At 42.7% G+C, this 283,404-nt stretch overlaps 3 protein-coding genes across 5 annotated transcripts; 1 reads left to right on the top strand and 2 right to left on the bottom strand.

Moving 5' to 3' along the window:
* Positions 1 to 8,423: 8,423 nt before the first annotated feature.
* LOC115151068 (uncharacterized) lies at positions 8,424 to 24,553 on the bottom strand. Its single transcript, XM_029695019.1, has 3 exons — positions 23,819 to 24,553; positions 9,732 to 9,919; positions 8,424 to 9,175 (listed from the first exon to the last, which is right to left on the bottom strand). The coding sequence occupies exons 1-3, from the start codon at positions 24,467 to 24,469 to the stop codon at positions 8,956 to 8,958; spliced, it is 1,059 nt and encodes a 352-aa protein (XP_029550879.1). The 5' UTR covers positions 24,470 to 24,553; the 3' UTR covers positions 8,424 to 8,955.
* Positions 24,554 to 41,294: 16,741 nt separating this feature from the next.
* ppp1r16b (protein phosphatase 1, regulatory subunit 16B) lies at positions 41,295 to 163,414 on the bottom strand. The gene is made up of 11 exons (XM_029695017.1): positions 163,295 to 163,414; positions 120,142 to 120,550; positions 84,668 to 84,738; positions 66,179 to 66,324; positions 65,864 to 65,967; positions 50,656 to 50,780; positions 44,014 to 44,139; positions 43,707 to 43,782; positions 43,333 to 43,462; positions 42,851 to 43,022; positions 41,295 to 42,595 (listed from the first exon to the last, which is right to left on the bottom strand). The coding sequence occupies exons 2-11, from the start codon at positions 120,404 to 120,406 to the stop codon at positions 42,125 to 42,127; spliced, it is 1,686 nt and encodes a 561-aa protein (XP_029550877.1). The 5' UTR covers positions 120,407 to 120,550; positions 163,295 to 163,414; the 3' UTR covers positions 41,295 to 42,124.
* Positions 163,415 to 221,259: 57,845 nt separating this feature from the next.
* On the top strand, positions 221,260 to 255,275 carry arhgap40 (Rho GTPase activating protein 40). Of its 3 annotated transcripts, XM_029695015.1 has the most exons (16): positions 225,053 to 225,196; positions 228,016 to 228,257; positions 228,713 to 228,987; positions 234,168 to 234,273; positions 235,002 to 235,165; positions 242,572 to 242,737; positions 242,887 to 242,978; positions 243,115 to 243,192; positions 243,378 to 243,537; positions 246,994 to 247,076; positions 250,892 to 251,107; positions 251,306 to 251,449; positions 251,679 to 251,815; positions 252,017 to 252,072; positions 254,722 to 254,866; positions 254,991 to 255,275. In XM_029695015.1, exons 1-15 carry the CDS (start codon positions 225,078 to 225,080, stop codon positions 254,835 to 254,837), a joined length of 2,154 nt encoding a protein of 717 aa, XP_029550875.1. In that variant the 5' UTR covers positions 225,053 to 225,077; the 3' UTR covers positions 254,838 to 254,866; positions 254,991 to 255,275. The 3 variants fall into 3 exon arrangements, with proteins under 3 accessions (XP_029550876.1, XP_029550875.1, XP_029550874.1); XM_029695016.1 differs by lacking the exon at positions 225,053 to 225,196 and adding an exon at positions 221,260 to 221,567 and having other exon boundaries at positions 254,722 to 255,275; XM_029695014.1 differs by having other exon boundaries at positions 254,722 to 255,275.
* Positions 255,276 to 283,404: the final 28,129 nt, after the last annotated feature.

The following is a 283,404-nucleotide window of genomic DNA, read 5'->3' as shown; positions in this document are numbered from 1 at the left end:
CACAAATGTGCATGTGTCTGCTCAAACGGTCAGAAACAGACTCCATGAGGGTGGTATGAGGGCCCGACGTCCACAGGTGGGGGTTGTGCTACAGCCCAACACCGTGCAGGACGTTTGGCATTTGCCAGAGAACACCAAGATTGGCAAATTCGCCACTGGCGCCCTGTGCTCTTCACAGATGAAAGCAGGTTCACACTGAGCACGTGACAGATGTGACAGAGTCTGGAGACGCCGTGGAGAACGTTCTGCTGCCTGCAACATCCTCCAGCATGACCGGTTTGGCGGTGGGTCAGTCATGGTGTGGGGTGGCATTTCTTTGGGGGGCCGCACAGCCCTCCATGTGCTCGCCAGAGGTAGCCTGACTGCCATTAGGTACCGAGATGAGATCCTCAGACCCCTTGTGAGACCATATGCTGGTGCGGTTGGCCCTGGGTTCCTCCTAATGCAAGACAATGCTAGACCTCATGTGGCTGGAGTGTGTCAGCAGTTCCTACAAGAGGAAGGCATTGATGCTATGGACTGGCCCGCCCGTTCCCCAGACCTGAATCCAATTGAGCACATCTGGGACATCATGTCTCGCGCCATCCACCAACGCCACGTTGCACCACAGACTGTCCAGGAGTTGGCGGATGCTTTCGTCCAGGTCTGGGAGGAGATCCCTCAGGAGACCATCCGTCACCTCATCAGGAGCATGCCCAGGCATTGTAGGGAGGTCATATAGGCACGTGGAGGCCACACACACTACTGAGCCTCATTTTGACTTCTTTTAAGGACATTACATCAAAGTTGGATCAGCCTGTAGTGTGGTTTTCCACTTTAATTTTGAGTGTGACTCCAAATCCAGATCTCCATGGGTTGATAAATTGGATTTCCATTGATTATTTTTGTGTGATTTTGTTGTCAGCACATTCAACTATGTAAAGAAAAAAGTATTTAAGATTATTTCATTCATTCAGATCTAGGATGTGTTATTTTAGTGTTCCCTTTATTTTTTTGAGCAGTGTATATATACACACACACATACATATATTTTAAGTCGCTCTGGATAAGAGCGTCTGCTAAATGACAAATGTAAAAATTGTAAATGTATATACACACACACACACACACACACACACACACAATATTATTAACCTCATTGCATTTTACTGTATTTACTGAAATGCTGTACCACTACTGCTTTGGCAATATCTATTAATTGTATTTCATGCCAATAAAGCAATCTGAATTTGACAAACAGAGAGAGAGAGAGACGGAGAGAGAGACGGAGCGAGAGACGGAGAGAGAGGAGAACGAGAGAGGGAGAGAGAAGGTGAGAAAGAAAGAGAGCAGAGGAGTGGAAGATCAGCTCAGCAGCTCCCCAACAGCCATTAGTCATAATTTGGTCCCGGACGCACAACAGGGCCCTTGCGTCTGAAGGAACAAACTAAAATTTATTGGGCTGGCCTGCTTGGGCTAATTGAAAGAAATTGTCTGTCTGTTTGCTTTCCACAGTGTTTGAGAAGGGTTAGTTTTAAAGCTGAAGGGTTTTAGCCACCAGCGCCATCAACCGAACAGCACACAGCAGAGCTCTGCACCTACTGGCTGGACAGGATTAAGGTCAATTCTAACAGGGTTAGAGTCAGTGCCATTTCAATTCAGTCAATTCAAGGAATTAATTAAAACTCAACTCATGAATTGAGTTGATAAATGAACATTGTTTTTCTAGGTGGACTCGCTTTTCAATTCATGAATCAAATTTTAATGCACTTCCTGAATTAACTGGAACTGAGGGGAAACAAAATTGAGGCACAACCAAATTGTTACCTGGCCAGCCATTACAGGTAATTACTAGATTCACCTCAGTTGATGACACAGCCCAAATAAACACCAATCCACCAACTGTCAAAAATACTGTGACAGGTTGTGACCTTACGTTATATACTTTTCTACCTCTTTCAAAGCTGGAACCGTCTCCTACCTCTCCTACCCAGCCTTCCTTCTATTATAAACTGCCACACTCTTGCAAAAACCCAGAGGAAAATGTGAGAGGGGAATGCAATGAATGAAAAATAAATAAATCTATTTGAGACTGGCAGAAGCTCCTGTTTTTAAAATAATAAGATGTAGCTGTTCTGAGTTCTAACCGTCACTGTCTCAACACCAGTATTCTGTGGCCTCTATGGCAACTGAGACTCGTCATGATGAAGGAAGACAGTTGACAGCACAGCCAGGTTGACTCCACCATCCGCTACAGCCGCTAAACTTAACAGAGAGAGAGAGACAGAGAGAGACAGAGAGAGAGAATGTGGGGGGGCGGAGAGAAAGGGAGTGAGAGGGAGTGAGAGAAAAGGAGCATGAGAAAGGAAGAGAGAGAGAGAGAGAGAGAGAGAGAGAGAGAGAGAGAGAGAGAGAGAGAGAGAGAGAGAGAGAGAGAGAGAGAGAGAGGAGACAGAAGGAGTGATGACATAAAGGGAGAAAGGGTGCTCAGCTCCTCACTGTAGAGCCGGCTCTGCTGCTCAGAGATCCTGTTGCAAGTAGTGAGACTTGTTGAATTGTTGACTTTCTATTCAGACTCTGAGAGGACAATTCACACTGGGGCTGTAGTACACTACATAGGGAGCCATTTGGAAACGCAGACTGGGTCGCATACAGGTAGATGATGTTGTGGGTGGCAGGCAGCATTCATACTGTGCCAACAACAGTGTTTATATCATTAAATCCTCATCACAACTGGACTCATCTGGGACTCAGCTAGGGGTGATTATTCTAGAATACCCAGGGAGTTGACCTGCTCCTCAGAGAGAGAAAGGGAAAGAGGGAGAAAGAGATGAGAGACAGGGGAGGGAGAGAACAGAGCTAGAGGGAAAGAGGCTAGCTAGAACAGCCTGCCAGTGTGGTTAGAAGTGCTGCCTTCCTGCCTAGCTGTCACCAATTTGTTCCTAGCCATGGGGGACATCCAGGGGGTGGTGAGGTGATGGCAACTAAGAGTCCTCCTCAGCCCAGATAATGAGCCTTGAGAGTGTGTGTGCGCGCGCATACTGGAAATGCCTGTGTTCAAGCTGCTTGAGCCCTATACCTGTACATTTACCTGAGACTGTGACTGATAACTGTCTGGCACTTCATTGTCATTGTAAATAAGAATTTGTTCTGACTTGCCTAGTTGAATAAACAAATTGTTCATATTTCCCTACTGTGAATGGACAAAGCTTTTTTTTATTTTTTATTATTATACAAGTCTGAATATACTATACATTATTTAAACCCAGGTCTAGCTTGGGTCCGAGACAGGTGAGTACAATAGTGGTTATTGGGGGGGGTACAGAGTCAGACAGGGCTGCTGGTTTCCCTTTCCCCTGACCTTAGAAACCTTAAATGGGAAGCAATAGAGTGAGAACCTCCTGAAGACCTGACCTGGTAGAACAGGGGCTATAACCAAAATGTTTAGGGTTGAGCAGAAGCATGCAAAAAAATAAAACATGTTTGTGCAGAAAATGTCAACATTATCTGTGGTATCACAACTGTTGTGCATGTGCAAGCTGAATATGTACGGGACCATTGAGATGAATTAAGTATAATTTTTTTTAAAGAAGATATTTAGGGCATTTTCAAGAGAAATGTTTCCTTTTAAACAAGTGGCAGCTCTGGAGGCTATTTGAACAGTCTTGGTTAAATGAATGAGGTTTTAATAAATGCTGTTCGCTGTGCAGAGACGCAGTTAAGCTCTTAATAGTACCATCATTGCATCCATAAAGGACGGAAACAGAATGATTTGTAGTTCAGGAGCGCCACTGTGTGGCTCTTGGTGGTATTTGACTGTGTGCACATGCTTTCCTTTAAGAGCAGCCATATATCATGCATATTATAATCATGGCTATATTCTTGACAATGTTTTTATTACACATTTTGTATAAATTATATGTTTGTCCTTTAGCAGACTCTTTTATCCAGAGCTACTTAGTCAGAAAATGTTTTATGACAACATCTGTACTGCAATAAAAACCCACATAGAAAAAAATAATACTCCAATCAATTCAAAAAAATATTTCACACATAATTATATGGAAGGCTATAAATATCCCAGTAAATCCTTACTTCATACAGAGCTAAAAGGACAATAACTTCCATTGGACACAACATTACTGCTTAGCTAATTACAACTAGTCTGGAACCCAAACTGGTATGCTCTGCTTAAAAGAGCATATGCATTTCCAGGCTAAATGACAAGGGGGAGAGTTAAGAGAAGGTAACATAAATATTTCTGCAGATTCATTCACCTAGCACTAGGAACAGAAAAGAACATGGCTACTCAGTTAATTAACAGTAAGACCAGGCAGTGATCAGATTTTTTACAAACCTTCACAGCACAAAGAGACGCTGACTGACCGACCAACCTGTATCCACAACTCCTATTCCTAAAAAATATTTAGACCATTCCTTAGAACCTTCAGAATATTCTGAACTTCAAGGTAGGGTTTAGAATAGATTCTAGTATCATTCAGAAAGTCCCTGATAATCAAACTTCATCCAGTGCCACAGGTTCAATATGATTGTAAATAAATATATCTAAGACAGATGGCCCTTTTTTTGTCTTTTTATTTATGGTCATGAGTGGATGAATTTCAACTCAATTTATATCACTATAAAAGAAATGATAAACCTGCAACAGTGAATTCATATGACTTTCTTTTATATTTTGTTCCCAATAATTCAGACAGACATGGCGCTTTACTTACCTCTGTTACAAAAAAGGAAGCAGAAGCTAAGGTAAAACACAATGGCCTGAAAACACAATGACAACTGCATAGAATCTTAAAACATACATATTGAGGACCAACTACTGTACTTTAGTTTGGAAAGGAAAACGAATATGGATATTTACAGCAGTGGAGGCTCCTCGGAGTAAGGGGAGGAGCATCCTCAAAGAATTATAAAAATACAAAATAGTGAAACATTAAAATTAACCTTTTTAGATAAAACTATGCTAAATATATTCACCTCACCAAACAATTGATTAATACAGTTTTGCAATGAAGGTCAACAATAGCCTCAGCAGCACTCTGTAGGATGGCATCATGGTGTAGCCAGAGGACAGCTAGCTTCTGTCCTTCTCTGGTTATATTGACTTCAATACATAACCTAGGAGGCTCATGGTTCTCACCCCCTTCCATAGACTTACACAGTAATTATGACGACTTCTGGAGGATGTCCTTCAACCTATCAGAGCTCTTGCAGCGTGAACTGACATGTCCACCCAATCAAAGGATCAGAGAATAAATCTAGTACTGAAAGCATAAGCTACTGCAGTGCATCAAATGTGGTGAGTAGTTGACTCAGAGAGAAAGACAATAGTTGAACAGTTTTGAACAAATTCATATATTCAAAAATGAAGGAGAAGCAAGAGCGAGAAAGAGCTAGCTATATTTGGTTGTGTTATTTTAAACGTTCACTTAGCTAGTTTAATGCAGCGAGCGAAGTTTCGCCTACTCAAACAGAAAGGGATGCTACGTTAGCTAGCTGGCTATGGCTATCCAACACCGGAACTCTTCCAAGTTAAGTTAAGATTTTGGTTTTATTCATTTATTGCCACAGGGTCCCACCGGTATAACTGCTAAACTCCTTTCTGACTACACTGCGTGATTGTAGCTAGCGAGTTTATTAACATGTTAGTTGTAGTAGCTATGTTGACTATGAGGTGACAACAATGTAGTCTGTGTGTAGTGGTTAGCGGTCATGATATGAAGGTTTGGCAAGTTTTATTTTTTGGCCTGGTCACAGGCAGCTGATGTGTTATGCACTGAAGTCCACAAGCGAAGGGAACATGTGAGATGAGGAGAACGCATAGGTAGTTCGAGAAGGAATTATATACACACACACCGCATTCGTAAAGTATTCAGACCCCTTGACTTTTTACACATTTTGTTACAGCCTTACATGCTCACCATAAATGTACACATACATGTTATTCAATCATTGCATCCACACTGCTTACAAGCGTCTGCGTAGCGAGGCGCTAAAATAGAACTTGAAACTATTTGTGACGCTCAATGCACTGCAAGACCTGCCCCTCCCATCTCCTCATTGGTGTTTAGGTGCATATACCCACGTGGGTGATTGAAAGATGAACTGAGGTCCAGAATCCAATTGGTTGAGGTAATGCACCTTAAAGTTGGTTGCCAACTTTAAGGTGCATAAGGTAATCTCTCCTTCCTTCAGGTAATCCTGAAGGAAGGAGAGATGACTAGAAACAAATTTGGTTTACAGTTTAATCTGTGGATTAATTGTCGGAGTAGAGGACCTTGTGCATTTCAGGTAAAATAACAACCCAATGTTTATATCCCAGGACAAAATTGCTAGCAACAGCAAGGTAGCTAGCTAAATTGCCATAAAATGTTAAATGCTTTTTGACCCGTCACAAAATGTATATAATTGGTTCAGAGTTTGGTTCATAAGTATTTAAACGCTTTGCTATGAGACTCAAAATTGAGCTCAGGTGCATCTTGATTCCATTGATCATTGTTGAGATGTTTCTACATCTTGATTAGAGTCCACCTGTAGTAGTTTCAATTGATTGGACAAGATTTAGACCCACATTTGACAGTGCATGTCAGAGCAAAAACCAAGACGAGGTCAAAAGGAATTGTCCGTAGAGCTCCGAGACAGGATTATTTTGAGGCACAGATCTGGGGAAGGGTACAAAAACATTTCTGCAGCATTGAAGGTTCCTAAGAACACAGCGGCCTCAATCATTCTTAAATGGAAGAAGTTTGGAACCACCAAGACTCTTCATAGAGCTGGCTGCCCGGCCAAACTCAGCAATCGGGGGAGAAGGGCCTTGGTCAAAGAGGTGACCAAGAACCCAATGTTCACTCTGACAGAGCTCCAGAGGTCCCCTGTGGAGATGGGAGAACCTTCCAGAAGGACAACCATCTCTGCAGCACTCCACCAATCAGGCTTTTATGGTAGAGTGGCCAGAGGGAAGCCACTCCTCAGTAAAAGGCACATGACGGCCCACTTGGGAGTTAGGCAAAAGGCACCTAAAGGACTCTCAGACCATGAGAAACATGATTCTCTGGTCTGATGAAACCAAGATTGATCTCTTTGGACTGAATACCAAGCTTCAGGTCTGAAGGAAACCTGGCACCATCCTTACGGTGAAGCATGGTGGTAGCAGCATCATGCTGTGGGGATGTTTTTCAGCGGCAGGTACTGGGAGACTAGTCAGGATCGAGCGAAAGATGAACGGAGCAAAGTACAGAGAAACCCTTCATGAAAATCTGCTCCAGAGCGCTCAGGACGTATTGTGGAGAAATTACAAGATTGTTATAATATTGTTATTGCATCAAATGGTTTTTTTATGCAACAGAATAGGGTTCTTAGAACTCTATTGTGTCTGTGTGAACTGAGAGGAGCTTCTGAGATTTAACTCTAGCAACCGATTTATGATGGTCTTGTCATCTCTCAGACTGAGTTGGTGTTTCTGTGCCGGGAGGTACCAGGGTGGAAATGGCTCGGGTATGGATAATTATGAGAGGAACCTTGTTTTAGGGGCCAGAACCTGGTTTCCACACAATGAGCACATCTTTACAGCAGATATTGTTTTTATACAAATCCTAACCTTGTGACCCATTCCACACATCTGTTGTTTGTCATGTAGACTAAGGGGATGTATCTTTGTTATAAAAAGGTGTTTGTATTATTTGTCTGAGGGCTCTCAACCCAACAGTCACCATGTTGCGTCGACCAGCAATCGTTATTGCTCTATATTTTCCCTATTAATACGTTTTGAATAAAGTAATATCCTGATTGGTGATTGACCCTGTCTCTCCTCATTGATTAGAATTTCTAGCACAGACGTCAGACTGGGGCGAAGGTTCACCTTCCAACAGGAGTGACCCGAAGCACACAGCCAAGACAACGCAGGAGTGGCATCAGGACAAGTCTCTGAATGTCCTTGAGTGGTCCAGCCAGAACCCGGACGAACATCTCTGCAGAGACCTGAAAATAGTGGTCATACCCAAGAAGAATCGAGACAGTAATCTCTGCCAAAGGTGCTTCAATAAAGTACTGAGTAAAGGGTCTGAATACTTATGTAAATGTCATTAAAAAAAAAAATTATACATTTGCAAAAAACTCTAAAAACCTGCTTTTGCTTTGTCATTATGGCGTATTGTGTGTATATTGATGAGGCAAAAAATAATTGATCCATTTTAGAAGGCTGTAATGTAACAAAATGAGGAAAAAGTCAAGGGGTCTGAAAACTTTCCAAATGAACTGAACTACAATGAGCAAAGTGATCATGCTGTTTTTATATGGCTGCTATGAAAGTGAATTGTGTTTGCGTGTGATCAGGGGTGTATTCATTCCACCGATTCTGTTGAAAAACATTTATTAAATGGAATGGGGATAAACATAACTGAATTTGTCCAATAGGAACTCTCGTTTGCAACTGTTTGACTAATGATTACACCCTAGATCAGCTAGATGCAGGCACGAGAGTTCACGGCGGTATTGAATGTGTTACAGTCTCACCTTGATTACTAAAAGTTATCTTGATGAATGTTCACAATGTAAACTTTTCATAAGATAGGTTGTAGCAATCTCATGATGGGTACAGGGACATTGAGTATCTTGTAGTAGCCTAAACCTATCAATGTTACATTGAGCTGCGTGAATGGAATATGAATGACAGTCATCCAATATACCGTAACATAAACAAGGGCATGCTCATAAGAAATACATTTTAAAAAATCACCCTACCTCATCTTAAATGGCACAGACCGCCACTGATCTACAGGTGGGTTAAAAGTCAGCCTCGGTTGGTTCTGTTTTTTGTCCTGCAGAAATTCCAGTTGAAAACTTAGGGATGGTTGGAAGAATTTCTCACGCTTATTCCTTCCTGATTCCAGAAATGGTAATGGTCATATTTGGAAAGTCTCAGTTATCCAAGTTAGTGGACGTTGGGGTCTCAGCCACTCAGTGTGTAGGTGAGTTGGGTGTCTTGAAGAGGCCACTCTTTCTGAGGTACCGTACAAGAAGAGGCACTGATATCACAGTGATGCTGATACGGAGCGGAGCAAACAGCTTGTGGATGGCGTACGCCAGGACAAACGTACTGGTACCCGCCGCCAACTTGGACTGAACCAGAGATTCACTGAATCCTATCTTGTACAGGATAGCAGCCATGTCGATCCCACTGTGGAGAGGAACACACATACCAGAGGGAGCCAGATAACTTTAGCATTGGACAGGATTTCAACATGGTCCTCAAAGCAATTGTAGCAACTTGCTAACTTGTACCTCAAAGACGCAGATCACTGAAAGGCTTTATGAAGACAAACTATTAAGTAATAAAATGTATCAAAATGGTTTCTAATGGTTCATCCCATTAGAATGCTGCTCTACACTTATCTTCTAACTACGTCTAAAATGGCTCCCTATTCCCTACATGGTGCACTGCAATGTACTAACAGAGCACTATAGGGAATATGGTGCCATTTCAGAATGTCCCCATGTCTCTCCCACAACAATTATACGGTGTGTTAGTGAACTGTAGTGCTGGGCGGGCCAGGAGGGCGTTGAATCCAAGGGCCATTACAGCTATCAGGGGAGATCTGTGAGCTGGCTGATAATCTGGACTCAATCCCTCTGGTATTCAGCCTACTGTCAATCAAGCCGTGTCAACTAGGAAGACAAATGTAATGTTTTTGTATATGTGACAAAAACTGCTGAAGTCTTGCAACATACAGTACCTGGACACAGCGAGGTAGAACATGCCCAGAGACATGAGGGACATAGATATGTGGAAGGAGACTCCTACAGCTCCGTACTCCTTAAAGATCTTCTTCAGCTGCTGGGTCTTGCTAGGTTTGTCCTCCTCAGGCTCCGGTACCTCGGGCTCCTCAGGGCCTTTGACTGAGGCCTGCTTTGGAGTCTGGTCCTGGTCGGGTCAGAGAGAGATATAATTTTGTATTTATCCTTTAATTAAACTCAGGGAAGTCACATTGAGATTTACAAGTTTTCAAGTGAGCCCTGGACAAGGAAGATCAATACTGGTTCCACATATAAAAGTCAAATTCAAAAACGATTAATGAAATGTACAGTTGAAGTCGGAAGTTTACATACACTTAGGTTGGAGTCATTAAAACTCGTTTTTCAACCACTCCACAAATTTCTTGTTTACAAACTATAGTTTTGGCAAGTCGGTTAGGACATCTACTTCGTACATGACAATACATTTTTCCAACAATTGTTTAGACAGATCATTTCACTTATAATTCACTGTATCACAATTACAGTGGGTCAGAAGTTTACATACACTATGTTGACTTTCTTAAACAGCTTGGAAAATTCCAAAAATTGATGTCATGGCATTAGAAGCTTCTGATAGGCTAATTGACATCATTTGAATCAATTGGAGGTGTACCTGTGGATGTATTTCAAGGCCTACATTCAAACTCAGTGCCTCTTTGCTTGACATCATGGGAAATTGTAGACCTCCACAAGTTTGGTTCATCCTTGGGAGCAATTTCCAAACGCCTGAAGGTACCACGTTCATCTGTACAAACAATAGTATGCAAGTATAAACACCATGGGACCACGCAGCCGTCATACCGCTCAGGAAGGAAACGCGTTCTGTCTCCTAGAGATGAACGTACTTTGGTGCGAAAAGCGCAAATCAATCCCAGAACAACAGCAAAGGACCTTGTGAAGATGCTGGAGGAAACAGGTACAAAAATATCTATATCCACAGTAAAACGAGTCCTATATCGACATCACCTGAAAGGCCGCTCAGCAAGGAAGAAGCCACTGCTCCAAAACCGCCATAAAAAGCCAGACTACGGTTTGCAACTGCACATGGGGACAAAGATCTTACTTTTTGGGGAAATGTCCTCTGGTTTGATGAAACAAAAATAGAACTGTTTGGCCATCGCAGGGACTGCAGAATTGACTGGTGCACTTCACAAAATAGATGGCTTCATGAGGACGAGAAATTATGTGGATATATTGAAGCAACATCTCAAGACATCAGTCAGGAAGTTAAAGCTTGGTCGCAAATGTGTCTTCCAAATGGACAATGACCCCAAGCATACTTCCAAAGTTGTAGCAAAATGGCTTAAGGACAACAAAGTCAAGGTATTGGAGTGGCCATCACAAAGCCCTGACCTCAATCCTATATTACATTTGTGGGTAGAACTGAAAAAGCATGTGCGAGCAAGGAGGCCTACAAACCTGACTCAGTTACACCAGCTCTGTCAGGAGGAATGGGCCAAAATTCACCCAATTTATTATGGGAAGCTTGTGGAAGGCTACCCGAAACGTTTGACCCAAGTTAAACAATTTGAAGGCAATGCTACCAAATACTAATTGAGTGTATGGAAACTTCTGACCCACTGGGAATGTGATGAAAGAAATAAAAGCTGAAATAAATCACTGTCAACTATTATTCTGACATTTCACATTCTTAAAATAGTGGTGATCCTAACTGACCTAAAACAGAGAATTGTTACTGGGATTAAATGTCAGGAATTGTGAAAAACTGAGTTCAAATGTATTTGGCTAAGGTGTATGTAAACTTCCGACTTCAACTGTATATGCATCATACATAGCCAATATGTTGAATAACAAACCACAGCATCCTTCCCAACCATTCATTAAACCTGGGGGTCCTGACCGAGCCTGGACACACTACTCATTCAAGGGTACTGCAGACTATTGAATACTGAATCAGTGTACTACTGAGTCAGCTAATTAGATGGAATCTGCCTGGAGAAGTGTTGTGTTATTCATGTAATCTACTGGGAGGGAAGAAAGAGAGAACGAGAGTGAGAGAGCGAGAGCTGGTGCTCCACTCACGAGACATGACGCAGGGCTGTGATTACTCTGTGTCACAGACACACTCAGAAGAACAGGAGGGGAGATTAGACACTATCTGTAGGATAATTACATGTACAGCGGCATGCAGGGCATGGGAAGAACACACACTTCCAAAGATTACATATAGTAGGGGCAGTAGAGCGTCAATCTGTATTATTGGCATGGAATACAGAGGTATTATAGGATAGACATAGTGACCAAAAAGAGCTTCTAAACATCAGAACTGGGATTGCTCACCTCAAACTGAACGAAGAGTTTTTCTTCAATGAGTCGGACGCAAGGGATATACTGTTGACACCCGACCAGGCCACAATGCCCGTGATTCGCTGGAGAAGGAAACGTAGATTTTGAGGCAAAAGATCAGGGTGCCTTGTGAGGACCAGGCGACGAGTGGCTAATCTGCCCTTGACCTCCATTTTGCTAGCTAACTTTCAACCGCTAGAAAATAAATGTGACAAATTGAAAGCACGTATATCCTACCAACGGGACATTAAAAACTGTTATATTTTATGCTTCACAGAGTCGTGGATGAACAACGAAATTAAGAACAGAGCTGGCGGCTTATACACCATCGGCAAAAAAGAACAACAGCCCCTAGTAAGACACGGGGCGGGTGCCTATGCATTTATGTAAACAGTCGGGGCACAATATCTAAGGAAGTCTAAAGGTTTTGCTCGCCCGAGGTGGAGTATCTTATGATAAGCTGCAGACCTCACTATTTACCCAGAGAGTTTACATCAGTTTTTTTCATAACTGTCTATATACCACCACAGAGCAAGGTTGGAACTAAAACCGCACTAATGAGCTGTATTCTGCCATAAGCAAACATGAAAACGCTCATCCAGAGGCGGCGTCCCTAGTGACCGGTGACTTTAATGCAGCGAAACTTAAATCAGTTTTACCGAATTTCTATCAACATGTTAAATGTGCAACCAGAGGTAAAACAATTCTAGACCACCTCTACTCCAAACAGAGACGCGTACAAAGCTCTCCCTCGCCCTCCATTTTGCAAATCTGACCACAACTCTATCCTCTTGATTCCTGCTTACTAGCAAAAACTAAAGCAGGAAGCACCAGTGACTAGGTCTATAAAAAAGTGGTCAGATGAAGATGCTGCTAAACTACATGACTGTTTTTCTAGCACAGACTGGAATATGTTCTGGGATTCTTCCGATGGCATTGAGGAGAACACCACATCAGTAACTGGCTTTATCAATAAGTGCATCGAGGACGTCTACCCCAACCAGAAGCCATGGATTACAGGCAACAGTCGCACTGAGTTAAAGGGTAGAGCTGTCGCTATCAAGGAGCGGGACTCTAACCAGGAAGCTTATAAGAAATCCCACTATGCCCTCCGACGAACCATCAAACAGGCAAAGCAACAATACAGGACTAAGATTGAATCTTACTACACCGGCTCCAATGCTCGTCGGATGTGGCAGGGCTTGCAAACTATTACAGACTACAAAGGGAAGCACAGCCAAGAGCTGCCCAGTGACACGAGCCTACCAGACGAGCTAAATAACACTGAAACATGCATGAGAGTGTCAACTGTTCCGGATGACTGTGTGATCACGGTCTCCGCAGCCGATGTGAGTAAGACCTTTAAACAGGTCAATGTTCACAAGGCCGCTGGGCCAGATGGATAATCAGGACGTGTACTCCGAGCATGCGCTGACCAACTGGCAAGTGTCTTCATTGACATTTTCAACCTCTCCATGTCTGAGTCTATAATACCAACACGTTTCATAGTCCCTGTGCCCAAGAACACTAAGGTAACCTGCCTAAATGACTACCGACCCGTAGCACTCACGTCTGTAGCCATGAAATGCTTTGAAAGGCTGGTCATGGCTCACATCAACACCATTATCCCAGAAACCCTAGACCCACTCCAATTTGCATACCGCACCAACAGATCCACAGATGATGCAATCTCTATTGCACTCCACACTGCCCTTTCCCACCTGGACAAAAGGAACACCTATGTCAGAATGCTATTCATTGACTATAGCTCAGCGTTCAACACCATAGTGCCCTCAAAGCTCATCACTAAGCTAAGGACCCTGGACTAAACACCTCCCTCTGCAACTGGATCCTGGACTTCCTGACGGGCCGTCCCCAGGTGGTAAGGGTAGGTAACAACACATCCGCCACACTGATCCTCAACACAGGGGCCCCTCAGTGGTGCGTGCTCAGTTCCCTCCTGTACTCTTCACTCATGACTGCACGGCCAGGCACAACTCCAACACCATCATTTAGTTTGCCGATGACACAACAGTGGTAGGCCTGATCACCGACAACGATGAGACAGCCTACAGCGAGGTGGTCAGAGACCTGACCGTGTGGTGCAAGGACAACAACCTCTCCCTCAACGTGATCAAGACAAAGGAGTTGATTGTGGACTACAGGAAAAAGAGGACCGAGCACGCCCCCATTTTCATCGACAGGGCTGTAGTGGAACAGGTTGAGAGCTTCAAGTTCCTTGGCGTCCACATCAAACTATCATGGTCCAAGCACACCAAGACAGTCGTGAAGAGGGCACGACAAAACCTATTCCCCCTCAGGAGACTGAAAAGATTTGGCATGTGTCCTCAGATCCTCAAAACATTTTACAGCTGCACCATCGAGAGCATCATTACGGGTTGCATCAATGCCTGGTATGGCAACTGCTCAGACTCCGGCCGCAAGGCACTACAGGGGGTAGTGCGTACGGCCCAGTACATCACCGGGGCCAAGCTTCCTGCCATCCAGGACCTCTATACCAGGCAGTGTCAGAGGAAGGCCCTAAAAATCAGCCACCCTAGTCATAAACTGTTCTCTCTGCTACCACATGGCAAGCAGTACCGGAGCGCCAAGTCTAGGTCCAAGAGGCTTCTAAACAGCTTCTACCCCCAAGCCATAAGACTCCTGAACAGCTAATCAAATGGCTACCCAGACTATTTGCACCCCCCCCCCCCCCCCCCACACGCTGCTGCGCTCTGTTGTCATCTATGCATAGCCACTTTAACCCTACCTGCATGTACATAATTATCTCAATTAGCTCGACACCGGTGCCCCCACGCATTGACGCTGTACCGGTACCCCTGTATATAGCCCCACTATTGTTATTTACTGCTGCTCTTTAATTATTTGTTTTTCTTATCTATAACTTATTTTTGTACTTTTTTCCCCCAGGTATTTTCTTAAAACTGCATCGTTGGTTAAAGGATTGTAAGCATTTCACTCACGGCACATGTGACAAATACAATTTGATTTGCTCTAGTCAGACACATAAAGCAGCTGTGCTCCCAATAGGTGAAAAGGTAAGAACCAAATAAGATGCAAATCATAAAACACACAGAGTAAAGAAGCTGGTGTGTAAATTATTGTACCACTGCCAGTCAGAGTGAGAGTGGTGAGTTCTATGATATTGCTTGCTGAGTGTCACAGGGAGAGCAACAACTCATTCCTAGACCAATAGGAATCCAGGAGGGGCTGACAGAGTAGAAAATAACTAGGCAAGGTCCGCATCAAGCTGACTCTACATTTTTTGAAATCGGTATGTTGCATTGAAAGTGGCTAATATAGCATCACACAATTGCCACAGTAAAGGGAAACGTTGATAGTGTTAACAGGGAAAACTGTAGAACAGTGATCACCGACCTTTGAGTCAAGATCACTTCGAGTCAAAATGCAAGCCGAGATATACCACTCAGATTTTTTTTTAAACATGCCTTAAACATAAGCCTATGGAACATTAACCAATTAAAAACCGCACTGTAGCAGGTTTGTGCAATAAGCTATAGGCCGAATACATTACAACCGCATATTAGCTTTGCTTGAATTGCCCTGCCAATGCATTGTTGTTCTGGACATTTTTTTTTATATTTCAAAATACACTTTCCTACTCATTCATTACTGCTGCAGAGTGGAAATAGGAAGAATGTGCATTTTATGGCTTATAAAAGTGTTGAATACAAAGTGTTGACAGTTCTGAGTAAGTACTTAAACATGAACTCACTCAACAACAAAAAAACAGCAGTTCTTTGCTGTATTCATTGAGTCTCTCTCTAGTCATGGTTTTAAACGTTTTGAAATCTCACAGTATCAACTTTGCTGTAGCTTTCTTTTATGCCTGCTACGTTACTGCAGACACAGTCATCTGAGACATCCAATTGGCCAGCGGTAGGCCTATAGTGCACTTGAAATGCTCTATGGGCCCGCCGTGAAGGCAGAGTTTGTGCCTTCAGACACATGAAATGGTTCAAAATGACAACAGTTCGCCTACCCGGTGTGCAGGGAAGCTAAATCGGGTGCACCTACCGCCAACAGTCCTAGACCAAAAAAATGTACGTATAAATAGGAACACAAGGCTTTATCGTTAGGTTTTTTACAAAAATGTTTGGCGATCGACTAGGAATTCCTTGGAGATCGACCAGTCGACGGTTGGTGACCACTGCTCTAGAAAGTTGAGTGAAGTTCAATCTCGTGCTGGTTAATTTCTGTATTATCAAATGAGGAGAGACAAACTTATCACACAAGTCAGAGTTATACTTAAACATCTTTATTAGTGAGAGCACTGCAATAGCGATGGCTGGTCGACGAACCACCCTCAGATGGTTTGTTGAGAGCCATGACACAAAGGCTACTAAAATCTTTAATAGCAAAGATCCCCCACCCCCTAGTCTACATAACTAACAGATGTGTGGAACGGGTCACAAGGTGAGACTTGATAGATGAGAAAGGAATATCACGCAGCAAGATAGCATTTGCTATAAATTCTGTTCTTATCGTTCAGTTTGGCCCCTATGACGAGACTCCGATCTCATTCCTGGTACTTCACAGCACAAAAACAAACTCATTCTATGGCATAAATCCATTGTCAACTCCAGATACTCCCTTCTCAAGTAAAACCCCTTCTTGACCACACGCCTGGACAAGCTCACTGGCGGGAGTGAGCTTCTAGGTCATACACTAACCCAGGATAAGTGCAACATCAGAGATAACATACAATGGTTCCAGATACTAGCACACACATCTTGTCTCAAACCTGATCTTCCCCAAGGCCAAAGAGTCTGGCGCACAGACATTGTGGAGACAAGTAATTGGTTCCCCATTAATCAGAACATCCCTTCACATGGTTTAAGAATAGGTAAAGACACATTCACATATGAAGACAATGTTCCTCCCCTGTCCTCTTCCCTTTCTGATATTCTGCATAGCACCAGGGACATGTGAAAGACAAGCCTTACTTCTCCCCTCTCTGGGCCCCAGGTGACTGAGCCCCAGCTGAGGGAGGAAGTGAAACTGCCAACACCAGAGTCCAAAGGGATACATTCTAATAACAAGCATATCATATAAGCATATTATGCAGATAAGACATCTTAATTATCTATGTTACCTAACTAATTCTGATTCTTCCACCACATGCTTCTCTCTGTGGGCTGATATTTCTGCGCGGCAGTCTTGGGGCTACTGAGCACGCGTGCAGCTTAGAGGGAACATTGGGTGTCAGCTATGATATGACACATTGAGTTATTGAACTACAGTAAGTGAAGTGAACTAACACCTGGTAACAGAATAACATCATGTTCTATGATCTATACAGAAAAACATAATTATGAACGCAATCCTCTTCAGGTGATGTTTCCTGAAGAGGTACACAAACGTAAAAACATGTAATATCCTCCTTTGTATGTTTGGGTATTATTCTACACACTGGCTATTATTCAAATGAGCTCCGCACCCAAACAAGACCAAATTAGGTTGGTCCCCGGACCAACTCTGTACCAATCATAGACTTGTTTCACAAGTTTGGACATCACACACAGTACAGCACAGTAGAGTACAGCTTAGCAGAGTTCAGGACAGTAAATTATACTGTACTATACTCTAGTGTGTTCTACTGTACTAAACTGTGTATTGTACTGACATATACTCTACTTTTCTTTGCTGTACTGTCCAAATTTGTGAAACAGACATCTATGATTGGACTCACCAAATGTCAACGTCCATGGACAGCGTCTGTGCTCAGTGGGTGAGAGGACTGGTTACAGTAAATGGAAAGAAAAGGGAAGAGAGAGCGAGGTTGTCCAGACTGTTTTCAGATTTGCTTTGACCACCACACGACAGAAAGAGAAAAACATTGAGCTGAACATAATAGTATGCCAGTGACAGTGAGGAAAGTAGCAAGTGACCTAATTGAGGTTTGTTACTAGGGCCAGGACGACACCAGTATTGTGATCCTCATTAGTATTGTGGAAAGGAAACAAAACATAATATTACCATAATACACGAGAAGGCCTAGTGATTGACTGAAGCACGGAGAATTTTTGTTATTTTTTTATTGCCATGTCATGGATAGGCCTGGTTTAAAAACTGCATGCCTATACGGTGAACATTGGACAAGGGAATAGAAGCAGGGCAGTACTGTGGAATGAAAAAGTTTGATAAGTTATACAACTTCATGGAACAAGCAAAATTAGCCTGGCTGACGTGCGACCCACATGACTACAGTCATGGCCAAAAGTTGAGAGAATGAAAATGTATATTTGTGTCACAAAGTCTGCTGCCTCAGTTTGTATGATGGCAATTTGCATATACTCCAGAATGTTATGAAGAGTGATCAGATTAACTGCAATTAATTGCAAAGTCCCTCTTTGCCATGCAAATGAACTGAATCCCCCCAAACAATTTCCACTGCATTTCAGCCCCGCCACAAAAGGACCAGCTGACATGTCAGTGACTCTCTCGTTAACACAGGTGTGAGTGTTGACGGGGACAAGGCTGGAGATCACTCTGTCATGCTGATTGAGTTCGAATAAAAGACTGGAAGCTTCAAAAGGAGGGTGGCGCTTGGAATCAGTGTTCTTCCTCTGTCAACCATGGTTACCTGCAAGGAAACACGTGCCATCATCATTGCTTTACACAAAAAGGGCTTCACAGGCAAGGATATTGCTGCCAGTAAGATTGCACCTCAATCAACCATTTATCGGATCATCAAGAACTTCAAAGAGAGCGGTTCAGTTGTTGTGAAGAAGGCTTCAGGGCGCCCAAGAAAGTCCAGCAAGCGCCAGGACTGTCTCCTAAAGTTGGTTCAGCTGCGGGATCGGGGCACCACCAGTACAGAGCTTGCTCAGGAATGGCAGTAGGCAGTTGTGAGGCGAAGACTTTTGGAGGATGGCCTGGTGTCAAGAAGGGCAGCAAAGAAGCCACTTCTCTCCAGGAAAAACATCAAAGACAGACTGATATTCTGCAAAAGGTACAGGGATTGGACTGCTGAGGACTGGGGTAAAGTCATTTTGTCTGATAAATCCCCTTTCCGATTGTTTGGGGCATCCGGAAAAAGCTTGTCCTGAGAAGACGAAGTGAGAGCTACCATCAGTCCTGTGTCATGCCAACAGTAAAGCATCCTGAGACCATTCATGTGAGGGGTTGCTTCTCAGCCAAGGGAGTGGGCTCACTCACAATTTTGCCTGAGAACGCAGCCATGAATAAAGAATGGTACCAACACATCCTCCGTGAGCAACTTCTCCCAACCATCCAGGAGCAGTTTGGTGACGAACAATGCCTTTTCCAGCATGATGGAACACCTTGCCTTAAGGCAAAAGTGATAACTAAGTGGCTTGGGGAACAAAACTTCGATATTTTGGGTCCATGACCAGGAAACTCCCTAGACCTTAATCCCATTGAGAACTTGTGGTCAATCCTCAAGAGGCGGATGGACAAACAAAAACCCACAAATTCTGACAAACTCCAAGCATTGATTATGCTAGAATGGGCTGGCATCAGTCAGGATGTGGCCCAGAAGTTAATTGACAGCATGCCAGGGCGGATTGCAGAGGTCTTGAAAAAGAAGGGTCAACACTGCAAATACTGACTCTTTGCATCAACTTCATTTAATTGTCAATAAAAGCCTTTGACACTTATGAAATGCTTGTAATTATACGTCAATATTCCATAGTAACATCTGACCAAAATATCTAAAGACACTGAAGCAGCAAACTTTATGAAAATTAATATTTGTGTCATTCTCAACTTTTGGCCACGACTGCACATTTGAAGTCGGAAGTTTACATACACCTTAGCCAAACACATTTAAACTCAGTTTCACAATTCCTGACTTTTAATCCCAGTAAAAATTCACTGTTTCAGGTCAGTTAAGATCACCACTTTATTTTAAGAATGTGAAATGTCAGAATAATAGTAGAGAATGATTTATTTCAGCTTTTATTTCTTTTATCACATTCCCAGTGGGTCAGAAGTTTACATACACTCAGTTACTATTTGGTAGCATTGCCTTCAATTTGTTTAACTTGGGTCAAACGTGTCGGGTAGCCTTCTACAAGGGTGAATTTTGGCCCATTCCTAAGAACAGAGCTGGTGTAATTGAGTCAGGTTTGTAGGCCTACTTGCTCGCACACGCTTTGTCAGTTCTCCCCACAGATTTTCTATAGGATTGAGGTAAGGGCTTTGTGATGGCCACTCCAATACCTTGACCTTGTTGTCCTTAAGCCCTTTTGCCACAACTTTGGAAGTATGCTTGGGGTAATTGTCCATTTGGAAGTCACATTTGCGACCAAGCTTTAACTTCCTGACTGATGTCTTGAGATGTTGCTTCAATGTATCCACAATTTTCATTCCTCATGATGCCATCTAGTTTGTGAAGTGCACCAGTCCCTCCTGCAGAAAAGCACCCCCACAACATGATTCTGCCACCCCCGTGCTTCACGGTTGGGATGTTGTTCTTCGGCTTGCAAGCCTCCCCCTTTTTCCTCCAAACAAAACAATGGCCACTATGGCCAAACAGTTCTATTTTTGTTTCATCAGACCACAGGACATTTCTCCAAAAAGTACGATCTTCGTCACCATGTGCAGTTGCAAACGTAGTCTGGCTTTTTTTAATGGCGGTTTTGGAGCAGTGGCTTCTTCCTTGCTGAGCGGCCTTTCAGGTTAGGTCGATATGGGACTTGTTTTACTGCACTTTTCGCACCAAAGTACGTTCATCTCTAGGGAGACAGAACACATCTCCTTCCTGAGCGATACGACAGCAGCGTGGTCCCATGGTGTTTATACTTGCATACTACTTTTTGTACAGATGAACGTGACACTTTCAGGCATTTGGAAATTGCTCCCAGTGATGAACCAGACTTGTGGAGGTCTACAAATTATTTCTGAGGTCTTGGCTGATTTCTTTTGATTTTCCCTGATGTCAAGCACAGAGGTACTGAGTTTGAAGGTAGGCTTTGAAATACATCCACAGGTACACCTCCAATTGATTCGAATTATGTCAATTAGCCTATCAGAAGCTTCTAAAGCCATGACATTTTCTGGAATTTTCCAAGCTGTTTAAAAGGCACAGTCAACTTAGTGTATGTAAACTGCTGACCCACTGGAATTGTGATACAGTGAATTATAAGTGAAATAAGCTGTCTATAAACAATTGTTGAAAAAATTACTTGTGTCACACACAAAGTAGATGTCCTAACTGACTTGCAAAAACTATAGTTTGTTAACAAGAAATTAGTGGTTATTTGTGGTGATGCCTGCCCACTTGCCCTTCAGCACAGGCATCATGACCCCCAGCACGGCCTGTACATTGCAATATATGTATCCTGCCAATGCAAAAGTCTAATACAGCCATAGTGCGATATCAGATTTTTTTACTTTGAGCAAATTAACCAATTATCTTTTGTTGAATTTATATAACAGTCCAACCATGTTTAACATTATCTAGTCCAACTGTGGCATGATTCCACAATTGCTGTCTGCTGATTTTGTCCTTACAGTGCATTTGGAAAGTATTCAGATCCCTTGACTTGTTCCACATTTTGTTACGTTACAGCCTTATTATAAAACTTCAAACTACACACAATACCCCATAATGACAAAGCAAAAACAGGTTTAGAAATGGATGCTCAGTGCATCCGGTTTCCATCGACCATCCTTGAGAGGTTTCTAAAACTTGATTGATTGGAGTCCACCTGTGGCAAATTCAATAGATTGGACATGATTTGAAAAAGGCACACACCTGTCTATATAAGGTCCCATTGTTGACAGTGCATGTCAGAGCAAAAACCAAGCCATGAGGTCAAAGGAATTGTCTGTAGAGCTCCGAGACAGGATTGTGTCGAGACACAGATCTGGGGAAGGGTACCAAAAGATGTGTGCAGCATTGGAAGTCCCAAGAACACAGTGGCCTCAATTGTTCTTAAATGGAAGACGATTGGAACCACCAAGACTCTTCCTCGAGCTGGCTGCCCAGCCAGTCGGGGGAGAAGGGCCTTGGTCTGGGAGGTGACCAAGAACGTGATGGTCACTGACAGAACATTCCAGAAAGACAACCATCTCTGCAGCACTCCACCAATCAGGCCTTTATGGTAGAGTGGCTAGACAGAAGCCAATCCTCAGTAAAAGGAACATGACTGTCCACTTGGAGTTTCCAAAAGGCACCTAATGACTGACCATGAGAAACAAGATTCTCTGGTCTGATGAAATCAAGATTGAACTCCTTTGTCTGGATGTCAAGCGTCACGACAAGAGGAAACCTGGCACCATCCCTACAGTGAAGCATGGTGCTGGCAGCATCATGCTGTGGGAATGTTTTTCAGCGGCAGGGACTGGGAGACTCGTCAGGATTGAGGGAAAGATGAACGGAGCAAATTAGAGAGATCCTTGATGAGCGCTCTGGAGCAGGTTTTCAAGACCTCAAACTGGGGGAAAGTTTCATCTTCCAACAGGACAACGACCCTTATTACACAGCCAAGACAATGCGGAAGTTGAATGTCCTTGAGTGGCCCAGACAGAGCCCAGACATAAACCAGAAAATAGCTGTGCAGCAACGCTCCCCATCCAACCTGACAGAGCTTGAGAGGATCTGCTGAGAAGAATGGGAGAAACTCCCAAATACAAGTGTGCCAAGCTTGTAGTGTCATACCCAAAAAGACTTGAGGCTGTAATCGCTGCCAAAGATGCTTCAACAAAGTACTGAGTAAAGGGTCTGAATACATATTTTAATGTGACCTCAGTTTTTTTATTGTGCACGTTTAAAAAAAAAACAGTTTTTGCTTTGTCATTATGGGCTAGTGTGTAGATTGATGAGGGGGAAAAACTATTTAATCAATTTTAGAATAAGGCTGTAAGGTAACAAATTGAGAAAAAAGTCAAGGGATCTGAATACTTTCCGAAGGCACGGTACACTGTAGCAAGAAAGTAATACTAAGTGTATGTTGTGCAGTAAGCTGTTGGTATTCCATGTCCCTCACCCTAATAATTTAGTCCCTTTACCACTCTTAATTTCACCTACTGTTCTGACTTGGTGGTGCACATGTAGCCTATAACCTGTTTTAGAGAAATGCAATCATTGAACATTGTAAGAACTTCCATTGTTTGCCTATATGCCCACTTTATTTATCCTATGGTTCTGACTTGGTGTTCAAGGAGAACACCGTAAGAACGGCCCATGTTCTGAATTCTGTTGCTGTACATTTCAAAAGTGTTGAACAAATAGTTATTGACTAAGTCCGTCCTAGGTCGTTCATTAATTTCTTAATCGAAATTATGGATAACCTCTTATCTGCTTGTCATCCCCTTATGCCATAGTTTGTACATGTCAATTGTTAGTAGAAATTACATTTTTTGAAGCAAGTCAGCCATATCAGCTATGTTTTTTTAAAGGCAGTAATGATCTGTTTCGCTGCAGACAAGGCTCCGCTGATACCACTGCTACACCTGGCTAAGGTGTTGGGACAGCTTTATGTAAGCCCTTACAGATTGTGGGCACAGTTTTCACCATTAAAGTGCAATTCATGTATTGTTTAGTGTTGTGTAGTAGATTTGCAGGCATGCATCTCGCCCAAAAAGATTTACATTCTAAAATTGCCACTGAGTACTTCACACCACTGGCATGGTTGATGGTCAAATATTGTTAATTTAAATTCGATGTCACATGGGTTAAACAAACACCATTCAAAGTTGAATTTACCACTTTGTGATCTGCGATCTCCACCCTTTTGGGAGCAACAGCATCCGAGGAAAAAGGTCTCATTTGCACAGTCAATGTGGAATATAGCCGATGATTGCAGACATTGGCGCCAGACGTAAACACAGATTCAAGTGCATCTAAGTATAGTTTCTTCTGCCAGCTTTGGCCTCCATTCGTCCGATAAAGCGTTGAGCTAGTGACGTTATGTGTACGGCTGAATAAGCTTTTACCATTACTTTTGTTGGAGAGATTTAAAGAAAACGAATTTACTCGAGTTAATTGTTGCTGACGCGTGATTATGAAACGAACAGAGTCCCGGTTCTTGACGGAAAACATGTCCTTCTCCCTTTTTTCTCGCTTTCCATCAGGCGAAAGTGCAGAATCATCCTTTTCCCGACCACCACCGCCGATATATCCACAAAAAGCTCGGGAGCATTTGAATGTATGGATGTTACGTAATGGCGATGTGCAGGTAATGTCAACTAACGTCAGTCTGTTTGTTTTAAGTTGCGCCGCTGCCCCGGTCGTGGAGTTGAAACCCTGCTCCAAAGCCTTCGCCGACAGCCTCGCTCCTCGACACACAAACATGTCTCTCAAACTACAAACTAAAACACGGACTGTAAAAGCGACGAATTCAAATAAAACAAACATTGGTTGAGGATACGAATACAAATAGATATCAACTGCTGTCCATCTCGCGCTTCTGATTACGTCGTGTGTGGAAGAGCCAATAGGACACAGACATGGCTCCACCAATAACGAGCCCGTATGTAGGTGAACGTTGTAAGGGGGGGTATTTTACTCTGGGACTGGTTGAAATGAGCTAAAGCCCCGTCACGTTATCAGTCGAAGGCCGAGAGGGAGGCGTCCCCTTCTCAAATCGAACAGTAATTTGCGCGGCTCGGTCATTTTGTCAACAAGGCAGCAGGTGCATTGTCCATAAACATAGAACATCTCTTTTCCATGAAATGTATAAGTAATTTTCATTGGGAAGGCAGGTAAAGCGTTTGAAAAGAAATCAAAAGCAATCACTTTTCCATGGGAAAACAGAATTCTAACAATTACTACTCGTGCTTAATTAGTCTAGGTTCACATTTGTTCAGAGCTGAGTCAGACAGAGTGGGGCACCTCACTCACAAATGCAATCAACTTTAAGCCAGTGCAAAACACGCTACATTATTGTATTGAACGTGGATCATCGAACATCTCATTCCAAAATCATGGGGATTAATGTGGAGTTTGGTTTGTCCCCCCTTTGCTGCTATAACAGCCTCTACTCTCCTGGGATGGATTCCAAGTTGATGTTGGAACATTGATGCAGGGACTTGCTTCCATTCAGCCACGAGCGTTAGCGAGGTCAGCCACTGATGTTGGCCGATTAGGCCTGGTTCGCAGTCGGCGTTGCAATTCATCCCAAAGATGTTTGATGGGGTTGAGGTCAGGGCAATGTGCAGGCCAGTCAAGTTCTTCTACAGCTGATCTCGACAAACCATTTCTGTATGGACCTCGCTTTGTGCACGGGGGCATTAGCATGCTGAAACAAGAAAGGGCGTTCCCCAAACTGTTGAAAGTTGAAAGCACAGAATCATCTAGAATGCAATTGTATGCTGTAGCACTAATATTTCCCTTCACTGGAACTAAGGGGCCTAGCCCAAACCATGAAAAACAGCCCCAGACCATTATTCCTCCTCCACTAAACTTTACAGTTGGCACTAGCATTCGGGCAGGTAGCGTCCTCCTGGCCTCCGCCAAACCCAGATTCGTCCGTCGGACTGCTAAAACGTGATTCCCCACTCCAGAGAACGCGTTTCCTCTGCTCCAGAGTCCAATGGCGGCAAGCTTTACACCACTCCAGCCAACACTTGGCATTACGCATGGTGATCTTGGGCTTGTGTGTGACTGCTCGGCCATGGAAACCGTTTCATGAAGCTTCTGATGAACAGTTCTTGTGCTGACCTTGCTTCCAGAGGCAGTGTGGAACTCAAATCAAATTTGCCCCCCGAATACAACAGGTGTAGACCTTACAGTGAAATGCTTACTTACGAGCCCCTAACCAACAATGCAGTTTTAAAAAATACAGATAAGAATAAGAAATAAAAGTAACAAGTAATTAAAGAGCAGCAGTAAAATAACAATAGCGAGACAATATACAGCGGGGTACCGGTACAGAGTTAATGTGTGGGGGCACCAGTTAGTTGAGGTAATATGTACGTGTAGGTAGAGTTATTAAAGTGATTATGCAGAGATGATAACAGAGAGTAGCAGCAGTGTAAAAGAGGGGAGGGGGGAAATGCAAATAGTCTGGGTAGCAATTTGATTAGAGGTTCAGGAGTCTTATGGCTTGGGGGTAGAAGCTGTTTAGAAGCCTCTTGGACCTAGACATGGCAGCTCCGGTACCGCTTGCTGTGTGGTAGCAGAGAGAACAGTCTATGACTAGGGTGGCTGGAGTCTTTGAACATTTTTAGGGCCTTCCTCTGACACCGCCTGGTATAGAGGTCCAGATTGGCAGGAAGCTTGGCCCCGATGATGTACTGGGCCGTTCACCCTACCCTCTGTAGTGCCTTGCGGTCGGAGGCCGAGCAGTTGCCATACCAGGCAGTGATGCAACCAGTCAGGATGCTCTCGATGGTGCAGCTGTAGAACCTTTTGAGGATCTGAGGACCCATACCAAATCTTTTCAGACTCCTGAGGGGGAATAGGTTTTGTCGTGCCCTCTTCACGACTGTCTTGGTGTGCTTGGACCATGTTAGTTTGTTGATGTGGACAGCAAGGAACTTGAAGCTCTCAACCTGCTCCACTGCAGCCCCGTCGATGAGAATGGGGGCGTGCTCGGTTCTCTTTTTCCTGTAGTCCACAATCATCTCCTTTGTCTTGATCACGTTGAGGGAGAGGTTGTTTTCCTTGCTCCACACGGCCAGGTCTCTGAACTCCTCCTTATAGGCTGTCTTGTCGTTGACCAGGCCTACCACTGTTGTGTCATCGGCAAACTTAATGATGGTGTTGGAGTCATGCCTGGCCGTGCAGTCATGAGTGAACAGGGAGTACAGGAGGGGACTGAGCACGCACTTCTGAGGGGCCCCTGTGTTGAGGATCAACGTGTTCGATCTGGTTTAAGTCCGGGTTCTGGCTGGGCCACTCAAGGACATTCAGAGCAGACAGTATCTGCTGTAAAGATGTGCTCATTGTGTGGAAACCAGGGTCTGGCTCCCAAAACAAGGTTCCTCTCATAATTATCCATACCCGAGCCATCTCCACCCTGGTACCTCCCCGCACAGAAACACCAACTCAGTCCGAGAGACAACAAGACCATCATAAATCAGTTGCTAGAGTTAAATCTCAGAAGCGCCTCAGTTCACACAGACACAATAGAGTTCTAAGAACCCTATGCTGTTGCATAAAACAACTATTTGTTACAATAACTGTCTACGAGCTCTACAGACAATTCCTTCGACCTCATGGCTTGGTTTTTGCTCTGACATGCACTGTCAACTGTGGGATGTTGTATAGACAGGTGTGTGCCATTCCAAATCATGTCCAATCAATTGAATTTACCACAGGTGGATTCCAATGAAGTTGTAGAAATGTCTCAAGGATGAACAATGGAGACAGAATGCACCTGAGCTCAATTTCGAGTCTCATAGCAAAGGGTCTGAATACTTATGTCAATAAATGTATACATTTGCAGACATTACTAAAAGCCTATTTTCACCTTGTCATTATGGGGTATTGAATTTAGATTGAGGAAAAACATTTATTGTGTTGATTTTAGAATAAGGCAGTAATGTAACAAAATGTGGAAAACGTCAAGGGGTCTGAATGCTTTCCGAATGCACTGAAGATTAGGAATTCACCAGAATGTCTTTTATTTCAGTCAACATCTATATTTGTGTGTAAATGTTTGGAACCAATGAATGGGTCAAAATGTCCCAATTAGTGACATCTATTAAAAACAAATGCTATATTTGACCCTGAATCTAATTTAATAACATCACTCTCTCTCTCTCCTCTCTCCCCATTTAGCAGAGTCTGACAGTATGTGTCTAACATCATTGAAGTATGTTAAGTATTTTCCCATGAGATGTGGCAGTAATATGAAGTTCCAGCCAGTTTGACTAATGATAGCCCTCTCTCCCGTCTTGGACTGAAGGAAATTAGATATTCAATAACCTTAAAAGAGAGTGATAGGCTAGTCAAGGTTATAAACAACCACAGTTTATAACTTTCAATTTCTGAGAAAATACTAGTGGGCTTATGCTGTATATAGCTCACCAGTTTGTAGTCCTAAAAACAGGAAATTAAACCTCTGGTTCGTTCAGCCATTCCAATGGGGGAAATTAATGGGGAAAGAAAGTGGTTTTGGGGTATACGCCAAAAATAAGGTCTCAGGTTAACACAGGCTTAGGAGACCTTATTTTCGGCATTTATCCAAAACCTTACAAAAAAACACATTAATTTCCCCATAGGCTTTGTCAAACGAGCCATGGCGGAGTGAGTCGTTCTTAGTGCCTACAAAAAGACCCCATTATTATTGTTCACTATTCCATGAGACTTTTTTATTTTAGATTTTTATTGCATTCATAAAGTTGGTCTATAATTATCCCACTGGGCAAAAACTGGTTGAATCAACATTGTATTTTTATGTTGAAATGACGTGGAAACAATGTGATGTTGAATAAATGTGGAAAACTGATTGCATTTGCAAAAAGTCAAAGTAAGGGAATTTCATTTTTTTTTTACCCAACTTTTAACTTAAGTCCAATGACATTTTTGGTTGATTTCATTTTGAATTCACGTTAGTTGACAACTCAACCAAATGTAAATGAAAACTAGATGTTGAAATGATGTCTGTGCCCAGTGGGATGTCATGTGATGTTTCACACTATCATCATGTACATGTGGGGCTGTATACCCAACTCTTTTTCAGATATTAATTTGCCCCATTGTGTCTGGGTACAGATAAGGTTATCCACATTCAGACTGCGTTTGATAACTGAAGGCGTGCCTGATCAACTGCTTTTGCTGCCCATGGGTTTACTGTGTGTATTTGCTGTCTGTGGGTGTGTTTGTCAGTGTAGTTGAATTTCTGTGTTACATAGTGGGTGGAAGTTTGTGTACGTGCAATAGAACACTCTGTCTCTCTCAGGAAATGGTTAAACCACATAACAGGTCTGAAACACAACTGTGCTCCTCACCTAGTTAGCTTCTGTAGCAGACAATGATTTGAATATGCAATTCTTTCTATAGCTGATTTCAAAACTCATCATGTGCCTTTCTCTTCTTCGCTGACCTGTGACCGGTGTAGTAACTTTCGCTGGAATTAACACACAGTTAGTGTGAGAGCTCGCAACCAGCCATTCAAAACAAACTACTGCTGGGGCTGCAACAGTACTCTCTACCCTCCTTACTACCTTACCACTACCATCAACATGACAGGTGGTTCATTGGTGTCTGTAAAAGTGGAGCCTTCTATCTATGCATTTCATTTCACCTTAATTAAAATATACACTGAGTATACAAAACAGGTAAATCCAGGGTGAAAGCTATAACCCCTTGTTGATATCACTTATTAAATCCACTTCAATCAGTGTAGATGAAGGGGAGGAGACAGGTTAAAGAACGATTTTTAAGCATTGAGACATGGATTGTGTATGTGTGCCATTCAGAGAGTGAATGGGTAAGACAAACAATGTAGGTGCCTTTGAACGGAGTATGGAACTGTATTAGGTGCCAGGATGACCGGTTTGTGTCAGGAACTACAATGCCACGGGGATTTTCACGCTCAACAGTTTCCCATGTTTATAAAGAATGGTCCACCACCCAAAGGACATCCAGCCAACTTGAAATAACTGGAGTCAACATGGGCCAGCATCCCTGTGGAACCCTTTCGACACCTTGTAGAGTCCATGCCCCGACTAATTGAGGGTGTTCTGAGGGCAAAAGGGGTTAATTAGGAAGGTGTTCCTAATGTTCGGTATACTCAGTGTATTCTTTATGTGTTTTCAAATGAACATTTCATGAACTCAGCTTTTATAGTAGACTTAAATTAAGTTCTAATATTGAATATCTCATTTTTTAGAGGAAGTGAAATAGGATGCCATAACAGTTCGATGTTGTAGTGTGGAAATAGGATGTTGTTGGCTAATAAGTGAGAGGCCACAGCCAGTCAGTCTCCACGACCGCAACATGCTGACTCTGCACTCATAAACGCACTCAAAAGAACGACTGAGTTACTGGGACTGACTGGTAGCTCATTGAGATGCGTGTTTGTTCTCCATCATCAAGGCTATTGTTGCTGCACAGCAAGATGTAGTCTGGCTGCCATGTGTCACATAATAATGTCAATGATTGTAAATGTCTACTCTACATACAGCAGAAGATAGAGAGCAAACACATTGCTGTTTCTTGTTTGATACATGCGGCTCAGGTGAGAAACCAGAAAATCGGGTCATAGATACAGTAGATTGCTACAGTGTGACACGAGTCGACAATATTTCCCCATTCCATTCGCTCCATTGACACCTACCCGTCTGATGTGCTAGTGAAAGTCACCAAATATGCCATGTCATGCATTGTGTTATGGATTAATGTCAATCCCTCAGCACTGCGGGTGTCCTGCTGCTGTTGCTGTGTTGTTTTGGTAGTGTAAAACCAGCTTCTCCATAGCAGTCCCATACAGCTCCCTTCCTGTGTTTGTGTGGCAGGCATGCCAGGGTTAACTGCTAAGCTCTTTGCAGGCAGCTAAGACAGGGTGTCCATCTAAGCAGAAAATATCCTTACAGCTCAAATCTCACCCTGTTGCCCTGCGTTTTATTATACGGTCAATGTCTGGGCCCTGGTCAAAAGTAACGCCCTATGTAGGGAATAGGGTGCCATTTCGGACTCAACCCGTGTCTGAACTGCCATGACAGCTCTCATGACTGTAGCTAAAACAGATACGCCGCCTCTGATCTTTAGAAACATGTACGGTTGAAGTCAGAAGTTTACATACTCTTAGGTTGCAGTCATTAAAACTCATTTTCAACCACAAACTATAGTTTTGGCAAGTCGGTTAGGACATCTACTTTGTGCATGACACAAGTAATTTTTCCAACAATTGTTTGTAGACAGATTATTTCACTTATAATTCACTGTATCACAATTGCAGTGGGTCAGAAGTTTACATACACTGAGTTGACTGTGCCTTTCAACAGCTTGGAAAATTCCAGAAAATGATGTCATGGCATTAGAAGCTTCTGATAGGCTAATTGACATCATTTGAGTAAATTGGAGGTGTACCTGTGGATGTATTTCAAGGCCTACCTTCAAACTCAGTGCCTCTTTGCTTGACATCATGGGAAAATCAAAAGAAATCAGCCAAGACCTCAGAAATAAAATTGTAGACCTCCACAGGTCTGGTTCATCCTTGGGAGCAAATTCCAAATGCCTGAAGGTGCCACGTTCATCTGTACAAACAATAGTATGCAAGTATAAACACCATGGGACCACGCAGCCGTCATAACGCTCAGGAAGGAGACGCGTTCTGTCTCCTACAGATGAATGTACTTTGGTGCGAAAAGTGCAAATCAATCCCAGAACAACAGCAAAGGACCTTGTGAAGATGCTGGAGGAAACAGGTACAAAGGTATCTATATCCACAGTAAAACAAGCCCTATATCGACATAACCTGAAAGGCCGCTCAGCAAGGAAGAAGCCACTGCTCCAAAATTGCCATAAAAAAAGTCAGACTACGGTTTGCAACTGCACATGGGGACAAAGATCGTACTTTTTGGAGAAATGTCCTCTGGTCTGATGAAACAAAAATAGAACTGTTTGGTTATAATGACCATCGTTATGTTTGGAGAAAAAAAGGGTGAAGCTTCCAAGCCGAAGAACACCATCCCAACCGTGAAGCACGGGGGTGGCAGCATCATGTTGTGGGGGTGCTTTGCTGCAGGAGGGACTGGTGCACTTCACAAAATATATGTCAGTCAGGAAGTTAAAGCTTGGTTGGAAATGGGTCTTCCAAATGGACAATGACCCCAAGCATACTTCCAAAGTTGTGGCAAAATGGCTTAAGGACAACAAAGTCAAGGTATTGGAGTGGCCATCACAAAGCCCTGACCTCAAGCCTATTGAACATGTGTGGGCAGATATGAAAAAGCCTGTGCGAGCAAGGAGGCCTACAAACCTGACTCAGTTACACTAGCTCTGTCAGGAGGAATGGGCCAAAATTCACCCAACTTATTGTGGGAAGCTTGTGGAAGGCTACCCGAAACGTTTTGACCCAAGTTAAACAATTTGAAGGCGATGCTACCAAATACTAATTGAGTGTATGTAAACTTCTGACCCACTGGGAATGTGATGAAATAATTAAAAGCTGAAATAAACCATGCACTCTACTATTATTATGACATTGCACATTCTTAAAATAAAGTGGTGATCTTGACCTAAGACAGGGAATTATTACTAGGATTAAATGTCAGGAATTGTGAAAAACTGAGTGTAAATGTATCTGGCTAAGGTGTATGTAAACTTCTGACTTCAACTGTGCATCATGAAATTGGATTCTTCAAACAGTTTATTGATAACACTCCTTTATTGCTATACTGCAGGCCGGCATAAAAAGTAGTTATTTGTAACCAGACCGCCAGTTTTTTTACGCACATTTTGAAAAATTGTATGAAATACACTATTTGGTTGCTTTCATTTTGATCCTCTATTTAAATATATTATTTTATGCCCCGTAGAATATGGCAGACACATGTAAACTGTACTGTAAAATAACTGTGACAACTGCTGACGTCAAAAGGGTAGTAGGCCTACGGCAGAATATTCATAATCTCGAAGCGATGTGTTGAGTGGCTAGCTATGAGAGTTGAATGCACATACTAACACAATATCCAGGTTCTCTCAAATGAGACTAACCTGGTTCAATAAAGGTTGAATTTAACAAAAGCTAATAGAGCCATGTCAACAGACCTTACACGTGATCTTTCTCACCCATTGTGCCTCATGAATGTAGTCCTTCTTCTTTGACTGAGGGGCACCATGCTGCAGACACAGATGGAAATGGGGACACTTGCTGCCTTATAGACAGAGCAGAGGGACAATGGAGCTAAATCACATGATACCGGCTCTGCCATAACCTCATCTCTTTGGCCTGTTATTCTCATTGTGGCTGTGTTGTCCTTTCGGCTGAGCTGGTTACATTCAGACTGGGCCAGCTGGCAATGACCCCAGTCCTCTCTATTCCTCTCTGGATAAGGAGGTGGAGGAACAGTGCCAGGACACAGAGTTTCTCTCATATAATTTGAATTAGTTCCACTTTTAAAACATTCTGATTCTAATTCAGAGTTCTAAGAGTTCTATTCCATTGAGAGTTCCACCCTGCTAATTCAGGTTACAGTGGCCTACTGGGGTCAGGGCTTCTCGCTGCCCTGTTCCCAGGATTGTGTATGGAGCATCGATTGTGTATGGAGCACCATTATGCCACATACGGTAACCCATGTTAGCAGGGTAACATGCACTTAAACAGTCTCCCATTCCCTCTCAACAGATTGCTTTGAGATTGAGAATTAAAATACCGTATTACCACAGACTGTGTGTTACTTAACTAGAAGTGCAGAAACATTAGGAACACAGGCACAGAGTAACTACATAACTATACAGAACAAAAATATTAAAACGCAACATGTTGGTATTAACGTAAAAAGTGTTGGTCCCCATGTTTCATGCGCTGAAATAAAATATCCTGGTTTTGACTGTACCGGGCAGATGGCAGAGTGTGTATGGCATTGTGGGGGCGAGCGGTTTACTGATGTCAACGTTGTGAACAGAGTGCCCTATGGTGGTGGTGGGGTTATGGTATGGGCAGGCATAAGCTTATGTCAACGAACACAATTGCATTTTATCGATGGCAATTTGGATGCCCAGAGATACCATGACAAGATCCTGAGGCCCATTGTTGTGCCATTCATCCCCCGCCATCACCCCATGTTTCAGCATGATGCTACATGGGCCGTGAATTAAGGATCTGTACACAATTCCTGGAAGCTGAAAACGTCCCAGTTCTTCCATGGCCTGCATACTCACTAGACATGTAACCCATTGAGCATGTTTGGGTATGCTCTGGATCAACATGTACGACAGCGTGTTCCAGTTCCCGCTTATATCCAGCAACTTCGCACAGCCATTGAAGAGAAGTGGGACAACATTCCACAGGCCACAATCAACAGCCTGATCAACTCAATGCAAATGGTGGTCACATCAGATACCGACTGGTTTTCTGATCCACGCCCCTACCTTTTATTAAGGTATCTGTGACCAACAGATGCATATCTCTATTCCCAGTCATGCTAAATCCATAGATTAGGGCCTAATGAATGTATTTCAATTGACTGATTTCCTTATATAAAACTGTAACTCCGTGAAATCTTAGAAATTGTTGCATTTATATTTTTGTTCAGTGTATGTAATAATATAATACTTTCTATGAAGTGACCACGGAAAATAGGGCACCGTGGATGGATTCGTTCACTCCTCTAAACTCTCTTTCGCCATGCCAAGAGTTATGGCTGTGACTGATGCTAGCATGCAGCCTGTAGGAGTGTGACTCCAGTAACCCCACAGTACAGCCAGTGAATGCGTATTTCTTCTGAGAGGAGCGGAGAGCCTCCGCTAACGCCAAGCGCCTGACAGCTGCTTAACTGAGGGCAGAGGGCTGTTATCGCATTGCCCGTCTCTCTCTCTGCACAGCCACACAAGGCTACCATAGAGGAGAGTAGAGGACAGCTACAATTTGTCTGTGAAATTTTTTTTTTTCACAATGCAACAGGAATGGCTTCTCATATACATTGAAGACAATGAAATGCGCAAAATACACAATTTATTCAAAATGTTAATACAACCATCAGTATTTTCCAGTAATTACAAAATCAGTAGTTTTAATAGTTTCTTCTTCTTATTAACAACACGTCTTTATAAAATAAACGCTGATCAACCATTTTCATTTTCAGTTTGCACATCTGACAGACTGTTTGATACACAAGCACTGGCCACAACAATAGGAAAAAACAGTCGAAAGATGGATCTGTCACTGTAAATTTGGGTCATATTAGTGGTCAGATAATACAGATATTAAATATTTGGACCCCTGGGAATTCCTACTTACACATAAATACAATGGACACTATGAAAACAACCTTCTGCCTGGCATGCTGACAAACTCAGCAAAAAAAGAAACGTCCCTTTTTCAGGACTCTGTCTTTCAAAGATAATTTGTAAAAATCCAAATAACTTCACAGATCTTCATTGTAAATGGTTTAAACACTGTTTCCCATGCTTGTTCAATGAACCATAAACAATTAATGAACATGCACCTGTGGAACGGTCGTTAAGACACTAACAGCTTACAGATGGTAGGCAATTAAAGTCACAGTTATGAAAACCTAGGCCTGACTCTGAAAAACACCAAAAGAAAGATGCCCAGGGTCCCTGCTCATCTGCGTGAACATGCCTTAGGCATGCTGCAAGGAGGCATGAGGACTGCAGATGTGGCCAGGGCAATAAATTGCAATGTCCGTACTGTGAGACGCCGATCGTCCTCGCAGTTGCAGACCACGTGCTGCACCTGCACAGGATCGGTACATCTGAACATCACACCTGCGGGACAGGTACAGGATGGCAACAACAACTGCCCGAGTTACACAGGAATGCACAATTCCTCCGTCAATGCTCAGACTGTCCGCAATAGGCTGGACTGAGGGCTTGTAGGCCTGTTGTAAGGCAGGTCCTCACCAGACATCACAGGCAACAACGTCACCTATGGGCACAAACCCACCGTTGCTGGACCAAACAGGACTGGCAAAAAGTGCTCTTCACTGACAAGTCGCAGATTTGTCTCACCAGGGGTGATGGTCGGATTTGTGTTTATCGTCGAAGGAATGAGCATTACACCGAGGCCTGTACTCTGGAGCAGGATCAATTTGGAGGTGGAGGGTGGTCATGGTCTGGGGCGGTGTGTCACAGCATCATCGGACTGAGCTTGTTGTCATTGCAGGCAATCTCAACGCTGTGCGTTTCAGGGAAGACATCCTCCTCCCTCATGTGGTACCCTTCCTGCAGGCTCATCCTGACATGACCCTCCAGCATGACAATGCCACCAGCCATACTGCTCGTTCTGTGTGCGATTTCCTGCAAGACAGGAATGTCAGTGTTCGGCCATGGCCAGCGAAGAGCCCGGATCTCAATCCCATTGAGCACGTCTGGGACCTGTTGGATCGGAGGGTGAGGGTGAGGGCCATTCCCCCCAGAAATGTCTGGGAACGTGCAGGTGCCTTGGTGGAAGAGTGGGGTAACATCTCACAGCAAGAACGGGCAAATCTGGTGCAGTCCATGAGGAGGAGATGCACTGTAGTACTTAATGCAGCTGGTGGCCACACCAGATACTGACTGTTACTTTTGATTTTGACCCCCCCTTTTTTCAGGGACACATTATTCAATTTCTGTTATTCCATTTCTGTTAGTCACATTTCTGTGGAAATTGTTCAGTTTATGTCTCAGTTGTTGAATCTTGTTAGGTTCATACAAATATTTACACGTTAAGTTTGCTGAAAATAAATGCAGTTGACAGTGAGAGGACGTTTATTTTTTTTGCTGAGTTTAGTTCATATTTTTGGTAACACAACCAGGCCTCTAAATTAACATTTTTCATTGGTAGCACTGGTGCTCCCAACTTTAAAAGGTTAGAAGCACAACAAATTGTAGGAGCACCAATTGAGATATTGCATAGCCTATATGAATTATACTTTTTTATATTTTACCTTTATTTAACTAGGCAAGTCAGTTAAGAACAAATTCTTATTTTCAATGATGGCCTAGGAACAGTGGGTTAACTGCCTTGATCAGGGGCAGAACGACAGATTTTTACCTTGTCAGCTCGGGGATTCGATCTTGCACCCTTCCGGTTACTTGTCCAACGCTCTAACCACTAGGCTCTCCTGCTTAGTTCTACTTCTGAAGCCTTGTACATACATTTGTTAATTATTAAAAAAAAGGTGAAATGTTGATACAAAGTCATTTGTGGAATATTAGGTTTTTCATTATCTAAAAGCACTATTTTCCTATTGAGATGCATTACATTGAAAATGATACACGGTCTCTTTAAGAGCGTCAAGATCGCGATGACAACATGCAACAGATCTGTCATTCATTCATTGCTATGATCATGAAAGGAGCTATCCCTTTTCCTTTCTGTGCCACCAAATGTTTGGATATACTGGTAAAGTTACCAGGTTGTTAGCTCACTAATGAGGTAATAAACATGAAAAAAAAATGGTTAAAGGCGTGTGACATGATTTTACATTTATGAATGTAAAATGCGCTCCCCCCCCCAAACCTCGACAGGAAGAAAAAAACGTTGCGTCGGTAATATGGGTCTAGAAACAAGTAGTCTTAGCTGTAATAATGGTGCATGACACTAATGAATCTGCGCTCGGGAAACAACAGGTACAGCGAAGCCTTATCATTACAACAAATTATTATTAAAAAATATAAAATATATATTTTCTCTCGCACTGGTGCTCCCAAATGAAAACGGCAAGATATTTTGTTGCACATGCGACCAAATTGATGGCACTTTAGAGCCCTGAACACTTAAGTTGCCTTATAGAGTACCACAGTAGGTGTCATAATACCCATACAACCTAACAGTCAAACAAGGAATTGGTTCCAATAATTTTTTCACCATTCATTTTTTCCATAGGGGATTTTTGAACATTTTTAAATAAGGGCTGTGTTTTGTGTAGGCCTACCTTAGCGTGACATTTTGATAACAGTGTAAATATCTCTAGGACAAGGTGACTTTATCAATATGTTTGCCTGTATTTACCCCCACCCCAATAACATTTTAATTAGCTGCTAATGTGGCTATCATAAAGAACTACAAATGCCATGATGATCTGGACGAGACTGCTGAATCAAGGCAAAGGTAAGAATCTCTGGATTAACTATCTAATGTTAGCTAAATTTAGTAATGAATAAACTGGCTACATTTATTTAAACGTAAAGTTTTAAATTGACACAACACCTGTTAGCAAAGGTAGCGGCAGGGACGGCAGGTAGCCTAGTGGTTAGAGCGTTGCGCCAGTAACCGAAAGGTCGCTAGATCGAATGCCTGAGCTGACAAGGTAAAAATCTTTCGTTTTGCCCCTGAACAAGGCACTGGTCCTCGGCCATCATTGTAAATAAGAATTTGTTCTTAACTGACTTGCCTAGTTAAGTAAAGGTTCAATAAATAAAAAATATTTTAAAAAGATGTCAGCTAGAGATGACATACAGGAATTTGTAGTCTTGCATTATGTCTACTTTGACACTAATTAGCATTTTAGAATCTGAAAGTAAATGGAGCCTAATATATTGACAAAATTCTCCTTGTCCGAGATAGTTATCAAAATGGTAAGCCAAAAACACAGCAGTTATTTTAAATGTTTCTAAAATTCCCTTTGGGAAAAATATGAATGGTGGAAAAACGATTGGAACCATTTCCCCGTTTGACCGCTAGGTTTTATGGGTATTATGACACCTCCACTGTAGGGCTCTATACCTGTAACTACATAGTTATAAGAGCAACTTAATGTAAAGTGTTACTAACTTGTGTTATCTTTGTCTCTATATGAATGGCTGGAGTACAATGTCACAACAATAACAACATTGACAACTTATTATGCATTTCTGGGAAATGTTTACCCTTTTTGACACTATACACAGGCAGGACAGGGCAGTTGGGATGGCGGTGGGTACAGGAGATAAGAGGACAACACTGACACAGGTGGGCCGCCTTCCCTGGTCCCCGCCCCCAGTCCAGGTCCTCTCTCCTTTGGAAGACTACTTGGCACCCATAGGGGCACAATCGGAGGGGGTAGCTGGTACTACTACTGCTACTACACTGTAGTATTACTACAGTACTACTACAAATCTGAGGGTAGCAGACAATTGTCTACTACTACTTTATACTGTATGTATCCACAGGTTAAAGGACAATAACACAGATGAACCAGCCTCGTTAACTACTTCCTACTTTGCATTGTTAAGTAGGTAGGTGCTTCCAGTGTTGGAACTTGGAACACAGACACACATTCTACAAAATAATACAGTGGGCTACATCATGTCAGATACCATACATTGTCTGAGTTAATATACATGTAATGGTAATAAGCAAGTGTTATACTTTGCTTTGCCAAGTCTCTTAGTTTTCAAGCACTTTAACTGAGCCTGGGTGGAATATGCCTAGACTCAGACCTGTTTGTGCTCTTTCCTGCCAAATCCTATTTTATTGAGTTGGCAATACAGCACACACATAGATCTGGGACCATACTATACATAAGCTACAGATGACTGGACAATAACCTTGTCTTGTCAACTCCAAAGGAACATTTCCATTCTAGAAGGTGCAGTGCTTCTAGCCTGGTTCCAGATCTGTTTGTACCGTTTTGCCTACTCCATGTCAATGGCAGCAATGAAGCTGGCAAGACATCACAAACAGATCTAGGATCAGTGCTTCACAGGAAAGGAAGATATACCGTACTAATAGCTCATCCTATTGCATTCACTCTCCATAGATATATTAAGAAAATAAATACGCTGTAGGAATTTGCAAACCATATCCTTTATACATAAAATGATTCTTCATAAATAAAAAGCTGGAAACGGTACATACAGTGCATTTGGAAAGTATTCAGACCCCTTTACCTTTTCCACATTCTGTTACGTTACAGCCTTATTCTAAAACAAATTAAATCGTGTTTTTCCTTCATCAATCTACACACAATACCCCATAATGACAAAGCAAAACCATTTTTATTTACATTTTTTGGGGCAAATTTATTGCTAAGAAAAAAACTTAAATATTACATTTACATAAGTATTCAGACCCTTCACCCAGTACTTTGTTGAAGCACCTTCGTCAGTGATTACAGCCTCAAGTCTTCTTGGGTATGACGCTACAAGCTTGGCACACCTGTATTTGTGGAATTCCTCCCATTCTTCTCTGCAGAACCTCTCAAGCTCTGTCAGGTTGGATGGGGAGCGTCGCTGCACAGCTATTTTCAGGTCTGTCCAGAGATGTACGATCGGGTTCACGTCCAGGCTCTGGCTGGGCCACTCAAGGTCATTCGAGACTTGTCCCGAAGCCACTCCAGCGTTATCTTGGCTGTGTGCGCAGGATCATTGTCCTGTTACAAGGTGAACCTTTGTCCCAGTCTGAGGTCCGCTCTGGTGCAGGTTTTCATTCAGGATCTCGTTGTACTTTGCTCCGTTCATCTTTCGCTCAAAAACATCCTGGTTTCCTCCAGACATAACGATTGGCATTCTGGCCAAAGAGTTAAATCACTTTTGGCAAACTCCAAGCGGGCTGTCATGTGCCTTTTACTGAGGAGTGGCTTTCGTCTGGCCACTCTACCATAAAGGCCTGATTGGTGGAGTGCTGCAGAGATAGTTGCCCTTCTGGAAGGTTCTCCCATCTCCAGGGAAGAACTCCGGAGCTCTGTCAGAGTGACCATTGGGTTCTTGGTCACCTTTCTGACCAAGGCCCTTCTCCCCCGATTGCTCAGTTTGGCTGAGCGGCCAGCTCTAGGAAGAGTCTTGGTGGTTCCAAACTGCTTCAATTTAAGAGTGATGGAGGCCACTGTGTTCTTGGGGACTTTCAATGCTGCAGACATTTGTTGGTAGCCTTCTCCAGATCTGTGCCTCAACACAATCCTGTCTCGGAGCTCTATGGACAATTCCTTTGACCTCATGGCTTGCTTTTTGCGCTGACGTGCACTGTGAACTGTGGGACCTTATAGACAGGTGTGTGCCTTTCTAAATCATGTCCAATTGAATTTACCACAGGTGGACTCCAATCAAGTTGTAGAAACATCAAGGATGATCAATGGAAACATTAAAAAAAACTGTTTTCACTTTGTCATTATAGGGTATTGTGTGTAGATTGTTGAGGATATTTTATTTATTTAATACATTTTATAAAAAGTCTAAAGTAACAAAATGTGGAAAAAGTCATGGGGTCTGAATACTTTCCTAATGCACTGTATTTTCAAACATTTATTTTTGCTTAAATTACCTACAAATAAGCAAAAAGACATGGGCATATCAAACACCTTTATCGATGCAAGTTCGGATCTGGACGGATGATGAGTTTAACGCTGCATTGTTTCAAATGTCTATAGTGCAGTGCTCCAATCCTCCTTCACAGGAGCAGATAGATGGTTGACTGTAATACTGTTCTGCTTTGTTATTTACATTTTAGTCATTTAGAAGACGCTTTTATCTAGAGCAACTTACAGGAGCAATTAGGGTTAAGTGCTTTGCTCAAGGGCACATCAACAGATTTTTTTCACCTTGTCGGCTCGGGGATTCAAACCAGCAGCCTTTCAGTTACTGGTCCAATGTGCTAACCGCTAGGCTACCTGCCACCCTGGTATAAACCATTCCTTCCCTTTTCTGAAATAGTCAGCATTTGAACAAAAATACTTAAGAGTATCCCTCTTTGTTTCAGTAATAACACAGAGAGAGTATTCTGATATGTTGGAGTATTTTTTCCTCAAACACTTTCAGAAACAGTGGATAAAGGAAGAATGTGGTTTGCAAACAGTGATTCAGTCAAAAGTTGTAAGACACCACATAGGCTTAACATGGGAGAGCACGCTGCCTAGCCATCCATTCCTTTATAGGGCACCAGAGTTCTCTCCTCATAGGGGATAAGGGCCATCTCGTACCACTTCCTTACCCTCTACATCAACCACAATCTATCACAGTGGCATGCCCGTTCTCCGGAGTAAGGGTATCCTCCATACTCTTATGGTCTATGGACCATCTCAGCCACCCACTCCATAGGGAGATCAACAGTGTTCACCACATACCGGCCCAGTTAATCGACCACAAGCTATCACCGTGTGGCTCTTCCCCAATTCATCTTTAACTCGATTTCTCTATGGGTATCCTATCCTCCATACTGGTGTGGCCAGGAGTTGAAACAGCAGTGGGTAGGAAAATTAGGGAGTAGGGGCAGGTAACCAATCACCTGGCTGAACCAGCTCCATTCCTATTGCATTCTTGGACCTTGGCTCCGCCTTTTGGTGTCCCGCTGTGCAATCTCTTCTTGCTTCAGTCGCATGACCATCCTGCTCTGGTACACTCTATCCGGGAAGAAGTTACCCTTTGATACAGATCTACAATCAGTTTACCCTCCTCGAACCCTAACCTTAATGCATTGGAGGAGAACATAGTAAACCTGACCTTAAATCAGTGTCTTGGGGTGACCACCACCCCTCCCTAGGAGATACAGCAGCAGCTGTGCCCCTTTAGTTCTTCATCATCTATTGGCTGTTTCAGTTTGAGGATGGGTGGGTCCCCGCTGGCCGGGGTGTAGTAAACTGCGCTGCCATTGGAGGAGACCAGCGGCATGCGGGAGTCCACAGGGCTCTGGGGCTCGGCGGTTTCTGGTGAGCCGTTTCCAAGGTGACCGTTGAGGAGAGGGTGGTTGAGCAGCTTGGCGGCCGACCTCTGCTTTTTCAGTTCTGATAGTGTCTGAGCACGCTCCCTGGGCAAGGAGGAAGAGTCCTCGGACAGCTGAATGGACGTCATACTCTTCGTGTCAGGGGATGGAGCCTCACCATTGGTGGCCGGCGACTGACTGGGAGCGGGCGTAGACGTCGTCGTGGAGATGATGCCATTTTGCTTGATGATGCCACTAGGATCTTTAAGGATTTTCTGGAGCTTGGGCCTCTCCGCTACTGGCTTCACCTGGGAGACAGAGGACATTAAGATTACTGTTACTAACTGTTACTCAATACTGTTACCAACTACTGCTATTAATTACTGTAACAAACCTTTACTATGATTTCCTCCACAAACTAAATAGATGGCTAGTTGACTAACTAGACTAGGGGCTGGTCATTACTTTGTTAAATGATAAGCTACATGGTCTTGTTTACCCACACAAATATGATTTGCATTTGTGATAGATGTAAGATAGGAGAAACATTCATCCATACTAACCATAGTAACAGTCGTATTGATCAGATGGCTGTTCTCCTGGTCTGTCTCCTTCTCTTTCTCCTGCTCCTCCCTCCCTCCTTCCCTCCCACCTCTCCACACAATGGCCTCTGTCTCGTATTCCTTCACACGAAGGTTGTGTCTGTCAGACAGGCTGGCCCGCCGCACCACTTTCCTATACAGAGAGGAGGAGAGGGGTCCAGGAATTAGTTCAGTGGTCATGGTTTCTTTATCCTAGTCCTGGCACATTTTAGTTTTATCCCAGGCTAGTAAACTGGGATTCCCAGCACTAACACACCCGAGTCGGCTAATAAGAAAACGCAGCTATTAGTTAAATGATGTGTTAGTGCTAGGCTGTAACAAAAGCAGCCCATCCCTTGTGTTGTGGCTCGCCATTGAACAGCACTACCGCAGAAGAAAAAAGTGAGAGAAAAAAAACAACTAGTGTGCAGTTTCCTCTCTGTCCAACAGAGGTCAGTACGTACCCACGGCTGCCTGCGCTGGACGTCCTCCTACACAGGGAGGTCTTGTGCTTGAGCTGAGACTTCATGATAATATCGTGTTTGTGTTTCAGGTCCAACAGGATGGCACGGAACTCCTCATCCTCACACAGGTCTTACAGGTCACAGAAAGGTCAGCAGTTAGAGCTCACACAGAAACCGAAACGCAACAATCCACAACTACTGCTCTGGGGTGGCCGTGTGGGTTTCTATTGGGTTTTAGACCCTAGCACAGTGATCACTTATGCAGTTTTGCGTCATCTTTCTCACGATAAACAGCAGGTCGGGGCAGACCACAGAGATAGCACAGAGAGGTCATAAGGTTCTCTAAAGTTTTGATCTCTATAGGGCCAACTTACCAATGGGTGTCTCCTCGAGGTAGGTCTTGGCATTGAGACTGGCACCGTGAGAAACCAACAGCTCTGCTACATGCATCTGGAACAATGGCGAGTATCTATGAGTATTTACATGGCTATCCGCAATCATGTTCAGAGTGTGTGTGTGTGTATATGTGTTTGTGTTCATTTGTATGCATCTGTGTGTCTGCATCTGTCCTTGTGTGCCTGAGCCCGTGTGTACGTGTACGTTTCTGTGCACTCCTTGTGTGTCCATGCTCCCCTGTGTGTGTGTGTGTGTGTGTGTGTGTGTGTGTGTGTGTTACCTCACCTGACCCCAGCAGACTGCAGCGTGGAGCGGCTGCCATCCGTCAGTGTCTCTCAGGTCCATCCTGGCCCCTCCCTCCAGCAGCAGCTCTGCACCCTGGACGTAGCCATTAGCTGCTGCAATGTGGAGCTGCATGGGGGTTACAGGAGAGGAGACGGATGGAATATAGTCAGTTTCGAGTGTTCGCTACTTCAACAAATATTTTTATTTGAAAAGATTCCCTGCCTACTATTTTGATATACAGTATCTAATCTCTTGGGATCCTTTTGTGTCACTCTTTCTGTCCTTTCTCAGAAATATATTAACCATAGATAGACTGGGACCAAAGTTGGAAGCTAACTCTGGTAGGGCTGTTACGGTGACCGTATTACCGCCACGCCAGCATTCACAAGTCTTGACGGCAGTCAAATTCCACATGACCATTTAGTCACAGTAAATAGGCTTCTCTAAACTATGATGCTGCTGATGATCATTAGTAACCTACCAAACTTGCTAACTGCCTGGTACTCAGCACGCTATTGTCCCTCTAATCACTCTGACATCAATGCAAATGTGATCTAAAATCTAAATCAAACACTTCATGAGTAACCATGAGCTGATGTTGCATAACATTTCTACTGGCTATGCAATTGCGTGAGAAAACAGAGTTTTGATGGCCTCTATTAAAAATGGTTTTCTATAGGCTAGGCCTACTATATTTATTTATGAACTTTCTGAATATTAAGCACATTGCTTCGCTTTACAACAGGAGTATAGCCTACCTGGCTGGCATGAAAATGAACCACGGTAAAAGCTTCCTCCATTCGTTATTTACGGTGCATTCTAAAAGTATTCAGACCCTTTGACTTTTTCCACATTTTGTTACATTACAGCCTTATTCTAAAATGGATTAAATATTTTTTCCCCCTCAATCTACACACAATACCCTATAATGACAAAGTGAAAACAGGTGTTTTGAAATGTTTGCAAATGTATTAAAAATAAAAAACTGAAATACTTCATTTACATAAGTATTCAGACCCTTTGCTATGAGACTCAAAATTGAGCTCAGGACCATCCTGTTTCCATTGATCATCCTTGTGATGTTTCTACAACTTGATTGGAGTCCACCTGGGGTAAATTCAATTGAATGGACATGATTTGGAAAGGCACACGCCTGTCTATATACACTGCATTTGAATGGAATTCAGACCCCTAGAATTTTTCCCACATTTTGTTACGTTACAGCCTTATTCTGAAATTGATTAAATCGTTTTCTCATCAATCTACACATAATACCCCATAATGACAAAGCAAAAACAGGTTGACATTTTTGCAAATTTATATATATAAAAAAAACTGAAATATCACATTTACATAAATTCTGACCCTTTGTTGAAGCACCTTTGGCAGCGATTACAGCCTCGAGTCTTCTTGGGTATGACGCTACAAGCTTTGCACACCTGTATTTGGGGAGTTTCTCCCATTCTTCTCTGCAGATCCTCTCAAGCTCTGTCAGGTTGGATGGGAGCATCCCTGCACAGCTATTTTCAGGTCTCTCCAGAGATGTTAGATCGGGTTCAAGTCCGGGATCTGGCTGGGCCACATAAGTACATTCCGAGACTTGTCCCGAAGCCACTCCTGCGTTTTCTTGGCTGTGTGCTTAGGGTCGTTGTCCTGTTGGAAGGTAAACCTTCGCCCCAGTTTGAGGTCCTGAGATCTCTGGAACAGGTTTTCATCAAGAGTGTCTCTGTACTTTGCTCCATTCATCTTTCCCTCGATCCTGACTAGTCTCCCAGTCCCGGCCACTGAAAAACATCCCCACACCATGATGCTGCCACCACCACCATGCTTCACCGTAGGGATGGTGCCAGGTTTCCTCCAGACGTGACGTTTGGCATTCAGGTCAAAGAGTTCAATCTTGGTTTCATCAGACCAGAGAATCTTGTTTCTCATGGTCAGAGTTTTTAGGTGCCTTTCGGCAAAAATAACAAAAATAAATATTTTATACATACGTATTCACACCCTTTGCTATGAGACTCTTGAGCTCAGGTACATCCTGTTCTTATTGATCATCCTTCAGATGTTTCTACAACTTGATTGGAGCCCACCTGAGGTAAATTCAATTGATTGGACACGATTTGGAATGGCACACACCTGTCTATATAATGTCAGAGCAAGAACCAAGCCATGAGGTCAAAGGAACTGTCCGTAGACAGGATAGTGTCGAGGCACTGTGGGACCTCAAATCATGTCCAATCAATTAAATTTACCACAGGTGGAATCCAGTCAAGTTGTAGAAACATCTCAAGGATGATCAATTGAAACAGGATGCACCTGAGCTCAATTTCGAGTCTCATTGCAAAGGGTCTGAATACGTATGCAAATAATTTATTTTTGTTATTTTTCATACATTTGCTGAAATAAAATGAAAAACAGTTTTAACTTTGTCATTTTGCGGTATTGTGTCCATTGAGGGAAAAAAACATTTAATCCATTTTAGAATGAGGCTTTAATGTAACAAAATGTAGAAAAATTCAAGGGGTCTGAATACTTTCCTAATGCACTGTATTATTTAGTATATGTAAAGACAACATTAAATTAAGAATAGTCTGGTGACAATATTAACCTATCACTTGTGAATGATGCCCAACTTGTCCATTAAGGCATGAAACAGCGCCTATCTTTTTTGTTGCGACTTTTCAAATCATAGTCGCACACCTCATGTATCCTAGCCCATAGGCCTATATGTTTTGATAAGGTTTGTATCACAACTAAAGTGTCTAAATAACTTCTTAAAATTAAGCACATTCATCTGCTTTCTAACCGGTGTAGAGCTTAACTGGCATACATAAACTGCGCGGGATTTTCTACTTTGGGGGAGATCATTTTCTCCATAAAAATGCACTTTTATAATAAAGCATTTACATGCATAATCGCATTTGCCGTCACTTTCGAGAACAGTGTTTTCCAGCTCATTGATTACATTTTGGAACATTTGCGCGTATAGCCTACTGCCGTGTGCGCATTGCTGTGCTTATAATGTGAAGAAATTGCCTCATAGTTTATCAACATTTTAAGCTAAATGACCAGCCTCATTGCTTTTAAAAGTTTTTTTGATGCGAGTGGTTGTATTCATTTGGGATCTATCGCATCCAACTTTTGTAGCATATGTTTGGAATATTTATTTATTGCACAGAAGGACAAGTTGACCAATAGAATAGGTCATTTTTTGTGCTATGGGGGGGATGGTAGATTGACATGGGCTAGTGATTTTGCCGTTGGCCTACTAATCTCTTTGGATGACGTAAAGAGAGGTGCATCGGAGCACGGCAGCTGGAAAATTGAAATTACTATTAGCTTATTATATTCAGCCCAAGGGCACAACAGCCACAAAAGGTATGGATTTTTTAGGGTGCATTACGGCCACACAAGGGGGATGCCGCCGTGAAATTCGAAGCCTGGTGAGAATATTATCAAGTGCTTGTAAAATTGTGAATGAGAGAGTGATGAAGTGTGTGCAGCTTGCAACTTTTTTCAAATCATCATTAGAGTCCCATCACGCAGCCTTAGAATGTATTAAACATCAAAACATATAGCCCAACGTTTGTATCACAACTAAAGTTGCATAAATAACTCTAAATTAAACATATAGGAGGACAGGTTCTTTGTTAACCGCATGTGCGCACTTCCTTTGAAATGGTTTGGGAAAAAAATATGTTCAATTGTGATCTTCATACTATAAAATTAAAATACGCCACAGAATCCGAAGCAAATCTTGTCTGCTAAATAAACAACTGTGAAGAAATAGCAATCATTTTTTAAATGGTCTGTTTGAGATACAAGTTTGAGGTGTTTTTTTTAAGTGTTCTTTCTCCAATTTATACTTTATCCACAAATACAAGTAAAGTATGAGTCAATAACATTTGGGTATGAGTTAACAGAATATGAACTTTTAAAAGTGAGATTTTCACGAGACAGCTACTTTAAAGATTACCGCTGGTTGACAGTCAGCCAAACGGATCATCCCTTGTCCTCACCTGACCTTTCTTCGCCTGCCTGTACATCTCTCTCTCTCTCTCTCTGTGTGTGCGTCTCCCTCTCTGTGTCTGTGTGCGTGTGCATGCGTTTGAAAGGTTGACCTTTCCCAGTAAACTAAATGCATAAATACTAGTCCATGTTATGTGTCCATTGACTGGTTACTGTATATGACCTTTGGCTCATCATTTTGGGATCGTATCCTCTAATGTCCCCTTCCCAATTTTTTATCCAATTGTGTTTATTTTCGATTGAGACAAATCCTTTCATGCAGTGTTTTGATATCATACACCTTAATTACACCTAGCATGTGATCCTCACAGTAGACTAGGCACTGACATGAAACACTCCTTTACTACCTATACTACATTCTCATTGCCACAGCTACTCATTCGGATTCAGTTCCTTCAGTTCAAAGCACACAAAAAGTAAAAGCCCCAGTTCTCACTCACTCACTCACTCGAGGGTTTTTCTTTATTTTTACTATTTTATACATTGTAGAATAATAGTGAAGACATCAAAACTATGAAATAACACATATGGAATCATGTAGTAACTTAAAAAGTGTTTATATATATTTTAGATTCTTCGGCATCACTGTGCCTTCCTCAGGGTGCTTCCTCAGATTCTTCAAAATAGCCACCCATTGCCTTAATGACAACTTTGCACACTCTTGGCATTCTCTCAACCAGCTTCACCTGGAATGCTTTTCCAAGTCTTGAAGCAGTTCCCACATATGCTGAGCACTTGTTGGCTGCTTTTCCTTTACTCTGCAGTCCAACTCATTCCAAACAATCTCAATTCGGTTGAGGTTGGGTGATTGTGGAGGCCAGGTCATCTGATGCAGCACTCCATCACTCTCCTTCTTGGTTAAATAGCCCTTACACAGCCTGGAGGTGTGTTGGGTCATTGTCCTGTTGAAAAACAAATGATAGTCCCACTAAGCGCAAACCTGATGGGATGGATTATCGCTGCAGAACGCTGTTGTAGCCATGCTGGTTAAGAGTGACTTGAATTCTAAATAATTCACTGACAGTGTCACCAGCAAAGCACCCCCACACATAACACCTCCTCCTCCATGCTTCACGGTGGGAACCACACATACGGAGATCATCCGTTCACCTACTCTGCGTCTCACAAAGACACTGCGGTTGGAGCCAAAAATCTCAAATTTGGACTCATCAGACCAAAGGACAGATTTCCACCGGTCTAATTCCATTGCTCGTGTTTCTTGGCTCAAGCAAGTCTCTTCTATTTTTTATTTTTTATTGCAATTCGACCATGAAGGCCTGATTCACGCAGTCTCCCCTGAACAGTTGATGTTGAGATGTGTCTTACTTGAACTCTGTGAAGCATTTATTTGGGCTGCAATCTGAGGTGCAGTTATCTGTAATGAACTTATCCTCTGCAGCAGAGGTAACTCTGGGTCTTCCTTTCCTGTGGCGGTCCTCATGAGAGCCAGTTAAATCATAGCGCTTGATGGTTTTTGATACCGCACTTGAAGAAATTTTACAAAGTTCTTGAAATTTTCCGGAATGACTGACCTTCATGTCTTAAAGTAATGATGGACTGTCATTTCTCTTTGATTATTTGAGTTTTTCATGCCATAACATGGACTTGGTCTTTTACCAAATAGGGCTCTTCTGTATACCACCCTTATCACAACACAACTGATTGGATCAACCGCATTAAGGAAAGAAATTCCACAAATTAACTTTTAACAAGGCACACCTGTTAATTGAATTGCATTCCAGGTGACAACCTCATGAAGCTTGTTGAGAGAATGCCAAGAGTGTGCAAAGCTGTCATCAAGGCAAAGGGTGGCTACTTTGAAGAATCTCAAATAGAAAATATATTTTGATTTGTTTAACACTTTTTTGGTTATTACATGATTCCATATGTGTTATTTCGTAGTTTTGATGTCTTCACTATTATTCTACAATGTATAAAATAGTAAAAATAAAGAAAAACCCTTGAATGAGTAAGTGTGTCCAAACTTTTGACTGGTCCTGTGTGTGACCAAAAAAGGCTGTATAAAATACCTATAAATACTGAGCTATATGTGACCGACCGGCTCAATCTTACAGTATGTAGCTGGTTTGCGTGGCCAAAGACCTCTATTTTCATGTCATATGACCATAGCACCAGTTCCAATTCAAGTGCCAATGCCATTTAGCAAATTCCAGGCAGTGCTATGGGCAGATGAATCTTCCAGCAAGACAATAACCCCAAACAGACATCAACATCCACAAGAAAATGGTTAATTGACCACAAAAGTCAACATTTTGCAATAGCCATCTGAGTTGCCAGACTTGAACCCCAGATCCCTCCCAATGTGTTCTCCAATCTCATAAAACATTTTAGAAAAAGGCTCAGTATCCTTATCCTTGCAGGGGGAGTGTGCTGTCATTTGGACCCCTGTCTTTTATTTTAATTTGTATTACCTGTTAAACAAAATCTCTTTCTCTAAGCAATTGTATTTGTATGAAATAATATAATTGTAAAAAAAAATAAAAAATGGTGCATACAATATAGCTCGGTGTTTGTATTATTTATTTTAGTCTTTTTTGCTCATCTTTATCAAGGGATCCAATACTTCCAGAAGTCTGGTTGTATATATCATCTCACCAGCGTAGCTCCTTGTGAGTCGTGGTTGTTGACGTCCTCTCCCTCAGTCAGCAACTCCTGGATATCTCCCATCATTCTCCTCTCTACAGACGCCCGGGTCTCATTGATCATCTCCTGGGTGATGCCTGTCAATCAAAAACAGATAAGAAGTGACATAAGTCAGACAGACAGACAGATGACACCCTGTTCTGAACCACACTGTCACTCTGTATTTTTTATATCTCCCTTCCAGCATGGTTCCAACAACTACAGTATATATGTTGGATGCGTAACCAGGCCAGTAGAGAGCATTCAGAAAGTATTCAGACCACTTGACTTTATCGACATTTTGTTACATTACAGCCTCATTCTTAAATTGATTAAATACACATTTTTCCTCATCAATCGACACAAAATACCCCACAATGAAAAAGCGAGAACAGTTCTTGTGTGTGCAAATTCAAAAATAAAATAATGAAAAACCTTATTTACATAAGTATTCAGATCCTATGCTATGAGACTCAAAATTGAGCTGAAGTGCATCCTGTTTCCATTGATCATCTTTGAGATGTTTCTACAACTTGACTGGAGTTCACATGTGGTAAATTCAATTGATAGGATATCATTTGGAAAGGCACACACCTGTCTACAGTGAGGGGAAAAAGTATTTGATCCCCTGCTGATTTTGTATGTTTGCCCACTGACAAAGAAATGATCAGTCTATAATTTTAATGGTAGGTTTATTTGAACAGTGAGAGACAGAATAACAACAAAAAAATCCTGAAAAACACGTCAAAAATGTTATAAATTGATTTGCATTTTAATGAGGGAAAGAAGTATTTGACCCCTCTGCAATACATGACTTAGTACTTGGTGGCAAAACCCTTGTTGGCAATCACAGAGGTCAGACGTTTCTTGTAGTTGGCCGCCAGGTTTGCACACATCTCAGGAGGGATTTGGTCCCACTCCTCTTTGCAGATCTTCTCCTAGTCATTAAGGTTTTGAGGCTGATGTTTGGCAACTCTAACCTTCAGCTCCCTTCACAGATTTTCTATGGGATTAAGGTCAGGAGACTGGCTAGGCCACTCCAGGACCTTAATGTGCTTCTTCTTGAGCCACTCCTTTGTTGCCTTGGCCGTGTGTTTTGGGTCATTGTCATGCTGGAATACCCATCCACGACCCATTTTCAATGCCCTGGCTGAGGGAAGGAGGTTCTCACCCAAGATTTGACGGTACATGGCCCCGTCCATCATCCCTTTGATACGGTGAAGTTGTCCTGTCCCCTTAGCAGAAAAACACCCCCAAAGCATAATGTTTCCACCTCCATGTTTGACGGTGGGGATGGTGTTCTTGGTGTCATAGGCAGCATTCCTCCTCTTCCAAACACGGCGAGTTGAGTTGATGCCAAAGAGCTCCATTTTGGTCTCATCTGACCACAACACTTTCACCCAGTTGTCCTCTGAATCATTCAGATGTTCATTGGCAAACTTCAGACGGGCATGTATATGTGCTTTCTTGAGCAGGGGGACCTTGCGGGCGCTGCAGGATTTCAGTCCTTCACGGCGTAGTGTGTTACCAATTGTTTTCTTGGTGACTATGGTCCCAGCTGCCTTGAGATCATTGACAAGATCCTCCCGGGTAGTTCTGGGCTGATTCCTCACCGTTCTCATGATCATTGCAACTCCACGAGGTGAGATCTTGCATGGAGCCCCAGGCCGAGGGAGATTGACAGTTCTTTTGTGTTTCTTCCATTTGCGAATAATCGCACCAACTGTTGTCACCTTCTCACCAAGCTGCTTGGCGATGGTCTTGTAGCCCATTCCAGCCTTGTGTAGGTCTACAATCTTGTCCCTGACATCCTTGGAGAGCTCTTTGGTCTTGGCCATGGTGGAGAGTTTGGAATCTGATTGATTGATTGCTTCTGTGGACATGTGTCTTTTATACAGGTAACAAGCTGAGATTAGGAGCACTCCCTTTAAGAGTGTGCTCCTAATCTCAGCTCGTTACCTGTATAAAAGACACCTGGGAGCCAGAAATCTTTCTGATTGAGAGGGGGTCAAATACTTATTTCCCTCATTAAAATGCAAATCAATTTATAACATTTTTGACATGCGTTTTTCTGGATTTTTTTGTTGTTATTCTGTCTCTTACTGTTCAAATAAACCTACCATTAAAATTATATACTGATCATTTCTTTGTTAGTGGGCAAACATACAAAATCAGCAGGGGATCAAAAACTTTTTTCCCTCACTGTATATAAGGTCCCACAGTTGACAGTTCATGTCAGAGCAAAAACCAAGCCATGAGGTCGAAGGAATTGTCCGTAGAGCTCAGAGACAGGATTGTGTCGAGGCACAGATCTAGGGAAGGGTACCAAAACATCCCCAAGAACACAGTAGCCTCTATTCTTTAATGGAAGAAGTTTGGAACCACCAAGACTCTTCCTAGAGTTGGCCGCCCGGTACCATCCCTACGGTGAAGCATGGTGGTGGGACCATCATGCTATTGGGGATGTTTTTCAGTAGCAGGGACTGGTAGACTAGTCAGGATCGAGGGAAAGATGAACGGAGCAATGTACAGAGAGATCCTTGATGAAAACTTGCTCCAGAGCGCTCAGGCCCTCAGACTGAGACGAAGGTTCACCTTCCAACAGGACAACAACCCTAAGCACACAGCCAAGACAACGCAGGAGTGGCTTCGGAACAAGTCTCTGAATGTCCTTGCGTGGCCCAGCCAGAGCCCGGATTTGAACGGAACACGTAAAGTGTACGCACAAAATGCTTTGTTTTGCACACATTTGTTTACATCTCTGTTAGTGAGCATTTGTCCTTTGCCAACATAATCCATCCACCTGACAGGTGTGGCAAAGCAAGAAACTGATTAAACAGCATGATCATTACACAGGTACACCTTGTGCTGGAGACAATAAAAGGCCACTATAAAATGTGCAGTTTTGACACACAACACAATGCCACAGATGTCTCAAGTTTTGAGGGAGCATGCAATTGGCATGCGGACTGCAGAAATGTCCACCATAGCTTTGCCAGAGAATTTAATGTTAATTTGTCAGTATGTCCAACTGGCCTCACAAGCGCAGACCACGTGTAACCACGTCAGCCTAGGACCTCCATGTCAGGCTTCTTTACCTGCGGGATCGTCTGAGACCAGCCACCCAGACAGCTGATGAAACTGTGGGTTTGCACAACCGAACAATTTCTGCGGAATTTGTCAGAAACCGTCTCAGGGAAGCTCATCTGTGTGCTCGTCGTCCACACCAGGGTATTGACTTGAGTGCAGTTCAACGTCGTATCTGACTTCAGTGGGCAAATGCTCACCTTCGATGGCCAATGGCTTGCTGGAGAAGTGTGCTCTTCACGGATGAACCCCGGTTTCAACTGTACCGAGCAGATAGCATGGTGTTGTGTGGGCGAGCGGTTTGCTGATGTCAGCGTTGTGAACGGAGTACCTCAAGGTGGCATTGGGGTTATGGTATGGGCAGACATAAGCTACGGACAATGAACACAATTTCATTTTATTGATGGCAATTTGAATGCACAGAGATACTGTGACAAGATCCTGTTGCCAATTGTTGTGCCATTTATCTACCGCCATCACCTCATGACACAAGAGGGCGCCATACTGGATGGCCACCGTTTTGCAAGCTCTGACTCAACTTTGCTATTTTGTCATTTATTTTTACTTTTTTTCACAAAATGTAACCGCTATAATTTCTTACAACCGACAAGAACTCTTGAACATCAGATCAGCAGTTACTTAACCCAATTCCGGCTTCTACTTCGACTCATTACATTTACATTTAAGTCATTTAGCAGACGCTCTTATCCAGAGCGACTAACAAATTGGTGCATTCACCTTATGATATCCAGTGGAACAACCACTTTACAATAGTGCATCTAAATCTTTTAAGGGGGGGGGTTTAGAAGGATTACTTTATCCTATCCTAGGTATTCCTTAAAGAGGTGGGGTTTCAGGTGTCTCCGGAAGGTGGTGATTGACTCCGCTGTCCTGGCGTCGTGAGGGAGTTTGTTCCACCATTGGGGTGCCAGAGCAGCGAACAGTTTTGACTGGGCTGAGCGGGAACTGTACTTCCTCAGAGGTAGGGAGGCGAGCAGCCCAGAGGTGGATGAACGCAGTGCCCTTGTTTGGGTGTAGGGCCTGATCAGAGCCTGAAGGTACGGAGGTGCCGTTCCCCTCACAGCTCCTTAGGCAAGCACCATGGTCTTGTAGCGGATGCGAGCTTCAACTGGAAGCCAGTGGCGAGAGCGGAGGAGCGGGGTGACGTGAGAGAACTTGGGAAGGTTGAACACCAGACGGGCTGCGGCGTTCTGGATGAGTTGTAGGGGTTTAATGGCACAGGCAGGGAGCCCAGCCAACAGCGAGTTGCAGTAATCCAGACGGGAGATGACAAGTGCCTGGATTAGGACCTGCGCCGCTTCCTGTGTGAGGCAGGGTCGTACTCTGCGAATGTTGTAGAGCATGAACCTACAGGAACGGGTCACCGCCTTGATGTTAGTTGAGAACGACTCATGGGCTCTCTCTAATTCCAACCCAATTTTTGGGCTACCCAAGATGAAACACCGGTGTTACAGAGGCAAGAGAGGAGAGATCCTGGTGAGAATAAGGCAAAGGGAAAACCTGCCACCTCTTCCCTCCATTCTACTGGCTAATGTACAGCCACTTAATAATAAGATGGATGACCTCCGATCGGGGATTTGCTACCAGCGGGACTCTCGGAACTGCAATATTCTTTGCTCTTCAGAAACATTACCCCCCCACGGCTATCCAACTCGATGGATTCTCCATTCACAGCACAGTGGAGTCGGGGAAATAGAATGGAGGGGGGGGGGGTTGCATCTCCTTCAACCCCAACTAGTGTGCTAATTCCAGCGCGGTTGAAGTGTCAACCCACTTTTTTCATCTTGGAATACCTGATGGTCAAATGCCGACCCTTCTATCTCCCGAGGAAGTTTTCAGTTGTTATTGTGACTGCTGCATACATTCTATCTCAGGACAATAAAATGAACAAGCTGGAGCTTAACGGCCTGTACAAGGCTATTAACAAGCAGGAAACCCTAAAGCCAAAGGCTGACTTTCTGGTTGCCAGCTATTTTAATTTGGCATCACTAAGACACTTGATGCCCAACTTCCATCAACCCGTCTCCAATGCCACTAGAGGCGATAAAGTGCTAAACCACTGCCATTCTACCAACAAACAAGCATACAAGACCCACCCTCGTTCCACCATTTAGCAAATCAGATCATGACTCCGTACTGTTGTTTCCTGTTTACAAGCAGAAGCTAAAACAGGAAGTACCCGCAATTCGCTTGGTTGAGAAATGGTCACCAGAAACAGAGTTTATGCTGCAGAACTGCTTTGCTAACGCTGGAATATGTTTTGTGAATCTGCCGATAACGTCGACGAGCTAACCACCTCCATCACCGGCTTCATTAGAAAATGCATCTGCGACATTGTACCCACGGTGAAGGTTCGCTGCTTCCCCAATCAAAAGCCCTGGATTAACACAGAGGTTGGTACTAAACTAAAGAGCAGGGCTACCCCACACAGAGCTTTTGTAGACAATCCTGATGCTACGGCCGAAGACAGGAATAAGTACAAGAAGGCCCGTTATGACCTCCGCAGAGTCATCAAACGAGCAAAAGTACAATATAGAAGGTGGAATCATATTACACAGGCTACAACGCCCGCTGCATGTGGCAGGGGCTACAGTCCATTATGACTACAAATGAAGACCCAACTATGATCTGCCCAATGTCATGATGGTCCTGTGAGAATCAGAATGGGTCAGATCTGCTTGGCGGTGGATGACAGTAACCAGACCCTCTCTCACCCACAGAGGGGAGGAGGGAACTGGGCCGGTTTGACAGCTCACACCCTGTCATAAATTAAAGGATATCCAGAGAGGTCTCCCTCTCCAGTATTAACCAAAGGAATGTCTTTGTTAACTTCTTGAGGCTACCTGGGACGTTAGCGTGCCACCTGTGGCGCACCCTATCAACAGCAGGTGCATTTCAAGAGCGGCAAATTTGAAACCAAATAAATGTACAAATTCAAATTTCTCAAACATACAACTAACTTACAGCCTTTGAAAGATAAACATCTTCTTAATCTAACCACGTTTACCGATTTCAAAAAGGTTTTACGGGGAAAGCATAAAGTTAGGTTATGTTAGGAGAGTACATTGACAATAGCTGTGTGCAATGCATTGTCGATTCAAAGACATGCGTCACCAAAACCATACAATCAGCTAAAATTATGCACTAACCTTTTACAATCTCCATCAGATGACACTCCTAGGACATTTTGTTAGACAATGCATGCATTTTTAGTTCTATCAAGTTCATATTTATATCTAAAAACAGTGTTTTACTATGGCGTTGATGTTCAGGAAATCGTTTCCCTCCAATACCGGCAGTCAAGTCATGACGACAAAATAATTAATTAATATTAGAAAACATTGCTAAAATATTATATTGTCATTCAAAGAATTATAGATTTACATCTCTTGAACGCAATGGACTTGTCAGATTTTAAATTAACCTTACTGGGAAATCACACTTTGCAATAATCTGAGCACTGCGCCAGAAAAATACGCATCGCGATACAGACTAACCGCCATGTTGGAGGAATCTAAAATCGAAAATACTATATAAATAATCCATTACCTTTGATTCTCTTCATCAGATGTCACTTCCAAAGAGTCCCAGGTCCATAACGAATGTATTTTTGTTCAAAAAAGCTCATCATTTATGTCGAAAAACCTCCGTGTTGTAGCGCATGATCTAAGCCAGCCGGACTTCACTTCACTTCAAGAACGGAAAAAATATATTTCCGTTCGTTCAAACATGTCAAACGTTGTATCGCATAAATCATTAGGGCCTTTTTTAACCAGAACATGAATAAAATTCAAGGCGGACCATTGGGTTTTCTTTTAAAACGTTTCGGAATGAGAGTACCCACCATCAAATCGCGCGCCAGGGTGAATGATGGACCATCACGTTCCATGGCTCTTATTCGGTCAGATCTCACTGTAGAACACTCAAAACACTTTGTAAAGGCTGGGGACATCTTGTGGAAGCAATAGGAAGTGCCAGAATATTCCTAACCCCCTTTGTTTTTCAATGGCATAGGCTCAAAGTCAATTCAACACATCAGGTATCCACTTCCTGTCAGAATCTGTCTCAGGGTTTTGCCTGCCAAATGAGTTCTGTTATACTCACAGACACCATTCAAACAGTTTTTGAAACTTTAGGGTGTTTTCTATCCATATATAATAAGTATATGCATATTGTAGTTACTGGGTAGGTGTAGGAGGCATTTAAAAATGGGCACATCTTTTTTCAAAAAAGTCTCAATACTGCCACCTATACCCTAACAGGTTAACAGTCTTCCCGCCAAAACCTTAACAGTTTCTAAAGTAAATACTGTAACAATATTTTTAACATAAGAATGTGGGGAATGGTCGGCGATGATCTATAGAAAACTAACGTCATTTTGTTTTTTTTGTGATGTAATTAAAAAGGTTATAAAGGAAATACTGTCACTTTGAAAGTATATCCCCTTTATCTGTCAAGTTTCCATCCAATACGTTGTGCATATAATATGAATGAATATGAATCCCAGACTAGACCAGAACATCGCCAGGCTGCAGCTGCACATGTAAAGTGGTTCAAACTCTGACCATCAACACGAGGTGGAGAGAGGAGAAAACTCTCCACTCAGACAATCACTGGTACAGCCGATTAGCTGTCCTAAGCCAAATATCTAGAAAAGCGAATCTAAGTGGGACCATCCTACTACTCTTCAAATCATCCTACTGTACCACTCTTCACAAATCACTATAGTACACAACTCTCATCACCAATGGGAACCGTCGACACGGCTGGCTAACCACTTCCAAGGAGCATCTTCCAGAGTGAACAACAGTAGAAGACGGAAAAGGGGAGACCCCTTTTGGCCAAATCAGAGCCATACAAACGTGCCGCTGAAAGGCCAAAAACCTTCCTAAGGAGGGCTGGTTCCGACAGAGATAAACGGCGAACGAAGCCATTCACATGTAACGTTAAATACATTCATGATTTCTTATTGCAAACAGGTGGTGGTTCATGTGCAAAGTATATGATTACTGTGAAAATAGTTTCTAAAATATATCAACGATAAGTGTCTCTTTTTCTCTCTCTCCCCCACTTTGTGTCGCTGTGTAAAAGAAATCACCATATTGTGTCAGTCTGCTAGGGACCTTTTCCTCATGTATTAAGTGTGTATGTTTATTCTGTGTCATTTATTTACCTAGTCAATAAATAATTAAACCAATTTGTGTAGTACTGAATCACAAGTAAGGCTGGGGTTTTTGCAGATCCAAGAAAGTTAGGACTGTTCAGAATGATGATATGATAAGAGGTTATGATTTAATATGTTGACTGTTTTATGGATGTGATAGGTAAAGATCTTTCGAGTTTAATTCGGGAGATGGTAACTCTCTAAGCAACTGCTCTCGTGGTGCCCCAAATTCCTAATTACTTAATTGTTACATGATTTGTTTAAAAAAAAAAAAATTGGGTAATAATTAAACATAGTTAGTTGATTCGATAAATAACAGTAATCAGATTAATGAAAGTAAAGTCACGACACTAACAACTCCTCTCTACCAAACAAACTCAATGCATTTTATGCACGCTTTGACAACAACAACATCATCGAGCCGGGTGAGGGCCATCACTGACCTAGAGGACTGGGTGATTTCGCTCTCCAAGGCTGACGTGAGAAGGGTCTTTAATCAGGTCAACACCCGCAAGGCTGCGGGCCCCATTGGTATTCCAGAGCGCATTCGCAGAGCATGCCCTGAACAGCTGGCAGGCATAGTCACGGTCATTTTCAACCTCTTCTTGTCCCAGTCTGTAATCCCCACGTTTTAAAATGACCCCAAACATTCCTGTTCCTAAGAACTCTAAGGCTTCATGCCACAATGATTACCGCCCTGTAGCACTCACTTCTGTAACCATGAAGTGCTTTGAGAGGGTGGTTATAGCACACACTAACTCCATCATCCTAGCCACCCTAGACCTACTCCAATTTGCATACCGCCCCAACAGATCCATAGACGATGCAATCTCAATTGCTCTCCACACTGCCCTTACCCACCTAAATAAGAGGAATATCTATATGAGAATGCTGTTCATTGACTACAGCTCAGCATTCAACACCATTATCCCCTCCAAGCTTAGGACTCTGGGTCTGAACACCTCCCTCTGCAACTAGATCCTGGACTTCCTGATGGGCTGACCCAAGGCGGTGAGGGTAGGCAACATCACCTCCACCACGCTGACCCTTAACACAGGGGTCTCACAGGGGTGTGCTTAGTCCCCTCCTGTACTCCCTTTTCACCCACGACTGGGTGGCCACGCACAACTCCAACACCATTATCAATTTGGCTGACGACATGACGGTGGAAAGCCTGCTCACCGGCGACGATGAGTCTACAGGGAGGCCGTCGGTGACCTGGCAGTGTGGTGCCGGAACAACATCTCCCTCAACGTCAGCAAGACCAAGGAGCTGATCGTGGACTACAGAAAACGGGGGGGGGCATTTCACTGTACTTGTGCATGTGACATTAAAACTTAAAACTAAGCATGATAATGCATGGCCCCATGTTGCAAGGATTAGTACACAATTCCTGGAAGCTGGAAATGTCCCATTTCTTCCATTGCCTGCATACTCAGACATTGAGCATTTTTGGGATGCAGATCGACAGCGTGTTCCAGTTCCCGCCAATATCCAGCAACTTCCCACAGCCATTGAAGTGGAGTGGGACAACATTCCACAGGCCACAATCGACAGCCTGATCAACTCTATACAAAGGAGATGTGTCGCGCTGCATGAGGCAAATTGTGGTCACACCAGATACTGACTGGTTTTCTGATATAAGTCCCTGCATTTTTTTAAGGTATCTGTGATCAACAGATGCATATCTGTATTCCCAGTCATGTTAAATCCATAGATTAGGGCCTAACGCTTTTATTCCAATTGATTGATTTCCTTATATGAACCGTAACTCAGTAAAATCTGAAATTGTTGCATGTTGCAATTATATTTTTGTTCAGTGTTTATTCATGTCACCAAATACCTGATTAAAACACACTGTTTTACAATGAAGGTCTACAGTAGTCTCAACAACACCCTTGGCAAATTCGCCACTGGCGCCCTGTGCTCTTCACAGATGAAAGCAGGTTCACACTGAGCACGTGACAGACGTGACAGAGTCTGGAGATGCTGTGGAGAACGTTCTGCTGCCTGCAACATCCTCCAGCATGACCGGTTTGGCGGTGGGTCAGTCATGGTGTGGGGTGGCATTTCTTTGGGGGGCCGCACATGTGCTCGCCAGAGGTAGCCTGACTGCCATTAGGTACCGAGATGAGATCCTCAGACCCCTTGTGAGACCATATGCTGGTGCGGTTGGCCCTGGGTTCCTCCTAATGCAAGACAATGCTAGACCTCATGTGGCTGGAGTGTGTCAGCAGTTCCTGCAAGAGGAAGGCATTGATGCTATGGACTGGCCCGCCTGTTCCCCAGACCTGAATCCAATTGAGCACATCTGGGACATCATGTCTCGCTCCATCCACCAACGCCACGTTGCACCACAGACTGTCCAGGAGTTGGCGGATGCTTTAGTCCAGGTCTGGGAGGAGATCCCTCAGGAGACCACCCGCCACCTCATCAGGAGCATGCCCAGGCGTTGTAGGGAGGTCATACAGGCACGTGGAGGCCACACACACTACTGAACCTTATTTTGACTTGTTTTAAGGACATTACATCAAAGTTGGATCAGCCTGTAGTGTGGTTTTCCAATTTAATTTTGAGTGTGACTCCAAATCCAGACCTCCATGGGTTGATAAATTGGATTTCCATTGATTATTTTTGTGTGATTTTGTTGTCAGCACATTCAACTATGTAAAGAAAAAAGTATTTAATAAGATTATTTCTTTCATTCAGATCTAGGATGTATTGTTTAAGTGTTCCCTTTATTTTTTTGAGCAGTATATTTTGTGACAAATGCTTTTTATAGATTAAAAAGAGTTTATTTGAACCAGGTTCATAGTTCCTTACCTATGATAATTAATTTTTGTGTTCCCCTTTAAGAGTTTCCCGCAATCCGCAGCTATAAAATAGGTATTTTAGGAAGCGGCGCAGGTCCTAATCCAGGCACTTGTCATCTCCCGTCTGGATTACTGCAACTCGCTGTTGGTGGGGCTCCCTGCCTGTGCCATTAAACCCCTACAACTCATCCAGAACGCCGCAGCCCGTCTGGTGTTCAACCTTCCCAAGTTCTCTCATGTCACCCTGCTCCTCCGCACACTCCACTGGCTTCCAGTTGAAGCTCGCATCTGCTACAAGACCATGGTGCTTGCCTACAGAGCTGTGAGGGGAACGGCACCTCCGTACCTTCAGGCTCTGATCAGGCCCTACACCCAAAGGGCACTGCGTTCATCCACCTCTGGCCTGATCACCTCCCTACCTCTGCGGAAGCACAGTTCCCGCTCAGCCCAGTCAAAACTGTTCGCTGCTCTGGCACACCAATGGTGGAACAAGCTCCCTCACGACGCCAGGACAGCGGAGTCAATCACCACTTTCCGGAGACACCTGAAACCCCACCTCTAAGGAATACCTGGGATAGGATAAAGTAATCCTTCTAACCCCCCCCCCCCCCCCCAAAAGATTTAGATGTACTATTGTAAAGTGGTTGTTCCACTGGATATCATAAGGTGAATGCACCAATTTGTAAGTCGCTCTGGATAAGAGCGTCTGCTAAATGACGTAAATGTAAAATGTTGTTTTGAAAGGTTTGAGCTAGAGACTATCAGTTTTCTGCATTGTAAAGGTAACTGCCGACACAAAGCCATGCTGTTTATTTCCATGGCAGAAGCTGTGGTCCAGCTAAGCCTAATCAGACTTGCCTGTGCTAATGTTTCTCACAGGCGAAGTAAAATGAAAAATGACTTTGCTCGTGATGCGCGCCCCTCAAATGACACAAATGTAACAGCCTGAGCCCACTGGACATAAAACAACGATACAGATGTAACCAGGTCCCATTCAATGTATCATCTGAGCGGCACTGGTGCTCCCAGTGTGCATTCCACAGGTAACGTTTATAAGGGAGTGTTACTTTTAAAATCAAGATTAGGAAAGGTTTCGCTCACACCTGAGAGTTACTCAAGGCACACCGGTTGAAAACCACTGCTCTAGGGCAGGATTTCCCAAACCTCTATTTGGGCCGCCATAGACGTTTCTCATTTTTGTTTTAACCCTAAACTGGCACACCTGATTCAATTAGTCAACTAATCATCAAGCCTTTAACTGAATCAGGTGTGTCAGTTTAGGGTTAAAACAAAAATCTGAAATCCCTGGCGGGGCCCCGAGGAGACAGTTGGGAAACCGTGCTCTAGGATAGCACCATTGTGTAGCCGGAGGATAGCTATTTTCCGTCCTCCTCTGGCTACATTGACTTCAATACAAAACCTAGGAGGCCTGTACTTCTCACCCCCTTCCATAGACCTACAGTTGAAGTCGGAAGTTAACATACGCCTTAGCAAAATACATTGAAACTCAGTTTTCACAATTCCTGATATTTAATCCTAGTATAAATTCCCTGTCTTAGGTTAGTTAGGAACACCACTTTATTTTAAGAATGTGAAATGTCAGAATAATAGTTGAGAATAATTTATTTCAGCTTTATCACATTCCCAGTGGGTCAGAAGTTTACAGACACTCAATTAGTACTTGTTAGCATTGCTTTTCAATTTTTTAACTTGGGTCAAACGTTTTGGGTAGCCATCCACAAACTTCCCACAATAAGTTGGGTGAATTTTGGCCCATTCCTCCTGACAGAGCTGGTGTAACTGAGTCAGGTTTGTAGGCCTCCTTGCTCGCACAGGCTTTTTCATATCTGCCCACACATTTTCTATGGGATTGAGGTCAGGGCTTTGTGATGGCCCCTCCAATACCTTGACTTTGTTGTCCTTAAGCCATTTTGTCACAACTTTGGAAGTATGCTTGGGGTCATTGTCCATTTGGAAGACCCATTTGCGACCAAGCTTTAACTTCCTGACTGATGTCTTGAGATGTTGCTTCAATACATCCACATAATTGTCCTACCTCATGATGCCATCTATTTTGTGAAGTGCACCATTCCCTCCTGCAGCAAAGCACCCCGACAACATGATGCTGCCACCCCCGTGTTTCACGGTTGGGATGGTGTTCTTCGGCTTGCAAGCCTCCACTTTTTCCTCCAAACATAACGATGTTCATTATGGCCAAACAGTTCTATTTTTGTTTCATCAGACCAGAGTACATTTCTCCAAAAAGTACAATCTTTGTCCCCATGTGCAGTTGCAAACCGTAGTCTGGCTTTTTTATGGCGGTTTTGGAGCAGTGGCTTCTTCCTTGCTGAGCGGCCTTTCAGGTTATGTCAATTTAGGACTCATTTTACTGTGGATATTGATACTTTTGTACCCGTTTCCTCCAGCATCTTCACAAGGTCCTTTGCTGTTGTTCTGGGATTGTTTGCACTTTTCGCACCAAAGTATGTTCATCTCTAGGAGACAGAAAGCATCTCCTCCCTGAGAGGTATGACGGCTCCGTGGTCCCATGGTGTTTATACTTGCGTACTATTGTTTGTACAAATTAACGTGGTCCCTTCAGGCGTTTGGAAATTGCTCCCAAGGATGAACCAGACTTGTGGAGGTGTACAATTTTATTTCTGAGTTCTTGGCTGATTTCTTTTGATTTTCCCATGATGTCCAGCAACGAGGCACTGAGTTTGAAGGTAGGCCTTGAAATACATCCACAGGTACACCTCCAATTGACTCAAATGATGTCAATTAGTCTCTCAGAAGCTTCTAAAGCCATGACATAATTTTCTGGAATTTTCCAAGCTGTTTAAAGGCACAGTCAACTTAGTGTATGTAAACTTCTGACCCACTGGAATTGTGGGTCAGACCAAAAATATTGTATTTTCAGCTGTTTGAAGCTGGTGTACAAAACTGAAAGAGAACTTAACGGGAAACACAGAAATAGTGCACATAGAACAGATCTACAGCTTCTTAGACATGCTGTCGATGAGAATGACAGATCTATAACACACATTTCTATGTGAATTTGGTCAGGTCGCCCAAAAGGTTAAATATTGCAGCTTTAAGAGGGGATGACCACTCCATTCCATCAACAGTGTCAACTCTCTCCTGATATGAACTGAAGCCATGTCTCATGTGCCCTCTCATCCACTGGCGCATTGAATATTTCCTCTCCAAGCACTGCTAATAGCCCTGTCAATCATATACGCAAACATAATCACATTATTACAAATCAATGTGATTTTAATCCTTGCTTTGATGAACTCATTAGCTCATTTGTCTAACTGCATTGTGTTATTGTTTTTTGTTTTCTCAAGTCAAATCCTGACCTGCCCTCAATGGAAGAGTTGAGCACTTTTCCAACACCATCCATCCATGGTGAGCCTGTCCTGCATTGAAGCCTAGCCCCTGAACATCTCAACCCATCCTGCACTGAAGTCAAGCCTCTGAAAACCTCAACTAAGATTCTCTGCCTCAAACCCTATTACAGCGGCTGAGTCACTGGCTTACTGGTGCTCTTCCATGCCATCCCTAGCAGGGGTGTGTCACTTGAGTGGGTTGAGTCGCTGACGTGATTTTCCTGTCCGGGTTGGTGCCGCCCCTTGGGTTGTGCCGTGGGGGAGATCTTCGTGGGCTATACTGGGCCTTGTCTCAGGATGGTAAGTTGGTGGTTGGAGATATCCCTCTAGTGGTGTGGGGGCTGTGCTTTGGCAAAGTGGGTGGGGTTATATCCTGCCTGTTTGGCCCCGTCCGGGTGTATCGTCGAACAGTGTCACAGTGTCTCCCGACCCCTCCTGTCTCCAGTATTTATGCTGCAATAGTGTGTGTCGGGGGGCTAGGGTCAGTCTGTTATATCTGGAGTATTTCGCCTGTCTTATCCGGTGTCCTGTGTGAATTTTCTCTGTCTCTCATCCTCCTACTTTTTTCAATTCACCAGCCTCCACTGCTCTACCGTTCAGCTATATTATTGATTATATCAGAGAACTGGGACTTCAGGTGCTACAGTGAAAGCCGACTGACATATCAAAACAGTAATTTAAAAAAAAAAATATTATTCGCTCACCTCGATTGGCCATTGCGGTCTCGATGATGTCCAGGGTAGGGTCATCTTCACATAGGTCATAAGGCATGTTGCCATCAGAGTTCACAGCTAACAGGTCTGCTCCACTGGGAAGGTAGAAAACCGATAAGAGATAAGTGTGACTCAATTGGTTAGAGCATAGCGATAGCAATGCCAAGGTCATGGGTTTAATGTATGCTCTCACTGTACTGTAACTGTCTTGGACCCAAAAAAATACAGATCTGACATGAATAAATACAAGACATACAGATGGAAAGCTGCAGTGTTAAATGTAGTGTGACAAAGCCACTGTCTTACTGTTGTATGAGGACCTTGACCAGTCCTGCATGTCCACAGGTGGCAGCAGCATGTAGCGGGGTCCAAAGTTCATTGTCCTGGGCGTTTACACTGGCACCACGATTCAACAGGATCTTTACCATCTCCTCATAGTTATCAATACAGCACTGGGGGGAGAGAGAGAGAGAGAGAGAGGTAGCGAGAGAGAGAGAGGTAGCGAGAGAGAGAGAGAGAGAGAGAGAGAGGTAGTGAGATAGAGAGGTAGCGAGAGAGAGGTAGCAAAGAGCAAGAGAGGTAGCGAGAGGGAGGTAGAGAGAGAGAGAGAGAGAGAGAGAGATGGAATATTAGCTTCATTTAATGCAACAAACTAAATGCATTACTGTAACAAGACTCTGTAGAATCTATAGGAGACAGTTGCTCTGAATCTCTAATGCTGTATAAATGTATTTTATAGAACTTTAGAATTCCACTGAGACTTGTTAAGAATACATTAAAGCATCAAAGATGTGACTCTTTGACATCTCCACTGCAGTGTGGGTCGTGTGTGTTCTTAACAGCAGGAAGTGGGCTAAAACTAAAACATAAAAAAATTACCAGGGTATGGAAAACAGCTGTTTTCTCCATCAGAAATAATTGGAGCTAACTAATGCTCAGTGGTGGTAAAAGTACTCAACTGTCATACTTGAGTAAAAGTAAAGATACCTTAATCAAAAATTACTCAAGTAAAAGTCACCCCAGTCAAATACTACTTGAGTAAAAGTCTAATAGTATCTAGTATTAAATATACTTAAGTACAATGGTGGAAAAAGTATCAGTTGTCATCCTTGAGTAAAAGTAAAAAGAAAATGCAATACATTCCTTATATTACGCAAAATGGGCAGCATTTCTATTTATTTAAGGACAGCCAGGGGCACACTAACACTCAGCCATAATTTACAAAACGCAGTATGTATGTTTAGTGAGTACGCCAGATCAGAGGCAGTAAGGATGACAACGCGCTATATTGATAGGTGCGTGCATTGGACCATATTGCTGTCCTGCCTGAACATTCAAATATGTAACAAGTACTTCTGGGGGTCAGGGAAAATGTATGGGAGTAAAAAGTACATATTTTCCTTAGAAATGTAGTGGAGTAAAAGTACAAAATATAAATAGTAAAGTAAGATAGATATCCCCAAAAAAGTATTTTTACTTAGTTACTTTATACCACTGCTAATGCTATGGAGGTGTGTCATTGTGACAGGCTGTACAGAGAACGACAGAGACCGATGAAAGAAAAGGAGCATGGAGATCAGAGATACTGTTTGGCAAACCTTGAAAGACAATAAACATGGGAATTTCCACGTACAAAGCCCAAGGAGCACTAACATGTGAAGTTCTCTTTACAATTATTCGTTTTGATATCTCACAATGGGGATTCGCTAAGATCACCTACAACTGGAATAACCTTTCAAAAGCATCTGTTGGAGACAGACAGGTAGAGTGGCGAATGATGTGAGCCCATGACCTCCAGCCCTCTGGTTATTCTCGCTTCTCTTCCTCAAAGAGAATCACTCTCTAGCTCTCCTCAGATCGACTGGATCCCTGTTTTCCTGCTTAACTGCTCACAAGTGAACCTTAAAGGACATCGCTGCCAAGCGTAGGTCTTCGGACCCTGTTGAGAAGTTGAGTTCTGACCGAAAGATTGTTTTGTGTAAAAATTCCTTTCTACTTCTCAGTGTCCGTTGGTAGCTTGCTTCATGGCCAGCTATTGCGACTTGGTTATCCCACGCTACAAAGCTTAGGCTAACTTGGCTAGCTCGCCGAGAGGCACGCTAACCTCACTAGCATACCCTACCTGCAACACGTTAGCATTGTTAGTTCCCTTCTCTCAAACCCCCACATCCTTGCACTTGCGGTTCCATGATTGCGAGGAAATATTCCCACCCGCTATGCATCAATTGCTTGGGTAAGGAGCATGCCCAAAAGGCACTCAACCACCCAGAGTCCTGTGAGCACTGCAAACTTCTGACGAGGGCAGCTTTAAAGAGGCTTAAACAAGCTTCTATATTCGTAGCTCCCAGCAACCGAGGCCATGGATAGCCTCGACTCACTCCCCTCACTGTCTGACGACATGTCATGGGAAGGCGAGTTAGGGGATGATGAGGATGACAATGGGATTAATGTCACAGATATCGTCAAGATAGTTCAGGAGATGGGGGCTGACGACCCCGTTCTCCTGCACTCTCAGGCCCACAGGTCTGACAGTCCAGAGAGCATTGAAGCTGCCTCTCCTTCATTGGAGTTTGGGCTCCTTCATGCCTGCAAAATCTACTGTTTTTTGTACTATCATCTTTGAAATGCAGGAGAAAGGCCACAATATATTATTCCAGCCCAGGCACAATTTAGATTTTGACCACTAGATGGCAGCAGTGTATGTGCAACATTTTAGACTGATCTAATGAACCATTGCATTTATCTTCAAGGTTTTGTAATAAGACTGCCCAAATGTGCCTAATTGGTTCATAACTGTACACTCTCCTCAAACAATAGCATGGTATTATTTCACTGTAATAGCTACTGTAAATTGGACAGTGCAGTTAGATTAACAAGAATATAAGCTTTCTGCCAATATCAAATATGTCTATGTCCTGGAAAATGTTGTTGTTACTTACAACCTCATGCTAATCACATTAGCTCAACCGTTCCGGGGGGAAGGGGGGTATAAAGTAAGGCCCCTGACCTCGTGTATTTTCTGATATGGGCAGTGACCATGTAATGTTTTTACTACATACAGAAGTGCGCTGGTTATCAAGGGGGAAAGTATCGACACATTTTTTAAAAATTGAGACGAGCTTAAAGTTCTCTTTACTGACCATAATTTTCACTTGTCTGACCACTTGTATGATGACGAGTCTTTCACACGACTGGCCTATCTGGGTGATGTTTTTTCTCGCCTGAATGATCTGAATCTAGGATTACAGGGACTCTCCGCAACTATATTCAATGTGCGGGACAAAATTGAGGCTATGATTAAGAAGTTGGAGCTCTTCTCTGTCTGCATTAAGAACAACACACAGGTCTTTCCATCATTGTCAAATGTGATACAGCGAAGTACCTGAGTTAGCTGGGTGCGCAATTACACAGGTACTTTCCCGAAACGGTCGTCACAAACAACTGTATTGGTTATCACTTTCATGCCCTACCTCCAGTCCACTTACCGATATCTGAACAAGATAACCTCATTGAAATTGCAACAAGCGGTTCTGTGAAAATTGAATTTAATCAGAAGCCACTGCCAGATTTTTGGATAGGGCTGTGCTCAGAATGTCCTGCTGTAAGCTGATGCCCTTTGCTACCACGTACCTATGTGAGAGTGGATTCTCAGCCCTCACTAGCATGAAAACTAAATACAGGCACAGACTGTGTGTGGAAAATGATTTAAGACAGACTCTCTCCAACACAACCCAACATTGCAGATTCATGTGCATCCTTTCAAACACACCCTTTTCATTAACCTGTGGTGAGTTATTCACCATTTTTTATGAACAAATATGGTTTTATATGAAAGAAGGCTAAATAAAGAGCAAAATTATTGACGATTATTATATTATTATTTGTGCCCTTGTCCTATAAGAGCTCTTTGTCACTTCCCACAAGCCGGGTTGTGACAAAAACTCACTCATTCTTATGTTTAAATATATTGTATAGTGTGTGTGTGGCAGGCTTACAAGGATGGCAAAAAAACAGCATTTGAGAGTGAGCTGACCCTGGTGCAAGAGGGGGTACGCAGCTGGAGGTTGAATGTTTAAAGGGGTACAGGACTATAAAAGGTTTGGGAAACACTTTTCTAACTGGATAGTAGAGTGAGCCAGTATAGCAGAAACAGCACCACCTAGTGCTCAGAACCTGGTAATATCAGGTTGTATGATGAGACATAAACCTAACAACTTCAATTAGAAATGTCTCCGGACAGGGGAGAAAAAAAACATCACCAGATTCAATGAGAGTACATTACATAGGTAGAATGAACAATTCCCCAAGCCACAGCTTTATACTACTTGTCAAATATTGACAAATGATACTGTATACTGGCCGTTGGTGTGGGCTTGATGTGGGGTCCGTGGGTGGTTTTTGACCATTTATTTGGATTCCTCACATCTTAAAACACTATTAAAAATCGGAAATGCGTACTATAGTTAATTAAGAAATAAGGCACGACGAGGTGTGGTATATGGCCAATATACCACAGCTAAGGGCTGTTCTTAGGCACAACGCAACGCATCTGAATGCCAAGAGTGTGCAAAGCTGTCATCAAGTCAAAAAGTGACTACTTTGAAGAATCTCAAATATAAAATACATTTTGATATGTTTGACACTTTTTTGGTTACTACATAATTCCATACGTGTTATTTCATAGTTTGTGTCTTCACTATTATTCTACAATGTAGAAAATTGTAAAAATAAAGAAAAACCCTTGAATGAGTAGGTGTGTTCACACTTTTGACTGGTACTGTACACCAGGATGATACATAACATGAAGCAAACAAATTGCAACTTTATTTCAAGCAACATGTATTTAGAAATGTAATCAAATAACCTTCAAATATTCCTTTCTGAACACCCTGATAGTGATATTTGCCAATAATGTCTCTCAACTGTGCATGTCATCTTTAAGGCCTACCTTCATTACAAGAGCAGGGCTTGCACTAATCCATTTCATGATGGCATGTACAGTAGCTGTAGAGGTCAAATCTGGTATCCTTCAACATGGTTAGCCTCATTATGAGTAATCTGGTATCCTTCAACATGGTTAGCCTCATTATGAGTAATCTGGTATCCTTCAACATGGTTAGCCTCATTATGAGTCTAATCTGGTATCCTTCAACATGGTTAGCCTCATTATGAGTCTAATCTGGTATCCTTCAACATGGTTAGCCTCATTATGAGTCTAATCTGGTATCCTTCAACATGGTTAGCCTCATTATGAGTCTAATCTGGTATCCTTCAACATGGTTAGCCTCATTATGAGTCTAATCTGGTATCCTTCAACATGGTTAGCCTCATTATGAGTCTAATCTGGTATCCTTCAACATGGTTAGCCTCATTAATTGTCTGTTGAAAAAGAAAAACCCACACATTCATCTTGCCAGTATCAGCCTTTTGCTTTCTTTCAAGTTAGTAGCAAATGATTCCCCCACACACAAGTTCTCAGGTGTGAATGCTTTTCCTATTTCTAATAGTATCATTTCAAATGACAAAAACATCTCAACAAAATGTAAATAATGAGTGAGGATTTGCTAATCCTGTTACAGTAAAGAAATGGCAAGCCACATGTGCATTGGACATGCCCACAGTGCCAATACTATTCCCATCATACTGTATGTCTGCATTTGGCAAATAATCTCACATCCACTGTAACCAAAAGGTTAGAGCACGGATAGTGGAGGCAAGAGAAACCAGAGTGAAGGGTGACCACAATGAAGGGTCACTTTTACATTGGGCTACAAAGTAGCCATGTAATGCATGAGTTCCATCCCTGTATGGCTGACCGGGTCGGGACGCAAACCCTAATTAAATGACACTTGTAGGTATCATGCTAACCACTGGAGAAGGAGTACCGCGAGTGTAGCAAAATGAAGCAAAACTGCAGGATGAGATCCTCCCAACTGCGGAGATGCTTACGATATAAAAATATGAATGATAGACAGGAAGAGACACTACTACAAGTCTCAGGGGGATGACATCACAGTGGATACTATAACTCACCTGCAGCTCAACTCTGCTCTAGTCACACCCCTTTCACGTCCTCCTACGCCACCAACTGTGTAACTCAGCCGCCGACTGTGTGATCTGAGTATGTAGCATAAATAAATACCCACAATATGTATTATTTGGGTGCTAGATTGACTCAGTTCACAAATTCTGCTCTGCTGGCTGCTGATGATGCGGCGGAGGAGGTCGTCAGTGAGCGTAGCAGAGGGGTGAGTGTGTAGCACATGTGAGCTAGTTGACAGGCGAGTGCTAGGCTCTTTCTCAATGAATCCTTCCTTGATTCCTCTCCTCCTTCTAAAAACCCATTGAAGAAGGTCAGAGGGGAGGGACCTTGTACCTTCTCCTCCAATACAGTTGTGATACAATACAGGAGAGGAGATAGGATGCAAGTAATCAAGGAGAGACAAAGCCCTCGTAGCCATCGTGTGGTGATGTCGACCACCCTGAGACCTAAAGACCATGGTTTTGGTAGGATAATGGACACTGCTTTGTGGGTATGAAGTGCTGTTGTGGACAGGGGTTGCATCCTAGGTCAGCCGTATAGAGATCGTTACACCCACACAGCAATGATCAAGGACTTTAGCTGCAGCTGCAAATCTGTGCAATATCAGACAAAATGAGAGAGTGACAATCAAATAAAACAAGACAAAAAGGGAATGTTCAATGACCAAAAAAGACACTATACTTAAATCAAAGAATCAACACTATGCAATATCATACAAAAGATGCCTATGTACATGGTTAGTGGGTTTAGACATTCATCTTACTCCAAAACAAGAGATCAGTGGTGTAAAAAGTACCCAAATTGTCATACTTGAGTAAAAGTAAGACACCTTAATAAAAAAAAGTTAGTCACTCAGTAAAATATTACTTGAGTAAAAAAAGTCTAAAAAAAAGATATTGGTTTTAAATATACATAAGTATCAAAAGTAAATGTAATTGCTAAAATATACTTAAGTATCAAAAGGAAAAGTATAAATTATTTCAAATTCCTTATATTAAGCAAACCATTTTCCTGTTTTTAATTTATTTACGGATAGCCAGGGGCTCGCTACAACGCTAGGACATCATTTGCAAACGAAGCATGTGCTTAGTGAGTCCACCAGATAAGAGTCAGTAGGGATGTTCTCTTTATTAGTGTGTGAATTAGACTATTTTCCTGTCCTGCTAAGCTTTAAAAACGTAACGAGTACTTTTGGGTGCCAGGGAAAATGTATGGAATAAAAAGTACATAATTGTGTTCAGGAATGTAGTAAAGTAAAAGTAAAAGTTGTCAAAAATATAAATAGTAAAGTACAGATACCCAAAACAACTACTTAATTAGTACTTTCAAGTATTTTTACTTAAGTACCTTACACCACTGGAGATAATTGAATAGTTAAATGAATAGTGGGTTTAATATAAAATAATAAGCAGAATGTCAGGGCTGTAACAGAAACCTGCACACCCAGTAGCTAGATCTTGGATGGACTTTCTTTGTGAACTTCATCCGCAGACAGGGAATAGCAGCTTTCACAGGTCTCTGTTTCTGAGGTTAGAAAACATTGAAATTAGACCAGTTTCATTATTCTCAAAATGATATAACATTTGAAATTTCATTGCAATTGTGTTTTTGTATTGTCATAGTTCTCTCTTTGGGACTGGACATCTGTTCATTAGCTAGCTAGCTTAGCTACTAGCTTGGTAGCTAACATTGTTAATAGCAGATTAAGCTTACGTTTGTGTCATAAAAAAACTAATGGATGGCAGTCTATCATATTTACACGTAGGTAGCTAGCTAGATACCTGACGATGCCTAGAATAGATGGTTAACTTAATAAACAACTTACCCATGTGCTACACATCATCCGCCACCTCCTGCTGCTGCTAACGTTACTAGCCATACATGCAGGCAATGCAGCCCGCTGGAATGCTTCTTTGGGAAATCTATAAACTTTAATTTAGAAAAATAGATGTGTCTCGGGACGTAAGGACCATCCCACCAGGGAATACATTCTGTCAAACTGCCCATTTTTACCTTGAGAAAACAACTAAACTAAGTTAGCTAGCTTAGCCAGCTAGCTGTTTACAGCCGCAATTTAACAGTTGTTGTTTACAAACAACGAAAGTTCTTTGGGGTTCCAGGGTTCACTTCCACTTCTCCTCAAAAAGCCATTTTAAAAAGGTAAATAGTACAGATCAGGGAACCATGTCATTCTGTTACCATCATGCTGTTACTGGGTGTTCACCCACTTCACTTACTGTAGGTCCATAACCAAAATAGGTATAATTTCATAGCTGACACCACATTCTTCAGGCATCTTTGAATCTTAATTCAGAGTAAGTATTTAACAGAGTTTTTGGAAAACGTGGTCACATAAATTGGAGGGAGATTTTACAGTCATTCTATTACCAAACTTTACATCTGTGTGGCTCAGTTGGTAGAGCATGGTGTTTGCAACGGCAGGGTTGTTGGTTCGAGTCCCACGGGGGGCCAGTACGGAGATTTTTTTTTGTAATGAAATGTATGCATTCACTACTGTAAGTCGCTCTGGATAAGAGCGTCTGCTAAATGACTAAAATGTAATGTAAAAATCTGCACTGTTTGAGTAAATGTGTTTTTGCAAAACTGGAAATTGTTGAAAGTAGTCCTTGCACATATATTTTTTTTTTTTTACTTTTCAATCAATAGTTTTTATTTTTATCATTCTGTTAACATGGAATTGTCAACATACAGTATATGAAACATAACTCTACAGACTATGAGCTTGACAAGAGATCAGTTTGTTCTCAGGGGATATTTCCCTTAGACACAGAATGTGTCTGTCTGTCTGTCTGTGAGAGAGACTTCTTTAATAACTTCCTTATTGGCTTGAAGAAGCAGAACAGTATGACACATAATACAGGTGGTGGTGCTAATTTCTGTTCTTCCTGTGCAATCTGTGTGTGTGATGTGTTTCTGTGTGCATGTTTATGAGTGTGTGTGCATGCGTGCAAACTGTTTGACAGCAGAAAAGACAAAGTTACAAGGTCCATGGTACAGTTAGGTGAAATAACATGAGTCATAGCCACAGTGGAAAAAAACGTTTCTTTTTAAACTGAAAGTCACCAGGAAGTAACCATTGTTACCACACCATTTCCTATCAAATACAGAGTAAACACTAGTGGAAACAGTAAAGTAAAATACATTTGTAGGCCTACCAAATATTTGCCATTAATACAGCCCTAGTAACTGGCTCTAATGTGTGAAATGTACAGTAGCTAAACATGGTTTACAACTTAAATGTTGCGTTTGTATACTCATGAATGGATAAAGTCAAAATCTTCAGCTTGTGTTAGGCAAATGGTACATTTAGGCAAAGTGTACAGACAAACCCAACCGTGTCCATGTCAAAATAATTGACCCTTGTCTGGATTACAGCTTGGCTAGCCCACCATTAGCATTACCATAAGCACCCTCTTTAAAACCCACATATTTGAGCCCACATACTAGCTGTTAGGCTAATCCCCCTAGCCTTTCCCTGTAATTCCCCTGTAGCCTGCCTCCCCCGGCCCTCTGCCTGCACTAAGACAATGAACCGACCGGGGAAGGAAATAATGTGTCTTTCATAACTGCTCATGCAAAGTATTTAGAGACGAAGGCCTGCCTCACAAAGAAGCAGATTATGCATCTGTGTATGTGTGGATAACAACACTGTCTGTGTTACTGGGCTCTGGCTGTGGGTTGTATGGATTGGAGGGGTGGTGGGCAGGGGAAGAGAGGAGAGAGGAAAGCAAGCCTGATGCACTGTAAAGGTCCATGGTAACAAAATAATATTATGGAGTCAGTGTTTGGTTAATAGTACAGAATCTAATACATAAACGGTGGGCTGGAAGACGGGGGTACTGTGTTACTGGGTGGTTAGTAGTTAATGAAAGGCCTGGCGAAGCGTAGTCTCTAGACAGATGGTTTGCTTCCGGCAATGTATCAGTTGGGACCCATTTTAAGCCCCGCCTACCCAAACTCGTGATTTGTTGAGAGAGTTGTCTATTTAAAAAAATAATAATTTTAAGTCAGAAAAGCCTATAGGCTTACGTTGCCCCAAGGTCGGGGATATCTGCGACTAGATGAGGAGAAGAGAGAACAAGGCTGAAGTACTGTACGGTAAAGGTGTAGGCCAACTAAATATGGCCTCAGTGTTTGTTTAGTTGGAAGGATACAGAGTATGGAATACTGGGGTGTGGTACTGTTTGGTATAATATCAAAACATTCTAAAGCACTCCTGGGTTACTCTTTTATAGTGGTGGAAAAAGTACTCAATTGTCATACTAGAGTAAAAGTAAAGATACCTTAATAGAAAATGACTCAAGTAAAAGTGGAAGTCACCCAGTAAAATACTACTTGAGTAAAAGTCTAACTGTATTTGATTTTAAATATACTTAAGTATCAAAAGCAAATGGAATTGCTAAAATGTACTTATTAAGCATGAAAAGTATAAATCATTTCAACTTCATTTTTTACATTTTAGTCATTTAGCAGACGCTCTTATCCAGAGCGACTTATAGTAGTGAATGCATACATTTCAAGCATTTCTTTTTGTACTGGCCCCCCGTGGGAATCGAACCCACAACCCTGGCGTTGCACACACCATGCTCTACCAACTGAGCCACAGGGAAGATATATTATATTAAGCAAACCAGACGGCACAAATGTTAATTATTTCTATTGATGGATAGCCAGGGGCACAATCCAACACGCAGACATAATTTACAAACGAAGCATTTGTGTTTAGTGAGTCTGACAGATCAGAGGAAGTAGGGATGACCAGGGATGTTCTCTTGATAAGTGTGTGAATTAGACAATTTTCCTGTCAAAATGTGTGTCAGTGTGTGTCAGGGAAAATGTATGGAGTAAAAAGTACATTATTTTCTTTAGGAATATAGTGAAGTAAAAAGTTGCCAAAAAATACAGATAGTAAAGTACAGATACTTTAAAGTACTACTTAAGTAATTTTTGGGGGGTATTTTTATTTAATTACTTTACACCACTGCTCTTTTATTCAGGGAGCAAGTGAGATTGACAGGCCTTCAGATGTGTTCAGACATTTCTTCACTCGATGTGACACTTTCGTGAAGGCACTCGAACTCACTGATTAACAGGGCATAACTGTGTCAAATTCTCAGATTCCAGTGCACTCATCATCAAGTGTAAAGGAGAATACCTCTGGTGGATCTATCAGGGATAAAACAAAAGCCAGCTGGATTATGACACCTGAAATTGGTGTCGTGACACTTCAGATGAGCCCGATAGCATGCGCGCACACACGCGCAACGTTCTTCTATCCTCGTGGGGGCCTAAAAGAAATGTCCATTCAAAATCCTATTTTCCCTAGCCCCTAACATCAAAATCGCCGAATACAAAAAGGTGTAGACTTTACAGAGAAATGCTTACTTACAAGCCCTTAACCAACAACGCAGTTTAAAAGAAAAATAAGTGTTAAGAAAGTATTTACTCAAATTAAATGCAGTAAACTAACCCTTACCATAATTCTAACGCTAATTGTGACCCTAATACCGAAGTTTAAAACAGCCTTTGTCCTCATGGGGATGTGGGAAACAGGGCTGAATTTTCCTTGTTTTACTGTCCTTGTGGGGTTTTTTTTGGATTTTAGGTCCCCACAAGGATAAAAGAACCACCCCACACACACACACACACACACACACACAGTATTTACAGCAGGTTTAAAATAACAAAGATAGTGTGTGTTCTTCATGTATAGTCAATTGGTCATATTTTCCTTTCCAGAACCATATTGGATGTAAGTTGTTATATGATACTTTTAATGTTATCCTCTTGGATCTAATGTATTCTCTTTATCTATATGTGAAGTATTTTCTAACCCCATAAATAAATAAATCAAACAAATCATTGTGCTCCAACATAGAGGCCTGTCACTAACCAAGAGGCCCAGACCCCTCAGTCAAGACATGCTACCCATGGTCCAGAATTATGTGCCAGGGAGAGAATAGAACAAATCAAATATGAACACACACACTTTGAGGTGTGGTGCTGACCATATAAATGAAATGAGTTACTATATTTACATGATGCTGACAGCGGAACATATAAACTGAAATTAAAGTCGCCTCCTCTTCTCGTCTTATGACTAATCTCACAGGAAATTAAATTGAGAGACATTTATTTATTTTCCATGAGAGAGAAGATGTCTTGCCACCCACCCATCGCCCAGTGGTGACAGACAGAGTACAAGACAGAGCAGAGAGCTACATAAATTATACAGTATGTTCGAGATGATCAGCCTGAGCAATGTCACTGCGCCGAATCTCTCAACTACAACACTTTCTATCCAAAACAAACAAAAATGACAGGACCAAAGCGGTTTGTTAAAAAAATTTAACCTCTGATAACCTCCGTCGAGTATTACATATCGTAAATACTTAATCAGAAACAACAGCTCCTTGGGTTTTATCTCTCGATGCAGAAAACACTTTTGATAGACTAGAATGGTCATACTGTATCTCTGGTCTGTCTTGGAACATATGGGAAATAGCTCCTATTTCATTAATATGATTAACCCTTTACACTCGTGGGAATTGGGCCTATATGGATAGGTCTAAATTGAAATGTTTCTTACAGAAGAAAAATGAAATGCATATCCATGGTAGCAATTGAAAGGGAACCGTTTGGAGATTATGGGAGAAAGATTAGCCCAAAAGGTGAGGACACAATAGTTCACCTGACACAAGACTGAATCCAAACATTACACTGTTGATTTTATTTGAATTTGACTCATTTGTTGATAACAAAATCTGAAAATACTCCAGATACATTCAGTAACATGACAATATTCCTGGGAAATGTGGGGTAGGTACAACATAAGACAAAAAAAATGACAAGGGTTTGAGTGAGAGAACTAACTGGTTTCTAGAAGTGGCCACACACACACACACACACACACACACACACACACACACACACACACACACACACACACACACACACACACACACACACACACACACACACACACACACACACACACACACACACGCACCCCCACCTCCACCCTCATAAATCGCAATCTATGTCAGGTGGGCATCATTTGAAAGCCTGTTCTATTCCCACTAGGTAAGTTATAAAATATGATATTACAGTGTTTGGTTTCTCTGAACTGCATTGTGAAAGCCTATCATCATTTTGGTGCGGATAGAAAGGAGTCAAGAGTGCATTCAGGTGAGTGTGCCGTGGCGAAATTTATTCACAATAGACAAACACAGGCACAATCTGTTCAGAACAACCAAGGGTATTACGCCATGTCATCTTGTAATGATACATCAAACATAGTGATCATGAATGTTTTATGATATGGAAATGTGAAGTGCCAAGTTGAACTCACGGGTGTTTGCTTGTATGACATCAAAGAGTTATTTCTAATAATCCTCAATGTCTCATCTTTCAGAATACCTGGAGTCCTAGGTGCTCAAGTTCAGAACGTCTGTCAGGCAACACCTATACGGCGCTGTGAAGCGCAGAGCCAGAGCTCTGACGTCATGTACAGCATGTTATTATACAGCCACCGTGTTCCAATATATGCGTTTATCAGTGCCCAAATCTGCAATTTTTGAAAGGTGTGTAAAGGGCCACAATGCCATATGCCAATCCTTTAGCCATAGTTCTAACAGGTGATATCTGCACTTCTACGTTCAGAATCCCTAGATGCAGCAGACATCGTGATCTCTTTTGCTATTTTTTTATTATCCATGGCCCCGAGCCCAGGCAATTCGTCAATCGAAGTAAATAACAGCAATTTCCCTAAAATCTACTCATCACGTCATCTCATTATACATTCAAATTATTTATTTGAGTTTAGAAAGACATATGACTTCTCCTATTGCCCTGTAAGAATTGGTCTTTACTGATATATCCCTTAAAAAAATGTCAACTACGCTTTGGTGCTATTTTTGCTCACAAAATGTACATCTGGCGCAAAATTGAAAAACAATGTAACTGGGAATCAAAATGGCCTGTCTATACTCCAATATTTCACAATAATGCCTTGCGATGTGGAGGGCGGCCTTTTGCATCCCCCAATGATCCAAATGTGGAATCCGTGCCCTTGCCGATATCATGGACAGTAATGGTTTGAGAATATTCCAAGATTTGAAAAACGTACACATTACCAGGCAACTCCTTTTCTATATTTACAATTTAGGTCAGCTATGCTGTCCTAAGGAATCCCTTGGGCTGATCTGGGCTCCCAAAAGGACTGATCTCTATAAAAATATAAACTTTTGGAAAAACACATTTTTAGTTACAGTGAGGAAAAAAGTATTTGATCCCCTGCTGATTTTGTACGTTTGCCCACTGACAAAGAAATGATCAGTCTATAATTTTAATGGTAGGTTCATTTGAACAGTGAGACAGAATAACAAAAAAATCCAGAAAAACACGTGAAAAATGTTATCAATAGATTTGCATTTTAATGCGGGAAATAAGTATTTGACCCCCTCTCAATCAGAAATATTTCTGGCTCCCAGGTGTCTTTTATACAGGTAACGAGCTGAGATTAGGAGCACACTCAAAGGGAGTGAAGGACTGAAAACCTGCAGCGCCCGCAAGGTCCCCCTGTTCAAGAAAGCACATATACATGCCCGTCTGAAGTTTGCCAATGAACATCTGAATGATTCAGAGGACAACTGGGTGAAAGTGTTGTGGTCAGATGAGACCAAAATGGAGCTCTTTGGCATCAACTCAACTCGTCGTGTTTGGAGGAGGAGGAATGCTGCGTATGACCCCAAGAATACCGTCCCCACCGTCAAACATGGAGGTGGAAACATTATGCTTTGGGGGTGTTTTCTGCTAAGGGGACAGGACAACTTCACCGCATCAAAGGGACGATGGACGGGGCCATGTACCGTCAAATCTTGGGTGAGAACCTCCTTCCCTCAGCCAGGGCATTGAAAATGGGTCGTGGATGGGTATTCCAGCATGACAATGACCCAAAACACACGGCCAAGGCAACAAAGGAGTGGCTCAAGAAGAAGCACATTAAGGTCCTGGAGTGGCCTAGCCAGTCTCCAGACCTTAATCCCATAGAAAATCTGTGGAGGGAGCTGAAGGTTTGAGTTGCCAAACGTCAGCCTCGAAACCTTAATGACTTGGAGAAGATCTGCAAAGAGGACTGGGACAAAATCCCTCCTGAGATGTGTGCAAACCTGGTGGCCAACTACAAGAAACGTCTGATCTCTGTGATTGCCAACAAGGGTTTTGCCATCAAGTACTAAGTCATGTTTTGTAGAGGGGTCAAATACTTATTTCCCTCATTAAAATGCAAATCATTTTATAACGTTTTTGACATGCGTTTTTCTGGATTATTTTGTTGTTATTTTGTCTCTCACTGTTCAAATAAACCTACCATTAAAATTATAGACTGATAATTTCTTTGTAAGTGGGCAAACGTACAAAATCAGCAGGGGATCAAATACTTTTTTCCCCCTCACTGTATCCATTATGTATGGTCCACAGATCTAAGTGAATTTGAAAAACCCTTTAACTGGAACAGAATATGGGAAAATTAGACCTTGGCATCCCGTAATCTGAACCATCAATTTATACATTTTAAATTGGTCCACAAACTGTATTTAACACCAAGGAAACTTTACGATGAAACTGGCCCCAATTCCCAACTGTTCACTGTGTCCCCTGTATCAGGTAGGCATATTCATTCATATGACGTGGGAGTGCCGTGCATTTAAATGCTTCTAGGACAAAGTCACAACATTTATTTCAAAGTGCATGAATGTAAATATTCATTGCTTTGCATTTCCTGTGTTACTTAACGATGAAAGCTCATTGAATCTCTCAATCAATCAGAGACCATTACTGCTGGCAGACAACACTCACGCAAAAAAAAAAAAAAAAGATGTTGGCTCGATAGCAATCACTTCACTATCTCCGAATTCGCCAGTGGATACATTTACAATTAGAAGTTATAACATTAAAATTATCGACAACGAGAATGAATGGTGACAGTCATGGAATAATTGACATCCAACGCATACAAAAAATACACACTATCTGTTCAAAAGTCTGGGGATTTGAGCCATAACAAGTTTTAAAAAATCTTTGTTTTTTGAAAGAAAAGCATATTTTTTGGTCCATTAAAATGACAAATTGATCAGAAATACAGTGTAGACATTGTTAATGTTGTAAATGACTATCGTAGCTGGAAACGGCAGATTTTTTATGAAAGATCTACATAGGCGTACAGAGGCCCATTATCAGCAACCATCACTCCTGTGTTCCAATGGCACGCTGCCTAGAAGGCCAGCATCCCGGAGTTGCCTCTTCACTGTTGACGTTGAGACTGGTGTTTTGCGGGTACTATTTAATGAAGTTGACAGTTGAGGACTTGCGAGGCGTCCGTTTCTCAAACTAGACACTCTATTGTACTTGTCCTTTTGCTTAGTTGTGCACCGGGGCCTCCCACTCCTCTTTCTATTCTGGTTAGAGCCAGTTTGCACTATTCTGTGAAGGGAGTAGTACACAGCATTGTATGAGATCTTCAGTTTCTTGGCAATTTGTCGCATGGAATAGCCTTCATTTCTCAGAACAAGAATAGACTGACAAGTTTCAGAAGAAAGGTATTTGTTTCTGGCCATTTTGAGCCTGTAATCAAACCCACAAATGCTGATGCTCAAGATACTCAACTAGCCTAAAGGCCAGTTTTATTGCTTCTTTAAACAGAACAACAGTTTTCAGCTGTGCTAACATAATTGCAAAAGGGTTTTCTAATGATCAATTAACCTATTAAAATTATAAACTTGGATTAGCTAACACAACATGCCATTGGAACACAGGAGTGATGGTTGCTGATAATGGGCCTCTGTAGATATTCCATATTTTTTTTAAAGCAGCCGTTACCAGCTACAATAGTCATTTACAACATTAACAATGTCTACACTGTATTTCTGATCAATTTTATTTTAATGGACCAAAAAAATTATGATTCCATATGTGCTATTTCATAGTTGTGACGTCTTCACTATTATTCTACAATGTAGAAAATAGTAAAAAATAAAACCCTGGAATTCGTAGGTGTGTCCAAACTTTTGACTGGACTGTATTCAAATAAATAAAATGGCATTTATCATAGAGGTGCCTACATGTATACATAAACAAGGGAAATGTTAAACAGAATAAGTGAAATTTATTCCAACATTATATTATCAACATACATGTATAAGGGCTCATGAGGTTCTCATCTCCCAGGAAAACATGAGGACTTGGCATTGTGGAACCTGGCAGGGCAGCTTGCGGTTGTAAATCGATGGTCTTCTGCAGCAGTTTAGACCCAAAAGAACTCTTGAAACACTCCACCATAGCTCTCTCGGCCGTATGCCCCTACATCCACCCTTGTGAACCTGTAGCGGGCATCTTCTCTGTCTCCGTATCTCGCCTATTATTTGTGTTTCTAGATACATCAAGTCAAGTAAGATCCTGGGTAATTCGCACAAATTATATTTTCTTGCCAGTCAAGTGTCTCTCTGTGTACACTATTTTATTCTCCCGTGTGTCTCTTCCTTGCTTGGGTGTGTTGTCACTTCCTTGTCTGGCCGTAGATGGCTATTAGCAGCTCATCGCCCTCTACTGTCCCGGGGTATATTGCAGTATTCACCTTTTTTTTTTTTTGAGAAACCACGAGTGGATACATTTAGCGAGAATGAATGGTGATAGTCAAGGAATAATTGACACCCAACACATACAAAAAATACACACTACTGTTCAAAAGTCTGGGGTCACTTAAAAAAGGAGGAATTGAGGAAACATGAATAGAGACGGAGCCAAGGTGTGTGCCGGGCTGCATTGATTAATGTCCCGTGTCATAACGAGAGCACACCAGGTACAATAGCATGGCCTGGAACAACTCATTAATAACACTACCTCAGACAAACACAAAGGAAGACGCACGCACGCACCCACGCACATACAGCCTACCACTGCAGGTACGATAGCATGGCATGAAACATAAAAAAAAAAAAAAATGTATTTAACCTTTATTTAACTAGGCAAATCAGTTAAGAACAAATTCTTATTTACAATGACGGCCTACCCCAGCCAAACCCGGACGACGCTGGGCCAATTGTGCTCTGCCCTATGGGACTCCCAATCACAGCCGGACTGATGCAGTCTGGATTCGAAACAGGTACAGCAGTGACGCCTCCTGCACTGGGATGCAGTGTCTTAGACCACTGCGCCACTCGGGAACCGAGTGAGAGTATGTGAGCACACTTGTTCGGTTAGCCGAGTTAATAAACACTAATAAACACACGCAAGTGCCACAACCACCCAATCTTTGGATGTTGCTGCTATTTTTTTGGGAAGACTCAGAACACACACAGTTTTATATCCTAAGAGTGCAGATTATCTGGTGTTGTGGACATACAGACTGGCAGGCAGACTGACTCTGAGCTGAAGGGCTGGAGGCCCGAGCTGGTTTTCTGGCACCAGCTCCATCATACCACCAAGCAGATTCACTACAGACTGATACGATAACTTTTTGGCACATTTAACCAGTTTTCAATCGGTTGATGGTGCCGGTTAACCATTATTATTATTTTTTTTAAAGGTGTCTGGTGTCCTGGATTTTAGAGAGAGACAGGGGAGAACTATTTGGATCTAAAGTATGACTGCCACTGAAAAATATGTGGATTGAAGGACTTTGTGTCTAACTAATTATATGGTTTATAATTAGGGACAGAGGAACATAAGCTCACCTGGTGTAGGGCAGTGAGTCCGTCCTCGTTGCACAAGTCTGGACTGACATTGTTCTTCAGCAGGTAGCGCACTGGAACACAGAGAGAGGGAGAGAAACAGAGGGGACAACACATTAACAAACCATTGTAGAACAGCTTTTACTTCACACATCCACGCCAGACAACAAGAACAATGACAATACACATTTTCCCTCTTCACTGGCCAGATGACCTTAGGAAGAGGGGGGCCACTCACAATAAGTTCCCAGCAGGAGTTGTCCTTCCCCCTTTTGCTAATTTGAAACAACTAGCATAGGATAATGCCAGGGACATTCAGCCATGATTGAACCAAATGGTACTAGGCTTGCAAGAGAAATAGACCCAGCAGGGTCCCGACAAACAGTGATGACTCAGCCAAGGATATTATCCATGGGAATCGATGGACTGTACACAAAGTGCCTCAGAAACTCTGATTTCCTCAACCAAACAGCACAAAGGGACAAAAAATAACAAGGTTAAAGCGTTGAGATGTGTGTCTAATAAAGGCATCAGCATGCTTCAGTTCGGCTGGCGCCTAGCCGAACTCGGCTAGCCGAAACGACCGAGTGTGCTCGCATACGCCCTTAAGACCTTGGCTTGAAAAATTATTAAAAAAGCAGCAATAGTACTGTTTGTCCATTTGAGACACCATAGCCAGTATACACTTTCCCTCAAGTCAGAATTAATCTAAGATAACTCAAGAAATCTACCATCAATTTGACATCCAACTAAGATGTTTAGTATTTTTCAATTTAAAAAAAATGTGCATCAAAACGACTATCTAGTTTAATGACAGCAAAGAATCCCTACTGTTGACCAATCACCGACGAAGGGATGTAGACTTCGGCTTCCGAAATTCGGCTGGCCGTTGAGAAAAACTTTGTGCCCGCACAGCTGACAAAACCCTAACCGAACTCCAAAACGTCAGTCTTTCCACATTCTGAACAAGCCAGCCAAACAAACTTGTCAATATGAACTTGTCGCGAACTCTACCCTACTTTTCGAACAAGCGGTTGGGTCAGACCCCAGGGTCTCTGCAATCTCCCTCCACAAATGTAAGTTTTACATGCTGGTCTTTATATAATGCATGGATAGAATCGTACTGGTGAAGGTACTTTTGTACCTCAGTCAATCGATGCTCGAAGTTGTCGTTCGCCATGTTGAATCCAGTTTCGGGCTGAGTCGTCAGGAAGCAGAAACTCGCATCACCCCTCCAGTTGACCAATCACGGACTAAGGGGCGTAGACTTCGGCTTCCGAAATTCGGCTTGCCTCCATTAAACATTTTGTACCCAAACAGCAGTCCAAAACGAACAAAAACTGTCGTAATATATGCACAAACTGTTTCAGCAGGGAAGAATGCATACGCCTTAAGAGTTTCGGAATGTTTGTTGTGATGTTTTCTGCTACCCTTATTTGTCCACGGAAAAGTGTGCTGTTTGGTGTCTGGAGAGTCGGACCGTCTTGACTCAATTGTTTTCAAGCCACACAGAACAATGCAGGTGATAAATGGGGGCGGACTCAGCCCCCGGAACCCTTCCCTGACCTGAACCAATCACAGCTTTCTTGAACGGCGGCCTTACCTATTCCTGTTTCAGGACTACAAAACTGTCACTAAGAAGTCCTGAACTGCTTTCAGATTATATCATATGATAATTGTAACTGTTTTATGGTTTCCTGTCGACTAATAAGAAACAAGTGGTGCCCAAAATTAATTCGACGTTATCACATGACCATTCTCAACAGACTATGCTTTCAGACCAAATTAGACGTTATCACAGACTATTCTCAATACATACTATGCTTTAGGGGCGGCAGGTAGCCTAGTGGTTAGATCGTTGGGCCAGTAACCGAAAGGTTGCTGGATCGAATCCCTGAGCTGACAAGGTAAAAATCTGTAATTCTGCCCCTGAGCAAGGCAGTTAACTCAATGTCCCCGAGGCGCCGAAGACGTTGATGTCGATTACGGCAGCCCCCCGTTGGGTTAAATGCAGAAGACACATTTCAGTTGAAGGCATTCAGTTGTACAACTGACTAGGTATCCCCCTTTCAGACCAAATTAGACTTTATCAAATAGACTACTCTCGAACACCATACTATGCTTTCAGACCAAATTAGACGGTATTACATGACCATTCTCAATACCACGCTTTCAGATCAAATTAGACGTTATCACATGACCAGTCTCAATACATACTATGCTTTCAGACCAAATTAGATGTTATCACACAGACCATTCTCAATACCTTACTATGCTTTCAGACCAAATCATGTGTGCAGACCACACCAGGCTTTCATACAAGGGTACTAAATGTCTATACTGGTACTGTAGCCCCAAAGCCTCTTTCTGCTATCCTGGATTACCCCTTACATTTGCCCCATCCATCAACCCAGAAGCCATTAATTGTGGATTATCATATTTCCAGAATTCATTTGAGCAGAAATGAAGGTTATTAAAATCATAAATTAAGGTCAGGATGTTATCACCATAGTGACTTTGGTTGGACAGTAGAGCAGGTGATGTAAAGGCTTTTGGATTATTATTGTTCCCTTCCTGTGTGTGTATATGTGCATGTGAGCGTACATGTGTTTTTTAAGCTGCTGGATCTGATGCACCGTACAGAATATACTGTATAACCAGCGTGAGGAGAGCTGAACAACATAGTTGACAGACAGGCTGATCTTTCTGGGTTATTTTCACATCATTATCCTCCGTTTTGGCAGCTTTGCCTGAACTGCTTTTTTTAATAACGGAAACAAACCAGACCCAGAAATTGACATAACTCTGGGGTAGGTGCTGTGATGGGCTGTGAGCTGAAGGGGGATGTTCGTGGGAGGGGGATTTGGAGAGAGAGAGAGAGAGCAGGAAAAGGAGATTGGGGATGATAATTATTGCACACATTACTAATTCCCCACAGTGTATCTGTCTTTTAAACCGCCAAAACTCCCCCGCAGCTCCACACACACACACACACACACGATACGTAAACACACACCCCTCCTCCCTGTTTCTCACCTCAGCTTGACCCTCTCTCAGTATAGTACGCTGTAGGGCTACAGTACACACTACCTACACTTCCCAGTTTGTCAGCAGATTTTTATCTAAGGCCTCCAGGGCATTGCTGCCCTCCTCAGCATCCCCATCCTCTGTGATTACTGTTACTGACACACTACCTCTGGCCTTCCTGTACCCATGCTCAGCTACTGATTAGAAATATACTAATCTTCTTCTCACAGCCGCTGTATCTCCAACACAACATGCGGAGCGCCCTGTGTCTTGCCACACAGACTAGAAAGTGTCTTTACTGTAATCACTGAGCGGTGAATAAGAATTTTCAGTTCCACTGACATCAATGCATGACTAAGTGAAAATTTGACTTCAGTGGAAGTTAGGATTCACCCTTGGCTGATTAGAGATCCCATTAACATATTAACCATCTGCCCCACTAAATTGCAATCAAAAAAATGTATTTTCCTAAACTGTCAGCTATAGCTTGGTCAGTGTTAGAGGTCTTAACGGACACCCCTGTACCCAAATACTCGAGACCCGATCCGGGAGCCGAGTGGGTCCTGATCCAGAATTCTAAATAATGTCACAGGTCTGGGTCAGACTTGATATGATTGTCACGGGTCTCAGGTATGTGTCATTTGAACGGACTTGACAGAAGGGCCCTGCAGATCCGTAAGCGACTGCTGCAGTAGAGAGAGAGAGACAGAGTGGAGCGTGATACGTGTAGCTTGTTGTTGGCCAATCATAAGTCATCAAAGCGGCAATAGGCTACAGTCATAGAGCCTCGCTCTGTGTTCGGCAAAAGTTAGGAGATATCAATGGACGATGGAATTAAAATGACGGAATTAAAAGTAAAGAGGAGAAGGATAGGCTACAGCGACCACGAGCCAACAGATAGGCTGCTACTTCATTATTGTGAATGGAGTTATTTGTAACTGTAGGATGAGAACGTGCATGCACTGCAGCCTCAATTAGCCTTGCTAGCTAGTTTAAGTAGCTTTGCCCGGTTTGATGCAGTCAAGACAGGTACTACGTAATATTATTTTATGATAAATAACCTAGGTACGGCAGCTATTAGTATACTATAGCGCGAGTCGACTTGTTTGGTTGCCGTCTCTAGTCCGTCACTCGCTCACAGTATGGTTCCTCCCCCGCCTGCTAGAGCAGCACCTCTCCCTCTCGTATTTTATCAGCTACGGATAACGAAGTAGCTTAAGGGCTGTAGCCAGGCACTCCGCTTTCCGTCGTGCATAAAAACAGTACTCTATATACCACAGCTACGGGCTAACAGGATGAGTCATAATACCCATAAAACCTAGCGGTCAAACACACATTTTTCCGATAGGGGATTTTAGAAACACATAAAATAATGGCTGTTTTTATGTAGACTTACCCTGGCGTGACGTTTTGTTAAGCATGTAAATCTCTCTCAGACAAGGTGACTAATCAATATATTCAACTGTATTTACCACCCGAGAATTAAATGCTAATTGTCTACTAATGTGGCTATCATACAGAACTTCAAATGCCTGTCTCAAGTTTCACGTCACTCACCAGACTGGCGAATCAAGGTAAAGTCAAGAATCTCTGGATCAATCATCTAATGTTGTCTAAATTTAGTAATGAATAAATTGGCAAAATGTGTTAAATTGACAATTATGTGAACTGCCTTGGGCAAGTTTTAAATGTACACAAGACATGTTTTGCAGCGAGCTAGCTCATGGTTAGCAACATTAGCCTGGCCAAATGGCTACATTTAAAATGCATGAGAAACTCACAAAAACAAATTTATTTCTTTGGCTTTTATAATATAGTTAGCTAACTTAGATGGTAAAGCTAGGCATTCTTTATAATGTTTGTTTGTTTGTTTGTTTGTTTGTCTGTGGGTCAGGGGTGGGTAGCCTACTTCAAGTACTACTTGACTTGTAGCTACTCTTGCTAGCTGTATTATTTTGGTCTGGCTTTTTGAGAGGTTTCAGGGATGAACTGATAAGCATCCTCTCGAGTCAATGTGCTTGCTTTACTGCGGGAAGACATTGCTCTGTTTGCTGTTACCTTCTGGACAGCAGATCAGTAATATAGTAAGCAACATCGATGCAGTTATATATCGCAATATTACATTGATACTTTGACTACAAATATCGATCTGTAAATACTGTGTGTATGTATATAGACACACACACACACACACACACACACACACACACACACACACACACACACACACACACACGCCACATCCTGACTGATGGCAACCCATTCTTGCATAATCAATGCTTGGAGTTTGTCAGAATTTGTGGGTTTTTGTTTGTCCATCCGCCTCTTGAGGATTGACCACAAGTTCTCAATGGGATTAAGGTCTGGGGAGTTTCCTGGCCATGGACCCAAAATATTGATGTTTTGTTCCCCGAGCCACTTAGTTATCCCTTTTGCCTCATTGCAAAGTGCGCCATCATGCTGGAAAAGGTATTGTTTGTCACCAAACTGTTCCTGGATGGTTGGGAGAAGTTGCTCTCGGAGAATTTGTTGGTACCATTCTTAACTCATGGCTGTGTTCTTAGGCAACATTGTGAGTGAGCCCACTCCCTTGGCAGAGAAGCAACCCCACACATGAATGGTCTCAGGATGCTTGAACTGTTGGCATGACACAGGACTGATGGTAGCGCTCACCTTGTCTTCTCCGGACAAGCTTTTTTCCGGATGCACCAAACAATCGGAAAGGGGATTCAGAGAAAATGACTTTACCCCAGTCCTCAGCATGACAGAGTGATCTCCAGCCTTGTTCTCATCTACACTCACACCTGTGTTAACGAGAGAATCACTGACATGATGTCAGCTGGTCCTTTTGTGGCAGGGTTGAAATGCAGTGGAAATGTTTTTTGGGGATTCAGTTAATTTGCATGGCAAAGAGGGACTTTGCAAATAATTGCAATTCATCTGATCACTCTTCATAACATTCTGGAGTATATGCAAATTGCCATCATACAAACTGAGGTAGCAGACTTTGTGAAAATTAATATTGGTGTCATTATCAAAACTTTTGGCCACTACTGCACACACATACAAAAAGCTTCTCTCTCTCAAATTGTGCACACAAATCTGTTTACATCCCTGTTAGTGAGCATTTCTCCTTTGCCAAGATAATCCATTCACCTGTTAGGTGTGGCATTTCAAGGAGCTTATTTAACATCATGATAATTACAGAGGTGCACCTTGTGCTGGGGACAATAAAAGGCCCTGTAAAATGTGCAGTTTTGTCACACAACACCACAGATGTCTCAAGTTGAGGGAGTGTGCAATTAGCATGCTGGCTGCTGGAATGTCCACCAGAGCTGTAGCCAGAGAATTTAATATTGATTTCTCTACCATAAGCCACCTCCGTGTAAAAGAAATTGTGTCAGTACATCCAACCGGCTTCACAACTGCAGACCACGTGTAACCACACCAGCCCAGGACCTCTCCATCCGGCTTCATCACCTGCGGGATTGTCTGAGACCAGCCACCCGGACAGCTGAAGAAACTGAGGAGTATTTATATCTGTAATAAAGCCCTTTTGTGGGGAAAATCTAATTCTGGTTGGCTGGGCATGGCCTGGGGGACCTGTTAATTTAACATGGACCTGTAAAATTGACAAGGGTGTTGATATAGCGGCATTTAGGCATGGCTTCCTTTTTTCTCATTCTGCTGGAGTCAACCTAGTATTTCATATTAAACCTACCTTAAGCATCCACTAGTTTCTCCATTTGGAACTCACACACCAAAAATCACAATGTGCTGTTTTACATTGTGTTATTTGTGTTGGTCTAATTCCTAAAATGGAAAAGCAGAAGAATCTGTGCGCTCTCGGTTAATAATAATAGCTCATATGGTGCTCCTCGATCTCCCAGGTTTGTGGCATTGATTAATAAAGTATTTAAATATTACTTAAATTCAGAAGTTTATATGTTATGTTAAAAAGCATATGTATGCATTGTTTACCGTTTTGATTTCTTTAAAAACAATGTAACTGTTGGGAGTTCAGAAGTTTGATGTGATTGATGGGTGACTAGGCGCGTTCTTGTCATATAAATATGCGTATTCAATCATGATTATGGATACATTCTGCAATGAGTTAATCTGGCTTTGAATCTGCAACAGAACATGTCAAGTTAGTTATTTAATACAGCAGTGCATTCTGACACCATGAATTGAAATAGCTTTCACCTCGATCATATTGTTGGCAGACATTATAAGGGTTTAAATATAGACCTCCACCGGCTGAAAGAGAAGAGGATGTGGTAAAATAAGTGTGTTGCTAATGGCGCTAACTAGCAAACATTTTTTTTTTTTAAATAAACTAGCCTAGTATTCATGGCACATTGTAAATACCTGACTGCTACTAGGATAGTATTCTGTACAAGACAAGATCAAATGCATAAATAAGACAAATATTAATTCAATGAAATAGTAAATGAAAAATGTTCAACATATCTTGTTTTGGCTCAAGGTAGCTAGTAGCTAGCTAGCTGACAGCAAAGGTGTCAGCTAGAGATAACGTGCGAGCAGGGATTTGTAGTCTTGCATGAAGTCTACTTTGATGCTAATTAGCATTTTCGAATCTGACAAAAGTCACCTGATAAAAGTCCCCTTAACCGTGTAAATCTCTATCGGGCATCAAAACATCACGCCAGGGAAAGCCTACAGACGTTGTTTGAAGTGGTTCTAAAATTCCTATGGGAAAAATGAATGGTGAAAAAAAAACGATTGGAACCATTTCTGTGTTTAACCGCTAGGTTTTATGACACATCCCCTTTGGGGCCCTACTGGCCAATATTCCACACCCCCTCGGGCCTTATTGCTTAAATTACAGCTTCTTATCCCTTCAGTCTGAATCAGACAGAATTTACGTGTTAACGATGAGGGTATGAATCAATGCCTTGCTGTTCCTACCTTTGTCTCAACACATTCAATGTGCATTTACTGTATATCCACACAATACACATGCACACAGACAAACAAACATGACAATGCGATACAACAAAACACAGCACCTCGAGATTGATTATCCTCTCTACGGCTTTCTAGAAATTAAAGTGCATACTTAAACTAATAAAAGCTCTATATTTGACAGGGAGGGAAAGTTAGAGGGCTGAAAAAAGAACAGAGGATGAGAGAGATAGATTAAAGAGGAGAGTTTGAGGTGATGACGCACACCGAGGGTGATTCCTATCTGTTGGTGCAAATGTTCCACACCCGTCAGCCCATGGGAGAGCAGACCACACTGTCTCTAGCAGTGAAAACAGTGGGAAAACACACACACACACACACACACACACACACTCCTATGGGGGAGAGAAGGCACAGGAACTTTCTACAATACTCATAAAAGGAATCTCTGATTGGGGGTTGCCATGGTGATTATTGTACGGAATCTCCTAAATGGCTTCCTGGGCGTCGCTACATTCCAATAGAGGGAGGAGGGGGGGGGGGGCTAGACACTTCCAAAGCGATAAAAGATCAATAAACACAGAAAGTCTGACACACCCTTCCTGTTATCTTAACTAACCGCTGTGTGTGTGTGTGTGGGGGGGGGGGGGAAGCACACAGACCCGAGTGGACATTAAAGGCGGCATATCCTCTGAGTTCTGATAAATCTCTCTTTCTCAATAAGGTACACTACATGACCAAAAGTATATGAACACCTGCTTGTCGAACATCTCATTCCAAAATCATGGGCATTAATATGGAGTTGGTCCCCCCCTTTGCTGCTATAACAGTCTCCACTCTTCCAGGAAGGCTTTCCACTAGATCAGTGTTTCCCAACCCTGGTCCTCGAGTACCCCCAACAGTACACATGTTTACTGTAACCCTGGACAAGCACACCTGATTCAACTTGTCCACTAATCATCAAGCCCTCAGTGAGCAGAACGAGGTGAGTTTGTCCAGGGCTACAACAGAAATGCGTACTGTTGAGGGGTACTCGAGGACCAGGGTTGAGAAACACTGCTCTAGATGTTGGAACATGGCTGTGGGGACACGCTTCCATTCAGCCACAAGAGCATTAGTGAGGCTGGGCACTGATGTTGGGTGATTAGGCCTGGCTCGCAGTCGGTGTTCCAATTCCTCCCAAAGGTGTTCGATGGGGTTGAGGTCAGGGTTCTGTGCAGGCCAGTCAAGTTTTTCCACACTGATCTTGACAAACCATTTCGGTATGGACCTCACTTTGTGCACGGGGGCATTATCATACTGAAACAGGAAGGGGCCTTCCCCAAACGCTGTAGCGTTAAGATTTACAGTTGGCACTATGCATTAGGGCAGGTAGCATTCTCCTAGCATCTGCCAAACCCAGATTCATCCATCGGACTGCAAGATGGTGAAGCGTGAGTCATCACTCCAGAGAACGCGTTTCCTCTGCTCCAGAGTCCAATTGCGGCGAGCTTTACACCACTCCAGCCGACGCTTGGCATTGCGCATGGTGATCATAGGCTTGTGTGCGGCTGCTCGGCCATGGAAACCCAATCATAAAGCTCGCAATGAACAGTTATTGTGCTGATGTTGCTTCCAGAGGCAATTTGGAACTCGGTAGTGAGTGTTGCAACCGAGGACTGACTATTTTTACGCGCTTCAGCGATCCCATCCTGTGACCTTGTGTGGCCTACCACTTCGCGGCTGAGCCGTTGTTGCTCCTAGACGTTTCCACATCACAATAACAGTACTTACAGTTGACCGGGGCAGCTCTAGCAGGGCAGCAATTTGACAAAGGTGGCATCCTATGACGGTGCCAAGTTGAATGTCACTGAGCTCTTCAGTAAGGCCATTCTACTGGCAATGTTTGTCTATGGAGATTGCATGACTGTGTGCGCGATTTTATACTGCTGTCAGCAACGATTGTGGCTGAAATAGCCAAATCCACTCATTTGAAGGGGCTCACATGGCCACTTCCATAGCAGTATAAAGTATTGAGACATCTGCTGTGATTCACACAGAGCCACTGGTACAGACAAAGAGTATCATTGGGGAATGCTATTATGAAACTATGGGACTACTCCTATGAACGCTACCATGAATCATAATTCTTTCAAAACATTGATATGCTCACTAAAAGTGAGGACCACTGTAGTTCTTTGTCAATTACCTAACATGAAATGGTCAGTACAACACTTGCTAGCTTCTACTCCAGCCAACATTTTGGCACCTTTCTTGGTGTAGGACACAACATGAGTAAGCTTGCTACAGTAATATGACATTGTGTGTGCGCGCGCGTCATCGGTTTTAAAAGGACGTTGGGAAGAGAATATGGTTGGTATTATTAGCATAACACTGATAATTTACCCAATATGAGCAGCTATTAATAGACTTTAATTGTATGTTCACTAATCATCACATTAGGGAAACCAAGCAGAAAATGCAGTAACCTGAGACAAGTGACTAAGGGAATAGGAGGTCATTTGGGACGGAACCCTTCTCTCGCTCTCTCCAATAGGGCTTCTTTACCATCAAGAGTACTTACCACCTCTGAACAGATGTGCCGTTGGGGGTACTCGACGACTGGGGTTAGGAACCACTGACGTAGACAATGGGTTCTGCGCCAGCACTAGCAATAAAAATACCTCAGACCAGTAGGTGGCAGTTGTGTCACTTTCTTACCATCTCAATCAGAGAGGTACGAGGGGTTACCTTAAATCAACGCCTGGGGAGCAGCTGTTGTTGGGGATTAATTGCCTTGCTCAGGGGGGAAAAAAAACAACAGATTTTTACCTTGTCAGCTCAGGGATTCGATCCAGCAACCTTTCGGTACATTTTTGCCAATTTATTGAAAATGAAATACAGAAATATCTTTATATAAGTATCCACACCAGAGTCAATACTTTGTAGAAGCACCTTTGGCAGCGATTACAGCTGTGAGACTTTCTGGTTAAGTCTCTAAGAGCTTTCCACACCTGGATTGTGCAACATTTGCCCATTATTCTTTAAAAAAGATAGCTAGCTAGCTAGCTATTGTGTAGCTAACATTGCTAATGTTAGATATGCCAAAGTAGGCACAATATACAACACACTTGGCTAGCTAGCTAGGCATCGTCAAACAATGTTTTTTTATTATAACACATGACAATATTGAATCTTGATTCTTGTTTTGTATAGTTCTGTCTATAATTTGAGTAATTGTCTCTGAAACTTGTCACCACCATAGTCATTCATGTGGCGTGTAAAAGCTAAGAATCTGATGCTGTAAATTATGTTTTGCTCAGTAAGTCCACACACTTTCCACTTTTCCACCCATGCGAGACAAACATAACATTAAAATATTACTAATAAGGAAAAAGCAGAAGCTTAAGAATCACATTTAGACCACATCCCTTTCAGAAAATCTCTAGGCTAAAGTCTTTCCAATAGAGATTCTTCTAAAGTGATGCAATCTCCAGAAATCCAAAAGTGAAAGTCACCCAGTAAAATACTAAGAGTAAAAGTATTTGCTTTTAAAATATACTTAAGTATCAAAAGTGAAAATATAAATAATTTCACATTCCTTATATTAAACAAGCCATTGTCATGTTATTTGAATTTACGGATAGCCAGGGGCACACTCCAACACTCAGATATCATTTACAAACAAATCATTTGTGTTTAATGAGTCAGCCAGATCAGAGGCAGTAGACATGACCAGGGATGTTATCTTAATATGTGCATAAATTTCACCATTTCTGTCCAGCTAGGCATTCGAAATAACAAGTACTTTGGGTGTCAGGGAAAATTAGTAAAAAGTACATTATTTTAATGAGGATTGTAGTGGAATAAAAGTAGAAGTTGTTTTAAATATAAATAGTAAGTACAGATTACCCAAAAAACTAGTTAAGTAATTTACACAACTGTGCATATTTAATCTTTAGAATGTAGAACCATCTTTCCAACTGTACTGCTGAACTCAAGTCATGAACCAAGTCGAATCCTAGTGACAAATAGGCCTCTGAGTCAAACATATTGCATAGTTTAATAGTTACCATGAATAATGGTCTGGGTTGTTTTAGGGAACTCAATCCAAATAGCTGCATGATGTTTGGTATAGCCAGGAATTGAAACCATTAAGATAACTGAGTGTTACCGAGTGTAGCAGCATGCTGACAGTGACCGACTTGAGATAGATGCAACCTAGCTACGAAATAAGGCCACAGTGGAGCTCCCACATCAGGCTGTGAGTGAGTGAGTGAGTGAGTGAGTGAGTGAGTGAGTGAGTAGAGAGCGAGAGCTGAGAGGGAGAAAGAGAAATAAGAGCAACACCGAAAGAAAGAGAGCAATACAGAGAAAGGAGGGGGGAGAGGGTGAGTGAGAGAAAGTGTTTTAATGGGTTCAAACACATGCTAATTCTGACTACAGAGTGTCCCTATAGACTAGTGCAGCAGCAGCAGAGCAGAGGAGACAGGAATGAAAGGGAGCTTATGCAGTAGGTTACATCGGTCTGTTGTACGTTGAACACTGCTAATAAACCGAGCTTCAGAGAAAATACAATGTGTTAGGTGTGCATATATATATATATATATATATACTGCTCAAAAAAATAAAGGGAACACTTAAACAACACATCCTAGATCTGAATGAAAGAAATAATCTTATTAAATACTTTTTTCTTTACATAGTTGAATGTGCTGACAACAAAATCACACAAAAATAATCAATGGAAATCCAATTTATCAACCCATGGAGGTCTGGATTTGGAGTCACACTCAAAATGAAAGTGGAAAACCACACTACAGGCAGATCCAACTTTGATGTAATGTCATTAAAACAAGTCAAAATGAGGCTCAGTAGTGTGTGTGGCCTCCACGTGCCTGTATGACCTCCTTACAACGCCTGGGCATGCTCCTGATGAGGTGGCGGATGGTCTCCTGAGGGATCTCCTCCCAGACCTGGACTAAAGCATCCGCCAACTCCTGGACAGTCTGTGGTGCAACGTGGCATTGGTGGATGGAGCGAGACATGATGTCCCAGATGTGCTCAATTGGATTCAGGTCTGGGGAACGGGCGGGCCAGTCCATAGCATCAATGCCTTCCTCTTGCAGAAACTGCTGACACACTCCAGCCACATGAGGTCTAGCATTGTCTTGCATTAGGAGGAACCCAGGGCCAACCGCACCAGCATATGGTCTCACAAGGGGTCTGAGGATCTCATCTCGGTACCTAATGGCAGTCAGGCTACCTCTGGCGAGCACATGGAGGGCTGTGCGGCCCCCCAAAGCAATGCCACCCCACACCATGACTGACCCACCGCCAAACCGGTCATGCTGGAGGATGTTGCAGGCAGCAGAACATTCTCCACGGCGTCTCCAGACTCTTTCACGTCTGTCACGTGCTCAGTGTGAACCTGCTTTCATCTGTGAAGAGCACAGGGCGCCAGTGGCGAATTTGCCAATCTTGGTGTTCTCTGGCAAATGCCAAACGTCCTGCACGGTGTTGGGCGGTAAGCACAACCCCCACCTGTGGACGTCGGGCCCTCATACCACCCTCATTGAGTCTGTTTCAGACCGTTTGAGCAGACACATGCACATTTGTGGCCTGCTGGAGGTCATTTTGCAGGGCTCTGGCAGTGCTTCTCCTGCTCCTCCTTGCACAAAGGCGGAGGTAGCGGTCCTGCTGCTGGGTTGTTGCCCTCCTACGGCCTCCTCCACGTCTCCTGATGTACTGGCCTGTCTCCTGGTAGCGCCTCCATGCTCTGGACACTACGCTGACAGACACAGCAAACCTTCTTGCCACAGCTCGTATTGATGTGCCATCCTGGATGAGCTGCACTACCTGAGCCACTTGTGTGGGTTGTAGACTCCGTCTCATGCTACCACTAGAGTGAAAGCACCGCCAGCATTCAAAAGTGACCAAAACATCAGCCAGGAAGCATAGGAACTGAGAAGTGGTCTGTGGTCCCCACCTGCAGAACCACTCCTTTATTGGGGGTGTCTTGCTAATTGCCTATTATTTCCACCTGTTGTCTATTCCATTTGCACAACAGCATGTGAAATTTATTGTCAATCAGTGTTGTTTTCTAAGTGGACAGTTTGATTTCACAGAAGTGTGATTGACTTGGAGTTACATTGTGTTGTTTAAGTGTTCCCTTTATTTTTTTGAGCAGTGTATATATATATATATATATATATATATATATATATATATATATATATATATATATATATATATATATATATATATATATATATATATATATATATATATATATATACACACATATATATATATACACAGTTCCAGTCAAAAGTTTGGACACACCTAATTCAAGGGTTTTTCTTTATTTTACTATTTTCTACATTGTAGAATAATAGTGAATACATCAGCACTATCTTTGCACACTCTTGGCGTTCTCTCAACCAGCTTCACCTGGAATGCTTTTCCAACAGTCTTGAAGGAGTTCCCACATATGCTGAGCACTTGTTGGCTGCTTTTCCTTCACTCTGCGCTCCAACTCATCCCAAACCATCTCAATTCTGTTGAGGTTGGGTGATTGTGGAGGCCAGGTCATCTGATGCAGCACTCCATCACTCTCCTTCTTGGTCAAATAGCCCTTACACAGCCTGGAGGTGTGTTGGGTAATAGTCCTGTTGAAAAACAAATGATAGTCCCACTAAGTGCAAACCAGATGGGATGGCGTATCACTGCAGAATGTTGTTGTAGCCATGCTGGTTAAGCGTACGTTGAATTCTAAATACATCACCAACAGTGTCACCAGCAAAGCAGCCCCACACAATCACACCTCTTCCTCCATGCTTCACGGTAGCAACCACACATGCAGAGATCATCCGTTCACCTACTCTGCATCTCACAAAGACACGGCGGTTGGAACCAAAAATCGTAAAATTTTGACCAAAGGACAGGTTTCCACTGTTCTAATGTCCATTTCTCGTGTTTCTTGGTCCAAGCAAGTCTCCTTATTGGTGTCCTTAAGTAGTGGTTATATTTGCAACAATTTGACCATGAAGGTCTGATTCATGCAGTGTCCTCTGAACAGTTGATGTTGAGATGTGTCTGTTACTTGAACTCCGTGAAGCATTTATGTGGGCAAACATTTCTGAGCCTGGTAACTCTAATGAACGTATCCTCTGCAGCAGAGGTAACTCTGGGTTTTCCTTTTGCTACGTAGCTCCAACAACACTCCATCAAATTCATTTAACATAAATTAGGCTACTACTCTTTCTACCATAGGCTACATATGTTATTTTTCTGTACTCCATAGACTGGAGACACTTTTTAAATCATTAACTTATTAAAAAAAAAAAAAAAAACAGTTAAGTGAGAATAGGCATTGGTCTGAAACTGAAAAAGGAAATCACATGAGCACCACAATGCCTATTCCACCCAAGCTTTCCCAATGTTTTCCAGAACACAGCTTTGACCTACTACAGTAGCTATGTTGGTATTGTACTTCAAACTGTCTGTAGGCAGGTTGCTTAGGATTCAAACCTTCTCAAAAAGCCTAAATTATACTCCTGGAGGTGCTTCCACAATAATGTGAGTTGTACCGCATACAAGGTAAAGTATTGGATTCAAACACCACAGTAAGACATTATCCCATTACAATACCTTTTCATGCTTTCCTTATTAAATAAATACAAGCTTTGCTTTTATACTTACCAGACCATCAGGCTGGATTGAGCCGTTTTGTCTTCTAGTAATGTGGTGCATGCCTGTAATTCCTTAAAGCTTTATTTTAGCAAAACTTGTTATTGAAAAAAATAATAACAATGACATTTTTTGGGTCAGTAGGTGCTCAACATAACAGGTGGTGGTGTGTTGCAAACAGTAGCTCAGATAGAGCCTGTCTGCATTCATGATTTCTCAAACTGTTAGATTACCTGTGTAATATTGAATTTAAGCTCAGAACCCACTGTTTCAAACATGATCCTGTTTTTATCAATTGCTGTGCTGATCAATGGACAGTTCATTACACCTATCAAAATAATATGTAGTTTACATTTATGTTTGTACTTTTATTTATCTTGGTAACAATAATACACATTTACAACGGGCCTATATCTAAAAATACATACAGACAAATTAAATTATATTAATTATATTAACCACACGTACCAACAAACTGGTGTGATCCTTCTACAGTGGTCCCAGCAGACTACGCTCGAACGGGTGTGATTGGAAAGCTCATTTAGATCTAGTTTCGATTGACGCAAGATTGTCAGCGTTTCAGCTGGCCAGACAGTTTTTTGACAAACATTTTTCACAAACACAGTCCTTAAAGTTATGTCCTTAATGTGACCAGTTTTTTTGTATGCAATGTTCAGACATTCACAGAAGTAGCGACAGCATACACAATCCTCCAAATCGGGAAAATGTAGGCTACATTAGTCCTTGCGCTAACTGAGGAAAGATTGATATAACATAAGTGGTCATATTTAAATAACTCACCTGACAGAAACCACAATATGAATTAGCTAACAGCAATTGCTATTTACAGTGCATTCGGAAAGTATTTAGACCCTTTGACTTTATCCCCCCCAAAAAGTATGTTACAGCCTTATTCTAAAATTGATTAAATTGTTTCCCCCCCCCCCCGTCAATCTACACACAATACCGCATAATGACAAAGCAAAAACATGTTATACATTTTTGCAAATGCATTACATATATATATATATATATTTTTTTAAATATCACATTTACATAAGTATTCAGACCCTGTACTCAGTACTTTGTTGAAACACCTTTGGCAGCGATTACAGCCTCAAGTCTTTTGGGGTATGACGCTACAAGCTTGGCACACCTGTATTTGGGGAGTTTCTCCCATTCTTCACTGCGGATTATCTCAAGCTCTGTCAGGTTGGATGGGTAGCGCTGCTGCACAGCTATTTTCAGGTCTCTCCAGAGACGTTCGAAGTCCGGCTCTGGCACTCAAAATACATTCAGAGACTTGTCCCGAAGCCACTCCTGCGTACTCTTGGCTGTGTGCTTAGGGTTGTTCTACGGTTGGAAGGTGAACCTTTGCTCCAGTCTAAGGTCCTGAGCGCTCTGGAGCAGGTTCATCAAGGATCTCTGTGCTTTTCTTATACCTAATTTCTGTGTTCATGCAAGTAGCTGACTGTACAAATCCTCATTATCAGTAGCTGCAATTTGGCAGAAAACCCAGACCTTGTTTTGAGAACGAATGAACAAGACTTTTTAGTTTCAAGGTCTCAGGTTAGCGAGAAGAAGCCTTGAGGTATTGGTCTGTCACATGTTACGAACCAGTATTGGTCTGTCACATGAACTAAACATGATGGTAATGATTAATTATGCTAAATCATGCAAATAAAACTTGTCTGTGTATAGCCATATATAAGACAACTGCTGGGTCTGTTGGAACCTCTCCACACGCTGACAAATAATGATTAATTTAAGATTGACTGAATGTTCCTGTGTAAAAATGTCCACTACATTTGGAGTCACTAAAATTATGATTGAGTCTGCCTGCAGAGCTTTCCAGTGGGGGTCTGCGAGGAAAACTGGTGGTGCATTTTATGAAGAGTGAGGGATATTCCCATATAACCAAAAGAGGACGAGGACCTGCCCAGACCAGACCCTTACTGTGAGCTGCCCAGGAGGAGACACATCATCTGCAACAATTGAGGGACGGCAAATGATTTCAATAAGTCAATTTAAATGAATCTGTATAAAAATAAAAAAATATATAAAACTCTTAGAAGGCTAGAACTAGTCTTAGTGGAAGGCTAGAGTGATGTGAGGACAGGAGAGGCTCCACTGACAATTGTCTGTAGACATTTATGTGAGAAGTGTCTACGTGGTCTGAGAACAACTGGTAATAGCACAAGACGTTATTTTAGGCATTTACGAGAAGTGTTTATGTGGTCGGGGAACCACTGAGAACAGCATAAGGTGCAAAAGGGTGTATCATACACTGCATTTGAGGAAACAATGGGAAAGTAATTCTGCTTTGAAAGTTGATCAACTTATAAACTCACTTTTGAGAAAATTGCCTTTGAATGTTTTGGTATCTCGTGAAGAGCTCTTCAGCATCGTTCGCACCCTCTTAAGCTTTAGCCCCACCCATCTCATTTCGCTCTCAGAGCGTTCAGAGCGCACACTTGGTGCTCTGGCCGATGATCTGTTTACCTATGGATAACATGAAAACAGCATACCCAGCTCTCCTGGCAACAATTTCATTACGCTTTTTTGCAGATGTTTACTGACACCGGCCATATTCAACTAGTGTTCACACGTCACGTAACGTTAGCTAACGAGACAGCCAGCTAAAGTTAGCTAGGTAAACAACAATGAACACAGTGCCAACAATGTCACAGTGCTGGGACCTAACCAACCCGGTTCAAAGTTAGCAGGCTCTAACTAGAAAAGCAAATGGCTCTGGGATATGAATAATAATGTCAGCTAGGGAGTCAGCCAGATAACGTTAGCTAGCTAGCTAACAGTACACTTTAGCTTGAAATGAACCAACTTCCCGTCAAAATTACAAACGTTTAATATCTGAAAATGTAGCTAGCTAAGGCTAAACTATCTTACCTGTATACATCATCATGCATGACGAACGCGTCTCCCTGTCAGGAATGCCATACCACGGTTGGCCTTAGTTTGAAGATATAATCTGGAGACGGGTGTTTTCTCAATCTCTTTAGCTATAATACTCTAATTCCAATGATTTCAAAACTTGATCCTCCAGAAAGTGGAGAGCAACACTTAAAAACAAAATGTAAGTCATGTTCGCCAGGATTATCAACACAAACTGACGAGCTCAAATAGACAGAAGCCTTCTATACGGCAGATCAATCCGAACTCGTCTCTCGGCATGTCCAGCCCACTCCATCTCAGCCAATCATGGCCAGTGGGAAGGTTTCTGACTTTTTCTGTGGCTTAACCAACAAGGCTCGTAATTTAACAATTTTATTTGTATTTACAGATGGAATACAAGTTTGTTAATAAGGCACATGAAAGTTCACATGTTCGAGAAGTCATTTCTGCCAAAGAAGTCTTGACTTGTGACATATGCCTAGTTTCCTAAAATCGGGTCACAATTAACTGAACAGGGGTTTAGCCCCGGTGTGAGAGTTGTGTAGGTGTGGAAAGGCCGTGTTAAGCTGATTGATTGAAATTTGGGCGTTAAGAGATTGAAATGTGGATAATAAGAGGATTGAAATTGAGCTATAAAGTACTAAGTGAATGAGAGCTGTCAGGGGACTAGCTCACGACGTGTGAAAGCGGTGAATGAATGCCCCAACCAGTTCTGTGAGCTGAGTTTTTCCATCTGTAACGTTATCTAGAGGTCTGTCCAACACCGTCGTTGGATCTACAACGTTATTATGCATGGAGATATGAAAGTTACTAGAGATAAGGTAACATAATATTTCTCTAATGAGTTATTATGATCTGATGAAGTAAGAATAGAAAAACAATAATAATAATAATAATAATAATAATATACAAACACACACACCCACACGTGGAGTAAAAATATTCTGTTCAGTGGTCCCTTTATGGATCATTTGTATGATAAGGTTAAAGCATTGTACGGGACTTGACTTACCCCTAACCAACAATAACTATAAACGCTTAGAATATTTCCTCCACCCTGGTAATGCATTTTGAAATAAGCCCATACCCTGTTAAATAGAACCAATGAATGTTGAACATGATTCTGTTAACTAAACTTAAAAAGGCATTTTATTGTACTCCCAATAGAGTTTGTTGATATTCCAAATTATGACGTACTAAACCAATTTGTGAGTAGGCAAAATGGAGACTGCATCCGTCTCCCTGTTGTCTCAGGTACCAGACTTATTATGGATGCGTCGCGACATCTAAATGGGTACTAAGACAGTGCCAACCCAGTTAATACATATTGATCCCTCCAAAACATTACATAGAAATCTTAAAATAGACATGTAATAAATATTGAAGCAAAAAGTGAATATCCAACAGAGTTTGGAAAATAAAAATACAGAGTAACTTTAGATGGAACAATAGATAGCTGCCAGTACACACTGAACTCAAACAGGCTATGAGAGACACGTCTGCACATTATTTTACAAAAAAATAAAAAGACGTTGGTAATGGACAACAGTAACATGCTGAACAAACTGCATGCACATGTGCAAGATGATTTTATTCAACCACACCAGACATGATTAAGGACACGCAGGTTGAAATATCAAAACAAACTCTGAACCAATTATATTCATTTTAGGACAGGTCAAAAAGCATTAAACATTTATGGCAATTTAGCTAGCTAGCTTGCTGTTTGCTAGTTAATTTGTCCTGGGATATAAACATTGGGTTGTTATTTTACCTGAAATGCAAAAGTCCTCTACTCCGACAATTAATCCACAGATAAAACGGTAAACCGAATTCCTTTCTCGTCATCTCCCCTCCTTCCAGGATTATTTTCCTTCTTCGGACTTTATATGGCGGTTGGCAACCAACTTTATGGTGCATTACCAAAAAGAATACGTTAGTGTGGACCTCAGTTCATCTTTCAATCACTCCCGTGGGTATATGCACCTAAAAATCAATGAGATGGGAGAGGCAGGTCTTGCAGCGAGTTGAGCGAGTTGAGCGTCACAAATAGAACCAAGTTAGATTTTAGCGCCTGGCCACACAGGCACTCATTGACACGCGCGAGCAGTGTGGGTGCAATGATTGAACAACATGTATGTGTACATTTATTTTGTGATGCGAGCGGTGTGGTCAGCATGTTACTTCAAATGGATCGAAGTTTTACCCAACTTCAGTGATAGAAAAGAAAACCGCAATACACATCTTTGTTTGGTTTCAACTGTGTGCTGTTATTCGAAAATAAACTGTTGTTCCGGTCTGTCCTCTCTCGAGGTTATAGCAAAGATGCATGGAAGATAATTAGGCCGAGAACAGAGTGTGAACCTCGACACCTCCTCTAACCGGCTGAAAATGCCTACCGTGAGACCTGAGTCCAAGCCAGAAATCTATACACAGCAACCAGAAGCTATCAACTGCCTTTTCTCTCAGGAACATGGGCCCATGTGGAGTGAGCATGGAGAGAGACCTAGTCAAAACTTCTCTTGTACTGGTAGGAAAATTAACAAAGATATAAATGGCTGTAAAGGACAGTGGTGGCTCAGGTGAGAGACATCAAGGGCCATCCACTTTGAACATGTGCCATTAAAAGGACGAACTGAAACACTATCTGAAGAACATGAAGAAATGCCAGGGAAGGAAGAATGAGTGCCGTGAAGGGGGGTGGTCAACCGTGCCCGTAATTGATTTAGGCTTGTCCAAAATCATTTATTTGGGGTATCAGGTTGATTGTGGAGGTCTGCACACTGCAAAATGTATAGTAATTTAGACTAAGAATGCATTGAGATACCAAATCTGTCATTACCACAAGTGTTGAGAAAAGGGAGGGTCTTAAATTAAAGTGATAGAACCAACATGAAGTACTAAGGACTGTAATATGACTAATTCCACATTTGGGTTAGATCATTTATCAATAGTTATAATTATGATTTGGAAAGGCAAGGCTTCTAGAGACAGAGCTGTGCCCTAAAAATGTGAGGAGAGACACTAGATTGTAGCTTGGGCTAACCTTGCCCCAATCTCATTCAAAGCAAGGTTGGTGTGAAAATGTTTCCTGTGAAATGTTATTAACATGATGTAAAGTGATCTGTGCCTCTCTGGCTGATAAGTTTTCAGCGGCTATCATGTTTTCTACTCCCCCAGAGGATGGTGAAACAAATAAGCTGCCAACGCTGGATGAGCCCCCATTTCCCCCTGTAGATATAGAGAATGAGTAATGATTTAAAAAAAAAGAAAAGTAAAACCTTCAAACAAGTTGAGGGTAAGGTCATCTAAACCCTTAATCCGTTTACATTATGTGGAACACTGAGGTTATGAGCAAGCACCAACCTTAGGAAAGGTCTTAACAAAATTGTTAAACAACTGGTTTTATATTTTGGCTAGGTTGATGTCCCAGGGACAGTTAGTGAAAAACATAAGTCAATCCAACCCGGTTGTGGTAAGAAATATGGAAACAGTGGTTAACACAGAGATTTATTCACCTCTGAATCTACAGATCCGTTGTGTATGTGCGTGCATTTCTGATACTCACTCGCATTAATAAAGTATAACCTTTATTATGATTATAGCATTACCATACTAAGTGGATTGTACAACCCAGAATGAAGGGATTGAAATGAAATGTCTGTCTTTTTTCCCCTTATTTTAATAGGAGTATAGAATGTTTTGATATAGAAGCTAAAATCTAAATGATTACATTAAAATGTAATGATTATTATCACAGTGATAAGAGGATGGAATGTGATGGATATTTTAATGTTTGTGCTTTTCTCATAACTAATTTGTGTTCTATTCATGTGCTGTTCTATAAAACAATTGTGTTCATGCAAGTGGCTGACTGTACAAATCCTCACTATCAGTAGCAGCAATTTGGCAGTACTCCCAGACCTTGTTTTGAGAACGAAAGATATCTCAGTTAAGGTCTCAGCTTAGAGAGAAGAAGCCTCGTGAGGTATTGGTCTGTCACATGTTATGAACCAGTATTGGTCTGTCACATGAACGAAACAAAACAGTAATGATTAAGGAATTATGCTAAATCATGCAAATATAACTGTATATAAGGCAGAGCTTCTGACAGACATTCACTATGGTGCATTAAGTTTGTTGCAACCTCTCCAGCGCACTGACAATAAACAATGATTCATTTAAGATTGACTTCGAGAATCCCTGTGTAAGAATTTCCACGACACTTTGCTCCGTTCATCTTTGCCTCGATCCTGATTAGTCTCCCAGTCCCTGCCGCTGAAAAACATCCACACAGCATTATGCTGCCACCACCATGCTTCACCATAGGGATGGTGCCAGGTTTCCTCCTGACGTGACACTTAAAGTTCAATCTTGGTTTCATCAGACCAGAAAATCTTGTTTCTCATGGTCCGAGAGTATTTAGGTGCCTTTTGGCAAACTCCAAGCAGGCTGTCATGTGCCTTTTACTGAGTAGTGGTTTGTGTCTGCCCACTCTACCATAAAGGCCTGATTGGTGGAGTGCTGCAAAACAGGTTGTCCTTCTGGAAGGTTCTCCCATCTCCACAGAGGAACTCCGGAGTCACCATCGTGTTCTTGGACACCTTCCTGACCAAAGCCCTTCTCCCCCGATTGCTCAGTTTGGCCGGGTGGCCAGCTCTAGGAAGAGTCTTCATGGTTTCAAACTTGTTCCATTTAAGAATGATGGAGGCCACTGTGTTCTTCGGGACCTCCAATGCTGTATACATTTTTTTTGGTACCCTTCCCCAGATCTGTGCCTCAACACTACCCTGTCTCGAAGCGCTACGGACAATTTATTCAACCCTGTATATGTCGATGACAAAAAATCCAAGTTTATCTAACACTAAATCTATCTTTTTTGTAAAAACATGCAGAAACATTAGGCAGTTCATCTGCTCATGACCTCTCCCTCCCCCTCTCAAATTCAAATTCAAGCTGCTTTATTGGCATGAAAAAAACATTGTGTCAATATTGCCAAAGCAACAATGTATACAATATACATAATAAAATAATTAAGAATTACAAATAATAATAAATGGTAGTAAATAATAAAAAAATAAATCAAAAACAGACAAAATGGTAATAGTCAATAGTATATAATAATATATAGTATATAATAATATAATATATAATAAATATAAAAAGCTAAACATGGAAAATGAAACTATAATCTTCACCAATACATCAGTACTACAACTACCATCATCACCACTACTACTACCACCACCAGCCATTGCTCCTTCATCCATGAGTATTTTTTGTTTTTCCTCTGGGTTTAATAAGTAAAAATTTGCTCCCGGTTCACACGCTCGCTCACAAGCTCCAAGGGTTTGCGCGCCTTCTCTCGCTCCCCGGGTTCACGCGCTCAATTGCATTTGCACGCTCCCCGGGTTCACGCGCTCTCGCTCCCCGGGTTCACGCGCTCACTGGCTGTGTACCTAGTCAGTGTTTTCCTCAGTTTTCGATCAGTCACAGTGGTCAGTCTGCCACCATGTACTGTCTGTTCAGAGCCAAATAGCATTGAAGTTGATGTATTTTCATTTTTGCTTTGTGATGATTTGGTTGGGCCAGATTTTCTGAGTGATGTCTTGAAGCTCTATAGGGTTAATTTGAGTCAGTGAACTGAGCCTCAGAACCAGCTGGCTGAGGGGACACTTTTCTTGTTTCATCTCTTGACATTGAAGAGCTGTGTGATGGAAAGTTTTGGGGTCACTTGTTTTTAGATGGTTGTAAAATTTGATGGCTATTTTTTCTATTTGCTTAAGGAAGGGGTATTGGCCCAATTCTGCTCTACCTGCATTATTTTTGAGTTTCTTTGCACTTGCAATACAGTCTTGCAAAACTCTGCATGCAGTATTTCAATTGGATGTTTGTCCCATTTGGTAAATAATGATGATAATAATGATGTAGTCCTAGATACGTGTAGTTTTTGGTGTGTTCTAATAGAACTGTGTCCAAATAGAATGTGTCATCCAGACTTTTTTTGGAATATCCTTATATTAGTTTGTTTTTTTGATTAACGGTCAGAGCCCAGGTATGACAGAACCTGCGCAGATGATCTAGATGCTGCTGTAACCTCTTTAGTTGGAGACAGTAGCACCAGGTCATCTGTGTACAGCAGACAATTTCAGTGTTGTTTAGGGTGAGACCAGGTGCTGCCGATTCTTTTTTGCAAATTCATTAATGTAGAAGTTAAATTGTGTTGGGACTTATTGGGCTGCCCTGTTACACTCCAAGTCCCTGAGAGAAAAGGTCTGTTTGCTTGTTGCAAATTTTAACTGCACATTTGTTTTTAGTGTACATTGATTTAATAACATGTGTTTTCCTTCCAATACAACTTCCCATTAGTTTATTAAAAAAATACCTTTGTGCCAAATTGAATCAAATGCTTTCTTGAAGTCCACAAAACACGTGTAGATTTTGCCTTTGTTATGGTTTACCAGTTTGTCAATTAGTGTGGAGGGTGTAAATGTGGTCTGTTGTACGATAATTAAAAACAAACCAATCTGGCTTCTTCTTAGGGCGTTGTGTTCAAGGAAACTATGTAATCCGCAATTTATGATACTGCAGATAATTTTCCCCAAGTTGCTGCTAATGCAAATTCCTCTAATTATTTGTGTCAAATTTGTCTCCATTTTTATAGATTGTGTGATCAATCCTTGGTTCCAAATATCAGGGGAAATACCTGCAGTGAGAAGCATAGTCAATTTGAATTTGTGGTCTGTATATTTGATCATTTCATTTAAAATACCATCAGCACCACAGGACATTTTGGGTTGGAGTGTGCATAGTTTCTCCAAAAATTATTCTTCCGTAATTGTGGTATAACCTGAATGGTCGCTCAGCAAGGAAGAAGCCACTGCTCCAAAACCGGCATAAAAAAAAATGACTACGGTTTGCAACTGCATATGGGGACAAAGATCGTACTTTTTGGAGAAATGTCCTCGTCTGATGAAACAAAAATAGAACTGTTTGACCATAATGACCACCGTTATTTTTGGAGGAAAACGGAGGATGCTTGCAAGCCGAAGAACACCATCCCAACCGTGAAGCATGGGGGTGGCAGCATCATGTTGTGGGGGTGCTTTGCTGCAGGAGGGACTGGTGCACTTCACAAAATAGATGGCATCATGAAGGAGGAAAATTGTGTGGATAGTTCAAGCTTGCACGCAAATGGGTCTTCCAAATGGACAATGACCCCAAGCATACTTCCAAAGTTGTGCAAAATGGCTTAAGGACAACAAAGTCAAGGTATTGGAGTAGCCATCACAATTCCCTGACCTCAATCCTATAGAAAATTTGTGGGCAGAACTGAAAAAGCGTGTGCGAGCAAGGAGGTCTACAAACCTGACTCTGTTACACCAGCTCTGTCAGGAAAGCTTGTGGAAGGCTACCTGAAACGTTTGACCCAAGTTAAATGATTTAAAAAGGCAATGCTACCAAATACTAATTGAGTGTAAGTAAAACTTCTGACCTACTGGGAATGTGATGAAAGAAATAAAAGCTGAAATAAATCACTCTAGTATTATTCTGACATTTCACCTTCTTAAAATAAAGTGGTGATCCTAACTGACCTAAAACAGGGCATTTGTACTAGGATTAAATGTCAGGAATTGTGAAAAACTGAGTTTAAATGTATTTGGCTAAGGTGTATGTAAACTTCGACTTCAACTGTACCCATTTTGGATAGCCAATTCCTTATGATGAGTTTTGTTTAATTTACTCAAATTCTCCCAGAAGTGGTTTGATTCTATGGATTCCTCAATTACATCCAGCTGATTTCTAATGTGCTGTTCCTTTATTGTTCTTAGGGTGTGTTTGTATTGCTTCAGTGTTTCCCCATATTGAAAGCGTATATTTTTGTTGTCTGGGTCTCTGTTTTTGATTAGATATATTTCTCAATTACTTTCTTAGATTGTTGCAATCATTATCAAACCATTTTTATCTATTATTTTTTGTGTGCTCTTATCTTTCTTTAGATTAGCCAATGAGGCTAATTTGTAAAATATAAAGTTGATATTCCAAAAGTCCAAATTTACACCTTCATTGCTGTAGGAGAATGTTAAGACAAAAAAAAGTGTCTAGGAGAGATTGTATTGTTTGGCTACTAATTGTTTTTTGGTAAATTTCTGTACTGTTTGCATTCCATCTATAGGCCTGTTAAGTACCATGTCATTTATTGGGCCGTGATGCTTCATGGTTAGGTTCCATGAAGGACTTCAAACCTTGTAAACTCCAACATGCAACATAACAAGATTTCATAACTGTTTTTTATTACCTTCAAAATGAGATAAAACACTCACAATCCAACAAGAACTATTGGATGGAGATTGCTCCGCTGTTCCTGGTTGGAGAGGTCGGGCTACGGTTTAAAGCGACGTCCTTGAGAGTCTTGGCAAGGATGGGGACTGTATCCCCGTACAGGTGAACATGGTCATAGAGACAGTCCAGATCAAGGGTGGGACAGGGGTGCAATTGGTCCCAGGGCACAGTCCCGGGGGAGACTCTCCCTCTCTCATATGATTATTTTCAAAATACTTCAAGCTCTGTCAAATTGGTTGTTGATCATTGCTAGACAACCATTTTTCAGGTCCTGCCATAGATTTAAGTCAAAACTTACTTGGCCACTCCGGAGCATTCACTGTCATCTTGGTAAGCAACTTCCGTGTAGATTTGGCATTGTGTTTTAGGTTATTGTCCTGCGGAATTGTGAATTAATCTCCCACTGTCTGTTGGGAAGCAGACTGAACCAGGTTTTCCTCTAGGATTTTGCCTGTGCTTAGCTCCATTCCATTTATTTTTATCCTGAAAAACTCTAGTCCTTAACGATTACAAGCAAACCTCCTGGTCTTTGTGGTTGAATCTGTGTTTGAAATTCACTGCTCGACTGAGGGTCCTCACAGATAATTGCATGTGTGGGGTAAAGAGATGAGGTAGTCATTCAAAAAAAACTTGGTGACTTGTTAAGTACATTTTTACTCCTGAACTAATTTAGGCATGCCATAACCAAGGGGTTGAATACTCATTGACCTAAGACATTTCAGCTTTACATTTTTTAGAATTAATTTATAAAAATTTCAAAAAACAATCCCACATTAATGGGGTATCGTGTGTAAGCCAGTGACAAAAAAATCGCAATTGAATACATTTTAAATAACACATGCTCCAACAACAAAATGTGGAAAAAGTCAAGGGGTGTGAATACTTTGAAGGCACAGTATATACTGTAATGATCTTGAAAATGTCAAATTATTGAAGGGACAGGGTTAGGACACAGTAATAAAGACATTTTAATAAAACCCTGTCTGTTTTTGGATGCTTGCTGTTGCTAAATAAGAATGTTGTTTCATTTCTTAATTTGATAGGCATTAGCAAGCCAAAAAACTCACTCAGTCACTGGTCCCCACTCTCTCTACTGGATATTTGTGTTCGTTAGCTACGGTGTTAGTTTGTTACAGCTCCAGTGATCATGTTAGCTCTTAGCGGCCTCTCAGTTCTTCTGCCCTGTTAATCTTGTGATGCCACGGACCATATTGTGATGATGCCCGTTGGTACCATGGGTGCCAGGGAACAAGGGAATAGTAGTGCCAGCCCTGCCCGTTGGTAGCAGCGCCATTCAGGAGCCCTCTCTCCTCACAAGCTCAGCCCTGTCTGACTGAACTAAAGTGGCCTCAGGAATGTTAATTTGAATTGGAGAGGAAGAGTTCTCAGGAGACTGGACGGGCTGTACTGCTCGGAGATACAGTACCGACAGGCCACAGACAGTACAGTACCGACAGGAAAGGGACTAAGGATACAGTCACAGACAAAACAGAAACAGCTGGGACTGGAGGGTCAGAGAGTGGACTGGCGTGCCCTGCTCAAAAAAGGACAGCCTACAGACAGACTCAAATGACTGACGATAGACAGTATAGGGTAGGCTAAAGACAGACACAGCTAGTACTGGGGGGTCTGGACTGGACAGAGTGTACTACTCAACCAACAACAAAAATGGTTAATTACTCTTTCTGATACATAAAACACAACACCTTGATTATTGATTATTCTCCACTACATACCAACCACAAGAAACCACTGCCCCAGAATACAGTAACCTACACTGTGTAAAAGGTCTTCTGACCATTCCAAAATGTTGTCAATTGCATAACCTGGTTTTCCAATGCCACAGGGCAAGAGAATGTCAGCAAGGAAGTCAAGTCAACATACCATCATCATAATTGACGTTACAAATCTGTGGTCATTTTAGATTGAGATAGCAACAGGAAGGCTATAAAAGATTGTTTGTTGATGGTTGTAGATTTGGTCTACCGCAAGTAGTGCTTAAGAGCAACTGTCAAGTCAACTTAGCGCAACTGTTAAGTCTTGACAGTTGCACTAGTTAAACGTGGTCAAGTCAGTGTGTGTATACTGTATGTATGAGAGCAGATAAGACGGTTGTTAGAGGTCTCAACATGCCCGTTGTCTACTCCTACTTCCTTATTAGTGAGAGGAAGAGGTCCACTAAAAAAGACACTTAGTTTCTACAGAGGTAATGATAGGGAGAGAAAAGGGGAAAGCAGACCAATACTACAGTTCCACTTTTATTCTTATGCTCTTAGGGCCTGAATCAGAGTGGAGTTAAGCGCCAGCTACTCTGAATTTTGCGTAAATAATTAAAAGATGTCAAATGAGAGACTTCTGATAAAATTCAGAGTCAAGTATGTAGATCTCAAGTCAAAGTCAGGGATGCAAACTGGTGAAGGCCCAAAAAGATGGCCTTTTTTGTTGTTGCACTGAATCCCAGCTAACTTTAAAATGCACATTTCTAGTGACTTTTGGGCTGGGTTCCTTCTTGAAATTCAGGTTTCAACTGTGTACTAATTAAACAACAAAGAATATGATCTACATGATCAGTCTCTGTGTGTAAAATAAGTGGTTAATGTAAACCTAACTCATAGCTACACATTTTAAGGAAAGCAATCCAATGTTATTTGTTGCCTAGACTTTATTGCAAATGACAATCAAGTACACAGAAAAAAAACAATACACTAATATTGCAGTTAGCCATGACAGCCTTTATAATAGAACGCTTGTCACCACACACTAAATATTGCACTTAAAGTAGAAAAACATGTTGAAGTAGAAATAGAATGAGACAAACAGGCATTGTATTTTTGCTCTATTATAGTGGCTACGATAATAGTAGACGTCGATCAAGTGCACAAGGCTAAATGTGTACAAAAATAACCTTCACCGAGTACATTTTTTTCCAACACAACAAAAGCAATATCTTTGGGCTACACTGCGCGTTATTACATTGTAGAACAGATGTACACAGGCAAAATTGTACAATGTGCCAGCAGAGCATGAGACACTTTGTTGGTATAATTGATTGATCCATTTCAGGCAGAGTAAACCCGACATACCCCTTTTTATCCACTGTATTGAAAAAGTGAGAAAGTTTGTGGTGTTCCTTTTACCTCTATAGTGGCATCCATCTTAAGCCAGGCCCAGCTCCAACTACACATGATCCCTGAATGCACTTGTTTAACAAGCAACGCCTCATTTCCCCCTAATTCTCTCATCCTGAAAATTAACCACAGACGGAAAACATTAGTTCATAGATTGTTAGCTAGCTAGCTAAATAGTGAATATTTCACACAGATTCAGGGTCCAGTGAGCAACTAATGTTATAGCTTGAGGAACGGGAAGTCGTCGTATACCAGTTAATACTATACAGCTAATTGGTTCCTCGAGCTAACGTTACCTCATCTGACATTGTAAGGTTAGCTAGCTGTCTGACTTTGTTAACCAGCTAATATTCACACCATCAACTCAATTATTTGATCAGCTAAGTTAGCTAATGTTGCTCAACATTTCTCTGGCTAGCTAATGGACAATTTGATCCAGCTAGCCAGAAACGTAACAATTTTTGTTCCACCACACTTGCTCCTTCACCTCAAACTTTCCAAATGCCAGTTGTTGATCGGTTACAGCTCATGAAGTACGCTTCATAACCTCCGTCTCTAGGCTTCTCACCTACCTCTGTGGTCATTCAGAGGGAAGCGCTGCTGAAACATACTGACCACACCGCTCGCGTTGCAAAATAAATGTACAGATACATGTTATTCAATCATTGCACCCACACTGCTAGCGTGCGCCTGCGTAGCCAGGAGCTAAAATATAACTTGGTTCTATGTGTGATGCTTGACGCGCTGCAAGTCCCGCTTTTCCTATCTCATTGTGTTTTTAGGAGCATATACCCACGTGGGTAATTGAAAGATGAACTGAGGTCCACACTCCAGTCCAGTTGGTGGTGGGAATGCACCTTAAAGTTTGTTATCAACCGCCAAATAAAGTCTGAAGAAGAAGAAGCCTGAAGGAGAAGAGATTACTAAAAACAAACTCAGTTTACCCTTTTTTCTGTGGATTAATTGTCGGAGTAGAGGACCTTGTCCATTTCAGGTTAAATAACAACCCAATGTTTATATCCCAGGACAAATTAGCTAGCAACAGCAAGCTAGCTAGCTAAATTACCATAAATGTTTACATGTTTTTTGACCTGTCCCTATGTTAATATAGTTGCTTCAGAGTTCGTTTTGGTATTTCAACCTGCGTGTCCTGATCGCGTCTGGTCTGGGTGGACAAAAATCAACATGCGTGCCCGGTCTAGTCAGCATGTAACTGGCAAACCGCCTTTCCACTCTTCGCTGTCTTTCCAGAGCACACGCTGATGCTGTAACTCCCAAGATGTCTGTCTATTCAGTCGCATGCTGCATTCTGTTATGTGAACGATTGGCTGAGCCCAGGCTCGAGCCTTGGATATGGCCAGTATTGCTCCAAATGTGCATGACTTGTTCGCTTTCAGCCAGTAGTGACCAAATGCAAACTTTTCTCATCAGATCTACACGAATCACGTAGGTTCCCTATTTTGGATTCAAAATGGCAAATTTCATCAAAAAAAGGTGACTAGTTTGCATCCCTGCAAAATACCTCCCAAAAAAGAGCTTTGCCTGTTTTCACATACTTCACTTTAGAGGTCCTCCTCTGTTGTAATGTAATGATGGTGACATGAGACATGGAGAGCAGAGGTGGTGAACCAACCGAGCAAAGTCACAGTGTCCAAATGGATATGGACTCCAGAAGGTCTTTTTAAACATCACTTAGAGGCTTTTTACACACTGCTAGTTAGATGTAAACAGAGCTGTGCTTAGTGCAGGGGTGTTGTCAACGCCATGTGAGCTTGTGGATGGCAGCAGAGGAGAAGGGAACCACAGAGATGAGACAAAAAGTTAAAATAGCTGGCTGGAGCTTTTCCTCCACAATATTCATCTCAGGATTTTCAGGGCGATGTTAAAATGTGGATATACTGTATCTTTGATAGCCACGTCTTTTTCATCTCCTGCCTAATTTCCATCAACATGTCTCTTTACAGCCTCATGTGACAGGGCTACATCAAAAAAGCTAAATCAGTCCCTCCCAATGTCAACACAGAACAGCCATCAGTCCCAGACTTAGCAGGTCCCAGACTTAGCAATTTCACAGCCTTCACGTAGTATCACTGGGAGCTAGACAAGGTCTCAGGGCCTCAGCTCTCATGACTATTGCTTGGAGTGTAATGATCAACAGACAGGAAGCACATCATCCGCGGCTTCAATAGGGACTGAGTTAGTACAACGTGTAACCTTGACAAGGATGGTTCTGGTCTGAACTGTAACGGACATAGGAAGCGTCATGGCAACCCATGGATAAGACGTAGAAAAAGTCTGCACACATACGTAAAAAGAGTTGTGTTTTACTTCATTATACGAGAACACACACACCACAAACACAGTACTGTATGTTCACATTAGTGAGTAACTGACTGACTACAGGGTAAATGGGATGATGCTGTGATGGAATCACACACAGAGAATATCCCTGCAGTACACTGAAAACCAAACATTAAGTCAAAGTTCAAACCATCATCAAAGCAATCTCATTACTGTAGCTAGGCTATGTAGGCTCTGTGGCTACTGGCCAGGCCCTCTAGCTCTCTGCACTCTATAGCTAGGGCTAAGCACTAAGTAGTCACCCTCAAGTCCCATTTATTTTCTGAGAAAGCAGTGTAAGTGATTCCTCATTATGGGGGAATTAAAAAAAAAAAACTTTATTAGCAACTTCGCTTTCTCTTCTTCTCCCTGCCCCTCTCCCCCCCCTCTCTTTTTACCTACAAGCCTCTGCTTGCTCTCGCTCTCCCTCCCTCCCTGTCAGTGAGTAGCAGTTTAGGAGCAGAGCAGAACAGAGGGACTGAGCCCAGATTAAGAGAACCCGACAATCCTCAGATAGCCAGCTGCCACAGAGACTGATTGACTGGGTCTCACTCTGTCACGCCACACACACACACTGTTTACACTCTAGTCAACCAACACACATACATATACACACCAACACACATACACATACACACACATCTTTTTTAAAATAATAATTGTTGTAATGATAAGGCTTCGCTGTACCATCAGTTCCCGAGCACAGATTTGTTAACGTCACGCTTGCACCATTAATAAAAGTGAAAACTTTCTAACCCAAACAGTTCAAAAGATCTGACCCATATTACCTGCAAAAAGTTTACTTTTTTTTTCTTCGCGGGTTTGGGGGAGGCGCATTTTACATTCATAAACCATGTCGCGGGCCGTTCTAAAACTACTTGCGGGCTGCATTTGTTTTACACCTTGTAAACAGAAACAAAGGAAAAGGGATAGCTTTTTCAGGAGATCAATGATCACAGCAATGAATGAATGAGAAATGTCTTGCATGTTGTCACCACACACGCTCTTAGACTGTGTACAATTTTCAGTACATCTCAATAGGAGATCGGTTTCTACATTATGTTAAAGCAGTACTAATATTTAAAAGGACTTTTTCCATTACAATGACAGGTATTGCAATCAACATTTTAGATTTTTATAGTACACCACACCGCAGTACACCACACCACAGCACTAGCACTGCAATACAACACACACCACACACAACAGCTCAGCCCACAGGCAATCTGGATCTGCTCAGAAGAAGTCCAGCTCAACTGTAATCATACTTAAAATGACATTGATGTGTAACTGTTGGGAGTTTGTTTATTTGTGTACAAGACTAGAAGGGACACAAGTGGTGGCCTGGCAAACAACCCACTCACCTCACAAGTTGTGGATTATAAACAACAATGAATCAAAATGCTTTAATTCCAGTTCTAGAAACTATCCAGTTCTCTATTTGTGGAACACTGAAAAGTGTACTGCTTTAATCCGGAATAAAACCATACATTAAAAAAGATTATATAATGTATTTGTCCTGACCTCTTTAGACTGAATGTCAAGCGTCACATCTGGAGGAAACCTGGCACCATCCCTACGGTGAAGCATGGTGGTGGCAGCATCATGCGGTGGGGATATTTTTCAGCGCCAGGGACTGGGAGACTAGTCAGGATCGAGGGAAAGATGAGCAGAGAAAAGTGCCGAGAGCTCCTTGATGAAAACCTGCTCCAGAGCGCCCAGGACCTCTGACTGGGGAGAAGGTTCACCTTCCAACAGAACAATGACCCTAAGCACACAACCAAGACAACGCAGGAGTGGCTTCAGGACAAGTCACTGAATGTCCTTGAATGGACCAGCCAGAGCCTGGACTTGAACCCGATCGAACATCTCTGGAGAGACCAGAAAATAGCTGTGCTGCAACGTGCCCCATCTAACCTGACAGAGCTTGAGAGGATCTGCAGAGAAAAATGGGAGAAACTCCCCAAATACAGGTGGGCCAAGCTTGTAGTGTCATACCCAAGAAGAATCGATGCTGTAATCGCTGCCAAAGGTTCTTCAACAAAGTATTGAGTAAATGGTCTGAATACTTATGTAAATGTATTTCCGTTATTTTTATAAATTAGCAAAAATGTGTAAACCTGTTTTTGCTTTATCATTATGCGGTATTGTGTGTAGATTGGTGAAAAAAAAATGTTTTAATCAATTTCAGAATAAGGCAGTAACGTAACAAAATTTGAAAAAAAGGCAAGGGGTCCGAATACTTTGCGAAGGCACTGTATACAATCTAACAAAATATTCCAGAACAGAAATATCCCAATTGTTCCAATGCCTCTACATTCTAAATGTATCACAGCTAGAACACTAAATGTGAATATATATGTATGACTGAAATCATTCATGCTAATGTGCAGCATACATGAGTAAAAAACACATTTTCCTCCTCCACAGTCCGAATATAGAAAGTGCCTCAAGCCGTTTTAATGCCAACTGAAGGTTGACAAAAAAAAAAAAAATCTAATTTGAAGACACAGAAGGCAGTTATTTAATATAAAGCTACAGAACATTGGGTGAAACATTCAACAGGTAGCCTATATGCTTTCATGTCACCATAGTTTATTGACAGAACAGCAGCACCTGTTTGGTAGAATCTGTAGCTACACCTAAAAGGCAGACTCTGGTCAAATGTAGTGCACTATACAGGAAATGGGGTGCCATTTTGGATGTAAATCAGTTAGTTACAGAAAGTCATCAACGCTTTCTGAACAACTGGGCAGTATTACTCATGAAATAAATAAACATGTAGCAGCATCATACCGGCTGGGTTTCATCTGTAGTTTAATAACGACATCTATTATAATCTAATGATAGAGCCCGGTATGATTTGGTTGGACTGGAATAAGCACTTTTTAGAGTTACTGTAGAGGGAAAAATACAATATAATCCAAATACTGATTTTTACTACATCAACCCACCAGGACATAACTAATGGTTTCTCCTTGACCCCGTCTTTTTCATTACTGTTTGGGGTGCTCTGATGGTGAAATGATCTGTATGCGTGTACGTGCTTGTGTGTACGTGCTTGTGTGTGTGTGTGTGTGTGTGTGTGTGTGTGTGTGTGTGTGTGTGTGTGTCCTTTCCTCCTACCTTCGTCAGGGTCGTTCCGTGCCGAGGCCTCTAATAGCGCCACATTAGCTGCAAACGACACATGTCGTTTGGCCTCCATGGCTGCGGCATGATTGGTGTTCCTCCTCTTGTCCGCCTTGCGCTTCTTGTTCTGCATCTCCTTCTCATAGACTGCCCATCTCTTCAGCTGCTGCGTGCGGCGCTTCTGGGCGGCCCTTAGTCGCTCCAGGCTTGGCACCTTATCTAGCTGCTGCAGCTCATTCAGAAGCTCCAGGTGGTTGGCCATGGTTGGGACAGGTGGGACCAGGGCTCAAAGGGGGACCAGGGGTTGGAGACTGGTACTAGCGTCGTGGGCTGCACCTTCGGCTGTAGTAGCCAACTCCCATCATCATCATCCTCACCACCCTGACAGTTGTGACTAGACCACCTGCTGGGGAGACAAAGAGAGATAGATTACATTAGTACAAAAGAGAATGCTTTCTTGAGCTCCGTAACCTATGAACTTGGAACTATGAGACTTTTCCAAGAATATGAACGCCAGAGGCTAAAAATACATTGTGGAAGTACATGTATACTAGCCACTTTTCAAATTACAGCTGTAGAATGTCTGGGCTTAAGAAAATACTTAACAGTATACAGTAGTACTTGTAGCTTAGTAAATGCCACAACGACTTCGCTATTCCTTGTTGTTTCAGCAGGCTTAATGCCCGTCTTATCTTGTTTCCTTTGATTTGAGCATCCTTCCCTCAACGGTAATCTGTTACATCATACTGTAGTACCCACCTCACTAGAGAGAGAGGTACCCACCTCACTAGAGAGAGAGGTACCCACCTCACTAGAGAGAGAGGTACCCACCTCACTAGAGAGAGAGGTACCCACCTCACTAGAGAGAGAGGTACCCACCTCACTAGAGAGAGAGGTACCCACCTCACTAGAGAGAGGTACCCACCTCACTAGAGAGAGGTACCCACCTCACTAGAGAGAGGTACCCACCTCACTAGAGAGAGGTACCTAACTCACTAGAGAGAGGTACCTAACTCACTAGAGAGAGTACCTACCTCACTAGAGAGAGTACCTACCTCACTAGAGAGAGTACCTACCTCACTAGAGAGAGTACCTACCTCACTAGAGAGAGTACCTACCTCACTCCCTACTGTAGTACACACTCATCCCAGTCCCATGACAGGCAGTCAACAACACTAGTTAATGGGTACAAAAATACAGACACTACCTACATTACACTGCTAGTGTTCAAACATTCAAAAATCAACAATTTCTTCTTACTGTATATAAAAAACAGTACCAAAACAAAATATCCAGAAATAATGCTAATAAAATCTTCGTCAGGTTTTTACGCGACCACGTTTTCCAAAAACTCTTAAGTATCTAAAGAAAGAATGGGGTGTCAGCTATGACATGGCATCTTGAGTTTGAAAATATCTACTTTGGTTATTGATTTGGTTACTCTTGGTTTGACAACAGTAGCAGGTGACCCAACTGTGGTGGGTGACTTGTGATTTCCCATCGCTGCCAATTCAGTTGCAGTAATTCCGTCTCAGATTTTTTGTTAATTCTGTTCATTTAGGTAACAGAATTACGAGTTTTAATTTCAGAAACAAAATTGATATCAGTAAAAATCCCTATAATTAATTGCCGTCTACCTTTTCTTGTTACGTCTGTGAACTTGCACTATCCTTCCTCCTCACACGGGGGAGAAATTAGAAAATATATTGATGATATGTGGGTTTTTAGTAACGTAATTACAAGGCAATGTTTTTAAACATACAGAAGGCAAATCATTTCTCCAAAACTAAATATAAAGTGTTGATATTCGTTGGACAGGGTCTTTAGGTCAACATTGTGCTTTGATGCATTTCTGATACCTTAAGACTTTCTGGTAGATGTTTTCTAAAATACCTATTTTCCATCTGTTTCTCTAGAAAGCCAAGCCTTTACTTATGCCTAATTTTTAAAGATGGAGATTGGTTGAAAAATGTCTATCTATGCCTTCAATTCCCAAAAGTATAAACTCTTAGCTTTCATTTGACACCCAATTTGATATGCTCCTATGAACTTAACATTGTTGGTACTCATGGGTCCTTTTTGATGGAAATACCCAGAAGCCCTTTGGTTTTGTAGTAACCAGCTCTGCGATAAGTAGACTTACTAATAACCAGCCTCAGACTTCCGGCTGCTGCAAGCTCTCAACAACAAACCAATAAGGGATGCGTCTAAAGCGGCTGGCGCATAACAGAGAATAGATGTGCCTCAATTCATTAAAAGATGGGGCAATTTGTTTATCGTTTCCTCTGTTCAATGCAAATTTGTCTGAACTTTCCATTTGTGCGCAAAATCATACCCTAACCGTTGTTCATTTATCTGGTATGCCGTTGAAACCAGACGACTTGTCAGATGTCAGCCTCAGTACATTCAACAGACTCCAGTAACCACATCCTGGCCTGAACCCTACTCATCCACAGTATGTCTCTCACTCACTCAGTCTGTTCACCCACAACACACTATCAGTCAGGTGGCTGGTTGTGACTGCCAATTCAACTCAGAACCCAATCTTGCATGCACTGGCCACGAATACTCGATTAACAGTCTGTCGTGAGAGACTGGCTGCTGTAATATCAACATGGCCCACGTGGTCCAAAACTCCATCATCATCGGATAGACTACCTATCCTCACAGGCTATACAATATCTGTATGGGAAATCATACCCGAGGCACGGACTTGGACATCCTCCAACCACTAGCCATGGCGTGACAGTGCAAGGGGGCATAAGCAATGACTCAAAAGGTAAAGGCACAAGGGATAGGAGCGCAGTGCAAACAAGGAGGCTTTTATTAAGAAAAAGCCAATTAAAGCCTGGCTCTTTCAGAGCTCTACAGGGTCAGACTTTAAAAACGTTGAAAACAGAAGCATGAAGTCGACAGGACTAGTCAAAAGCTTTTAAAAAAAAAAACGCTCCGAGTCATTTCGGTCGTACTCATACCGCACGTGACGTGCACTCTCCGAAACACTCTCTCCTTGAAGCCTTTAGGCAACCCTCTTTTAGAGGAACAGTGCTCAGCTGGAGGTTATTCCCCTAGCAACCATTCCTCATGCTGGTTATACTTGGCCCTGCTGTACCACACACGGTTTATGATCAATACGAGCATCAGTTTCCCACTGGGGATTCATCTAGTTAGTATCATCTCTCAGAGGCCAAACCCGAATCTGTAAATGAAGAGGCTCATATTTTCCACAGTCCAGGTCACAGATCTATTAGGCAGTTGGTTTGACGTGAGTTTCCATCTAGAAAACAGCCCCCTTTCAAGCCGCTACTGCACAGAACACTTCCTCGGCTGAAACCCGCGTAACCAACCTAGCTCTCTCACAACACGGACAGGAAGACGGCTGTAACCCAATTCTTCTCTGTCATCTTGCGTGTGCAAGGCCAGTAGCAACAAACTTCAGAGAGAGAAAGCATAGTGTACGCGCGTTCTCTAAAAGCAGGCAAGTGTAATTCCTCCAACCCATCCTTTCTCAAATCCGATGACTGTGCTTTGCCAGATAGAGGTCAGTGGAGATAAGGGAAACATAGCAAGCAAACACAAATCACCTGCAGGAGGCCCTGTCAACTGTTCAGCAGCAAACGCACGATGGGCCAAACCTAAACCCGCAGACAACGGGGACTAGCAGAAACATGGTCCCACCGAACACGAGACCTCTCGGTATCTACGACCCTATTTTCCGTCAAAATGTCATAGACACGTGTAACAGTGTCATACAGTACAGTAGCTATGTGTAGGCATAACTGTGTCAGAGGTATGTGCACTGTTTGTAGTCTGTCTCGTCTCCTGGCTCACAATATTCTCCACAAAACAAATACTACAGCCATGATGCTAGTTAGAGAGTTGCTGCCTTGGCACTAATCAAATGTGCTGCCAATGCTACAAGTCTACACAATACGAGTTATGAGTGTGGATAACTGGTCAAGCTTAAATTACCAACCATTTTGGAAGATAATAAACACAAACAGTCAGACATGGTTCCATGTCTTGGCTTGTCAATCACTTTTCAATAACCATCAAATGATAAAGCCTGAACTCAAGTGGTGGTGTTGTCTTTGTGCCGACCTTTAAAATCACACTCACAGTTTTTCTTTAAGTGATGAGGGAGAAACGGAACAGAAGGTATTCAGTGATTTAACCAAGACGCCAAACTGGGAAATAGAAACGCACTGACGCAGGTTAACCTGTGCTAGATTTCTAGATTTTAAAGGCACAGAAGAAAGTCCCAATGGATCTGGCTCAGGAGACTACTGGGGTTGAGTGTGGACATGTTTTACTATACTTGTGAGTACCAGAAGTCCTCACAAGAATAGTAAACCAACGGAAAATTCAGAGACTTGTAAAAAAAAAAAAAAAGGTTATTTTAGGGTTAGGAGTTGAGGTTAGGGAAAATGGGATTTTTAAATGAGAATCAATTATTGGTCCCCAAAAAGTCCTCACAAGTATAGTAAGACACAGCTGTGTGTGTGTGTGTGTGTGTGTTCTCTCAACTGGGCTGTTCAACCGATTTCCCCTCAAGTGGTTAACTGTTCTACCACAGGGGAAAATCATGTAGATGCATAATAACGCAGTAACACACACACACACAGCTGTGAGTTTCCTCTAAGGATGTTAACAAGGCCTGAAACATGTCTTGTAATGTTGGCTGGAGGTATTAGCAGGCGAAGCGGGCAGTAAAGTGAATTACCGTCTCTCATGCTGTGTGACAAATAAGAAAATGTCCACTGTTTGTTCTGCTCAGTCTGAACGCTAAATAGCGTCAACACAGGGGATGAGGGCCTGCCTCTGATCAAATCGCAGGGAGAGTAATCACATTACCTACAGTGATTCACACACACACACACACACACACACACACACACACACCTGCTGTACTTTAGCCAACAGCTGCTCCAGTCATACACCCTTCTGTTTCTCCTTGCCCTATAGTGATTGTGTGTGCACATTCTACAAACATCAGAGAAATGGTTCCGGAGAGTTGTAAACTCATAACCCAGAATTCTGATCTCAAAACAGAGGACCGTTTGGGCTTACCCGGTCATTGGTAAGGACGGTCCAATCAATCACAGATTTAAAGCCAGAACAGATCGGATAAGATCAATAAGGCAGCAGATTTCAGCGTTACCAGAATTGGCTCACAAGAGAAGCTGATTATTTAATTAATCCGTTTCATCTCATGTATGTCACATATTCAAAAGAGATGCTTTCAAATATTATAGTCAAAATATTACAAACTGGGCTATCTGGACACTCTACTGCCAGTTTTTCTGTCCTGCAGTGTCATTGTGGTACACTCTTATGGATCACCACTGCTAGGCTAGTACAAGTCCACTCCTACTGTACTGAGCAGCACATGTAGTGGTCCAACAACCTGCTGTCGGTCCTCCTCTCTAATATCTCTGTTAAGCGGTCGATAGACTCTACAAAGTACGCGAATGTCAGTTCACGTCACACAATGGGCGGCTCCTTGTAAAACGTAGTCCTGCCTACGTCGCTCGCAAATAGATTTTTGCGCAGCTCCAAATCTGTGACCGTATGGAGAGCTCGTCGGGATGCCGTGGGGGCAGTGTTGTGCGGCCAATGGAAGCTGCGCTGCTTGGTTCCTTGATCCGATACACATCAAAGTACCATTTCACATCAAAGTACCATTTCTGCATTCATAACCAAATATAATCTCAGCGACTATTTAAACAATAAACCAAACATTGTAGCCTTAGAATCCCCACACAAGGTATTTTGTTGAGAAACATTAACTACGTGAAACGATAAAGGTGTTTTTCCTCAGTGATATGACGACATTCTATTTTTTAGCTGATATGGGAGTAAATACATCAAATTGAGATAATGCTATAGCTTACATAGGCAAGTATAAGAATATTTGCCAGGGCATATTATATGCAAGTATAAATCTGACTATTGCACATGCGGGAACCTAAAAAAGGCGAGCTAGCTTGCTACGTTTTTAGCCAAACTAAAGCCAGCTAGCTACTCCTCGCAAGGGAAGATGACGGTGACTCTTCCTTACTTTCACCACAAATGAGAAAACAAAAGAAAGCTGCTATCGCCCCCTTGTGAATGGGAGGTTAGGAAACACAGACAAGAGAGGGCATCATGTTACCAAAAGGTGACTGCTGCTCCAAAGCAATAGATCGTTGCCTTCCCACTCACCAAGTACCCTTTTGAGTGACGGTAAACTCAGCAAAAAAAAGAAACGTCCTCTCAATGTCAACTGCGTTTATGTTCAGGACACAACATGTGTAAATATTTGTATGAACATAACAATATTCAACAACAGACATACTGAACAATTTCCACAGACATGTGACAAACAGAAATTGAATAGTGTGGCCCTGAACAAGGGGGGGGGGCAAAATCAAAAGTAACAGTCAGTATCTGGTGTGGCCACCAGCATTAAGTACTGCAGTGCATCTCCTCATGGACTACACCAGATTTGCCAGTTCTTGCTGTGAGAAGTTACCCCACTCTTCCACCAAGGCACCTGCAAGTTCCCGGACATTTCTGGGGGAATGGCCCTCACCCTCACCCTCCGATCCAACAGGTCCCAGACGTGCTCAATGGGATTGAGATCTGGGCTCGTCGCTGGCCATGGCAGAACACTGACATGTCTTGCAGGAAGTCACACACAGAACAAGCAGTATGGCTGGTGGCATTGTCATGCTGGAGGGTCATGTCAGGATGAGCCTGCAGGAAGGGTACCACATGAGGGAGGAGGATGTCTTCCCTGTAACGCACAGCGTTGAGATTGCAGGCAATGACAACAAGCTCAGTCCGATGATGCTGTGACACACCGCCCCAGACCATGATGGACCCCCCCCCCCTCCTAATCAATCCCGCTCCAGAGTACAGGCCTCGGTGTAACGCTCATTCCTTTGACAATAAACGCAAATCTGACCATCAACCCTGGTGAGACAAAACCGCGACTCGTCAGTGAAGAGCACTTTTTGCCAGTCCTGTCTGGTCCAGCAACGGTGGGTTTGTGCCCATAGGCGACATTGTTGCTGGTGATGTCTGGTGAAGACCTGCCTTACAACAGGCCTACAAGCCCTCAGCCCAGCCTCTCTCCGCCTAGTGCGGACAGTCTGAGCACTGATGGAGGGATTGTACGTTCCTGGTGTAACTCGGGCAGTTGTTGTTGCCATCCTGTACCTGTCCTGCAGGTGTGATGTTCGGATGTACCGATCCTGTGCAGGTGTTGTTACACGTGGTCTGCCACTGCGAGGACAATCAGCTGTCCGTCCTGTCTCCCTGTAGCGCTGTCTTAGGCGTCTCACAGTACAGACATTGCAATTGATTGCCCTGGCCACATCTGCAGTCTGCATGCCTAAGGCACATTCACGCAGAGGAGCAGGGACCCTGGGCATCTTTATTTTGGTACGTAGAAAGGCCTCTTTAGTGTCCTAAGTTTTCATAACTGTGACCTTAATTGCCTACCGTCTGTAAGCTGTTAGTGTCTTAACGACCGTTCCACAGGTGCATGTTCATTAATTGTTTATGGTTCATTGAACAAGCATTGGAAACAGTGTTTAAACCCTTTACAATGAAGATCTGTGAAGTAGTTTATATTTTTACGAATTATCTTTGAAAGACAGGGTCCTGAAAAGGGGATGTTTCTTTTTTTGACTAAGGACAGAGGAGAGGTTGCATCTAAAAGGAACTGACCCGACTGCATTCACACAGGTAGTCTAGACTCTAGCTGAACACCATATACTAAAATATCCACACGAGCTACTAGCCAGCCATCATATCATCAGTTAGAAGATGAATATTCAATTATGACATTATTATAAGAGCATTAAAGATAAATTAGTAAAAAGAAATTGATAACTTGCAGATTTACAATCAACATCAATGACCAGCCGACAGCCTGCTCTCTTTTTCGGATGTTAATCATGTCTTTAGGAATCACTGTGACAAGCTTGCTTACAATTTGTGACGAGCGAGTGTCGTTGCAGAAACGCATAGGCTTATGCTTAAACATTTTTTATTCTCTACAGAGGCAGTTCGTATGTTATGAATTTCAAGATATGAATTATTATGCCGGCGGGTGCCCTTTTTTCATTTTGAGCACCTGCCCACTGAAAGGTCTGTGCACGGCCCTGGCTGGATCCCAGTCATCACCTTCTCTCTGCCACATCCACATCCTGGCCATCTTATTAAATCACACAGATCAGTAGCGCATGCCCGGCCCATGGCCATCCTATTTTCACGTAGCTCGTGGGATGGCCGTCCGATCATCCTATATCACACAGATTGACATCCCCCTCCCCCGCAGCTGTCACTCCATGTTTCCACCTGACAGAAATCAATAAACCTAAATGGATGAGAGGACATGATTTGGACAAATACGATATGACTGAACAAGAGCTGAGAGAGATGCACCAGGACATGGCTGAGACACGGTTTAAAAACATGCTTCTATCATCACATAGTGGAGTTAAGAAAAAAAATACAAAGACATTTTCACCCCAAATATTAATCCAAGTTATTCATTATTTTGTGACTCTGCAACTTTCTTTAGTCTAAGTTTATGGGCAGTCAGGTCTACTTTTTGGGTGTATTACTCAGTCAGCTCCTACACTGCACTGAGAGGCAATTGCAAAAATAAGAAAGTGGGAGGGGCTATGGGTCCCGACCCCATCAATCATAGGGTTTTTCCTGGGCGACAGCGGAGGGGAAACTGCAGACTCGCTTAAGGGTAGAGCTGGTGCCACTGCCAGCTGTGCAGTGAGGGGGCACAGCATTGTATTATAAATAGTTCCAGTCAAGAGCTGCAAGGGATCTCTCTCTTTCTCCTCCTCCTCCTCCCTTTCCTTGTTCAATATATATCTGTCAGAGGCAGGGGGAAAGAGAGAGGGACAACCGCTGTTTTCAGTGGCAGGTACACACTCGCTAGGGTGGGGCAATATTACGATAGTATCGTCTAATCGACGATGTTTGTATTTGGATCTACTTCATTCAATTCTGGACACCTAATGGAAACAGCTTCTTTTTTTACATTAAATGATAAATACAGATCTACTTAATTGTGTTCTTGAAACACTATTGAAATAATAATTACAAATGATTGTCAGATTGATCAAATGTATTCAGGTAATCATGTTTCAACTCAATTAGGGGCTCCCGAGTGGCGCAGCGGTCTAAGGCACTGAATCCAGGCTGAATCACATCCAGCCGTGATTGGGAGTCCCATAGGGCAGCGCACAATTGGCCCAGCATCGTCCGGGTTTGGCCGGGGTAGGCTGTCATTATAATTAAGAATGTGTTCTTACTGTAACTGACTTGCCTAGTTAAATACAAATTTGAACAAGTACTGTACCTCCAAAATGAATCAATTTTGACCCCTTACTAGCTGACTTTGCTGGAAGCTACTTCACTGAGGAAAAATGTACTTGCTATGACTGTGATATGTGGTTGTCCCATAAAGCTATCTTAAGAACTGTAAGTCGCTCTGGTAAGTGTTGACTAAAGGGCTAAAATGTAAAAGTAAATTGTGTAAGTTCTAGCTCTGATTTGAATTCATCCTAACTACTAATTTAACACTCAAGTTCTATTTCCAATAGAACAAAAATGTGTAGTGAAGATTTCAGTAGGGAGCTTTGTGCTACCATCTGGTTCTTGCTCATCCATGAGCTTCTCTGCCAGTTAAGGTAGCAGTCGTTAAAGAACAGTGAGCTAAGCACAGACCAGTTTAACTACAAATGATATTCTCAGTAACAGTTACATAAACTTTTTAGACTTTGCCCAAACAATTTGGTCAGTTCATTTCTACATGAACGAATCTGGTGCACATCAATTTCCACCGAGTTAAGTAAAGCGATAATTACATTCCGCCATGAAGCATGAATTGATTGTGTAACAAAATGAGATGGGGCAAAACGTAAGTGTTGCCCTTGTCGATGGTGCGGACATTTAGCGTCAGGTAGCCTAGCGGTTAAGAGTGTTGGGCCAGTAACTGAAAGGTTGCTGGATCGAATCCCCGAGCCACAAGTGGGGGGAGGGGGGAAATCTTCCATTCTGCCCTTGAGCAAGCCAGTTACAGTGAGGGGACAAAAGTATTTGATCCCCTGCTGATTTTGCACGTTTGCCCACTGACAAAGAAATGATCAGTCTATAATTTTGATGGTAGGTTTATTTGAACAGTGACAGACAGAAAAACACAAAAATCCAGAAAAACACATGTCAAAAATGTTATAAAATGATTTGCATTTTAATGAGGGAAATAAGTATTTGACCCCCTCTCAATCAGAAAGATTTCTGGCTCCCAGGTGTCTTTTATACAGGTAACGAGCTGAGATTAGGAGCACACTCTTAACTTCTCTAGGGTAGGGGGCAGTATTTTAACGTCCGGATGAAAGGCGTGCCCGTAGTAAACTGCCTGCTACTCAGGCTCAGAAGGTAGGATATGCATATTATTAGTAGATTTGGATAGAAAACACTGAAGTTTCTAAAACTGTTTGAATGATGTCTGTGAGTATAACAGAACTCATATTGCAGGCAAAAACCTGAGAAAAATCCAACCAGGAAGTGTGGAAATCTGAGGTTTGTAGTTTTTCAAGTGATTGCCTATCCAGTATACAGTGACTTAGGGTTCATTTTGCACTTCCTAAGGCTTCCACTAGATGTCAACAGTCTTTAGAACGTTGTTTCATGCTTCTACTGTGACTAGGGAGAGAATAAGAGCTCCTGGAGTCAGATGACAGAGAATGACATGAGTTCAGTGGCGCGCACTCACGTGAGAGTTAGCTGTGTTCCTTTTCTTTTTGGAAGACATTGGAATTGTCCGGTTGGAATATCACTGAAGATTTATGATAAAAACATCCTAAAGATTGATGCTATACATCATTTGACATGTTTCTACGAATGCAAACTTCCGGCGAATTTACTAACAATTTACTAAATTACTCACGATAAACGTTCACAAAAAGCATAACAATTATTTTAAGAATTATAGATACAGAACTCCTCTATGCACTCGATATGTCCGATTTTAAAATAGCTTTTCGGTGAAAGCACATTTTGCAATATTCAAAGTAGATAGCCCGGCATCACAGGGCTAGCTATTTAGACACCCGGCAAGTTTAGCCTTCACCAAACTCCGATTTACTATTAGAAAAGTTTGATTACCTTTCCTGTTCTTCGTCAGAATGCACTCCCAGGACTTCTACTTCAATAACAAATGTTGGTTTAGTCCAAAATAATCCATAGTTATGTTCCAACAGCGGCGTTTTGTTCGTGCGTTCAAGACACTATCCGAATGGTAAGTAAGGGTCACGCGCACGGCGCATTTCGTGACAAAAGATTTCTAAATATTTCATTACCGTTACTTCGAAGCATGTCAACCGCTGTTTAAAAATCAATTTTTATGCCATTTTTCTCGTAAAAAAGCGATAATATTCCGACCGGGAATCTGCAATTAGGTAAACAGACGAAAGAAAATAAATCACTGGGTCGACTCGGGCACGCGCCTAAGCCCTTTGTCCTCTGATCGGCCACTTGGCAAAGGAGATAGTGTTTCAGCCAGAGGCTGCCTCGATATCGTTCAGCTTTTTCCCAGGCTCTGAGAGCCTATGGGAGCCGTAGGAAGTGTCACGTTACAGCTAAGATCCTCAGTCTTCAATAAACAGAGACAAGCAGAATGACACCTTGTCAGACAAGCCACTTCCTGCATGAAATCTCAGGTTTGTGCCTGCCATATGAGTTCTGTTATACTCACAGACACCATTCAAACAGTTTTAGAAACTTTAGGGTGTTTTCTATCCAAAGCCAAAAATTATATGCATATTCTAGTTACTGGGCAGGAGTAGTAACCAGATTAAATCGGGGACGTTTTTTATCCGGCCGTGTAAATACTGCCCCCTAGCCCTAACAGGTTTTAATGTAATTTATGTCATTTCTGTTGACTCCAAAATGGCGTGTATCTGTATGGCTTGTTTTGATATCTGAGCGCTGTACTCAGATTATTGCAAAATTTGCTTTCGCCATAAAGCTTTTTTGAAATCTGACACAGCGGTTGCATTAACCTCTAGGGTAGGGGGCAGTATTTTCACGGCCGGATGAAAAACGTACCCAAATGAAATGGCCTACTACTCGGGCCCAGGAACTAGAATATGCATAGTATTAGTAGATTTGGATAGAAAACACTGAAGTTTCTAAAACAGTTTGAATGATGTCTGTGAGTATAACAGAACTCATATGGCAGGCAAAAACTTGAGAAAGATCTAACCGGGAAGTGGGAATTCTGGTGCTTGTAGTCCTTTCAAGTCACTGCCTATCGAACACAGTGACTTAGGGTTCATTTTGCACTTCCTAAGGCTTCCACTAGATGTCAACAGTCTTTAGAAAGTTGTTTGAGGCGTCTATGATGAACAGAGAGCAAACAGAGGAAGTTGGAATTTGTTGACTCAGGAAAGTACTGGCGTTCATAGGCACGCCTTCACGTGAGGTAGCTATCTTCCAAAATGTTTTTCAAGACATTGCAATCGTCCGGTTGGAATATTACTGAAGTTCTAAGTGAAAAAGGTCCTAAAGATGGATGCTATACAACGTTTGACATGTTTGAACGAACGTAAATAGAATTTTTTTTACTTTTCGTTGTGACATTTTCCGCGCGCTTCCTACATTTGGAGTAGCTAACTGAACGCGCTAACAACAAGGAGTTATTTGGACATAAATTATGGACTTTATCGAATAAAACAACATTTATTGTGGACCTGGGATTCCTGGAAGTGCCTTCTGATGAAGATCATCAAAGGTAAGTGAATATTTCTAATGCCATTTATGATTTTAGATGACTCCAAAATGGCGGGTATCTGTATTGCCTAGTGTATTTTTCAGAGTGCAGAACTCAGATTATTGCAAAGTGTGCTTTCCCCGTGAAGCTTTTTTGAAATCTGTCACAGCGTTCCCACCTGCCCAAGAGAGGCTAAAGGAGAAGTGTATCTATAATTCTTTGAATAACTTGAATATTTTATCAACGTTTATGATGAGTATTTCTGTAAATTGATGTGCTCATTCACCGGAGGTTTTGGGAGCGAAAACATTTCTGAACATTACACGCCAATGTAAAAATGGTTTTTTTGGATATAAATATGAACTTTATCGAGCAAAACTTACATGTATTGTGTAACATGAAGTCCTATGAGTGCCATCTGATGAAGATCAAAAGGTTAGTGATTAATTCTAGCTGTATTTCTGGTTTTTGTGACACCTCTCCTTGCTTGGAAAATGACTGGTTTTTCTTGTCTCGGCGCTGTCCTAACATAATCCAATGTTATGCTTTCGCCGTAAAGCCTTTTTGAAATCGGACAATGTGGTTGGATTAACGAGAAGTGTATCTTTAAAATGGGATATAATAGTTCTATGTTTAAGAAATTAGAATTCTGAGATTTGTTGTTTTGAATTTGCCGCCCTGCTATTTCACTGGCTGTTGAATAGTGTGCGTCCCACATACCCCAGAGAGGTTAAAGGGAGTGTTCCTAATCTCAGTTTGTTACCTGTATAAAAAGACACCTGTCCACAGAAGCAATCAATCAATCATATTCCAAACTCTCCACCATGGCCAAGACCAAAGAGCTCTCCAAGGATGTCAGGGACAAGATTGTAGACCTACACAAGGCTGGAATGGGCTACAACACCGTCGCCAAGCAGCTTGGTGAGAAGGTGACAACAGTTGGTGCGATTATTCGCAAATGGAAGAAACACAAAATAACTGTCAATCTCCCTCAGCCTGGGGCTCCATGCAAGATCTCACCTCGTGGAGTTGCAATGGTAATGAGAACGGTGAGGAATCGGCCCAGAACTACACGGGACGATCTTGTTCTCAAGGCAGCTGGGACCATAATCACCAAGAAAACAATTGGTAACATACTACGCCGTGAATGACTGAAATCCTGCAGCGCCCACAAGGTCCCCCTGCTCAAGAAAGCACATATACATGCCCGTCTGAAGTTTGCCAATGAACATCTGAATGATTCAGAGGACAACTGGGTGAAAGTGTTGTGGTCAGATGAGACCAAAATGGAGCTCTTTGGCATCAACTCGCCGTGTTTGGAGGAGGAGGAATGCTGCCTATGACCAAGAACACCATCCCCACCGTCAAACATGGAGGTGGAAACATTATGCTTTGGGGGTGTTTTTCTGCTAAGGGGACAAGACAACTTCGTGTCAAAGGGACGATGGACGGGGCCATGTACCGTCAAATCTTGGGTGAGAACCTCCTTCCCTCTGCCAGGGCATTGAAATGGGTCGTGGATGGGTATTCCAGCATGACAATGACCCAAAACACACAGCCAAGGCAACAAAGGAGTGGCTCAAGAAGAAGCACATTAAGGTCCTGGAGTGGCCTAGCCAGTCTCCAGACCTTAATCCCATAGAAAATCTGTGGAGGGAGCTGAAGGTTCGAGTTGCCAAACGTCAGCCTCGAAACCTTAATGACTTGCAGAAGATCTGCAAAGAGGAGTGGGACAAAATCCCTCCTGAGATGTGTGCAAACCTGGTGGCCAACTACAAGAAACGTCTGACCTCTGTGATTGCCAACAAGGGTTTTGCCACCAAGTACTAAGTCATGTTTTGCAGAGGGGTCGAATACTTATTTCCCTCATTAAAATGCAAATCAATTTATAACATTTTTGACATGCGTTTTTCTGGATTTTGTTGTTATTCTGTCTCTTACTGTTCAAATAAACCTACCATTAAAATTATAGACTGATCATTTCTTTGTCAGTGGGCAAACGTACAAAATCAGCAGGGGATCAAATACTTTTTTCCCCTCACTGTAACCACCAACAACTGCTCTCAGGGTGCCGAGGATGGGGACGTTGATTAAGGCAGCCCCCCGCACCTCTATGATTCAGAGGTTGGGTTAAATGCGGAAGACATTTCAGTTGTGCAACTGACTAGGTATCCCCTTTCCCTTAACGCAAGAGAGGAATGTACAATATACAGAGCAGAGAATTCCACCAAAGCACTGAACTATGTCCAGTCAGAACTCTCCCTCATCGTTTTATGCATGCTTTCTGACAGAGTTCCATCTCAAAAAGTTGTTTGAATAGCCTAAAAACGTAAGGTAGCCAGGGGCCTAATAACGACAGAACAAACAATATCAATGGCCTATAGAGAAATCGAATGGCACGTTTAAATCGAGAGAGAGCGAGTGCACGAGAGGGAGAGAGCACGAGCACAAGAGAGAAATTAAACCATTCGACCACAATTAACACAATTGTAACAAAAAATATATCCAATATATAGATTTATTGGCAAATTCAATTCAATTACAAACTTCATTGTAAATAGAGATATCAAATTAGCACAACAACCTAGTGAAAAATCAAAGAATTCAAAAAAGGATTACCAATGTACAAACTCCGTGACCATAGCCTGGCAATAGAGACAGAGACAGGCTATATTTCTTCTCTCTAAGGTCAGAGAAGAAAGACTATGTAAGCACTGTGGGTTGGGTGAAGTAGAGAATGAGCATCACTTCCTACTCCACTGCTCAAAATGACTCAACCAAAAGTACTTATCTCTTCAAATTTAAATAAAGAATTGCAGGATTTCTTGAACTGCCTGTTGAGGAGAAAATCTGTAGTTTCTTAGAAGAAAACAGATACAGTTGATCTTGCTGCAGTAGATCCCCCACCGTGTCATACACATGAGCCCTTGGACATTTAATTTCTCCACTGCAAAAAAATAATGAGTTGTTAGGACTTAACAAAATGGCCGCCCAAAGTCGGCAAAACGTTGTGTCATGGTCCCATGGACGTCCTCGGGAATATCACCGGGACGTCCTGGGAACGAGACAAATGTCCCCCAAAGAACGTTCCCTTTGGACCATTACACAACGCTCTTAGAACGTTCTCAGAACGTCAGTGGGATAACATCACACCGGAACCCTTAAGGGACCTAATGGGAACGTCGCCGAATGTCCTCAGGCCGTCCCGTTTGCCAATTGTCGCTGTTTGTTTTATTTTTGGTGTATTATTATCCATGTATGATTGTTTTTGTTGATATATACAGTATAATTGCTGCCCTAAACAGATTGTTCATTTATGTAATACTTCCTATACATTGCCCTTTCAACAGTGGCAACCACCCATTCATGCCAATAAGCATTTATTGAATTAAACTGAATTGAGAGAGTGAAAGAGAGATAGAGAAAAGGGAGAAAGTGAGAGAGGCAAGAGACTGTGGACATGACAGCTTTGAAAACACACAATGGCCCTCAGTCAGTGGCGGTCGGTGCTGTTTAAGATGAGGGAGGACTTTTTTTTTATGAGAATGGCCTTATTTCTATTACAGCATATTGATGACTGGCATTCATATTCCATTGACCCAGCTCAATGTAGGCTACTACATGATACAAACGTTTTCCCTATACCCATTATGATGTTGCTATAAACTAGCCTACAAAAATAGACGTTTACAACACAGGTCGAGATATTTTTTGTAATCAAAGTGACAGACAATGACACCTTCCAATACTTCCTTGCACACTATTGCCCGTCTCTAGCTGATCTAAGGTGTAATCATTAGTCCAACAGTTACAAACAAGAGTTTCTGTTGGACAAATGAATGTATGTTTATCCCGTTTCGTTCCATTTGCTTCCGTTTAAGAAATGTTTTGAATTACACCCCTGATCACCTGCACACACGGTTCCCTTTTAAATTGCAGCCAATCACATCACTTTGCTCATTGCATAATTACTTCTCGTATCTACGCGCTCTCCTCCCCTCACCTTTTCCCTTTGCTTCTGAACTTCATTGCACAGCACAACAGATGTCTGTGACCAAGCAAAAAAACCTTCCCAAACCAAACCTTCATACCATAACCACTACACACATTTTTATTTTATCTGCTACACAGCCTACATCGTTGTCACCACATTAGCTAATGTCACAGTCAACATAGCTACTAGAACTAACAAGTTAGTAAACCCACTACAATTATGCAGTACAGTGTACGGCAATCAGTTTAGCAATTACACCGGTGGCAATACATTTCTAAAACCAGAAGCTTACCTTGACTTGGAAGAGCTCCAGTGTCGGATAGCCATAGCCAGCTAGCTAACATAGCATCCCTCACCATTTGAGCCGAGTGTTTTGAGTAGCTAGCTGCATTCCCTGGCTAAGTGAGAACAAAAAAAAGAACCAAAAAAAAAGAAATATAGCCAGCTCTCACTTCTCCTTAATTTTTGGGGAAACGAATTTGTTTAAAACTGTTCAACTATTGTCTCTGAGTCAACTACTCACCCCATTTTATGCACTGCAGTACTAGATAGCTGTAGCTTATGCTTTCAGTACTAGATTAATCCGCTGATCCTTTTATTGGGTGATCAACAGGTCAGTTCATGCTGTAAGGGCTCTGATAGGTTGGAGGGCGAAAGTCTATGGAAGGAGACAAGAACCACGACTGTCCAAGGTTTTGTATTGAAGTCGATGTACACAGAGGAGGACGGAAACTAGCTGTCCTCCGGCTGCACCATGGTGCTACCACAGAGAGTGCTGTTAAGGCTATTGCAAAACTGTGCGTTTTAATTCATTATTTGGTGACGTGAATATATTTAGTACCGTTAGTCTTAAGATTAAACTGTTTCACTATTTTTATGAAATTCACTAAGGAGGATGGTCCTCCTCTTCCTCAATGTCTGTGTTCGTGCAACTGAGAGGGGTAGGACTCCCCTTAGCCCACCCAGCCCAGGTCGTATGTTCCAGGCCACTGCCTGGGTCTGCCTAGCTAGGTCTGTTCTTTCTCCAGGTCCCACTGATTCATGTAAATCCCTACCCAACACCAGTCGGACAAACTGATATTCTCTCTCTCAGACTAGTGTAATACCCTGTTAAAACCATGTATTAGAAGCATTACATTTCACTACGGAGTATATTTAGTATTTGCATTGCATCAAACACTTATTTTACTTTCATGTTTAAGCTTCAAAGAAACAACCTGTCAATCATTTAAGATCATGTTTGGTTGAATTCTTTATTAATGTGCTGTTCATGTGAACTGGGTGACCTGATTTGGTTTAGCCAATGAGAAGCCATGTTAAGTTTTGAGCCTATCACATGAACTGGGTTAGCTGTTGCACAGGAGTTTAGGGCTCAAACGGGTGATTCTGCACGAGAGAAGAGGGCGACGGACACTTGTTTGTTGAGCTTAAATGTTCACATGTTTAAAGATTACAAATTGTATTTAGCAAAAAAAGACTGTTGCATTCAGCAGGGGCTACAGTACAGTACCGAACGATGCCTCTCTACCAGACAAACTCAATGCCTTTTATGTACACTTCAACAAAAACAACACAGAGCCATGCGTGAGGGCCCCCGCTCATCCAGAAGATCAGGGAGAGGGATCACCCAAGGCCGAGGTTTTTAAGTGGGTCAATACTCTTCAGGCAGCAGTGTCAGATGGTATTCCACAGCAGGTCTTCGGGGCATGCGCAGACCAGCTGGCAAGCGTTTTCACTGACATTTTCGACTTCTCCTTGTCCAAGTCTCTAATCACCATGTTTCAAACTGAATTCCACAATTCCTATCCCCAAAAACAGCCTACAGGGAGGAAGTCAGAGACCTGGCAGTATGGTGCCAGGACAACAACAACAGCCTCTCCCTCAATATTAGCAAGACCAAGGAGCTGATCGTGGACTTCAGGAAACAAGGGCGGGTGCACACCCACAGGTCAAGAGTTAAGTTCCTTGGTGTCTACATCACTGAGCACTTATCATGATCCTCTCACACCAGCACAGTTGTGAAGGCCCAGTAGTGCTTCTTCTCCATCAGGAGGCTGAAATGTTCTTTATTTATTACTTCAGATTATTTTTGTAAATACTTTTACACTTTTTTTTCTTAAAACTGCATTGTTGGTTAAGGGCTTGTAAGTAAGCATTCCACTGTAATGGTCTACACCTGCTGTATTTGGCACATCTGACAAATCAAATGTGATTATTAGGCATGGCCTCCAACTTTCACAGCTGCTCCATCCTTTACTGGTGGTACCACCTACAGAGGGAGGTGGGGACGGCCCAGCGCATCACTGGGGGCAAGCGCCCTGCCATCCAGGACGTACATGTCAGGCGGTCTGAGAATGTTTTTTGTTGTTGCCAAAATGACTCCAGCCAGAGTCATGGACTGACCTCCATGCTCCCGTCTGGCAGACGGTACCAGTGCGTCAAGGCTCAGACCAACAGAATCCTAAACAGCTTTAATACCCTGGCCCTAAGACTGTTAAATGGCAAACAACTACTGCTCCACCACACACCTACGCTGCTAAATGATTATTGATTAGATGTATTAGTGCCACTACGCTGCTGTTCATTGATTATTGACTTCCATTACCATTAGTCCCCATCTATTTTATCCTGCTACTTGTCACATGTACAGTGTACAGAATATTAGGAACACCTTCCTAATATGGAGTTGCACCCCCTTTAGCACTCAGAACAGCCTCAATTTAAAATCAGGGCATAGACTCTACAAGCTGTCGAAAGCATTACACAGGGATGCTGGCCCATGTTGACTCCATTGCTTCCCACAGTTGTGTCAAGTTGGCTGGATGTCCTTACGGTGATGGACAATTCTTGATACACTAGGGAAACTGTTCAGTGTGAAAAGCCCAGCAGGGTTGCACTTATTGATACACTCAAACCGGTGCGCCTGCACCTACTACCATACCCCGTCCAAAGGCACTTCTAGATCCAAAATCCTTCTTTAAAAATCTCTGTTTCCTCCCCTTCATCTACACTGATTGAAGTGGATTTAACAGATGACATCAATAAGAGATTATAGCGTTCACCTGGTCAGTCTATGTCATGGAAAGAGCAGGTGTTAATGTTGTTTTGTACACTCAGGTGTACAGACATTAGTATCTATCTATTTATGCTGCTACTGCTCACTGTTACTCCTGTATCTATTACCACTAGTATATTACCATAAGTATTCCTACTACCAGTCCTTTTCCAGCCCTATTTACATGTACAGTCACCTATCACACCTACAATGTCACTGTTACGCACACACTCATGCTAGGCTTGGGCGATATACCATATATACCCTATACTGGGATATTTGGAAAAAGCCACAGGATGGATTTTCAATACCGTCAAAACTATTTAGTTGAAGTTTTTTTATACATTTGAATACTTGCAGCAACTTAAGTAAATACAGCACATTCGGAAAGTATTCAGGCCTTCACTTTTTCCACTTTGTTACGTTCCAGCCTTATTCCAGAACTGATTAAATAAAAGTTCTGTCAATCTACTCTAAATATGCCATAATGACAAAGCGAAAAATCAGGAGAGAAGAATCCGATGGTGAACCTGACAGAGCTCCAGAGTTCCTCTGTGGAGATGGGAGAACCTTACAGAAGGACAACCATCTCTGCAGCACTCCACCAAATCAGGCCTTTATGATAGAGTGGCCAGACAGAAGCCTCTCCTCAGTAAAAGGCACATGACAGCCCAATTGCATTTGGACCTACAGGACTCTCTGACCATGAGATACAAGATTCTCTGGTCTGATGAAACCAAGATTTAACTCTTTGGCCTGAATACCAAACGTCACGTCTTGAGGAAACCTGGCACCATCCCTACGGTGAAGCATGGTGGTGGCAGTATCATGCTGTGGGGATGTTTTTTAGCAGCAGGCACTGGGAGACTAGTCGGGATCGAGGCAAAGATGAACAGAGCAAAGTACAGAGAGATCCTTCCAAAAGGACAACGACCCTAAGCACACAGCCAAGGCAACGCAGGAGTGGCTTCAGGACTCAATGTCCTTGAGTGACCAGAGCCCGGACTGGAACCTGATCAAACATCTCTGAAGACCTGAAAAAAAGCTGTGCAGCGACGCTCCCCATCCAACCTGACAGAGTTTGAGAGGATCTGCTGAGAAAAATGTGAGAAACTCCCCAAATAAAGGTGTGCCAAGCTTGCAGCGTCATACCCAAGAAGACTCGAGGCTGAAATTACTAACAAATGTTCTTCAACAAAGTACTGAGTAAAGGTTCTGAATACTTATATAGACACACACACACACACACACACACACACACACACACACACACACACACACACACACACACACACACACACACACACACACACACACAAATGTAAACACATACAGTGGGGGAAAAAGTATTTGATCCCCTGCTGATTTTGTACATTTGCCCACTTACAAAGAAATGATCAGTCTATAATTTTAATGGTAGGTTTATATGAACAGTGAGAGACAGAATAGCAACAAAACAAAATCCAGAAAAAAGCATGTCAAAAATTTTAAATTGATTTGCATTTTAAATGAGGGAAATAAATATTTGACCCCTCTGCAAAACATGACTTAGTACTTGGTGGTAAAACCCTTGTTGGCAATCAGAGGTCAGACGTTTCTTGTAGTTGGCCACCAGGTTTGCACACATCTCAGGAGGGATTTTGTCCCACTCCTCTTTGCAGATCTTCTCCAAGTCATTAAGGTTTCGAGGCTGACGTCTGGCAACTCGAACATTCAGCTCCCTCCACAGATTTTCTATGGGATTAAGGTCTGGAGACTGGCTAGGCCACTCCAGGACCTTAATGTGCTTCTTCTTGAGCCACTCCTTTGTTGCCTTGCCTGTGTATTTTGGGTCATTGTCATGCTGGAATACCCATCCACGACTCATTTTCAATGCCCTTGCTGAGGGAAGGAGGATCTCACCCATGATTTGACAGTACATGGCCCCGTCAAATGATGTGGTGAAGTTGTCCTGTCCCCTTAGCAGAAAAACACCCCCAAAGCATAATGTTTCCACCTCCATGTTTGACGGTGGAGATGGTGTTCTTGGGGTCATAGGCAGCATTCCTTCTCCTCCAAACACGGCGAGTTGAGTTGATGCCAAAGAGCTCCATTTTGGTCTCATCTGACCACAACACTTTCACCCAGTTGTCCTCTGAGTCATTCAGATGTTCATTGGCAAACTTCAGACGGGCATGTATATGTATTCTTGAGCAGGGGGACCTTGCGGGCGCTGCAGAATCAGTCCTTCACAGCGTAGTGTGTTACCAATTGTTTTCTTGGTGGCTATGGTCCCAGCTGCCACGAGATCATTGACAAGATCCTCCCGTGTAGTTCTGGGCTGATTCCTCACCGTTCTTATGATCATTGCAACTCCACGAGGTGAGATCTTGCATGGAGCCCCAGGCCGAGGGAGATTGCAAATAATAGCACCAAATGTTGTCACCTTCTCACCAAGCTGCTTGGCAATGGTCTTGTAGCCCATTCCAGCCTTGTGTAGGTCTACAATCTTGTCCCCAACATCCTTGGAGAGCTCTTTGGTCTTGGCCATGGTGGAGAGTTTGGAATCTGATTGATTGCTTCTGTGGACAGGTGTCTTTTATACAGGTATCAAGCTGCGGTTAGGAGCACTCCCTTTAAGAGTGTGCTCCTAATCTCTGCTCGTTACCTGTATAAAAGACACCTGGGAGCTAGAAATCTTTCTGATTGAGAGGGGGTCAAATACTTATTTCCCTCATTAAAATGCAAATCAACTTCTAACATTTTTGACATGCGTTTTTCTCAATATTTTTGTTATTCTGTCTCACTGTTCAAATAAACCTAACATTAAAATTATAGACTGATAATTTCTTTGTCAGTGGGCAAACATTCAAAATCAGCAGGGGATCAAATCCTTTTTTCCCCCACTATATATACACTCAATTAGTATTTGGTAGCATTGCCTTTAAATTATTTAACTTGTGTCAAGCGTGTCGGGTAGCCTTCTACAAGCGTCTCACAATAAATTGGGTGAATGTCGGCCCATTCCTCCTGACAGAGCTGGTGTAACTGAGTCAGGTTTGTAGGCCTCCTTGCTCGTACATGCTTTTTCAGATCTGCCCACAAATTTTCTATAGGATTGAGGTCAGGGCTTTGTGATGGCCACTCCAATACCTTGACTTTGTTGTCCTTAAGCCATTTTGCCACAACTTTGGAAGTATACTTGGGGTCATTGTCCATTTGGAAGACCCATTTGCAACCAAGTTTTAACTTCCTGATTGATGTCTTGAGATGTTGCTTCAATATATCCACATAATTTTCCTACCACATGATGCCAACTATTTTGTGAAGTGCACCAGTCCGTCCTGCAGCAAAGAACCGCCACAACATGATGCTGCTGCCCCCCCCCCCCCCCCCCTCCCCTCTGCTTCATGGCCACGATGGTGTTCTTCGTCCTGGAAGCATCCCCCTTTTTCCTCAAAACATAGCGATGGTCATTTTTGTTTCATCAGACCAGAGGACATTTCTCCAAAAAGTACAATCTTTGTTGCCATGTGCAGTTGCAAACTGTAGTCTGGCTTTTTTATGGTGCTTTTGGAGCATTGGCTTCTTCCTTGCTGAGCGGCCTTTCAGGTTATGTCGATTTGGACTCGTTTTACTGTGGATATAGATACTTTTGTACCCGTTTCATCCAGCATTGTCACAAGGTCCTTTGCTGTTGTTCTGGGATTGATTGGCAATTTTCGCTCCAAAGTACATTCATCTCTAGGAGACAGAACACGTCTCTTACTGAGCGGTATGACGACTGTGTGGTCCCATGGTGTTTATACTTGTATGCTATTGTTTGTGCAGATGAACGTGGTACCTTCAGGTGTTTGGAAATTGCTCAAATGCACTCAACTTATGCAATACGTTAGGAGACAAAAAAGACTGCGTTCATTTCACTTGTCACATCACTTTTCATTATGAAGCTTACCGGTAGTCCCCAGTCATGTGGTGTTTGTTTAAAACACACAACAATGAGACCAGAGCCTTTGTGAAATCACTCACTGTTGTGCAGCATACACCAGGTGATCTAATTACAGTATGGCATTCACAACTACATTTTTTGCCAGCTAGATATCTTATAACTATTAAGTTAACTGTCTAAAATGTGCTAAATGCTCTGCAGTTGTGCATTTGGTTTGCTAATTTAGTAGCTAGTTAGCTATCTAGGTAAGTGGTTAGCTTCCTCCAAAATCAAGCATTCGCTTGGTAACAGCAGAAAATCCCCTCCTGGATGAAGAGCCTTGCTGGATAATATTTGTTTGGTACATGCAGCAAACTGTTAGTTACTTGTATAGTTTAGGTCAGACACTAAAATCTTTGCAATGCACTTGTTAGCATTTAGTTTACATTCTCTATGGTATTTTACATGTACTTGTCAGCATTGCTAACATTCGGATTACAGAGTATCAGTGGGGTTTGAAAAGTTGTCCAATATGCTGTAATAGAAATAAGGTCATGCTCATAATTTTTTTAAATCCTCCCTAATCTTAAACAGCACCGACCCCCACTGGTGTCAAGGTAATATGTACAAGGGCAATTCCATGGCAACGGAATTACGCCGACACTCATATTTCTCACTTTAAAATGTATGCCAAACAAACATTGATTTCAAAGTTTAAACTACCATGAATCTGTATGCACAGGGACTACTTTGAATAATTTACATAGAAAATTTGACAAAAACGCATTTACTCGAAGAACAGTGCAGATGTAAAGTATGGTAACAGAATGATGGTACATTTATGTGACCAAGTTTTCCAAAAACAATGTTAAATATCTACTCCAAATTAAGATTTAAAGACATCTGCAGACAGAATGGGGTGTCAGCTATGATATCAGACTGCAATCAATTGTTTACAAGTGAACAAAGTTCAAGGGATACGGCAAGATTTCAAGATTTAGGTCGTTTATAGCTTGCGACCTAAATCCTGAACTCTTGCAGTATCCCTTTAACTTTGCAATCAATGGTTTTTGTTTGACATACATTTTAAAGTGAAAAGTTGCAGCATCATTCGGTTCGTGGAAATTCCCCTATACAGAAATGCATAATTATGAATTTCTATCTCTTCATGGTGATGTATCCTGAATAGATAGACAAAATGCAGAAACATGTAATATCATCCTTCGCATGTTTGGGTATTATTCTACACGCTGGCTATTATTCTAATGAGCGCCGCACCCAACCAAATCTAGCAAACATTTGTTTCACAAGTTTGGACTTCACAGCAAAGAACAGTATAGCAAAAAAACTGTACAGTAGAGTACAGTACAGTAAAGTACAGTACACTCAATTATACTGTACTCTGGTGTGCTCTACTGTACTAATCTCTAATGTGCAGAACAGTACTTACCTATACTTTTTTTACTGTACTCTCCAAACTTGTGAAACAGACGTCTAAGATTGGTTCAGATTTGGACTGACCAAATTTTAACGGCCATGGACGTCCAGTGTCAATCGATGCAGGAGGCTGGTTAGAGTAAAATAGAAAGAGGGTAGGTTTCAGTAAGAAGGTTGATGTCAGTAAGAGTGACAGGAAGCAGATGTGAGCTGAACATAAACAGTATGCCAGTGGAAGGGAGGACAGTAGAAGGTGACCTAACTGTGACTACTACTATATTTTTATTTATTTATTTATTTATTTATTTATTTATTTATTTATTTATTTATTTATTTATTTATTATATATATATATATATATATATATATATATATATATATATATATATATATATATATTATATTAACCACTTAATAAATCATAAACCAAATTGTGCAGTATAACCATTAGGTCTACCTTTACTTGTTACTTATAAGCACTTTCATTATCCTTCCTACTTAGGAGGGAGATAAATTAGAAAATATCTTAAAGTTCTGTGGGTTTTTGGTAACAGAATGACAAGACAATGTTTTATTTACCCAATGCAAATAATCTCTGCAAAAGTAAATATAAAATGTTGATACTAGTTGGCAGGGGTCTTTAACATTGTGTTTGATGTATTTCTAATGCTTTAAGAGACTTTCTACCAGATGTTTTCCAATATCCCTTTTCCATCCGTTTGTCAATAAATCAAAGCCTTTCCTTACTCCCAAATTGTAGACTTGAAAATGGTTGAAGAACGTATATATGGCTTGATTTCACACAAGAAAAACAGAATTAGTTTTCATTTGACACCAAATTTGATGTGCTCCACTAAACTTCACATGTTAGTGCTCATGGGGCCTTTTACATGTACAGTAAATGCTAGGGCAGGGCGATATGGTCAAAATATGAATATAGATTTTTGTTGTGTTTTTGAATAATAAAAGTTCCAAATGTGCTTCATGAGTAGTGCATGACTCTAGGATGTCAACACATACACACTTGAAGTCGGAAGTTTACATACACCTTAGCCAAATACATTTACTCAGTTTCACAATTCCTGACATTTAATCCTAGTAGAAATTCCCTGTTTTAGGTCAGTTAGGATCACCACTTTAATTTAAGAATGTGAAATGTCAGAATAATAGTAGAGAGAATAATTTATTTCAGCTTTTATTTCTCTCATCACATTCCCAGTGGGTCAGAAGTTTACATACACTCAATTAGTATTTGGTAGCATTGCCTTCAAATTGTTAAACTTGTGTTAAATGTTTTGGGTAGCCTTCCACAAGCTTCCCACAATAAGTTGGGTGAATGTCGGCCCATTCCTCCGGACAGAGCTGGTGTAACTGTTTGTAGGCCTCCTTGCTCGCACACGCTTTTTCAATTCTGCCCACAAATTTTCTATAGGATTGAGGTCAGGGCTTTGTGATGGCCACTCCAATACCTTGACTTTGTTGTCCTTAAGTCATTTTGCCACAACTTTGGAAGTATGCTTGGGGTCATTGTCCATTTGGAAGACCCATTTAAAACCAAGCTTTAACTTCCTGACTGATGTCTTGAGATGATGCTTCAATAAATCCACATAATGCCTCATGATGCCATCTATTTTGTGAAGTGCACCAGTCCCTCCTGCAGCAAAGCACCCCCACACATGATGCTGCCACCCCCGTGCTTCATGCTTGGGATGGTGTTCTTCGGCTTGCAAGCCTCCCCCTTTTTCCTCCAAACATAACGATGGTCATTATGGCCAAACAGTTCTATTTTTGTTTCATCAGACAAGAGGACATTTCTCCAAAAAGTACAATCTCTGTCCCCATGTGCAGTTACAAAAAAAATGTAAAATCTAAAAATGTACAAACCGTAGTCTGGCTTTTTTATAGCGGTTTCAGGTTAAGTTGATATAGGACTCGTTTTACTGTGGATATAGATACTTTTGTACCGGTTCCCTCCAGCATCTTCACTAGGTCCTTTGCTGTTGTTCTGGGATTGATTTGCACTTTTCGCCCCAAAGTACGTTCATCTCTAGGAGACAGAACGCGTCTCCTTCCTGAGCGGTATGACTGCTGCGTGGTCCCATGGTGTTTACTTTCGTACTATTGTTTGTACAGATGAATGTGGTACCTTCAGGCGTTTGGAAATTGCTCCCAAGGATGAACCTGACTTGTGGAGGTCTACAATTTTATTTCTGAGGTCTTGGCTGATTTCTTTTGATTTTCCCATGATGTCAAGCAAAGAGGCACTGAGTTTGAAGGTAGGCCTTGAAATGCATCCACAGGGAACACCTCCAATTGGCTCAAATGATGTCAATTAGCCTATCAGAAGCTTCTAAAGCCATGACATTTTCTGGAATTTTCCAAGCCGTTTAAAAAAGGCACAGTCAACTTAGTTTATGTAAACTTCTGACCCACTGGAATTGTGATAGTGAATTATAAGTGAAATAATCTGTCTGTAAACAATTGTTGGAAAAATTACTTGTGTCAGGCACAAAGTAGATGTCCTAACCAAAACTATAGTTTGTTAACAAGAAATGTGTGGAGTGGTTGAAAAACAAGGTTTAATGACTCCAACATAAGTGTATGTAAACTTCCGACTTCAAATGTTATATATATTTGCAATGATGACAATTACAACAATACTGAATGAACAATGAAACGTATTTAAACTTAATATAATACAAAATAAAATCTTTTTAGTCTCAAATAAATAATGAAACATGCTCAATTTGGTTTAAATAATGCAAAAACACAGTGTTGGAGAAGAAAGTAAAAGTGCAATATGTGCCATGTAAAAAAGCTAACGTTTAAGTTCCTTGCTCAGAACATGAGAACATATGAAAGCTGGTGGTTCAATATTCCCATTTCTTCTATATTCCCAGTTAAGAAGTTTTAGATTGTAGTTATTATAGGAATTATGACGCGTCGACTATCTCTCTATACCATTTGTATTTCATATATCTTTGACTATTGGATGTTCTAATAGGCACTTTAGTATTGCCAGCCTAATCTCAGGAGTTGATATGCTTGAAGTCATAAATCAAGCATTGCTAAGAGCTGCTGGCAAACGCATTCAAGTTTGAATGAATGCTTACGAGCCTGCTGCTGCCTACCACCGCTCAGTCAGACTGCTCTATCAAATCATAGACTTAAAATATAATAAACACAGAAATACGAGCCTTTGGTCATTAATAAAGTCAAATCCGGAAACTACCATTTCGAAAACGATTATTCTTTCAGTGAAATATGGGACCATTACATATTTTATCGAACGGGTGGCAACCCTAAGTCTAAATATTGCTGTTACATTGCACAACCTTCAATATTATGTAAAATTCTGGCAAATTAGTTCGCAACAAGCCAGGTGGCCCAAACTGTTGCATATACCCTGACTCTGCGTGCATTTAAACGCAAGAGAAGTGACCATTTCCCTAGCTAATATTGCTCTGCTAACATGAATTTCTTTTAACTAAATATGCAGGTTATGCAGATAAATTAACAGGCACCGCATTGATTATATGCAATGCAGGACAAGCTAGTTAACTTAGTAATATCATCAACCATGTGTAGTTAACTAGTGATTATGTGAAGATTGATTGTTTTTTATAAGATAAGTTTAATGCTAGCGAGCAACTTACCTTGGCTCTTTGATGCACTCGGGTAACAGGTGGTCAACCTGCCACGCAGTTTCCTCGTGGAATACAACGTAATCGGCGTCCAAAAATACCGATTGTTATGAAAACTTGAAATTGGCCCTAATTAAATCGGCCATGCCGATTAATCGGTCAACCTCTAATTACAATACTGGGTGGGATGAATATATTTTATATGATATGATTTTTTGTTAACTAGTAAATAGTAGCCTACAGCAAAGTGTGTTTAAATCATTTCTAACTTTTTCAGCTTGGTTGAGCCTGCTAACTGAAGAGTTAATTCAGTTTAATTTTAAAACATTTAGATTAAAACAACTCCTTTAAGATAACGGCTTAACTATTTATCTGTACATGGAATTGTATCTGGGTTTTTTTAAACATTTTTTTCTAATCTTTACAGGAAAATGCCACGGCACTATCTGATGTGTGAAGACATTTCACTGCAGCTAATGTAGGAGGAGAAGCTGTGTACATTTGCAAATACTGTGCCAAATCATATGTGAAGAATGCAACAAAGATGCAGAATCATCTGGCCAAGGGCATAAAGTTCCTTCAGCTCGCACACAAGCAAGCAACCTCTGACAAAAGTCCCTCTACTTCTATTTTTCGGTGAAAATGATGAATCAGACACCTTATCGATAGCAACAGCTCATGGTCCTCCTGGAATCAGAAGTTTTTTGGACTAACTGGAGGAGCGTAGTCAGAGAAATACTGATGAATGTCTTTCTCGAGCTGTGTATGCAACTGGTTCACCTCTGATGCCCACAGGCAATGTGTATTGGAAGAGATTTCTGAATATTCTTTGCACAGCATACACCCCTCCAACCAGATGCTTTATCTACTCATTTGCTGGCTGCAGAGTTCAACAGAGTTCAAGTGAAGGCCAAGCAAATAATAGAGAAAGCAGACTGTATTGCAATCTCTGATGGGTGGTCGAACGTTTGTGGGCAAGGAATAATTAACTACATCACCTCCACCCCTCAACCAGTATTCTACAAAAGCACAGACACAAGGGCCAACAGACACACCGGTCTCTACATTGCAGATGAGCTGAAGGCAGTCATCAATGACCTTGGACCACAGAAGGTATTTGCACTGGTGACAGACAATGCTGCAAACATGAAGGCTGCTTGGTCTAAAGTGGAGTCCTACCCTCACATCACACCCATTGGCTGTGCTGCTCATGCATTGAATCTGCTCCTCAAGGATATCATGGCACTGAAAACAATGGATACACTCTACAAGAGAGCCAATGAAATGGTTAGTATGTGAAGGGTCATCAAGTTATAGCAACAATCTACCTCACCAAGCAAAGTGAGAAGAATAAGAGCACCACATTGAAGCTGCCCAGCATCATCCATTGGGGTGGTGTTGTCATCATGTTTGACAGTCTCCTGGAGGGGAAGGAGTCTCTCCAAGAAATGGCCATATCACAGTCTGCTGCTACGGACAGCCCCATCAAAAGGATCCTCTTGGATGATGCGTTTAGGGAGAGAGTGGTAAGCTGCCTGAAACTCCTGAAACCTATAGCAGTAGACATTGCACGGATTGAGGGTGACAATGCCATCCTGTATGATGTTCAGACTCTGCTTGCACATGTAAGACAAGAAACTGTTGGAATCATGGAAATAGGATGATTATTCTAATTCTATTGTTAGAATATAATAGTGGGCACTTTGAATACAGTATTGTTTGACATGACAACGAATGAAAATGCCAGGGAGGAGTTATTGTGACAAGGTAGGAAACAAAGTGTTGATAAGTGCTTCCTAGGGGATCCTATAATCTTTGGCTACATTGAATGTTCTCTCTTAGCTTCTTCATGTAGCTAAGATATTTATTCTTTGCATATTCCTCTGATTTAGAAGATATTGTTGCAAACATGCTGATTTAGGTCTACACCATCACTGGTATTATCAGGCTATATAGCTCATTAAGTTTGTTCTGACTCAATAGATTTATTAGCTAGCTAACTAGCCAACTAACTAGCGATTAGCATTACTGGCTAACAAAGATTTAGGCCCAACTTGCTAAGAAAAGACAAACTAGCTGTTTGCAGATGTAAGAAACAAACCAATAGTGTAATTATAGAACGCTAGTGAATTTATATTAAGAAGCAAACTGAAAACAGCATCGATGTCATCAACATTGTTGCATGTGCTGCAATGACCATGCAGACTGAATGGAACGGTCTCATGGTTGAGGAACAACAAATGCGCTCCTTGAGTGACAGGGGCAGGGCTAAGTCTGTATGGAAAGTAGTATGGAGAGAGACGACTCAAGTAGCAAAGTAAACTATAAAAATGTACGATACACACAGCGTATCACTTAACAAACCAAACATTCAAATACCGTTAGAGATATACCGCCCAGCCCTAGTAAATGGCCTTATCTACTACTTGATGAAAACACAACTCTACTCTACTCTAACTTGTACCACTCCTCCTCATCAAATGTCTTCCTTCCTTCCTTCCTTCATCCCTCCCCAGCATCTTGAACATTCTTTACCTTCCTCGAGTTTGTCCAGCCCTCCATCACTCCCTACTCCATCCCCAAGGACTTAGAGGAGGACGTTTTATTCAGTCTGGATTACTTGTCCTACTTGGCGCTGCGGTGGGGGGTGGAAGCGAGCGCGAGATAATGTATAATGAGAAAGCTTTCCTTGATTGATTTAAAGCACTCAGGTCAACCTGATTCTGGGTCATTGTCTCCCTAGTCGTACCAAATCAGGCCGGTTACACAAAAGACTGTCTGGCTGCTGAAATACTGGTACCCAGCCAGCACACAAACTTCAGCCTTCAACACACGAGGGAATCTCCACTTCAAATAATGTTTCAACTACTTTTGCCAGTAACCGACAAGATATGGTTCGCCTCATTGGAGAACCTATTCGATTAAAACTAGCACTGTAGAGCTGACTTATACAGTGTTAGCTAACTATCTGGGGGACCAATCAGCAACATCCTGTTGAGAAACAATGAAAAACAGATCAGGATTCTCAGTACATCGCAGAGACAGGAATAAATATATCCGGTAAGCAGAAGGGCGGAGGGGTGCGTTTCATGATTAACCACTCATGTGTAATTCTAGGAACATACAGGAATTCAAGTAATTTTGTTCACCCGACCTAGAATACTTCACAATTAAATATCTCCCAAGAGAATTCTCCTCCGTCATCGTCACGGCCGTTTACATCCAACCTCAAGCCAAAACCGACAGCCCTCAAAGAACTTAACTGGAAATTGAAAACCACATTTATTGTAGCTAGGGATTTTAACAAAGCAAATCTGAGGACTAGGCTGCCGAAGTTCTATCAACATATTGACTGTCCTACTCACGCCACTAAGGCTCTCGACCATTGCTATACAAACTTCCAGAATGCTTACAAGGCCCTCCCCCACCCTCCTTTCGGCAAATCTGACCACGACTCCATCTTGCTCCTCCCGTCCTATAGGCAGAAACTCAAACAGGAAGTGCCCGTGCTTCGTACCATTCAGCGCTGGTCTGACCAATCAGAATCCACGCTTCAGGATTTTTTTTATCACGTGGAATGGGATATGTTCCGGGTAGCTTGCGAAAATAGACAGATACGGTGACTGAGTTCATAAGTAAGGGAAGACCCCCATGAAATGGACAAAAATTGGCATTGGGCGAACCATATACACAATCGCAAATACCACCGAAATGGACGACAGTTCATCAAAACCATATTGCAACCGGAACATTACAAGTGTAATAAACCAGAAATCCCATAGGGGGTGAGCGCACTCCACCATAAATTTTCATATGGGAAATGGTCACAAAGTCAGGTCCCAAGGGTGACATTTATTTTAATTTTTTTGTCAATTATACCTATAGAGTAAACCGTATGGACATACAATTTTCTTATATTATTGAGTTTGTCCATTAGGCCTGTTTTGTCGATTTGCCATATACGATCACAGGAAGTCGGCTTCCGAACCCAAAAGTCAGTGAACCATGTCCAAATAGCGTGCACATACAAATAAATAGTTTGGTCAGTATATATATATATATATATATATATATATATATATAAAGCCCTAAATCAACCTAGAAGGTCTATTTGTCATGTTTGAGCATAGGAAGTAAGAATTTCTTGTAGATGTTGATTCAGCATGTCCATTTCGTAATGGGAAGTCCTTATGGATAGACATTGGCAATGGACACTGTCAACTTGCAGAAATTCATATTCACACTGACAATACAGCATGTGTAATTGATTTCAGCCTGTCCATTTGGTGATGTTAAATCCCTCATTAAATACATTGGAAATGTACACTGTCCACTTGCAATATAAAATGTACAATGCCAATATTATACTGCCATCAAGTCAGCCATGAGTCAATAAGATATCATACTGACACCAAACTCACTTTGTCCAAATCTTTCAGAAGCCAACTCACATATTTTAGAGCAGCCCACAATTCATAGCGCCTTCTGTTAAAACCATAAAAAAAACTTCAAAAACATAGTTACATTTGAGCTGCGGGTCCAGTTCTGACATTATGTGTTGGCCTAGCTGAGGCGACCCCGAATCCCATAACAACATCTCACACAACGTCAGCAAAACAACGGAGATGATCGTGGACTTCAGGAAACAGCAGAGGGTGGACCCCCCTATCGACGGGACCACAGTGGGGAAGGTGGAAAGTTTCAAGTTCCTTGGCGTACACATCACTGACAAACTGAAAATGGACCACCCACACAGATAGCATGGTGAAAGGCGCAACAGAGCCTCTTCAACCTTAGGAGGCTAAAGAAATTTGTCTTGTCACCCAAAACCCTCTCACATTTTTACAGATGCACAATTGAAAGCATCCTGTCGGCTGTATCACCGCCGGGTACGGCAACTGCACCGCCCGCAACCGCAAGGCTCTCCAGAGGGTGGTGTGGTCTGCCCAAAGCATTACTGGGGGCAAACTACGCGCCCTCCAGGACACGTACAGCACCCAATATCACAGGAAGGCCAAAAAGATCATCAAGGTCATCAACCACCTGAGCCACTGCCTGTTCACCCCACTATCATCCAGAAGGCGAGGTCAGTACAGGTGCATCAAAGCTGGGACCGAGAGACAGCTTCTATCTTAAGGCCATCACTGTTAAATAGCCATCACTAGCTGGCTTCCACCCGGTTACACAACCCTGCACCTTAGAGGCTGCTGCCCTATATACATAGACTTGGAATCACTGGTCACTTTAATTTGTTGGGGCTAGGGGGCAGTATTGAGAATTTTGAAAAAAATATGTGCCCATTTTTAACTGCCTCCTACACCAACTCAGAAGCTAGAATATGCATATTATTGTTCAGGTTTGGATAGAAAACACTCTGAATTTTCTAAAACTGTTTGAATGGTGTCTAAGTATAACAGAACTCATATGTCAGTCAAAACCCTGAGACAAATTCTGACAGGAAGTGGATACCTGATATGTTGAAATACCTTTAAGCCTATGCCATTGAAACACACAGGGGCTTATTAATCGTTGAGCACTTCCTATGGCTTCCACTAGATGTCACCAGTCTTTACAAAGTGGTTTGAATCTTCTACTGTGAGAACTGAACGAACAAGAGCCTTGGAACAGTGGTGGCCGATAAGACTCTGGCGCGCGAGTTCATGTTGGGTACTCTCGTTCCAATACGTTTTAAAAGAGAATGCAATCGTCCGCCTTGAATATTATTCATGTTCTGGTTGAAAAAGGCACTAATGATTTATGCTATACAACGTTTGACATGTTTGAACGAACGTAAATATTTTTTTCCCCCTCTTTCATGAAGACAAGTCCGGCGGGCGTAGTTCATGTGCTAACGACACGGAGCTTTTTGGACATAAATTATGAGCTTTTTCGAACAAAACTACATTTGTTATGGACCTGGGATTCCTGGAAGTGACATCTGATGAAGAGAATCAAAGGTAATGGATTATTTACATAGTATTTTTGATTTTAGATCTCTCCAACATTGCGGTTAGTCTGTATCGCAAAGCGTATTTTTCTTTATCGCAGTGCTCAGATTATTGCAAAGTGTGATTTCCCAGTAAGGTTATTTTTAAATCTGGCAATCCGGTTGCGTTCAAGAGATGTAAATCTATAATTCTTTGAATGACAATATAATATTTGACCAATGTTTTCGAATAGTAATTAATTTGTTGTGCTGATTGACTGGCGGTTATTGGAGGGAAAAGATTTCCTCAACATCAACGCCATAGTAAAACGCTGTTTTTGGATATAAATATGAACTTGATAGAACTAAAAATGCATGTATTGTCTAACAATGTCCTAGGAGTGTCATCTGATGGAGATTGTCAAAGGTTAGTGCATAATTTTAGCTGGTTTTCTGCTTTTGGTGACGCGTGTCTTTGCATTGACAAAACATTACACACAGCTATTTTCAATGTACTGTCCTAACATAATCTAACTTTATGCTTTCGCCGTAAAGCCTTTTTGAAATCGGACAACGTGGTTAGATTAAGGAGATGTTTATCTTTCAAAGGGTGTAAGATAGTTGTATGTTTGAGAAATTTGAATTATGACATTTAATTGTTTTCAAATTTGGCGCTCTTGATATTTCACCTGTTGTTGATAGGGTGTACCAGGGGTGGGACGCTTGCGTCCCACATAGCCCATAGAGGTTAATAATGGAACACTAGTCACTTTAATAAATGTTACATACTGCTTTACTCATCTCATATGTATATACTGTATTCTACTGTATTTAGTCAATGCAACTCCCACATTGCGCAATCTAATATTTATATATTTCTTAATTCCATTCTTTTAGATGTGTGTATTGTTGTGAATTGTTAGATACTACTGCAATGTTGGAGCTAGGAACACAAGCATTTCGCTACACCCGCAATAACATCTGCTAAATACGTGTAGGTGACCAATAACATTTGATGTAGACTCCACTGTGAAACGCTTACTTACAAGCCCTTTCCCAACAACGCAAAGTTAAAAGCAAGAAAAAGTACCAAATCTTTTTTTAATAAATAGTACAACGATAACGAGGCTATACACAAGGAGTACCGGTACTGAGTCAATGTGCAGGGGTATGAGGCAGTTGAGATAATATGTACATGTAGGTAGGGGTAAAAGTGACTAGGTAATCAGGATAGGCAATAAACAGCAGCAGCAGCACGTGTGAAAGTATGCACGCACACACACAACTCTGTCTGGTCTGCAAGTTCCTGCTTCTAAAGCTGCAATGTGTTATGAATGGGGGGGGGGGGGTTAGTGTTAGTGTTAGGACATAGACAAACACACTACCATGATCCACACTCCATCCCCAGGTGGCAGCATCTACCGGGTCTAAATGCTGAGCCAAGCCTTTATTTGCACACAGGTGCTGCCAAATAAGGGGATAATCAGTGAGTGTCCTAGCTGGAAGGGCCGTGAGGCTGCTGGTTTTGTTTGATGGCGATGAGGCCTTTCGTTTGTTTTTGAGTCTCTGGATTGGGCACGCCTTGCATATTTTTTTGTTGTTGTACATATTTATGTTTCGTCACCATCTGAAAAAAATACAGAACAAATAATAAATCTGCCGACCAAGAGGGCAAGAAGGAGCTGGCCCTGGACCTATGGTAAGGTAGAGGTCTCCTGGGTACCCACAGTCAACACCTAGTTGCACACCCTTACTTCTCAAATTCATGCACACATCAAATCAGGTTACAGATCATGTAGCTAGGCCTAAGACCCCTAAACATGACAAGTGCAGCAAAATAAGTAGGTCAGTTATTGTTTTCGTAACAAATAATTAACACGATTTGTCCAGAAGAGAGAGACACACAGAACACCGCCTAATTTACTCACTCATCAATATTTCACAGCATACAGATGTCAACACAGCAGAGATGAGATGAGGTTTTTTTTCTAGGTCAGGGCTTCCACCACACACACGCATATGCACGCACTCCAGGCACAGCACTGATGGTGGAGGAGACCCATATGTCACTACATTCCAAACTGCCTCTGGAAGCAACGTCAGCACAAGAACTGTTTGTAGGGAGCTTCATGAAATAGGTTTCCATGGCCAAGCAGCTGCACATAAGCCTATGATCACCATGCGCAATGCCAAGCGTCGGCTGGAGTGGTGTAAAGCGCACCGCTATTGGAATCTGGAGCAGTGGAAACGCGCCACTCTACTCGGCGCCGCCGCCACTCTGCTCGGCTGTGCTCGGCTGTGCTCGGCTTTTCACAACAATACTGTAGGAAGGATAAAATAAACCTCACAATGGCCCCACGCCTTCCTGACATTTATGCACAGGCCGCAAACACGGAGCTAACTTCCTGTGGACACTGAACCACAGCCATTGATTGGTGCAGCAGGAGTAGACCAGCATGCGTGGGGATACTGTAGGAAATGTGGTGTTAGTGGTAGCCAGTTAGTGAGGTAGCCAAGGAGAACAGTGTCAAAGGAGAAGTTTACCCAAAATCTAGAAACTCCCAAGTGATTCCATACAGTGGAGTTTGCCCTCTCCCCCGCTCTCTCCCTGGAGTGCAGGATAGAGACAGCTGCAAAAACAGTCACGTGATTCCTGATGTTGCTGGAAACAAACCTTGCTCTGCTCCGTTGTCAGTGAATGCTTGATCCCCAAATGCATCATTTTAATGAATGTGTACGGCCGAATTGGCTATTTTTGTCAAAAGTACTTTTTCCACCTAAAACATTATTTGATATAATTATTTGAGGTAGGCGAATGCCATAGCAGCGAAGATTGGGTAAGAACTGCACATGTGCGCCCATGTGGGGGGAAACCCTGCTAAGTAGAAACATATTTTCCGGTAAATTATACAGAAACAGTAAATACGATGTAAATACTCCTGCTGCCAACCTGTGTGTAGCAAGCACTTCAGTGAGGATGCATATGAATGAGAGATGCCATCTAATGACACAGCTTTTGCTATTGCATTTCCATGGACTGGATCTGGCGCAGTGCCAAAATACAAAAAGGCACATTGGAGAAGAGAAAGCGACAAAGCAAGCGTGCAGAGATATGTAGCCTAGCCTGATCATTGAAGTTTGAGGTGTTCTTATTGTGTTATTGCCATTGCACATGTAGACATGCACTGAGTGTGCAAAATATTAGGAATGTGTTCCTAATGTTAAGTTGCACTCCCGCTTTTGCACTCAGAACTGCCTCAATTGGCTGGGGAATGGACTCTACAAGGTGCCAAAAGCATTCAGCGTGGACGCTGGCCCATGTTGACTTCAATGCTTCCCACAATTGAGTCAAGTTGGCTGGATGTCCTTTGGGTGGTGGACCATTCTTACACACAGGAAACTGTTGAGCATGAAAACTCCAGCAACGTTGCAGTTCTTGACACACTCAAACCGGAGCGCCTGGCACCTACTACCATACCTCGTTTAAAGGCACTTAAATATTTTGCCTATTCACCCTCTGAATAGCACACACACAATCCACATCTCAATGGTCTCAAGACTTAAAAATACTTATTTAAACCCGTCTCATCCCCTTCATCTACAGTGACTGAATTGGATTTATAAAGTGACATCAATAAGAGATCATAGCTTTCACCTGGTCAGTCTATCATAGAAAGAGGTGTTCCTAATGTTTTGTACACTGTGTTCATATGAAGAGGGTAAAGCAGTATATGAACATTGTTAAAAAGTGACCAGTGTTCAATGACTATGTACATAGGGCAGCAGTCTAAGGCGCAGGGTAGAGTATCGGGTGGTAGCCTGCAAGTGACTAAATTCAGGGCAGAGGCAGCTAGTCGTGACTATTTAACAGTCTCATGGCCTGGAGATAGAATTATATTTTTATTTAACTCGGCAAGTCAGTTAAGAACAAATTCTTAATTACAATGACGGCCTACCAAAAGGCAAAAGGCCTCCTGCGGGGGACGGGGGCTGGGATTAAAAATAAAAATAGGACAAAACACGCCTCACGACAAGAGACAAAACAGCGCTACATAAAAGACAGAAGCTGTTTTTCCAGTCTCTCGTCCCCAGCTTTGATTTCAGGAAGACCAGCGTTTTGAGTTGTGGCGTTGCAATATCAACAGTCTCTTATCTCTGGTATATCTTGTCATGCATCAATCAAGACTTGGGGCTCTATTCAAATCTGTAAAGCTGAAGCGTTATAGATTCCGCAGTAGAAATGTAAAAGGTATTTTTCAGATCGAGCCGACAAATGCTGAAGCGTGAAGTGTTCCTTTAAAATTTTAATCGTGCAGTACAGCTGAACTTCTGCAGTACGGATTGAATAGAGCCCGTAGTTTAAATTGCGTGCAGCACAATGGACATATAATGCACAATGTCTCAGGAAAGACTATCTGGGGTGGTCAATATTCAGTAAAGAAAACAGTCGGGCCCACAACCTGGACCTACAGGCCGTGGTGAAAACATTTGCACACAAAAATACAAGGCAACGCAGCTGCATACTGTAGCTACTATAGGCCTCTGCATTGAATACTAATTTAATTTACCTTGATTTAATTTACCAATTTACCATTTGTGTAAGCTATTAGCCAGACAAAACCTGCTAAGTTCAACAATAAATAGTGGCTAAATGTATCCTTAAGCTGACTACTTTTTCCTCATTGTTAGGCTATTTGAGGTGTAATTTTTTTGATAGAAAAAGTATAAATATCAGCTAAATACTGTATACAGCTATAGATATGCTACAAAAATTCCATAGTAAGTTAGTGTTTTGAGGGTGGACTGACTATTATTTGGCATTGACAGACTGGTTTTACGCACAACAACTTTCTATACAAGCTGGTAGAGAGTGAGGATGACTCATGTCATGCCGTTTCAGATAGGCTATAAAAGGACAGGTGTGTGCGTGTGTGCATGCATGTATGTATAGGTTGCTGATTAGTATGCTGTTTTATAGAAAATGAATTTTACAATCTGCAACGTTTGAATTTCCAACTTTAGTTACTGAAAAAGTAAATCCATTATTCCAGAGAAACTTATGCCAGTGGTACTGGGTTGTTTTTTGTAAGAAAAACGATTGCGCAACTGTACCATCTTCAGTATCTTCACTACGCTGCCCCCCACCCACAGAAAAACAAGAATCTCTGACATCAAGCTCCATATAAGGGCATATTGTGATGTTTCTACAAAGCAAGGTTTCCCCCATGAGGGTGCACATGTGCAGCTGTTACCCATCTCTGCTGCTGTGGCAGTCAGCTACATAAAATAATTATATAAAATATATCAAATGTTTTAGGTGAAAAAGTACACATTTCCTGATAGTACTTGACAAAAATAACTTATTTGCCTGTATGCTTTCAATAAAACAATACATTTTGTCCACAGTTCGCAAATTTGTGAATCATGCATTCACTAACAACAGAGCAGTGACGTGTGAGATATATATATATATATATATATAAAATCCCAGCCCCTGTCCCCGCAGGAGGCCTTTTGGTAGGCTGTCATTGTAAATAATAATTTGTTCTTAACTGACTTGCCTAGGGAAAAAGGTTAAATAAATAAAAATTGTTAAAAGAATGAGGCCTGCATCCAGCAAAGTCACGTGACCCGTTTTTGCAGCCGTCTCAATTCTGCACCCCAGGAAGAGAGAGACAACTAAACTGAACTAGTTTTAAATGTATGGAATCACTGGGATTTGAATTTCAGGATTTGGGGTAAACTTCTCCTTTAACCAGAGGTAGAGCAGGTGAGGTAGAGCAAGTGTAGGGCTATAGGACAGCATGCCTCACAACAAAGTGTCTGCAGGACATGCCCTTTAAGCCAGTGAGGTAGAACACAGCTAGTAATTGGTGCAGGCAAGGCTAGCGTGCTTGGGGACAGTACAGGAAATGCTGTGTCTTTTGGCCATTGAGGTAGAATGACCGTCACACTACAGTCTGTAATGCAGCACTAGATGGCTCAATGCGGGAAGGACAAACATTCCACCAAAATACACACACACACTATCAGTCATTACCATCTCAATGTACCTGTACTAGCAGAAATAGATGACAATACTATACTTCTGCTTTGGGTATCCACTGCCGTGTGCACTCTGAGGAACTAGTAACTGGATGTATAATATATTCTGTCTCTGTAGTTAGGGTATAAAACTAACTTCTGCATGATTACTCCAACACCATGATTTAGAGATTTCTCTTCTCGTTAAATATTGAAACCTTCGATGCCCGGGAGGCTCAGCTTGTAGACTAGTAGAAGATCAAATCCATGACGATTGCGATCAAAGCAGTTCCACTTCAACATGATATATAGCCTGTTTATTTTCCAGTAGCAGAAAGCTTATTTCCTTGCTGCTATGTTCAACACACACACGTTCTCTCACACACACACACAATCCACACACCCGCCCGCTGACCAAACCCAGTGCTTTTATGTTCTGTGTTTCTATTCAGATTGCAACATGTTGGTTGATAATGACCCGTGCTTTGTAAAAATGTCCTCTCCACTCTAAGCCATGCCTAGACCTGTTCACTTACCATGCAGTGATTATGCTCTATCAGTTATCTGATTACAACAAGCATGTTGGAAGGATTCCTGAGGTGTGTGTGTGTGGCCATCGTTCCTGTGTGATTATGGCTCTGCCAGCATGTGTGTGTGAGCACTGTGTTTGTGTGGGCATTGGGCACAGTCTATTGTGTCTGATGGCCCATCCCAAAAGGTAGCTGATAGCCAGTGCAGATGCGGAGAGAAACAGCAATAGAAACCTTTCAAGACGTCCCCACACATCAAACATTTAAGGGCTACACTACCCAAAGTGCCAGAGAAAAGTGCCAGAGAGCGGTACATATTACCAAAGGCACATTTAGCCACAACAACAAAAAAGACATGGCCAATATTATACCAGGTTTATGATGTTATCATCTTGAGCGAATCACACCCTAAAGAATGTTTGATTCGGAAGAACACCACAAGCAAAATGCGTACAGTGTAAGCAAAACCAACCAAGCTCCAGGCAACAATTTACATTACCAGTAATGCTGTAATTACTCTAGTCTAGTAGGCTACCAATATAGCATAGTGAGCTACTTCAGTAGGCTAATTAGCAGTGGCATAAAGTACTTAAGTAGTACTTTCAAGTATTTTTACTTAAGTAGTTTTTGGAGGTTTATATTTTTTGTGGACAACTTTTACTTTACTACATTCCTAAAGAAAATAATATATGTTTTACTCAATTCATTTTCCCTGGAACCCAAAAGTTTAAAAAAACATTTTGAATGCTTAGCAGGACAGGAGAATGGTCCAATTCACACACATCAAGAGAACATCCCTGGTGATCCCTACTGCCTCTTATCAGGCAGACTCCCTAAACACAAATGCTTTGTAAATTATGTCTGCATGTTGGAGTGTGCCCCTGGCTATCCGTAAATTAAAACAACAAGAAAATGGTGCCATCTGGTTTGCTTAATATAAGGAATGTGAAATTATTAATAGTTTGACTTTCATGATTAAGTATATTTTAGCAACTACATTTACTTTTGATACTTAAGTATATTTAAAAATCAAATACTTTTAGACTTTTACTCAAGTAGTATTTTACTGGGTGACCTTCACTTTTACTTGAATCATTTTCTATTAAGGTATCTTTACTTTTACTCGAGTATGTCAATTGGGTACTTTTTCAACCACTGCTAATTAGGCTACTCTGTAATTGCATTCTAGTAGTTGTTTTTTGTCATTAGCCTACACAAGTGGAATAAAACAGTCTATTGGGACAAGAACACTATTCTACATTGACCAATATAAAGCCTATGTTATACTGCCAAACCGCATAATACAAAACAGACTAACTTCTCTCTTGTGAGCTACTTTAAAAGAATGAATACAGGAATTTATCTGAACATTATCATAAAATGCCCATGGCAGTCTTTCCCCCATCGAACGTGTGAGTCTGTGACTTCTGGAACGAGTAGAAACAAAATCTTTCAAATTGAAATGGACAATCATCCTTCTTTCGGTCCTTCCTCCCTACACCTTACGAACTGGTGTAGCGAACACTGTTGCCTCTTCAAATCCCAAGTGGCCAGCCAGCAACATACAAGTAGGATTCAAACAAATCTTGAGATCTAGTGCAGAAATCAGTATGTGTTCATTTTCTAGAATCTGGGCAACATTTGTGGAGCCAGCAACGGCAAATTAGAATTGGTTACGGTAATGTAACGGTAAAGCTATAGACATGCCTTCTTGGCACCCTCCCAATCCCGCTATCCTCACTGCTCCGAAAATACCTCCTTTCTTTCCGCCGTTTCATTTGAATCAATCGAACAGAAGACCTCCGACCAAAAACGGATAGCATTTGTAAAATAATGTTGCACTCACCGACTGTTACTTGGTTTTCATTAGTTCCAATTTCACTCGCTGGGATAAGCGTGCAGCAGCGTTTAGCGTCCTGTAGCTAACTAGTAGCGTCACAGAAGAAAAGCCAGGGTGGCTGGGCAGGCAAGAAGGCTATAGCAGCTCTGTCGCTAGTTGCCTCCCCCTGGCAGATATGAGAACGCCCCTAGCGAGAAGTCACATCTCGAGGGCGGGCCTGGGGACGCAGCGACGAGAGGAGGAGGAGACCCGAGTAAAATGCAGACAGACAACACACATGGAGTGCAGTGGTGGGGGAAAAAAAGTACCCAATTGTCATACTTAGTAAAGTAAAAGTAAAGATTCCTTAATGGAAAATGACTCAAGTAAAAGTGAAAGTCACCCAGTAAAATACTACTTGAGTAAAAGTCTAAAAGTATTTGTTTTTAAATGTACTTAAATATCAAAAGTACATGTAATTGATCAAATATACTTAACTATCAAAAGTAAAAAAATATATATAAATAGTCTCTCTCTCTCTCTCTCTCTCTCTCTCTCTGCTGGAGTCAGAGCAGATCCCCACCAGCTGCAACCTGTTCCATAATCAAGTCCTCTACAAATACTCAGTCCTGCCACTTCCACACTGCCAGATCGTAATCTCTGCTCAGTCAGTCTACGGTTCTAGCTGTTTGTTACTGTTCAGATCCTGTTATCATGTTGTGCCTGTTTTCCTTGCTTGATGCTGTTTTCCTGTCCGCTACAGTTCTGCCCGCTCTGACTCTGGTCCCTGTCTCCAGTCCCACATCTCGTAATCCTGCTACTCTGTCCTGGATTCCACACTCTACTACTCCCTTGGATTCCCCTCCGGACTTGCTTTCCCTGTCCCAACCTCTCTCGCTCCAGCCTCAGCCTCCGCACCTGGTTTCCTGCAACCCACCTGAGCTTCCCCTGACCTGCACTCCATCTCCCCGTGTGTTGCAATAAAATACCTTGGTTACTTCATCCCAGTTTCCTCATCTGAGTCTGCTCTTGGGTTCCCCTGTTGGTGGGTGAGTTATGAATAGAAAAGCTGGATGCTTAAGGTAGGTTTAATATAAAATACTAGATCAACTCCATCAGAATGAGAAACACACTTAATACTCAAAACAAAGAAGCCATGCCTAAACTCAGCTATATCAACACCCTTCTTGTCAAGGTCCATGTTGCTACTGTCAACTGTGAGGAGCACATTTACCACTGCGTTCAGTTTGAACCCCAGAATAAGAAGGACAGCATTAAACAGGCGAAAAAAAGTATTTAAAAAAAATGATATATATAAAAAAATAATAAAATAGAGTACACCACAACACTTTTACACGTGTTACTGAGTCTAGATGTTATCAAATCAGAAGAACAAGTGAAGGAAGCAGCATAGTGAAAAGGGTTGAAGGGAGGGCATGTTTAATGAGATAAGATTGGGAGTTCCAAAGTGTCAAAAATTGAGGGACCATGGGGCATTAAAGGCATAGTGTGGAATAAGGGGTAGCTATAGAAAAGGTTTCCCATGGAATAAACTTAACATGGGGAGCTGGTGTGCTTCTGCACCCCTTTTAAGTCATTGTCACAAAAATCTGGCCCATGTCCAGTCATGCTCGAGGTCTCAGCCCGTGTCCCTCGACGTTATTCCGTCACAGTTGCAGTATTCAAATCGTGGTCATCGTATGTCTGTGAATCACAACGTTAAAGGCGATGAGTGATCACAGCATTTCCTCATTGTCTATGGACTCAATACAACTTAAGCATTGAGGACAGAATTTTATTGACAACATGGTGGTTTACACTATGTCTACTGTGTGTGAATGATGGAAGAATCTTACCCCAGCTGTAGGTCCATTTGAGTGTGTGTGGTCACTTAGGCCTGCACATCAACCAGTACTGGGATTATTGGAAACTTGGGATGCTTGCTTTCAAAGTGTTCCTTGTAAATCTTTGGCTATGCACCTATAAAGGTCAAGTACAAAATTGAGGAAGTTCATCTGTGGCTTAGATTGAATTTAAAGTTGACACATTATAAACTAAGCAATATGATCCAACAAACTACTACCTTTATGAAAAACTGACTGTACAAACCAGGCCAGTACAATAGCATACACATGGAGAGGAACCTAAAGGTACATACAGTACCAACCAATACTACTCACCGACAGACCGGGCAGGTGTGGACCAGTGCTGCCTTGGCTGCAGTCCTCTGGTTCGCAGCTGCTCCCTTCTTAGCAGCCGCCACCTTGGCATCAGTCAACAAGGTCAACTTCAACTTAAGAGTGGAGCAGGAGTTAGATATTAATACACCCCCCCCCCCCAAATTGTACCTATAGTTCAGAATAATGACTTAAATGGGTCGACAACTCCAGATCTTAATGGCAGGAGTGTGAATAAGCTTTTGTTCCAGCCCAGCCCCATACCTGATTACAAGTCATAGCCTATCGCTGTGATTCAGTATGTTGATTATTTAAGTCAGGTAGAGCTGGGCTGGGACAAAACCCTTGACACACTCCTGCAATGACTGAAACAGACCAAAGCAGGAGAATAGTGTTCCAGGTTGAAACAGTTTACCTAGTTGAGAGGTGATAAGTCAGGCACAAACATTGGTTCTGGAAAAGAGAAGGCGCAAATAAGGTTTGCAATTTGGCATCACTAACATGACAGTAATTCTACCTCAAAAACAGTTAATTTAAAACCCATCATAGCAGGTATGACTAAATAAGGTTACACAACCTTGCCTACTAGATATACGAATGATCTGATGTCCAGAGGTAACAAGGGAAAGGGGGATACCTAGTCAGTTGTACAACTGAATGCATTCAACTGAAATGTGTCTTCTGCATTTAACAGAAAACATATCAATGTTTTCCTGCAGTAAAGTATGCACACTGTTGACTCGAGAAGATGAATCAGTTAATCTCTGAAGCCTCTCAAAAAGCCATACTAAAATAATACAGCTAGTTTATGTAGCTACAAGTCAAGTAGTACTTGAAGTAGGCTACCCACGACTCACCCACAGACACAAACATTATCAAGAATGCCTAGCCCTAGCTTCACCATCTAAGTTAGCTAGCTAGTTAACTAGCAAGCTAGATGGTTGGTTTATAAAAGTCAATGAAAGGGAAAATCGTTTTTATGAATTTCTCATGCATTTAAATGGCTAGACAAATAGACGGCTAATTTAGCCATCTAGCCAGGCTACTGTTGCTATCTACCTAACAATGAGCTAGCTAGATAAATAACAGCCATTTTCAATTAAAAACTTAACCAAGACAGTTCACAGAATTGTACATTTAAACAAATTTAGTCAATTAATTTATACAATCCACGAGCATGTGCAGACAGGTAAATGGTTTATTTTCTCGTCCGTACACATTAAATTTGCTAACAATACACTGTGCAATAACTTAATTCACCCTTGCTCTCTTTAAACAACACCATTTTTAAAAACTTTGGTAAAGGTTAAAGTCCACAAAATGCAGTTCACTCAGAAAACTGTTTGGAGATCAAATGTTTCATCAATGAGAAAATGTACAGAATGTCGGCCAAAATCCATTTAGCTCAGTCTCCTCCCACTGCCGCCACTGGGCTTCCTCTAATCACTGTATGTGACCGACAGGCTCGTTTCGGTCTTATGTAGCAAAATTTGAAATAGTGTTTTTTACATTGGATAAAAGTACTCAGAGCTAGAAAATGGTAAATCATACACTACAGTTGAAGAACAATGGGAAAGTAATTCTGCTTTGAAAGTTGATAAAATGGTAACCTCACTTTTGAGAAAATGTCATTTGAACGTTTTAGTACACATCCTGGAGAGCTCCTCTTTGTCTACACCCATTCAGCATCGTTCACACCCTCTTAAGATTTAGCCCCCCCAACTCTTTAAGGAGCGTTCAGAGTGCACACTGAATGCTCTGGCCGAGGAGTAGGGTTGATCCGAGATTTCTGTCCTATTACAGCAGTCAAGCATCCAGGCTAACTGGCTAACGTTGGCTAGCTTGCTAACCATTTTACTCTCCCTAACAGATCTGGTTAGGCTGTTTTAGTGTTTTTATTCGACACAAACCTTCAAATAGGTATGTAATGACACATTATATAAACTCTTTATAATGTTTTATTTACATTTTAGAGGTGATAAGTTGGACAGATCGGGTGAAAAAAGCAGTTTTCCCACACGGCTTATCTCCCCCTTTCCTTATCATGCAGTAGGTTTCACTTCCCCACCGTCATTTTTTTAAAAGGCCAGACGAAGCTCATTGCCTTCTTCAATCATGCAGAGACGGGCAGCATGAAGGTCTCATCATTGATTTTGCTGGAAATGTGAGAAATTGTGCTTTACAATGGTATTCATATTACAGTTGACCTGGAAGTATTACATTTTTGGGGCGCTAGAATAAGGTCAATTGTACGTTACAGTGCGATGTACAGAAGTGCGTTAGCTTACAGTAGCTAACTAGCTAAACAATGAGCCCTAATCCTAATTCATGACATTACTACCCTGCATGAATTTACAGGTAGCTAATGAACCATGTTCAATCTTAGCTAGCTAACATTAGGCTATAACTAGCAAAATCAAATCAAATCAAATGTATTTATATAGCCCTTCGTACATCAGCTGAAATCTCAAAGTGCTGTACAGAAACCCAGCCTAAAACCCCAAACAGCAAGCAATGCATGTGAAAGAAGCACGGTGGCTGGGAAAAACTCCCTAGGAAAAACTCCTGAGAAAGGCCAAAAACCTAGGAAGAAACCTAGAGAGGAACCAGGCTATGAGGGGTGGCCAGTCCTCTTCTGGCTGTGCCGGGTGGATATTATAACAGAACATGGTCAAGATGTTAAAATGTTCGTAAATGACCAGCATGGTCAAATAATAATAATAATCATAGTAATTGTCGAGGGTGCAACAAGCACGTCCGGTGAACAGGTCAGGGTTCCGTAGCCGCAGGCAGAACAGTTGAAACTGGAGCAGCAGCATGGCCAGGTGGACTGGGGACAGCAAGGAGTCATCATGCCAGGTAGTCCTAGGGCTCAGGTCCTCCGAGAGAAAGAGAGAAAGAAAGAGAGAATTAGAGAGAGCATATTTACATTCACACAGGACACTGGATAAGACAAGAGAATACTCCAGATGTAACAGACTGACCCTAGCCCCCCGACACATAAACTACTGCAGCATAAATACTGGAGGCTGAGACAGGAGGGATCAGAAGACACTGTGGCCCCATCCGATGATACCCCCGGACAGGGCCAAACAGGCAGGATATAACCCCACCCACTTTGCCAAAGCACAGCCCCCACACCACTAGAGGGATATCTACAACCACCAACTTACCGTCCGAAGACAAGGCCGAGTATAGCCCACAAAGATGTCTGCCACGGCACAACCCAAGGGGGGGGCGCCAACCCAGACAGGAAGACCACGTCAGTGGCTCAACCTACTCAAGTGACGCACCCCTCCCATGGACGGCATGGAAGAACACCAGTAAGTCAGTGACTCAGCCACTGTAAAAGGGTTAGAGGCAGAGAATCCCAGTGGGAAGAGGGGAACCGACAAGGCAGAGACAGCAAGGGCGGTTCGTTGCTCCAGCCTTTCCGTTCACCTTCACACTCCTGGGCCAGACTATACTTAATCATAGGACCTACTGAAGAGATAAGTCTTCAGTAAAGACTTAAAGGTTGAGACTGAGTCTGCGTCTCTCACATGGGTAGGCAGACCATTCCATAAAAATGGAGCTCTATAGGAGAAAGCCCTACCTCCAGCCGTTTGCTTAGAAATTCTAGGGACAATTAGGAGGCCTGCGTCTTGTGACCGTAGCGTACGTGTAGGTATGTACGGCAGGACCAAATCGGAAAGATAGGTAGGAGCAAGCCCATGTAATGCTTTGTAGGTTAGCAGTAAAACCTTGAAATCAGCCCTTGCCTTAACAGGAAGCCAGTGTAGGGAAGCTAGCACTGGAGTAATATGATCAAATTTTTTGGTTCTAGTCAGGATTCTAGCAGCCGTATTTAGCACTAACTGAAGGTTGTTTAGTGCTTTATCCGGGTAGCCGGAAAGTAGAGCATTGCAGTAGTCGAGCCTAGAAGTAACAAAAGCATGGATTAATTTTTCTGCGTCATTTTTGGACAGAAAGTTTCTGATTTTTGCAATGTTACGTAGATGGAAAAAAGCTGTCCTTGAAGCAGTCTTGATATGTTCTTCAAAAGAGAGATCAGGGTCCAGAGTAACGCCGAGGTCCTTCACAGTTTTATTTGAGACGACTGTACAACCATCCAGATTAATTGTCAGATTCAACAGAAGATCTCTTTGTTTCTTGGGACCTAGGACAAGCATCTCTGTTTTGTCCGAGTTTAAAAGTAGAAAATTTGCAGCCATCCACTTCCTTATGTCTGAAACACAGGCTTCTAGCGAGGGCAATTTTGGGGCTTCACCATGTTTCATTGAAATGTACAGCTGTGTGTCGTCCGCATAGCAGTGAAATTTAACATTATGTTTTCGAATGACATCCCCAAGAGGTACAATATATAGTGAAAACAAGTGGTCCTAGAACGGAACCTTGAGGAACACCGAAATTTACAATTGATTTGTCAGAGGACGAACCATTCACAGAGACAAACTGATATCTTTCCGACAGATAAGATCTAAACCAGGCCAGAACTTGTCCATGTAGACCAATTTGGGTTTCCAATCTCTCCAAAAGAATGTGGTGATCGATGGTATCAAAAGCGGCACTAAGATCTAGGAGCACGAGGACAGATGCAGAGCCTCGGTCTGACGTCATTAAAAGGTCATTTACCACCTTCACAAGTGCAGTCTCAGTGCTATGATGGGGTCTAAAACCAGACTGAAGCGTTTCGTATACATTGTTTGTCTTCAGGAAGGCAGTGAGTTGCTGCGCAACAACTTTTTCTAAAATTTTTGAGAGGAATGGAAGATTCGATATAGGCCGATAGTTTTTTATAATTTCTGGGTCAAGATTCGGCTTTTTCAAGAGAGGCTTTATTACTGCCATTTTTAGTGAGCTTGGTACACATCCGGTGGATAGAGAGCCGTTTATTATGTTCAACATAGGAGGGCCAAGCACAGGAAGCAGCTCTTTCAGTAGTTTAGTTGGAATAGGGTCCAGTATGCAGCTTGAGGGTTTGGAGGCCATGATTATTTTCATCATTGTGTCAAGAGATATAGTACTAAAACACTTTAGTATCTCCCTTGAGCCAGGGTCCTGGCAGAGTTGTGCAGACTCTGGACAATGAAGCCCTGGAGGAATACCCAGATTTAAAGATGAGTCCGTAATTTGCTTTCTAATGATCATGATCTTTTCCTCAAAAAAGTTCATAAATTTATTACTGCTGAAGTGAAAGCCATCCTCCATTTGCGAATGCTGCTTTTTAGTTAGCTTTGCGACAGTGTCAAAAAGAAATTTCGGATTGTTCTTATTTATTGTTCTTATTTAGCAAACCAAATAGCTCTGGGATACGAATAATATTACTACACAGATCATACACGTAACGTTAGGTCGCTGACCAAACAACAGCACCCAAGCACCAAAGTTAACTTGCTAACGTTGGCTAGCTTGCTAGCTACTTCCAGACACAAATGAGAGAACAGCTCACTGACCATTTTACTCGCACTAGCAGAGCTCGTTAGGCTGTTTTTATGTTATCCAGAGCGTTGGTGACATCAACTGTGCTGCTGGCAAAAAATGTAATTATGCTTTTTTGCCAACGTTTACTGACAACAGCCATATTCAACAGGTGTTGAGCTTTCGTAAATTCATAAATTATTCTGCGCTCTGGCACACTCAGACGAGAGTTCTCTGAAATCGGAGTAGATAGCCAGAGCAAATTTACCAGCTACTTCTATCAAAAGTTGTAGCAGTGACATCATGAACATATTATTGAAATGGTTACTTGCATAGTGGAGTCTTTTGTTAATACATGTAGCTAGCTAGCTAGCTAAACAATGAACCATAATCCCAACTCATGACATTACTACCCTGCATGAATCTACAGGTTGCTAACCAACCAGGTTCAATGTTAGCTAGCTAACATTAGGCTATATCTAGCAAATCAAATAGCTCTGAGATACAAATAATATTACTACACAAATCATACACGTAACATTAGCGAGCCAGCCAGCTAACGTTAGCTAGCTAGCTAACAGTACACTTTAACTGGAAATGAAAATGACTGACAAAATTAGAAATGTGTAATATCTGAAAATGTAACTAGCTAGACTATCTTACCCGTATACATGAATGGATGCTTCCCCCTCTGTCACGGAAGCCATGATTGCCCTTAGTTTGAAGATGTAATCCGGAGACAGGTGTTTTCTCCATCTCCTTAGCTATCATACTCTAATTCCATTGATTTCAAAACTCGGTCGTCCAGAATGTGGAGAGCAACACATATGCAGTTTTACTACGTGATTACCTACTACACATCCTGACCAGCTCAAATAGACAGAAGCGCGCTACATGGCAGTCCAATCCGAACTCATCTCTCGGCATGTCCAGCCCACTCATTTTCTCAGCCAATCATGGCTAGCAGGAAGTTTGCTCGTTATTGCTGTGGCTAAACAAACTAGGCTCGTAATTTAACAATTTTATTTGTATTTACAGATGGCACACAAGTTTGTTTTTAAGGCACATGAAAGTTCTCATGTTCCAGAAGGCATTTCTGCCAAAAAATGCATTTTGAGAAGAAAAAAAAAGTTTACATTTAAATGGCTCTTTTGTGAAGTAGTGACGCGTGACATACACCTAGTTTCCTGAAACTAGTCACATATTTGGTACTGAGTGGAAACGCCAACCAGATGCTTTACATTTATACATCCAGTGAAATATATGGCTCAATATGTATAATGATGAAGTAATGTTAGCATATCAATAATGAATGTTTAGCCCTCCTATACAAATATAAAGGTACAGTAACATTATCACACAGTGTCATTAATATTATAATGTAGGCTACACAGCTAGGTAACATTAGCTAGCTAGCTAAACAAAATAATTGCTGCATTCTCACATCAACCCGCTGGCAGTAGCTGAATGCTGACGTTTAGCTGAACCATAGCTAGATAGGAGCTCTTAGGCTTAACTACCATATTAAAGTTACCTTAGAACAAACCAGGCTTCATTTTGTCAATATCATGGAAGTCATTACATGACGTTAAAGCAAATTGAGACTGAAAACTTTGATAATTCCCTGGGGAGCTGCTTCTTGCCTGGATCTCGTGGCTCAGTGCAGTCAAGCAGAAAATGAAAAATACTTGAGATTTAAAGCTATGGGGACAATTTCAGAATTAAACAGGCTCAGGCTCTATGAATTAAACAATTTCAGGTAAAAACTCAATAAAACAAGTCAACTTACTGTTTAGTTAGGATAGTACGATACACAAGGTGCAATTTCGACACTAAGTTGTGCATCAGCAGTTTTCCTCTTGTTATACACTGAGTATACATAGACTGATCAGGTGAACCCAGGTGAAAGCTATGATCCCTTATTGTTAAATCCACTTCTATCAGTGTACATGAAGGGGAGGAGACAGGTTAAAGAAGGATTTTTAAGTCTTTAGACAATTGAGACATGGATTGTGTGTGTGTGCCATGGGCAAGACAAAATGCTTAAGTGCCTTTGAATGGGGTATGGTGGTAGGTGCCAGTCGCATCGGTTTGTGTCAAGAACTACAATGCTATTGGGTTTTTCACTCTCAACAGTTTCCCATGTGTATCAAGAATGGCCCACCACCAAGGACATCCAGCCAACTTAACACAACTGTGCGAAGTAATGAAGTCAACATGGGCCAGCATCCCTGTGGAACACTTTCGACGCCCTGCAGAGTCCATGCCGCGACAAATTGAGGCTGTTCTGAGGGCAAAAGGGGATAGGATTGAAACAAACAAGTCAGCCTATAGGGAGGAGGTAAGTGAACTGGCAACAGGAGTTGATTGTTGACGTCAGGAAGCAGAGGAGGGAACATGCCCCGATCCACATCAACGGGACTGCAGTAGAGAGAGTCAGCAGTTTAAAGTTCATCGGTGTCCACATTACTAAGGACTTGACATGGACCAACAACATCACCACTCTTGTCAAGAGGGCGCAGCAGTGTTTCTATTTGATAAGGTCGGCTGAAGAAATTTGGTATTCCACACTGGGTCTTATCCGAATACTACCGCTGCACCACCGAGAACGTCCTGACCGGTTGCATAATGGCCTGGTATGGAAATTGCTCCGTCCACGACCGCAAGGCCCTCCAGCTGGTGGTGAAGACGGCCCAGTACATCACTGGGACCATTCTCCCACCCATCAGGGACATCTACTCGAAACGGTGCTTGAGGAAGGCAGCATCATCAAGGACCCCACACACGCTAGCGATGAGCTGTTCACTCCCTTACCGTTGGGCATACAGTATTGGAGCATGAGGTGACACACATCCACACACGTGCGCGCACACACACGACATTCATGCTACACACAATTAACTCCTTTGTTTTGCTGAAGTTGAGGGATAGGTTGTTGTCCTGGCACCACCATGCCAGTTCACTTACCTCCTCCCTATAGGCTGACTCGTTGCTGTTGGTTATCAGGCCTACAACCGTGGTGTCGTCAGCAAACTTGATGATGGAGCTGGTGTCGTGCAAAGCCATGCAGTCATGGGTGAAAAGGGAGTATAGCTAAGGACACACCCCTGGGGGGGCCCTGTGTTAAGAGTCAGTGTGGAGGTGTTGTTACCAGTCCTCACAGCCTGTGGTCTGCCCGTCAGGATGTCCAGGATCCAGACATTAGAAGAGTTTAGTTGAAAATGCACAGAATGTATACATTTATGCAGGCCTACACACCTTCTATTGTGAAAAATGGATCAAGGATAAGAATGTAACACATTTTCTGACATAAAGAAAGCAAACATCTGCATATAAGGACACCCTCTGTTGGCATATCATGTGTGCTTGTTGAGCTAAACACTGAGACCAAAATCCTGACTTGAGATCCATGCTCTTCATTCAGACTTTTGTGTAAATCATGCATTGAGGTCAATTGCAGATTTATACCAAAACTAGCACACAAGCTACGTGGGCAGATCTTAAGTTAGGATTTCTCCCTGAAATAGGAAAAATGTCTGCCTTGTGGTTAATATCATACTGCACTACACAGCTAAAATACTGCATTTGATATCTTAGCAGTCTTACTACTGGTTTGCTGAATCTAGGTCAGTGGCTTGACAGAGCAAAGTCATACTGTTACTGTTCCTACACCCCCAGCCTTCGAACCACTCCTCCTCCTCCCATACTGTTCCTACAGTACACACCCAGCCTTATAAACACACCCAGAACATGTTTCATTTTTCATGACATCATACAGTGGCTGGGATGTTTTTACACACACAATAAACAAAACACAAACTGGGATATAGAGGGCGAGACGGTAGGACTACATCAGGTTCACTCACTCACTCACACACACACACACACACACACACACGTCTGGTAGTATAACATCATTTAACATTAAAAACACCAGTGGTTGTCAGAGATGGAATGAAGGTCAGCAGAGATGCTGACTCCAGCAGCGATGAGCAATGGGGGACATAGCTAGCTTAAAATGCATTTAAACTGATGTTGAGTTAAATTAGTTTTGATACGCATGTACTGCAAACAATCTTTGAAACACGTCACATCAATAAAACTGCATCTGTAATTACGCAGAGATAAAATGCACACAATTAATATAATACATGCAGGCCGCCTTTGTGATTGTGACTGATTTATCCATCAAGTGAATACGATTTGCCACGTCATCTCTGGGTTTCTTCAGACACACAAAACTGATTGCAATGAGATAAACATGACTGATTGTAGTGAGATTGCAGGACAGGTGGAATCTGAGAGGAGCTATTTGCACAGCTAGCTCAAGACAGACAGACAGACAGACAGACAGACATGTGTCTTCACAGTTGTCCTGGATGCTTTTATGTTAATTCAGTGTCAAGCGTAGGGCTATCTATAGCTCTCATTTTACATTACAGCAAGACAAATGAGATTGTATTTGTCACAAGCGCATTTTTCCAGCAGGTATAAAAGGTGCAGTGAAATACTTGTGTGCTAGCTTCCTCAACAATGCAGCACTTTAAACAGTAACAACAACACCAATAATAAGAGTCAAGTAAAAAATGACAAGTAATAAGAAAACAGGCTCTGTCCCAGTCAGACCCCTAGTGTCATGTCTGTGTTTAAGATGCCATCAACACGGGTCAGTAGGGTAATGACATGGCAACTGGAGTTTAGGATCAACATTCAGGTTGGTTGCGAGGATTTCTTCAGCTATTGGTATTGCCTGGATGTGTTTGCGGGTGCTGTGTGGTTGTTAGATGTCCCTAAAACTATAAACAGATTGTGATCAAGCATCCTCTTTTGCTTTCATTATATGTTCACATTAGAAAAGGATGTTTATTAACCCTTATTTTACGAGCTAAGTTGAATTGACACATGCTGACCATGGCTGTTTTAGGGTTAGTCTGGTCAAATAGGGTCACTTTAACTTTAGAGGCTGCTGGCTAGAGGACATTTCTGTCAGTTTCTATATAAAGTGTGCTTTTTCAATCCAGGGGAGGTCAATTTCCAGGGGAGTTTCACCGTGTTTTTCAATCGCTGGCTGGCAGACTTAAAGGATTTAATAATATAGGAACTGGTCTGGAGTAGGGGGGATTGACTTCATTATAATGTCATTTCATCAAGTTTCTGTTTGTAGTGACAGTAATTTCAACTATTTTTGCTTGCTGATGTAAATCAAACCTCAATTTGGAATCACAATATGTTTTTTTAGTTGCGGTTTTACAGAGGATATTTTTCCTCAGATGTGACCAGATTCAGGGAGATGAGCAAGTGTAAGATAAATCACAGTTACAGAAGTGCAATGGCACGAACTCTGAACTGATTGCAACAGACTCATTACCAAATGGTGTTTACTTCGCTTAGGACTGGAGAGGGCTGCAATACTAGTGACTTTCCAGCGACAGAGGACGAGATGAGATGGTTTCACCAAGGATACATGGATAGATAATTTACATATCGCATGCTTTGTTGTCCAGGGCTGAAGACATTTGCATATTGCTGATTATTTTTTTTCTCCTTTATTTAACCGGGTAAGGCCAGTTGAGAACAAGTTCTCATTTACAACTGCGACGTCGCCATGATAAAGCAAAGCACTGCGACAAAAACAACTACAGAGTTACACATGGGGTAAACAAACGTACAGTCAATAACACAATAGAAAAATCTATGTACAGTTTGTGCAAATTAAGTAAGGAGGGAAGGAAATAAATAGGCCATAGTGGCGAAGTAATTACAATTTAGCAATTAACACTGGAGTGATAGATGTGCAGACGAGGATGTGCAAGTAGAAATACTGGGGTGCAAAAGAGCAGAAAACCAAAACCAAATATGGGGATGAGGTAGGTAGTTGGATGGACTATTTACAGATGGGCTGTGTACAGCTGCAGCGATAAGGAAGCGGCCCTGACAGCTGAAGGGAGATATAAGTCTCCAACTTCAGCAATTTTTGCAATTCGTTCCAGTCATTGGCAGCAGAGAACTGGAAGGAAAGGCAACCAAAGCGGGTGTTGGCTTTGGGGATGACCAGTGAAATATACCTGCTGGAGCGTGTGCTACGGGTGGGTGTTGCTATGGTGACCAGTGAGATGAGATAAGGCAGAGCTTTACCTAGCAAAGACTTATAGATGACCTGGAGCCAGTGGGTTTGGCGACGAATATGTAGCGAGGACCAGCCAATGGGAACATACAGGTCGCAGTGGTGGGTGGTATATGGGGCTTTGGTGACAAAACGGATGGCACTGTGATAGTGTCACGACTGTCAAAGGGAGTAAACCAAGGTGCAGCGTGGTGAGTGTTCATCTTTGTTTTTAATTATAAATCAGAACACTATGAAACAAAAGAATAAACAATGACAACGACCATAACGTCTTGCAGGCTTAACAAGCAGATACAAAAATATGATCCCACAACTACAGGTGGGGAAAGGCTGCCTAAGGATGATTCCTAATCAGAGACAACGATAGACAGCTGCCTCTGATTAGGAACCATACTCGGCTCAAAACAAACAAATAGACATCATAGAATGCCCACCCTGACCTAACCACATAGAGAAACAAACCGTCTCTCTCAGGTCAGGGCGTGACAGTACCCCCCCCCCAAAGGTGAGGACTCCCGGCCGCAAACCTGAACCTATAGGGGAGGGTCCGGGTGGGCATCTATGCTTGGCGGCGGCTCTGGTTCGGGGCGTAGCCCCCACACCGCCCGCTGATCCCCCCGCTTCTGTGTCGCCAGAGGAACCAGACCGCGGATCATCGCCGGAGGCTCTTCACTGCCGACCGCCGCTGAAGACTCTGGGCTGCGGGCCGCCGCTGAAGACTCTGGGCTGCGGGCCGCCGCTGAAGACTCTGGGCTGCGGGCCGCCGCTGAAGACTGGGGGCTGCGGACCGTCGCTGAAGACTCGGGGCTGCGGACCGTCGCTGAAGACTCGGGGCTGCGGACCGTCGCTGAAGACTCGGGGCTGCGGACCGTCGCTGGAGGCTCCGGGCTGGGGAGCGTCGCTGGAGGCTCCGGGCTGGGGAGCGTCGCTGGAGGCTCCGGGCTGGGGAGCGTCGCTGGAGGCTCCGGGCTGGGGAGCGTCGCTGGAGGCTCCGGGCTGGGGAGCGTCGCTGGAGACTCCGGACTGGGGAGCGTCGCTGGAGGCTCCGGACTGGGGAGCGTCGCTGGAGGCTCCGGACTGGGGAGCGTCGCTTGAGGCTCCGGACTGGGGAGCGTCGCTGGAGGCTCCGGACTGGGGAGCGTCACTGGAGGCTCGCTGGAGGCTCTGGACTGGGGACCGTCGCTGCAGGCTCCGTGCCATGGATCATCGCTACAGGTTCCGTGCCATGGATCATCACTGGAGGCTTTGTGCCATGGATCATCACTACAGGTTCCGCGCCATGGATCATCACTGGAGGCTTTGTGCCATGGATTATCACTGGAGGCTCCGGGCCATAGATTATCACTGGAGGCTTCGTGCCATGGATCATCCCTACAGGCTCCGGGCCATGGATCATCACAGGAGGCTTCGTGCCATGGATCATGTCTACAGGCTCCGGGCCATGGATCATCACTGGAGGCTTCGTGCCATGGATTATCACTACAGGCTCCGGGCCATGGATCATCACTGGAGGCTTCTTGCCATGGATTATCACTGGAGCCTTCGGACCATTGATCATCACTGGAGGCTTCCTACGTGGAGCTGGAACCGGTCTCACCGGACTGGGGAGACGCACAGGAGACTGGGTGCGCAGAGCAGGCACAGGGCACACTGGGCCATGGAGGCGCACCGGAGGTCTGGAGCTCAGGGCTGGCACACCCTGTCCTGGCTGGATGGTCACTGTAGCCCAGCAAGGGCGGGGCACTGGTACAGGACGAACTGTGCTGCGCTGGTGAACGGGGGGTACCGTGCGTAGTGCAGGTGCAGGATAACCTGGGCCGTAGAGACGCACTGGAGACCAGATACGCTGAGCCGGCGCACTTCTTCCTGGCTGACGGCCAACTCTAGCACGGCAATGGTGAGGAGCTTGTACCGAGCGCACCGGGCTGTGAGTGCGCATGGGCGACACAGTGCGCATCACCGCATACCACGGTGCTTGTTCAGTCACTCGCTCCCCACGGTAAGCACAGGGAGTTGGCTCAGGTCTTAAAACCGCCTTAGCCAATCTACCCGTGTGCCCCCCAATGTATTTTGGCGCTGCCTCTCGGGCCTCCGTTGTTGCCTTGCCTGTCGATCTCGTCGCTGTACCTCCCTGACTGCTTCTACCTGTTCCCATGGGAGGCGATCACTTCCGGCCTGGATCTCCTCCCATGTCCAGTCCATCGGCCCACGCTGCTTGGTCCTTTGGTAGTGGGATCTTCTGTCACGACCGTCAAAGGGAGTAGACCAAGGTGGAGCGTGGTGAGTGTTCATCTTTGTATTTAATTATAAATCAGAACACTACAAACAAAAGAATAAACAAATAACAACGACCGTAACGTCTTGCAGGCTTAACAAGCAGATACAAAAATATGATCCCACAACTACAGGTGGGGAAAGGCTGCCTAAGGATGATTCCTAATCAGAGACAACGATAGACAGCTGCCTCTGATTAGGAACCATACTCGGCTCAAAACAAACAAATAGACATCATAGAATGCCCACCCCACACCCTGACCTAACCACATAGAGAAACAAACCGTCTCTCTCAGGTCAGGGCGTGACAGATAGACTGCATCCAATTTGCTGTGTAGAGTGTTAGAGGCTATTTTGTAAATTTTGTCTCAGTCAGGCTGCTCAACTGAACACAAATAATTTGTTTTGACAGTTACTCTAATGAATTTTTAAGAAGTGACTTCCTGTTGGTAACAGCAATGTAAGTCATGGTCTTCTATCAGTTACTGCATCTGCAACTTCCTCTGACCTTTTGTAACTTGTCCCAAAGCACTGCTACTGCAATATTGATCGGTCTCACTACTTTGCCAGAAGTTTTTACTTTAATAATCCAAATAAATCACTTAATCTTCATTATGGTGTAAATCAGCCCTTGGTTCAATACTATTTTCAATCTTTCAAATACTTTTAGCGTTTGCTTGAGTCTCCCTGCAATACCAGATGGGCAGGGTTTTCCATTTTGGAACTTTTTTTATTGGTTAATTAAGCCGGGCAAGCTCAATAAAACACAGATCAAGTATTTTACATTTTGATTGTGACTTACATTTCAGCATTGTGTTTCATGTTTATGAATTGTACTATATATTGTAACCCACTCTATACATTTACATAATATTATCACTTATCTGTCTCTGAATCATTATCTGCTGCCTGTTTGACCTTGTTCTCTGTCAGTTTTCCATATTTTAGATTTTGAGCTTCAAATCATCAAATCGTTTTTTTGGGGGGAAACTGCAGAGTAAGCCTCGGTTGTCTGATGTTGTCAGTCACAGCCCAAATTTAGCTCTGTCAGGCTAACAAACATGTCAGCTTTTTGGATTGTCCTGGTTCTCTCGCTCAGACCTGTCAGAACCAGTCATGATTACCCACCAGTGTGTCTCTACAAGAAGACTAGCAAAGTGTCATGCTGTGAGTGACAATAGCAATGGGGTGGAAGTGTGTGTGGCTCCTACAGTGAGGCCCACTGTGACTGTCTCTGCAATCTATTTATATCTTCACAATTTCTCATCTCTGTGTTCAATGATTTACCTAGCTACGGTAAAAAAAAGAGAATACACTGAACAAAAATACAAACGCAACATGTGAAGTGTTGGTCCCATGTTTCATGAGCTGAAATAAAAGATCATAGAAATGTTCCATATGCACAAAAAGCTTATTTCTCTCAAATTTTGCACAAATTTGTTTACATCACTGTTAGTAAGCATTTATCCTTTGGCAGATAATCCATCCGCCTGACGGGTGTGGCATATCAAGAATCTGATTAAACAGCATTATCATTACAGTCACCTTGTGCTGGGGACAATAAAAGGCCACTCTAAAATGTGCACTTGTCATTGTCATACAACACAATGCCAAGTTTTGAGGGAGTGTGCCATTGTCATGCTGACTGCAGGAATGTCCACCAAAGCTGTTGCCAGAGAATTTAATGTTAATTTCTCTACAATAAGCCGCCTCCAACTGTAACGGCTGTCTTCGGGTAGAGAGGACCAAAACACAGCAGGAATGTGGATGCTCATCTTGAATATTTATTTTAAATAAAGTGAACACCAAAACAACAAAACGAAGAACGACAGACCGACAGTTTAACAGGCTATAAACTACCCACAAAATACCAAACCAAACACACACCTATATACAGGACTCTCAATCAGAGGCAACTAGAAACACCTGCCTCCAATTGAGAGTCCAACACCCAATCCTAAACATAGAAAAACTAAACTAGACAGAACGTATAAATACATACAAAACACAAACCCTCTGCCACGTCCTGACCAAAACTAATACAATTACTCCCTCTGCTGGTCAGGACGTGACACCAACATTGCTTTAGAGAATTTGGCAGTACGTTCAACCGGCCTAACAACCACAGACCACGTTGTTAGGTGATGTATATGAGGTAGGTGAAGGAGTCAAGCGCAGGAGAGCAGAGATGTCCAAGGAGCGTCTTTTAATAAGCAAGCCCACCACAAAAATACAAGAACAATACCAATCAACGCCCACGACAAAAAGAGAAATAAGTTAATCACGGAAGGAGGAAAAAACAACCCTCCTCAAACTTATAAATAATCTGTATATACGTGAAAAATAACTGAGGCACAACCTCAATGAGCAACCTGAGACAAAATAATCCCGCACAAACCTAAGCAGGCAACAGGGGTAAAATATACACACAGAAATTAAAGCAAATGAAACCAGGTGTGAAAAAACTAAAGACAAAACAAATGGAAAAAGAAAAATGGATCGGTGACGGCTAGTAGGCCGGCGACGCCGAGCACCGCCCGAACAGGGAGAGGAACCACCCTCGGTGGAAGTCGTGTATGGCGTTGTGTGGGCGATGTCAACATTTTGAATAGAGTTTCCCATGGTGGCAGTGGGGTTATGGGCAGGCATTAGTTATGGACACAATTGCATTTTATCGATGGCAATTTGAATGCACAAATACCGTGATGAGTTCCTGAGGTCCATTGTGAGGAACTTTTTTTTAAGGTATCTTTGACTAACATATGTATATCTGTATTCCCAGTCATTTAAAATCCATAGATTAAAGCCTAATGAATGTATTTCAATTGACTGATTTCCTCATATGACCTGTAAGTCAGTAAAAATCAATGGAATTGTTGCATGGTGCGCTTATATTTTTGATGATGATAGATCAATTACTTCACTGTCCATGCGTCTCTTTGCCACTGGCGTTCATTGACCACGTCCACTTTTCAAGTTAGTGCTTATGTTAAAATCAAGATCATCAGTCACGGTCAGGTCATTTCTCTTTGAGTCATGGTAGTTTTGTTCAGCAGTATTGGTGTTAAGACTCAGTAAACTAAACAAAAACAGTAAGGTTAGTTACATAGTCATATAAATGACAGTTCTGCTCTGGTGGAAAACATGTCGTTTTGGGCCTGCGTCTGTGACCAGAGCTGAGGGAGAGTAGAATTAGAAGTCTGCGGGAGATAGTGCAGTGAGAATGCCCATAGATGACAGTGTAATATATTTATACAAGTATACTATACTTAATCCATGTGTGGTGTTCAGGTCTGTGGGACCCATTTTCAATGTTTACTAAAAGAAAAATTATGCAATGAATACTTTTTTCCACCTGAGGCTCACTGACCTTGGCTCATTTTCTGTGAAGAACATGTAAAATAATACATTTTCATTGGGTGCACACTGCGCACCCCCCACACATTTATATGACATATGTGGTGTTCAAGTTCACTGGACCCGATGGTAATAAAAGTGTCGAAACTTGTGTGTGTGTGTAGGTGAAAACAAGGTCAAATGAAACAAAAAGGTTTGCTGTGCGCCTTCACTCTGTCTTCCTCCTCCCTGGGCCTGCTGTTTCAACATAGACAGATTCTTGGTGCTGTCTCCTTGCCTGTCTGCCTGTCTCCTGCTTTTCTCGCACTCTTTACCCTTTGCAGTATGTGAAACCACACAATGTCTTGCGGGAACCTGCACAATGTTATTACAATACATTATTTTGATACATTATATAAAAAAAATCTGTATTTTCCCACACTCTACCACTGTAACGTCTGCTTCCAACTCACACTCTCAAACACGTAGATCCCCTGAACGCAGCTCACTTTCCAGCCCACTTTCCAGCTCACACTCTCAAACACATAGATCCCCTGAACTCAGCTCACTCTCCAGATCCCAATCACCTGAATTCTGATCACCTGTTCACCCACCTGTATGTCATTATCACACACTATTTATTTCAGTTCTTTGCACCCCATCATTGTGAGATATTGGTTTTTTTGTGACACACTTCTATTCGGAGCGCTGTTTTTCCCGTAATTTAATCCTCCCGTGTATGATAGTTTTTGCCTGCCTCACTAACAACGCCTTTTGCCTATTCCCTGCCTGTATCTTAGCCTATTTGATTTCATGTTATCAACCTATTGCCTGATCCCGGACGACATTACTAGCCTTTTCCCAGCCTATACTGTTGCCTTTTTGGACCCCCTGTGTATGACCTTCTGCCTGCCCCTGGACCCAGCTACCTGCCGCCTCCTGTGGTCCTTTACAATTAAACACCTGCTGCACCCTGTACTTGAAACCAGCTCTCTGTCTCCCATCGAGTTCATTACAAACCCAGCCAGGTGCAAATTGGAGGAGGGACACAACAAATAAATAGCTTTGCGTGTGTAGCTCCTTACCACAATCAACCAGCATGGCAAAAATGATCTCTGCTCAGAGTGCCTTGGAAATAATTTTTGCAGAGAGAGAAGCTAGTGTGGAAGGAACGTCTTCTACTTTGGAAGATGAAGAATTTTCTGAATATGAGGATCATGTCTCTGTCAATTCGGAGTCTGACAGTGAGTTGGAAGAAGAGGATGAGATTTACCCTTAGCCAGCCCCAGGACCAGCCCGTCAGCAGCCAACCCCAGGACCAGGCCGTTAGCAACCAGCTGATCAGCAGCCTGCAAGAGGAGAAATATGGATGTCAAAAAATTGTGAAATTGAATGGTCTTCTTGCCCAAGGAATGAGACACCCCGCATAGCTACCAATGTGATAAGGATGCAATCAGGACCGACACAGATGGCAGTTACTCATGTGCAGGACATAAAGTCTTCTTTTGAACTGTTCATCCGAGACACCATCCAGACAATTCTGGACTGCACTAATTTGGAGGAAAGGTGTGTTTTTGGAGAGCGATGGGGTTCTTTGGGGTTCTTATCCTTGCTGATGTTTTCAGATCCAATGAGGAATCCACAGAATCCCTGTGGGATGCAGAAACTGGCAAAGAACTCCTTCCATGCAACAATGTCTCTGGAAAGCTTCCACATTATTTCCAGGATTATCCGCTTCGATAACCGAGACACCAGACCAGCTCGGCGGCAGAGAGACAAGCTAGCTGCAATCAGGTCAGTGTGGGACAAGTGGGTGGACCGCCTTCCCCTGTTTTACAACCCTGGGCCCAATGTTACTGTTGATGAGCAGCTTATCCCATTTCGGGGCCGCTGCCCCTTCAGGCAGTACATACCATCTAAACCCGCAAAATATTGAATCAAGATCTGGGCTGCCTGTGATGCTGCTTCATCATATGCGTGGAACTTGCAAGTGTATACGGGGAAGCCAGATAGAGGAGCCCCTGAGAAGAACCAAGGGATGCGGGTTGTCCTGGACGTGACACAGGGACTCCGTGGCCGCAACATCGTTCAATAACCTTTTTACTTTGCGCAAGCTGGGACAGGAGCTCCTCAAGAGGAAGCTGACGATGGTAGGAACAGTATGAAAAAACATGCCAGAGCTCCCTCCTCAGCTGTTGAATACACAGAACAGGCCTATCAATTCCTCTAAGTTTGTGTTCACGGCCGACACGTCCCTAGTGTCCTACGTGCCGAATAAAGGCTACAATGTGGTACTCATGAGTACGCTGCATAGGGATGGGAGAATCTGTGGCCAGGAACATCAAAAATCAGAAATTGTAATGGATAACAATGCCACAAAAGGAGGGGTAGACAATTTAGACAAGCTGGTGACTGGCTACAGCTGCAAAAGAGAAACCCTACGTTGGCCACTTGGGATATTCTTCAACATCTTGGACATCTCGGCGTACAACGCGTTTGTCATCTGGATGGCGTTGAACCCAGATTGGAACAGAGGGAAGCCCCAGAGGAGACAGCTCTTTCTCGAGGAGCTGGGCAAGGCATTGGTAAGACCTCAAATCCAGAGGAGGCAACATGCCCCACGGACCCCTGCTTCTGCAGCCATCGTGAGGAGGATTCAGGAGGAGGATGCTGGTGCCCCATCCGCCCGACCCACAGAACCAACAACTTCAATACCGGAGTAAGTGTGTGTGTGTGTGTGTGTGTCTGACTCTCCTACCTTGGCTGTAACTATATATGTGAGTGAGTGAGATGTTAGTAAAATTCCTGAACTAAGTGTTTTCATCATTCTAGATTGCAGCTGGTAGCAACAACAAGAAGCACTGCGATGTGTGTGGACCCAAGAAGGACAGAAAGACACAGTGCACATGCATCAAGTGCAAGAAATACATTCGCAACACACACAGTAAAACTCTGTCCCTCATTTGGTGTGTAGACCGACCTTAATTTGTGTTAAATGGGGCTTTTATTGATACATGTGATCAAGCAGAGGTAAATAGCAAATATTAACCATGTACGCTGTCTATATTACTTGTAAGAAAAAGTCAACATCTAAGTATTAAGTATTTTTACATAAACTGTTATGGCTATATTGTTTTAAAAACCCAATAATGTTGTGGGTCCATAACAAAAACATGAACACTACACAAGGGTTAACACTAAGGGAATCTTGATTCAAACTTTTTTGTCACAGCCAGACCACAAAGCACCAGTATGACATTCAATTCTAGCCAATATACACATGCACAACCGTATCAGCATTTGTCTGAGAAACAAGAGGCCTGAACAAGCATTGTGTGTAATTTTAGTAGAAGGGGGCCAAGAGGACTAAGATATTTACATACAATTCTTAAATCAATCAGGGAAAGGTCATATAAACCTCAACGGATAGGCTATAATATCACACTGCACTACTGTATGTAGAGTGAGATTTTTGTATTGAAAGCATATAGCTCCACCCAGTGGTGGAATTAGGTAAGTAACAGTTTTCAATACTGTGTGGATGGAAAAAGTGTAAATTAATCATTTTAAAGGAATACACAGATAAGCACTGAATATGCTAATCCACTATCCACCTGGCTACCAATAAAAAAAAGGCTGCCCATATATTTATAAATCAGATAACATAATGCTTTACAGATTAGTACTGGTACAATATATAAACTAGTCCACAGGGTGGTGCTGGTGGTGCTTTACTAAAGTCTGATGGAGCTGGGCTGGAACAAAAGCCTTCACACACCACATCCCTAAAGGACCCGAGTTACCCGGAGGAAATACCGTAGTAGGGCTTCCCTTTGCTATCTTCGTATATTTGCACATTTCACTATAGTCTGCAGAATCCAATAGTTCTGATCATGAACTAAGGTGACAGCATTGCAATGCTGCTTTAGTGGTTACATCAACATGACAAATGGTGCGTGGTAACACAAGCAACCCAGCTACATACACTGTTGTTGAGATATGTTTACGTCATGTTATGTTATCCATTAAGGAATCCTCCTTAGCTCTGAGAGCACAGCCTACACATCACTCTTCTAATGCTTGTTAATGATGTAGTCGGTCATCTTCTAACACCTTTATATTATAACATGCTTACGTTTAGAATGTAGGTTGTACTCTCTGTCTGTACTCACCTGAGGTGATTATTCTAATACCAATTTCCCAATGTTTTGTTTGATGAGTAAAATCAAGCATAATCAAAACGAATACTTTCATCACAGGCTGTTTCTATAACCCAATGGATCTATTTGAATTATTTTGAGAAGGAAATCATTTTTGCAGGAAATCATCAAATGTAGGCCTACACATAGAAATAGAATGTGCGTTCAAGTAAATGATGGCATAATGGGTGGATTGGCAGCCAGTTTGAGTGTACCCATAGGAGCAAAGCAGGAAGTAAAAGCAGGAAGTGTACCCATCAATCTGTTCTGTGATTTCTTGAGTCAACTTTACTGACAAGACAAAAAAAAATACATTCCATTGCATGAGCCACATCAGTTAACATCCTTTGAATGAACAGTCTACATTACCATGGAAATGATTATTATTATCACAATACCAGGCAGCCATTGTGAGTGTCCCCATGGATGCGGTAAAGGAGTCAATGGAACACAGACCATTCCAATGACCAGATTGGCGCACATTCAACACAATTGTTCTAACAAAGTGTATTTGTCACATTTGTCATGATTTATGTATTGTAACAGGCCCACCATGTGGTTACTTAAGTCTGATTTGGATATATTTGGCGGTTTTCGCTGCATAACATTTAGAAGTTGTCCCTTTTCAGGTTTAGAAGAAGTGACTGTTAAATTCTAACTCCCGTTCGTATAAGGTGGTTAGCATAGCTAGCACACAGAAATGTGGTGGTCAGTCGTTTTTAACTGTAATTCAGTTGATTGGTGATGATGACATGAACATGTGTTGGGGTGGACATCCATAAAAGCATTATACTCAGATTTGTACCTCAACATATACACATATAAACAATAGCCTAAATACAGGCTAATTTTGCTGGGGGGCAATGAGGAGATTCGTGATCTTTCCCCCACCCATTTCCACGGGAATTCCATTGTTTGGTCGAGTTTGATTTACCACATCTATGAGTTTACCAGTCAAATTGCCACAGTTAAAGGTTCCAAGCCTGTTCTATTCATTATATTTCTATGTGCCTACACCTCTATCACCCATCCCTCCCTCCCTCCCTCCACCCTCCACCCCCCTGACCCCAGACTCAACATGCCACTCTTAGATCAGGGTTAATCTCTGCTCAGGATATTACTACAGTATAAATGAATAGTGGGAGAGGAGCGCTGGCTAAAAATAGCAGGAGATTTGGTCCTGCTTCAATAGCAGCCATTGTTCGTTACTTTACATAATACCCACTGAAGTGAACCCTTATTGTGCTAACCCAAAGTAACACCATAAACCATCTAATCTAACCGAACACATCTGTATTTGTGTCCATAATGTTCACTTGCATACGCACAGTAAATATAGTTTATGACATGTGTTCAGTAAATATAGTTCTATGCAATAATAAGTCGGCACATTTTATTTACAGTGCAATACACTTTACAGAAACAAAAAATAAAAAAATAATACGCATGCTTGATGAGTATGCACACATGCACCTAAAAACACATGTCATAGCCATTCAAGTTCTTCAGTATTCTCTTATATTGTAGGCCTGAGGCTATCTAAAGATGTGTCCACAGAAATAGAAGCAATGTTTCTATGACTGATCAGTGATTCTATTTCTATGGCTGTGTCGCTTGTTGATGACACTTTAGTAGGCTAGTGTCACAAGACTGACTCCTTCATGTGCTTGTTTAAAATGGGATAGACACTGTAGATAGGCCAACACAGATGCCCACCGGACCTTTACCAAGTAAAGGCTTACGATCTTAATAAGCCATGCAGCATAATGCACACGTCAGCAGACAAGCCAATGGAGGCCTGAACCTGAGTTTCAATTGCAAACAAACATTCACAGTTTCAGTTGGAGACAAACCAGGTGACGCAGGCAGGAGCTTTCACAGAGAGTCTACCCTGTAATGAAAATAGAACTACGCAGACTATAAATAATCTTAGTTTGTTAAAGAAATTGTAAGTAAGAAAGATCTGAAAGACTGTATATAACTGTTTAAGTGTGTAAAAAACATTTGGTTAAAGACAATGGGGGCTCTATTTTAACAAACGTAAGGCAATGGTAAACCTAAGCATTGGCCATAGAGCTATAGGTCTAGGGGTGTGTCAGAAATATTTGTTCTATTTTCACAACAGGAATTATGAGCGCAATAGCTGGTGGTGGCATGAAAGGGCTGGGTTTTGATGAATAAACAAGTTGTAGGTGTGAAAAGGGCTTGGCCACTCACTTAAGGAACACCGTTTGGGTCTTTGCGTGTCAAAAAAGATAACCGTCAAATAACACTATTTGATGCGTCAAAGAAGCTTTTAATTTGACACGTCAAATAACACTATTCTATTATAGAATGTTGTGTGTACTGAATTTGCACATGCAAGCCAAGAGCCACCACTACAATCAGTAGCACTGTCAAAGCTGTACAAAAAAAGTCTGCAAACAAGCACACACGTGTTTACAATACCGCGTTGGTAATACAGCATTATTTGTTCGACTGAATGGAAAAACATCTGTGTGAGCATTTGAAATAAGAAATAAGAATAGGATCAAATGAGCAGAATATTTTTTTTTTGCAAATATTTTTGATACAGATGTTATTAGAAACTTCTGTGGTAGGTACCTAGCTTTAGCGTGGTACCGTCCTAGCTAGCACCAATGCAACCAGCCTGAAAACAATGACCAGAAACTGCAGTAATTTTCAATATTCTTAGCAATGATTTAGGAATCCATGTGAGTAAGTATTAGCTAGGTAGCCACTTGTTGTTCTCCTATTAAAATCAAACTTCAGCTCATGAAAATAAATAGCTAGCCAGCTACCAGGGTTGGGGAGTAACGGATTACATGTAATCTGTTACATGTATGGGATTACAAAAAATGGTAACGGTAATCCATTAGGTTACAATGAAAAATATTGTAATCAGATTACAGATACTTTTGAAAAACTAGATGATTACTTTGAGGATTACTTTTGCATTCAGAAAGGATGTTTGAGAAAAAAATCTTTGACACTTCTCTGTTTTCTTAATGACATTCAAATCAACATTGAAAAGAGCAGGAATAGGCTTTTGTAGGCTACAGTCCAAGCTATGTCTTCTAATGGTGCAACTGTAGTCGGCATCCAAAAATTATCCAACTTGAATAAACACTTGGAGGCAAGGATGACAGCAGTGGTGTAGTCTACGGTGATACGGGTGTCACTTATTATTGATATCTACATAGCGCATTGATGTGAACCACACTGTTGCTCTCTCATTTAGCTATTTGCACCTTATGGACTGTGGTTGTTGTGAATGACTGTCACAAATCTAAATGTATATTTGAATTCAAGAAGTTTTGGCTGCTTTGTTTTTGAAACCAGTGGACAGCCAGTGAAAATGTGCTCATGTAACAGCTGCATAGTGCGGATCCCAGCCTACGGAGTAAAAGTAGGGCTTTTATTACTCAATCTAATTCATGCTGACAAAAAAATACACCTAATGGACACGCTCAAAGTCGCACACTTCTGTAGTTGCTGCATGCATTTTTGGACTTATAAATGATATATATTATTGTAAAGATATCATTTAATTGTGTTATTATATGTAGTAGAAAGCGATGGGTTTGAAGAAGCCTACATAACCAACCCATAAAGTAAAATTGAACATCAATGTGTGGCCAGCTATGTAAACTTTAACATTGATTTATCCTGCAATAGATGTTGTTCAATTGGTAACATACATTTTTGCCTTCTTCTAATGCCTCTTAAGGGGAAAGTAATCTAAAAGTAACTGAATGTAATCAGATTATGTTACTGAGTTTGGGTAATCCAAAAGTTACGTTACTGATTACAGTGTTGGACAGGTAACTATGTATGTAACGGATTACATTTAGAAAGTAAACTACCCAACCCTGCCAGCTACTTAACCCTGTTGCCAAAGCTAACATTATAAGTAGCCAGCTAGCTTCGGTGAGACTTGACCGTACCAGGTTATGTGAAGGTAGCCACAATAAGGGTTAGCCACAATAGTGGAATTTGCGGTTCACCTTCAAAATAAAAGTCCATATTTGAAAGTGACGCAAATGGTTACTATTGGTGGAATCATGCCATATTTAGACTAGATAATGTTAGACAAGGTTAGAGTGTTGGAATGTGGAGCAATAGAGAAGTGACACTCACATAACAAAAGTTTGAAGCATCCACGAGACTGTTATTATCTATGCATAGTCACTTTAATAACTTTAACTACATATTACATATTACCTCAATTACCTCGACTCTGTACAGGTACCCCTGTATATAGTCTCGCTATTGTTATTTTACTGCTGCCCTTTAATTACTTGTTACTTTATTTATATTTTTTTTTAAACTGCATTGTTGGTTAAGGGCTTCTTTTTTTGTTGTTGATTTATTTCACCTTTATTTAACCAGGTAGGCCATTTGATTTACAGATTGGCTTTGTACAGTTACACTGATAGGTAAGCTGCTCTGAAAGCTGATGCTTAAAGTTAGAGAGAGAGATATAAGTCTCCAGCTTCAGTGATTTTTGCAATTCGTTCCAGTCATTGGCAGCAGAGAACTGGAAGGTAAGGCGGCCAAAGTAAGTGTTGGCTTTGGGGATGACCAGTGAAATATACCTGCTGGAGCGTGTGCTATGGGTGGGTGTTGCTATGGTGACCAGTGAGCTGAGATAAGGCGGGGCTTTACCTAGCAAAGACTTATAGATGACCTGGAGCCAGTGGGTTTGGCGACGAATATGTAGCGAGGGCCAGCCAACGAGAGCATACAGGTTGCAGTGGTGGGTAGTATATGGGGCTTTGGTAACAAAACGGATGCCACTGTTATAGGCTACATCCAGTTTGTTGAGTAGAGTGTTGGAGGCTATTTTGTAAATGACATCGCCAAAGTCAAGGATCAGTAGGATAGTCAGATTTACGAGGGTATGTTTGGCAGCATGAGTGAAGGAGGCTTTGTTGCGAAATAGGATGTCAATTCTAGATTTAATTTTGGATTGGAGATGCTTAATGTGAGTCTGGAAGGAGAGTTTACAGTCTAACCAGACACCTAGGTATGTGTAGTTGTCCACATATTCTAAGTCAGGACCATCCAGAGTAGTGATGCTAGTCGGGCAGGATGGATATAGGTCTATAACAGTTTGGGTCTAGAGTGTCTCCCCCTATTGAAGAGGGGGATGACCGCGGCAGATTTCCAATCTTTGGGGATCTCAGACGATACGAAAGAGAGGTTGAACAGGCTAGTAACAGGGGTTGCAACAATTTTGGAGGATAATTTTAGAAAGAGAGGGTCCAGATTGTCTAGCCCAGCTGATTTGTAGGGATCCAGATTTTGCAGCTCTTTCAAAACGTCAGCAGTCTGGATTTGGGTGAAGGAGAAGCCGGGGGGGGGGGGGGGGGGCTTGGGCAAGTTGCTGCCGAGGGTGCAGAGCTGTTGGCCGGGGTAGGGGTAGCCAGGTGGAAAGCATGGCCAGCCGTAGAAAAATGCTTATTGAAATGATCGATTATTGTAGATTTATTGGTGGGGACAGTGTTTCCTAGCCTCAGTGCAGTGGGTAGCTGGGAGGAGGTGCTCTTATTCTTCATGGACTTTACAGTGTCCCAAACCTTTTGGAATTAGTGCTACAGTATGCACATTTCTGTTTGAAAAAGCTAGCCTTAGCTTTCCTAACTGACTGTGTATATTGGTTCCTGACTTCCCTGAAAAGTTGCATATCGCAGGGGCTATTCGATGTTATTGCAGAACGCGACAGGATGTTCTTGTGCTGGTCAAGGGCAGTCAAGTCTGGGGTGAACCAAGGGCTATATCTGTTCTTAGTTCAACATTTTTTGAATGGGGCATGCTTATTTATGATGGAGAGGAAAGCACTTTTAAAGATCAACCATTACGGACACAGGCAATGAGGCAGTGATCGCTGAGACACTGGTTGAAGACAGCAGAGGTGTATTTAGAGGGCAAGTTGTCAGGATGTTATCTAAGAGGGTGCCCATGGTTATGGATTTAGGGTTGTACCTGGTAGGCTCCTTGATAATTTGTTTGAGATTGAGGGCATCTAGTTTAGATTGTAGGACGGCCGGGGTGTTAAGCATATCCCAGTTTAGGTCACCTAACAGTACAAACTTTGAAGATAGATGTGGGGGCAATCAATTCACATATGGTGTCCAGGGCACAGCTGGGGGCTGAGGGGGGTCTATAACAAGCGACAATGGTGAGAGACTTGTTTCTGGAAAGGTGGATTTTAAAAGTAAAAGCTCGAATTGTTGGGCACAGACCTGGATAGTATGACAGAACTCTGCAGGCTATCTCTGCAGTAGATTGCAACTCCGCCCCCTTTGGCAGTTCTATCTTGTCAGAAAATGTTGTAGTTGGGGATGGAAATTTCAGGATTTTTGGTGGCCTTCCTAAGCCATTATTCAGACACGGCTAGGACATCAGGGTTGACAGAGTGTGCTAAAGCAGTGAATTAAACAAACTTAGGGAGCAGGCTTCTGATGCTAACATGCATGAAACCAAGGCTTTTACGGTTACAGAAGTTAACAAATGAGAGCGCCTGGGGAGTGGGAGTGGTGCTGGGGGCTGCAGGGCCTGTGTTAACCTCTACATCACCAGAGGAACAGAGGAGGAGTAGGATAAGGGTATGGCTAAAGGCTATCAAAACTTGTCGTCCAGTGCGTTCAGATCAGAGAGTAAAAGGAGCAGATTTCTGGGCGTGGAAAAATAGATTCAAGGCATAATGTACAGACAAGGGTATGGTAGTATGTGAGTACAGTGGAGGTAAACATAGGCAATGAGTAATGATGAGAGAGGTTTTGTCTCTAGAGGCACCAGTTAAGTCAAGTTAGGTCACCACATGTGTAGGGGTGGGACAAAAGGGCTATCTAAGGCATATTGGGCAGGGCTGGGGGCTCTATAGTGAAATAAAACAATAATCACTAACCAAAACAGCAATAGACAAGGCATATTGACATTGGAGAGAGGCATGTGTAGCCGACTGATCATAGGGTCCAATGAGTAGCAATAGGTGAGTCAGGGAGCCGATTCAGTAGTCGCTACTATGCTAGGCAAGCTGGAGACACGGCGATTCAGAGAGCTAGCGGGCCGGGGTAGCAGATGGGCCTTCGGCGACGTCACAACGGAAGAGCCTGTTGAAACCACCCCAGACTATTACGTTAGCAGACCAGTCGTGATGGATCGGCGGTGCTCCGTGTTGGCAGTAAAGTGTCCAGGCCAATTGGCAAAAGAGGTATTGTAGCCCAATAATTAGCTGATGGACCTCTTCGGCTAGCCGGGAGATGTGCCTAGCTCGAGGCTAGCTCAAGGCTAACTGGTGCTTTCTTCGGGACAGAGACATTAACCAGGAGCAGCCACTCGGATTGCAACTAGCTAGCTGTGATGATCCGGTGTAAAGGTTCAGAGCTTGCGGTAGGAATCCAGATGTGGTAGAAAAATCAGTCCGATACGCTCTGGGTTGATATCGCGCTGTGCAGACTGGCAGGTATTGCGTGTTAACAGTGAAGACCGCTAGATGTGGCTAACTGACTACTAGCTAGTAGCTAGTTAGCTGGATAGCTGTTGATGGGGGTTCCGGTTCTAAAGTATAAAAATAGCAGATCCGTACCACATTGGATGAGGCAGGTTGCAGGAGATTATATTCAGTCTGTAGATGGAAAGTAAGATTAAAATGTATATGAAATATATATGAAAAAACCCCAGAGGAAAACAATATTTACACGGGACAAGACAAAACACACGTCCGAGTGTTACGCCATCTTGGAACAGGCTTGTAATTAAGAATTGTAAGGTCTTCCTACACCTGTTGTATTCGGCGTATGTGACAAATAACATTTGATTTGATTTATTCAGGTCCTGATTGGTCAACAAGCTTTTTTGAATGCGTCAAATAGTATTATTTGACGTGCATCTTTTTGACACGTAAAGACCTAAATGTCGTTCCATACTCACTGGCCAATCAACGCGTTCCATGACTTAATACGGCATGAGTTTATCTCAACTTTTGTAGGTTATTGTCACAAGTTCTGTAGGTTATTGACGTTCTTTGCGTTGTCATCATCTCCAATTCGCCTGGGGGCATGGAATATTCTTGTCCTGGTCAATTGTGGATTGATACTACAGTTTGTTAAATAGCATAGGTTACAGTAACGAGTAATAGCAAAAGTAAAACAAAAAGACATCCAGTGTGCTCAATTGCCTATGTTTAAAGTGTTGTCAGTCAACACTGTTGTAATTGGATTCAACGAGCCTAGCCTACATGTCTTTACACAACGCACTTCTCCTAAAATAGAAAATACTAGGCTCCCGCTAAATTGTATTGTATGTGTGAGGCACGTTCTGAGTAAGCAAAGTATAGCCTAGGCCTACCGTTGATACTGCATTATAGGACTGAATTATTTAAATACGTTTGGAGGAAGACGTCTTTGGTAACCGGATGAGAGGCGCTCTTTGGAGATGGGGATGGATACTTGAACAAGCTAAATGAAGTATGCAGGTAGTCCTATGTGTGTATGTTTTAGGATGTGCCAGTTCAAGGCACTCTGACGAATATACCATTAAAACACATTTTATGGATTGGCTACTTTGCAAGGCCAGGATAAAAAAAGACAAGACGCATTTGCTGTTGAACCATCCTTAATATCCTAGGCCTAGTGTAAGGGTAGCCTATGGAGGACTCGATATGAAATGGAAAACAAGCTGTTTTTTAAAGCTATAATCCTTAGTTGCTACATCCATTTTTGGACTTATAAATTGAGGATATATGTCCATTGACTTTTGAAGAATATAACTTTCAAATGTCTAATGAGCTCAGTTCATCTTTCGTACCCCATCTGAACACAGAAAACACTGAGTGTACAAAACATGCTCTTTTCATGGCATAGACTGACCAGTTTCACACAGTTTCCCATGTGTATCAAGAATGGTCCACCACCCAAAGGACATCCAGCCAACTTTAAAGAACTGTGGGAAGCATCGCAGTTAACATGAACCAGCATCCCTGTGGAACGCTTTCGACACCTTGTAGTCCATGCCTGACGAATTGAGGCTGTTCTGAGTGCAAAGGGGGGTGGAACGCAATATTAGGAAAGTGTTCGTAATGTTTTGTTTACTTAGTGTATAAGCTTGTTTTTCTCCATTGTTTGTAGGCCTAAATGTAAACAAACACTGTATAGCCTCAAAACATGCTTAAAACTACAATTTTGATATAATGAATGGTCAATCATTGCATCCATAGCTCTGTCTATGAATTTGATAATGGTTACATTTCTCTAGGCCCATCCCTCAGCTTAAAACCAAAACAATTTCAATTAAGGACTAACTTTAAAACAACAACAATATTTCTAAATAGTTTAAGAATATTTTGAAGGCCTCCCGGGTGGCGCAGTGGTCTAAGGCACTGAATCGCAGTGCTAGCTGTGCCACCAGAGATTCTGGGTTTGCGCCCAGGCTCTGTCGCTGCCAGCCGCGACCGGGAGGTCCATGGGGCGGCGCACAATTGGCCCAGTGTCGTCTGGGTTAGGGAGGGTTTGGCCGGCAGGGATATCCTTGTCTCATCGTGCGCTAGTGACTCCTGTGGCAGGCCGGTGCAGTGCATGCTGACCAGGTCACCAGGTGTACGGTGTTTCCTCCCACACATTGGTGCGGCTGGCTTCCGGGTTGGATGTGCATTGTGTCAAGAAGCAGTGTGGCTTGGTTGGGTTGTGTTTCGGAGGATGCATGGCTCTTGATCTTCGCCTCTCCCGAGTCCGTACGAGAGTTGCAGCGATGACACAAGACTGTAACTACTACCAATTGGATACCATGAAATTGGGGAGAAAAAAGGGGTAAAAAAAGAGAATATTTTGAAGATAAATACACAACACAGAGGACTAGATGGCAAGAGGGAATTAATGATCAATGGAAATAGTGTTTTTTCTGTAATAGGGAATTAATGATTAATGGGTCAGAGACATGGGAGGAATTTCAGTCCGGGAGTCAAAGCTACATAGCAAGTTCTCATTGGTCAAAATTGTCTATACATTGAGCCTGAAATGGGATACTTGTTATCTGGCCCAATTTTATTGCCAGGAATTATAATTGGTCAACCACAGGCTAGGGTTGAGGGTTTAAAAATAAATCCTGTCTCTTCGCTCTGTGGAGAGAATCACTGAGGACAGGGGAGAATGAACATCTACCTCTCAGCATATCATCTATGATTTGTCCTCTTTGAAAACCTATTTTTCTCCCCATGATTTGCTTTGAGGTCTGTGTTATTGAAGAGTAACATCAAGTGCTAACACAGATTAAAACCAAAACAATTTCAATTCAATTCAACTTTAAAACAACAACAATATTTCTAAATAGGATGGGGTCAGAAGCATGATATCATAAATTGCTTCTCTCATTCCATGGCACTGTGTGCAAATATAGGGCCAAATAAAATACAATTAAATAACATTTTATTTGTCACATGTGCCGAATACAATGAATACAATGGAATGCTAACTTACAAGCACTCAACCAACAATGCAGATCAAGAAATAGAGTTAAGAAAATATTTACTAAATAAACTAAAGTAAAATAAAAAGTTACACAATAAAATTACATAACAATAACGAGGCTATATACAGGGGGTACCGGTACCGAGTCAATGTGCGGGGGTACAGGTTAGTCAAGGTAAGGTAGGGGTAATGTGACTATGCATAGATAATAAACAGCAAGTAGCAGCAGTGTAAAAACCAAAAAGTCTGGGTGGCCATTTGATAAATTGTTCAGTAGTCTTATAGCTTGGGGGTAGAAGATGTTAAGGAGCCTTTTGGACCTAGACTTGGCACTCCGTCACCGCTTGCCGTGCGGTAGCAGAGAGAACAGTCTATGACTTGGATGACTGGAGTCTTTGACAATTTTTTTGTCCATCCTCTGACAACGCCTAGTATATAGGTCCTGGATGGCAGGAGGCTTGGCCCCAGTGATGTATTGGGCTACATGCACTACCCTCTGTAGCACCTTACTGTCGGATGCCGAGCAGTTGCCATACCAGGTGGTGATGGAACCGGTCAGGATGCTCTCAATGGTGCAGCTGTAGAACTTTTTGAGGATATGGGGACACACGCCAAATCTTTTCAGTCTCCTGAGGGGGAAAATGTGTTGTCGTGCCCTCTTCACAACTTTCTTGGTGTGTTTGAACCATGATAGTTTGTTGGTGATGCGGACACCAAAGAACTTGAAACTTTTGACCCGCTCCACCTCCATCGATGTTAATGGGGACCTGTTCGGCCCTCTATTTCCTGTAGTCCACAATCATCTCCTTTGTCTTGCTCACATTGAGGGAGAGGTTGTTTCCTGGCACCACACGGCCTCCTCCCTATAGGTTGTCTCATTGTTGTCGGTGATCAGGCCAGCCACTGTTGTGTTGTCAGCAAACTTAATGATGGTGTTGGAGTCGTGCTTGGCCATGCAGTCATGGGTGAATAGGGAGTACAGGAGGGGACTAAGCACACACCCCTGATGAGGATCAGCGTGGCAGATCCGTCAGGAAGTCCAGGATCCAGTTGCAGACGGAGGTGTTTAGACCGAGGGTCCTTAGCTTAGTGATGAGCTTTGTGGGCACTATGGTGTTGAACGCTGAGCTGTAGTCAATGAACAGCATTCTCACATAGGTGTTCCTTTTGTCCAGGTGGGAAAGGGCAGTGTGGAATGCAATTACGAGTGCGTCATCTGTGGATCTGTTGGTGTGGTATGCGAATTAGAGTGGGTCTAGGGTTTCCGGAATGATGGTGTTGATGTGAGCCATGACCAGCCTTTCAAAGCACTTCATAGCTACCGAAGTGAGTGCTACAGGGCGGTAGTCATTTAGACAGGTTACCTTCACACTCTTGGGCACAGGGACTATGGTGGTCTGCTTGAAACGTGGGTATTATGGACTCGGTCAGGGAGAGGTTGAAAATGTCAGTGAAGACACTTGCTAGTTGGTGCGTGCATGCTCTGAGTACACACCCTGGTAATCCATCTGGCCCTGCGGCCTTGTGAATGTTGACCTGTTATAAGGTCTTACTCGCATCGGCTACGGAGAGTGGGGTCACACAGTCGTCTGGAAAAGCTGGTGCTCTCATGCATGCTTCAGTGTTGCTTGCCTCGGAACGAGCATAGAAGGCATTTAGCTTGTCTGGTAGGCCTCATCACTGGGCAGCTCGTGGCTGGGTTTCCCTTTGTAGTCCGTAATAGTTTGCAAGCCCTGCCCCATCCGACGAGCTTCAGAGCCGGTGTAGTAGGTTGAATCTTAGTCCTGTATTGACGCTTTTCTTGTTTGATGGTTCATCTGAGGGCATAGTGGGATTTCTTATAAGTGTTTGGATTAGTGTCCCACTCCTTGAAAGCCGCAGCTCTAGGCTTTAGCTGGGTGCGGATGTTGCCTGTAATCCATGGCTTCTGGTTGGGATATGTACAGTCGAATTTGGAAGTTTACATACACTTAGGTTGGAGTCATTAAAACTCGTTTTTCAACCACTCCACAGATTTCTTGTTAACAAACTATAGTTTTGGCATGTTGGTTAGGACATCTACTTTGTGCATAAACAATTGTTTACAAACAGATTATTTCACTTATAATTCACAATATCACAATTCCAGTGGGTCAGAAGTTTACATACACTAAGTTGACTGTGCTTTAAAACTGCTTGGAAAATTCCAGAAAATGATGTCATGGCTTTAAAAGCTTCTGATAGGCTAATTGACATCATTTGAGTCAATTGGAGGTGTCAGAGACGTCGATGAAAGGTGACCAAAACGTATAGTGCTCATCTTCGTGTATTTATTTAGACAGAGTGAACACTTAAACAAAAATAACAAACGACAATCAACAGTTCTGTAAGGTACACCAACTATACAGAAAGCAACCACCCACAAACCCAAAGGAAAAAACAGGCTGCCTAAGTATGGCTTCCAATCAGAGACAACGAAAAACACCTGCCTCTGATTGGAAACCATACTCGCCAAACATGGAAAAAGAAACATAGAAATAGAAAACTAGAACCAAAAAACCCCAAAACACACAAAACAAACACCCCCTGCCACGCCCTGACCATACTACAAATACAAATGACCCCTTTACTGGTCAGGACGTGACAGGAGGTGTACCTGTGGATGTATTTCAAGGTCTACCTTCAAACTCAGTGCCTCTTTGCTTGTCATCATGGGAAAATCAAAAAAAGATAAAAATCAAAAGAATCAGCCAAGACCTCAGAAAAAAATTGTAGACCTCCACAAGTCTGGTTCATCCTTGGGAGCAATTTACAAATGCCTGAAGGTACCACATTCATCTGTACAAACAATAGTACGCAAGTATAAACACAATGGGACCACGCAGCCGTCATACCGCTCAGGAAGGAGACGTGTTCTGTGTCCTAGAGATGAACGTACTATGGTGCGTAAAGTGCAAATCAATCCCAGAACAACAGCAAAGGATCTTGTGAAGATGCAAAAAAACTAAAATATAACTATTTGGCCATAATGACCATCGTTGTGTTTGGAGGAAAAAGGGGGAGGCTTGCAAACCAAAGAACACCATCTCAACCATGAAGCACGGGGGTGGCAGCATCATGTTGTGGGGGTGCTTTGCTGCAGGAGGGACTGGTGCACTTCACAGAATAGATGGCATCATGAGGAAGGTAAATTTTGTGGATATATTGGAGCAACATCTCAAGACATCAGTCAGGAAGTTAAAGCTTGGTAGCAAATGGGTCTTCCAAATTGGCAATGACCCCAAGCACACTCCCAAAGTTGTGGCAAAATGCCTTAAGGACAACAAAGTCAGGGTATTGGAGTGGCCATCACAAAGCCCTGCCCTCAAACCTATAGAAAATTTGTGGGCAGAACTGAAAAAATGTGTGTGAGCAAGGAGGCCTACAAACATGACTCAGTTACAACAGCTCTGTCAGGAGGAATGGGCCAAAATTCACCCAACTTATCGTGGGAAGCTTGTGGAAGGCTACCCGAAATGTTTGACCCAAGTTAAACAATTTAAACGCAATGCTACCAAATGCTAATTGAGTGTATGTAACCTTCTGACCCACTGGGAATGTGATGAAAGAAATAAAAGCTGAATAAATCATTCTTTCTACTATTATTCTGACATTTCACATTCTTAAAATAAAGTGGTGATCCTAACTGACCAAGACAGGGAATTGTTACTAGGAAAAATTGAGTTTAAATGTATTTGGTTAAGGTGTATGTAAACATTCGACTTCAACTGTACGTACGGTCACTGTGGTGAGGACGTCGTCAAAGCACGTATTGATGAAGCCGGTGACTGATGTGGTGTACTTCTCAATGCCATCGGATGAATCATGGAACATATTCCAGTCTGTGCTTGCAAAACAGTCCTGTAGCGTAGCATCCGCGTCATCTGACCAATTCAGTATTGAGCGAGTCACTGGTACTACCTGCTTAAGTTTTTACTTGTAAGCAGGAATCAGAAGGATAGAATTATGGTCAGATTTGACAAATGGAGGGAGCTTTGTGTACGTCTCTGTGTGTAGAGAAAAGGTGGTCTAGAGTTTTTTTCCCTCTGGTTGCACATGTGACATGTTGGTAGAAATTAGGTAAAATGGATTTCAGTTTACCTGCATTAAAGTCCCCGGCCACTAGTAGCGCCACTTTTGGATGAGCATTTTCTTATTTGTTTATCTCCTTATATAGCTCGTTGAGTGTGGTCTTTGTGCCAGCATCGGTTTGGTGTGGTAAATGGATGGCTACGAATAATGTAGACGAGAACTCTCTTGGTAGTTAGTGTGGTCTACAGCTTATCATGAGGTACTCTACCTCAGGTGAGCAATACCTCGAGACTTCTTTAATATTAGACATCACGCACCATCAGTTATTGACAAATAGATACATACTCCTGCCTCTCGTCTTACCAGACGCAGCTGCTCTTTCCTGCCAATGCACAGAAAACCCAGCCAACTCTATGTTATCCGTATCGTTGTCCAGCCACGACTCAGTGAAACACAAGATATTACAGTTTTTAATGTCCCGTTGGTAGGATAGTCTCGACCGTAGATCATAACATTCGCACATCAATACAATATACTAGGTTCCTGTCAATTGATATGTAATTATAGGAGGTTTAGTTTGGTGGAGCATCTTTGGTAATCGGATGAGGGATGCTCTTTGAAAATGGAGATGGATAACCCACTTGAACAAGTGAAATAAGGTATACAGGTATGTGAATTGTGAATAATGAAAAAGCATGACGCCAAAAACCAAATACTTCAAAGCACTCTCAGTATTAAAACCCCTTAATTCATAGGCTACTTGGCTAATGGCCGAGATAATGAGAAAAACCTACGGAATGCTGCTAAACCAGACTTGATTACGGGAAGGGTAGGCTATGCTTGGTTTTTAATCAAATTAAAAAAAATCAGGGCAAAACTATACATTTTTTTATGTTTCTAAATATGAGATTCACCGATACAAAAGGCACATCTCTCTTCCATGGGCACTGTGCATCATGGCTGGTTAGGCTGCGCTTCCGCTCTCAAAATACATGCCATAATCAACTGTGTTACCCTATAAGACCAGCTGTTTTTCGGGGGAATTTCCCATTAGTGCTGCATCAAATTGTCATTTTTGCGCTTGTTTTACCTCAAATATTGTCACCCTTCCCACCTCAGCGTAAGCGAGCTGATTAGACAGATATATTGCCGAACCTGGCGTTAGGGCTAGAAAACGCCAGTGCGCAGGTTTTTACATGACAAAATTGGCACTTGTGCATCAGCGTCAGCCAAAAATAGAGCCTTGGGATTGATCAGATCTTCTGGAGTCAGTGATTTTCTTTTAAAAAAAAGAATGTGTTATCAGAATACCTCTTTAAATTCCTTCTTATAGGCTACTCTAGCATCCATTTTAGGTAGGCCTACCCCATCTGCAGAATTCCTGCCATACTCACTGTATCCATGGAAACTATGATCAGTGCGTGGGAGGAGAGACTTGCCCAGAGTGTGTGGCCTAGCCCTCATCTGGTGTGTGTGTGTGTGTGTGTGTGTGTGTGTGTGTGTGTGTGTGTGTGTGTGTGTGTGTGTGTGTGTGTGTGTGTGTGTGTGTGTGTGTGTGTGTGTGTGTGTGTGTGTGATGGAACAATGGCAGGAAGACAGTTGGTTTGTTTTACTGGCCTCAGTGCTCACATACAACACTAGGTCTGACTGACTGAAGTGTCTGCAGAGAAATCAAAAGGGAAATGAAAACAAAAACAGGATGCTGGACAGAATTCTATCTGTCCAGTTGAAAAAGATAGATTATTCTATAGGTCAACTGTACAGTGGTGTTCAGAGTTACAGTAGGCCCATATAGCACAATCTGTTTTGTGTTGTAGCTGACCTTCAGATAATGGTACTTTTTAATTAATAAAAGTGTGTTTATGATATATTAAAAAGGACATTGAATTATTTTATTATATTCTATGCTACCCTCACAACAACAATGACATGGTATTGTAATCAATATTTCAAAATCCAATAGTTATTCTATACCCTATTAATATATGAATATGTTTAAAATGAATTGAAATCATATTGCTTTACTTTGAGTTGAGATATGAAATTATCTTGGAACTGATAGGCTGTGCCACTCTTGAGTATTTCATGATTCTGATAAAAAAAATATCATATCCATGGAATGCACAACCAGAGCTGAAGAAATGCATGGAGAGGCAATCCTCCAGCAATCCTCAACTCTACAACACATTGGCAGGGGGGTTGTTTTGCACCCATACTGTAACTGTAGTGATGACATCGCAAGCAAGGTGAGTAGGATAACGTGGATGGCAGCAGCCCCATACTATCTGTTACATTCTACAGCATCATTTCATTGCTGTCAGATCCTGTCGCTTCGCCATTACTGACATCCACTACCCATATTAACCAGAGACCGAGTCAGAGCTTCACACAGGAGGTTTGAATGTTTCTTTAAAAGGTAAGAATGATACAGACTAGCCTATGTATTAGCCTATGTCTAATTCCACTTCATTCCAATAGTTTATCACTTCATAATTTCACAGCATGGTTTTTAAGCGATGTGCATTCATTTTAGCGTTCAAATGTGTTTTAAATGTTGTCGGGCTTGCTTACATGCCTTTTGCTGTTGTGCTTCTGTAATCCTGTGTCTTGTCGTGCAAAGGGTTGCAGGTTGCTAGGGTGTTGAGACCTGTTTCTATGGGCGCATCATGCTCAAGTGCCTGTAGTATAGGCTGCTACACACTGCAGCAAACGTATTTGACTGTTACACTGCCATTCCATAATGGCTGCTGTGGCTACCACTAGCTAGCATGAGGACGAAAGGGCAGTTTTCCAGGAAAACTGGCAGTATTTCAATCTTCTCGATGTATCAGTGTGGATAAGGGTAAAATGTGGAGTACAGTGGCAGATCGCATCCCTGCATTGAGGTATGTTTTCCCGACCCATATCACGCACCAGCTCCACGGTGTCTTGATGTAACCATGACTGTGTTCAGACCCCAGTGCAGCTCAGTGTAAACAAGTGTAACGGGAGGGTCGGTATCTTCTGGTGAATCTGTTGAATCAGCCTTTTGTTATAGCCTATATGCCTATTGTAAGGGTAGCCGGAGGGCTCGGTTTTTAATCCTATTTAACAGAAAACAAGCAATTCTTGAAGGAAAATAAGAGTTGTAAATATATTGGTCACCAGCATCATCTCATCTCTCGTTTCATGATGGGCGTATGGACACATGTAGCCTACACGGAGGGGTTTTTACACACGTTCAAAACAGGAGCTGGCTCAAATAATGTATGCAAACACAACACGTAGATAAAAAGGGATCTCCACTCATTGTTTTGCTGCGCCCAAATTTGATATTTTAATGAAGCTATCTCAAAAGAGATAGCGCTATCCCAATTCCTGTGATAGTTTTTAATGTTTCTAGTGTTGTTGATCCGGTCATCTGCTCAGTGGACAGAAGATTCCCTGGTGACACTTTCTCACTCCTCTCTCTCTCTCTCTCTTTCTCTCTGATTGGATTGAAGAGGTCAGCAACTCTCACAATTCAAATTACACACTTGGGGGTGCCCAACATCTACTGGGGATGGCCAAACTTTTTTAATCAACCTACATTGATATTTCAATTATTATAGGGGAGACCTGATTTGTTAAGGGGGTGCCTATGATGTAAGGCTTCCTCTATGAACCCTGAAGAAAATATTATATGCTCCACCTGCACTGCAGAAATTCCACATTGTGTGCGAGTGATGATTACCATTGTAATGCAGGGCAGTGGGTCTACTATACCTCTAATTACAGGTAGGCTATGGGTTGTGACAGTGGCACGGTGTAATCCACTTGGCTCCATATGGCGTGAAGGGCGGGGAAGGGAGGGAAGGTTCACAAGAAGGGCTTTCATTGCTCGTTGTCGTAAACTCCAGTCAGATTATCTGACCGACAGGGAGGGAGAGTGGTTGGGTTGGGAGGAACGGCATGGCACAGACAGCAGGTGTTTACAATGGGACAGTGTTTACTGTGTTTGATGCTTTGCTGCAGAATGTGCATGTCAGACATGTGTGGTTGGTTATATATTGTATTAATGCCAGGACAGGGATTGGGAGAGGATCTGATCACCTCGAGTGAACTGTTTAATACACTACACCCAGGACACGAAAGATGTGGTGGTTGAATCTACAGGTCTAGGACGCAGGGAAACTGATCACTGCAGGTGAACCAGTTAAAGCATTACAACCAGGAAATGAGTAGAGCACGACCGGTATGTTTTTTTTTTTTTTTTATGTTTTTTTGGGGGTCCGATACCGATTCAGATTTTTTGGGGGGACAACATTTACAGATACCGATATACAGCTCGGAAATGGAAAAAGTGGCATTTTCCCACACTGACTTCTCATAAACGGCCATCCTAAAGAGCAATTATCCAAGAAATATGCTTAAAATGTTGATTTCTTACATTGTGACAATAAAGACACATCATGAGAATAGCCACAAGTTTTCATCCTATTTATTGAATATTGGTAATTCATTATTGGCCGATATTTTGGTAAGAGGCCAATATCAGTCGATAATATTGGTGAAATTATATATCGGTCGGGCTCTAGAAATTAGAATAGAAAGTTAAAGCTACACTGTCTGGGAGGAGAACTGATCAGAAGGTGATCTGGATAATACACCACACACAGGAAATGACATGTGGTTGGTTGAAGCTATTATCTGATAGGCATTATCTGATAGGCATGTTAGGCATTGTCTGGCATTGTGTCTGATGTGAGTAAGGGCCAAAAGGACAGTTTGAAACCAAAATAAACTCATCAAGGCCATTCCGTTTTCAGCTGTGGGAGATGAATGTTATGTTTGGCATATTATGGAATTTAGTTTACTGTACCAGTTTTGATGTAATATTATGGCCCTGGATATGTTTAAAATAATACACAGGAATCTCTATGTCTTGTCCACACCCGGTCCCACATGTATTTCCATGACACATAAAGAACTATCTGGGTACATAACGTACATCTCTATTGCAATACCGTGGGAGGATGATCATAAATCAATTTGCGCCATGTACAACAACAACTATAACCTCTTGTCAACATTGGAATTTGTAAACAATGAAGATAAATTCCATTTGCATGACATAGAAATGGAATGTAGAGGAATCCGTGTGTCATCATGCCCACTTAGTCAGTGAATGTAACTTACCTTTGTGATAGGAATACCAATGGCTATACCTCACTCTCTCTGTTCATCTTTTCCTATATTTCCTTTAGATGTCTTGAGCGTTTAATGTATGTGCTTACTACTTTAATGCGCTTTTTCACACTAACATGCGGACCAATGTTCCCTCTAAACAGCGTGCAGCTCACCTCGTACTGCCATGCAGAAGAAATATGAGCCTGAGCAGAGAAGCATTAGATTGAACTTCATTCAACTTTCTACAGTTAGTTAACGCTATCAACGTTTCGCTCTACTGTAGCAATTGTGATCGAATCAATGCATTAATAGCCACTTTCAATGTAATAACCAAAACAAAACAAACTATGCAATATTTTGTGTGCAAAACCAATTATGGAAGAGATTTTCTGGTAGGCAGAGTGCATTGGAGTAGGATTCTATTGCATTGACAGGCACGACTCAGGCTCGTATTCTACACAGACCGGTGCGCCATAACCAATCAGAGCTGCAGTAGGACTATATGCAAATAGGCCATTGCCATATATGGATCTGTGCCATTTACTTTGAACTGGACTATGTATAGGCTACAGTATGAGCGGTTGCAAGTAGTTGCGAGTGTTTTGAGATCAAAGTGAGAGCTGCATGTAGCCATGTGTGCACATTTTGTCATATTCTTTGCTAGTTAGTGAGTTATTACCACCCGCCAACCCCTCTTTTACGCTACTGCTACTCTCTGTTCATCATATACGCATAGTCACTTTAACCATATCTACATGTACATACTACCTCAATCAGCCTGACTAACCGGTGTCTGTATGTAGCCTCACTACTGTTATAGCCTCGCTACTGTATATAGCATATATTTTTACTGTTGTTTTATTTCTTTACCTACCTATTGTTCACCTAATACCTTTTTTACACTATTGGTTAGAGCCTGTAAGTAAGCATTTCACTGTTGTATTCGGTGCACGTGACAAATAAACTTTGATTTGATTATCAGCCAGTTATAGCTCATCATCTAGTCAACAATGGGGGAGGGGTTGCTTCCAACAAGAGCACAAAATGAGAGAGAGAGAGAGAGAGAGAGAGAGAGAGAGAGAGAGAGAGAGACCTCAATGTCACCAGGGAATATTGGTGGCGAACCAAAGTGTTCTATGTCAGCCCAGATTTTTTATTTTCAGATTGTCTGGCTTTCCAGAACGGTTCCAGCCACCTGGCGTGGCTTGGCTCAACTCGGTTCAGTTTGGCTCGATTCAGTAGTGTGAAAAGGTCAAGTGTTTACCTCTGAGCCAGAGTGTGCCATGTGGTGCCTCCTCGGCTGAGCGTCATGGTTTCTACAGATTAGCATCATCTACTCATCGCTATCAGGGCCTGGACGAATACACTGCAGCTTTTAAATCCTTTCAGAGAGAGACAAACAGTTTTCTATATCTCTCCTCCCCCTCTCTCTCTCCCTCCCTCTACATCTCTCTCCTCACTGGCCCTGGCCTGTCACTGACCCTTAGAGGTGAGGTGAGGTGGGGTGGGAGGTTCCTACCAAGCCAGGGGGCCAAGAGACGATCAGATGGGCAGGGTGCAAAGCTCAACCAGATCTGTCTCCCTTGCTCAGATCATTGTGACATGCCAAGGTCACCGAGGTCGGGTCACCAAGCAACACAAGGCACTCATCATGTTCTGCTCTTCCATGGCTTAGCCTAGCTACCTATCTGTTGCTTTAATCAAGTTGGGACAAAAGCACCACACCTGACATCTCAGTATTTTCTCCACATCACCTGACTAACAATTTAGACCAATAAGATAAGCAATTGTGAACGCAAACGAGGTGTGATACCAGGTAGGGCCGATGACATATTCATATTCAGCTAGGGAAGACTGCTCAGAACTATGTAATCAGTCCCGAGTCGGTTGTATAGTGTAAATCTACTTTAAGGCTAAGGAGGATTCCCAGGAGAGAAAGGGCTTGGTATAGGCCTTGCAGGGAGACAATAGGAGGGAAAGGAGTGAGATGGTGGGATGGAGGAGAAAGAAGAGAAATATGGAGTGAAAGGCCTTGGCCAGGAGGTGAAAGCCTCAGGGTGTCCTCATAATCGGTGGTGATCTGAGCTGGTTATACAATACAAACAGTATGACGCTACAAGCTTGGAACACCTATATTAGGAGAGTTTCTCCCATTCTTCTCTGCAGTTCCTCTCAAGCTCTGTCCGGTTGGATGGGGAGTGTCGCTGCACAGCTATTTTCAGGTCTCTCCAGAGATGTTCGATCAGGTTCATGTCTGGGCTCTGGCTGGGCCACTCAAGGACATTCAGAGATTTGTCCTGAAGCCACTCCTGCGTTGTCTTGGCTGTTTGCTTAGGGTCGTTGTCCAGTTGGAAGGAGAACCTTCGCCCCAGTCTGAGGTCCTGAGCACTCTGAAGAATCTTTCTGTACTTTGCTCTGTTCATCTTTCCCTCGATCCTGACTAGTCTCCCAGTCCCTGGCTCTGAAAAACATCCCCACAGTATGATGCTGCCACCACCATTCTTCACCGTAGGGATGGTGCCAGGTTTCCTCCAGACGTGACACTTGGCATTCAGGACAAAGAGTTCAATCTCGTTTTTTTATTTTTTTATTTAACCTTTAGTTAAGAACAAATTCTTATTTACAATGATGCCCTACCCCGGCCAAACCTGGACGATGCTGGGTCAATTGTGCGCCGCCCTTTGGGACTCCCAATCACGGTGACACCTCTTGCACTGAGATGCAGTGCCTTAGACCACTGTGCCACTAGGGAGCCCAGGTTTCATCGGACCAGAGAATCTTGTTTCTCATGGTCTGAGTCCTTTAGGTGCCTTTTGGCAAACTTCAAGCGGGCTGTCATGTGCCTTTTACTGAGGAGTGGCTTCCGTCTGGCCACTCTACCATAAAGGCCTGATTGTCGGAGTGCTGCAGAGATGGCTGTCCTTCTGGAAGATTCTTTCATCTCAACAGAGGAACTCTGGAGCTCTGTCAGAGGGACTATTGGGTTCTTGGTCACCTCCCTGACCAAGGCCCTTCTACCCCGATTGCTCAGTTTGGCTGGGCGGCCAGCTCTAGGAAGAGTCTTGGTGGTTCCAAACTTCTTCCATTTAAGAATGATGGAGGCCACTGTGTTCTTGGGGACCTTCAATGCTGGAGACATTTTTGGTACCCTTCCTCAGATCTGTGCCTCAACACAATCCTGTCTCGGAGCTCAACGGACAATTCCTTTGACCTCATGGCTTGGTTTTGGTCTGACATGCACTGTTAACTGTGGGACCTTATGTAGACATGTGTGTGCCTTTCCAAATCATGTCCAGTCAATTGAATTTACCACAGGTGGACTCCAATCAAGTTGTAGAAACATCTCAATGATGATCAATGGAAACAGGATGCACCTGAGCTCAATTTTGAGTCTCATAGCAAAGGGTCTGAATAATTATGTAAATAAGGTATTTCTGTTTTAGATTTTTTATACATTTGCAAACATTTATAAAAACCTGTTTTTGCTTTATCATTATTGGGTATTGTGTGTGTGTGTGTACATTGATGAGGGGAAAAAACAATTTAATCAATTTTAGAATAAGGCTGTAATGTAACAAAATGTGGAAAAAGTGAAGAGGTCTGAATCCTTTACGAAAGCACTGTAGATGGACAAGTGACAGTTTAGGATCCAGGAGGCAGGAGGTTACTGGGCCGGTTGCCCATGGGCGTTTACCTACACTCTTAGAAAAAAGCATTCCAAAAGGGTTCTTCGGTTGTCCCCATAGGAGAGCCCTTTTTGGTTCCAAGAAGAAACATTTTGGGTTCCATGTAGAACACTCTGTATAAAGGGTTGTACATGGAACCCAAAAGGGTTCAACCTGGACCAAAAGGGTTCCATCTGCAACCAAAAAGGGTTATTCAAAAGGTTATCCTATGGGGACAGCCGAAGAACCCGCTAAGGTTCTTGATAGCACCTTTTGTTGCAAAAGTGTATTGCCCAATCCCAACGCAATAGCAACGTTCCACCTCCTACTCACAGCAGAATCATGAGCTGTGACTCTTTCTTTTCTTGTCTTGAACTCTGGGGGGTGGTCTGCTTGGACTGGGTGGTCTGCTTGGACTGGGTGGTCTGCTTGGACTGGGTGGTCTGCTTGGACTGGGTGGTCTGCTTGGACTGGGTGGTCTGCTTGGACTGGGTGGTCTAACACATATAAGCCCAGTGGTTGTGTCTTTACCTTTTCCATTTAAATCAATTCAAAAAGTAAAAAAATAAAAACAACAAAGTCAATAAAAAAGTCTATTTTATAGTAATTTACCTGATGCTCTTCCAGAGCAATGACCTACAATAAATGCTCTCGATGACGTAAATCAGTTAAGGAACTGTCCTGCAGTAACCTTGAAGGCGTTTCACATGAGGAATGCATTCTTCCCATATACCGGTATACATAATCGTGTTTTCTGAGCTGGCCACAACATTACTTTTTGCCACAGTACATCGTACTCCGCTACAACCCATTTCATTAAGATTTCTAGTTCCTTAGAATGTGAGCTAAGAACAAGCTCATAACTTTAACAGGAATGTCCATTTCCATTTCCATTTACGTCATTTAGCAGACGCTCTTATCCAGAGCGACTTACAAATTGGTGCATTCACCTTATGATATCCAGTGGAACAACCACTTTACAATAGTACATCTATATCTTTTTTTTTGGGGGGGGGGTAGAAGGATTACTATATCCTAAACCAGGTATTCCTTAAAGAGGTGGGGTTTCAGGTGTCTACGGAAGGTGGTGATTGACTCCGCTGTCCTGGCGTCGTGAGGGAGCTTGTTCCACCATTGGGGTGCCAGAGCAGCGAACAGTTTGGACTGGGCTGAGCGGGAACTGTGCTTCCGCAGAGGTAGGGGGGCCAGCAGGCCAGAGGTGGATGAATGCAGTGCCCTTTTTGGGTGTAGGGCCTGATCAGAGCCTGAAGGTACGGAGGTGCCGTTCCCCTCACAGCTCCGTAGGCAAGCACCATGGACTTGTAGCGGATGCGAGCTTCAACTGGAAGCCAGTGGAGTGTGCGGAGGAGCGGAGTGACGTGAGAGAACTTGGGAAGGTTGAACACCAGACGGGCTGCGGCGTTCTGGATGAGTTGTAGGAGTTTAATGGCACAGGCAGGGAGCCCCGCCAACAGGGAGTTGCAGTAATCCAGACGGGAGATGACAAGTGCCTGGATTAGGACCTGCGCCGCTTCCTGTGTAAGGCCGGGTCGTACTCTGCGAATGTTGTATAGCATGAACCTACAGGATCGGGTCACCGCCTTGATGTTAGTCCATGACTGTTGTGTCAAAACTGATTCCCATATATTAGCCTATAATACATTGGGTATGATGTCCGAGTATTATTGAGCAAATGGCCACAAATCTCCTATACACATGTTTGGAGTACTGAGATTTCCCACCAAATCAGTGAAATTAATGGGAAGATCATGATGCCCATAAACAATGGAACTCAGTTAGACACCAACCCTTTTTTGGGGAAAGACTGAAAGGTGATGAAAATGGTGACACACTTGGGTGGGCAATAGTGGTCTAGACTTGAGCCTGGGTTCACTTGACCTGGTCTCAGAGCATTTTGTATTATTATGTACGTAAATCTGAGACACTAATTTAGTATGATAAGTTGCTAATTGGCTAAAGTTGTCCGTGATGAGATTCGAACTTGCAACCTTTGGTTTGCTAGATGTTTGCGTTGGCAAACTTAGTTAAGCATGATGTATCTAGGAAGGTTTTTGAGTTGGGGCTGCATCCCTGTATGCCTTTGAGCAGACCTGCATCTTCAGTCGAGAATCGCCGATCAAGCTCACAAACCATCCTGTTCAAGCAAGGGAGCAACAACTCTGTTTTCATTGTTTGGGAATATGACAATTCTGTGCCTAAACCCAAGGAGGTCTCCACCACAAAATCTCCCATTTTCCTTTGTTTGCGCTTTCTTGTTTCATCTGCCTCTGGAATATTGTGAAGTTCACAGAGTGCTTTGGTTCTGTCATAAAGTTCTGTGGCAAATGCGTCTGTGTGTTTGCCTCTCAGTGTGTCACATACAGCTTGTTTGTTGAAACAAGCTTCTGCCAGGTCTACAGTCTCTTTCTGGAGGAACTTGTGTAGTCACTCCGTTATAGAAAGAAGGAACTGAAATATCAGTAGCAAATACACGGTGGACAACTTATGAAGCTTTGCTCTCAGACCAACAGCCAATGGGGGATCCAATGGCAGATATACAATTAAAAATAGAAGTTAAAGTGTCCACGACAGCATTTATGGACTGCAGCTGCCATGCCCAGCGAGTGTTTGAGAGCTGTACAAGTTCAGCTGATGCTATTCCAAGTTTCTTCCAAGCTTCTTTGAACTTGTGGTGGTTAACTAGGGATGTACTGAAAAATGAATACACATTCTCCAAGAAACTGAATAACTCAGCAGCCTCCGGAATAGCCCTGCAAGTATGACACAACACCAAATTAAGCTCATGAGCATAGCAATGTAGTCGTGGCCAAAAGTTTTGAGAATGACACAAATATTAATTTTCACAAAGTCTGCTGCCTCAGTGTCTTTAGATATTTTTGTCAGATGTTACTATGGAATACTGAAGTGTAATTACAAGCATTTCATAAGTGTCTAAGGCTTTTATTGACAATTACATGAAGTTGACGCAAAGAGTCAATATTTGCAGTGTTGACCCTTCTTTTTCAAGACCTCTGCAATCCGCCCTGGCATACTATCAATTAACTTCTGGACCACATCCTGACTGATGGCAGCCCATTCTTGCATAATCAATGCTTGAAGATTGTCAGAATTTGTGGGTTTTTGTTTGTCCACCTGCCTCTTGAGGATTAACCACAAGTTCTCAATGGGATTAAGGTCTGGGGAGTTTCCTGGCCATGGACCCAAAATATCGATGTTTTGTTCCCCGAGCCACTTAGTTATCACTTTTGCCTTATGGCAAGGTGCTCCATCATGCTGGAAAAGGCCTTGTTCGTAACCAAACTGTTCCTGGATGGTTGGGAGAAGTTGCTCTCGGAGGATGTGTTGGTACCATTCTTTATTCATGTTCTTAGGCAAAATTGTGAGTGAGCCCACTCCCTTGGCTGAGAAGCAACCCCACACATGAATGGTCTCAGGATGCTTTACTGTTGGCATGACACAGGACTGATGGTAGCGCTCACCTTGTCTTCTCCGGACAAGCTTTTTTCCGGATGCCCCAAACAATCGGAAAGGGGATTCATCAGAGAAAATGACTTTACCCCAGTCCTCAGCAGTCCAATCCCTGTACATTTTGCAGAATATCAGTCTGTCCCTGATGTTTTCCCTGGAGAGAAGTGGCTTCTTTGCTGTCCTTCTTGACACCAAGCCATCCTCCAAAAGTATTTGCCTCACTGTGCATGCAGATGCACTCACACCTGCCTGCTGCCATTCCTGAGCAAGATCTGTACTGGTGGTGCCCCGATCCCACAGCTGAATCAACTTTAGGAGACGTTCTGGCGCTTGCTGGACTTTCTTGGGCGCCCTGAAGCCTTCTTCACAACAATTGAACCGCTCTCCTTGAAGTTCTTGATGATCCGATAAATGGTTGATTTAGGTGCAATCTTACTGGCAGCAATATCCTTGCCTGTGAAGCCCTTTTTGTGCAAAGCAATGATGACGGCACATGTCTCCTTGCAAGTAACCATGGTTGACAGAGGAAGAACAATGATTCCAAGCGCCACCCTCCTTTTGAAGCTTCCAGTCTGTTATTCGAACACAATCAGTATGACAGAGTGATCTCCAGCCTTGTCCAGCCCTGTGTTAACGAGATAACCACTGACATGATGTCAGCTGGTCCTTTTGTGGCAGGGCAGAAATGCAGTGGAAATGTTTTTTGGGGGATTCAGTTAATTTGCATGGAAAAGAGGGACTTTGCGATTAATTGCAATTCATCTGATCACTCTTCATAACATTCTGGAGTATATGCAAATTGCCAACATACAAACTGAGGCAGCAGACTTTGTGAAAATTAATATTTGTGTCATTCTCAAAACTTTTGGCCATGACTGTAATTGCTAAAATATACTTAAGTATCAAAACGAAAAGTATAAATTATTTATTTATTTATTGATTATTATTTCAAATTCCTTATATTAAGCAAACCAGTCGGCACCATTTTGTGTTTTTTAATTTATTTACGGATATCCAGGGGCTCGGAACAACACTCGGACATCATTTGCAAACGAAGCATGTGTTTAGAATATTGGCCTGTTGGAAACTACAACTCCCTACTAAACTCAGCAAAAAAAGAAACGTCCTCTCACTGTCAACTGCGTTTATTTTCAGCAAACTTAACATGTGTAAATATTTGTATGAACATCAGATTCAACAACTGAGACATAAACTGAACAAGTTCCACAGACATGTGACTAACATAAATTGAATAATGTGTCCCTGAACAAAAGGGGGGTCAAAATAACAGTCAGTATCTGGTGTGGCCACCAGCTACATGAAGTGCTGCAGTGCATCTCCTCCTCATGGACTGCACCAGATTTGCCAGTTCTTGCTGTGAGATGTTACCCCACTCTTCCACCAAGGCAACTGCAAGTTCCCGGACATTTCTGGGGGGGAATGGCCCTAGCCCTCACCCTCCGATCCAACAGGTCCCAGACGTGCTGAATGGGATTGAGATCCGGGCTCTTTGCTGGCCATGGCAGAACACTGACATTCCTGTCTTGCAGGAAATCACGCACAGAACGAGCAGTATTGTTGGTGGCATTGTCATGCTGGAGGGTCATGCCAGGATGAGCCTGCAGGAAGGGTACCACATGAGGGAGGAGGATGTCTTCCCTGGTAATGTACAGTGTTGAGATTGCCTGCAATGACAAAAAGCTCAGTCCGATGATGCTGTCACACACAGTCCCAGACCATGACCACCCTCCACCTCCAAATTGATCCCGCTCCAAGAGTACAGGCTTTGGTGTAACGCTCATTCCTTCGACGATAAACGCAAATCCGACATCACCACTGCTGAGACAAAACCGCGACTCGTCAATGAAGAGCACTCTTTGCCAGTCCTGTCTGGTCCAGTGACGGTGGGTTTGTGCCCATAGGCGACATTGTTGCCGGTGATGTCTGGTGAAGACCTGTCTTACAACAGGCATACAAGCCCTCAGTCCAGCCTTTCAGCCTATTGCAGACAGTCTGAGCACTGATGGAGGGATTGTGCATTCCTGGTGTAACTCGGGCAGTTGTTGTTGCTATCCTGTACCTGTCCCGCAGGTGTGATGTTTGGATGTACCCATCCTGTGCAGGTGTTGTTACACGTGGTCTGCCATTGTGAGGACAATCAGCTGTCCGTCCTGTCTCCCTGTAGTGCTGTCTTAGGCATCTTACAGTACGGACATTGCAATTTATTGCTCTGGCCACATCTGCAGTCCTCATGCCTCCTTGCAGCGTGCTTAAGGCACATTCAAGCAGATGAGCAGGGACCCTGGGCATCTTTCTTTTGGTGTTTTTCAGAGTCAGTAGAAAGTGTCCTAAGTTTTCATAACTGTGACCTTAATTGCCTACCGTCTGTAAGCTGTTAGTGTCTTAATGACCGTTCCACAGGTGTATGTTCATTAATTGTTTATGGTTCATTGAACAAGCATGGGAAACAATGTTTAAACCCTTTACAATGATCTGTGAAGTGATTTGGATTTTTACGAATTATCTTTGAAAGACAGGGTCCTGAAAAAGGGATGTCTCTTTTTTTTGCTGAGTTTACATTGCACAGCTTGATCTGATTTATCTCTAGAGAAACAGAAAAACCTGAATGAAAAGGAATTCAAATAGTTGAACCGACATCGGTCAATTAATTATTTAAATAACTGACATTTCGGTTAATCGCTCAGCACTACTTTACGTTAGGATACATTACATTGGACTACCAATGTAATAGCGGTCGTAGTACATATAGATCGCATTTGACCTGTTCAGTATGATATATTATGTTTGACTGCTTTAGTATGACATGCTACATTTGACTGCTGTAGTATAATATGCTATGTTAGGTTAGGGGTTAAGGTTAGGAGTTAGGTTACAGGGTTAAGGTTAGGGTTAGGGGAAGGGTTAGCTAGCATGCTAAGTAGTTGCAAAGTAGCTAAAAAGTTGCTAATTATCTAAAATGCTAAAGTTATATGCCCACCCATACACCCCAACTAACCATCCTCCTTTCCTCCAAAGAGCTCTCTTGTGGCCTCAGAGCTGTCCTTAGAGCTATGAGACAGGATTGTGTCGAGGCACAGATCTGGGGAAGGGTACCAAAAAATGTCTGCAGCTTTGAATGTCGCCAAGAACACAGTGGCCTCCATCATTCCTTTTCACACATACCAACAAATGGCTGAGATCATTCTACAGTGGTCCCTGCAGCGTACGCTCAAACCGGTGTGATTAGAATGCTTATTTAGAACGTCAGTTTCGATTGACGCAACAATCAGCATTTGAGCTGGCCACACTGTTTCCCAGAAACATTTTGCACAAACACAGTCCTTACAACGTTATGTCCTGAATTTGACCAGTTTATTTTTAGATGCAACGTTCAGACATTCACAGAAGTAGCTACAGCATAACACAGTCATCCAAACCAGAAAATGTAGGCTACATTAGTCCTAGCGTTAACTGAGGAAAGATTGACTTAACACAAGCGGTCATATTTTTACATCTCTCGGCTTACATAAACTACAATATGAATTAGCTAATAGCAATTACTATTTACAATTAATCACATCACGGGTGAGCTCACCATTGATCTAAATAATTGAGTAAAACACTTTCTAGAAATCCAAAGTAATCCGATGATTGGTAGTTTGTGCGTGCCGCCATGTTTGTTTTTTCGCGTCAACCAAAGATAATAAGAGGAGACAAGATGAGTTAGATCTGTTTATAGTATGCATGTGTCACGTCCTGACCAGCAGATGGAGCTAGTGTTTTAGTTTTGGGGTCAGGACGTGGCATGTTTGTGTTGGGAATGTTTGTGTTGTTGATTGGGACTTCCAATTGAAGGCAGGTGTGTTGAGTTGCCTTTGATTGGAAGTCCTATATAGGTGTGTGTGTTTTTCTTTGGGGTTGTGGGTGGTTGTTTTTGCACTGCGTTTTAGATAGCCTGCAAAACTGTTGTAAATTGTGAGTACCGTTCATTGTTTTGTTTTCCCTGTGGATGCTTTTTTTCATTTACCAATTAAAAGAATGAGTGTCCACACTTCCGCTGCGCCTTGGTCCTTCTCTCTCCTGTATGACATTTTCAACGACGAGTACGACTTATTTTGTGACAGAATTCCCCACCACAAAAGGACCAAGCAGCGGAAGAGGAAGGAGCCACAGCAGTTCAACGTGATGGACCAATGGACGTGGGAGCAAATCCTGGACGGAAAGGGACCATGGACTCAGGCTGGGGATTATCGCCTCCCGCAGTGGGAGATTGAAGCGGCGAGAGCGGAGAGGCGATTCTATGAGGAGAAGGAGCTAAGGAAACCCGAGAGGCAGCCCCAAGATTTTTTGGGGGGGGGCACACGGGTAGCTTGGCCAGGCCAGGGAAGAGCCGTAAGCCAGCTACCCGTGACTACAGGGAGGTGCGTATGAGGTGGAGGGCGCCATGTTACACTGAGGTACGCACCATCTCGCCTATACGGACGCACAGCCCAGTCCGCCCGGTACCAGCGCCCCGCAGGTGCCAGGGCAAGGTGAGCATCGAGCCGGAAGGGGTGAAGCCAACCCTGCACTCAAGACCGCCAGTGCGCCCTTTCGGTCCGGTGTTCCCCGCTAGACGCACTAGCATGGAGGTGCGTGTCTCCAGGCTGGCATGTCCAGTACCAGCCCCACGCATCAGGAGTCTAGTGTGTCAGCCCAGCCTCGCCAGGCGTAAGTCGCCAGAGCTGCCCGCCAGTCAACAGTCACCAGAGCTGCCCACCAGTCAACAGTCACCAGAGCTGCCCGCCAGTCAACAGTCACCAGAGCTGCCCGCCAGTCAACAGTCACCAGAGCTGCCCGCCAGTCAACAGTCACCAGAGCTGCCCGCCAGTCAACAGTCACCAGAGCTGCCCGCCAGTCAACAGTCACCAGAGCTGCCCCCCAGTCAACAGTCACCAGAGCTGCCCGCCAGTCAACAGTCACCAGAGCTGCCCGCCAGTCAACAGTCACCAGAGCTGCCCGCCAGTCAGGAGTCACCAGAGCTGCCCGCCAGTCAGGAGTCGCCAGAGCCGCCCGCTAGTCAGGAGCCGCCAGAGCCGCCCGCTAGTCAGAAGCCGCCAGAGTGGCCCGACTGCCCAGAACTGCCAGAGTGGCCCGACTGCCCGGTTCTGCCAGAGCTGCCCGACTGCCCGGTTCTGCCAGAGTGGCCCGACTGCCCGCTTCTGCCAGAGTGGCCCGACTGCCCAGTTCTGCCAGAGTGGCCCGACTGCCCGGTTCTGCCAGAGTGGCCCGACTGCCCGGTTCTGCCAGAGTGGCCCGACTGCCCGGTTCTGCCAGAGTGGCCAGACTGCCCGGTTCTGCCAGAGTGGCCCGACTGCCTGGTTCTGCCAGAGGTGCCCGCCTGCCCTGATCTGCCAGGGTGCCCTGCCTGTCAGGATCTGCCAGAGTGGTCCTCCTGTCCTCCGGTCCAGCCCGAGTGGCCCTCCTGCCCTCCGGTCCAGCCCGAGTGGCCCTCCTGCCCTCCGGTCCAGCCCGAGTGGCCCTCCTGCCCTCCGGCCCAGCCCGAGTGGCCCTCCTGCCCTCCGGCCCAGCCCGAGTGGCCCTCCTGCCCTCCGGCCCAGCCCGAGTGGCCCTCCTGCCCTCCGGCCCAGCCCGAGTGGCCCTCCTGCCCTCCGGCCCAGCCCGAGTGGCCCTCCTGCCCCCCGGCCCAGCCCGAGTGGCCCTCCTGCCCCCCGGCCCAGCCCGAGGGGCCCTCCTGCCCCCCGGCCCAGCCCGAGGGGCCCTCCTGTCCCCCGGTCCAGCCCGAGTGGTCCGTCTGCCAGGGTCAGCCCGAGTGGCCCGTCTGCCCGGCGCAGCTATCGGCGCCATCAAAGTGGGCGACGCCGAAGGTGGAGCGAGGTCCACGGCCTGCACCTGAGCCACCTCCAGGATAGGTGGGTTGGGGAGGGAGGGTGTAGCACAGTGCCGTCGGTGACGGCAGCCACCCTCCCTTCCCTCCCTTATTGTTTAGGGGTTATTGTTTATGGGTTTTTTGTTGGTGTTTTTCTGTTGGTAGGTGCATTCCGGGGTCTGCACCTTGAGGGGGGGGTACTGTCACGTCCTGACCAGCAGATGGAGCTAGTGTTTTAGTTTTGGGGTCAGGACGTGGCATGTTTGTGTTGGGAATGTTTGTGTTGTTGATTGGGACTTCCAATTGAAGGCAGGTGTGTTGAGTTGCCTTTGATTGGAAGTCCTATATAGGTGTGTGTGTTTTTCTTTGGGGTTGTGGGTGGTTGTTTTTGCACTGCGTTTTAGATAGCCTGCAAAACCGTTGTAAATCGTGAGTACCGTTCATTGTTTTGTTTTCCCTGTGGATGCTTTTTTTCATTTACCAATTAAAATAATGAGTGTCCACACTTCCGCTGCGCCTTGGTCCTTCTCTCTCCTGTATGACATTTTCAACGACGAGTACGACTTATTTTGTGACAGCATGTTGAGGGGGTGTGTCGTCTACGATCATTCACTTCCCTTCATTCACTTCCGGAAGTTTACCCGAAAGATAAGCGAACCATAATTCCTTCACCTCATTATAAAATATTTGGTCTGACAGACGTTTACGTGACACCCAGAATGCATTGTATAATGTCAACAAACATAGTGCCACACATAGCAGGCAAATAGCTTAGCATTAGCTCATTATAATCAGTACAACCTAAAAAAGTATTTTACACACATCATAGGTGTCCATTGCAATCTATCCAATAATCGGAATGCATTATTAGTCACCAGTTCTTGAAAACGTGAATAAAACTGTAAATGCGTTATGCTACATACATACATACACTACCGTTCAAAAGTTTGGGGTCACTTAGAAATGTCCTTGTTTTTTGTCCATTAAAATAACATCAAATTGATCAGAAATACAGTGTAGACATTGTTAATGTTGTAAATGAATATTGTAGCTGGAAACGGCTGATATTTAATGGAATATCTACATAGGCGTACAGAGGCCCATTATCAGCAACCATCACTCCTGTGTTCCAATGGCACGTTGTGTTAGCTAATCCAAGCTTATCATTTTAAAAGGCTGTAACATAACAAAATGTGGAAAAGGTCAAGGGGTCTGAATACTTTCCGAATGCGCTGTATATCTGGTGTTTCTATGTCAAACGGTTGTGTTATATTTCAGTGTTCTGTGATGTATACAAAGTGTAATATTCGGATGCAAAGTATTTTTTTTATAGATTTCTACTCTATATCTGACATGGTACAGGTGTCTTATTTTTTTAATCCCATAACCATGTGTGTGAGGTGTACTTTTGTTTCAAAGTATATTTGTTTAAGACTAAGAAACACTCTGTGTGACCCTGATTTAGCCCCCAGCAGTAAAAGTAACCTACTGTCCATACCAAACACAATTTATCATACTAATTTGAGTGTTTCGGATTTACATTTACTATGTTACGTCTATCATACTAAATGGATTGGCATGGATTTTTGTAAAATATAATATGTTTTGCTCTGAGACCAGGCTGCATTGGTAGGTGGGAGTGTTGTAGGCCCACTGGTTAGACCCAGCTAGGCATGCTGCCCACAACCCCCAGCCCCCTAGGCCTGTAACCATCAGCCCGGCCTTCTCCTTTCCTGTCTCAGGATGCGACGGACAGCGTGACGTCCCACTAACACAGTAAGACCAATGAAACAGTCCCTGTCCTAACTTCCTTGCTGACTGTAATGTGTTTACGGCCTGAGGCGATTACAAGGAAGCAGCTTGCAGAGTGGAGCGAGTGGGGAAGGCCGGGGGCAGCTAGGCAGGAGGCAGCTGCTGTTTCCTATACTACTACGCTGCAGCAGGCAGTGTTAGCAGCAACAATCACAGCCTGCCTGGGGTAGAAAGGGAGACAGGCAGGATGCCATTGTGGAGAAGTGGCTCCCGGGCCAGGCAGCAAGGCTCAGAAAAAGCTAATGGACCACCCAGACCCAAGGCCAGGTAGGCTTATACTAGGCCCTTACAGGCCCTAACCTCAACTCAACTCTGGGTTTATGGGACTGTGGTGCTGGATTATGTAAATTAACTCTCTTCACTCCTTACTGGACATGTAATTGACTGAGTTACAGTGTTGTCATATAGAACTTAATTCTGAATTAATGGATTACTTCTACCAATGCTCTTATTTTTACTCAGAAGCACAATACATTGTGTGCTGGGAATAGACAAACATTTTTGAGTACTGATTGATTGATAATGAGCTATGTTGTCAATTTACAACCGAACAGAGCCTTAACCAGGGCACTTTCTTCACCGAGCCTTTCTTTCCTTCCTTCTTCCCTCCGTGTACTGTGGTGATCACCCGTTGAAAGAAAGTCTCTATCCCAGGTCTGCATTAGTCTGGGTACCAGTCTTTTTGACATTTGGGAAATGACAGGAGTGGCAAGGAGTGGAATGTTGTAGCTGAACAGAAACTCCAACCAGGCTAGGTCTGCATGACTTAACTGTTGAATTCTCTAGTACATAAGAGGATTCCAAAGGAATTCAGCTGTTAGGATTAAGAATGTGGCCTAGTAGTCTCTAGTCTGTCAGTGATGAGACGACCGAGTAGATTACTTCATTACTTGACTTGTTAGTCATTGGGTTACTCTGGGTTGTGACAATATTAACTAGGATTAAAGTCCATGTAGCAGATAATGGGCCTTATCAGATATTTATGTAGTTGGTGCTGTATATTAACTAATATACATGGGTTCTAACTTGAACAATTATTTGTTTGTTTACAATTGTACAATTTATTTTCGCCACATATAAAAACCATGAAGACTGCCGGAAAGCCCCGAACGCATGATCGTCATTTTCTATGACTCACACAGTATAGGAATATATGGCCTGTAGCCCAATGTACATGGTAAACTGTAAGTGACACTTCACTTCTGTGTATGGATTTTTTTGTATTTTTCTATGGATTTTTCTACAATATTCACAACATATTGCTACAGTTACAGTCTTTATAGAAAGTTAATTCTCTCCACTCTCTCCCCGGTTTTATCTTGCGGCTATCACTGTCTAACTGGCTAGGTTTAGGATAGTTACTAGTCCATACCAGTGACAAACTTAACGATGTTATCGACATATGGCAGTACACAAACAAAATCTATCTCACTTACAGTGTACTGCAAGAAATAGCCACAAATTCATTCAGAAATGGAGGAAGAGGATAGCTAGCTCTAGCAAGCTAACGTTATCTGCTGCCTCTTCAACAAGAAGATCCAAAAATAAACTTTCCCATGGATCAAAATCCACAATCAAACCCCTCCAAAGAAAGCCGCTCAGGGATTGGCGATCAGATCCATAGCCAAAGCATCGCATTTCAGTTTAGCCCCCACTCGGAATGCCATATAGAAAACTCCCCCAGAGCCACAGAACACTGCAACACGCAGTCCCCACAAACACCTTGAAAATAACTCTTTCCCATAGGCTTGTATTATCTATGACAGCGTCAGCAGTAGGCTACCAACAGCTGGCAGACATGTTTACATTTGGTTCGTTTTATCGGTGTTATTTAGATGGAAGACGTGAGCTAAATGCGGTAGCTCTATACCTAACTAGCATTAGCATAAGGGTAGCATGCTCTCTACCGATCTCTTTCACTTACCCAGTTCACTGAAATCTCAGGGGAATATTCCTGTGGTTGTAAACATTGTGTGGGACTTTCTACGGATAGTTCTGCTCTGAGCTGATTGTATTTATTTTCAAATGCTTCAAGGCTGGTTTTCTTACAACAACAAAAACAAAGCATAATAATAGCCTTTTTCATACCTTTCAAGAAACTACTCTAATGGGTAACTCTAATGGGTAAACTACTCTAATGATTATAAAAGCATATGTAATATGCTACTTGTGTCACCACTTTCCCGCTTCCATACAATAGGCTGTAAGGTTCATTAAATGTTGAATCAAAATGTAAGCATATCAGCCTCAAATCAGCCTGAACTCATCTGATATCAATATAATGTCGAGCTTACATTTGACATACAACGAGGAGAATTTTGATATCAAGCTGGTCTGTTGTTGATAGTCTCAAAACAACATGATTCCCCCCCCCCAACCCCCCCCCCCCCCCTCACCTGATGTAGCCTGTCTGTTCTGTTTACATCGTCTCCTGAAAAAAGTAGTGTTGTCCGGATGGCAGAAAGGGAGAGGGAGAGAGAGTGAAAGAGAGAGAGAGCAGATGAGATAGGAAGGAGGAGGTTCATTAGCAGATAATGCTGACAGGCCTGTTCGCCTGGCTTTCTCAACCCTGTCACCTTACACAGGTACGGAGACCATTAATAACCAGACACTTACCTTCAGGAAACGACGATGTCACTACAGCTATCTTCCTCATTTTGATTTATTGGATTGAGCTGATGGAGATTATATTTAGCTGTGAGATAAAAAATAAAATAAGAGTTTTGTGAATACGCAATACATTACATTAACATTTTAGTCTTAGTATTTTGCTATATCTGCTACAGCAAACCAACTTATGGTCTGTGGGAATGTGGATGGTAAAAAGGAATGATTCGATTTTTTTCTATGAGTTTAGTGGAATTAAAAGGGCCACTGGTTTCTGATCTTGGGAGGTCTAATCAGGGTGGGAAATTCACTTTTTGGTCCACCAGCCGCAGCCAAATGTTTTTCAGAAAATAAATAAAGAACGAAAATAAATCCCAGAAATCAAGGTACCCCATCCCGCTTTCACCACTCTAGCATTGAGATTCTCTCTTCCAGAGCTGACACCACACACACACACACACACACACACACACACACACACACACACACACACACACACACACACACACACACACACACACACACACACACGCTTTGGATTTTTTTAATGCTCTCAAATGCTCTATGTGACCACACACCAACGTGGCTGGTAAGAATATATATTATCCAAAATCTACCAGCATTTCCCATCCTGGGCCTAATTATCTTATATATGTTAACATTTCTGTTGTCAATAACCTATCAGCTTTGGTGCACTGACATTGTCTTAGTTGGAGTTGATTGGTGATGGGAGTTTGTTTTGGACTTGGACTGGAGGGAGCTGCAATGTGTGTTTCTGTGAAAGTTGTGTGTGCTTTGTGGGCGGGGGTGTTGCTAATCCACTTTGGCTCTGGATGTGTGGTAGCATAGGAGCCAGGACTACAGGGTTAGGGTGTGTCCCCAGAGGGAGGGGACAGCTAGCTAGGTGTTGATGACTGAAGTGGTGTGGAGGCGTAGCCACCATCGCTCACACATTCCTTCTTCAGTCACCCCACATACCTCTAACTCTACATGCACTTGGCCAGCAACAGCCCTTGGAGCACTGACCAATTTTTGATCCGAGCGGAAACTGAAGATAGATTGCTATCCTATTCGAAGACTGGTAAAAGCCAGTTGATTCTGCTGTTGGAGACATTTGCTGATTGGGAGGACATGGGAGGCAGAAAGGAAGTAGTGTGCAGGCTCGCTCATATGTCCAACTCTTCCAGGCAGTTTCTACCTCACACGCCGCTAAACAGACTCAGGCTCCGACTGACCCGCAGCCCCCTCAGTAGTTTGCGATCCAAATCAAGCTCCCGAGTTACCAACAGGTATGTATGCTTCTGGAGCTGCTGCCTGCTCAGTTAGGGTAGAACCTTAGCTTGAGATCACAGGCTCTACTCAGACTTTGAGTAAATCATGATGTCAAATCTTGAGTAATAGGGCACTTATACATACTATATGCCCACTCCATGGCACAGTAGTCTCACTATCAACATGGGTTTCAATTAATCAACAGTAGTTTCCTTATGGTTGACTGACTGACTGTGGAAGCAGAATGTGTTTATTGCTGATGCTGTTTGTTAGCCTATTTTGTCTGTAGGACTTAGTTCTGTGGGGCATCATGTGCTGTGCGCGTTCCACAGGTTGTGGCAGGTTCAGCCTATTTTAGGAGTGCACAGATGGATAGGGAATGGGCTGTGTGTGTAATGCAGATGTTCTGTGATAAGAGCAGGCCTGATTCTGTTCATATGATTTTGTCTGGAAGGTTATCGGAGCATTAATAGTCAGGCTTACAAAGTTGTGAGGGAAAATACCAGATACATTTTTTTCATTCATATCATTTGTTCTATGTTCTACAACTCTGTTGTGATTTGAGGAACTTAATCTTTCTATTGTATGCCAGAGAAATTGTGTAGGATGCAACAAAAAAAGAAGAATGATGCAATCAGAAATTGTCCACCAAATTGAAAATGTGTATTTTTATCCATTACAGTTTTGGGACGGTTTTGGGTCTTTCTTTGGGACAACTTGCGAAATATCCTGTTGTAAGAACGGTGAGCCTGTTCTTGGATATCAAGGGATTATCTGTTTATTTCAAAATTATTCTAAGAAGCTTTTTAAACAGGGTCACAGAAACTGGCAAAACCAGTCAATCCTCTCCCCTGTACACTCCCCTTTATACAGGGTTAATGCAGGGGCTTACCGGGGCTGAAATGCCTTGGAACAGGGCCCAAGAGGCAGCAAGAAAATAATAAAATAATAATAATAATCGTTAAAAAAGGGTGATCGTCATCAATGTGGCCACTTTGAAGAATTTTAAATATAAAATACATTTTGATTTGTTTAACACTTTTTTGGTTACTACATGATTCCATGTGTTATTTCATAGTTTTGACGTCTTCATTATTATTCTAAAAGGTAAAAAATAGTAGAAAGAAAGAAAAACCCTGGAATGAGTAGGTATGTCCACATTTTTGACTGGTACCATATATATATATAAAACATTTTTTTTGGTTTTTTATTGCAACCGCCAACCACAGGAAGATTCCGGAGCGCTCTCTCAATGAATGTAGACCGTTCAATGAATGTAGACCGCTCAATGAATGTAGACCGCTCAATGAATGTAGACCGCCTGCTCTTGATGCTATGGAGAGGAGGTAGGGGGCACAAGTGGGTAACTGTGGGGGTGGGGGGGCTGCCTTGATTGGATAACTGATTTAATAAATAAATATGATAAAAACAGCATACTAATTTGATTGGTAAATTGTGTGAGAGAGGCCCCAAAAATATTTACATAATGTTTTTAATTATATATATATATATTTTTTTATCTCAATGTTCAAAATACACCAAAGAGCAAAATTTAGCCACAGAGGACCAATAGTTGCAAAAAAATGATTGTGGATGAAATGTTATCAATAGCGCATACAGGTAACTGAAGAAATAAAGGAAACCAACTTCAAATCAAATTGTATTTGTCACATGTGCTGAATACAACAGGTAGACTTTACCATGTCTTTAAAGGGTTCAGCCCAGGCTGAACCATGAATCTAGTTTAGCATGTCATAGGGCTGAGTTAGACGGTTATATCAATAGTCCCCATTGAGTATCAAGAGGAGAAACCAAGCTGTTTGGTTTTTGGACCCACTTGACAAATCCAAATAGCAGGATATGGCTATTAAGACACTGCCAGTACTGTCTGTAAATTACTTGCGCGCTCCTCAAAATGACTCAAGTGAAAGTCCTAATCCCTTTAAGAATGTACACACACAGTATGTTATTACTAAGCCATCAAACAGACATGATATCGTGCATAGGAATCTCCGAGATACTTCTTTGCTGACTGGGAAAGTGAGTTTTGACAGAACTGAAATTACACTGCAGTTCTGTGAGTCAACAACTTACTTACAGTGGAGACACAGGTAGACATTCAATGCAGTCCTTATGAAGACGCCTCGGGCCTTGTCCTCGTTTCTCAGTTGACTAGTAATGAGCAATAATAACTACCTGTCAGCTACATTACACTGTACACATGAACAGCAGACTGGAACTACTATCACTATAAGGGATTTCCCTCTGAATCCTATCTAAAGAAAGCTAGGTGAGACAACCACATATCACGGTCGTAGCAAGTACATTTTTCCTGAATAAGTCGGTGCTGGTAGGAAAAGCAAATGTTTTTTTTAAGGGAGGGGGGGGGTATAAGACTGATATGTCATATTGTCCAGGGATTAATTATGTCAACCATGCTTAGAACACTATGCAACTCTTGACTATATATCTGGAATTCATGTCGATACACATTATGCCATCACAATCAGTGGATGATTCCATCTCATTTTGACTACATTGATCTAAATGAGAGAAAAGCTTGTTGGAAAGAGCGCCACAGTGACATCTAGGGGTCACACACAGTATCACGCCTGCGGGACTATTCTTGAGAACAATGGAAATCTGAGTCTTTGTGTCCAGTCCACGCTCTCTCTTCTACTTCCTTCCCTCCCTCCATGCATCCCTCCTCCAGCTTGTATCTCTCCATCTCTCTGGAATCTGGATCCTCCCTGTCTCTCTCTCTCACTTTTATTCTCCTCTCTCTGTTTATCTCTGATATGTTATTATTGTTTCTTCCTGTCGATCTGGTTGTCAGGAGCCCCAGTCCCTCCGAGATGAACGGTAAGCCTTGGGCCAGGCCAAGCTACCAGGACCAAGCTGCAGCTGAACACACACAGGACAAATGTACAGCGTCCCACCAGGAACCACAACAACAGCACCCTGACAAACTGTGCCTGGACTCCTTCTGGAGTGAGGTGGAGACCATACGCAGCCAAGATAGCGGTTACATCGACCTTGACACTGACAGCGCCAGTCGAGACTCCAGACACTCTGAAGGTAAGCACAGAGACACAGAACTAGTGTCAGTCAGTCAATTACCTCCACAGGCCTATTGTTATAACGTAAACAATGAAAATCGGTTGGTTACTTGGTTGCCTGTTGTTTTTTTAGCGAGTTGTGTTGTGTTGAACCACGTGTGTCTGCTATACATGGAACGACAATATTATGTGCAATATTGCAATGTACTCTCCCTCTAAAATATACAGTTTTAGTCATTCCTCAGACGGTAGATATGTTATGCATGGAGCTGCAAGTGATAGTATAATATGGACAGTCACAAAAGCATGCATGCAAGCACGTATGCACACACAGATGCATGCAGGCAAGCACACACACACGTACAGAAGCATGCAGTATGTATAGTCTCTGTAATGAAGCTGTCATGTGTTTCAGAGGGAGAGCAATAGCTAATAGGTTTATTTAATAAAATCCTATTGTATTATGTGTTTCAGAGGGGGAGCAAGAGGAGCAGTGGCTCCAGGATGCAGGTCTGTCCACTCTGATAAGACAGCAGCAGCAGAGACCAGACAGAGGCAGAGACCAGGAACAGGACAGAGAAGACCAGGATGTTGACCAGGCCATCCTACTGTCCACTCTGACCCGTACGCAGGCCGCAGCCGTCCAGAGGAGGCTCGATTCCTACACCCTGTCCCTGAGGAAGAGGAACAAACCCTCGCCGCGCGACGTCAGGGATGTCTTTAGCTCATCACCCTCCTCCATCGCTCAGGTCAGACTGACCACTTACTTTCACACTGATATGGTGTGACTATGTGACACATTTTTTTTGGTACTGGCTCTGTTCAATCAAGGTGCAATCAAACCGTAGCTTTTCTCTTTCCTGTGATAACATGATGGATTTCCTGTACAAGCAGCTGAAACAAAACAAATACACACATATAACATTCGATGTATTCTTTCAAATCAAATCAAAATGTATTTGTCGAATACAACAGGTGAAATGCTTACTTACAAGCCTGTAACCAACGATGCAGTTAGAAAGAAAAATAAGTGTTAAGTAAAAAAATATAAAAAATTAAAACAACAAATAATTAAAGAGCAGCAGTAAAGTAACAGTAGCGAGGCTATATACAGGGGTATCTGTACAGAGTCAATGTGCGGGGGCACAGGTTAGTTGAGGTAATTGAGGTAATATGTACATGTAGGTAGAGTTAAAGTGAATATGCATAGATAATAACTAGAGAGCAGCAGCAGCGTAAAATAGGTGGTTGGGGGGGACATGCAAATAGTCTGGGCAACCATTTGATTAGCTGTTCAGGAGTCTTATGGTTTGGGGTAGAAGCTGTTAAGAAGCCTTTTGGATCTAGACTTGGCGCTTCGGTACCACCGTGCAGAAGCAGAGAGAACAATCTATGACTACAGTGGCTGGAGTCTTTGCCAATTTTTAGAGTCTTCCTCTGACACCGCCTGGTATAGAGGTCCTGGATGGCAGGAAGCTTGGCCCCAGTGATGTACAGGGCCGTACTCATTACCCTCTGTAGTGCCTTGTGGTCAGAAGTCGAGCAGTTGCCATACCAGGCAGTGATGCAACCCGTCAGGATGCTCTCGATGGTGCAGCTGTAGAACTTTTTGAGGATCTGAGGACCCATGCCAAATATTTTCAGTCTCCTGAGGGGGAATAGGTCTTGTCGTGCCCTCTTCATGACTGTCCTTGTGTGCTTGGACCAGAGGCAGGACCAAGTCATTGTTTTACAAGTCATAAGTAAGTCTCAAGTCTTAGCACTCAAGTCCCAAGTCAAGTCCCAAGTTAAGACAGGCAAGTCCGAGTCCAGTCTCAAGTCAAGACCGTCAAGTATCAAGTCAAGTCTCAAGTCCTAAACTTTGAGTTTCGAGTCCTAAACAAGTCATAATGTGCTCTTCACCAAATGTAATACCATTTCATATGTTTAACAAGAGTAATAGTTAGTATATTACATTTACGCAAGTCATGAATGCTTTTAAAATATCTATATATTGATTACTTACCAAATTAACATTATATTTGACAGCGGGAGAGGCGTGGTAGGCTGGGTCGGGTCGTGTGGGTTGGTTGCATAGAAATACATCACCTACAACAGCCTTTGCCGTGTAGAATACAGAATCGAGTACAGATCTATATATTGCATTTCTATCTGGAAAACTGTATCTGAATGCGGTGCCTCAGATGGAATAAGCCGCCGTTCTTCATTCATTATCAATGGAGAAAGCTCAAAACTGTGGAGGACAGCAGAGAGGGGGGTGGTGGGATTTGTGTGAAGCATAAACACAATCAGAGGTTCAAGCACTCGCCGTAATCAGCAGGTTAGGAAGAGTACACAACCATTCTATGAGGCACTCTGCCACAAACGTGCTCATTTGATCTTTTCCAGCTCCAAACAGCGTGGTGGCGAGTCAATCTGCAAGTCTAATCTAGGCAAGCAGTGAGGAGCGCACATAACAATACAGGCTCCAGACATCACAAGCCAGCAAAAAGAAACTCATGAAACAAGTTACACACACTCATAAACACACAACCTCATGTGATAGCTGTCGGCTATATTATCCACGACTTATCATTCTTTGTGCAGCTTCAAATGTCGAACAAAGTTGGAAATTGTTGCTCCCCCGTCTGTAATTTTCTTCCCGCATGTTTTGCAATTTGCAATACGTTTTTTGTTGATACAGCGTCGTCTCAATATCCGATAATAATCATTTTGGGTATCATCATTCCAAAGGCTCGATCTGAATTCACCCGCCTAAGTTCCTCTGCACTGCCACGCACAATTTGATTGGCTGCTGTCCGATTCAAACTGTAATTAGTTAAATTAAGAGTTGATGTGCTGCACACTTTTTAATAGCATAATTTTTTATATTTGGGCATGGGGAGGGTATCAAGTCAGGTCGAGTCATAAGGCTCAAGTCCAAGTCAAGTCACGAGTCATTGGTGTTAAAGTCAAAGTCGAGACATTATATTTGTGACTCGAGTCTGCCTTGAGTCCAAGTCATGTGACTCAAGTCCACACCTCTGGCTTGAACCATGTTAGTTTGTTGGTGATGTGGACACCAAGGAACTTGAAGCTCTCAACCTGCTCTATTAAAGCTCCGTCGATGAGAATGGGGGCGTGCTCGGTCCTCATTTTCCTGTAGTCCACAATCATCTCCTTTGTCTTGATCACATTGAGGGAGAGGTTGTTGTCCTTGCACCACATGGTCAGGTCTCTGACCTCCTCCCTATAGGCTGTCTCATCGTTGTCGGTGATCAGGCCTACCACTGTTGTGTCGTCTGCAAACTTAATGATGGTGTTGGAGTCGTGCCTGGCCATGCAGTCATGGGTGAATAGGGAGCACAGGAGGGGACTGAGCACGCACCCCTGAGGTAGAAGCTAGGGTCCTTAGTTTATGGATGAGCTTTGAGGACACTATTGTGTTGAACGCTGAGCTGTAGTCAATGAATAGCATTCTCACATAGGTGTTGCTTTTGTCCAGATGGGAAAGGGCAGTGTTGAGTGCAATAGAGATTGCATCATCTGTGGATCTGTTGGGGCGGTATTCAAATTGGAGTGGGTCTAGAGTTTCTGGGATAATGGGATAACGGTGTTGATGTGAGCTATGACCAGCCAGCCTTTCAAAGCACTTAACGGCTACAGACGTGAGTGCTAAGGGTTGGTAGTCATTTAGGCAGGTTACCTTAGTGTTCTTGGGCACAGGGACTATGGTGGTCTGCTTGAAACATGTTGGTATTACAGACTCAGTCAGGGACAGGTTGAAAATATTAGTGAAGACACTTGCCAATTGGTCAGCGCATGTTCGGAGTACAGGTCACGGTAATCCATCTGGCCCTGCGGCCTTGTGAATGTTGACCTGTTTAAAGGTCTTTCTCACATTGGCTACGGAGAGCGTAATCACACAGTCGTCAGCATGCTTCAGTGGTGCTTGCCTCGAAGTGAGCATAGAAGTAATTTAGCTCATCTGGTAGGCTCGTGTCACTGGGCAGCTCGCGGCTGTGCTTCCCTTTGTAGTCTGTAATAGTTTGCAAGCCCTGCCACATCCGACGAGCGTCGTAGCCAGTGTAGCACGATTCAATCTTAGTCCTGTATTGACGCTTTGCCTGCTTGATGGTTCGTCTGAGGGCATAGTGGGATTTCTTTTAAGAGTCCCGCTCCTTGAAAGCGGCAGCTCTATCCTTTAGCTCAGTGCGAATGTTGCCTGTAATCCATGGCTTCTGGTTGGGGTATGTACGTACAATCACTGTGGGGACGACGTCATCGATTCACTTATTGATGAAGCCAGTGACTGATGTGATGTACTCCTCAATGCCATCGGAAGAATGCCGGAACATATTCCACTCTGTGCTAGCAAAACATTCTTGTAGCTTAGCATCTTTGTCATCTGACCACTTCTTTATTAACTGAGTCACTGGTGAATCCTGCTTTGGTTTTTACTTGTAAGTAGGAATCAGGAGGATAGAATTATGGTCAGATTTGCCAGATGGAGGGTGAGGGAGAGCTTTGTATGTGTCTCTCTAGAGTTTTTTCCCTCTGGTTGCACATTTAACATGCTGGTGGAAATGAGTTAAAACGGATTTAAGTTTCCCTGCATTAAAGTCCCGGGCCACTAGGAGCGCCGCCACTGGGTAAGCATTTTCCTCTTTGCTTATGGCCTTATACAGCTCACTGAGTGCGGACTTAGTGCCAGCATCGGTTTAGGGGGGTAAATAGACAGCTACGAAAAATATAGATAAACTCTCTTGTTAAATAGTGTGGTCTACAGCTCATCATGAGATACTCTACCTCAGGCGAGCAAAACCTTGAGACGTCCTTTATGTTAGATTTTGTTTACCAGCTGTTGTTTACAAATATACACAGACCGCCACCCCTTGTCTTACCAGAGGCAGCTGTTCTATCTTGTCAATACAGCGTAAAACCGGCCAGCTGTATTTTATCCATGTCGTCGTTCATCCACGACTCGGTGAAAAATAAGATATTACAGTTTTTAATGTCCCGTTGGTAGGATATTCTTGATCGTAGCTCGTCTATTTTATTTTCCAATGATTGTATGTTGGCTAATAGGACTGATGGTAGATTACCCACTAGTCGTTGGATCCTTACAAGGCACCCCGACCTACGTCCCTGATATCTCAGTCTCTTTCTCCTGCGAATGACGGGGATGTTGGCCTTGTCGAGTGTCTGAAGTAAATCCTTTGCGTTTCTCGTTAAAGAAAAAATCTTTGTCCATACGAGGTGAGTAGTTGCTGTCCTGATATCCAGAAGCGCTTTTCGGTCATAAGAGACGGTGGCAGAAACATTATGTTCAAAATAAGTTAGAAATAACGTGAACACACACAATAGCACAGTTGGTTAAGAGCCCGTAAAACGGCAGCCATCTCCACCTGCGCCATTCAGTCAGTCTTTTATTCTTTGATTTTGCACCAGCAGCCACTGCTGAGTCAAGTAGACATCAACAAAGATTAAAAAAATGCTAAACACCTTAGAGAATCTCTTTTGTTAAATAGTCTAATTCATTCATTCCACTGGTGTCCATTCTCAAAGGAGCAGAACAGTTGTAACTGACTCTATTAAGAAAGACAGCTGACCTATCAGAATAAAGAGAAATCACGTCTCTGAGCAGCCCCGAGATGGGAATAGAACTGCTGTTCCTCTGATCATATCAGTTATTTAACACTAGAAAACACCTCTTCTCTCTCCCTGCTCCCATTCATCTGACAGTGAAATTATGCAAAAGGACAGCTAGGACCACAATGGAAATAAGTGTTGTTTAATGCTTTCACGTGTTATCCTCTCTGGGATTTGTATTTTCTTAAGTGTAGGCCACAATCGTATATAAAAACAACAACAACAAATCAAATCAACTGTTACAGTAGCTTTTCAACCCCGTTGTTTCTGATTGATGCTTTCTATCCTCCCCGTACAGACGCCTCTACCAGAGTCTCAAGACCCTGAGCCTATAGAACCTAGCGCATCTATATCATCTATACCAGAGGACAGCATGGAGACGATCACCAAGACCCTACTACAAGGTATCAGCTGGCTCCACATTTCTACTCCACATCCTCTGTTCTAATTGGTTCAGATGAATCCTGAACTCTCTCTCCCCAGACCAGCTGGCCTTGCTAGCCAAAATAAACTCAACTTAATTTAAGATCACCTTTGGGATCAGCATGCATTGAGCGAACATTTACTTGTGTTGTATTACCTCAGATAGCTCCATTATGCTGACCATTATGACTACTATGAGGCACACTATTAGGGCGACATATTCCAGTGGTTAGAGCATTGGGTCAGTAACTGAAAGGTTGCTGGTTCGAATACCCGAGCTGACAAGGTGAAACATTTGTCGATGTACCCCTTGAGCATGGCACTTAACCCTAATTTGCTCCAGAGACGTTGTACTATTATGGCTGACCCTGTAAAACAACACATTTCACTGTCATATTGAATCTAGTTTTATTGGTCACGTGCACCGAATACAACAGGTGTAGACCTTTGCCTGAAATGCTTACTTACAAGCCTTTAACCAACAAAAAAAATAAGAGTTAAGCAAATAATCTGGGTAGCCGTTTCATTAACTGTTCAGCAGTCTTATGGGAAGGGGATAGAAGCTGTTAAAGAGCCTTTTGGACCTAGACTTGGCGCTCTGGTACTGCTTCCCGTGCAGTAGCAGAGAGAACAGTCTGTGACAATAAACATAATTTTTATATATTTTTGTACACATTCATTAACACATCAACATGTGTATGTTTGCCAGAGGTCAGCTTGGAGCAGCAGCAGCAGCATGGAGGTGATCCTAAAGAGGATATCTTCATCACAGACGTGGCGTACTGTGAACAGGCGGCCATCTTGTTGAAACAGGCCATGCTGCCACAGATACAGAACAACGGCCGGAAGAGGAAGGAGGACGGCACACTGCCTGTAAGAGACTCTCTCTCTCTCTTTCTCTCGCTCTCTCTCTGTCTCTCTTTCGATTTCTCTGGGCAACTTCATTCCACTTTCTCTATCTTCACACACTGGTGTCGCCTTACATCATTGAGAGCACTGAAACTCACACGGAAAAACACTTCTTGGGTTAATCCCCCTGTACAGTATGTTAGATAACAGTGTTATCGAATTATTTAGTATAAGACAAAGAAATGATGGTTTTATGTACATCTTCACTTCTAAGTACATATTTGTCTTTCTCACGCAGAGCGTGAAGGGAAACGCAGTGAGACACCTCCCTCATAATGTCATAGAACCGGGGTTACATTAAGTAACCTTAAATTCTATTTGAATTACTTGTTCGTTGTCTCACTATGGGGATATAACCAACTCCTTTAAAGCTCATATACTCTCCGAAGCCAAGTCTAGACAGGATCAACCCTCAGAAGTTCCGAGACTAAGCTCCATGTGCGTTAACGAAGGCGCAGTGACGTTGTCGGTAGAACCTCATGAAGTTCCCCAACATGCGTCATTACAAACCTTTTGAACAGAGACACCTTTGAACAATGCCCATGATGCAGCCATACCTCTGGTGGAGTGAGCCCTCAGGATCTCCGGAGGTGGTAAACCCTTGCTATTCTATGCCACTATAATAGCCTCCACTATCCAATTGGATAAACGCCGGTGAGAAATGGGTCTCCCTGCGTGGGGAGGTGCCCAAGAGACAGAGCTGATCGCTCTTTTGTAGGGCTCTCGTCCTGTCGGAAGTCGGAAGTTTACATACACCTTAGTCAAATACATTTAAACTCAGTTTTTCACAATTCCTGACATTTAATCATTTTAATCCTAGTAAAAATTCCCTGTCATAGGTCAGTTAGGATCACTACTTTATTTTAAGAATGTGAAATGTCAGAATAATAGTTGAGAGAATGATTTATTTCAGCTTTTATTTCTTTCATCACATTCCCACTGGGTCAGGAGTTTACATACACTCAATTAATATTTGGTAGCATTGCCTTTAAATTGTTTTACTTGGGTCAAACATTTCGGGTAGCCTTCCACAAGCTTCCCACAATACGTTGGGTGAATTTTGGCCCATTCCTCCTGGCAGAGCTGGTGTAACTGAGTCAGGTTTATAGGCCTCCTTGCTCGCATATGCTTTTTCAGTTCTTCCCACACATTTTCCATAGGAATGAGGTCAGGGCTTTGTGATGGCCACTCCAATACCTTGACTTTGTTGTCCTTCAGCCATTTTGCCACAACTTTGGAAGTATGCTTCCAAAGTTGTCCATTTGGAAGACCCATTTGGGGTCATTGTCCATTTGGAAGACCCATTTGCGACCAAGCTTTAACTTCCTGACTGATGTCTTGAGATGTTGCTTCAATATATCCACATAATTTTCCATCCTCATGTTGCCATCTATTTTGTGAAGTGCACCAGTCCCTCCTGCAGAAAATCACCCCCACAACATGATGCTGCCACCCCCGTGCTTCACGGTTGGGATGGTGTTCTTCGGCTTGCAAGCCTCCCCCTTTTTCCTCCAAAAATAACAATGGTCATTATGGCCAAATAGTTCTATTTTTGTTTCATCAGACCAGAGGACATTTCTCCAAAAAGTACGATCTTTGTCCCCATGTGCAGTTGCAAACCGTAGTCTGGCTTTTTTATGGCGGTTTTGGAGCAGTGGCTTCTTCCTTCTGAGCGGCCTTTCAGGTTATGGCGATACAGGATTCGTTTTACTGTGGATATCGATACTTTTGTACAGGTTTCCTCCAGAATCTTCACAAAGTCCTTTGCTGTTGTTCTGGGATTGATTTGCACTTTTCACACCAAAGTACGTTCATCTCTAGGAGACAGAACCCGTCTCCTTCCTGAGCGGTATGACGGCTGCGTAGTCCCATGGTGTTTATACTTGCATACTATTGTTTGTACAGATGAACATGGTACCTTCGGGCGTTTGGAAATTTCTCCCAAGGATGAACCAGACTTGTGAAGATCTACAGTTTTTACTGGGGTCTTGAAATCAAGTCAAGAAATTTGTGGAGTGGTTGAAAAACGAGTTTTAATGACACCAACCTAAGTTTATGTAAACTTCCCACTTCAACTGTAGATATGCAATGCATGCACTGGACACAAGAGGTGTAAATGCTCTTACCTCCATGGAGGAGAAGTGTGTTAGATGAAAGGCCAACAGCTCTAAAGTGAGGCGATTATAAGCACGACTGACTTTAGGCACAAAAGCGAGGTTAGGTTGTAATGTAACCTTGGATAAGCCTGGGGCAAAGCACAGACATGAGTGGTGGGCTGACAATGTGTGCAGCTCTCCTACCCGGTTGTAATGGTTAATAGTAATGTGGATTTAAACGAGAGAAATCAAATTTCCACGCATTCCAGCGGCTCGAACGGCGGCTGTGAAATGGCCTCAAGCATAACAGAAAGATACCAGGATGGATACCAGCTGTTGTGTGTTAGACGTAGGCGACACTTGACCTTCATAAAACAACAGATCAGGGAGAGATGGCAGCCAAATACACCTTTATAATGAAAAAAGGCTATTCCATTGTCCAAAAGGTCCTGTAGAAAGCAGAGTACCTCTAGAATGGAGCAAAGAAATTGAATTCTTAGTTTTTTCCCATGGGGCCTGGGTCTGCGGGGTATACAGAAGTTCAAGGCTTCACCCTCCTTCTTACGGATGTCACATTTCTGATGCATGTAAGTGACAGATGGACCAAACAGTAAACAGCGGGCACAAACGATTGGTCACTGCCTGGGGGATAGGACTCTAGAAAATCAGAAGGGAAAGGGAAAAATCTGTCATCTGCATGAGAGGGGGCAGGGTCAGGCACTATGTGAGCTGTGCCCTGATCCTCTCTGCAGCTGTGGACAGGCCCCTAAGCCGGTCTGGTTGCACCCTCTGGCGGCTTTTATAGAGAGTCACTCCCTATAGAAATCACAAGGCTCTGTACCCCTTGGCAAGGGGGAAAAAGAGCATTATATTTCTGGAGGTAAAGTGCTGTAAGCATGGTGTGGGAACAGTGCTTGGTGGCGACTGAATTTTACCTGCCCAGCCTTGGCTTGAACCTAAAGTGGTACAGAGGGGAGAGCTTTAGCTTGGGGGCTACTTGTGTCCAGTTACAACTAGCGTCATCTAGCCTGTCTCAATGCCATCTCATGGACCAGATCATAGAATTGGGACAAAGAAAATGGGTGCTAGATAAACTATGTATGAGGGTAGAAAAATGGGAACCGGCATTTTGCACCCCGACAGCACAAGCACAGGCGTCGTGACCACCTTACATGAAGCGGCACACGGCTAAGGAGGATGGGCCCTGTAATTCCTCCTGAGGTGCTCGCGATCTGCCTTGGCTGTCTCGTCCTGGGGGGATACAAACTCCAGTTCCAATGCCGACCACCGTCCTACAGAGGCATCTGGGTCACCTCGGTGGCAAATGGGGTGAGGTAGGATGCGCTCCGGTTGGAGATAGCCTTGCTCCTGAGCAAGGATGCAATCAGAAAGGTAGAGCCGCTAGAACAGCTAAATGGGTTCTACTCCACGTATTTCATAGTTCCAAAAAAGGATGACAGCTGTTGGCTGATCCTGGTCCTGAACAAATGTTTAAAGGAGCTCAAGTTTAAGATGCTCACGCCAGCGCGGGTATCAGGCAGTCTAGAGCGGCCAATGGTTCACCACGCTTGACCTGAAGGATGTGTACTTCACATTTCTGTTCTTCGAGATCAATGAAAGTACCTCCGGTTTGCCTTCAAAGGAGTGTTTTACGAATTTAATGTCCTCCCGTTCGGCCTCTCACTGTTGCCGCGTCCGTTCACAAAGTGCATGGACTCAGTCATGTTCTAAGGCATTCTAGTGCTGAACTACCTGGACAACTGGCTGGTGTGTGCTCACTCAAGAGAGCAAGCTACAGCAGACACAAAGATAATCTTGAAGCTCATTCAAGACCTGTGCCTCACCCTAAACAGGGAGAAGACCTGTTGATCGACTCAACTCTTATGATAGCACGTCTACCTCAGGTGAGATTGGAGAAGATACAGGCCTACAAAGACAAGCCGTGTCCGTATTAGAGTTACTTGGCCTACTCATGTCGGCTTCTCTGTTGATTCCGCTGGGCCTTCTTCACATCAGGCCACTCCAGCGATGGTTCCAATCTCACCATCTATACCAGAGACAACACAGACATTGTCAGCAAAAAATGCATGTGTGAGGACTCTGTTGAAATGGCACTCTCACTCCTACCTGTTAGAGGGAGTAACAATGAACAGAGTCCACCACAGGGAGCTAGTGTGCACCAATGACTTGCTAGCAGGTTGGGGGGCAGTCTTCAGAGGCATGGCAGCAAGCAGACTCTGGAGCTCCCCATGGAGTGGCAAGCAGATCAATGTGCTGGAGCTCAGGACAGTTCACCTGGCACCCCTGCCCTACTTGGAGAGGAATTTTTATTTGATCTTTATTTAACTAATGTAACGATCGTCGTGCAGGAAGGAAGAACTGGACCAAGGCGCAGCTGGGAGCGAACACATGTTATTTATTACAGACTGAAATAACACGGTCAAAACAGAGAATAAACGTATCGTTTCTGCTCCAACAAAAAGAGACAACAACCCACAAACATCGTGGTGGGAAAAGGAACTTAAATATGATTCCCCAATCAGAGGCAACTAGCGACAGCTGTCTCTGATTGGGAATCGACAGAACCCAACATAGAAATACGCCCCAAAGCAAGGCTATACCAAAAACATAGAAAATAAACTATAGAAATGCCACACCCTGACCAAAATAGAAGAGTTCACCTGGTCAGGGCGTGACAGTACCCCCCCTCCAACGGTGCGTACTCCCGGCGCACCAACCTAAAGTCTATTAGGGGGGGGACCCGGGTGGGCGCCTCACCCTCGGTGGAGGCTCTGGCCCCGGGCGTGTTTCTCCCCCTGCCTCCACCCTAGCCCTACCCCTCTGGCCCGGACTGGACCACGGTGGAGCGGCATGCTCAGGCTCCGGAGCGGAGCCGCCGACCGGAACAGGACTGGTCACCGGTGGACCGGACACAGGCCGTGCCGGACTGTGGACACGCGCCGTGGGCCTGGTGCGGGGAACAGGGACGGGCCGGACAGGACCGGGGACACGCACCACCAACCTGGTGCGGGGAGCAGGGACGGGCCGGACTGGACTGGGGATACGCACCACCGGCTTGGTGCGGGGAGCCGGGATGGGCCGGACAGGACTGTGGACACGCACCACTAACCTGGTGCGGGGAGCAGGAATGGGCCGGACAGGACTGGGGACATGCACCACTAACCTGGTGCGGGGAGCAGGGACGGGCCGGACTGGACTGGGGACACGCACCACTGGCTTGGTACGGGGAGCAGGGACGGGCCGGACTGGACTGGGGACACGCACCACTGGCTTGGTGCGGGGAGCAGGAATGGGCCGGACAGGACTGGGGACACGCACCACTAACCTGGTGCGGGGAGCAGGGACGGGCCGGACTGCACTGGGGACACGCACCACTGGCTTGGTGCGGGGAGCAGGGACGGGCCGGACTGGACTGTGGACACGCACCACTAACTTGGTGCGGGGAGCAGGGATGGGCCGGACAGGACTGGGGACACGCACCACTGGCTTGGTGCGGGGAGCAGGGATGGGCCGGACAGGACTGTGGACACGCACCACTAACTTGGTGCGGGGAGCAGGGATGGGCCGGACAGGACTGGGGACACGCACCACTAACCTGGTGCGGGGAGCAGGGATGGGCCGGACTGGACTGTGGACACGCACCACATTCGCCCGGCAAGGGCGAGGTGCTGGCACAGGACGTGCTGGACCGTGACCAGACACCGGCGACACAGTGCGCATAAGCAGCGCCGGATATCCTGGACCGAGGAGGCGCACTGGAGGTCTGGAGTGCACAGCTGACATCACCCGTTCTGGCTCAACGCCCACCTTAGCCTGGCAAGTGTGGAGCGCTGGCACAGAACGCACTGGGCTGTGCAGCCGTACTGGAGACACAGTGCGCGTCCTCGGCGCAGGATACATCGGACCGAGAAGGGGCACCGGAGGCCAGGAGCGCTGAGCCGGCACAACACGTCCTCGCTGAACACTCCCCCTAGCCCGGCAAATGTGGGGCGCTGGCACAGAGCGCACTGGGCTGTGCAGGCGCACTGGCGATCCCGTGCGCACCTCTGCCACCCAAGGCTTTTCCTCCACGCTGTCCCTACGCAGGTCCTCCAGGACCTGCCACATCTCTGCCTCCTCCTTCGCCGTTATCCCCCACGAGAGCAGTGGTCTGGGCTCTTCCTCTGCCCTTCCGGACCACCCCATTAGCCCCCCCAAAAAAATGTCTTGGGGGTGTCTTCCGGGCCTCCTCGACCGCCGCCTGCGACTCCTTCCACCGGCTGGCATCACCTCCTCGACCTGGGAATCCTTCCGCCAGGGTCCTTTCCCCGACATGATCTCCTCCCAGGTCCAGAACTCCTTCCCCTCGCGAGCCCATCTCTCGCGCTCCTTATCCTCCCGCTGCTTGGTCCTGGTTCGGTGGGGTGTTCTGTAACGATCGTCGTGCAGGAAGGAAGAAGTGGACCAAGGCGCAGCTGGGAGCGAACACATGTTATTTATTACAGACTGAAATAACACGGTCAAAACAGAGAATAAACGTATCGTTACTGCTCCAACAAAAAGAGACAACAACCCACAAACATCGTGGGGGGAAAAGGAACTTAAATAGGATTCCCCAATCAGAGGCAACTAGCGACAGCTGTCTCTGATTGGGAATCGACAGAACCCAACATAGAAATACGCCCCAAAGCAAGGCTATACCAAAAACATAGAAAATAAACTATAGAAATGCCACACCCTGACCAAAATAGAAGAGTTCACCTGGTCAGGGCATGACAACTAATCAAGTCAGTTAAGAACAAATGATTATTTACAATGACTGCCTACACCGGCCAAACCCGTACGACACAGGGCCAATTATGCGCCGCCCTATGGGACTCCCAATCACCACCGGTTGTGATACAGCCTGGATTCGAACCAGGGTGTCGGTAGTGACGCCTCAAGCACGGAGATGCAGTGCCTTAGACCACTGTGCCACTCGGGAGCCCATATCCTGGTCAGATCAGACAACACCACAGTAATGGCATATATCAATCACCAGGGGGATCTTCCTGAGACTCCTACCCTACGAGGCATTACCTGTGGTGAGACACAGAAGGAGCAATTTAAATGGAACTCGTTAAGTAAACACACAAGTAAACACACAAGGCCAACAATATCTTTGTTTTCATTCTTTGAGTTATAGGCATTGCATACAGAGAGAGAGAGGACAACAAACTGTTGTTTCTGATCCCTTGCTTATATTCTCTATCCCCCCCACACACACACATACAGAGGATGACCTGCCCTCAGTGTCGTCTGGGTGTGACTCGTATCCAGGACCTGTCCAATCAGGACATGAAGAAAGTTCGTCAGCTGGCCCTCATCGAAATGACAGCGCTCTGCGACCTACTGGAGCTCGACGTGAAGAGACACAAAACCTGCAAGAGGAAGATACTAGGTATGTGAACTCCCTGTAACATGACATGAACGCATGCACACCACATGCCTCTCCTGTCTCTGCTGCTAAACGCATGTGTCAAGCCCTAGGAGAATGCAAAGTTGTATAGGATTGCAATGCTAACCTTTCTCTCGCTCTCTCATTCAAAGAGAGCGCCCTGTATGGGGTTCCCCTGGCCACGCTGTTGGAGAATGATCAGAAAGTCAAGCCCACTGCCACCACTCCTCTCATCCTGCAGGCGGTAAGCTAAACAGCTCTAGTTAACATCATCCCATTTGTAGTATCTACTGTATATTGAAAACATATGCAAGAGCATGATGACCTGCATGACTGCTGTTGTTCTTAGGTTTATTTCTATTTCTCTCTCTCCTCTACAGCTGCTCTCTTTTCTGGAGAAGAGAGGAGTAGACTCAGAAGGCATTCTGCGGGTTCCAGGCTCTCAGTCCAGAATCAAGGTGAGATCATTTCAGAATGAACAGACACTTTTTTCACAATCATTCATATCCTTCCTGTCCCTTTCTTGGCCATGGCATATTCTGAGTATTCATATGGAAGGAAGGAATATGACTGAGAAAATAGCACACAGAACTACACCTATTGTTTACTGAATCTTGTCTGTTTTGTCCCATGTTTTTATTAGAAGTTGCAGCAGGATCTGGAGCAGAACTTCTACAGTGGAGGATTCAGTTGGGAAGAGGTCAGCCCTAACGATGCTGCAGCGTTAGTGAAGAAGTTTATTAGAGAGCTGCCTTCTCCACTGCTCACCACAGAGCACCTCAACACATTCAGCGCTGTCAGGGGTGAGCCAGAGCAACAACAAACCATACACCAGCTTGTTCCTCTCACGCGAGGAATTTCATACACGGCATCATCTCCATGTGCACCAAGACGTGTGCTGATTCACCGGTCATCAGTTAGTCAGAGTAACACGATCATCATGATGTAGCCTGTGATTACTCAGGCCTTCACAGACCTGCATACCGTGCATATAGCATGGCAACGTGTCTGAGTGTCATTACTGTATCGACAGCGGAATATAACCCAGCATGCTCAGTCACCCAACCCGTAGTGTGCATGGTCATAGCTATCTAAGCATGAAACATAATTACCTAAGTCTTTATTACTGTATCGATAGCGGAATATAAAAACGCTTATCTCTTTTGTACTTAGTACTTAAAGGTCTAAGAGAAGATCAACAACTTAATAGCCTTGAAGCTCTTCTAATGTAATGTGCTAATAATGCAATTGCTTCCTGTACCATTTCACGTCATTAAAGAAATGATGTAATGATAGACTACCAAAATAAATAACGACCTGACTGATGATGACTAGCTAGGCCTTTAGCTTGTGAGGTGAATCTTTATCATTTTTAGATACCTCTTTATCTGCAGATCAGATCATTGTTGAGCTAAAGGAGAGGAAATTAGAGTTCAGATCTATTTATTTAAAAAGAATAATATATATATATATATATATATATATATATATATATATATATATATATATATATATACAGTACCAGTCAAAAGTGTAGACACAACTGCTCATTCCAGGGTTTTTCTTAATTTTTTACTATTTTCTACATTGTATGAAATAACACATATGGAATCATGTAGTAACCAAAAAAGTGTTTAACCCTCCTGCTGTGTTCTGTTCGAATTGGACCGATTTACACATTTTCTCTCTGAAAAATGTAGTTCATTTAATCTGATTGTCATAACCATGACTTTGTCCACACAGGGCATCTGAACACACAAAATACATTTAGATGATTCTCATTACATTTTGGGTGTTTTATTTAACTTTATTTATTTAACACCTGTGGTGTTCCCGGTCAAAAATGACTGGTCATTAGAAATGAATGGGTGAAACTACAATTAGTGTATAAAATTGAGTTCAGGCACATGCCCGTTAATCAGATGGACACACTTCCTCTCCCAGACCCCCACATGCATGTGTGTTTGAGCACACACACACACCTCACTCCAATTCTTGGCTTCCATGGCAACCCCCACAGGAACCTTTCCCCAATAGAATCTTTCCCCCACAGGAACCACACCTGCTGGCATTCTCACAAACAATCTCAACATTGTTTCAATAATATATAGAACTTTTCTCACAGCTCTGGTATATAAAGCTTTTTTGAGGCCTTGCTCACAATTCATTCTGTGGCAGCACAATGACCAAACAATATATTGTACGTGAGGCTCTTGATCATATCTTTGATCATGACAATGGTGAGGAGGAGAGAGTCCTTGTTAAACTTTGACACAAAATAGTCTGTGATAAATAGCACAATACAGTATGTTTCATCTGAGTACTTGTTATAGTCAAAATAATCCATACATTATGCTTTTTTTTACTCAAAAATGAGTTGTATGAGCTCAGGTCAATAAGGCCTACAGGCCATAGATAGCAAATAGAAGTTCAAAACTTGTAATGTTCACAAGAACTTAAGTTGATAAAAAGATCTAACACGACATTAGGTGATAATATATGTATTATTATGGATTTATAATCGCTATAATGGGGCGGTGATTTTGGACTGGGAACACAGAATTAATTAAACATGAAACGAACACAACAGGAGGGTTAACAAATCAAAAAATATTTTATATTTGAGATTCTTCAAAGTAGCCACCCTTTGCTTTGATGACAGCTTTGCACACACTTGGCATCCTCTCAACCAGCACCATGAATGCATTTAAATTAACAGATGTGCCTTGTTAAAAGTTAATTTGTGGAATTTCTTTCCTTCTTAATGCGTTTAAGCCAATCAGTTGTGTTGTGACAAGGTAAGGGTGGTATACAGAAGATAGCCCTATTTGATTAAAGGCCAAGTCCATATTATGTCAAGAACAGCTCAAATAAGCAAAGAGAAACGACAGTCCATCATTACTTTAAAACATTAAGGTCAGTCCATGTGGAACATTTCAAGAACTTGGAAAGTTTCTTCAAGTGCAGTCGCAAAAACCATCAAGCGCTATGATGAAACTGGCTCTCATGAGGACCGTCACAGGAAAGAAAGACCAAGAGTTACCTGCTGCAGAGGATATGTTCATTAGAGTTAACCGCACCTCAGATTGCAGTAACAGAGTTCAAGTAACAGACACATCTCAATATCAACTGTTCAGAGGAGACTGCGTGAATCAGGCCTTCATGGTCGAATTGCTGCAAAGCCAAGAAACACGAGCAATGGACATTAGACCGGTGCAAATCTGTATTTGGTCTGATGAGTCCAAATTTGAGATTTTTGGTTCCAACCGCCATGTCTTTGTGAGACGCAGAGTAGGTGAATAGATGATTTCTGCATGTGTGGTTCCCACTGTGAAGCACGGAGGAGGTGTGGGGGTGCTTTGCTGGTGACATTGTCTGTGATTTTTCTAGAATTCAAGGCACACTTAACCAGCATGGCTACCACAGCATTCTACAGTGATACGCCATCCCATCTGGTTTGCGCTTAGTGGGACTATCATTTGTTTTTCAACAGGACTATTACCCAACACACCTCTAGGCTGTGTAAGGGCTATTTGACCAAGAAGGAGAGTGATGGAGTGCTGCATCAGATGACCTGGCCTCCACAATCACCTGACAACCCAATTGAGATGGTTTGGGATGAGTTGGACCGCAGAGTGAAGGAAAAGCAGCCAACAAGTGCTTAGCATATGTGGGAACTACTTCAAGACTGTTAGAAGAGCATTCCAGGTGAAGATGGTTGAGAGAATGCCAAGAGTGTGCAAAGCTGTCATCAAGGCAAAGGGTGGCTACCTTGAAGAATCTAAAATATATTTTGATTTGTTTAGCACTTTTTTGGTTACTACATGATTCCATATGTGTTATTTCATGGTTTTGATGTCTTCACTATTATTCTACAATGTAGAAAATAGTAAAAAATAAAGAAAAACCCTTGAATGAGTAAGTTTGAATTAACTTTTGACTGGAACTGTATATGAAATTATATTCTGAGTTTATTGAACAGATAGAGAGAGAGAGACTGTGTCAAAGGGCAGTAGGTCAGATTCAAACCTATGCTGACACTGCATGTGTGCCAGAAGCTGCGTCATTACCCCGAGACCAGCCAGGCCACAGTTCAGATGTACAGTATTATGCTTCCTTCACACTCTGCCTTTCTGTTGATTGTTTTCTGTGTTGTTTTATACATACATTTCTGTCTGTTCAGTTCATTCACACCTCATCCTCTGTTTGCTCTACAGAAATAGCATACTGATAGTAATTCTCTGTCCTCTCCTATCCAGACATCCCTGAGCTGAAACAGAAGCTACATGTTCTGAACCTTCTCGTTCTTCTTCTGCCTGAACCCAACAGAAACACACTAAAGGTATGTTGATGGATTTCAAACTGAGGAAGAGCAATAGAGGTTTGTTCATACAGTCAACTCCTAATAAATACATTGGCTCGGGACTGTGATTGCATGCACTCAACCAGAGAATGTATTTGAATTGGAAGTGGCTACTAAAGGGTTTAGTAGGTAGTAGGCTTAAGTTATTCCGTGAGGTAGCCAAATGTCTATAGCGATGCACTTGAAATGTCATGCACATCTTAAACTTTCACCCTTACAGCACCTTCAGAAAGTATTCACACCTGTTGACTTTAAAAAAAATAAAAATGTGTTACAGACTGAATTTAAAATGGATTAAATATATATTTTCTGTCGCTGGCCTACACACAATACCCCATAATGCCAAAGTGGAATTATGTTTTTAGAAATTTTTACAAATGAATAAAATTGAAAAGCTGAAATGTCCTGAGTCAATAAGTATTCACACCTTTTGTTATGGCAAGCCTAAATAGGTTCAGGAGTAAACATTTGCTTAACAAGTCACATACATAATTTTTTCAGAACTACCTCATCTCTGTACCCCACACATACAATTATCTGTAAGGTCCCTCACTCGAGCTTTGAATTTCAAACACAGATTCAACCACAAAGACCAGGGATGTTTTCCAATGCCTTGCAAAGAAGGGCACCTCAACAGACGTTGAATATCCCTTTGAGCATGGTGAAGTTCTTAGTTACACTTGGGATAGTGGATCAATACACCCAGTCACTACAAAGATACAGGTGTCCATCCTAACTCAGTTGCCGGAGAGGAAGGAAACCGCTCAGCGATTTCAACATGAGGCCAATGGTGACTTTAGAAGAGTTACAGAGTTTAATGGCTGTGATAGGAGAAAACTGAGGATGGATCAACAACATTGTAGTTACTGCACAATACTAAACTAATTGACAGAGTGAAAAGCAGGAAGACTGTACAGAATAAAACATAATCCAAAACATGCATCCTGTTTGCAATAAGGCACTAAAGTAATATTGCAAAAAATGTGGCAAAGCAATTAACTTTTTGTCTCGAATACAAAGTGTTATGTTTAGGGCAAATCCAATACAACACTTTACTGAGTACAACTCTCTATATTTTCAAGCATGGTGGTGGCTGCATCATGTTATGGGTAAGCTTGTAAACATTAAGAACTCAGGAGTTGTTTAGGATGAAAAATAAATGGAATGGAGCAAAGCAAATTCCTAGAGAAAAATCTGGTTCAGTCTGCTTTCCACCAGACACTGGGAGATGAATTCACCTTTCAGCAGGACAATAACCTAAAACACAAGGCCAAATCTACACTGGAGTTGCTTACCAATAATACAGGGAAAGTTCCTGAGTGGCCGAGTTACAGTTTTGACTTAAATCTACTTGAAAATCTATGGCAAGACTTGAAAATGGTTGTCTAGCAATGATCAACAACCAATTTGACAGAGCTTGAAGAATTTTGAAAATAATAATTGGCAAATGTTTCACAATCCAGGTGTGGAAAGCTCTTAGAGACTTACCCAAAAAGACTCACAGCTGTAATCACTGCCAAAGGTGCTTCTACAAACAATTGACTCAGGGGTGTGAATAGTTATGTAAATTAGATATTTCTGTATTTAATTTTCAATAAATTTGCATAAATTACTAAAGACATGTTTTCACTTTGTCATTATGGGGTATTGTGTATAGATGGGTGAGAAAAAACAACATTTAATCAATTTGGAATTCCGGCTGAAACACAAACAAAATGTGGAATAAGTCAATGGGTATGAATCTTTTCTGACAGCACTGTACATAACATAATGTAGGAGGGGCATTAATGATATGTCATGTCTCGCTGACATAATATAATCTGTAAGTGTGCGTTAACTCCTCCACGTATGGCATGAGAGGGCACTCTGTATCTAGCTTATATATATATATATACATACATATACCGGAAGTTTACATACACTTAGGTTGGAGTCATTAAAACTCGTTTTTCAACCACTCCACAAATTTCTTGTTAACAAACTGTAGTTTTGGCATTCAGTTAGGACATCTACTTTGTGCATGACACAAGTAATCTTTCCAACAATTGTTTACAGACAGATTATTTCACTTATCATTCACTGAATCACAATTCCAGTGGGTCAGAAGTTTACATACACTAAGTCGACTGTGCCTTTACACAACTTGGAAAATTCCAGAAAATGATGTCATGGCTTTAGAAGCTTCTGATTGGCTAATTGACATCATTTGAGTCAATTGGAGGTGTACCTGTGGATGTATTTCAAGGCCTACCTTCAAACTCAGTGCCTCTTTGCTTATCATGGGAAAATCAAACGAAATCAGCCAAGACCTCAGAAAAAAATGGTAACCTCGACAAGTCTGGTTCATCCTTGGGAGCAATTTCCAAATGCCTGAAGGTACCACGTTCATCTGTACAAACAATAGTACTCAAGAATAAACCACATGGGACCACGCAGCCGCCATACCACTCAGGAAGGAGACACGTTCTGTCTCCTAGAGATGAACGTACTTTGGTGCGAAAAGTGCAAATCAATCCCAGAACAACAGCAAAGGATCTTGTGAAGATGCTGGAGGAAACCGGTACAGAAGTATCTCTATCCACAGTAAAATGAGTCCTATATCGACATAACCTGAAAGGCCACTCAGCAAGGAAGAAGCCACTGCTCCAAAACCGCCATAAAAAAGCCAGACTACGGTTTGCAACTGCAAAGTACAAAGATCGTACTTTTTGGAGAAATGTCCTCTGGTCTGATGAAACAAAAATAGAAAGTTTTGGCCATAATGACCACCGTTATGTTTGGAGGAAAAAGGGAGAGGCTTGCAAGCCAAAGAACACCGTCCCAACCGTGAAGCATGGGGGTGGCAGCATCATGTTGTAGGGGTGATTTGCTGCAGGAGAGACTGGTGCACTTCACAAAATAGACGACATCATGAGGTAGGAAAATTATGTGGACATATTGAAGCAACATCTCAAGACATCAGTCAGGAAGTTAAAGCTTGGTCGCAAATGGGTCTTCCAAATGGACAATGACCCCAAGCATACTTCCAAAGTTGTGGCAAAATGGCTTAAGGCGAACAAAGTCAAGGTATTGGAGTGGCCATCACAAAGCCCTGACCTCAATCCTATAGAAAATGTGTGGGCAGAACTGAGAAAGTGTGTGCGAGCAAGGAGGCCTACAAACCTGACTCAGTTACACCAGCTCTGTCAGGAGGAATGGGCCAAAATTCACCCAACTTATTGTACAAAGCTTGTGGAAGGCTACCCGAAATATTTGACCCAAGTTAAACAATTTGAAGGCAATGCTACCAAATACTATTTGAGTGTATGTAAACTTCTGACTCACTGGGAATGTGATGAAAGAAATAAAAGCTGAAATAAATCATTCTCTCAACTATTATTCTGACATTTCACATTCTTAAAATAGAGTGGGATCGTAACTGACCTAAGACAGTGAATTTTTACTAGGATTAAATATCAGGAATTGTGAAAAACTGAGTTTAAATGTATTTGGCTAAGGGGTATGTAAACTTCCGACTTCAACTGTATATACCTTCACATATCTAGGCCACTTTTAGCTGACACATTTAATGGATGACTCAAAGTATCTAATCCAGTTTAAAGTATAAACGTTTGTTAAGCTCCTGCGTTGATGGTTTAAAAAATGTGTGAACATTGTTTTTTTTATTAGAATTATATTGCTCCCCAGAAGGGAATATCCAGTGTATGTCAGAGAAAAAAAACATCTCCCCATGGTTATCACCATTCAAACCAACCACATCAATCTCAACAATGACAAAATATCAACGTTGACAGGCTCTGTTGGAGTTTCTGAGTAAGGTGGTGTCCAGAGAGAGGAGGAACCGTATGAACCTGTGGGCCGTGTCCACCATCATGGCCCCTAACCTGTTCCTCCACAAAGCCGTGCCCTCCCGCCTCACTGACGGGGGGCCAGGGGTGGAGAAGGGACAGGCCGAGAAGGCTGCTGACATCATGAGGCTCCTCATACGCTACCAGGACTTGCTCTGGACCGTAAGTTAAAGACCTCCAGGCTCTACCACCAACATCTAACAAAACACAATACAACATTCATGTATCGTTGTAATCTTCTTCCTCCTTAGCATCTAGGATGGGTGGTAGATTCACGTTACGCAACTCACACTTACTGTAAAGAAAATGCCGTCCAACACCTGAACCGGGTGAATTCATGAAATTGCTTCTCCCTTATAGATCCCTAACTTCCTGATGAGCCAGGTGCGAAAACTGAATGAGAACCGTAACCGGAGGTACCAGTTCTACGACCGACGCATCAAGAACCTGCTGAGGAAAATACACCAGGACAGCAAGGACAAACCTGACAAGAACTCATCAGAGGTAGGCTCTCAACTGGCCAGGATGTTAATTGTGGAGTTGGTTGGGAGAAGAAGACCCTGGGCCCTTGTCACTTGTAAAGATTTTTAATCTCAACGAAGGTCACCCATATAAAGGATGTGAATAAAATAAGCAGAAGACTGCATGTCGCTCTGGATGACTGCTAAATGATGCAAATGTAAAATGTCAGAAAGATTGGATTATTTTCCCCTCCCTCATCTCCCCCCACCAGCCGTGTCGTACAGTGAAGATCCAGGTGGGAGATCTGATGAGCAGCACCATGGAGGTGCAGGTTAACATCAGCTCTAGGGCGTCAGACCTGCTGGCTCAGTTCCACAGGGACCTCTGCAGCTCCAACAACACCAAGAGGTACAGTACACTACAATCAATCAATCAATCAATCAATCAATCAAATGTATTTAGTTTAAAGCCCTATAGACCAACACACAATTTTAGAAAACTAATGCTTCAGAAATACTGCATTGCCTACTCACTGGGTAAAAATGAAGAATGTGGAAGTTTTGAAGGTGTTTAACAGAATCAATTGCATCTGTTTGTTCTTTATCATAGGAACGGTTCGGTATCCCACCCGGACTGTGCCATCTATGAAGTGGGAGGAAATATCGGTAGGTACCACAACACAAGCCTTTGCTCCGTAGTGAGACTATTTACCAGACCTGGCTTCAAATACTATTTGAATTCTATCAAATACTTTGAGTGTTTGCTTTCTTTCTATTGGTTCAATTTCAACAGGCAAGCTCAATCAAGCACAGCTAAATACATGATTTAAAATAGCATTGAATCCAGGTTTGCTATCTTCTCAGGCTGAGAGCCACATTGGAAAATTACATGAGTGACTCTGACATTTGCATGTCTTTCTGCTCATTGAACCGATTGCGCTGGCCAGGTCTTACGCAATGAACTGGATACAGAGAAGGGGCATAGAGAGGGGGAGAGACCGAGAGAGGGGGGAGCAGGTGGGGGGAGAGCGAGCCATCTGTGTGCATCTGCAGTTATCGGAGCAGACAAATTCTTACACATGTATCTACTATGTGATACTGTGCTCTCACAGACCCAACCACTCATACACACTACTTCCTTTGTACGTGCATTCACGGAACTTAACCATTCACATGATTGCACCAGGGGCAAAATTGGCACCTGCTTGGTCAGTAAAGCAGAAAACACTGTTTCAAACTGTTTTCAGCATCTCTCTCGCAGAAGACATTTTAGCTCAATGACAGTAACCTGTCACATGCGCCGAATACAACACGTGTAGACCTTACAGTGAAATGCTTACTTACAAGCCCTTAACCAACAATGCAGTTTTAAGAAAATACCCAAAAAAAAGTAAGAAAGAATAACGTATGATTAAAGAGCAGCAGTAAATAACAATAGCAGGGCTATATACAGGGGGTACCGGTACAGAGTCAATGTGGAGGCTATATACAGGGGGTACCGGTACAGAGTCAATGTGCGGAGGCACCGGTGTCGAGGTAATCGAAGTAGTATGTACATGTAGGTAGAGTTATTAAAGTGACTATGCACAGATAATAACAGAGAGTAGCAGCAGCATTGCGGGGGGGGGGGGGCAGTGCAAATAGTCTGAGTAGCCATTTGATTAACTGTTCAGGAGTCTTATGGCTTGGGGGTAGAAGCTATTTAGGAGCCTCTTGGACCTAGACTTGGCGCTCCAGTACCACTTGCCGTGCAGTAGCAGAGAGAACAGTCTATGACTTGGGTGGCTGGAGTCTTTGAACATTTTTAGGGCCTTTCTCTGACACCACCTGGTATAGAGGTCATGGATGGAAGGAAGCTTGGCCCCAGTGATGTACTGGGCCGTACGCACTATCCTCTGTAGTGCCTTGTGGTCGGAGGCCGAGCAGTTGCCATACCAGGCAGTGATGCAACCCGTCAGGATGCTCTCGATGGTGCAGCCTTAAATCCTTTTGAGGATCTGAGGACCCATGCCAAATCTTTTCAGTCTCCTGATAATAGGTTTTGTCGTGCCCTCTTCACGACTGTCTTGGTGTGCTTGGACCATGTTAGTTGTTGGTGATGTGGACGCCAAGGAACTTGAAGCTCTCAACCTGCTCCACTGCAGCCCCATCGATGAGAATGTCCTCTTTTTCCTGTAGTCCACAATCATCTCCTTTGTCTTGATCACGTTGAGGGAGAGGTTGTTGTCCTTGCACCACACGGTCAGGTCTCTGACCTCCTACCTATAGGCTGTCTCATTGTTGTCTGTGATCAGGCCTACCACTGTTGTGTCGTCGGCAAATTTAATGATGGTGTTGGAGTCGTGCCTGGCCGTGCAGTCATGAGTGAACAGGGAGTACAGGAGGGGACTGAGCACGCACCCATGAAGGGCCCCCTGTGTTGAGGATCAGTGTGGCGGATGTGTTGTTACCTACCCTTACCACCTGGGGGTGGCCTGTCAGGAAGTCTATGATCCAGTTGTAGAGGGAGGTGTTTAGTCCCAGGGTCCTTAGCTTAGTGATGAGTTTTGAGTTTTGTGTTGAAACGCTGAGCTGTAGTCAATGAACAGCATTCTCACATAGGTGTTCCTTTTGTCCAGGTGTGAAAGGGCAGTGTGGAGTGCAATAGAAATTGCATAATAATCTGTGGATCTGTTGGTGCGGTATGCAAATTGGAGTGGGTCTAGGGTTTCTGGGATAATGGTGTTGATATGAGCCATGACCAGCATTTAATGGCTACAGACATGAGTGCTACGGGTCGGTAGTCATTTAGGCAGGTTACCTTAGTGTTCTTGGGCACAGGGACTATGGTGGTCTGCTGGAAATGTGTTGGTATTACAGACTCAGACTGGGAGAGCTTGAAAATGTCAGTGAAGACACTTGCCAGTTGGTCAGCGCATGCTTGGACTACATGTCCTGGTAATACGTCTGCCCTGCAGCCTTGTGAATGTTGACCTGTTTAAAGGTCTTACTCACATCGGCTGCGGAGGGCGTGATCACACAGTTGTCCGGAACAGCTGATGCTCTCATGCATGTTTCAGTGTTACTTGCCTCGAAGCGATCATAGAAGTTATTTAGATAGTCTGGTAGGCTCGCGTCACTGGGCAGCTCTCGGTTGTGCATCCCTTTGTAGTCTGTAATAGTTTGCAAGCCCTGCCACATCCGACGAGTGTCAGAGCCGGTGTAGTACGATTCGATCTTAGTCCTGTATTGATGCTTTGCCTGTTTGATTGTTAAATTACAAAATCTGTCCCTCAGTTTTGAATCAGCCTTGTGTTGTTCTGTTCTGTCCTATAGGTGAACACTGCCTAGACCCAGAGACCCATCTCCTGGACCTGTACAACACCAACCCCAGTGGGGAGTGGGTCATCAAACTGAAACCACTGGTCACCACCAGGGGGCTGCACCAATAAGAGACAGCCGCAGGCGAAGGGAGAGACCAGTAGGTATCATCAAGAGCCAGCCAGAGGAGGAGGGAGACCAGGAGGAGAAAGCTGCTGCTGCTGTTAAAAAACAAACCACCTCAAGACTGAGCCCTCTCTCCCCCTTTCCTCTGCTCAATGCAGGGAAGACCAGACTAGGAGGAGCAAAGCAGAGAGAGACAGAGAGGGAGAGCTACTGCTCAAAAACACTCCACCTCCGCACCTTCAGATGGAAGAGAGGCTGAGGCTGCTTCTTGGCTTGTCAGCTCTCAGCCAATCACCTCCCAGCATCCGCAGGAACCCAGATGGGGATCTGATGCACCGCTGCCTACAACAGCAGCCACAGAGTCTCTCTCACTCCCTCTCTCTCACTCTCTCTTTCTTTTTTCTAGCTCTCCATTCCTTCTACTCAGACATTTGATCACAAAAGGAATGGGAGTGGAACATGTACAGTATATCTGTTTTCCTTTTTTGTCTCTTTCACAGGGGGACAGTCAAAGACTCTAATGAGCTGATAGCCCCATGTCCTGTCCCTTGTGTATGACTTTGGCTCTGTTCTTTCTGGGGCCTTTGGGCCCTGTCCACGTAGACTCTCAATAAGAGCCCTAATCAGATCAGAGGAGAGAGATCCTTCTTCTCTTTAAGGGATCAAAGGTCAGCCTTTAAGACATTACTACTGGACCTCTAAAGGGAACTGTTGTTTAATAACAGAGAGTGAAGCTGGACTTCGTTTCTGTTTTCTCATGTTTGTTTTTGATGAATGAAGGATTTTAAGTATTGAATCTGGCGATGGATTGATTGACTATTTATAATTGATTGGATGTGTCTATCTGTATGTAGGTGTATGTAGTCATGAATGTTGTCCTTTGAAATGAATAGGTATGTTTGTTGCTAAAATAGTTAGCAACATAAGTCATGTGAGCTCATCCAGTTTTTGGGGGGGATTTTACAGTGTTCTTGCTCTTATACAGTACCTTTGTTGATGAGTTGTATTTTGATGCACCTCCGCATCCCGCTTTTTCTATTTCTATTACCAATTTGTCATCCGTTCCTCTTTAAAATACATTTCATACAGTTCCAGTCAAAAGTTTGGACACACCGACTCAAGTGTTAAACAAATCAAAATATGTTTTGTATTTGAGATTCTTCAAAGACTGTTGGAAAAGCATTCCAGGTGAAAATGGTTGAGAGAATGCCAAAAGTGTGCAAAGCTGTCATCAAGGCAAAGGGTGGCTACTTTGAAGAATCTCAAATATGAAATATATTTGTATTTGTTTAACACTTTTTTGGTTACTACATGATTCCATATGTGTTATTTCATAGTTCTGATGTCTTCACTATTATTCTACAATGTAGAAAATAGTAAAAATAAAGAAAAACCCTTGAATGAGTAGGTGTCCAAACTTTTGACTGGTACTGTATATGAAATCTATTAATAGTGTTTACACATTTTGATGATGCTCAGATGTTAGAAACAGTATGCACCACCATCAGTGGAGGCTGTTGAGGGAAGGACGACTCATAGTAATAGCTGGAATGGAGCTAATGGAATGGTATCAAACAAATGGAACATATGTGTTTGATGTATTTGATACCATTCCATTTATTCCTATCCAGCCATTACCACGAGCCTGTCCTAAGGTGCCACCAACCTCCTGTGACCACCATGTACATTATCTTCCACAACATGACAACCTACCATGAATTTACAGTGGGGTCTGAAATTATTGTCACCCTTGATAAAGATGAGCAAAATTGACTGTATAAAATAAATAATTCAAATACTGAGCTGTATTGTATACTGAAAAAATTGGGAAATTATATTATTTTATAGTAATAGAATTGTTCAGAGAACGAGATTTTGAGTAACAAATAATATTATAACCATTTATTTGTGGATTTTGATGTGTGCTTGAGGTTATTCTCTTGCTGGACGATCCACTTCCGGCCAAGTTTCAGCCTCCTAGCAGAGGCAACCAAGTTTGGGCTAAAATGTCCTGGTATTGGGTAAAGTCTATGATTACGTTGACCTGAACAAGGGCCTTAGGACCAGTGGAAGCAAATAACCCCATAACATCAAAGATCCCCCACCATATTTTACAGTAGGTACAGTGCCTTCGGAAAGTATTCAACCCCCTTGATTTTTCCACATTTTGTTGAGTTACAAAGTGGAATTAAAATGTATTTCATTTTTTTTTATATAATCTACACAAAATACTCTAACGTCAAAGTGTAAGAAAAATTCTAACATTCTTTTTTAAATCTATGAAAAATAAAACTAATATGTCTTCATTAGATAATTATTCAACCCCCTGAGTTAGAAACACCTTTAGCAGCAATTACAGATGTGAGTCTTTTTGGGTAATTACACATGTGTAAGAGCTATGCACACCTGGATTGTACAACATTTGCCCATCATTCTTAAAAAAATGATTCAACCTCTGTCAAGTTGGTTGTTGATCATTGCCAGATAACCATGTTCATGTCTAGCCATAGATTTTCAAGCAAATTTAATTCCAAACTGAAGCACGGCCACTCAGGAACATTCAATGTCATCTTGGTAAGCAACCAAACTGTAGATTTGGCCTTGTCATTCGTCTCCCAGTGTCTATTGGAAAGCAGACTGAACCAAGTTTTACCTGTACCTATTCAATTTATTTTTATCCAAAAAATATGTATCTTGTCCATGCCGATGACAAGCATACCCATAACATGATGCAGCCACCACTAATGCTTGAAAATATGAGTGGTACTCAGTGATGTGTTGTCTTGGATTTGACCCAAACATAATGCTCAGTATTCAGGACAAAATGTTAATTTCTTTGCCACATTTTTTGCAGTGTGACTTTAGTGCCTTTTTGCAAACAGGATGCATGTTTTGTAATATTTTTGTTTCGTACAGGATTCCTTCTTTTCACTTTGTAATTTAGGTTAGTATTGTGGAGTAACTAAAAAGTTGTCAATCCATCCTAAATGTTTTCCTTTCACAGCCATTAAACTCTGTTTTAAAATGTTGTTTTAAAATTACTATTGGCCTCATTATGAAAGCAGTTTACTTCCTCTCTGGCAACTGAGTTAGGAAGGACGCTTGTATCTTTGTAGTGAATGGGTGTATTGATACACCATCCAAAGCCTAATTAATAACACCATACTCAAAGGAATATTCAGTGTTTTTTCTTTTTTTTACCCATTTATCAATCGGTGCCCTTATTTGCGAGGCATTGGACAACCTCCCAGGTATTTTGGGGGCCCTAAGCAAGATTATTACCAATCTAAAAATTGTTAGCTGACATGGCTAATTGAGCGACTGTCAGTGACTGATAAAACAAGAGAAAAACTGCTCATGCACAACCAAATATCGAACTTACACCTTGTGCATTCTACTATTCTAACTCTCAACAGCAAGTTTAGACCCCGATTGAGTTCCTAAAATATATATATTTATTCTTTTTTGGTTGAGGCCCCCTCAGCGGCCGGGGCCCTAAGCAACCGTTTATGTCGCTTAAGCCTGGATCCGGCCCTGCTCCCTGGTCTTTCTGGGGAGATTCTCTACTCACTGAGGAACCTTACAAATATTTGTATGTGGGGGGTACAGAGATGAGGTAGTCATTCATAAATCATGCACACAGATTGAGTCCATGCAACTTATGTGATTTATTTTTAAGCAAGTTTGTCCTGAACTTATTTAGGCCTGCCATAACAAAGGGGTTGAATACTTATTCACTCAAGACATTTCAGCTTTTCATTTTTTATTCATTTGTGAAAATGATATTCTAAAAACCTAATTCCACTGACATTATAAGTTATTGTGTGTTGAGTGACAAACTATGAATCTCAATTCAGGCTGTAACACAATAAAATTATGAAAAAGTCAAGGGGGTTGAATACTTTCTGAAGACACTGTATGGGATTATTTTCTGTTTATGCATTTTCATTTGAACGCCAAACTCACCGCTTGTGAGCTTTATTTTCATGTCATCCAACGAAAGTAAACGTCTGGAGTTTTCTAAACGGCATTCACACTTGGATTGTAACCGGTGCTTTGGTCAGATGACATGAAAATAGAGCTCTTTGGCCACGCACACCAGTGGTGGGTTTGGCGTCGAAATGAGAATGCATGAGCAGAAAATAATTTGGGCGGAAGTGAATCATCCAGGAAGACAATAACAGTTACACATCAACATCCACAAAGAAATGGTTAATTTGCCACAAAAGCAACATTTTGCAATGGCCGTCTCAGTCTCCACACTTGAAACCCTTTGAAAACCTTTGGTTTGAATTGAAGAGGGCAGTCCATAAGTGCAGACGAAGGATATAAAGCATCTGGAAAGATTGTGTTAGAAGGAATGGTCTAAGATCCCTCCCAACGTGTGCTCCAATCTCATAAAACATTTAAGAAAAAGGCTCAGTGCCATTATCCTTGCAAGGTGAGGTATTGAACGGTATTGAAAACAGGGGTGTCAATCATTTTTACCCCCTACCTTTTTCTCTGAGCAATTGTTTAGTATAAAATAATATAATTTCCCCTTTTTTTTGCATCCAAAATAGCTCAGTATTTGAATTATTCATTTTTACTCATCTTTATCCATGGTGTTAATAACTTCGGACCCCACTGTATATGCTACTCTTCTCAGACATTATGCACCGCCACACACAGTTTAAAATGCTTACACATGCTCAAACACACACACGCTCAAACAAACTGTATAGATCTCATCTCAGTCACAGAAAGTCCTTGTTCTATACAGAGTCAAAGCCACAGAGGAGTCACTACTTCTGTTTGATAAAGAGAAGGCTAGTGTGTGTGTGGGGGGGGCTGTGTGTGTGTGTGTGTGTGTGTGTTTTGAGCTTCATTACACAAGCCCAATTGGGCTGTGGCTGAGTCCGTGGCATAGTTCATTGCCCCAGTACAAAGCGCTGATGGAACACACACACACACACACAAAGCAAAGCACTGATGGAGCAGGCCTTCTGCTGACATTAATCAGTGGAACTAGGTCACCTTTAAAGCTCTGTTATTCTCAGGGGAACTAGTGACACTTTACACCCTAGATACAGCCCAGCCCAGGCCAGAACACGTGTGGATGTAATGTGTGTGTACATACTGTACACGCTTGCATACTCCATGCACACACACACACACACACACACGAGCACACACACACAAACACAAAATCAACTGAACAATAAACTGGGTCACATGTACTGTATGTGGAGTACTGATGCATGTTCTCTCTATATTGTACTGTTCAATGGCCAATTCTGTGTCCTTTCTTTGAGGCGTAATGTAATTCAAGCCCTTAAAACAGTGTAATGCAAATTATATGATGAACACTTGTGTGACAAGCACCTAAGAGATCGACATGAGAAGTAGCACAAGAAAAAGAACAAAAATGTAAACAGTTATTTTACGGTAAAAACCTGAGTCGATGTGTCTTGAGAATGTCTTCAATGATGGACTTTGCTTTGTAATAATCTACTTACTATCAAATGCTACCGCAATGCTCTCAGTTGTACAGCTGACAAAATAATTTAACCTACTGTAGGTTACAGTGGTAGTTGTGTACTGTGGGGTCCGAAAGTATTGACACTCTTGATAGTTAGGACTGTATAAAATAAATAATTCAAAAACTAAGCTATGTTGTATGCAAAAAAGGGGGTAAATTGTATCATTTTATACTAATACAATTTCTCAGAGAAAGAGATTTTGTCTAACAAGTTATCTTTTTTTCCTTAAAAAGGTAGGGGTAAAAATGATTGACACCCCTGTTTTTAATACCTTTGAATACCTCACCTTGAGAGGATAACGGCACTGAGCCTTTTTCTAAAATGTTTTATGAGTTGGAGAACACATTGGGTAGGATCTTAGACCATTCCTCCATACAGAATCCTTACAGATCCTTGATATCCCTCGTCTGTGCTTATAAAGTATACTGCCCTCTTCCATTCAAACCACAGGTTTATAATAGGTTTCAAGTGCGGAGTCTGAGATGGCCATTGCAAAATGTTGATTTTTGTGGCCAATTAACCATTTCTTTGTGGATTTTGATGTGTGCTTGGGGTTATAGTCTTTGACACTCCAGGTTTTTGGGCTAAAATGTCCACCACCATATTATATTTTACGGTACTGTAGGTAAGGGGTTCTTTTCTGCTCATGCATTCTCATTTATACGCCAAACCCACCACTGGTTTGCGTGGCCTAGGAGCTCTATTTTCATGTAATCTGACCAAAGCACTGGTTCCAGTCCAAGTGTCAATGCTGTTAGTAGGATTAGACCCTTTTTTTTTTGCAATTTTCACCTAAAATGTCATACCCAAATCTAACTGCCTGTAGCTCAGGCCCTGAAGCAAGGATATGCATTACAGGCCCTGAAGCAAGGATATGCATATTCTTGGTACCATTTGAAAGGAAACACTTTGAAGTTTATGGAAATGTGAAAGGAATGTAGTAGAATATAACAAAATAGATCTGGTAAAAGATAATACGAAGAAAAAAACAAAAAAAACAACCATGCAAGAGAAAGGCCATAATGCATTATTCCAGCCCAGGTGCAATTTAGATTTTGGCCACTAGATGGCATCAGTGTATGCACAAAGTTTTAGACTGATCCAATGAACCATTGGATTTCTGTTAAACATTTTGTATCAAGACTGCCCAAATGTGCCTAATTTATTTATTAATAACTTTTCATGTTCAAAATTGTGCACTCTCCTCAAACAATAGCATGGTATTCTTTCACTGTAATAGCTACTGTAAATTGGACAGTGCAGTTAGATTAACAAGAATTTAAGCTTTCTGCCAATATCAGATATGTCTATGTCCTGGAAAATGTTCTTGTTACTTACAACCTCATGCTAATCGCATTAGCCTACATTAGCTCAACCATCCCATGGAAGGGACACCATTACTGAATAAGCAAACTCTAGGCGTTTACATTTGTTGAATGACATGAAAATATAACTGTATGGCCACTCACATCAGTGGTGGGTTTGGCATCGAAATTAGTATGCATGAACAGAAAATAACCCCATACCTACTGTAAAATATGGTGGTGGATCTTTGATGTTATGGGGCTATTTTGCTTCCACTGGTCCAGGGGCCTTTGTTAAGGTAAACATCATCATGAACTTTACCCAGAACCAGGATAATTTAGCACATTCAGAGGTTGATTTATAGCCAGTAACTTAATGGACAAGATTGATATGAGATGAAAGGTGAGTTCCTAACAAGTTCAGGAAGTCAAGCTTAAGCTCTGTGTGACGTTCACACTGGTGGGGGTAGATGTTTTGATCAAGAGAGACCTTTAGGAAATATGCCAAAAACATTCTAACACTAAACATACAAATATATATTTTACAGTTAAAAGGAAGGTGAAATATTATAGTTATTGGTTTTATAATTTAGAAACGCATATAAGCCATTTCAAGCCTTAATCATACAGTTTTGTATGATAGGAAATATTTCAATTATATTTGTACTGTGTACTTGAGCTTGTGACCTCAAAAGTGACAACACCTCAGCAATTAATTTTTTTTAAGTAACTGAAAGGTGAGATTTTAACCTTTCTTGGAGTATGCAGCATTGATAGTTATTGTTTATGGTCCTCTCGTGATAAATAATATTTTGGGGGGAATACCTAGATTACATTTTAGATTACATGTAGTTATATTTAAGAGGTTTTAAATATCTGCTACGAAATTAAGATTCAAAGATGTCTGCAAAATTAATGGGGTTTCAGCTATGACATTTTTTTTATTTTGGTTATTGAACTACAGTTGGTGAAGTGGATTTACACCCGGTAACGGCATTACAGTAACGGAATTACATCATGGGTCCCTGATCTGTACTATACAGAAATGCAGAATTATGTATCCTGAATAGGTACACAAAGGTAGAACTATGCAATATCCTTTTTTTTTTTTTTTTTACATATTTGTGTACTATTCTACACACTGGCCATCATTGAAATGATCTCCTCCCCCAAACAACACCACATATGGTTGGTCCAGACCAGACCAAATCTGAAACAATCATAGATATCTATGTTCCACAAGTTTGGACAGCACAGTCGAGCACAGTAGAGTACAGCACAGCACAGTAGAGTTTAGTACAGTACAGTAAAGTAAATATGTTCAGTACAGTACAGTAGAGTACAGTATAATACACTACATTATACTGTACTCTACTCTCGTGTACAGTTTTGTACTGTACAGTACTGTACTTAACTTTTCTTTGCTGTACTCTTCTGTACTGTACTCTACTGTGCTCTACTGTACTGTACTGTACTATGCTGTCCAATCTTGTGAAACATAGACGTCTGTGATTGGTTCAGATTCGGTCTGGCCAGGGCAGATGGACCAAATTTCATCTACTTTCCAACGTCCATGAATGTCCGGTTTCGGGTCGGGTACGGATTCTTGTTACAGTAAATGGAAAGAGGATAGGTGTTAGGTGTCATTGTAGGTGTCAGTAAGAGCCTACAGAGAGGGGATATTAACTGAAGAGAGAGAGAAGAGACAGAGAAGGAGAGTGACAAGGACAGGGAGAGGGAGAGGGAGAGGGAGAGGGAGAGGGAGAGTAATGGGCTGTCCAGACTGTTTTCATAGTCTTGGTTTGACCACCAGACAACAGAAAGAGAAAAAAACTGTTACATGCCAGTGGAAGTGAGGACAATAGCAGATGACCCAACTGTGGTTGATGACTATGATTTCCCATTGTAGCCAATTCAACTGCAGTAATTTCATTACAGATTTTCTGCAATTCTGTTACCAATTTGGTAACAGAATTACAAGTATTAATCATTTAATAATTCATAAACAATCTTGATATCAGTAAAAACACAAACTAGGTCTACCTTTACTTATTACTTCTGTGAATGTCATTATCCTCCCTTTTCATGATGGAGAGAAATTTGAAATAAGGTATTTGGTAATGGAATTACAAGGCACAAGTCTTAAACTTTACAGCAGGCAAATCATTTCCCAACACTAAAATCTAAGTGTTGATATTACTTGGCAGGGGTCTTTACTTCAACATGATTGTGTTTTGATCTATACCTTTAAAGACTTTCTGTTAGATGTTGTCCAGGACCCCTTTTCTATCTGTTTGACTAGAAATCAAAGCCTTTTGCTTATACCTTATTAATAGAATGGAAAACGGTAGAAAAATGGATATATGACTTAATTTCTCAAAGTTAGAGACTCTTATAAACTTCACATGTTGGTGCTCATGGGTCCTTTTAGACGGAAATGCCCTTTGTTTTTTTTGTCAATAAAATGTATGTGAAAACAATATTGTAAACTGTACTGTATTCATTCATTCAACGCTGAATTTGCAGGTCCATCAGTTTCTACTAACACAAACACGCACACGCACACGCACACGCACACACACACACACGCACGCACACAACACTAACAGCAACAACAACAAAACCTATGTGTGATTGGACCGGCCTAATCAATTGATAGTTGGACCTTGTAATGGTGGGAAGGGAGAAGGCTGCTCTGTGTGCTCTCTGATTAATCAACGCATTAGCCCCCGGAAAAACCCGTTTCAACTAACTAGCTCATCAACTGGGATTATTCTAGTAAATGATTACACAGGATTACCTGTACAATAGCCTTCGAAGCCCTGGCTTCTCACGTACCATTGAGAATAGTCGAGTCAAGGAGAATGAGATTAGGAAGGATGGCCACACGAGACTACCAGTAGACAAAATATTTCTGGCCTAACTGCAGTATGTGGGGTAAAATGAAGTTACCATAGCCTTACAATACAAAGCAATGTCAAATTTCCATCAGAGAATGGCCTTTTCTTGGTACGAGGTAATTTACTATCCATTTCAGCAAAGTCAAATGTTCTGTCTGGAATACCCAGGCTAATGCAGCCTGCTCCTACTACAATAGGCCTACTAAACCTCAGACACAAAAACTATATTCCTAACCTCCTGCTGCTCGATCTAAATGACTGTAATCAGTGGATGAATGGAAATCAGCTGCTTTGTTTAGAGAGGTGATGGAAGAAACCCCCCTAACTCCTATACCCCCTAGTCTCTTCGCTTCTACCATCTACTCAATACCCCCATCCTGCCCCCTCTCTCCACCAATCACAGTTCTGTGTCTACCTTATTCAGTTCTGCCCCTGAACAAGGCAGTTAACCCACTAGGCCGTCATTGAAAATAAGAATTTGTTCTTAACTGACTTGCCTAGTAAAATAAAGGTAAAATAAATAAAAATCATGACATCTGCTTTGTCTGTCTTTCTCTGTCTGTATTCCATCGCCAAACTGTACCACACTTCCTTTATAGCTTTATTAAGGACAACAACATTTGATAACAATTTATAGATGTTACAAAAATTACAGAATGAGTTGTGGAGAAAATTCTGATCTTGGAATATACATTTAACTCACTACGCTACATGGCAACTACACTGTGTTCCTCTTTTTCTGCAGTTTATATGTCTGGCTTTCACTGTATCAGATATTCCTTAAGCTGAAAGGATAGACTGACATCAGGGCATCTTACGACTATCTTCTTCTCTAAAGAAAATGTGTCGAAAATAAACAAGCTGTTGTCCTGAATTAAAGGATGAGAGAATGAAAGAATGCAGTGAGGTGGAAGACAGACAAAAGTGTGAGAGAGAGAGAGGGCCGGGGAGAAATGAGAGGAGGGGTGAGTACTGTAGATCTGCCATGAATGAGAAAGTCTCCCCCTCAGTCACATGGCCTCTCCCCCTCCTTCTCCCCCTCTAGCTCTTGTCCCCCCCTCGCCTCCCTCTCTCTCTGTCTCCCAATCTCTGCTCCCAGCCCCCTCTCTCCCCCACTCTCCCCTCAAACCCTCCTTTCCCCCTCCCCCTCCTCCCACTTTCTCTCTGCTCCCAGCCAAGGGTGGGATTCTAGCATTTATCTGTAGCATCCAGCCCTCGAGTCTCCTAGCAACATGGCATGGATCATTTAGCTGTCCATGCTCTATTTTCCCAAATTACCATGTAATGATGGTGTGTGTGTGTGTGTGTGTGTGTGTGTGTGTGTGTGTGTGTGTGTGTGTGTGTGTGTGTGTGTGTGTGTGTGTGTGTGTGTGTGTATTAATGGTATCAATGGAAACAATGCAAGCACACACACACACACAAGGTTATTCTGTCAATATGTGTCATTCCCAGCTTCAGCAGGTGCATAAATCCTCTACAATCAACGGAGAACAGGCCAGGAGGGCTGGGTCCTCTGTTCTCCAAGCCTTGTGCCTCAGAATCAATTAGCATTTAAATTAATGACGAGCATAATAAACACACAGAATGCTATCTGCTGAGAGAGAGGCAGGCAGGCTGCTGCCAGCGCCATGACTCCAAATCTGCATCAGGAAATACATTGATACAGTCAAAGGAACACTGAAGATATTCAAATATCTAGTTTTCCAGTTAAGTAAAAAGGAAATCTGTTTAATTAAAAACAGGTCTGAATAGACCTAGCTATGTCATGTCATTTCTATATAAAAAGTCCCATCATTAAAGTGACTTATAATTAAAGATGAAATTATAAGATCAAAAAACATCTGTTATTTGGAATAATATACTCGAGAGGAAATATACCAAAGAGAAAACCTAATCTTGTTCAAATGACCAGAGTGATTTTATTAAAAGAATGAACATACTTTTTATATTCATATCTGAGTCATTCAAATCAGACAGACGGTGTCTGCTGGTAAACACAACTACGCACACACATTACTCAGTGGGGTTCCCTCCTGACAGAGTGTGTCCGTGTATTTCTGTCAGGCTGCAGAGAGCAGACACTCTGAGATGTTGGTGACACACACACACACACACCTCTGGCTGTTCTTTCCAGCATGTCACATCACACCAACAGACACTCAGTCCCCTGGGGCAGCACGAATACTGAGACACGCACTCACGCCAGGAGAGAGAGCGAGAGCGAGAGAGAGAATATAACTCCCTAAAGCAATGTAGAGTGCTCTTCATTACAAAAACGGATGGAGGAAGAAGAAAGGAAGAGAGGAAAAAAAGTGCCTCCCTAATATTACTCACTACTTACAACTCCACCCCCACCCTGGAAAGGATGGAGGGATAGATTAGGAGAAAGGGGAAGGGATGAGGAGACGGATGAGGAGAGTGGGGGTGAGGAAGAAAGTGCTTCCCTACTTCCTGAACATGACTCACGAATCCACCCACCCCCTACCTGTCCCGCTGCATTCTACAAGGAGAAGGGAGGGACAATGAGTGGAAGGGAGGGATGAAAAGAACAATGAGAGGAAAGGATGAAAGGAGGGATGACAGGGATGCTTCATCCCTCCCTCCCTCTCCACACGTGATTCCCATCATCCATACTGACTGTCCCGCCACAGTCGTGATCCACCCACACAGCTCTCCCACCACCCACGTCCCAGATACGTCACTGCAGGTCAGGGCCGCCATACAGTCCACAATCACACGTAGAAAAAGCGAACACCCAACCCAATACGCATCATTACTTTTTCTTAGGTTTTCCTTCTTTTTGGACACTCCCACCACTTGGGAAAAGGAGGCTGAGTGTGCGGGGTCACATGGCTGAAAGATGTGAGTGGATGGGATTAAGGGGGAGGAGGGTGGGGGGGAGAAAAAAAGAGGGAAAATGGGATGACAAAGAGATGCTGGGGGTCATCTTTACCTACAACACTGACTGGGCCTCTCTCTGAAGCATCATGGAGGATACCCCCTCACTAGGACGTCATGATGTCAGAGAACACCCTGAGTGACTGACTCCCTCTATACAGATTTTACTTGATCTGACAGCACTAATACAACCAGACAGTGAGACAGACAGACAGGCAGGCAGGCAGGCAGGCAGGCAGGCAGGCAGACAGGCAGGCAGGCAGGCAGGCAGGCAGGCAGGCAGGCAGGCAGGCAGGCAGACAGACAGACAGACAGACAGACAGACAGACAGACAGACAGACAGACAGACAGACAGACAGACAGACAGACAGACAGACAGACAGACAGACAGACAGACAGACAGACAGACAGACAGACAGACAGACAGACAGACAGACAGACAGACAGACAGACAGACAGACAGAAAAAGAGGAGATAGAGAATGACACTGAAAATGTGCTCATCCAAAGAAAATGATGCAGTATTAGCTTATTGACTTAAAGCAAGATGTAATTTCAATTACATTGGTGTTTTACCAAATACTTTTTATTGTGATTTGTTATCCTAAAATGTTGTAAATGTGAAATTGGCACAATAAAACTCTGCCTCTCTAAGGATTAAAGAAAAACAAACCACACACCCGTCAAGTGGAAGTGCTGACTCGAAACCTTGAAAATAGTCAGGAAGTCAGGACACACTTCTCTCTATTACAGCATAAGTGATTTATTCTCACCAGTGTTTCTCAGCAGTGAGCAGCTATACTAGACAAAAATATAAATGCAACATGTAAAGTGTTGGTCCCATTTTTCATGAACTGAAATCAAAGATCCCAGAAATGTTCCATACGCACAAAAAGATTATTTCTCTCAAATTGTGTGCACACATTTGTTTACATCCCTGTTAGTGAGCATTTGTCCTTTGCCAAGATAATCCATCCACCTGACTGACAGGTGTGGTACATGAAGAAACTGATTAAACAGCATGATCATTCACAGATGCATCTTGTGCTGGGACGATAAAAGGCCACTTTAAAATGTGCAGTTTTGTCACAAGTTTTGAGCGAGCATGAAATTGGCATGCTGACTGCAGAAAATGTCGAACAGAGCTGTTGCCAGAGAATTGAATATTAATTTCTCTACCATAAGCCGCTTCCAACGCTGTTTTAGAGAGTTTGGAAGTACATCCAGCCAGCCTCAAATCCGCCGACCACATGTAACCACGCCAATCCAGGACCTCCACATCCAGCTTCTTCACCTGCGGGATCGTCTGAGGAGGAGGCGGGGATGCTCAGGAGTATTACTGTCTGTAATAAAGCCCTTTTGTGAGGAAAAACTCATTCTGATTGGCTGGGCCTGGCTCCCTAGTGAGTGGGCATTTGCCCTCCCAGGCCCACCCATGGCTACGCCCCCGCCCAGTTATGTGAAATCCATAGATTAGGGCCAAATGAATTTATTTCAATTGACTGATTTCCCCCTATGAACTGTAACTCAGTAAAATCTTTGAAAATGTTGCATGTTGCCTTTATTTTTTTGTTCAGTATAGTTGTACCACAATGAGAGGAGGTTCAGTACCACTCTCCACTGATAGACTGCACTGTTGCCTCAAACTGCTTGTAGGCTCCTGCTTCCTTCCAGACTCCTGCCAGTTCTCACACAGCCTCCTCTCCTCTTTTCCTCCCTAATTTCTCTTCTATTTCTCCCGTTTCCTCTTCCCCCTCCTCATACCCAAGCCCCACTTCATCCATGTCTGCCTCCGAATTATTGTGACCACGGCAACGATCTGGGAATATGGCCTGTGGACCGATTTACTATTACTGTACCAAGTCCACTGGCTTAAATTTCTGTAATGCAGCATAATGTTCATTCTAGACATTCAGCTTCAAGGTAAAAATTCAACATAAGCTGGCGGCCGGAGCAGGCAGAGCAAGGGAGGTGGAAAGGACAGGCAGAGCAGTGACTGTATGCTAGCAGGATGGTCTCCATATCTCTGATCATCTGCGTGTCTTTCCAGCCTGATCTCATAGACTAGACTAGACTTAACATTGTAAACGTAAATCCATAGTAAACGTGAATCCGGAACACTGTAATTAGTTTGATATGTTACCTTAACCCTAACCCCTAACCCATAGCCTACATTAGCCACCTAGCTAGCATAGGTGTTAGCCACCTAGCTAAAGTTTGTAATTTGTACCGTATCATACGTTTTGCAAAGTTGTAACATTGTACAAATTGCAATTCTTAACCTAGTGTACGAATTGCAATACGTAACATATCACACAAAATGGATGATGGACATCCACAAATGAATACATAACATACAAAACGTAACATATCATACTAATTGGAAGGTCCAGGATTTACATGTACTATGTTACGTCTACCCCTGAGTCCAGGTTGATCTTTCTGAGAAAGACAAAACTGTATTGGAGGTGACTGAACTTATAGTACAACAGTTCAAACTAAATACAAAAATACCATAAATCTACAGTAACAAAAATAAGGGGAAAAAAACACTTTATTTAATTAATCTTGAAAGAAAGGAACATTAATACATTTTAACTATGTATCCTGTTCACAATTATTTCTGCCTTTTGATGCTGATGTGCATAATGTTGATGTTTACTGTTCTCAGTCATTTTTAACTATTTTCAGACAGAATCCTATATTAATTCAGTATTTGTTCAGCCTGCCTGCCATTTACACAGAGAGCTCTCTGGACCAGTTGTCCCTGATGCCATTTAGACCCAATATAAAGACTACAGGATAAGTCGGATTAACCATTGTGGGATTTGAGTAAATAATGAACATTTTGGTAACATGAACATGGTTTGAATAATACTTTCGCTGGGATATAACCTAAGATTATTTACATGTGGACTAAAGAATTTACGATTTAGATTTCTGGAATCAAAATATCAATATCATTTCAATAGTGTTGCTTAACTTAAGACCAAGAGAAGGCTTAGTCTGGGTCTAGTTAATTGGTCTGAAAATCTTGTTTTACTAAGTGAATCTAGACCTGGGTGATTCTAAGGAAGTCCAGAGAGGACATATGAATAAATAAATAAAAATCATAATTTTGGGGGTTTTTTTTATGATCACGACATGAAACTTGTTTTGTCAAGATCACAAGATAATTTTCTGGTGCTCACAACATAACAAAAGTTTTTTTGACGAGATCATGAGATGAACTATCAATAGGAGTAGACATATTGATGATAGATGATATTGATGATACTGCTGCCACAGTATGACTGTGGCAGTAGAGCCCAAAGTCATTTGTATTAGGGATGAACACAGGAAGCAATTGCATTATATCTGTCAGTTATAGATGGCTTCCAGTTCTGGCTCCAATAAATACAATAATATTTTAGAAAGTATTCATACCCCTTGACTTATTCTATGTTTTGTTGTGTACACAGCCTGAATTCAAAATGGGTAAAAAAATATAAAAAATATCATCGACAAACATGATCCCATAATGACAAAGTGAAAACATGTTTTAGAAATGTTTGCAAACGTATTGAAAATAAAATACAGAAATATTTAATCTACATAATTATTCACGCTCCTGAGTCATTACTTTGTAGAAGCACCTTTGGCAGCGATTACAGCTGAGTCTTTCTAGACAAGTTGTCTAAGAGCTTTCCACAGCTGGATTGCGCAACATTTGCCCATTATTCTTTTCAAAATTCTTCAAGCTCTGTCAAATTGGTTGTTGATCAGACAACCATTTTCAAGTCTTGCCATAGATTTCACAGCAGATTTAAGTCAAAACTGTAACTTGGCAACTCGGGAACATTCACTGTCGCAAGAGTAGATATGGCCTTGTGTTTTAGGTTATTGTCCTGCTGAAAGGTGAATTCATCTCCCAGTTTCTGGAGGAAAGCAGACTGAACCAGGTTTTCCTCTAGGATTTTGTCTGTGCTTAGCTCCATTTAGTTTCTTTTTTATCCTGAAAAACCCCTGAGTTCTTAATGATTACAAGCATACCCATGACATGTTGCAGCCACCATTATAGTTGAAAATATGGAGAGTGGTACTCAGTATTGTGTTGTATTGGATTTTCCCAAAACATAACACTTTGTATTCAGGACAAAAAGTTAATTGCTTTGCCACATTTTTTGCCGTATTACTTCAGTGCCTTGCTACAAACAGGATGCATGTTTTGGAATATGTTTTATTGTATACAAGCTTCCTTCTTTTCACTCTGTCAATTAGGTTAGTATTGCGAAGTAACTACAATGTTGTTGATCCATCCTCAGTTTTCTGCTATCAAGGCCATTACACTCTGTAACTGTTTTAACATCATCACCGGCCTCATGGTGAAATCCCTGAGTGGTTTCCTTCCTTCCCATCTACCAATAGATGCCCTTCTTTGCGAGGCATTGGAAACCCTCCCAGGCCTTTGTGGTTGAATCTGTGTTTGACTGAGGGACCTTACATATAATTGTATGTGTGGGTTATAGAGATGATGAGGTCATTCAAAAATCATGTTAAACACTATTATTGAGTCTATGCAACTTATTATGTAACTTGTTAAGCACATTTTTACTCCTTATTTAGCTTTGCCATAACAAAGGGGTTGAATACTTATTGACTCAAGACATTTCATCTTTTAATGTTTTATTAATTTGTCCCCAAAAACTTTGGACATAATTCCACTTTGACATTATGTGGTATTGTGTGCAGACCAGTGACAAAATACATCAATTTAATCAATTTTGAACTCTGTGAAGCATTTATTTGGGCTGCAATTTCTGAGACTGGTAACTGTAATGAACTTATCCTCTGCAGCAAGAGGTAACTATGGGTCTTCCTTTCCTGTGGCGGTCCTCATGAGAGCCAGTTTCATCATAGCGCTTGATGGTTTTTGCGACTGCATTGAAGAAACGGTCAAAGTTCTTGAAATGTTCCGCATTGACTAACCTTCATGTCTTAAAGTAATGCTGTTCTTGCCATAATATGGACTTGGTCTTTTACCAAATAGGGCTATCTTCTGTATACCAGCCCTACCTTGTCACAACACAACTGATTGGCTTAAACGCATTAAGAAGGAAAGAAATTCCACAAATTAACTTTTAACAAGGCACACCTGTTCATTGAAATGCATTCCAGATGACTACCTCCATGAAGCTGGTTGAGAGAATGCCAAGAGTGTGCAAAGCTGTCATCAAGGCAAAGGGTGGCTACTTTGAAGAATCTGAAATATAAAATATATTTTGGTTACTACATGATTCCATATGTGTTACTTCATAGTTTTGATGTCTTCACTATTATTCTACAATGTAGAAAATAGTAAAAATAAAGAAAAACCCTTGAATAAGTAGGTGTCCAAACTTTTGACTGGTACGATATTATAAATGGATTGAATGTGGAATGTTCAGTGCAAGAAAAGTTAACATTGAAGTCTGTGGCTGTAGACTACCAATGGAAGTTTACCAGACTACCAAAGAAATTTTATTTTAATCTCGTATTAGCTTTAACAGGGAGGTTGGCCTGTCAATAGCAGCAAAAACACAGTCACAAACAGTAATTAACAAGTAGTACAGAAAAATACAACTAGTAAAACAGGTGAATTTAATCACATGTCAAGGTTTCTAAATACTCCAACGTTTAATGTAGGCTACAGTCAATTTTTCATTTCAGCCACAAATGGTGGGCAAAATGTTTGGGTGCTGAAGGACCACTGCGTTGTTCATCTAGTTATAAGAATGATCTCACTGACTAGACACATATTGTAACGTGCAGTTTGTTTGGAATTTGTCATTCCTCAGTTTGCCATTATTTGCCTTTTTATTGCTGGAGCTTTGATAAAGCCCAGGCCTATAGGCTACTTACCGTGCATTCGGGAAGTATTCAGACCCCTTGACTTTTTTTACATTTTGGTACGTTACAGCCTTTTTCTAAAATGTATTAAATTATTTGTTTTCCTCATCAATCAACACACAACACCCCATAATGACGAAGTGAAAACAGTTTTTTTTAATTTTAGAAGAAAAAAACTGAAATCACTTATTTACATTAGTATTCAGACCCTTTGCTATGAGACTCAAAATTGAACTCAATTCCATCCTGTTTCCATCAACCTTGAAATGTTTCTACAACTTGATTGGCGTCCACCTGTGGTAAATTCAATTGATTGGACATGATTTGGAAAGGCACACACAGTTGACAGTGCATGTCAGAGCCAAAACCAAGCCATGAGGTTGAAGGAATTGTCCGTAGAGCTCCAAGACAGGATTTCTGCAGCATTGAAGGTTCCCAAGAACATAGTGGACTCCAACATTCTTAAATGGAAGCAGTTTGGAACCATCAAGAGACTTCCTAGAGCTGGCCGCCCGGCCAAACTGAGCAATCGGTGGTGAAGGGCCTTGGTCAGGGAGTTGACCAAGAACCCAAATGTCACTCTGACAGAGCTCCAGGGTTCCTCTGTGGAGATGGGAGGACCTTCCAGAAAGACAACCATCTCTGCAGCACTCCACCAATCAGGCCTTTATGGTAGAGTGGCCAGACGGGAGCCACTCCTCAGTAAAAGGCACATGACAGCCCGCTTGGAGTTTGCCAAAAGGCACCTAAACGACTCTCAGACCATGAGAAACAAGATTCTCTGGTCTAATGAAACCAAGATTTAACTCTTTGGCCTGAATGCCAAGCGTAACGTCTGGAGGAAACCTGGCACCATCCTTACGGTGAAGCATGGTTGTGACAGCATCATGGTGTGGGGATGTTTTTCAGTGGCAGGGACTGGAAGACTAGTCGGGATCGAGGGAAAGATGAATGGATCAAAGTACAGAGAGATACTTGATGAAAACCTGCTCCAGAGCGCTCAGGACTTCAGACTGTGGAAAAGGTTCACCTTCCAACAGGACAATGACCCTAAGCACACAGCCAAGACAATGCAGCAACGCTCCCCAGCCAACCTGACAGAACTTGAGAAGATCTGCAGAGAAGAATGGGAGAAACTCTCCAAATACAGGTGTGCCAAGCTTGTAGCTTCATACCAAAGAACACTTGAGGCTGTAATCACTGCCAAAAGTGCTTCAACAAAGTTCTAAGTAAAGTGTCTGAATGCTTATGTAAATGTGATAATTCCGTTTTTACTTTTAATTAATTTGCTAAAATTCTACAAACCTGTTTTTGCTTTGCCATTATGGGGTATTGTGTGTAGATTGTTGAGGAAAATAAAACAATTTAATACATTTTAGAATAAGGCTGTAACGTAACAAAATGTGGAAAAAGTAAAGGGGTCTGAGTACTTCCCCAATGCATTGTACAACAGATGTGCTCTAATCAAAGGTCTTGGGCCCTATCCCACTAAGAGATATGAAAGAGAGTCTGAGGAGCGGAAAAAGAGATTTCTACTTTTAAATTCAAATTACATCTTTGCCATACCTTTCCTTGTGGCTGGCAACACAACATTCTTGATCCGCTGCTCAATTGACCAATAATATCACAGTAGCCACTAGCCAATAAGCACAAACTGCTTGTCACGGTTGTCGTAGGGTTGAGACCAAGACGCAGCGGGAAAATGTACACTCATCTTCTTTTATTTATGTGAAGAAGGAAAAACACCAAAAACGTATACAAAACACAAAACGAACTTGACAGTCTTGTCAGGCACACATAGCTAAACAAGAACAATCTCCCACAAAATACTAACACAAACACATACCTATTTATAGGACCCTCAATCAGAGGCAACTAGAAAACACCTGCCTCCAATTGAGAGTCCAACCCCCAATTACCTAAACATAGAAATACAAACGACTAGACTAAACATAGAAATACATAAACATAGAACAGTGCCCAAAACCAGGAATAATAAATCAAACACCCAACTACTAACACAACCAGCCCGAACCACATAAAACAAATACCCCCTGCCACGTCCTGACCAAACTACAATAACAAATTACCCCTTTTACTGGTCAGGACGTGACAGTACCCCCCCCCCCCCCCCCAAAGGTGCAGACCCTGGATGCACCTCACACATAAACACATAAGAAAAAAGCACAGAGTTGCTAACAGCATGTCTTCATCAAGTAATGTTCGCCTATAAAAAATGAACGATGCTCACACTAATATAAAAGTACCTTAAAACATTAGAATAAACCCGGCTTCATTTCTATCAGTATCATGCAAATGTGGTAAAAGCAAATTGCGACTGAGAAAGTGGGTATAAGTGAATTCACTGCGACTAGCTGTTTTATATGTAGAGGCCTGAACCCGTCACCAAAAATATATTTTAAAAAGGCCTCAGGATCTGTCAACTTACACAATTAGTCCATGCTTCAGTCCTCCCCGACGCAATCCTGCATACAAATCATCACGCAATTTTACAAATGAAAAAACATGTCCTATATGTATGAACTACATTTGGCATATGGTGGGGATCGGCTTCCATAGTTTTACCTGGCTAAGTGCAGCCGGCAACTACTGTGACAATTTCAGGTAAAAACCCAATAAAAGAAGTCTAAAATATTAGGAAAAAGTCTATGCATTTCAGCTGTTTAAAAAGCATTACTCTGCTATTACCATTTATACTGTAGGAGTGTTGGCTCAACGAGACAATTCTATTTACAAAGCCCTGCTTCAACGGGGGCAACTGTCGGGCGAGTGTCGTGCGCTACGAGACATAGGAAGCACACAAGATTACATTTGAGTAATAAATGTAGCTGACGGTAAGTGTGAAGAAACTCTTAGATCTTTGTGGTCTTACTACCTCTGGTGCACTATGACACTAGTGTCAATCAATACGTCTATTCCTATTTAAAGAGTTTATCTCGTGATCTCGACAAAACAACTTTTGTTATTTCGTGTTCACAAGAAAATTATCTACGGATCTCGACCAAAAAAAAAAAGTTTGTTATGTCATGACCATGAGATAAATAAGCAGTGATTGTGACATAACTAGGGAATTATTTTTTTATTCATATGTCCTCTCTGGTCAACTCTTGACCTTATCAAATATCTGCCCCCCCCTCCCCCCCATCCATGCAATTCTAAACATTTTGCCACGAGGTAGAAATAAACTTTTGCAGTTATAAAGCTATTTCCTGTAATTCTACAGATTTTGCCATCACTTATTACATGTTCATATAACATGAGAGTGACAAAAAAAGGGGCCCCCTGTATGTATTTGCATGTATTATTGATCGCCAGCACCTACTCTTCCTGTGGTCCAAACACATTAAGGATCACACACATGTCAACGATTGTAGTGGTAGGAGTCAGGCGCAGAGAGCAGAGGTAAGGAAAAATGTGTTTATTCCTTAAATACGAAAAACGGTCGACGCCAACACAACCGGCGTGAATAGCGAAGTGCCCAAATACAATGGGTCCACAGTACGCATATAAAACAACACATGCAGATCGCCAGCACATCCAACAGAAAAGCACTCTGACGAAAATAATCCCGCACAAACCTGGGCGGGCTAAACAGGCTTAAATAACCATAAATCAAGAGACACAAATAAGGAACAGGTGCAAACAATAAGACATACCAAACGAAAAGGAAAAAGGGATCAGCGGCGGCTAGAAGGCCGGCGACGACGACCGCCGAGCGCCGCCCGAGCAGGCAGGGGAGCCACCTTCGGTGGGATTCGTGACAACACAAAAATAAAAAATAAAACAGAACATTATTACACCACTTCATGTATAATACCACCATACAACAATATTAAAATGCATGTGTGTGTAGAGTGCTTGTGCTAGCGTGTGTGTGAGTATGTGTGTGCCTGTGTGTGTGTGTGTGTCTCTTCACAGTCCGCATTGTTCCATAAAGTATAGTTTTATCTGTTATTTTTAAATCAGATTTTACTGCTTGCATGAATTACTTGATGTGGAATATAGTTCCATGTAGTCATGGCTCAGTGTAGTACTGTGCATTTCCTGGAGTCTGTTCTAGACTGTGAAGAGACCCCTGTTGGCATATCTTGTGGGGTATGTATGGGTGTCAGAGCTGTGTGCTAGTCGTTTGAACAGACAGCTCTGTGTTTTCAACATGTCAATACCTTTCACAAAGACAAGTAGTGTTGAAGTCAATCTCTCCTCTACATTGAGCCAGGAGAGATTAACATGCATGTTGTCAATCATGGACACTCTTACTGACAGTTGTGGTTGCTTTGTGTGATGAATTGTTGTCTCTATCTTCTTGCCCTTTGTGCTGTTGTCTGTGCCCAATAATGCTTGTACCATGTTTTGTGCTAGTGTAACCGATGTGAAATGGCTAGTTAGTTAGCGGTGGTGCGCGCAAATAGCGTTTCAATCAGTGACGTCACTCGCTCTGAGACTTGAAGTAGGGTTTCCCTTTGCGTTGCAAGGGCCGCGGCTTTTGTGGCGCAATGGGTAACGATGCTTCGGTGGGTGTCAGTTGTTGATGTGTGCAAGGGTCCCTGGTTCGAGCCCAGGTTGGGGCGAAGAGAGGGACGGAACCTACACTGTTACACTACTACCATGTTGTGTTGCTACCATGTTGTTGTTATGTTGTGTTGCTACCATGTTGTTGTTATGTTGTGTTGCTACCATGCTGTGTTGTCATGTGTTGCTGCCTTGCTATGTTGTTGTTTTAGGTCTCTCTGTATGTAGTGTTGTGTTGTCTCTCTTATCGTGATGTGTGTTTTGTCCTATATTGATATGTTATTTATTTCTTATTTTTAATGCCAGCCCCGCAGGTAGACCGTCTTTTGGTAGGCCGTCATTGTCAATAAGAATTTGTTCTTAACTGACTTGCCTAGTTAAGGTTAAATTAATAAAAAATGTACAAAAATGTATGTTAGATCTCTGTGTACATTTAAAGGCCAGCAGTGCTGCTCTGTTCTGGGCCAACTGTAATTTGCCTATGTCCGTCTTTGTGGCACTTGACCATATGACTGGGCAGTAGTCCAGGTGCGACAAAACTAGGGTAAAACCTACCCTAACCAGAAACTGTGGATAGATGGCGGTAATCGCGCAAAATTGAAAGCACGAACCACCGCATTTAACCATGGAAAGACGACTGGGAATATGGCCGAATATAAACAGTGTTATTCGCTCCGCAAGGCAATCAAACAAGCGAAATGTCGGTATAGGGATAAAGTGGAATTGCAATTCAACGGCTCAGACACGAGACGTATGTGGCAGGGTCTACACGCAATCACGGACTACAGAAAGAAAACCAGCCACATCATGGACACCGACGTCTTGCTTCCAGACAAACTAAACACCTTCTTTGCCCGCTTTGAGGATGACAGTTGGGCCACCGACGCGGCCCCCCTCTCCTTTTCCGTGGCCGACGTGAGTAAGACATTTAAACGGGTTGGGCTAGACGTGCTGCTAGCACCCCACCTCGACAACATCCGGTGAAATTGCAGAGCGCGAAATTCAAAATAAAAAAATCGTAATATTAAACATTCATGAAAATACAAGTGTCTTACATCATTTCAAAGCTTAACTTGTTGTTAATATAGCCGCTTTTCAGATTTCAAAAAGGTTTTACGGCAAAAGCATACCATACGTTTATCTGAGGACAGTGCCCTGCGTACAACAGCATTAAAAACATTTTCCAAACTAGCAGAGGCATCACAAAAGTCAGAAATAGCGATAAAATAAATCACTTACCTTTGAAGATCTTCCTCTGTTTGCAATCCCAAGGGTCCCAGCTACATAACAAATGGTCGTTTTGTTCGATAAAGTCCTTCTTTATATCCCAAAAAAGTCAGTTTAGTTGGCTCGCTTGATTCAGTAATCCACCTGTTCCCCTCGTTCAAAATGCATACAAAGGAATCCCAAAAGTTACCAATAAACTTCGTCCAAACAAGTCAAACAACATTTCTAATCAATCCTCAGGTAACCTAATATGTAAATAAACGATACAATTTAAGACGGAGAATAGTGTGTTCAATACCGGAGATAAATAATGAAGTGCGCACCCTCATTCACGCGCGCCACAAGACTACAGTCCAAATGAGAGCCACCTAGAAAAACTACAAATTCTAGCTAATTTTTCAAAAAAACAAGCATGAAACCCTTTCTAAAGACTGTTGACATCTAGTGGAAGCCATAGGAACTGCAATCTGGGAGGATTTCATAAGGTGAATGCACCAATTTGTAAGTCGCTCTGGATAAGAGCGTCTGCTAAATGATGTAAATGTAATGTAAATGATTTCCTTTGATTTTCCCATAGACAGCCATTTCAATGGGTGGTCACCTCAAAATAAAAAATTATCCTCGGGTTTTCGCCTGCAATATCAGTTCTGTTATACTCACAGACATTATTTTAACAGTTTTAGAAACTTCAGAGTGTTTTCTATCCAGTACTACCAATTATATGCATATCCTAGCTTCTGGATTTGAGTAACAGGCAGTTTACTTTGGGCACCTCAGTCATCCGAACTTCCGAATACTGCCCCCTATCCCTAAAAAGTTAACCCTCACAAGGCTGTCGGCCCAGACGGCATCCCTAGCCGCGTCCTCAGAGCATGCGCAGACCAGCTGGCAGGTGTGTTTACGGACATATTTAATCTCTCCCTATCCCAGTCTGCTGTCCCCACATGCTTCAAGATGGCCACCATTGTCCCTGTATCCAAGATAACTGAACTAAATGACTATCTCCCCGTAGCACTCACTTCTGTCATCATGAAGTGCTTTGAGAGACTATTCAAGGATCATATCACCTCCACTTTACTTGCACCCTAGACCCACTTCAATTTGCATACCGCCCCAATAGGTCCACAGATGATGCAATCGCCATCACCATCATCGCCATCATCAATACCTATGTAAGAATGCTGTTCATTGACTACAGCTCAGCATTCAACACCATAGTACCCTCCAAACTCATCATTAAGCTTGAGGCCCTGGGTCTCAACCCTGCCCTGTGCAATTGGGTCCTGGACTTTCTGAAGGGCCACCCCCAGTTAGTAAAGGTAGGAAACAACATCTCCACTTCGCTGATCCTCAACACTGGGGCCACACAAAGGTGTGTGCTCAGCCTCCTCAAGTACTCCCTGTTCACCCATGACTGCATGCATGCCTCCAACTCAATCATCAAGTTTGCAGACGGCACAACAGTAATGGACTTGATTACCAACAATGACAAGACAGCCTACAGGGAGGAGGTGAGGGCACTCGGATTGTGGTGTCAGGAAAACAACCTCTCACTCAATGTCAACAAAACAAAGTAAATGATCGTGGACTTCAAGAAACAGCAGAGGGAGCACCCCCCCCCCCCCCCCCTCCCCCCTATCCACATCGACAGGACAGCAGTGGAGAAGGTGGAAAGGTTTAAGTTCCTCGGCATACACATCACGGACAAACTGAAATGGTCCCCCCACAAAGACAGTGTGGTGAAGAAGGCACAACAGCGCCTCTTCAACCTCAGTAGGCTGAAGAAATTTGGCTTGTCACCTAAAACCCTCACTAACTTTTACAGATGCACAATAAAGAGCATTCTGCCGGGCTGTATCACCGCCTGGTATGGCAACTGCACAGCCCACAACTGCAAGGCTCTCCAGAGGGTGGTGCGGTCTGCACAACGGGGGGCAAACAACCTGCCCTCCAGGATACCTACTGCACCCGATGTCACAGGAAGGCCAAAAAGATAATCAAGGACAACAACCACCAGAGCCTCTGCCTGTTCACCCCATTACCATCCAGAAGGCGAGGTCAGTACAGGTGCATCAAAGCTGGGACCGAGAGACTGAAAAACAGCTTCTATCTTCAGGCCATCAGACTGTTAAACAGCCATCACTAACACAGAGAGGCTGCTGCCTACATACAAACTCGAAATCATTGGCCACTTTAATAAATGGATCACTAGTCACTTTAATAATGCCACTTTAATAATGTTTACATATCTTACATACTCATCTCATATGTATATATTGCATTTTATACCATCTATTGCATCTTGCCTATGCCGCTCGGTCATCACTCATCCATATATTTATATGTACATATTCTTACTCTATCCCTTTAGATTTGTGTGTATTAGGTAGTTGTTGTGGATTTGATAGATTACTTGTTAGAGATTACTGCACTGTCGGAACTACAAGCACAAGCATTTCGCTACACTCGCGTTAACATCTGTATGTGACCAATAAAATGTGGCTTGATTTGACTCGTTGTGTTGATAGCAATGTCAAGAAAGCAGAGTAGCGCTTTATTATGGACAGACCTCTCCCTATCTTAGTTAACGTTGCATCAATAAGTTTTGACCATGACAGTTTAAAATTCAGCGTTACACCAAGACGTTTCGTCTCCTCAACTTGCTCAACTTCCACATTATTCATTACGAGATTTAGTTGAGGTTTAGGGTTTAGGGAATGGTTGGTTCCAAGTGGAAGAGTGGAAAACTGCTGACGCACGACCAAATTAGATATTTTATCTTTCTAACTCTTAACAGTAACTTGAGACCCCGACTGAACTCCTCTGCCTATATGCAGCGAAGTCTGCGTATAGGCAGCCAGTACTCCAACGAATCATAACCTTCAGCTGGTGTGCAGCCAGTCACTTCAAAATGGAGCATTTAAATTGATATTGGTCTTTTCATCCTTCAAAAAGCACCAGCTGTAAGAAATAAAATCACTGGGACTAGGGAAAGAGAGGGGGTGAGATGGGGGTGAGAGAGAGACAGTCAGAGACAAGAGAGAGAGAGAGAGAGATACGAGAGAGGGAGAGGGGGGGGCAGAGAGAGAGAGAGAGAGGCATGGATGGTTGAGATAGACAGAGGGGGAGGGAGAAAGAGCCAGACAGGGAGAGACAAAGAGAAAGATGGAAAGGAGAGAGATGAGAGTCAGTCTGTCTGTCTATCACAGACAGACTGACAGAGAGAGAGAGAGAGAGAGAGAGAGAGAGGAGAGAGAGAGAGAGAGAGAGAGAGAGGAGAGAGAGAGAGAGAGGAGAGAGAGAGAGAGAGAGAGAGAGAGAGAGAGAGAAAGAGAGAGAAAGAGAGAGGGGAGGGGAGAGAGAGAGAGAGAGAGAGAGAGAGAGAGGGGCTTGGATGGTTGAGAGAGACATATGGGGGGAGATGAGAGAGGCAGACAGGGAGAGACAGAGAGAGAGAGGAGAGAGGGAAAGAAAAGAGAGAGAGCAAGAGAGAGAAAGAAGGAGGGTACTATTCACCTCCTGCCCTGTAGCTGCTGGTAACAACACAGATTTAGGAGGGTGATTACCCCAGTCAGGTGGCTGGGTGGAGGTATGATCACTACAGAACAAAAGAAAGGAGGGAGGAGAGGAGAGAGATGTAGGAGAGAAGAGGAGAGCAGAGGAAGATGTGAGGACATGAGGGATGTAACGGTTAATGGTGGATAATGTCGGCAAGGCAACATGAAAGAGTGAGTAAAGGGGGGCTAGGTGTGGAGGAGGTGCACCTAAAGACACAGAGGGTGAAAATTATAGCAATTCCCCCAGCCTGGCTGCCTGGTGCACTTATGGATGGAAACAAAGAACTGAAAACTGGCAGTGATTATGTGGAGGAGGCGAGTCAGACAGGGGTAGGGGCACAACCATCCAGCCCAAAATGACAACCAGGTTGGAGGCTACCACAGAGGCAGGGTCGGGGGGGGGGGGGGGGGAGGCTGGAGGGAATACAAGGATTGTAGAGGAAACCATCTAGCTAAAGATGTCGTCCTTTCCACTCACAGCCCCTATCATCCTGTATATGGATTGAACATGGCAGTTTTTGTCATTGATAAGCACCTAAATTGGAATGCGCTGGCTGTTCAGTAACATGCTATATATGACCTCAGAGCTCATGCTCTCCACTTCACAGCTCTGTATGGGCTTTGACTGACAGACGTTCTGAACTTGAGCATCGCGTGTGACAAGACGATTCCCCCATCCCTCCCCTTAATAGGGCTATTTTTGCACATTTGCTGTCTAAGTGAGGGAAACGCTGTAAATCGAGGGGTATCGATGTGTTCTGAAA

Source organism: Salmo trutta, chromosome 16 (genome assembly GCF_901001165.1).
Source record: "Salmo trutta chromosome 16, fSalTru1.1, whole genome shotgun sequence".
NCBI lineage: Eukaryota > Metazoa > Chordata > Actinopteri > Salmoniformes > Salmonidae > Salmo > Salmo trutta.
This window is presented reverse-complemented; position numbering and strand designations above follow the sequence as displayed.

Excerpts from the sequence above, each read along its gene's own strand:
- LOC115151068 (XM_029695019.1), bottom strand. The coding sequence starts at position 24,469 with ATGTTTGTTTTATTTGAATTCGTCGCTTTTACAGTCCGTGTTTTAGTT. Across the intron at positions 9,920-23,818 it reads AGATCGCAGATCACAAAGTG|GACCAGACTCCAAAGCAGGC; the intron begins GTAAATTCAACT and ends TGACCCGACCAG. Across the intron at positions 9,176-9,731 it reads TTCTACCTCGCTGTGTCCAG|TGGGATCGACATGGCTGCTA; the intron begins GTACTGTATGTT and ends TCCTCTCCACAG.
- ppp1r16b (XM_029695017.1), bottom strand. The coding sequence starts at position 120,406 with ATGGCCAACCACCTGGAGCTTCTGAATGAGCTGCAGCAGCTAGATAAG. Across the intron at positions 43,463-43,706 it reads CCTCGAGGAGACACCCATTG|ACCTGTGTGAGGATGAGGAG; the intron begins GTAAGTTGGCCC and ends GTGACCTGTAAG. Across the intron at positions 43,023-43,332 it reads TCCAGCGCAGGCAGCCGTGG|GAAAGTGGTGCGGCGGGCCA; the intron begins GTACGTACTGAC and ends CTCTCTGTATAG.
- arhgap40 (XM_029695015.1), top strand. The coding sequence starts at position 225,078 with ATGTCCAACTCTTCCAGGCAGTTTCTACCTCACACGCCGCTAAACAGA. Across the intron at positions 251,108-251,305 it reads ACCAGGACTTGCTCTGGACC|ATCCCTAACTTCCTGATGAG; the intron begins GTAAGTTAAAGA and ends TCTCCCTTATAG. Across the intron at positions 251,816-252,016 it reads AGCTCCAACAACACCAAGAG|GAACGGTTCGGTATCCCACC; the intron begins GTACAGTACACT and ends TCTTTATCATAG.